This window comes from Channa argus, chromosome 20 (assembly GCF_033026475.1).
Source record: "Channa argus isolate prfri chromosome 20, Channa argus male v1.0, whole genome shotgun sequence".
Classification (NCBI taxonomy): Eukaryota; Metazoa; Chordata; class Actinopteri; order Anabantiformes; family Channidae; genus Channa; species Channa argus.
The window spans coordinates 13,589,423-13,872,539 of record NC_090216.1 but is presented as its reverse complement, the minus strand read 5'-3'; the positions used below and the strand labels follow the sequence as shown (position 1 = coordinate 13,872,539).

Sequence of the window (283,117 nt, the reverse complement as noted above, 5' to 3'; positions counted from 1 at the left end):
GTTTTGCACATTTATGCCTATGAGAAAAATCTGTTATTACCACTTTTGTAGCTGGTAATATGGAACTCAACCCAATCATTTTTGTACTTGATATATGTGCTGCAATTGTCCAGCAAACACCAACTAATTTAGGTAAAACAACCACATTACCCAAACTGTGCAGTGAACCAGGGACTACTGAGCCCACTGGCATCTTCTGGCCCTGGGGCACCTGCCCACTTTACGTAGATGGTAATCAACCCTTGAACCTATAGAAAAACTGTGGGACACAACTTCTGAACTGGCATTTTTCTTGAAAATTACAGAAAAAGTTTCCTCTAATCTCTTTTAACTTGTAAAATAGCATTGTGTTTGTATTTGCTTTTTTATGCTGATTTATTAATTTTTTATGTTGATTTATTAAACAATGCATTTTACACTTCAGAGCCACTACATATAGTGTTTGATTTTTTTGCATAATAAACATTTAATCTAATACATTTTATAGATGTTTTTTATAAAATTAATTGAATGTTACCTTATGCTTTTTCACACATGGTATTTTCGACTGTTCATTTCATCCAGTTTTCTTGTACAAAGCACTGAGCACATAACAATTTGAATGATTTGAGCTAATTTAGATGAAGAGTCTCCAGACAAGGAAAAAACAAATTGATTTATACAAAGCAGTGAATAGCACCAGCCGAGCTGAGCGATATGGAGGAGGAGGTCACTGTATCAGGTTGGTTTGAACTGAGATCTGATAAGCACCTCACAGCTCACTCCCATGACGAGGCTTCCTCTGGCGTCCTGTCTGCAGCCGGCCGCGATTATTACAGCCCCCAGTTCCTTTCTGGTCACTCTCTGTCCCTCTGATGATTGTCTCAGATGCCGCTTCCTCCATTCATAGCTCAGTCTGCACATGTGTGTGTGTGTGTGTTTGAGTGTGTGTACACGCATGCATTTATGTAAACCAACCAAGAAGCTTTTCCTGAGGCTGTTCTGCGGGGAAAGGTTATCAAAACATAACAGTGTAGTGGGAACAGTAAACATGTTAATGCACAGAGCCAGGGCTGAGGGCCATTTTTGTTCGCACTGTGCAGTCATCCTCACTACAAACCTTCAGTGTCAAATGACTTTGGGTTATGTGGAGTGCTATAGAAGAAACATGCTCAAAAATGTGTTGCATTTATTGTTACTGGGATATTCCACCTTTACACGGCTAAATAAAGAGTATGTACAGTTTGATGCTTTCAGCCTTTTTTTCTATGTTAAGTCTGATGGAAAAGTTGTAGCCTCCACTTTACAGTGAAGCAGGAGAGATCTTGTGTCCAGCAGTTAAATGAATGTTGAAATTTAAATGTTTGCCAATATATAGTACATGTCATTTTAAGAAAATAAAAAAAAAAGTTTTTTTTTTAATTTTAAAAGAAACATTACTATTTATGACCAGGTTTTTTTTATATGAATTGAAATTCTCTGGTGGAGATATTCAAAAATATCATCTTCTGCTTGACATGAATGACATGACATGAATGAAAAAAAGGTAGAGTATAAAGGAGCTGGGCTGGTTTTAAAAAGTAATAATAAAAAAAAAGAGACTGAAATGACTTTATTATATTGCCATATTATATACTATATTACCAGTATAGAAAAACCTAGAAATAACAATAGCTTCACGTCAGTTCAGATTAGTGTGGTTAAATGTCCTTTGTTCCTCACAGGACAATAATACTGGAAACTCTTACACAGTTTCTGCCTATATGTGTGTATATGTTTTAAACTTGCACATACATGCATCCATTGTACATACACAGATTTGTCAGTGTTTACGAACTTCAAAAGTCTTTTATTCAGCAATAAAATATACACATCAAGCACACTCACACACGCACACACACACTCCTGAAAAAACCACAGAAACACTATAATAGTCTGCTCATTTCGTTTTATTGCACTTTTACCATGATGCAAAGAAATGAAAGATTTAATCCACAGAAACAATGAGCTGAAAAAAAAGAAGCATCTGTACTTCAAGAACACATCAGATAAAGGTTCTCCATGGATCCACCCATACGTCCACACACTCTGAGCTGACACAGGACTGTGGAAACTTAGAACAGATGGAGTCAGCACACACATATATGTAGAACTATGTGTCTTATCTATAGCTTGTACCTGGGAGCAGTTTAAACCTTTCCGCTATGACACCAGACATTCAAGTATTTCTATCATTGCACAGGCACTAGATTTTCCTACTGTATATATTAACTTCCAGCCAGTGACTGAATTGTTGACACCAACAGTTTAAGCTGTTGGTGATCGAATATATACATCCTGAAAAATAATCTCTCCACAACAGCAACATCTGGACATCAAATATATTACAAAGAAACAATAATATAAAACTATTAGTGTCACATTTGGCTTTTGGTACCATAAACCTCACCTCATATCTGTTGCATTGAAAGAAATCAGCAAGAAACAGTAGTTGGATTAAATGTTGTAAACACAGGAGCAGATTGCTCAAATTGAATGTAACTAATACTTACAGTTGCTATAAACCAATTCGAAAGCAGGCATGGTATTTGGAATGGGATGAAAATGGCTCATTTTACTGCGGCACAAGCTGCAGGCGGCTACTTTTGCACAGGCTCTGTTTGCCCTCTTTTGGACAAATGAAGAAGTACACCTCTATGATGCCCTGTTAACATAAAGATGATGCTGTGTTGCTGATTAGTATTCATCTCAAACAATAAATATGAATTTCAATAAATACTTTCTCAAGGACATTTATGGGAAAACATTTCTTAAGGACAAATCCAGGAGTAAACCTGCACTCCAAACGTATATTTCCATTTTGAGAACCAATGATAAAAGCTGAAATAGATCAGCGGAAAAAAAATACAAAAGACATTAGGCAATAAAACATCTTGCAGCGAAACTCAAAAATGATCCTGATAATTAAGACAACGGGAAGTCACCTGCTTCTCCTCCTCCACTGTCAATGTCAGCTGAAACACTTGCAACACCAACAATACATACTGTAGAACCACAGAATTGAAAAGAGGAGAGAGAAAGAGAGGGAGATTTGTTACAAGTCCCTCACAATTCACAAAATTTTGAGAAAAAAAAGGGTCCTGAACGAGACCGAGAGAAGGTGTCTCTCGCAAGACTTTCGTGGTTTGGTAGTGCTGCGGTGGGTCAGTGGGTGTTTGGGTCAGTTGTGGTGGATCTATCCTATGGTAGAGTCAGGGCTGGATATTTTAAGGAGTCTAGGTGATGTGGGGTGCTTCAGGTCTGTCCACCCCACCCTCAAGTCCAAAAGTCCTCAGCATATGACCTGCTCATCAAGCATCAGTACAGCTAAAATCATTGCATTGTTTTTCAATGTCCAGTCCTTTCCAGCAGGCTTCCACTTCCAGACAGCTTATATTTACCTCAGGCAGGTGGGCTTCACTGTAAATACAGAAACAATCAAGTCCTCCTAGAAATTCAGTTTTAACACAAGGACTGGATCTGATCTCCAAGAGTTCAGTTTTTGCCGGCTGCCAGAGCCCCCAGACAGCTACCTCTGTCGTTGGCCGGTGTTAGCAGGGTCGCTTCCTTGGTCCCCCTGGAGGTCGTCCTCCACTACGTAACTGTAGCCCTCCTTTTCAATGCATTCTGACAGCACATTCAGCACCTGGGGACAATAAAATACCACAGAGGAGGAGGTTTTAGGAAGCAGGTGTCACTGTGTGGGAAACAAAGGTCAAATAGGTCAAATACTTAATCAGTTTAAAACATATAGACATAGAGGTGCTGGTAGGTGGATTTTATATTTTTTGACAGAGCCCGACAAGTTGTTTTCACCTGTTCCTTATCTTTATTAAGCTTAATTACCTATCTGGAGACTTAATTTGAATTTTTGACAGACTTGGGGGACTGTAGTTTCATTATGGAGTAATCCACTCATCTTCTTGATAAATCCTTCACTCACGCTGGTCTTTAAAATATTAGACAAGTTCGAATTTGTTTAACAGCTGAGAAGTTTAAATTTTCTTATGAATACTTAAAATGCTGTCATTAAATTTTTATAGTCCAATTAATCTCGTAATTGGTTGATCAGCTTTTATTTGATCGTTTAAACTGAAAACACTCCAAAGAAACTGTGTATAAAATAAGTATAGGGTACTAACCCTGCGTAGTCTTCGGTCCATGGCATCCAGGTGAGGCTGGATGAGGATGGGACTGAGGCGGTCCCTCACCAGGGATTCTGCCATTAGCACGGACAGCTTGTATTCCTCCTTAGCCAGCAGCTGCAGACGCAAGCGGGTCGACTTCCTTACCCTGCAGAAAGAGAGCAGCAGGGCACAAGAGTCAACTTACAGCAGCTTTAAGCTTCCATGAATTCTCTATACAAAACTAATGATATGAATAATACAAATTTACATGCAAATCCTTTCTTTTTTTTTTTTAACCTGCGATGATCGAGTTTGTGCAGGAAGTCATCGCTCTGGGCTGTAAAGAACTTTACCACCTTTATAAAAATCGGATAAAAATCATTTCCTTCTTTGTCGTCATCACACTCTTCAGTGCAGTAAACACAGCAGTGACAAGGACCTTACCTGCAACACTGGCTCAGCGGTACCAGAATGGACATCTCGTCATGGGAGTGCTTTCCAAAGCTAGAATGAGTAACAGAAGCCTAAATTATATGGAATATGATAACAGACTACTATTTTTTTTTTTGTTGTCTCTGCTGTAACTTTAACTGTTTGTAAGTTCATGTGCCTATGTAGTAGTGTATAATATTACACATATAGTTCATATATTTACACATTCACCTTTATGCATAAAAATGTATACATCTTGCAATTTTATGAGCAATTTCAAACTGTCAGACTTTATCATTGTTGTAGAAGTGTGCATAAATATATCACCCTGTAGATGGCACAGACTGAAATTCAGATTCAAATTTCACAATGCACAGAATTACACAGTGTTCAACTTTATATAAGCTTGATTTATATTTTAATGTGACTTAGTATTTATATAAATCACAGTCCAAAGCACACAGCTGCATTTACTTCAAGAAATACTTCATTAGTTTACCTGGATATTTTGGACATTATGACACCTGCAACTTGCACATTTGTTTTTGTAATTCTCTAATTTCTTTTATGGCTCTGTGACAGCAACAGCCACAGGCAGAGGCTTCATGTTTTTGGGTTGTGTTTGTGACCATTTGTACAAGAATACAATATCTCTAAACTGCCTTGAGGGAACCACTTCAAAGTTTGCAAAATTATCCACTTGGAGTCAAAGATGAACAGCTTAGATTTTATTAAAACACTTTGACCTAATGTGACCTGCATGTAAATTGTGAATTGCCTGGTTGGCTGAGACATACAACTAAAAGGCCAAATTGTAGTTCTTATCAATGTGGATCTAAAAACACTAAAGTTGAACCAATACACATAGATGTACAAGAGCTGCAGACTTCTCACATAAATGCCAAGCAGTCGCTTACCCTCTGCCATTGTCTAGATGGATGATGAAGGTCTCGTTTCCAAACTTTTCAAATGTCTCATAATGATGGCGATCCATGTTCCCTGTGTTTGAATATAAGCAAACAACTCAGGAAAGAGTGAGCGGAACAAGAGGTTCCAAAAGTGTTAATGTGGATTTAGAGGGACCAATTGCCTGTTTGTACTCATACATGGTAAACATAGTGAGAAACATCACAACTCACCCATGAGGAAGTCAAAGATGGTCATGTCCATGATGTCCAGCAATCTGGTCCCACTGTCATAAGGTGGAGTCTGTTTGACCTCTTCACAGTAGTCTGGGTCCACCTCCCATCTAAAGAGTTTAATTCAACCACACAAACATCTTGTTCACATTTTTAATTTATCAGAATTTATGGATTTCAAAAGACACAACACCAAACCTTTTTTCCTTTTCCTTTTTATTCTGGTGCTGAGCTTGTTCTGACACCCTAAACTCTGTGGGTGTGTGTGTTTTGTGGTTTTGTTCCAATTATGTGCATGAAAAGACAGTATATTATACTGTATTTAGATGGCAGCCTGCTTTGACATATAATGTACTGAATACCTTAAACACCGCAGATTGCTTGCTCAGCTCAGATGAGTTTTTGCCACTGATAACTGCCAGCGAGTATAAGAAACACCCTCTGATATGTGGAACTACAGGACTCAACACAACATTAAATCCCTCATTGTCTAATACTTTCTATTAATGAGGGACCATATCGATCTCTTACTCTGCCTTCTTGCGTTTGTGGTATGAGCGTCTCCACGGGTTCCTCCATGTCTTGCGTTTGGCGAGAGCCAAGTCTGGGAGGAAGGCAGCCAAGGAGCCTTCTATCTGGTCTGGTTTACCACACAGAGCATGCTCAGTAGAGCAGTAGTATGAACACTCTCCGTAGAAACAAACGTTGTTGGCTGAGAATCACAAACACAAACCATTGTTATATTTAGACATCTTCTACAATGCCATACAGTGTCTACACCCAGTGTTATCCCTTTAAAATACACACTACATATATCAAAAATGTTTAAAAAAAGATTAAAATTAGCTAGGGTCAGTAAGACTGTCAGTTATTATATGTTGAGTAAAAGGTTTCTTATTTAATTAATGGCACATTATTAATTCTTTGCATAAAAAAGTATACATAAAAAAATAATTCAACAATTAATTAGGTGGATTACTGTCATAGTCATTCAGGGCACCACACTGTTATGGACTGCATTTATGGATGTATAACATGGTGCATAACAGAAACTTAAACGCGTAAAGTTGTGCAGCAATTGTATCCATTTTTTAGGTGAAGCAACATCAACCTTCATCTTACCAACTCATTATTAAGCATTGTGTACCTGGTGAAATGAAGAAGGTCCTCCAGAGCTTCTTGTCTCGTGTGACATCTCGGATCTCCTTTGTCATGTTGACCAGCCGCCCGGCCACAGGAGGAACACGCCGGAAGTCCAGGATCCTGCAGCATAGAGACACATACAAAGGCCACATTCAGCTTTTAATAAACCCTAAGTTTTTCCACATGAGGGAGTGAATCACATGAGCCAAAGACACTGTTTAAGGTGAAGGAGTTGATGTTGTAAAAATAAGAGGAAGTTGGTTGTTTTGGCTCAGCCCTCTGATTTGGCCACTGAGTCACATGAAGCACAAAAATAATAACTTTTCAGAGTGTGAAATCAAAGGAAGTTGCTCATAAGACCAGTACTTTTATGAGGATGATCAGATTTTAAGTTTTCTTCTGTATTAGAGTAACCTATATATTTATAGCCTGTATACATTTGGGCACAGTGTAACAATAATAACTACGTTGCCTCATTTCTAACAGTAAGAATTTGAATAGTCTATTCTAACATCAGATTTTGAAAAACACTGGAGTAGTGGGATGAATAGGCCACAAACTCATGAGTTATTTTTCAACACTGTGAGAGGGCAACAGAGTAATTAATGGAAAATAACTTTTTTTTTCTTTTTTTATATTATTCAGCAAGAGTTATGCACTGAGCAGCTGTCTGCACAGATTAAGCACATGTTTCATGTGGATTCTGGCAGAAAACTCACATAGCCCCATATGGGACTCACACCCACAACCCCTTGCTTAGGGAGCCAGTGCCTTAACCATTAAGCCACAAAACAAAAAACTCACCTCATGTATTTTCATTCCATTGCCAAAGGGGGGCACTGTGACACAAGTGATTACCTGAGCATTACCCCACATGGTGGTAAACCTCCATGTGGTTTTTTTGTGGCTGTGATTCATCAAAAACCTTTTTACTTTACACAAACACAGGTTCATATTTCTATTCTTGTTAGGACTGCCATTCACAAAATGCATTCCCAAACCCTAATTCTAACCCTGACTCTAAAACCAACTACAAATCTTAACAGACCTAACCAAACAGGCCTTCAACCTCACAAGGACCGGAAATATTACCTCACTTAGCCAAAATGTCCTAACTCAGTTAGGAAAACACACACACGCACACACGTGCGCACACTGTACACACACACACACGCACATCCTGAAAACCTTGAGACATCTCTTTGGTGACAGTTTGTCTCTGCATCATTTGAGTGGAAACTAGTACTCATGTAAATATCTCTGTGTGCAGAGAGAAAGGTTTAAGTAAGCTGTCTTCTCCTGAGAGATGGTGTAGTCCTGGTCCTGTGTGCGTGCCACATGCTCATTTTATGGATGTGTTGTTGATACGACCCAGCTCCACAGTGTGCACAGCCTCTTTAAAAATTGATACCCATGACAACACCTAATGGCCAAGACCGGAGGGCAGACAGACACCGAAAGAGAGAGAGAAAGATTAAAGATGAAGGAAGAGGAATGAGAGAAGCCATACTGAGTCATGGCAAACCCAGGTGGAGAAGAGAAAAAGAAAGAAAAAAGTCATAGATAAAGAGTCGTTGCATCAAGTAGCATGAGGCGAGTGGAGTGCGACAGATGCACGCAGTCATGTCTTTTTCCTCCTTGCTGTCAAGAAGGCAGAAGGACCCAGAACAAAGCACCACACAGCCCCATTTGGCCTGCTGGGCCCGGGCCTGCTGCCATGCTAAAGGAAACAGCTAAGGCTGCCTTCAGTTTCCTTCATCACTCAATTCCATCTTTACCTCCTTATTCTCACATTGCACATTTTAAACTTCGTTATAATTCAGGTTGGGTTTGAGAGTCCTACGTGTTGTCTATCAAACAATAGTGGGAATCATCATTTCATATATTTCCTGTCAAAAAATGTGCAACATATGGTTTAATATTGGGCTTTGTCTGTATATCTGCTGACTACAGTGGCTAATGCAGTAATACCGTTTGTGCTTCCCATTTAAATCCAATCATATAATTAATGGAGCTTATAGCTGTGTAGCCTATGTGAGAAAAGGAGGTTTTTGCATGTGGGAATGTGCACACACATCGTTACAAGTGGTGCTTTAAAATAATGTGTGTCTCTGGGCCCCCTGGGAGGCAGTGTAGCCTAAGTCTCTGCACCAGCAACAGCAGCAGCAGCAGCCAGGTTCTAATTTAGAACAGACGAAATAAGGAAAAAAACAAAAAATAAAGCATTGCTTTTGGCAAACCCTGCCTGGCTTATATTTAGAACGGGCACAGGGCCTTTCATGCCTTTGGTTTCCTCCTCTTCCCCTTAACCCACACATGCTGGGAGTGTGTGAGCATATTTTCGTGTGTGTGTGTGTGTGTGTGTGTGTGGGGAGGAGGACCAGATGTGTTGCAGACTGGTGTAGAAAGCTGCTGCTAATGCAATTGCTGCTGAACTGTGTCATTGCGCCTGAAGGAAAAGCACATTCAACATCACTACTCTGTGTGGCCCCACTATGTGTGTGTGTGTGTTTGTGTGTACCCATGTGTCAGTATCATCTTGTTTCACCAGCATTCACACTACTACAAAATCCCTCTGCTCATAATAAAGTACAACCACACTGACGTCAGCGTGACTTTAATAGCGGCGTCGCTACTCAAACTTACTGCTTTTTCTGGTCGATCTGAGAGACTCATGAGGTTTTTCTCTTTTCATTAAAGTCTCTCCAGCAGGCAGGCGGGCAGGCCAGCCATAAAGTGTTAGCCTTGTAAAGGCAGAGAAGTCAGAGAGCATGGTGGTTAGCTAAGCAAGGAGGCTGCTCTCATTGTTCAGTCAGATGCTAGCTGCGGGAGGGCGGCATTCATTTTCTATGACTCATGGCCTCTCGGAGCTCACTGCCTCTACTGTACGGACCCAGCTCACACCGCTCACTGTGTTTGAAAAAAAAAGATGAGTGTTGGAGGGAGCGTAACGGTGAAAGGGAGAAGCAAATGCACAAATGAGCACATAGAAAGTGCGGAGGGAAGTAGAGTGCATGGAAAGCATTGATGCACAGAAGCAAAAGTGGGAATGTCTGCAGCCATGTCTGCATTCAGATACACATGGACTGTATCTGTACTGCCAGACTTCAGGGGACATTGAAAACTCAAGTTTTAAAGTTTAACTGTATAACATATTTTTCTTCCTGTTATAAGGATAATGAGTTGACGTAAAATGAGGAAAATTAGGATTCAGGGAAGAACAGAAACTTGCGCAATGTTGGCCCTCAATGATAAAAAGAAACACTTTGCCATGAAGGAGTTAAAGCAGATACAGGAAGATCCATTTCACTTCTTACTGCAGATGAAAATGAAAAAGCTGAAAATGATTTTAGCAGCAGGGCTGTTTCTGGCTGTTGTAGGACTTTCACAAAAGCACTTATTTGAAAGAAAAACTCTAAAGATTTTACATAATATTCAGCGTAAATGTCGAAGGGGAAACTGTTGGATATGTTAAAAAGGCTCCAGAACGAGGTGCTTGAAATCTGATAAAATCCTTTAAGAGCTAAAAATTTCGGTACCTCTGGTTCCTCTAAATGAATTAAGATTTATTTTTTAAACTTCATCTTAATCATCTTTTCTACAGGAGAAATGTGATGAGATGTAATAATATATCACACACACACACACACACGCACGAAGCCCCTGAGGTTTTGTTTTCACATACTTGTCCAGATGAAAGGCAGCGATCTCAGCGTTGTGTCTTTCAAAGTCGGAGAAATAGAAGAAGTCTGGAGGGGTCTCCTGCTCCCGGGTCTGCCTGTAGGGACACAAGGGAAAAGGCTTAGGGATGACGTGCAACTGACACCCATGCAAAGCCAGGGTTTACAAGTCAGCAATATCCAAGAAGTTCAGTGTTCACCTTACAATGGCAAACACTACATTAGAGATTCAACCAATGGTTATTACCATTATTGATTATTGGGGATTGTCAATTCTTATCTGAATTAATCGTTTGGGCTTTACAATAAAGACAATGTCCAACACAACTTCCCATAGTTGTGATGGACATTGTCCAAGAATTCTTGACATCATTCGTTTTGTCTGAGCAGCTGGGAAATTTAATAAGGGAAGTTTCCTCAATTTTGCTTGATAAATTACTTAAATCATTAATTAGCTGTTGCTTAATTTTCTGTGGACCAACTAATCATTTAATTAAACTGATCTCATCAAAAACCAATTTAATGCAACGCATCTGGAGTCACATAACAACACAGTGATGCAACAAATTTGAACAAAAAGTCATTATTCCTGTAGAAGCTCTACACATTGATTTTATGGCATCAGGATTAAAATCAACCCGTGTGTTGTTGTCTTGTCTCCAGGACAAATTCACTCCACAGCTGTTATAAAATATTTGAACTTTACAACCCCTGCACCTTTGTGAACAGCATTTGGGAGCAATAACCAAGACTTAGTGAGCTAGTGTTCTTGCCCTCAACAGACTTTCTGTGGCTGTTTTGTGATGTGCCAAATAGCAGGACAATTCAAGGTCAAAGACTTTCTCCTGAAGAGTCCAGCCCTGTTCTCGATCTGTACCTATTTCTGTCCAGCTCTGATCCTTCCCCAGAAAACTGCTTTCCACACACATTCTGCCTTAAAGCTCTTACTGCAGGGAAAAGAGGCTCTTAAAGGCTTAAATCCCAGAGCTGATGGAACACGGGCCAGGACAGGGCCGGACAGACGGGATGGTCGGGGTGAAGAAGCAAAGTCAAAAGAAGTGGAGGTGAAGAGACTGTCTGAGAAGTGGCTTGGTATTGATAATATGTTAATGCCTGTGAAAAATACGAGAACAGCACAGTCCATCATCCTTTTTACAGTCTTTCTCCAGAAATGCTCCTTTTTAAAAGTTGTTTTTCTTTTTATGCAACCTGCCTTCTCTTTGCTTTCTTCATTGACAACAGTAAATACTTTCCAGGAAGGCAGCTGAGTGTAATGATTTGGACTGCAGCCTCTGCCATTTCTGCTTCAGCTAGTTGAGGGAGGATGAGAAGAATGGAAACTATCTTGGCAACTTCTCTTTCTCTCTATTCCCTCCGGATGCCTCTCTCTCTGTTTATTTTGCTCAAAATCCTCTATCTCACCTCCTCTGCTTCTTCTTCCCTCAAACAGAACTGATTTCTCTGCTTTTTTTGTGCATCCACAGCTTAATACTTTATCTGTCTGCCTCACTCCTCCTCTTCTTCTTCGTCTTCTTCTCTCTCTCTGTTCCATCCATCGCTCCTCTCCTCAGCTGGCTGGCTGATTGTAAGTCCACAGCTGTGTGGCTGACATATGCACCAGTCATTAGCTAACCCAACATGGAGCCCAGAAACACACTCATCCACTAAAAATTCCCTTAATTTTCTCATCTCTTTATCACTCTCATTCTGTCTTTCTCTAATCTTCCTCCACCCTATATATTCCTTCACCCTATATAGGCGTCCATATGCAGATGAGTGACCAAGTTTGACCAAAGTAAGCAGAAAAGTAAGATGTGGATGAGAGATTTTGTGCTAAAGCAGCTTTGAACATTGTTCTGAGCTTATTATTTCCACTATGATAAGCACCAGTATAATGCAATATGCAGGATGTCATGTTAACCTATGTTCCTTGTTTTATTTCTCCCCCCTCTCCCTCTTTCCCTCTCTCCTGCTCATCCCTCACTCCCAAACTGCCATTGAGGCTCTGCCAGTAAAGGCGAACACTGTCTGTTGATTGTATCGCTCTTTTCTTCTGGATTGTCTTGCTTCAGGGACACAGCTCTCGCTCTACATCAAGAAAAAAAAAAAGATACTGACTTTAAAAGAGGAGAGCTTTGTCTATTTTCACCAAGGCTGTTCAGCACAGCAACAGGACAGTATCATTCAGTTCAGCGTAAGATGTGACTACAGCTGTTTTATCGATGGGGACAGTTGTGCAAAGTCAGGTTCTGAATTTATTTCCTGCCAAATGTCAGGAAAGTGAATCTCCGGTAAATAAATCAGTGATACTCTACGGTTGGAAGATAACATTTAAAGACTTGGACAAAGTTGTGTTTCAAATGCATGAGGTTGTGAGATTGAAGGATTAAAGCTGAATTTTAATTTAATAATTTAGTAGAAAAAAGTAAAAAAAAAAAAAAAGATTTCCATTTACTAATGAGCTTCAATGAACCATTTATCGAGGTGGTTGGTTGATGGCAATTTTAAAGGCACTGGTTGACGTTTTGGCATAAGGCATAAAGAAAGGCATAAGTGAGTCATGTCAAAAATATGTATGCACCCCAATAAAAAAAGAGGTGCAAGTAGTTTCCTTGTGTTTTCAGTCTTTATGCTAAGCTACACTAGCTACATGCCGACTACAATTTATAGATTGATCTCATCTAAGTGTTGGCAACAAAGTAGATGACTGTTATTTTCCCAAAGGCCAAATGTCAAACTCTTTCTTTGAAATTGCCCTTGACTCCATGATTGCGAGTCATAAAAATCAGCTCAATACCCATATCGTGTTATACAGTACCAGATTATTGTAAAATAAGACATGGACACATTCTTATGAAAATGATACCATGATTTTAGAGCAAAAGAGATATAAAAGACATAATGTAGTGAGGTATATAAGAAAATGACTATAGACAAAACCTCTCTGATAGTACAGTTTAACTTTCCAGTATTTCACTGCTGTGCTGACTGTAGTCATGGAGATTTCTTGGCGGTTAAGCATGAGCAAACATTGTAGTTCAATGATTCATGATCATTCAGCCTTAAAGAAATCCACAAGCATACTTCACATAGTTGTGCTATATTGTTGTCTCTATAGGGAAAGATACGGCAGCACAGCTCAATAAGATGCATTCTGACTCATTGGTTTTCTTTAGGAAATTGAATCATAATACGAGTGAACAGTACAGTGTGTGACTATGAGCATGTGTTTGAATTTGAGACAAATTTCCCTGCCTGTGGCCAAACATTAAGATGTGGCTGCACTGATGCTCCCCTCTCGCTGAATACCAGCCAGGAAGCAGGAAGGCTGGATAATTACCATGATCCACATCCAATTCAAATGTCAATAAAGTTATTTAGAGCATGGCATGACCCCCCCACCCCCCACCCCCACCCCCCTGACAGGGAGAGAGGACAAGAAAAAAAGAGGAGAGAGGAAGAAGTAAAGGAAAAAGGAAAAGAGATTGATTTGACAAAGGTACTGCAGTTCAACAGGGAGAATAAGCAGGGACAGTGTAGAGGACAAAGCGCAGCAAATGTCTCTGAGCGTTCTTTAAACTAACAAACACGCAACTGATAGGCATTAGATAACATTATGTTTGAATCTTTGAACAGCAGCACCTGTGTTCAGGCAAATCTGAGCATGTTCTGATCAAGCAATCCATTAGGGGAGAGGCGTGGAGGAAGCGGTGCAGTCATCGTAACGCAGGGAAAACATACATAAATTCATGACCACATAATAAAGTCTATAAATGTTTGAGTACACAGTATGCACTGAGCTCAGAGAAAAGAGAGAGAAGGGCAGAGATGGTGGTTGCTCAAGAGCTAGTCGTCCCTTTCGGTTCTGACTGACTGGTTAAGTTTTAACCTTTAAAATATTTACACATCCGCAGCGTTTTATGCCGAATGATAAGTAGATACTTTATGAGCAAACATTTCTACAGAAGAAACAGTACATCCTTCAGCAGGACTCTATGGTGCCACTGAAGTCGCCCGTCTGCACTGACAGCAGATCCTTTATCACTGACAGCAGGTGAAGTCACACTGAGCTGAGCAGGCTCGGTATGATCCCGGCCGTGCTGTAAACACATAGTTTACACTGGGTGGCCAGACAGCTTCTTGGCTCCACTCTCCTCTCCGAGGGGCTTGAGCAACCAGTAGGTCAGCGGAGGTCTAGTACAGCAAACACACTGTAGTGAGAGAATATAAAGCTGCATCTGGAAAATACCTCTGCATACACAATATGTAGCTGACCCTGTAACACCAGCAGGAGACAGGGGGAGGAATGAAAGAGTGAAAAAAAAGGTGGAAGCATTTCCTTTCACACTGTTATTGACATCAAGTCGAGAGAATCTGAAAAATAAAATACGCCCCTCAGATTTACTGTTTAAATAAAAGTTTTATCAATTATGTGCATTCCACATAAAGGCACACAGTGACGAACTGAAACCTGAACCATGAGTATCCAGTTTGCTGATACACTGTGGCAGGATTTCGGGGCACCAATTATTTTTACCCATGATCATTCTAAATGGGTTTGCAAGGCATAACTTTTTAAAAGAATGGTCAAAATTGAAGCAGCAGCAGCAAAACTATTATGAGTTTAAAATATTAACATTATACGTCAAGCTCCAAAATGCTGGTTCGCACATTTCCCATAATCCTGCCTGATAGCATCTTTTATTAGACTTTCCCAGCTTCTTTTAAAACCCTTCCAAACAGTTTGAGACACAGAGTAGCTGCTGTAAAATTTGTAGTCTTCAAGACCAAACCAAGATACCTCACTTTATCGAACTTAGAAAACATTGGAAGTTATATTTACCCTATTTGTTTTTTCTTATTTATAATTAACAGAATTCTAAAAATGTTGAAATGATCTTCCACTGGCTTATTGTGCCCGTGATATAATATTTTATTTGAGCATGTCTCATTGCTCTCACCACAAATCAATGTTTCTCATTTTTAAAAACAGCAGTGTTGCATCCCAGTGGCTACAAGGCTTCATTCATTACGCAAAATCCAAAAGTTTTGAGAGCTCAAAGTTAAGCACAAAGCCTTTCACTGTGAATGTACAGTGGGCCTAATATTCTTTCTCTTTTCATGTTTCCAGTGTTAAACCTGCTTCTTTTTAAAAAATCCTTGCTAATGCTCCAGTATCTTCCTCCACTTTTAGCTTTCATTTGAAACTGAGCTGATTTATATAAATGAAAGATCATCAAAATGTTTTTTTTTCTTTTACTTTTTTTTTTCTGTGCATCTGTGTATTTGGGCATAGCAGAGAGATTGTTTTTATAAAGTTTCAAAGTCAAACTGCCAATTGATCACCATAAGCCTTTAGCTATGGTCCTGGGCCACAGCACAGAGGAGGAGCAGAGTGGAGGAGTTAAAAAAATAAAAAAAGTTGTAAAATATAAAAGGACAAGGGCATCTTCCAGCCCCAGCGGGTTCCCACCAAAGGGCTGACTCCGTACGCTTGTCACACATCATCCGTCAAACCCATGGGCATGGCAAAGTGTGTGCACACTCAAACACAACCTACACACACACAAATACAGACAAAAACCCATAGTTTTACATTGTACTATACTCTACTCTGTTGAGCAGGTAGCCTTTAAATACATGACAGAGTAAGACAGAGAATCCCATCAATTGGTCATAAATAAGGGGTCACATCTCCAGTGTATCCAGCACAGAGAGGAGGAAATACATTCTTTTATCTCGAGCACAATATGTGTGAGGTTCTACTTTTTTAACACCGACATTTAATAATTTGAGAAAAATAACTTTCACAAATTTATAAGACAGGTGTAGATGGTGATTTGCATTTGACCAGACGTGCTACTGTTTACTGGGGTCAGATGCTGTGACCCTCTGCTGTAATCTCCTGTCTGTGACAAGGATTTGTGCCCCAGTGAGAAGCTGTGACAGGTTGTTTTGTATGAGGAAGTGCTATGTAGGTGGTAAGTGAAGATGAAATGTTATATCTGCAGGCCAAAGGATAAACAGGAAAAAATAACAAAAGAGAAAAGAAAGTGAGCAGAATGAATAGAGAGAAGAAAATAAAGCAGGAGGGGCAAGATGGAAAAGACAAAGAAAGACGGAAAGAAAGGAGACAGAGTTAAGGAAACAAGGGGAGTGCGAAGCAAAACAGAAAAACATAGAAAAGACAAGAAAGGACGGTAGAATGAAACACATGTTGTGAGGAAGGAAGGACACAGAGAATGACAGAAATACAGAAAGAAGGAAACGATGATGAAGAGACAAATTTATAACAAAAAGTACAGGAAAGATGTAGTGAGAAGAAAGGAAAGAAAGGAAAGGAAAGTCAGAAACAGGAGAGTTAATGCAAGAAAAGGAAAGAAAGTAAGAAAGTAAAAAAACAGCTCTAGGCGTCTTCACAACAGTACGTTTTTCTTTTATGAATGAGGAAAGAGAAGAAAATGAGGAAACCAATACGAAAAGAAAAAAGGTGCAACACCATTTGGATGTCATGTTGTCGGCTAGTTGAAAGAAAAATGCTCTACTCTGGTCATATTAACATTCAAACACTACATTTACTAGTGTCACATAAACTAACATTTGCTCATTTTAATGAACGGTTGATTAAAGGACATATAATAATAAATCCTTCACCGCTTGATGGCTGGATGTTGTTTCAAAGGCTGTTTTCCAAACTATTAAATAAAATGTGTTTAATTTGGGATTGAAAAAACCCCAAATACTTGACATGAAAACAGTGAATACTGATTCCAGTCTGAACATATGAACACAGCAGCCTTTGAAAGCACGTAAAGTCGGACTGTAAGTGTGCAGCAGCATAATTAGTCAGGAAGTAAAAATTTCACTCCAGGATTTTCTAACAAACACCAAAGAGCCCTATAAAGATCCAGGTGTTCGCGTGTGTCGTCACTATGTGTGTGTCTTGCGTGTCACAGTTTCTAAGTGTGACGGCTGTCACTGCAGTGCTCCTACCCCTCCCCCCTCCTCCTCTTACTCCTTCAGATCCCAGGGCTGACACACAGAGAGACAGCTGTTTCCTTCCAGCAGTGCTCTCGCTCCCTTACTCCCTCTCTTGTTGACACACAGACTCACACACACACACACACACACACACACACATATATAGGTAGATGCTTTCACGCAAACATGTAGGCAGAGACAGTTTTGAATAGACAAATAAAAGGAAGTGAAGAGACACATAAAAAAAGAGACAATACAGTACAGAGCACTGACAACTCGAGTAACACACACATGCACATACATGGCTTCACACACTGAATGAATAGTTACAGCCTGGTGTCTCTCCAGTATGCATGGTAACTGCACTCACCAATTCAAGCTCAAATACATCACAGTTTGTATAATTGAAGATAATAACAATACAGTGAATTCAGATTCATTTTAAAAAGCAACTGCCCTGTTTTAAGTTTAGCCTCTGTGTCCTCGAGGCTAACACCATGTAAATGCAGTCATCCTGAATAAATAGCCAACGTCTTCAAAACACAACAGACGTTTTTTTTTTTTTCGTTTTTTTTTCTCTATCTGGAGCCTCTTCAAAGAGGTCTGTGCTTCAGCAAAGAACAGTCCTAAATGAAAATCACTGAGCAAAACACAGCTATTAGAGGTTTAGTGTGTGGCAAGACACCATGAAGAGTGCTAGATGTAAGGGGAAGGAGGAAGGGGGAGGGAGACACTGGAAGAAGGGTGTTCAACTAGATTATTATTGAGAGGCTTTTTAGATGATGGCAGGAGAAAAGGAAGAGAAAAGGTCAGGTGTGCGCTGATCTGCATTGTCAATGTCTTTGCATTAAAGGCATGTAAACACAAGCAGGGAGGCAGAGTACACAGTAATACCCCGGCAGCTACACTGCTCCGTCAGGCCTCCTCGTCCTCTCCCGCTGCCTGAGTCGTTGTCATGTCATCCTGTAAATATCCTGGGCAGATAAACAGGCCATAAAGATGAAGCCATCATCGCAACATAATATGAAACAGATATACCGCTGCCTCTGACAGCAAGATCCATCTCCTTATCTGTACATGATGCCTCCTCCTAACAGTATAAGTCCTAATACAGCACCACCTCTCATCTCGGCATGTCTGTCTTCCTCTACTGTGTCTGTGAGTTTTTGTTTATTAGGGGAAAAAAAAACATCAACCTCTGCCTGTCAACTTCGCTCTCTGTGGCTGGGTCCCAGCCAGAGACAGGGAGTGTGTGTGTGTGTGTGTGTGTGTGTGTGTGTGTGTGTGTGTGTGTGTGTGTGTGTGTGTGTGAGTGTGTATGCGTGTCTTTGTTTGGCTTCACTGAATGAAATATCCAGTAAGACACCAGGGGTTGTGCTTCCATGTCTAAAAAAATAATCCCAGTGAATATTCAAACATGTTTTATTTAATTTCCAAAGAATCAAAGCCAGCAGGAATTCAGGAGGAGCTACGAGGTAATTAAATTGCTTTTGATTATAAACAGCGCATGGGAATGTGAAGAATAGTAAGATGCCTGACACCACTTCTTCCACCTTGAAAGTGGAGTGGAAAGGATGGACAGAAAGAGACAGGAAGGGACTGAATGAGGTGTGGAAAAGGAAACACAGACGAAGGACAAGTTTAAATCCACCGAATAAATGTCATCCGCACTAAGAGACAGAAAAATAAATAGAAATAAATGCAACATGAAGGCACGATAGAATGTGTCGACGAGCTAACATGAACGTCTTAAGTGCTAAAATGCATCATTGAATTCCCATAAAAAAGGACAACTGACGTGTTTTCTACAGCAGAGGTGGATTACGTGTGTGTATGTGTGGAAAGATGATGAATTTCTCCGTACAGCATAAAAGATGATCCTTAATCTGTACCATTCATTAAGCTTTCAAGCGAACAACACCAATGAAGCTATGCCACCATCAGTCAGCTCACACGGAGCTGCTCACGGGTGTAGTGGTGCATACTGACCATGGAGTCACATCACGCTACACAGTTTTATGGACTGCGAGTGTATAGCGAGCTGTGTAGTAGAAACATGTAATAGCTCAGGTCAAAGTATTTTTTCAAGGTCTTAAGATGTGTCAAGCAGTGGAGAGGACATAATACCTACACTTAGCACTGTTATATAAATCAACGAATTTCATGGAGATTTGGTTTAATGTGTTCTACGGTGAAGAAGTTAGTTTAGCAGACAAATGAACATTGTTACGCCCAATTTTCTTTTAAGGAACAAGTTATACTTCAATTCTCTTCCTTTAAAAATAATAGAAGGAAAATAGGCTAGTTTATTACTGTTTATTGAATAAATCAAGCAGTAAAGATATAGATAATGTGATGTTATCTAACACCATGGTAAAACATGGACTCCAGGTCGCCGAGAGAAAGGCAGGTATATCCTCACAAGATGGTGCACAAGAGCAATAATTCAACATTGTGTCAACTGTCTTAACCTATGTGGTCAGCTGACATCCTGTTACTGTACATAAAGGATAACTTTGGTCATTAGTTAACAGCATTTTCATCACTGCCCATATAGATACTAAAACCAACAATAAACAAACATTATTGTCCCCACTTGAATTAAGCCAGTCAACTGCCCATTTGGAAGATCTCTGGTGGAATTCTAAATAAATATATTTAACGAGGTGCTTTGGAATGAAAAACGGGCTGATGTGTTTTTAATTGTGCAGAAATGAAGGTCTATGGCAGACTGAAAGACATTACCCACGAGTAAAGGCAGTTCTTTATCGGGGAAGTTATTTTCTAAGAATGAACAAATTAAACAATGTTAATGTGAATCAATCCTTATTTCTCTGGGTTGTAACAATAATCACCGCCTAAAATGTTTTGAAACTTCTCAAATAAAATTACATACATATTTTGATTGATTACACTTTTTATTGCAGTTGAAAGTGAAATGGTGCAAATCAGATTAGTCTTTGGTTAAACACGCTTTTCTTTGAGGCAAAAAAGCTTTGGACTGGTTAAGCTAAACCACAATGGTGGACAGAAAGCAGCTCCAGTATTATTAGGAAGCCCCACTCTCTTGATGAATGTTAGCCTTTTTTTGATCAGGGTTATTTATTTTCCATTAAAGCTTGCCAGCTATCAATCTGTGGTTTGGACTGAGCACATTAACATTTAACTCAGCCAGCACGATGATAACCGCTCCCCCTGCCTCTGAGTATTGTTTCATTAACTTATAGTCTGACGTGCTGCTGTAACATTCATACTTGTCATACATTTTAGTGGTAAATTAGGAGAGTTAAACAGCAGCGATGCGCAATTAACAATCACAGTTTGGTATAGACAGCAAATGCGTCATCACATTTAATTATCCATATCTGTAATTGCTGCATATTTGACTTCATTGGAAGTGCTTCAAGTGCCAGTTTATAAAAATAGCCTCCATTCAAAATGAGAATCTCCACTGGATGATTAGGGGACAGGCTTGGCTAAGACTGATTGCCGTGGCCTTTCCAGAGCTATTCTGGCTCTGCTGAGTGTGTGCCTTCCACTCAACATTGATCTATCGACCCACAGTCCAGTAAAACCTCGCCCAGACCAAAAGGTGAATCTCATTTCTAAACACACGCATACACACAAAACAATCCAGTTGCACACATGGGCACAACCAAGCCTATCCATACACACACACACACACACACACACACAGGCACGCACAGACTAACAAGCATGTTGATTTTTGATGACAAGATTGATGCAGCCTCTCTGAATTCTCCTGGCATCAACAACAGCGAGCAACTCCTGCTCTTCTGTCATTGTGTGTGTGTGTGTGTGTGTGTGTGTGTGTGTGTGTGTGTGGTCGTGCTTTGTTGAACAGCCTTTGTAGGTTTTTGTGACTCCATTGCAATCACAGCAGAGTAATTGGAATTGAGCAGCTCATCCGTATGAGTGTGTAGCTTGATAGGTAGGGTCAGAAAATGGCTGCTACAGTATAATGAGAAGCAGGTTCCCGTTAGTGGTTAAAGGTCGGCTAAGAAGGCATTGCGTTATTCCTGCAAACAATTTTGCAAGCCTCCGTTAAGATGACTTCATAATTCAAGTAAATTAATAATGCTTGATAGAGCCATAGCCTACAAATGCATGTTTAAATAATTACAAGAAATGGTTCTTGTCACAGTAATACGTCTAATCCTAAAAAGACAAGAATGACTGTCTATACTTTCGCTTTACTGAAAGCTGTGTGTCAGTGACCTTTTCTGCTCAATACTCAGCTGCAATTTTCTCCATCAGCTGTAAGCTCCCTCACCTACACTGAGCTTTCCTCTCCAGTGTGCAGCGACAAAAGCTTACAGCCCCGGCCCCCATGTAACTACACACAGAGCTGCTCCTTTACAGCTCTGTCATGGCTGTTCTTTTTCTCACTCTGGGCCAATGTTTCAACATCTCTTTTTCACTCCTCCTCTTATCCCCCTCAGGCAGCCGACTGTTCACAGAGAAACCTGCTTTTAGAGCTTTATTTACACTGCATGTGCAGGACCAGGTAACTTTATTTCCTCGTATGACATTATGTTCGCTGTGTGTTTTCTAAGCCTGATTATATCTGTCTGACAAGCTATGGAAATGCAAATTAATAATGAAATAGTCCATAGTCAGCTGGTTATTGTGCATAAATGTCAGCAGTCTTTTGCGAGACTGAGGAGAGCAACACAGTCTCATACTTCAGAGGCTGGAAATAAAAATATATATTATAACATGTTTGACTTTTGTGCTTTACTTTAACTTTTACTTCAAATTACTTATGAGATTAATTAATTAAAATTGTTGATCAAGTTACTGTTTTTTGACTAACTGATCTGTGTATTTGTTTTATCTTCTTTGTTTCATTACAGCAGGTCAATTTTACTCCTGATGAGCCAATGTGGTTTATCGGGTACCATAAAAAAGGAAATGAAACATGCAGGATGTAGCGTGACAGACGCTGACATACAGTAGATATTTGTTTGAAACCTCCGATAACAAACACAAACCCTACAGAACAGAGTTAGCATTTCATTTGCCTAATTTAAGTAAACACTCCAGGCTTCTAGGTGAGTCTGCAGGGACACATGATGAAAGCTGATAAAAATGCTGCCCTATGAATTACAGTAATGTTTTCAAATATTAGAATACAGGTTTCATCATTTATATCTCAGATATTTCTTAACATGTTACATTTTACAGACTGATCACTGCAGCTACATTGTCTGATGTCAGAAAGTACAAGATCGTAGCGAAACTACCTGCAGACAACGTTTTACTCTTTAATTATTAATTTGCATTTTCATGGGTGGTGGTCAAATACACATAATCAGGCTGAGAAAACACCCAGCGGACATGATATCATATGAGGAAATAATTTTACCTGTTCATGCACATGCAGGGTAAATACAGCTCTAAAAGCCGGTTTCTCTCTGAACAGTCGGCTGCCTGAGGGGGGATAAGAGGGCGAGTAAAAAGAGATGTTGAAACACTGGCACAGAGTGAGAAAAAGAACAGCCATGACAGTCATTTGGTTTTGGACATTTTGGGATGAGAATGGTAAATAGTCGCTTACATAGCGCTTTTATCCAAAGCGCTTTACAATATTGATTCCCATTCACCCATTCACACACACACTCACACACCGATGGCAGTTGCTGCCATGCAAGGTGCTCACCTGACCCACCAGGAGCAACTTGGGGTTCAGTGTCTTGCCCAAGGAAACTTCCACATGTAGCCGGGAGCGGGGATCAAACCACTGACCCTGTGGTCCATAGTCAACTGCCTTACCAACTGAGCTACAGCTGCCTGAGAAGATGTGCTCTTCGGCAAAGACAAAGAAAACTCCCCCATCTTTTCCTTGTAGTCGTTTGAATCTGTTTGTAAAAATTTTACATTTGTTTCGTGTTTTGTGTCTGTTTTGGACATTATGTGTAAATAATGTCTATTGCTAGCTATATGATGCCTATTTATGGACACTGTATTTGTGTTTTTGGTCATTTTGAACCTCTTTTGAACAGTTTCAGGTTGCTTTTTGTCATTGTGGTTGTTGTTGTTGTTCATCTTTCTTTAGTCATTTTCTTTCAATTGAGTTCTTTCAAAAAAGATCTATGAACAGTAACTTCAGAGGGTGTGGCCCATTGCTCCCCTCACCTGTTGGGCCCCCGGGGTTGTGCCTGCTCGGTCTCTTCAGTAATCAATGTAATTATCGTTTTACAATGACTGATTAATAGAGCGTTTTTCTCCTTGGTTCTATGCAGCTGAGATTAAATATAATAGAAAATTGTTTCAAGCAAACACAGCAGAGAACAGGAGAAACTCTCTGTCATAAACAGAGAGTTTCTCCTGCCTAAGATGAAACACAACCCAATTGCCATTTTTTTACCTCCCTGAACAACAATTACTGCTAATTATCAGCTGCTCTGCTTTCCCCAGCTCCTGCCCTTAGCACTCAGAGCACGTAGTACACATCCATTCGCTACCTTCTCAGGCCATTTTTCTCTGGTTCTATCTCCCTCTCCCTCTGCGTGCGCAGCCCTCATCTGCCTGTAACCAAAACAGCACAGGAGGATGCCGAGTTGTCGCCGGGCCTGATGGGACAGCGTGAGCTCTGGCGCTTTTCATTATTCATGCCCGCCTTTCTCCTCCTCACAGTTTCTCGTCTTCCTTCCCTCAATCCCCTCATCTGCTCATCTGCTCTTCTGCTCTCGCAGTGTGCAATGGATTTATTAGAAGGTATTAGCGAGAAGGCCTGGTGGTACCACATGTACATACTGATGCACGTGATGCAGGAAGAAGAGGGAAAGAGGTGAGAGCAAGAGAGGAGAAATGAAAAGATAAATGTTTGAAAAGGAGGGGAAGAAGTGAGGTGAAGAGTGTGTTGTTAAATATAAAGCTGTTTATCCTGCACCTGCAACAAGACATGTAATTATGTTTTAATGATGTTATATGGCTGGATATTGTGGTCTCATGACTTTCTCTTTGTGCTTAACATGTTGTATCTTTTCTTTTCCCTCTGATATTACGTCTGGACATTGCCTCCGCTGTCTTTGTGTCTCCGTCTCAATGTTCATGTAAAGTCAACAGGCCTGCCCTGTAACCACAGAATATTCATGGGAGTTGCTCAACGGGCTGCGTTCGTCATCGCATTGCATCATAGATGCGAACGTTGGACCCCCTGACTCTGCACACAAACACAGTGCAAGGTCAGAAAAGCTTTTAATTCTAGGCAGAACATTAAGGATATATATGTCAGAATATATCCATGCAACAAAACTGTTCACTCCAGATTATAGCTCTCTGTCTGACACGGCTTAACGGCACACACACGTACATATTCCCTGAGGCAGCAAAGACGAATCAGTGTCATTAACCGTGTGTCACTGAGTGCAAATGTACTGTATGGATGTGCTACAGTATATTACATTTGCATATATTTCTGTAGGCTTGCATACGTAGGTGTATCCAAGTGCAGTGAGACATACACATGTACAGAAAGCCATATTGTGCCATTTGTGATATCAGAAAGCATGACAACCCCTGCAAAGACATGGGCCTTTTCTAAGCTCATCAAGCCCCTCTCAGAGCTGAGAGACGGCAGCTTACTGTACTCACAGCAGTCACTGTTAGTAGCTACACTAGCGAGAACAAAGCTACAGCTCTATGAAACATCATACAGCCCAGTGCCATCCAAGCCCCAAAAGAACCTCTCCATCGAGGCACTTATTGTGCCGCAGACTTATCAGGCGATTCCTGAATAGGCCGTGCTAATAGAATTATAAGGAGAGGATGAAAGGAGAAGAGAAAGGCAGCGATGTTTCTGTTGAAAGCAGATTCATTTCCAGAGGAAGTGACAATCTCATAGACATATGTTGGGGCCATTGTGCAGGTTTCAGCCAATAAGACCCTGGTTGACACTAAGTGAACTTCCAAGGACACAGCAGGAGCAACCAGGAGAATCACATTCACTGTGATCTGTGATTGGGGAAAAGAGAGAAGCTGTGTACAGCAGGCAGTGCTGTGGCCAGTAAGGTTTGATGCTGAGTGAGCAGGTGGAAAAGCAGAATTTGAAATCACAAACACACACACACACACGCACACACACACAAACACACACAAGCTAATGGCTGTTTTCACACACACACACACACAGATCTTTATGGTGTGAAATGTACAATGATGCGAGTAAAGAGTAAGTGCATCCCCCAGGAGAGAGGCCAGAGCAGTCTGTCTGGAAACAGCTGGACAAGGCCGATCAACACTGGTACACAACAGAGAACGTCACACTGCAGTCAGTCAGCTCAGCAGCAAGACATAATGCGGGTTAACAGTTCCTGACCCACCAGGATCCTGTCTCACATTATTAGCTTTCCATAAAGATCTTACAGTAATTTAAATGCATTTACAGACGGATATATAGCAGTTGAAGTCCTATTAAAAAAGACATTAAGGAAAGATTTGACATGTTAGTGCAAAAACTCTTCTCTGTTATTATCTTTCGAGCTCTGGTCGGAAATGGCATGCAAATTAGTCAAATTCTGAAAGGAAGATTCTCTTCACACCAGGTTAGGACATCTTTGCAGTCCAGCTTTCTCCCTTCAGATACTTACTACCCGCTATTTAGAAGACAGCCTTGTATTTTTTGCTCTAAGGTTTTCATTCATCTACCTGGTACACTGAGAAGATTTCACAAAAGTATCAATAATTTAGGGAAATAAGGCAAATTACAGCTTGTAAATTAGAAAGAACAGAGTGTTCTTCTCCACTTCAGCCAAAAGTCCAAGGCCACTTAAAAGTGCGCTATTATATATATATATATATATATATATATATATATAAATATATATATATATATTCTTTAAACAGACTGAATGATTTGCATTTAGATTTAGTAATTTCCAATAAATGTCTGTACAATGTGTGTAGCTAGGTCCAGTACAGGCTCTCGTGCTGCTCTTATTTACTCAGGTTGATACTCAAAAAGCTTCACTAGGCACAGACTCCAATGGTGAACTGAACGAGTAACATGTCTGCACTAAGAGCACATGATCAGCTTTTATATGACAAACCGTTACCCTTGGGGAAATTCATATACAGTAGGAAATTGGAAATGTAGTTATACAAACATTTCAGGGACCCAGAGCCTCTAAGAAAGCAGAGCTAATCTTAGCGGCTGAAATGAACCCCGATGGGTAAAGCCAAACTGCAGCAGTTGTTGAGCTGATATTACATTGCAAATTGAAAAAGTCTAACAAAATAAATATTTATATAAGTTATGATTCTTTCTTTTAATTCATTTAGACAAGCATAATAATGATTATTGTCACAATGATTGATGATTAAATCTTTGGTCTGTAAAGTTAAAGAAAACACTGAAAAATACGTGATATTAAAAGGTTTTGTTCGATCAACAGACAAAAATGCCAAAATATTCAATTTACTGAAAAGCAGAGCAACATTTAAGAGCCTATAACATTGCTAAAAGACTGCAAGGTTCATTTCGATGTATTGATTGACTAATACATTTAATTACTTTCAACTGAGTGGTTTACATAGGGCAGGTTAAATAATAAGCTGCAGTAAATACAGTAAATACTAAGTTACAGTAAATAATAAGTTACTGTGACAAAGTCGCATTTCTGGTGGATATCTTCCAAGCTGCAACGAGCCCATCGAGAAGCAGCTAATTTTTTGAACTGAACCGTGGTCACTACATGCTTTGTTAAAGAAATCCTCAGATTCAATTATATAAAATCGAGTACTGTACCATCAGATTCAACAGATTTTTTTCCCACTTTTTATTGTGCTCTCAAAAGATGCTTCCAAATCCTGTGACGTGTCCTTTCTGTTTGCCTTTCAAACACAGGCGCACCATGGAAACTCCATCCAAAGTGAGCCCATACTCATAACAACAAACATATTTGCCCAATTTCAGCACAATGCATTTTCCTCCCCCTCCACTATATCCAGCTTCGCACATGTAGCAGTTTTCCATGTCTTAGAGCTTGTTGCATGACTAGCTGCCACACCCAATATGTCTACACCCGTGTGCAGCTTCTCAACACACACCTCTACATCTCAGACTGCCACTGGCAACAGCAGACAACACTAACAACCTGTGGCAAACAGCAGCACCATTCTGACTTCAGAAGGCTGAGAGAGGACAGCGATCACAGCCCCTGTAAGCCCCCTAGTTACTAATCATTATCCAGATATACGGATGAGAAGGGTGCGCTTGAGGGTATGTGGTGGCTGAATAATGTAGTCCCCCTGAAGCCCTGTGTGTTCTCCAAATGGCACAGTAAGTATGGCTTGGCTACATGTAGATGTCATCAGATTGCCTCTGATTGGGGCTGAAGTCACCCCTCTCTTCTTCTTGTCTTTTCATGTTGGTTACATTAGTGACAGGAAAGTAATCAAAGCTGCCATTAATGCCTGGCCATTTCCTCTGCCCTTGTCATGCAGGCCCAGAGGGCGAGAGTACACTTCCACCGGCCTGGAGTACAGAGAGAGGGATGGGGCTACAGCTAAAACCACCCAGCTAATGGGTTTTCCTCATTTCCTGTGACTCTGGACTTGAAAGAAAGAGAGAGAAAAAAAGAAAGAGATGCTACTGATGGTCAGAGTAGTGAGGAATATTGATAGTTAAGTGCTAATTTAGAGACAAAATGGGATAGCTTTTAATCACCATAACGTGTAGTCAGGAATGTTTAGTGCAGCAGATGAGCTTGGGCCAGGGCTGGCTGTTGTTTATGTGAGAGCACAATTTTTGAAACAAAAAAGTCTACACTGTATGGATGCTAAATAATTCAACTTTCTATTCACAAGTTTCTATCCTGAATGAATGATAAATGTAAGACACCACAGGTGAAAACATGAATCTGCCTGGATTTATTTAAACTTTGAGCTTCTGAAGTATCTAAAGTATTTCATATTCTGTTGTGTAATATTAAAAAAAAACAGTCCTGCTCCTGAACAAATACATGGATTTCTGACATGTCAGAAATGTTGGTTGGCTGTCTCACTGGCTGGCTGATTAAAGCATAGCCACACAACAAACAGCAGCTGCCCTACAACCACAACTTGTTGTTTTTGCCTTGTAGTTTTCGCATGTTACACATTGAGTATAGGTTACTCTGATTTTCTTGAGTATCAGTGAATAATGTCAGAAAATGTTCCATCTTTTAATATGTTTGGGGAACTGCATCTCCAAAGCTTGTATTTAGCAGTTATTTATTAAAAACTCCCTTATATTGTTCTACGTTTTTTTTTGTTATCTAAATGAAGCTGTAAACCCCACTCACAAAAAATGCTGTCAAAAGCTAATTCACTAATCTGATTATGGGAACAACATTGTAATAGCAGTAGTATATTTAACTTATAAAGTCATTAGGATCGGATGAAAGGATTTTCCCTGTATTCACCTGCACTGCCTCGCTTCATTCAGAATGTCTGACAATGAGGAGAGAGTGGAGCTGAATTAGATGAGAGGAGATAAACCATTCATACATCCGTTAGCAACGTCCCATTAAATCCAGTTGAAGTGGCCCACTCTGCCAGGCAGTGATTCTTCCCGTCTGCCTCCCACGTTGTCTCAGTCTCTCTCACACACTCTGTCTCTCTCGTCCTATCTCTGAGTCACACAACACACTACAAACAACTGAGGTGTTTTTTTTTGTTTTTTGTTTTAATCCTGTGGCTGCTGTGCACCATTTCATTTAACTGCGCCTCAACTTGTGAGTTGCTTTAATCAGCCCTGGCTTAAAATTACTCACCATCCACCACTGCACCAAGCTCCACCATTAAAACTATTTGTCGTGTCCTAATGCTCTGAACATGGGCTGCAAACTATGTGAGCAATTAGTACAGTAATCTACCCCCCCCCCCCACACACACACACACACACACACACACACACACCACTACCACCACCCTTCTCTAAATTCTTTCATGTCTGGATTGAAATTTATTGCTAGGACAATTAGTCTAATTACACAGTTTTTTCGCCGCCTGGCTTAGAGGGCGGTGACATGCCAGTGTAACAGGATCCAACTTGTGGTCTGCTGCGTCTCCACTTTTGACTCAAGTGTTGCTGCAAAAGACGGAACAGAGACATTGTGTAAAAATGTTCAGTGCTGTGATTTGGGAACATGACAGATGACTAGAATGTCTGATTTATGACACAAAAATCTCTGGCAGTTTTCAGTTCACATCAGCCAAAGTAATACACACATGCCAAGAGCAGAAGCAGGGTACTCCGATGCTACTGCAGAAAACCACTGCGGGGCAGCGAAGGACACTGAGTCTCAGAGCTATGAATGCTTTGTGAAAGCACTGAGTAATGAGCGAGAAACCCCAAGAAAGTGGGTTAGCAGAGAGGGAGAGATGGTAAAATAAAATAGAAATTATGAAAAAATAGTGGTGGTGAATCAGTGTGACCCAAATTAAGTGAAAGAAGCCGATGAGAGAGGAGAAGGGCAGGCATCAAGGTCTGAGGAGTTTTGTGTCTGAAGCCAGGGCCTGTGGTGTCCTGAAATCCCAGGGTTGTGTCGGGTAAATTGGTGGGTGGGGTACACGGTGGCTTCTGATAAGCAGATAGAAAACAGAGCCCAGCGCCTATAAATACTCTATAAACACACAAAGGGAAACCCTGGAGCCACGGGACTAGCATCGCAAGGGCACCAAAGGAATGCCACAATGGAGCTGCTGCAAAAACATCCAGGGAAAAACAGAGTGGAAGCAGAAGAGATGGATAAAAGCAGAGATAAACTATAAGATGGAGGCTGAGAGACAAACAGCGAGAAATCAAATGGAATGAGGAAGGTATCCAGGAGGGTATCCAGCTACAAAACATACAAGACACATTCTTCATCACGTCTCACTAACATCACGAGTCAGTTCCTCTGTTATGTAAGAGCAGTAAACAAAAGGAAAAGGCACATCGTACTCCTCAAACCTCAGAGGAACCACCATTATAACCTAAAATACCAAGAGGAACCTGAATGGATGGACGCTGCCAGAAAGTACAAAACAAAACTGACCTCGTTAAGCATTTATAAGTCTGTCTGGGCGACTTTATGAGCAGGAAAAAAGACATTTGCAAGAAGAGGTACAATAAACAACAGATTCAGACTTTCCAGAGAAGCAAGGACTACAAGAGAAAGAAAGTCACAGGACAAAACAAAAAGGAATGTTCCCAGTACAACTGAATCCCTCAGATCATATCAGAAGAGGTAGAGAAGACGAAGGCGCTGTTTTAGTTGACGCTAGCAGTCCTCCCCTCTCACTTTCTATTCTGCCAATAAGACCAGAGATTGACAGGTGTGGCTGAAGAAAAGAAAGTGAGTGTTGGTGAAAAGGAGTGATGGGAGAAAACTAACAAAGCAAAATAGACAACAGCCTACGGACAGTCACAAAGGAAGCCGAGAAAAGAGAGAGAAGCTGGAGAACAATGTAAGAAGCATCATGAAGCGCTGGAATGAAAGGTCAAATGGTTAAATGAGCCGATGGCTGTGTGTTTGGAAAACCGTACTTGACTGATTGACCACACAAACTGATTTTTAAAGGATAAATACCCACACGTCTATATGTACATTTTAAAGATTTGTTTGGTCAATTCACTCCCCACTGTCTCTAAAGAAATCTTTCTAATGCGATGCCTACAGCATACGAATGTGTGTAAAATGGCCAGCGCAGGAGGAATGGTTGACCTGTGACTGACCAAAAACAGTTTTCAGTTTTAGACATTTCCAGAAAAATTGTGACACTGTGTAAACGTTAAATTGAAAGAGAACGCAATGATTTGCAGGCCAATTGAAACCTATATGGTAATAAAGCAGAAAGACTACATAACATGTTCAAACCAAATTTTTTAAGAAATATTGGCTCATTTTGAATTTGATTCCAGTAACACATTTCAAAAAAGCTGGGATGGGGATATGTTTGCCACTGTGTTACATCACCTCTTTTTTTTTTTTTTACAACACTCTAGGTGAACTGAGGAGATCAATTGTTTTAATTTTGAAGGCACTTCATTTCCCATTCCTGCTTGATATATGACTTCAGCTGCTCAACAGTTCAGAGTCTACTTTGACTTATTTTTATTTCATGATATGCCAATTGATTTCAATCGTCACATGTCTGGACTGCAGGTCCCTGAAAAAGATGTCTTCTAGATAGCAGCATATGTTGCTCCAAAACTTATATACTGTATATACAGTATCATTCAGCATTGATGATGCCTTAGAAATTTTAAAGCCCCCACCCAGAGAGTTTACTCTGTAAATGTTATACAATATCAAAGACCTTCAGTAAATGAATTAAAAGTTGGCATTTTCCTACAAGAGAACAACATAGACTTCTTTTTCTTTTGAGAAACATGGACTTGAAATGCAGCTACAGTAGCAACAACCGGCAATGACGTACACACCACGACAGATGCATGCACATTAATGTTGGAAAATAAAAACATGAGAACAAAGAAGATTTTGTCCAAATTTACATATTTAATATGCCATCTTTTCTTAAATCTGCTGCACTTAACTGCAGCTGTTCCATTACTGCACAGCAGAATAAGGAGGTGAGCAGTGGCTAAGAGCTCAAAAAACTGCTTTTAATGTTTCCTCACATGGTACGACAGATATGAAAGCCCCTCTTTAGCCCGTCTAATAAATTATGAGTTGCTCTCTTATATTTAGAAGAGGGAGTATTTTTGCTAGCGCATGTTGCATGTTTAAGTGGTTTGGCTGCTTGTGTTGTTCATGAACGGTGAATTGGGGAGGACATGTGGGTTAAAGGTGAAGACCCAGCCCTGTATTAGACTCTAGGCTATGATTTTCCCAAATGGTTGAATGATGAGACAGCCGCACCTCCTATGAAGTTAGCTTGCTCGTGGACAAGAACTGACACTCCAAAGTTTATATTTGACCAAGCGCTGGACAAACACTATACCCTTCCCCCCCAGCCCCCCACCCCCCATGCTAAGTTAACTGAACAGCGTCACAGTTGGTAGGGAAGCGCTCTCTTTCAGCACACTAATCCGTGCCATTTTGCCAAGCTGCTTTCTCCTCACTGGGTCTAACAATGCTGAAGTCACTTTACCTCCCTCGCTCTCTCCTTTTTTTTTTTTTTTTTGCAAACAACAACAAATCATAATCCTTTGGTGAGCTCGAGCATATGGTCTTTTCTTTATCCTTTCTTTATCCACACCCCACTGACATTAATAATCTGTAGGACTGGGGAGACGGTATAGGGACAACACACACATAATGTTCAAATCTTGTAACTTTGTTTTTTTTTTTAGCTGCCACTGACATTATTATTAAAATGTTTTATTAATGTTTAACACTGTTCTTCGACTATATTTTAATAGAAATTATGGATTAATTATAGAGAATGAGTCCACATGATTTATTGAACATTTAAAGTTAAACCGATCTGTTTTTTGTTTTTAGTTTAGTTTTCTTGAATGAGTAAAGCGTCGCTCATGGAAACAAAGTTAATGTGAATTATCCTCCATCTCAGCAGCTCTGCTTTAGCATCTTTAAGCTGGTTGTTTTTCATTGCACTTGTTGTCACATTCTGTAAAAATTCCTCTACTACAGAGTCAATGTATACTTATTTTATTTTTTAGTTTCAGGAGTAAATACATTTGCATTCAATGACGGTAAAGTCCTTATAAACTGTAATGAAACAGAAGTGTTACACACAGTTAAAATTAAAGTGTGGCAATAAAAAAATCAGCAACTCTGTCTGTTTCCTATTGAGCCACTTAAGCAGAACATCCCCACTGAAACAAATTACACACTGTCATCACTTTTGAATTATATTCATTTCTGAGACAACCCGTGCTGTTTAAGGGCAGGGAGTAATGGTACGCTGCAGTACATCCAACCTTTTTCTATTTTATGTGAGACAGCAATTCATGTTGAAACTTGGTTGTTATGGGTGTCTTTTTAATCTCCCTATCTGAGGTTGGTTGCATCACGTGTTTTGACTATCCAACCTCCTTTTCCTCTGAAGAGGACATCAGTTGTGAGGCTTGCAGGGATATGCAGATATTAAATTGTAAGAGCAGTGTGTTCTACTTTAATCAAGCTCATACAGTATGCAGCAGTGGGGGAACAGATGTTGTTTAATCCTCATCTATACCATAGCCAGAGCGCTGACAGCTGTGGTTCACACAACCTCTTTCCCACCACAACCTCAGTGGCCACTCTGCTGTTTGCTAATTATGTATCACAACATGCCCTTATATCGCCACGTTAGCGAACGTCTGCCTCAGAGGGACACTCTTCAGGGGGAAAGAAAGCCTAATTAGACCTAGTGTCCATCTGGTGAATAAGAGAGGTGGAGGTTGAGTTGAAGAAATTATATAAATGTAGTAAAAAAAAAAACAACTGCCCAAAGTCCTTGATATGCCATAATTAAACTTGACAATCAGGAATGTTAGAAAGCGACGGGTGAACATGGTATTTCACCTCCTGCTTCATTACAGTCTAATGATCCCCCTAAGGTGTTTTTCCTGATACTAACTACAGCTTATAAAAAGGGATGAGTTTCTGCCTCTGGGACAGTGAGAAAAGACAAGAGGCTTTAATGACGAGTGAAGATACAGACAGGGAGCAAAGAGGAAGATCACATGATCGTCACAATGCAGACCAGACTAAAGCGCTACTAGACTTTGAAATACAGGATATTTCTGTAAAAGTAGAAATGCTGCCCCGTTTTTCAGGATGACAGATACTGCGTGTTTTTCATGAACTACAGTGCACAGCTGTTTCTTCAAGCTGTCACAGCAAGAAATAACAACACAGAGTATTGGTTTGCCCAAGTCAAAATGTCTCTCTCTGACTCCTAAATCAAAGCACATTCTCACTCTATTATTAACAAAACTAACAGCACTTTTCACTTTAAATCTGTTTGGAGCGGTTTCATCGAATTCTGGAAGCTTTCAAAAGTCAGTTTGGCCAGAACATTCAGTCTCAGATACCAGGTGAAAATGCCTCTTCCGAGAAAAGTGTGGTGCTGGCTTCTTAGAAGTGAAAATGTATCCAGGGCAGCAAACAATCAAAAAACACACACGTACAAACATACACAAAGATGGATGTTGACATTTAATAGCCAGCGGCCTAGCAAAACTGCAGTCAACACTGATGCTCGATTCTTCTCGCGCCCTCAAACTGGTATAAACAGCACAGAAACTAAATGAGCCCATGATTCTTGGCTAAAGTCAAAGGGACTGAAGATAGATTTATTTAGGTTCAGCTCGCTGCCAAAATGTCTAACCTCACAAGATGACAGGTTTCCAAAACCCTGTGCAGTAAACGAGCACGTTGTGAGTCAGTGTGACTTGTTTACAAGATGTGGTTCGTTTGTATTTTGCATTTTAAGAGCAATAGAACCACATATAAAAGCGTGATGAAGTTAGCATAGGCTGGTGAGAAAAATGTGCGAAAAGTTTCATATATTTTATGTGAAACACGTGCTAAGCCTTGCGAATATTCATTTTGTAATGCGCATAGAAACGACCTGGTGATCAAGTGTACAATAGCTAATACAAGACACGTGACACTGTGTTGCTCTCCATTTGTTCACTGACTCTGGGAGGACAATAAGGGATTCATTTCCAGTCCTGAAACACTCCCTCAGTGCCTCTGCTTCCAACATCTGGTCCTCAGTTAGAATGGCACCATGTAAGAGCCATGCCCGAACCAGATGAATCAATGTCTGCTATGATTGTCACATCAGCTGTTGAGGTGTTCAGTGTCCAGAGCAAGAGTAAAACCTGCCTTTGAGTGACAGCTTAATCAAAGCAAAGAGACAAGATGACAGATGGCATCAAAGCCTGCAATCCCAGAGAAACACCGAGCTGGATCGGCTTTTCTGAAATTCTTACGGGCAAATAATTAAGTGTCTTTGTGTTATTTCTAAGAAACAATGAATGAGTTTATTAGGGATGAGCTGTGACTGTGACGGGCCAAGAACAACGGGCCTCTGAGACTGCAGAGAAATGGCAGTGCAGGACACATTGAAAACATGTGCGTGTGTTTGTGCGTGTTTGCAGCGCTGGCTATTGCTGAGACACATACACACAAAGGTGCACACACGCAAACAGACACACACAGATGGCAGAGGAATTTAGCCGAGGCTTTGATATGCAGATTGGATGCTGGCTTGTCATTTCTGCTGGCTGCAACACTGTGTTATCGTTCCTTCAGCAAAACATTAGAGTTGATAACATTTACCTGAAGGGGGCAGTTGACTGATAATATCGTCAAGACATTTCTGCTCCTGGAAGGCCCAAACCAAGGCTGCCTGGAATTTGCCATAACAGTATCACTGCAGAGTGGGCTCACATGCACATGCACACATACATGAGTACAAACACACAAAATAAACTAAGATCAGCTTACAAAGACAAAGAAATATGACCATTTTCTGTCTCCTAGGCAACTACAATATGAGCACTGACAGTTTGAAGCACTCCATGTCCAGCATCGTCAGAGGTAGCAGCAGGACTGAGGCGCACACGCGCACACTTACACATAAAGTTATACACATGCTATACACACCCTGAGATCTCAATTGCAGCGACGGAGGTGCAGAGAGGAAGTCGTGAGAGGAATGGATGCTGATGCCGAGTTTACTACGAGTACAGAAAAGAAGGTGGTGGAAAAAGGTGAAAAGGAGTTGATGCTGCCATGTAGCACACATGTCAAACGATTAATGCTTATGCTAATCAATTACACTGATTAAAATAGGCAGTGTGTACGATGTATGACTGGGAAAACATCCCTGGCTTACTAACATCTCTTTTACATAAATCCTGATGGCTGATTAGTGGAGATGGCAGAAAGCCAAAAGTACAATAACAGATTATTACAATGGGCTACTTGCTGATGTGCACCCTTCCCCCATCCCCACTACTCCATAGATTATATTCGTAGGCTTCTGTTGCTGTGTGATCATTGCATGGCCACAGGTCTACAGTGTTTATTGACCATTGCCATGACAACTTCAGCCCCATATTATTAGATTAAGATCAGAGTGAAGCGGTTTACACTTTCTTTTTAACAACAGGCTCTTTCACAGCTGCATCTGCTTGGGAAAGAGGTTTCCAACAACGTTAACATCAAAACATAAAATGATTTTAATGCAGGAAGTAGAAGAGAGTTATTTTTGTCCTCTAACTCTGTAGACTCAGAGGAAATGCTTCTAATAAGCAAAAAAAAGGGTTTATTGGGAAATCTAGGAGCCATTGATGTGGGATAAAAGGCCATGCGGGCCATTCGCTTGCCATTATGCACTTAAACACAACCAAAACTTAAGTAAAATTCACATTTTTGGCCCTTGACAGTCTGGCTGAGGACAAGACAAGTTTTTATTACACCCGCCTTACTGAGTAACACAGTTTTTGTCACGGTTAGCACTACCTGGTCTAGTATTATTGCAGCTACCAAAATTAACGAGAATGAAAATAAGCAGATTAAATGGCACATGTGAGAGATTGGTCCAAATGTCGTTTTTCAAAATCAACATTTTTGCACAAATTAGAGAACATCCCCTTTCCTATTTCATTTCAGCATTCTCTAGTAACAATGCTCTGCTACTGCACGCGTTTCGATCTGTTCACCTGTTTATCAGGGGTGAATACAGGTGTATTAGACTGGCATCAAGAATCACAGTGTGTGCTGTGCTCTACATACGCCTGGTGCTCCAATAGCTTGTAGTGTGTCGCCGTCTCTGCAGGGAAGATTGTACTGTAAGGGGTCAGTTTACTAAGCCTCAGTGCTCCATTTGATCATCTATGTCACTCAGCTGCACACCAAATTACAGTATATGCTCAGCTACTGCAAATTTCATCGATGGCATTTGAGGAGATTGTTGTGTTTTTTATACTGCATTGTGTTTTTTGCTTGTGTGAGTATTTCTTTTCAAAGTCACAGAGCAATCAAACACACTTTTCTTGCTGTTTCTCCGACCATAAACACTTTAATTTCTGCTTCAGCACAAACTGTACCGTGTACAATAATGCCCCAGTGAAACAATCAAAACATTAAGCAGAGAGCAGTGCAGAGTCTTAACTACTGCTAAATCACACATCTCACAGCGGTTGTAATTTTAGATTAATTATTCAACTGTTTTCTCTCCCAAACAGAAGCAGAGGTAACACAGAAATTAAAGGAACAAAGAGATGTCCTGAGGTCAGCTAGTGTGTTTACAAGTGAATATAATATTGCACAATTATTCACAATCCCCAAGTGTTCTGTTTAAGGCATATGCACACTGTATTGCATTTACAGTCCAGGTAGACTCTTATTCTAGATATGAGAAGCTAAATTGTGATGTTTTTTTATTATATGAATAATAATTTTGAATGTGTATAAAACTGCTTAGATCTTAACTTTGATATCATAACCTAGACATGGAAATGTATTCACTGTGTATTTCTCTCTGATGCATCTATACCACAAGCATGTACAGTGTGGGGTTTAATTAATACATGTATTGTACAACCAATTACACTTTATGTCATGGTCCAGTACGTCTGCCAAAGTGTGTGTTGCACCCTGTCCAGATTTGCGGGCTAGTAGTTTGAGTCTTTCCCAGAGATAAAGCCAGGGCCAGGGATCAAACCACTGACCCTGTGGTCCATGGACGACTGCCTTTACCAACGGAGCTACAGCCGCCACTAGTTTGAGGGTTAACATGGTACTTACTAGCCCTGGCAGTGTCACTGTGCTGTTCTGAATTTCCTCTCTTTCCAAACAGAGCAGCACTCATCATCTGTGCTCTGAATGACTTGTCCTGAGGCAGTTCATCCTTTTATTTCCTGACTCAAAGTCAAAGCACAGGCACAGAAGACCTTGCGAATACAATATCACACACGCTAAAAAAACAACCAAACTGACTAATTATATATATATATATATACACACAACCAATTAGTTTACAAAAAGGTTGGTTTGCTTGACATCCCCTTGCTGAATTGTCCAGTTTTTTATATAAGTCTGTCAGTGTTCAGTGTATGCGTCATTTGGGGACAAATCTGGGCAGCTTTAAGCCAAGATTTGGTGAATGTGTTTTTGTTGAGACATGCCCACCGTCTCTTCAGACAAAGCTCCCACAGTCTTATTATTGCACTTCCCACAGCTGATGCAGTTTGATGATACAACAACAACCACTCTCATACGCAGCCAATTTCCCACTAATATTTCACATTTAACACAGACATTTCCTCCAGGCTGTTATTTATGCTGCTGTCAATATGTTATTGACACAAACAAGGTGACATTATGTGGCTCCCGTTTCTTGTCTCCCTGCTGTGTCAATCAAAAATTACTCATGCGCCCAATGCAGCACAGATATGGATCACTCTGTGGGGAGGGGCAGCGGAAAGTGCAGATATCTCTTGTAGAAATTCTCAGATTGATTTGTGTGCGGCTCTGCCAACTGTCATCTGATTGACAAGCGATACAATTAAGTGAAAGCGAGAAGGAACGGAAGACCATTATTATATCAATCATCTTTCCTTCCCCCGCCTTCCTTTGTCAATCCGCGCTCATCATCTAATGGGCTTTGTGTGCTCTCAGACTAATGTCACAGTAAATATTACAATCAATCAGCTTCTGAGTTCACACCAGCACAAAGTACAAAGTGACAGTGAAAGAAAGACAGAATGTAGCAGGAAAAAAGGAAGAGACGAAGACAAAAAAATAAAAAAATAAAAGAGTGTTTTCGCTACCTTTACACTCAGGTTCAAAGTATGACACTACACCTTGGACTCAAACACAACACATGGCAGGTCTATTTCTGTACACAAAGGAACTTGTGTAAAGGCTCCTAGTGGTCCTTACGGCATTACACAAACATACTTTTCTGTTGCACTAAAAGGTACATAGACATTTCTGACAGCAAAAGGCACAATATATGTATTAGTATCATTTGAGCTTGAAGGAAAGCTTTTAACGATACAAAATGTTTTGTTGTTGGAGTGGTCCTCCCAATGGAACTGTACTCTTTCAAAGACTATTTTTTTCACAGCGTTATAAAGTGCCATGTCGGCCTTACACACCATTTTTCCATAGCTGCTGGCATCTTTTAGATGTCATCAGTGACCCTTTTCGCTGCCTGGCATCCACTTAGCCAGTGTGACTTATGGCTGAGCAGGACACCATGCATATGTCCAGAAGTTAAAGGGTTGGTTCACACTTTTTCAAGAGTGTCTTAACATGACACCAAGGTGTCCGTATGAACACTGAAAGAGGTCTTTCTTGCTGTAGCCATTTCTCATCTTCATACTAGCCACCAAGATGTCTCATCTTAAAACCAGAATCCATAGTCACTGTTCTGTGCAACAACAAGTTATCTAGGCTAAATGAGTCTTGAGATTTGCATTGGACAGAGAGTAACAAAAAGAGGACATTTTGAGCTAACTAACATGGACGGTATAATCCAGGCTGTAGTGTTTAAGACACACTTAAAAAATAATTAATTTAGTGGAATTTTCAAGTTCATCAGTGAAGGGAGAAGCAGGATGACAGGCTGTTATGACTGGGTCTAAACACAGTCAGTCATCTGAAAGCAAATTTTAGAAAAAAAGAAGTCGCAGTTTGAAATATTCAAGGTGACAAACAGTACAGTAATTCGGTTTGTTAGCCACTACACTCTGCCCCATATGGAAAAACTACACAGTTAAAAGTAGAAATTTGATGAGCATATGATGTTAGTTTGAGTGTGCCATAGGTTTAAGAGATCCCAGCAGTGTAGAGTGTTTGTTTATGGGAACAAATGCAAGAATTATGGAAATGCAACAATCCATGGGTATTTCAGTCTTTGCCACAGGCGTAACAGGATGCAGGGGATGACAAAGCTGATAATTGAGCTTAGTCATCAAAGTGACTGTTATTCAGGTTACAATGCAGATGTTGTGACAGAGAGAACAACTATGGTGTTTTCATCTGTCTACTTACAGTATACAAACCAGGGCTGGGATTTTAAAATCTTCCCATGAAGCCTGTCTGATGTCATGTCTAAGCCTTCTAGTCTTAACAAATATTGCACACCAACCCTCAGTTAAGACTGGATTTATTCCATGTCTGGACTGCAGGCAGCAGTTCAATGGGCTGATTTATCAACATTATGTCATAGTGGACATACTGTACTTTAGGCCACTTTGTGGTGTCTCCATATGGCAGGGGTTGATTCGATCTCACTACCACACACACCGTGAGACTCTTAAGGTGTGTAGCTTAACAGACTCCTAAAGAGAACCCCAGATGCCACAAAACAGAGGCTTTACAGCCTGATCATTCTCTCTTAGGGGGAAATAAAAGAAAGAAAAAGACAGAAAACCTAAAAGAATCAATACGGCAAGCCTGTTAATGGATTTCTGCATCTGTGCCCTTCAGTAAAGAACGTGAGTGTGTGAAAAATAAACAGCAGAGTGAGTTTCGGAGATGGAGGTAGAATGATGGAAAATACTAAGAATGAGGAGGAGACAGGGAGGCCAATAACCAGATAGAGCAGAGCAGTGAGAGTGCAGGTTTCCACAAAAATGGATTGTTGGAGGGTCAATCATTACCCCGACGCCGCCCGCCTGCCCGCCTGCCTGCCTGCCTGCCTGCCTGCCTGCCTGTCTGCCTTCGCTGCCTGATTGCCTGGCACACATTTGCATTAGAGTTGAGAGGAATCGAGCAGAAGAGCACAGCCAGAGAAGTCTTTGATCTCTCAGCCTCTGTCTCTTTGATGCACCATGTGGAAACACACCAGCTGATTTGAGAACAGGGAGATGATGTTCGGTGTTAAGTGGATGTGTGTGTATCAGTGTGTGTGGATGTTGGCGGGTTGGCATATGGGATCTCAGGGAAATAATGTATATAGCGGAAATGACCATACAAATCTGTCAAGACCTTGATTGCATCCCAAACGAGCAGACGAACGCATGTAGACATGCCAGCATGGTTGCCCTATTTTGTTAAAGTCAAGTGCATTCAAGCAAGAGGGAATGAAAAAGCCCCCCTTTGCTCTCGCTGTTTTTCAGGATTATCAAACATCGCGGCAGCTCTGACAACCACAACTGGCAAGCAACAGATTTACATCCAACCCATGCTTTTCTCAGAAAATGTCATTTCACATTTCCGTCTGGGTTCAAATTCGATGCAGTGCACCGAGATAATCTGTGGATTTTGTGTGTATCGACAACGCTCTCTGCCCACATCTCCTTCTTTCCTCACCTTCCTATCTTGGCCCCCTCACCTCACCTCACCTCCCTCCTCTATTGCACTCCACACCTCTCCTCTCCATCATCTGTTCCCTCTTCTCATCTCGTTCTCGTCTCTCCTGTACCTGGCTCGTCACGACGATTTTAGGCTTGTTGGGTCTGGGCTGACTTAGTTTGTACGATTGAAGCTATAATTACAACAGCGTCTGAATAGCTTTTCCTCCCACAGAAAATCTTGCTACCTATCATTCCAAAGCTTAACCCTGCTCTCCAGGCTGACACAGAGAGGCCAGACAACAGTCTGTGTAGAAAACCATTAACCCACAATTAAATTACAATCACCATAACAAAGGATGGGTGACATTTAAATCCACCAGTCGAGAGGGGATTAGGAGCAAAGAGCACTTCACTTGGGATGTATTATCTGCTCAATATGACAATGATAAAACATAATTGAATTAAAAAAATACTTCTCAGTATCTGCAAGTTTATACCACAGGGTAAACTTATCTCCCCTGCAAGCACATTCAAGTTTACATTACAATCTATGCAGAGGTGAGCTTAGACAAAACAGAAAAGGAAATTGTTACTTTCGCCGTGCTTCACCTTTTTAAGGGTGACACTGATGATATGTGTTAGTTCACTACCTATTTATGACATCACGCATCACATCACATTTAAATATGATTCAGAAGTATGTCTCTGGCAACCATTACAGAGAACTGAGAAGTCAGACAGATACCTTGAGAAACTGCTGCCTCTGGCCCATTGGGCTGTATGATAACAGAAAGACTAATACTTTGGTTCTCTGTCAGCCTACTTTTAGGTTATTATTGAAACGGTGTGGGAGAAGTCTAACTTAATATGCTAATTAGAGTTAGAGTGACAAGAGTTTGCAGGTATTTGGCCATAAAAATAGAGTAGAGGAAGAAAAAAAAAATCACCTTTTATCTTTTTGCATCCCTGAATCATGGTTATTTTTTTACAAAAACTACAAAGACTTTCATGTTAAAGTGAAAACAGATTTACAAATAAATCTAAATTAATAATAAAAAAACATCCTAAAATAAGTGCATAAAAAAATTGCATAAAGATTCACCCCCTTCAAAGTAACTAAAAACTAAAATATACTCTGAACACCTAAAGCACTGAGCAGAGCGTAGCAGAGCGTGTAGAGGGAGGGCGGAGCAGAGTGATTTCAATTCCCATTCGATAATTAGCTTAAGTTGCATAATGTATCTTTAAGTACTGGAGAATCAAAAATTTTGACCAACACAACAGGGAAAGTCTAAGATTAACACAGCCATCACTAGAGCTACAACTCTGGCTAAAACATTTCACAAAGCAACTGTACGGGTATTTACCATTAACAAACAGAGACAATGAATTGTCTGAAAAGACCGAGGTTTTCACTTGGTTATGTGCACTACACGCTGTAGCAATGGGAATGTGCTTCCGTTAGCAAGCACACAAATCTCATGCTGACAACAAGACAGTGACATTTAGCTGACTAGAAGGTCTGACATTATCAAAACACGGAAAATTGATCGGATGGATCAGTCATAAAATCACACAGCTAGGGCTGCCGGAGGGGCTGCAGACCTCCAACACGGCCACTAAAGGATGTGATGTGTCACCTGAAAGCCCTGTGAGGTGAAATGCCTATTCAACATTTAGCTCTGACACAGCAGAGTGATGTCGGCCTTCAAATCGAATATCAAGGTTGTGCTGAAATGAAAGCAATTTGATATAGCCAAAGAGGAGAATGAGGAAATGAGATTGATGTTGTGAGGAGAATGAGTAGGTGGTGGGATGCGGAAAGGAAGTCAGTCGAGGTAGAAAGCTGCATAGCTGGTGTTTTATGCTGAAATGGCACTCAAGCTCAAACAATCCGAAAGAGATTGCTTTTTCTTAAAGAGAGTGGACCAGACACTGTACAGCCTGCCTGAGAGAGCAGGAGAGATGAGAGGGCATTTTTATTTATTTATTTTTTTTTTTTTACACGTACAACACATAAAATGCATTTTTGCTGAAAGCACAATAACTTACTTCATGGGTTTGAACAGAGCCTGGCCGTAGTTTTGGAAGGTCATGATGAGTTTGAGCTGTGTGCCTCCAGACTTCATTGCTGTTGGAGTCGAACAAACAACAATTTATTAGCTGATAGCAACAACACATAATTTTGCTATTATGCTAAAGAAATGAGTTGTAATATTGTTGGTTTAAAATCTTTTGTGCTCTAATCAAAGTGACCCACTGCAGTTGTAGTTATGCAATTTGACTTGCTAAGTAGCTACACTGCACAGCCAAAAAAAATGAAGAAAAGAGAAAAAAGTCACACACATTTATATTTCACTGGACTGCTTTGATTATGAAACACATTCACCGTGGCTCCATTTCGATAAGCTTATGCCGTTAAATTTATTTTGGCCCAAAGCTGTTTAATTTTATACCAAGATCCTGTATTTATCTTGTATTCTCCAGTGTATCCCAAAAATTCTCAGTGGAGTTAAAGTGGTCAAACCATGTATGAAAATGATGTCTCATGCTCCCTGAACCATTTTTTTTTTACAATTAGAGTGTGACGAGTCCTGGCATTGTTATCTTGAAACATGCCTCTGCCATCAGGGAAGAAATAATTCCATTGATGGAAAAACCTGGTCATTCAGTATATTCAGGTAATCTCCTCCCCATTTCAGCAGTTAGGGCAGAAGAACTTGCTAGCTGAGACATATTAATGACTGCAGCAATTATCCAATGGAAGGCTCTTACCTAATAGTTTAGTTAAATCCAGATGTTGTCTTTTTTTGCCAGGCAGTGTAAATGCGTTAACTAGCTAACTAGGCTCTGCTTTTACGCCGGATTCCTTCCTTCCTGACGCATGATTTCTACTGGTCTTGGGACCGGCACTGCGCGGCTGGGGATGTGGGTGGGCTGTTGGGGGTTCGGTGTCTTGACCAGGGACACTTCAACATGTGATCTGAAAGAACCTCTGACCTATGATCAGTAGGCGCCAACTCTCCCAACTGAGCCACTGTCGCCCTACAGCTGACCATCAAATTCTAAACAAGCTAAATGGTCTGCACTTACATACTGCATAATTTTTACCTATTGATACTCAAAGCTCCTTACACTTCTTCTCATTCACCCATTTGCACTCAGAATCACACACACACTCACACAGCAATGGGGCGCTGCTATGCAGCTGGCCATCTCTCACTGGGAGCAACTAAGTTGGGGTTTGTTCCACAGTCGCCCTAACAAAATAAATAGCTATGCTACAGTTTGTTTAGGTATGCAAATTAAATAGGCTGTGGACTGTCCCATAATATTTTGTGACATACCATCATAGCGTTTGTCAGGAAAAAAAAAAAATATTCCAAAAGATCCGCCAATAATTTTTCACTACCAACGAATTTAATGGTCAGGACTGAATAATATGTCGTAGAATGTAATGATATTTACTCTTTAACATATGATGGATCAACCTTCTAACATTCTGATGGATATTTACCACTTCACAGAATGAGCTACTCTACTATTTGCCACATTTATTGAGATTAAAGTTGGCTTTTCAAACATACCTGACCTGAATAAGCAAACAATGTTTTTGCTGGGGTAGGTCATTTTGAGTGTAAAGCTTAGTTCATCAGACTAGTCTGACAGGATGGGCTCCTGTTAACACATCCTCAATGGGAAAAAGTGTCAGACCACCCTGAATAATTGACCTGCCTTCATTTCACTCTAACAGCGTTTAGTGTTTTGTAATTCAAGCACCTAAACTAATACCTAAACTTTGCTGCTCCTAACAGACTGATACACACTTAAGGCAGCAATAAATTATTCTTCCCTCAAAAATACAAATAAAGCACGATAAGCATGCTCAATAGTTTGATTTAAATAAATTAACGAATAGAGACAATCTATTTTTCATATAATCAAAAGTGACAGTAAGTTCTGATTGGCCATTGTTAAGTATTCTACAAACAAACTGTCACAATTTATATTTAGCAAATGAAATGAGATCAAATATCAGATGCAAAATTAGCTTCAGATCTGTAATCAAAAAGTTAAATAAAAGTTTCTGTTGATCAAACACATTATTGAGCAGCATTATTAGGATGTCATTTGAAAGACATATAAAAATCCAAGATGACGCAAACCATACAGTCATAATGAATGTTAACCACACTGTTCTGCTGAGTGACACTGATTCGATATACATTTAGAGATATTTTCATGGCACACCTGAAGCCTGAAACATCAATTTCCCCTGCTGCGTATGTAAGGCTCTATATGTTCGTGTGTCTGTGTGTGCTGAGTGAGTGAGCACAGTCACAGCGTTTGTTTGATGGGAAGAAAGAGTGAAGGGGTGAAGGACAGCCAGTGTTCGCGGAACACTCTCTGTTCCTCTGCTGTTTACTCTCTCTGTGTGTATTCTCTGCAGGGTCCATCTCTCTCTGTGTCTTTGTGTTTCTATTCATTCCTCCAGCCTTCATGTTTCCTTCCTTTTTGAACATGGTAATCCAGTCTAAAGGCACTTGTGGGACTGGGCTCAGTGCTGGGGTGAGGACAATAAAGGGGTAAAACAGGAGCAGGAGCACAGCGGCCACCGTGCATATTATTTCTTCAAGTGATTAATTTTAAACAGTGTTTTATTTGTGGTTTTTTTTTTTCTCTTTTCTTTTCTTGCAGAAGGACGACCTTCTCACTCAACGCTCTCATTTATTTTTACATCTGGGAGTCGTGTGACAAGCAAAATGTTTACAGAGAAAAACTACAAGTGAAAGGATTAATGTCTATTTGACCTGCTGCTGTGTGATAGTGTGTGTTCAAGTAGAGGTTTGGAGACATTTTAAATAAAGGCAAATCTAACTGTAATTGCTGGGAACTTGTGCACGCAGAGAAGCCGTGACCATGGAAATAATGTCTCATTTTAGTCTCCACTCCACAGTAAGCAAACCATATTTTTCAAGGCTTCCTGTTGTGAATATGTTTACCTCCGACGCTTTTTAGGCTGCACGCCGCAGAGATCACTGCAAAGTTTGAGACTTTTCCTCCCATCTACAATATCATTTATCACATCTGCTGCTTTTGCACGCTATAGTTTCATTGATGTATATTGCTCAAAAGAGGTTATAGTGTATAATATATCCAAGAACTATCCTTAAGTTTAGATAATAACCGAGTGCTCTTGGCTTGTATTGGTATTCTGCCCCAGGCCTGTGTTAGGGCTCTGTAATTACTGAGTCACTATGTATTTAGCTGGTTGAAGAGCAGCTTCCTCTCTCCACCCAGACTTAGAGACTGAAAGTAAAGGGGAGAATATTTGGGAAAATTAAACAACATCCTGACTACAAAGACAGAAAAGCAAAGAAAGGAAGAAATTGTCCCTCTAGTAGTGACCAAGTACGAATGCTACTTTTTAAGCAGTCAATCCTACATCCAGATAAGTATTTAATCTTTGCTACAGGCCAGTTATTGTCTTGTCATTGGCTGATAAACCTAAAATCTGCAATCACTTTTTAAGGCGAGCGCAAGATGGGTGACCTCGAGTCAACAAGCACTCTTGGAATGTGGGAGCTGAACTGAGCCAAAGAGGAAAACGACCCCCACCCCACCCAACGACAGTAAAAAAAGCATAAATACAGTCCAAATATCAACCTCACGTTGGATTATCGCCTCTGTTAGGTATCCACTTGCAACTACAGCACAGCCTTTGTGGCTTTCTGCAGAATGCCAGATTGACTGTGCGCTCAAAAAGAAGCTGCAGAGTTTGATTTGAATCAAACTTTTATGTATAGTCGCTGTGTGATTTGCATTGAGACCAGGTGCTCTCTAAGGCTTGGTGTCTTGCGGTGGCTGTGGTGTTTTATTATTCCCTCAGCCTTGTGAGGCAGGAGTTTGCAGGCTGGTCAGGTTCAGCGCTGTCGCGCCATAGCTTGCAGCTGATTTTCAACTTCATGCATAAGTGTGTGAGATAAAGAGCGTGCTCCAGCCGTGGATGTCTGCCTTGGCAAGTAACGCACTTGTCAATCACTCAACACCCTCTGCTCTCACTTTTTGCCGGTAGACCCAGTTACTGCATGTTAGAGGAACACACCCCCCCCTTTGGCCTAATGTTCCTCAATGTTGCCAGATTGGGCTGTTGTCACCTAACTAGGACACATTTTACTTGACATGATGGGTAAAATCTGTATTTAGGTTGCTTGTGATAATTGGGATTAGTTTTATATAATTTGGGTGGTTTCCTTTAATAGAAACTTGTAGATACAGCTCAGTTAATCATCACCTTTATCACTCCAGGTATTATTAAGACCGACAGGGCAAATATTTCAACAGGTTCAACACACAGTAGCTAAAATTGAAAACTTTTTTGATTCAAATTGTTAAAGTAAAATGTCATAGCTCTGTAGTAGAGACCTTGTACAGTACATTTTTTCCTTCTACATTATTTTTTAATTTTTATATTTTATATAGTCCAACACGTGGTAGAGATTAATTTTAATTGCTATAACTATGCTGTTGGATTCCCTCGTATTTAGATAATAAAACAAAACACCACCACCACAACTGTCTCCAGAATGTTCTCTTTGTATGTTTCACTTGTCTTAAACCAAGAACACATTAGAGACAATATGAAAGGCCAAATTACCCAAACCTAACAATGTTTATCATGAGTGTGTTGCATTATGCATCCATCCATTATCTTTAACCGCTTATTGTGTTAAGCCTCAAAGTGGCTGGAGCCTATTCCAGCTGTCACTGGAGTGAGAGGTGGGATATACCCTGGACAGGACACGAGGGCATCTCAGGGCCAAACTTTGACACTGTCATTCACACCAACGAAATCTAGATGCAGGTATTGAAACTTTACTCCAGATTTGAAAAGTAGTAGTATTATTCCAATACGGTATATTTAAAAACATTTAAATCTGGACTTTTATGATGATTGAGTGGGTTCAGACTCCTGTTCGTGCAACACTGCTGAAAATTCATCTCCAGTGGGAGATGCTTTAAACTAAAGTTGAAGAAAACCCACGCGAGAGCATGGCCAAAATAACATAAGTAATCTGTAGAGTGGCCTGTCAAAGTGTGCTTGATGAAGTCACTGATAAAGTCAACAGTCACTGATCAGCCAACTGATAAAAGGTGAGTAAACTATCTTGATCTCTGTTTAGTGTCATAATGCTCAATCTGAGAACATATTTGATCGGCTTTAGACATCAACACACCTTAGAAGCTGCAAACTATCCTCTGCAATGTCAGCTTGGTGCCTTCCGTGTATAGTAGGATTTTGACCCTCCATCTGTGCACTGACAGTTTCATGCTGGCCACCGCTGCCATCTATTCACCCTCTAGGTGCTTTGTAATGACTCACCCACACTGGTGATCCTTTGGGTGACCAGGTCCTTCAGTAGAGCATCGATGACTGGATTGTGTCTGGAATACAACTCATATCGATTAATCCCAATGTGGAAGCGGAGCCAGTTGGGGTAAGAATCAGCTGTCAGTTCCCCTGTGGGGCTGAACTCATCTATGTTGCCTTCAGTATTCCTGAAGAGTGAGAGGAAAAGGGGGAGGGGGGGGGGGGGGGAATGGGGAGGTAGGGTTGGAGAGAGATTTTATCCCCCAGGTTTTTAATGTGAAGAAATGCAGGATCAGACTTATGTGATTGCACAGAATTAAACTCTAAGCTCAGGTTTGGATCTTTGAAAAGATTAAACGATCATTTAGAGACTGAATTACTGTGAAGTGCTTCAGTTTTGCTGTTAAAACTGACTTAGTGACGAAAACACTTTACCATGCCTGATCTTCTGCGGCTTTGGGGTCAAATCTGATGTCTGTGTTGACGTTGAACAGCGTGTCCTCGTCTGTCAGAGGTGGCAGGGATCTTTTATATAAGGGGTGCTCATAGAGAGCCAACAACCTTGAACCCTTAACCGGCATGCTCTTGGTCAATGTGGCGTCCTGAATGAACTGTCTCTTCTTGTCAACACGCTGCCCGTAATGCTCCAGCCTCCTGACAGCCTGCGTTTTGTCGCCCGTGGCCGGGATCTTTTCCAGGGAGTGAGAGGAAACATTGGAGTTGGGCTCGTTGCTGAAGTCCTGGAGGATCCGCAGGGTGTGTTTGTTAGGCCAGCCTTGCTTCGCCCAGCTCTGAGGCTCCTCGCTCGGCGTGTGTGAGCAGGAGCAGCCGCTGTTGCCGTGCCTCTCCAGCTTCGGTAACAAGTCTATCATTATGTGCATCGAGCATGCAATAAGAAACACCATGAGGATTAAAACCCGGAATTTGCGCAGGAGGATCATCTTCATGGTCTCCTTTTTGAGCAGATGTGAGTATTTACTGCAAATGATCAACACGCAGATAAACAAACTGACTACATCGCTGATGATGTTTATTAGACTGGACGCCAGTCTAATGAAATACACATTAAATACGTAGGACCCATCTTCACTTGCCGTCTTGAGTAAAGGATTCAGTGTTCAGCCTTTGTATTTTAAACATCCGAGTACTGCTTTATTCGCGCGGACGTCCAAGCGAGATTTTAGAAGCGCAAAAACATGCGCAAGTGTGCAGGTAGAACAGGTCGAGTCACTTCAGACCATCGGTCGCCTTGCGCACGCCACATCCTCTTCACGCTGCTGTTCCCCCTTTTCTTATCGACCACTAACTACTACAGGAGGAACTCTGGTAAGTGTGTAGGGTCCAGAAGCAGATACGCTTATCCGTGAAACACGCGTGTCCAAGACGTCCTACTCCGCGCATCAGTCTGACCGTCCAGCTAATATTCTTAAGGGGAAGAGCCTCCGTGAAACCGCTGGGTCGTTGACCCAGGTAAACGGACGGATAGTGCAGCTGTTGACGTTTAAATGTTTTTAGGGAAACTCCCCGAAATAAAGTCTACGTATGTGCACGCATCCACTTCAGCCGTCCGGGATGCGCAAGTCTGAAACATCAGGTGCCGACAAACCACCGGAGGCCAGCCAACGGAAAGAATTGCAGAGGTAACAGGAGACAGAAATCCCCCAGGCAGCCTCTAAGAGTACAGCGGGATACAAGAATGCGCCTCTTGTACCATGTGTGAATCTGGGTGGGTGTGTTAAATATGATGATGAAGCCAGGACTAGATCCAGCCTTTTGCGCAGCGTCACCGCGCGCAGATTGGCTGAGGGGAGAGAGAGAGAGAGAGAGAGAGAGCGGGAGAGAGGGACATGGATAGTGAGAGAGACAGTGGGGCCATGTGAACCATATAACTGCTCGTCTGTGTCCCTTCTCCAATAATTCCTCTCTGCACATCTCGGCTGCGCAACAAGAGGGCGTCTTTCCACAGGCCAATATTCAGCCTGACTCGCATGCAGCAGCAAAGCGTGTTTTTTTTTCCCCTCCCGAAATTCATCTGCTGGAATCCCTCTGAAATGTCTCCTCTGAGACGACAGTCAATCCACCGATGATACATTAGACAGGGCTATTAGACCGCTCATCAGTCTGAGGATCCAGTTCCATCCTGCACTGCTGCCACTCAGCAGCTATCATATCTTTAATAATGTTTAAAGGCTGCATGAAATGAAAACCACAAAACACTTTTCAGCACTGGCTTTAAGAGAAAAAAAACTTCTACAACAAAGGAATAAACTCTAACCTATATACCACATGAACCACATATATCATATAAATTGCCATAAAAGACGAATGCAGCACAATATCCAGTGGACTAATGTTTCTTTTTTACGGCTAATTGGCACAGCATTATGGCTGCATCCATGCTTCCTAGCGGCTGTAAATAGGCTGGAGAGACAGGGTAATAAACTGCTAGCATATCATAGCATTGCATATATGCACAAGTAACTGATCATGCTGTCTGTGATTACCCCCCTAGATTAGTTTGTAATTAAAAAGAGCCCAGAGAGGGAGAAAGAGAGAGGAGCGAGATGGTGGTGGCTGTTGTGCTAACACAGAAGAGATTCATGAGAGAGGAGAGTGGAGATGGCTTAAGATAGGCTCTAAGGAGGGATTTATCCAGTGGAACAGAACATTAGTTGTGAATGGTAATGAAGCTGATATTGAGGCAAAATTAAAACAGCAGCATAGAGATCTTTGTTAATCCAAGCCTGTAAATTGTGTGCATTTGTGTTTGTGTGGTGGTACAGTGAGTGGGATGGGGCTGGTTCCGTCCAGAAAGAAGCATCAGTTGTCAAACTTTGTCTTTTGTGTCATACATAAAGGAAAACTTGTTGTATCCCCAGTGAAGGAAATATCAGCCTTTACCCCTAAATGACTGTGTAATTGAGGGTTAACATACATAAGATACTCTGGCTACTGACATTTTGGGGCATTTTAATGGTGACTAATTCTGAACAAAGCAAAAGGTCCATCAGATTGTCTCATCTGGTGTTTGATGTCAGTGATAGCGTCAGGGTTGAAGACAAAGTGATGCTTGTACCTGTCCAGATCTCACGCCAAGCCACTGCAGCCTATGGCCTGCTAGCCTGAGGTGAAACGAGCACGGATGAATGTGTGTTTATGCCAGTCAGACATGGATCACAGCAGTTGATGGGTCAGTGGCTCCTCACAAGGCCTGTCTTGTGCAATTGTAGCAGAGCCTTTCAGGAGGAATCCAGAAGACTGCACGTTTCTCTCAACACACTGTTTTAAGCCTCATTTTATATGCTGTCAGATGATATTAGTGCCTCCGATGTGGTAATAAAAGCAGACTGTATTGAGATGACAACTCCAAATTAATAATCCTACTCTATTACCGAGCAGAAATACAAGCTATCATGACAAACTATGCTGCAAGACAACAACAAAGCCACAGACAAATGGCTCCAACTCTGGGTTTTCCAGTGTCAAATTTCACCCATTGTGCACACTCATATTTTCTATGACCAACCTTTTCTGACAGAGCTTCCTTTGATCACAATCTGATTGAGAAACACCATCCTCTGATACCCTATGTGACAACAGTAATATATGCACGCAGACCTTGCACAGACAAGATCAGGAAGAGGAGGGCAGGGCATCTAAACAGATAGCTGACTACAGCACAGGTCGTAAATACACAAGATTTATGTTCTCTACACTTCACAGTGTCTCCTAGTGAGATAGCACAGGGGGATAGCAAAATAGCACAATCCCTGTTCCTATCTGTCACATTGAAGGGCGAGGTTCACTACTGTATACAAAGTCTGCCAAATAGATTTGGGTGAGTCAATATGACGAATGACATTTTCATTTTGTTAGCTGATATTCTACATCCAAACTCACCTCTGTTTAGTGTAAAAGTAAATCCCGGGTTTCCCTCATGTTACAGTATCAAAATTCGATGATTTGTTTCTTGTAGATATTATTTTTATTGAAAATGTTATTAATGACATAATGACGAAGCAGAAAATAAGTAGTAAACTCGTAACATTGCATTCCAGTGGCTTGAATTGATTCCTTAGAAAGAATCAGGACATTATGAAGGCTTGATGCATTTTTAACGTGTAAACCATTTTGAAATACTTGTTGAAAGAGTCTCTCTCCCCCTCTCTCTATAACTTCCTGTTTCAAGCAGGAGTTTATAAAATTAAGGGCAGAGCGCCATTCGATGCTAGAACAAAATGTTTTTCCATTTACAGCTTGTCTCATTCATTATCATTTGAAATGTAACACTGATGTTTGCAATTATTGTTGTGTTATTTTGTGTAGGTTGTAACCATGGCAGCATTGGACAGTTGTAAAAGAATTTTAGGGACGTACTTGTGTTATCATGAAATGTGAACGTCACCCCGAAGCTGCATGTAAATAAACTGCTGACAGTAGTTTAGTATTGTAAAAGAGAGAACAGGGGAGGCATGTTGGACTGAGGCATGTACCTCCCAGCTTCTAAATCCCTCCACTGTTTCTGCCATTAATATATTCCTCTGTATCACCAGCGTTCCATATGTATTGTCTGAGTAAATTCATTTGTCTGAATTTGCCCTTGGTGTGACCAGGGCCGAGTGGGGAACAAGACTAATTTCCATCTCTGAGTAGCTCCACGCTCGCTGCATCTGATATGGTGCATTTGAATGGATATTACAGATAACAATGCCCTCTGTTGGCCCCAATAAACCCCATGCTGCTCTCACTGCTACTTTGTCTCTTCCTCCTCTTGCTCTTCCAACCCTTCCTCACCTCCAATTATGGATTTTTTTTCCATTCAGGAACCAGATTTGTAAATACACACATATAAACGTTTGTGCTAATCACTTTTGCATAGAAAAAAAAAAAGTCACCCACAGTAGCAGGTCACCTGGTGACATTTTGAAATCAGTCTTGTTTCTGAATGACTCTCAGCTCTCAAAGCTGTTTTATTGTCTTTTATCTTCTTTTGTTTTTTAGTACTGTTCGTGATATTGTTGTTATTCTCTTCCTATCCCATTTCATCTATTTCCTTACAACATTTGCATGAATTATCTGCCTTTTGTTTACAAAATAATCACTTGTGGGTGTCAGCACAAAGCAAAGTTGACATTCCGCTTGATTGCATATTAGTGGCATGTGAGAAAGATGTGTGTTCTCTTTGTGATCATCACTTTGTTCTTTCTTACAGAGGGATGGACTTTTTTATATAAAAATAACAGGCATCTCATTTAGACAGAATGCAATATTCATAGAGAATTCATTGTTTCTCAAGATAATGCCCGAGGGCTTAAAAACCAGATCTTGGCAGCTCTTTACAGATTATAGCTTTACACTAGTATTTGTGTATCTACAAAATAGACAATTTGTTCATTCATGAATAATTAGAGCAAAACAGTAAATTAAAGTGAGCAGTCTTGTTGTCATTGGTATAATATTATACTAATGTTATCATATTAACAGTGAGTTGACAACTGAAACTACATGTAGCACATTTTTGGGGGTAAAATATAAAATTGTGTACAAATTCACAGAAAAGCAGTCTCAGATGATGTTTTCGCCAAAGTTGAGGCACAACCTGAAATTGTTGCTATGAGCAATTTAATGTCTTTGGACTGGAAAGAACCTTTGAAGCATCAAAAATGCAAAAATCCTCCTTAACAGGACAGAGTCTTGCAAACGGGCACCGTGCTAAATGTTAACATTAACAATGACAGTGCTGGCATGCGGATGTTTAGCAGGTATCTGATATTCACCTTTTTTTCCGGATCGCTTGAAACATTTTTTAACACTAAATAGTATTTAGTGAACAGATTTTGTTGCTGTATGACAAGTTAAGGTAGGTTATTACTGTTTATTCTCATAGATATATGAATGTGAGTGCCAAATTCCCATTTTACTCAAAACCACCACTTTGTGGCACTGCCAAAGAAATTACGACTTATCCTCTGGAAACCATGGGAACCTGTACAAAATTTCTTTAAATCCGCAAATCATTTTTGGGGTGATTTAGAATATGATGGTGGCAGTAGAGAAGAGTGTGAATTGCCAAAGTCGTTAGGATTTATCATTCGGCAGTTCAAATTGTTTCCTTCTAATAGTTGTTGAGATATTGCTGCCCACACTGAAATTCCTAGTGCCTTGTTGCTAACATGGCTCTAAGAATTAAATTAAGATGGAGGGGAAAGCTTTCCACTTCTGCAATATATCAATGCTGGACATTGACAAGTAAAATAATTTCCCCATTTAGCAGCCACCATCAAACTGATTTACTGATCTAACCCCAGAGGGAATGACTGTAGGACTGAAGGTGGTCCCGGCTCTAAAACTGACTATTGTATACCAAAGGTCTAAAGAGAAAGGGAGGAAGAAAAGGATGCATGTTCCCTCTCGAATCAAGACTCTTAAGTGGTGATACAGTCTCCCGAGGGTCAACTCTTAAAACATCTTAAAAGCCCAGACTGTCTGTGGCTATAATAAGATGTTATTGAGAAGAGTTTGCCAGACCATGTCTGCCATGCTCTGCTATCAGACTGAGGGACTGACTCTCCAAACTGCTCCACCTTGGGGTTATTTTTAAGTCTGTTCAGAAGAAACACAGTCAGCACTATACTTACCCAGGTGTAGGACTTGTTTGGTTTTGTGTGCGTGTTTTTGAGAAGTGTGTACGGTATCCTGCACAGAGAGAGGGAGAAAGACGGGCACTGTGTAAATGAGTGTTTGGGGTTTGTGCAGGAGTGTGTGTGTATTTGTGGGCGGATACCTGGGTCAGTAGGTACAGTGATCAGTGTGTTTTGGGCAACTGGATCCAACCAGAGGCCCTTGCTGCTTTGTCCCTCTGGCTGCCATGAAATCCTATAATTAGAACTTGGGCAGACCACTTTAATGATGGCTGGTTTGGACTGATGAACGTTTAAGTTTGGATCATTTCAGTGTGTGTTTATTTTAGAGTGTGGCTCCATTGACTGTCAAGCCTCCCCAACAAGGCACTCACTGCTCAGGGCTTGATTTAAATGTGACCCTCTGCTCTGTCCCCAAATCTTAAACAAATTGTCACCTGCAGTCAATTTATTTGCTCACTCATCATGAATCATTTAAAATAAATCATTCAATATTTTGGGTGCTTTTATTATTTTACCTTCTCGATGAGGGTTGAGTAAGAAAACTGGTACCATTCTCAAATCTGTGCAGTAAACATGCTGTTACCACCAGCAGCTGCTTAGCTTATACTATTTTAAAGATTTGTAAAAATGTCATTACCACCATCTCAAAAGCTCACTAATAATACACAAAAAGATTCTATGGAGGTTATGTGCTCGAATATTTTTCAGTTAAACACAGAGACTCTTTGGTTCTAACAACCCCCTTTTTTTTCATTTTCTTTGTAGTAGAGATTAAGCAAAATATATACAGTGTGATCTGTGATGTTAGCAACACCTTCGAGGTGCTAGAAAGCAGATTTTTCTTTTACATTTTACACAGGGCCTGGCATTTTCCCTTATTTATTGTTGCTATCCTAAGCTAACCATGCTGTGGTTGTAGCTTTATACTGCGAAGGTGTATAAAAAAACAAATAATTATTACATTTTTAATCTGATTTGGTGAGAAAGCAAATGGGTGTATGACCCAAAATTCAGAAAAGCAAGACAAGTCCTGAGATCACTACTATATTAACTTTGTACAGGACTTAATTTCATTACCTTTTCAAGGCTGCACTTTAAAGAAGCAGCCACATGGTAATTGTAATATCTTTACACTCAAAACTACATTTTGACAGTTTTGACAATCAGTTAATTGTTTATGCAACTAACTAAACACAAATGCTACACATATACAGTTTTTAGAATTTAGACTGCACATTTTTATTAGAATAAAGCAAAATGAAGCAGAATTTCCTATAGCTCTGATAAACATTTCAAATGACAATAATTATTTGTTAACTGATTTTAAACATTTGATCTTAGTGAACAAACTAGATCTGCTTTGGTCAAAAGACTTATCTGCATCACACTTTTCCCATATTTTTTAACTTTATTACATTTTAAATTACGATCTTTGTACTTTTACTTCTGGCCCAATGTTATATGATTTAATTTTAAAAAATAATTTAAAGTTTCACCAAGTGAAAACTTGCTTTTTTTTTTACTTGAGTCTACTACATTTTCATTCCCTGCCTACTGCTTTACACTCTAAACCGTCTGCAGCTTTCATTTTGAATGCTATTTTCCCACATGCCCACATATTCACTTTCATGCAAATATCAAGAATTATTCACTACAACAACCATTTGAGTAAAAAAACATTCTTATCTTGTGACATGCTGTTTTTGCTAAACAAATTTCTGCTCCTGCTACATTTTTACATGACCTCTTTTGCAGATACCATCTCACAAAATCAACATTTATATTACAACATTTTATTGGTTTAGTGCAGACTGCCTTCACAAGGCGAGGGTATGCTGCAAGAACAAGGCTTCATGTTGGGACCTGAAAAGGATATAAACATCCCAATGGCTTGAAAACAGTGAAATCTCACTACTAATTCAACCGCCTGCCCAGCAGAGACATGTTTTGGTTGCTAAATGCAGTGGGTGGGGAGGAATTACACTCCAGTAAATCTCAACAGTTATGACAGCCAACCTAAAATAGTGCTAAATGGAGACAGATACTGAAGTCGTTACGGCATAATGAGAAAGAGAGATATCTTAAAGATTTGACTCAGGGCCAACACCATTAGGAGAATGATATATGAACCTACTCCATCTGGGATCTTTACTCATAGTGGACAACACACACAGTTTGACTCACTCACCTACTAACTTGCCTACACCAGTGGTTCTCTGCTGCTCAGCCATGAGTTCCCACACACACTTGTCTACTGAATGCTGACTATGCAACTAAAGCTTCTGTCTTCTTTACCTCTATCTCTTCATCTTTTCGTTTTATATCAACACACAAGAGTAGACCTGTCCTCTCCTTTGCTCTCCTCTCCTCTCCCTAATATACTTGCTTTTTTATTTTTTGTCCTTTCAGCTTATCCCGTGAGTTCAGGGTCACCACAGCGGATCATTGTCCACATGTTGATTTGGCACAGTTTTTACACCGGATACACTTCCTGACGCAACCCTCCCCAATTTCTATCAGGCTTGGACCAGCACTGCTCAGCTGGGGAGGGGAATGGGCAAGTCGTCAATGTTAGGGGTTCAGTGCCTTGCCGAGAGACACTTCGACATATAGCTGCGATCGGGGATCGAACTACTGACCCTGCGGTGGACGACTGCTACAGCCGCCCACTCCCTAACATATACTTGCCGTTTTACTTTTCCCTCATATTATCACACTACAGTTTTTCTCTTTTATTTTGCTCATCTCGTCACTGCTGCTTTGGCATGTCAACAAAGTTCCATCATTGTAAGCCATAAACACACAAAACAACTGCATAAACATGAGGTTTGCAAGAGTTAGTGGGCTCTGCTTGGCAATGGCACCCTGGTTTGTGTGTGTGTGTGTGTGTGTGTGTTTGTGGATAACCAGTCATGGTGACACTTGTCTTTGTTTTTCTGCTCAAGGTACAAATCTGGATTTAGACTCACACACAATGTGGAACCACAAAGCCACAAAATTGCAGTTTGAGCGTTTTAGAGGAATAAAGAGTATTCTGAGGATATTTTTTTTTATAGTTATTGCACTACTGGGTCATAAAACTGTACAAAACACTACATTTTATACTCTAGCCCCTTTTACGATTCGTTTTGTACTTTATAAAAGCAGATGACCACTATGTGATTAATGATGACTTGATCAAGAATGCTCCATTCACTCAAGGGTCTCATTTACGGCCAGCGTTTTTATGTGAGTACAGAAATTCACAAAGCCAGCAGACCAGTCACGTGCACAAACTGCAAGTGTTCTAGCAACAGATCTGACCCCAGTTTAGTCCATCCAACCTGTTTGTGGTCTGGTTGAATAGTTTGTGGAGGCCGTGTCTGACTACTTCCCAAAACCAAGTCTTACACTCACATTCATGCAATTGGCTTCTTTTCTCAGAATCAACAAAACTGTTTCTGTAATTTTGTGAACCACTGAATGCCTCCTTAAGTTGGTCTGAAAATCTGCAATCATTTCCATATTTTAACTATTATTTTGATAACCAGCCTTTAACACCTAATCTCACCTTGCATTTTGATTTCCAACATGGTCTTGTAGACTTTTCTAGCATAACCCAGTGTGTACATTTGCTGCTGTCTGATTATGAGTGTTTTATGTCTGATGAATGTGTATTTAAAAGTATACAATCAGTTTAGATACATTAAGTGACATTTTAACCTACGATCACTGTAGGAATAAACATCCTTCTGAGTGAGATGCTGACATCTGAATGCTCAAAATGACAATGCTAACATGCTAATTTCTTAAGATGGAGTTCACCATATTACTTAGTTCTTAGTTCAACATTGTTCAGTTGTATAACAGTTGTATAGTATTTATACCGTATTTAACATAAATGAGGTGGCCAAAACATTAGAACCACCTCTTCCTATAATAGTAGAATTCATGCCAGAGCCACATTATTAGATTGCACTAAATTGTACAGATGGTGATAATGTTATGTCTGATCGGTGTATATATAGACATTTACAAAGAAAATGAAAATGCTTAAACTTGTTGAAACTTAAAAGGTTAAAACTTGTGTTAAATAAGAGAGTAGTGACAAGTGAAAGGGTGATGTAAATACAAAAGAGACTGGTTGCATTTCTGACATCAACAGAGTGTTATATGCCCATCTATATTCACAACGATCAAAAGGTCAAAACGTTGTCCTGACATTCTCTCCACCTCTGGAGCTCATATCCCCCGCCGTGTCTTGGAAATGTTATTGTAACAGAGATGTTAGTTGGACGAAACCCAGTATGGCACTGGAAGTGTGTATCCTGAGATTCCGGGCTGCTTGACCTTTTAGTGATAGCCTCAATGTGAGGTACTTTCCCCTCAGGGTAAAAAGAAAAGGTGCTGAAAAGGTTTGCTGTTTTCTTCCCCTCAATGGGGGCTTTATTGAACTGGGGAGTAAGAGAAAGGAGGGCGGCTGTTTCTCCTCCACTTTCCTTATCGAATGTCAGGTAAAATTGTGATAAAGTCTGACCCTTATCCAATTCCCAGCCTTAGAGAGCAAACAGATTTTGCTCTTTTACAGAAATAGTTCCCACCATGCAAATGCATTAAAGCTATTAAAAATTTTAACTATTAAGTGTGTAGGACTCCCAGTGTGCTCCCCAATGCTCGGTGATAATGAGCCAAGAGACATGTGCACTTTGTGCATTCATGCTTTTATTGTTTTTGTGACTCCATACCACAGTTTATGGGATTACACTTTATTCTATCTGCCACAATAAAAGCAGTAGAGGATATGATAAGCTGGAGTAAAATACATCAAACCATGAAGTATTTGTGCTTCATAAAACTTATATATCAGGCTCTATTACTGCTAACACTACCAAATGGACAGTGTATAAAAGACCTCTGCTGTCTATATTTTTGCCATTCAAAGGACATATTGATTTAGTTTTACACAAAACTGCTCCTCCCTTATTTCCCTTGAGACTGCTACGACTAAAGCCCTTTGTGCTCGTGTTGTATTTTGAACTGTTACGTTTAACAGATGAACACAGGCAGGAACACATTGTTTTCCTTTTCCATTTAACACATACTCAATAACCCGCAGAATGAGGAGTATGTCAGGTGAAATCCTCTCATATAAAAATGTTAATTTCTCAGCATGACAAATGTCATTTTGTCTTTAAAAGCCAAAGTCCATAAAGAACCATGTAATTCTTCACTTATTTAAAATATAAAGAAGGGTTTTGAGAGCAAAATGTAAAACGCCTTTGAAGTAAATTGTGACTTATTTAAGCATATTGTTTAATGTGTATTTAACCTAAACCCGTTGAGATAAAAATAGAGGCCAATAAAAATCTTTGCTGGATTCAGTTTCTGTCTGTACCCTTTCACTCATCTCTCATTCCACCTCTCAACTCCAGGAAACAGAGACCTTGTGTCTTTGTGCGTAAAGACAAAAGCTCTGTTGTAATAGGTGATGGCTTGCGGTGACCAGGGCAGGTGGCCAGCCTTTATTGCATTAAAGTGATGACGTGCTTGAAACGCCACAGGAAAAGAAAAAGGCAGAGGGTTCACTTGTTTCCACCTGCCAGCAGCTTACATAAAAAAGGGGGGAAATCTCTTAAATGTGTCAGACAGAGAAAGATGTGAGGAAGAGGATTAAAGGTACAGACTGAAAATAGAGTCAGATGAAGCTATGATAGGAATAATAAACGTCTGAGCTTGAGAGAACATGAAGGGAAAAAAGCTCCAAAAAATGAATTCATCACATTCCACTAAATTTCTTCTAAGCACAAAACAAACCTTAAAACCTTAGTTTTCTGTTTTCTCCAGATTACTATGACTTAGTGATTTCCTGTTGTCTGAGCCCCAACCTGCCTGGAACCTTCGCATTATTGGGTCCTGAGTGCAGCTTAATACCTGTGGCGGATCTTAAACCAGTAAAAGCTTTTCTCAGGCCTCCCACCTCATCCCATTTCTTTCCACAGAAGGTCTTTCGCGGACAACCAGAACAGAAGAAGTCAGAGGAGCAATATGGTGGTGTTAACAAAGGCAGTTTAGATTATTCTAAACCATTATCTGTAAGACAGAGCCCAGGAACACTTGGGATTCAAGTTTGGATGATGCTAACAATATTTAAAATAGTTCTGAGACTAATATTCTTTTCGCTAGGGCTCATTTTTGCTACTTGTTTGTTGAACATAATAGAGTCAGGGCCCTGTTGTATTGTATCTCCCACACTTTCAAAGGAGATCCAATTCAAAGGAAGTGCCTCCAGCGTTCAGAGCAATGGATGTTGTGCCAAGCTAAATACGATGGAATTCCAGCTGATTTGTAACTGCACTCACCTAAATGGGCACCACGTGCTACCACTAAAAAGTAGAGTCTGTGTGCAATGACAAATTCAAACCCAGTGTAGATGCACTCTGCAGCCAGTGATCACAATCAAGCCCGAAGACACTAATACCCTCTGTCTCTATCTGTCATTTAGACCACTTTAAATTAAAGAAAGCAAGGGAAAACAATTCAGGGCCTCAGAATAGATCTCTGTCAAATGAGGGGAAAAGAGTCGATTGGATTAGTAGTCCTCAATCATTCCATCCCAGTATTGATCCACAGCCAAAGGATATAGCTAAAGGGCTGCTGCAGAATCCAAAGTGGGATTGATTGGGAAAATGGCACTGGCAAGAGCTGCTTGAGTTGATCCAATCACTTTTGCATTCCACAAATACACAGCAACTTCAGATCGTTGTTTACCCCAGAAATACACTGAGCCACTTGGAAAACTTGCAAGAGGATATTGATATTGATATTGATATTGATATTGATATTGATATTGATATTGATATTGACATTGATTTATCCAGATGAAGAGAGTAGCTACAGCCATGCTAGCACTTGTCGTGGCCTAAACAACATAGCAATTTGTAAAATCCAAAAACATCAACATAGATTGTGCCATAGAAAATGTTCCAATGTTATCTGGATATTGATATTCAGTCTAAGCAAATAAATTGCTGAGGTATTTAATTCTGGATCCAAGTGGTCCACCAACTGAGTGACTGTCATCATCCACAGACTGTCAAATCATTAGCACTGTTGCTCAGTTAAATACATTATAGGATTTAAGATGCTGTAAAATCTAATTGCGGTAAATGGTGTAAAGTTCACATTGATGTTTCTTGGACATTTGTTTGCTTGTAATTTGGTCACACTATGTTCTAGCATTTATCATTATTGTGTCATTGCTACTTGTGTGCACAGGGAACCTGGTTCAACCTAATTTACAAATGGCTTGCTTTAAACTATGGAATATTTAGTCATGTTTCAGTTTGTTTTTAGGCTTGTAATTCAGTTAACTGTGGTATTGCCCCACCCCACTCCCTACTACATTGACTGGGATGTACATACAGTATGACTACTCAGCAGCCCAGTTTACCCACAGTCCCGCCTTCAGCATGTAATGCAACACCACAAAAATCCATAAAACACTCAAATGCTGAAATATATGTCGATTTTTTAACATCTTGCTGAGCCTGCCAGAATATAGCAGCATGACAGAGATGCAAGTAAAAAAAAAATACAGTATGTGTGGATGTAAGTTTGAACCCACACACAGTGACACATACTAGAAAATTACTTTTTATGAAATTTAATGGCGAAACCTTCACACAACTAATCTGAGAGCACCTGCCACAGCAGCTCCAATTATTCAAAGGAAAAAAAAACACAAAATGCAGGCTTTACTGCTTAACCACAGCACGCTGGCCTGATTGGACTAATTTCACTGATGATGTAGTGATTTAGTAGTGAGGGGAGCCAATCAAGACCATTTCCAGGTTTGATTTGTTTACTACATCTTGGTTAAAATGAGATGATGAATGCAATAACTTATCATTTACCCATCCAAAATAAATCAACGGAATCATGTCCATGAAACATCTTACATTAAGTACATTCCTCTGACTCAACAGAGGAGCTGAAACCTCATGCAGCATTATGGTTAGATAATCATAGTTGATAGCTATATTTTTGTCACTTAAACTGTCAACATTACATTTCAGCAATACAATCCAAAAATTTTCAGTAGCTTCAAGATATAATTCAAATAATCAGTGCCAAATCTGCTCTAAAGACTTGCAATGGTGCAGTATCCTATCAAGACCAATTACGATTTCATTTCTTTTAGCCACCCACTCAGTATCTCGTTCTTCTATCCGACTTTTCTGTCACCAGCAGGAACTGAGACAAAATCGACGTATGCTACACAGAAGACAGGGGTATAATTATCAAAGTGGAGACACATCTGAAATGATCAGTTGGTCAGTAATGCATCACGACGTGCATTAAGGACATAATGTTTTGCTTTTTCCTGGAGAAAAGCGCTTTTTAGCCTTGATGGAAGAGCAATCACTGAGTCACCCGTATTGATCAACAGCCCCTATCGACCTCCATCGGGACATTTTGTTGCATGGGGCAATAAAACTTGTTGGTCCTTTTAAGCAGACCTAAATGATGCCAGGAAAACATCTTGCTCCATAACGGATCTGTTTCGCTGCTTTTTTTCAAATATGTTTCACGTTCACTATTGTGTGCAAGGAAAGGTGACACTGAATGGTGTCAGACCGGTTGAGCTGCAAATTGCAGCAGTTCCCTGTGCTCCTATTTAGTCTAGTGAGACTCAGTCTTGTTAACAGTTGAACGGGAGCCAAGCAGCACACAAACAGCAGATCCTGGCCTTGACAAAAGAGCAATTATAAGGGTATTGTGTGACCTGTAGGTGAAATCATATCTCTATTACTCTCGAGCTACTGTTGTTGAAACTTGTAAAATTCCAAAGGATTTGGGTCAGTTTTTTTTCTGTCTCTGTCCCCTGTTTTATTTATTTTTTATTTACACTACCTCTGCCTCACATCTCCCTCTGTTTAGTCTCCTCCCCATCCTCTCTGGTTGTCATTTTTGACATGCATACTCTCAGTCCCTGTAATTATTAGGGCATGATCTGATGTCTAAAGGGAAGGAATAACTAATTTTTCCTCATTGTCAACATGTTCCCTTCAGCTGCCGGAGGGATGCCACACATATAAATGACTCGGGGTTAAGCCTCTAAATGGAATGAAATTCAAGTGTTGTCTTGTATAAATGACCATGTATGGACCTTACAGTACTTGTAAATACTGCTAGGTATCACATAGCGGATTCTCCAGTGAAACCTTTGATGCCTTGTTTTCTCCTGATGTTGTCAAGTGGATTTTTTAAAAAGCCACTATTGAGAAAGTCCATGCTTTTGTTTTCCTTTGGACGTGAACTATTGATTCTCAGACTGAGAGCTTAGAGAAGGGACATTGCATTGATAAATTAATGTCTCTCAAATCCAGAAGCATTCAATGAAGTCCTGTCCAACCCCTGATTATGTTCAATTTCCACCTTAAATTAAAGGCACCGAATTTATGTTCTGAACCTGCAAATAATCAGTTTTCGAATCACAAGCACTATTGATATCTGTTCCATTAAAAAGCTAGGTAGGCACATTAAACCCGTGGCATTTGTTGTTTGAAAGATAGACGTATGGAGATAGTGATAACATACATGAAATATCACCATCATTATAGGCCACCCAGCACATCTGACAGACGGTGCCCATCTCAATATGGTTGCTGCCGTCTTATCAGGGCAGTGGCAGATTGAAATGTTAATGAGGCCTTTTGATCAACAGCAGTCTTGTCTGTCAAGCTGATCGGTTTGTTTGTCCAGAGGATGAAAAATCAAGCCTCCACTCCGCTGACCTCTTCGCTGAATTAAGAGATACAAATAGTTTTGTCTGTTGCTGCCAGTGGTTGGTTCCTCACCTCTTGCTGTGACCAGGTATTGATTTTGCCTTGAAAGAAATAAAAGAAGGAAAAGGCCTTTGATGGGAAAGGATTTGTAAGAGAAATCCCAAATGGAGATGAGTTTCACAGACGGAAAAAAAAAAAACTGGCATCATCAGCAAGTGGAGAGTGACAACAAAGAGATTTAAGCCTGAAAGAGAAGCAGAACAGAGAATAAATGCCAAGAGAGAAAATGAGGAGATTGAGGAGGAAGGAACGAATATATTCATCTGGAGTTGAGCAGGAACAAAGAACAGATCTTTGATGTTTCTCTGTCTCCACGCTCACAATGAAGAGAGTAACTTCATTATGAGCGACAATAGAGACAGGGTTGAATGGCTGTAGCATGTCTCAGAATATGAGTACCCTCTGCCCAGTGTTAATATGAGTGCTCATTGTGCATCGGTCTCCAGAGAGTAGTTTGTCAGATCCTGCTTAAAGACTTCTATATCTTTTCCACATCCACCAACTTGTATTAATTTTCATACTATAAACTATAACTTGTCAACCTAGATATTTCAGTCACATTTTCTCATCCACAATGTGTTTGATCTGCAGTTGCTGCTGTGTGTACACTCTCTATATGCTGTCATCCTTAACTTAGCAGGTTGTAAAAAGACACATCTGCCTTCTTTAGAAAACAATCTCTCATGTTCCCCCATCTTGCCAGTGGCAAACCTTGTGGTGACAGGAATGTAAGAGGTACTGTGATAAAAGGACATCAACTTTCCTCATATAAGAAAGGAAACAGTATGAAGACAGTGGCAGAAACAAGCTTTTTTGTTATGAAATTGAAAAATCGTTATTGGTAGGAAATCTATGTACCTATGTAAGTATCTACTAATTTGTAATTTACTTTACTAAAAAATGAAATGTACTTATTTAGCAGAGCTACAATCTTCTTATGTGTAGCCACAAAAACATCAGGGATAGGTTTAGGGTACAATCGTGAAGCACTGAAGTACAAACATCTACTGTCACTTCAATGTGGGAAGCAATCTGATGTCTCCCACTTGCAAGTCCTCTGCTTCACAGCGACCTGCCTGAGTCACCTTTCTCTGTCTTTAAAATAAGTCCTGGACATTCACTCCTACTTTTATAACACTTACTAAGGATACTATACATTGCCAACAGTTTCTCATCCCACAGCGTCAGATAATGATGCTTCCCAGGGCATCAAATTGCACCACTTTTTTATATCCCTTGGCTTATCATAATAACACCACAGGTACCCTATTGGAGTGCCACCCATTGATGCCACAAGAATGACTTTATGTACACACATCACTGTATTAAGGTTAGGAAAAACTACTTCGGGGCAACATTACGTTAAGAGATAACATGATTTAGGGCTAGTCACAAAAAAGGCAAATTGTATAAAAACAAAATGCTACATACGGTGATCACTTCACACACATACTTCTTTACTACAGTAACCACTTCATGTTGTGTAATGATCATCATTTAAGCTCACAACATCTCGCACTGAAATTGAACATTGTTCCTCTGTGGGAAAGTCCTCTCTATGAGACTCTTTTACTATATTTACTTTGCTTTCTTTTCGGTATCAAAGTGCGAGGGTTTCCACTGTACTTGGCTGAATTCACCTTGCATCAATTACTGACACAAATGGGTAGCTAACGCGTCAACAAATAACGCAAAAAAACTGCACAAAGCGATGCATTTTAATGCCTCGGAGTGGGAACACCCTGATTTTGTCTCTCTACCACATCGTAAAGGTAGCCTACTCGCGCGCCAATCTTCTCGACCCCATGTCAAAGTGTCCCTTGGCAAGACACTGAACCCCAATAACCCATTCCCATCCCCAGCTGTGCAGTGCCAGTCCCAAGGCCGGTAGAAATTGGGGAGGGTTGTGTGTGGAAGGGCATCCGGCGTAAAAACGTTGCTGAATCGACATGCGGACAAAATGATCTGCTGTGGAGACCCTTAACCCACAGGATAAGCTGAAAGGATAAAAAACATTTTCCTGAATCAGATTAATAATATTGAATACAGCATAGTAAGAAGATGTTGTTAATCCTAAGTGTGAAAGGAACAAGCTGCCTCATAGAGCATAAAGTAATTCAACTAATAATCATTCAAGCAATATCATTAAACAGCATATAAGGTTATTACTGTAAAGTAGGCTCCATCATTTCCAGCTGCAACATTAAATTAATGAACCCATCACTTATGGGAAATGAGCCATTCAGCATAAATATTCGGTCACTTTTACTTGTGGTACTTGGAGTATTTTTTTAGCTAATACTTTTTCTTTAGCAACACTTTAAATGCAAGACTTTTACTTGCAATAGAGTATTTCCATACTCTTTATTACTTTCACTTAAGCAAATGAACACATACAGGTGCTATCTGAATGCAAGGTTTGGATTTGAGATTAAAAAAATTGGAACTGGCACCAGGTATCATTGCATAAGGCCAGTGACAGGACTGTACAGTCTGCTACCCCAGAGCTGCCACTGTCCCTGATTATTACTTGTCCACACCTGCACTACACCAAAACACTTCACCTACACATAGTCCTAGCATGTGTTTACAGTGAGCAGCCTGGTTATTCTGTCACCGAGAGTCCATTCTCTTCCCGTAGAGCTAAATCAGGCCAATAACGTGCTAAACATTACGAGTACGTGCATTTAGAATGAATTTAGTGTCATTTAGTGGCTTTAGCTCATACTGTTACAGTTACAGATACTCATACGGTTTTCATTTAAACTACAGGATCATATACGGCTTTATTCTTTGAGAACTTCTCAGAAATCACAGGCTTAACAAACTCTTTCACACCCTGCTGAATAAACTCAAAGTGTCTTACCTTCAACAAAAGTTATTTTTTTCTGCCTGAACCGCAAGAGTTATTTTCACCTGACAGTGACAATATTTTATCATTAATTGAAGGACTCCACACTTGCCTGTGGGTTAAAAAATTCATACAGTGTGTGGCTTATAAAACCCTGCAGAAAAGCAACTGGGACCATTGGTGGGAAAGGAAAGGAGAATATATATATATTATTACTATTAGGAATATATATATATATATATATATATATATATATATTTTTTTTTTTTTTTTTTTTTTGTCCTTTCTATCTAGTACCTCTGTGACAAAGACTTAATCAGCAATGGAAAAAACAACCTTAATTATTTTTATTCAGAAAACATTTTTAAGTCATACCTCTTCAGCACTGAGGGTAATGAAGAACACAACTGCTCCAAGTGCCCCTCGACTGCATATCTAATATCACTTGATCATTGTTCCAACACAAGATATACAATGTCTCATTTATCTCACTGTGCTCTCCTCATTAACCATGCTAGACTCGGAGATGGTCTCTGGAGACCTAATAGCTGCAATTAGCAGAATAGATGCTCTATAACACGAGTACCATGCCTCACATGACACCCAGACCCACCTTCACACACATTCACACATATAGCGCACAAACACACATAGCATACTGGGGCTGGAAACCTGTCAGAGGGAATTGTAGCCCTGGTGTGTTGAGTGAGTGTTAGACAGAGCCAGCAGGCAATAGCAGAGTCTTCTTGTGCATTTGCTAATAATGTTGGGCTGCGGGTGCCAGGTTTGATTTCTTTGGCCGTCAGTACGAGGACCACTGGGCCCAGATTAGCACTCGGGGTAAAGGGAAGGGGAAAAGACCCACTATGAATACCAGTCTGTTTTAATAAGGGCTGCTTTTAATTTCACTAAAGGTCTCTCTATTAGATGTATTTAAACCACTTTACCCATTTAAATGTAATCTCAGCCACAGTGGATAAACAAGTGACTTAGTGAAGACCACAGGCACAGATTTTCAATCATTTAAATTTTACTAAATCCTCAATACACAAATTGTTCTTAATAAACACTAAAGGAAATTAACAGATCTGGGGGTAATGAGGAATGTTATTTAACCCGATTACAGGAAGCCTTTTTTGTGAACAACAGTGTTTTTTTTTTCTTATTGGAGGCAGTTGAAAGAAGCTATGACCCCCACCCTCACAAATGATTAGCTCGTACATTGATACAGTGAAAACATTAGCAAAGAATAACCTATTTTACACGTGTGTACATCTGTAACATTCCCTTTCAGTTACATTTTTGGCCATGTAGCCAACATAAATCTAATATCCCTTCTCTTTTTAGCGCTGCTTCTTGTGCAGATTCTAATGATATAATTGGCTCTTCAACAGCTTAATGTTTCACTGTGTTCAATAGCTTGGCTGTCTGGCATTTTGGTACTGAGCAGGGCAGGATCTGTCTGTTTTTTAGTCTTTTTGGTAAGAACAGCTGCCTGCTCTGGCAAAAACAACAACAACAAAAAAAAAAACAATGCTGTGAGAGCTGTAAAACTGAACCAGAAAGTCAAAGCTGTAGGGGTGTGGGTGATAATTCAATGTGGGTTCATCACCATGAGCAACATCTTGAACATGAATTGCTAATATAATTATATTCATCATAGTTTCTATTGTTTTTATGCTTACATGTAATGTGCTAATTTATCTGTTTTTATCAATAAGTGAGGCTCAGAGGCAGCAGACCATCACAAAAGGCTGAAATTAATTTTATATAGAGTGATCATTAATCAGATCTCCTGGGCACCAAGTCTTAGTCTCAAAATGCATCATGGGATTTATATTTGTCTTGGTCTGACCTGTTGTCCTCTCTGTGAGGACGGTTGTCAAGGTGTAATATAAAGGAAAAGCATGGGATGATAGACGAGAGAGAAAATAATTTTAAGCAAGGCTGAGGAGGACAGTGATGAAAGGCTGATATCCAATTTCTCTCCTCCTGAAGCTTTTGCTTTTCTGTATACAGTATCTAAATGAGGAGAAGATGAGGCAAAACATGGAAAGTGAGCAAAAATAACAATAAAGAAGGTGACAAGAGCAGCGACAGAGAGGGAGTCGCTTTAATTGCTTCAACAACCTGACCAGCTGGGTTTAAACCAGGAGCTGGGGGACAAGGAGAAACTGAGAGGCTGATGGGAACAGAACAAGACCTAGTAATCTTCCAGAGAAGCTCCTATTATCTGCCATGCTGTCTCGGTGCCCAGAGCCCCATCCCTGGGGTACAGCTTGTGCCTCACTTCTGACACACACACACGCACAGACAGGTAAACCTACAACTACACACCAGAGGAGGACGCTTAGACAGACCAATAATCTGACAGGCATAGAAACACACATGCAGCCGCGCAGACAGACAGGCAGGCAGGTAGACATGCAGACATGCAGTTGGACGGGGGGAGGGAGACAGGCAGGTGGGCAGGCCGGCTACGCCAAGGCACCCAATGTCCCCAAGCAGCTAGAGATATTGCTGCTCCACTGAACAGCATAATGACAGTCTCTTCTACTTCACATGGGCCAGCCGATGTGAAAATCTACTCATAGTCGTTCCTTGCTTCAATTTCATCAGGAGAATACACTGTGGCAGGGCCCTAAAAGGAGCAAATATGGGAGTAAATGACTGCAGGGCTTCGAGAGGAGAAGTTTTTTTGTTCTTCTTTTTTGGCTATGTAAATTGTTGTTTGGATTGTATCTACACAGCAGTGAATGAACAGGAATGTTCAGTTCTAGAGTAAGTTTGTTTATGAGGCTTTTTGCAGAACCCACAGTACACTCTCTATGGTGAGCTTAGAAGAGTAAGGAAGAGAGGTCTTCTAGTGAGGTCCCACACCCACAAACACACACGCACACACACACACTGAATTAAGATAGATGAACACTTGCTAGCCGTTGCTATGGCTACTTTGTCAAACCAGCTCAGAGGTTTGAAATATGGCTCTGGATACTCACTCGCATTCCATCTTACACACACACACTCACACACACACACTCATACGTTCATCCTCCACCCCCACCCTCGTCAGTCACTCTCCTCCTTTCGTTATCCAGATGATTCACAGGGAAATTATATCATCTGGTGCAATGATGCAGACTCTGAAGTGTGATAGCGCGTTTTATTTGGTCTGATAGGATGGCAATTAGCCACGTAATGGATGGGCAGCCTATCATACAAGGCTAATTAAACAAACATTCACGCTACAGCTTTTGGGTTTTTAGGTCAAAGAGACACCAAACCAGTTTCCATGTTATTTTACATATACCTGAAGGCCTGTTTGCTTTACATTATTTCTTCTCTGTTTCTTCTCATTCTTACCTGAATGTGCTTATACGGTTTTTATCTTGGATGAAATGTATGTATTTGTGAAATAGCTGTAGAGCTGTGAAATGAATCAATTAGGCTGTAACTACAGGTGAATGTTACATTCTCTTTGCTTTGTTTGAATAAAAAGTAATTCTGTGCACAATGCCTGAAGGCCTTTATTTTTCATTTTCAAGTCTGCATAGTGGCTATTGTGGTTTTTAAATTACAGTAGTTGCAGGATGGTGTGTTTTCTGTGCGGCACAGACTCAAACTTTTAATGCACTATTCATTAATGTGCTTCTTCAGCAGATAGCACGGTGAAGATAACCTCAGTCACTCACAGCTATGCCTCCTCTTTTTGGGAGGGAACTGAAAAAGACAAGAAAGCAATTATATCTCTACCACCATACTCATTTTCAGGTACTCTCTCTCTTTCTCTCTCTCTCTCTCTTCTCTCTCCCTCTCTTTCTGTTCTCCTAGGCATGATGACAAATGGAGGAAGAGGAGCAGAGCTGCATGTACTGATGGTGTGTATGTGTGACGGTGGTGGTGGTGGTGGTGGTGGTGCTGGGTGTGGAGAGGGAACTCATGCTTCATTTCAGCTCATGTTATTGGTGGGAAGAGCTCTGACCACAAGCACTGGCAGCTTTTATGGCTTTTAGCTGAAACTCTTCACTCCTAAAGTCACACTTAATGGCCACATTTTCGTGATGTGGTGGTTGTTTCCACTTTGCTTTCTGAGTGAGATCTGTGCACCTGCAACTGACCCTGTAACTGAATGTCTGTGTCCCACAGAACAACCTACTGAAAAGGTCTGTTTAAAGAAATCTGTCACTAGTAGTTTCTAGCTACACATAGTTTGAAATTAATATGATTTTTCACTGAGAAATCAGTGTGTGTGTGTTAATTAGATTTGTGCAATAGTCTTTGTGGACAGCCACTAAAAATAATTTGTAATAGCCTATCGCAGGAAGTTACCCACACATTGGGCTGTGTATGTACATATTGTTAGTGGCTGTTTAAAGATTGAAAGTTACATTAAGCAACATGTTTGAAATAATTAATAGTGGAAATATTCTCCAAAATATATCCTTATTTGGAGAGGTGCCGTCAAAGGCATCTGTAACTCCATCTGTCTCCTGTGCAGATATGTTACCTCTCAAATGTTTTCAATTAAGGCTCGACCTTCTAACCAATCAGAAGAAATCACCAAAGCTCATGGCTGTCAATCAACATGCTTTATGCCTACAGCTCACCTCACATCAAAGCTTTGGATGTTACCATCGCACTAATACCTCAAGGGTTGGGGCAAAAGGTCTAAGAAGAGTAAACAAATTTTGAATCATGTGCTAATGTTAGTTTAAATCTTAAAAGTTGCATACTGTAGCTCCAAAGGCTCCGTGGCTCCGTAAATTGCTCCTTTTTATGATTCAAAATTTGGAGTAAAGCACAGAGTGTTGTGCACTATTTGTAGAGTAGTTGTGAGTTACAACAGTGTTCCTTGACATTTATAGAGATCACATATGGTCAGACTCAAAGCAATGGGAAAATGATTTATGTTGCAAATAATGATAGCAATAACTGTAATAGCAATAACTGTAATAGCAGTACATGGTGATAGTAATGCCTTATAACAACAGACTAAAGTAGAAATATGACCATAACACTTTTCAAGGTCAAGTTACCCTCTTGTTCTTTGCTTTGCCCATTGTGCATTAAAGCTTATAAGGTCTTACTAACATCAAGGTGCTTTCTGTGACATAACGGATGGAGAGCGCCGTTATGTCTTTCCATTACATCTCCATGACAGCTCATTGTCTTCCTCAAGTAAGGATGCTTTGTCATGAACTGAACGTTCCTCTCAGACAGAGGAAGGATATGATCATCACACTCGTTCACAACCTTGAGAGAGCGTGACAGACATTCAAAGTGGAAACGTAGCATCGTAGGTTGTCCCTCATCCTTAACTGTGTTAAGAAATACTATCAAATTGAAACATATGGATGGAGATCAGTTGTTGTCATCCAACTGATATTTGTTATTATGTAACCTTCAATAGCAAGAGAAAATGGATGATATGTAAAAAGATGATGGATTATGTCTATTTTAAGTAATCAAGAAGGCAAATTGTTTCCATAAAGCACCATGAGCATGGTAAGATCATTTCGCCTTTGTGTTTATACACATATATATACTGTATAGATAGATAGATAGATAGATAGATACATAGATACATAGATACATAGATACATAGTACATTTGTAGCCCATTGGCTTTTCATCCACCTTATTAGAAGTTCTTAAATTCAACAGTGGGCCGTTGTAGTGAATAATGTTTTCTGGCAGCAAACATGCAGAGCTTGTTGAGCTGCTTTTGTTCCTGTCTGCATCTGATCTCTGAGACAACAAAATAGAAAGCATCCTGGTGGATGTTAAAGCTGCCATGCATTTCACTTACACAGATGCTCTACACCAATGCTGTATCCTACAATGCGTGTGTCTGATAGCAGTCCTGCATTATTAGGAACATAAAGAAGATACAAGGTACAAGATATCATTTGCTTGTACGTGTAACAGTAGCCGATTGCTTTTCAGAGCTGCTCTGACAGTGTGTTGACATTCTGCTGGTCTTAGCTCAGAGAGAAATGGCTGGAAGACGCCTTTCTTCTTGTAAGGATCTACGAGAGCTGAGACAATGGCTAAATTAAAGCATGTTTTTTCCCCCATTCTGGCTCTTCCACTCATTCCCTTTCTCTGGCCTCTCTCTTTTCCCATATCATCTTTCAATCTCTGTCTCTCTGTTTTTCTGATTGATACAGCCATTTCACGAAGATTTCATGCTTGAGGAACCCCAAATGGGTCTGCTCTCATGACAAACAGATCAATTTTTATAGACTCGAAAGTTGCTGGTCTTGAAAATTGTTTGACTATCTTCAAGACACAGTAGAGTTTTGTGGCAGCGCTCGACCCCCCCCCCTCTCTCTCTTTCCTTTTCTCTCTCTCTCTCTCTGGGCTTCCTCTGAGTCATGGGCTTCATATACTGTTGTTGTGTCAGTGTCATAAACCATTTATGAAGTTGCTAATATCCATCACTGCCCAGATACATTTCACACAACCTTTCACGCTCAAATGAATTTACAAAGGATAAACTACAAAATATCTCAAAGAGGACAAAATGCTGTATTTGAGGAGTCAGAAACATGTTTTAAATACGCTGACACAAATACCTGAATTACATGCTTTACGGTCTGGAGGCTTGTAATGTAAACAGCAAGTGGCTGAGCCTCTGGGTACTGGGGCTGCCACTGCAAAAAAGGTTTTTCCATGAGATCCACCTGCCTCTTGGAGATACCATTGGCAGCCGGGAGACACACTTTAGCCTGCTAACATATGCACGTAAACACACACACACACACACACACACACACAAACAGACCTGAACTCTACTGTCCAGAAACACAGGCAAGTGCCAGAAGCCAACTAACAAAACACTCACTTACTGATACTTACTGGCAAACAATGCACGCAATCGCACATTCATATGCATGCATGTGTCTGCCAGAGTGCAAACACACACACACACACAATGTAATTAAATGCCTGTGACTCCACCTGCAGTGATATTCTACTGAACAGATTTTCACGGTGTGCCGAGGAGTCATGTTTCTAAAAGTGCTTTGATCACAGCAGGATCCTACGTTTGCAAGGTGAGCTACACATTTACATCTCATTCACAAAGTACACAGTAAAGTGAGCCCACTCTCTTCTCTATGTGTGTGTGTGTGTGTGTGTGTGTGCGCGCTTTTCATCCTCTGTTGATAAGATACTGCATATCTTTTAACTTGTTATGCATGTATGTTTTTAGGCTCTTCTGCCAACAAACACTATAGAATTAGATGATGTTTTTTTCTCTGTCATCAACTATCTTCTCTAAGTTTTCTTTTCACCAATTTGGTTGGTTGTATTTTTTTTGCAAGCAAAGTGGTTTGTGTGGAGTTGGCACTTTACTCTACTGCAATGGTGCCAACTTGTCGACTAAGATTGCACACTCAGTTGTTTTTTTAAGTGTAGAAGAAATTCACCCAGAGGAAAGAATCTCTAGATTATACAGGATTAATTTCACAACCTTTTGAGATTACTGACAGCTCAATTAATAAAATGCAAAAAACAAAAACAAAGTTGTATTAATATAAAAAGCTTCTGTTTTGGACTTTTCTGACCCAGCTAATGTCTCATGTCTTTGACTTGAAACATCCTAATCTGGCTTTACTTGTGTGTTCAGATCTGTGTGAGTGGCCACAATTCTTAAAGCTGTAATTCTCCAGCTGTCTGCTTAACTGGCCTTGGGTGTGTATGCGTGCACTATGGATGACATCATTTACCAGTCTGCTCAATCCTGAGCAGGCAGCCACATAAAGTAACCAGGAGAATGGTGGACTGTGCTCCAGAGGGCAGTGATTTGTAACAATGATGGGGGGAACAGTACTGTAGGTGGAAGGACAGGTTGAGCTTGATTTACTTCTCAGGCATCAGTGGAGCTGCTTTGCCTGTAAACATGTTTAGATGTTAATGTTATTATTACTTTGGATTTCTAAAGAAAATGTTAATAAAAACAGGGAAGGAAAGATAGCCAAAACAATCAGCTAACAAAATGAAGCGGCAAAAAAGGGTTGTGATGCCATTTTTACCTGGCAGAAGATGCAGGTTGCAGAGCCCTGTGGTGGCCGTCTGCAGCCTTTCAGGTCTAATCACACCAAGTAATGATGCTGTGCTCGGTGTGTCCAGTCCCATGTGGGACCTTTAACAGGTGAGTCTGATTAATCGGGAAGCAGCCACAGAGCTCCGGGATAGAGAAATCAGACGCAATTCATCTATCACTCCATGATTGTTCTCAGCTGGACAGGATGGAGCTTATTCACCCATAATCACCTCTGAAATATGTTTCTGTTAGCGTGCAAGAGTGGAACTTCTCAAAATGTCTTGAAGTATTTGGCTGTGGAGAGTAATTTGGTTCTTAGTTTGAAGTGCTGCTTTTTGATAATTTTGTTTTTTTGCATATAATTTAAAATTTTTTTTTCAATCAAAAAGTGAATAAATACATTTTATTAATGTATTTATTTTTTCGGGACAAACATTGACACATACACGTATAACGGTCGCTTAGGCTTTTATATAAAATCCAACTTTCCCAATAAATAGCAGACAAAACAAGGCCAGTGGCTCTGAGAAAAGTTCCATGAATCGTATCCCCAAAGACAATACTGTATCTATATGGTCTATTTGTGTCTCTATCTATTCTGTACAACATGTCGACAGTAGTTATTTTTTTAAATATTTGTATCCATGAGCTGGAAAGAGCCAAGGCAGCGGTCAATGGTCAAAGGCAAATCTTATTACAGAGCCGACTTCAATATGTTGGAGATGTGCTTTCTCATAGATTTTACGCTATATTGGAGAGACGTGCACGCAGGCGTGCCAGGCTACAGTCAGGTAATTTTGGTCAGAATCGATTGGTCTGATAGAGGAAGGTGGAAAAAGTGGAATCGGGTTAAAAATGACTCCAGATCTCAGTGAGAGATAATAGTTGGGATAGAAACCCACGTCACAGTTATTTAAAATATTATTTTTTTGTAATGTGCTATTTGTCTCTTTTTTATGGAAAAATGCAGATGGTGTCCGTCATCGACTGTGACTGTGGCAAACTAAAGCCAAACTGAAGAAAAACCACAAGAGTAAAATCTTCTAGAAATATACAGTTTTTATTTCAGCACGGAGCGAGTGATCACATGAGCTAATTCTGCAATGTTCCAGCTCCTTCTATAGACCACCTTGGAAAGATTTGCTGCAACACATTGCCTCTTGCACAAATCCCCTTTGGCAAAATGAGGCAAAATTCATTGTCTTAAAGGTACTTAGAGTTCTTAAACACTAGTGGAGCTACAGGATGAATTCTTGTTTTAAAGTGTCTTTAAAGCATCTGTATGACAACATGCGACACATATTGCTGCTGTCAGTTGGAAAAATAATCGTGGTAAACAGTGTTGAGAAATTGCTTTTTGTTTATTTGCAATGTGAACTATTCTTTTGCTAGAAGTTGCATAATTTGCATCAGTTCGTGTTTTTACAGTAGCAGCTAAATAGCTCCATTTACAGCCTGCTTTATATATTATAGATCACTCTGTGCAGCTTTGAAAATGCACTGGCTTTCAAATTAAAAATAAAGAAAATCCAAAAGCTTGTTTTCCACATCAAAAAGACTTCCTGTAAAAAAAAAGTATCAAGCCAAGCATGAACAGTCAAATAACAATGAACCTTTTTGAAGCACATCCTCAAACATTTACCATACAAGTTTATAGAGAATCATCCCCAGATTGCTCATACATGGATATTATCATTGCGTAGATATGACTGCTCTCCATTTACCAATGATTTTCTGTCCAAGTTGGTGCATAACACTACTTCCATTATCTCCTGAAACCCAAGAGCTCAGCCATAAACGACAATTTCACCAATCAATGAGGTAATTTCATACTGAAATATACAAGGAGATATAAATGGGGTTACAGAGAGGATATGTGGGGAGCAATGTCACGTTTTATCCCCAAGACGCACTGGATAAAGGAAGACATCAGTGGATCTGTCTGGCGGCAGTGGGTATCAGTAGGAAAATGGACAATTGGACATTTTATCTGTGGGCTTTGTTGTTGGTGAAGGGGCTGATGGAGGTTCAAGGACAACTACTGCGCCATGGGAGGGTGTCGACTGAGGTGGGGTGTGGCAGGTGCGAATGCTGCACGGACGAGTGAAACAAAAGACGACGTGCATATGTGCATAAAACAAATGTGGGAGAAGTGGATGAAACAAAAAATAGAAAGATAACAAGAAGAGTAAGAACGAAATAGACAGGTGCCTGAACCACGACTGGGCTTTAAACATTTACCTGGGCCTGCCTATGCTGAGGGGAGAAATGGCTGTTTGATTCCATTACAATTCTATTACAGCTGTAGTTAATGGCTGTGTCACAGTCTATTAACTGCATTCATCTTTGCCTCTGATATATAACAGGACATCAGCGTTGAACAAAGACAGATGACTGTGGCTCCCTGCTACGCTATTACAACCCATACCTTATTTTCATGCAAGGGACAAAGTGGAGGACGCACACACACACACACACACACACAAACACATACACACACACACTCATACACACACATGTAGGACATTCACCACAATCACAGAGGAAAACGTGCACAGCCTGTATTCTAATATACTGTACGCTGTAGCAAACAAATAAGTAATACAGACATTTATCTTTCTGTCTTCTGCACAGTAATAGACATGAAGCAGTGACAGACAGCAGATTATTGTAATAAAGGGAAATGGAGTGAGGTGGTTCAATTTAAACACCGTATGTGAAGATCTGTATGTTCAGCTGCTAGACTTGCAGCATACAGTCCTTTTTTTGACAGTATACAGTTGTACACATGGCTGATTCATTCACGGCTTACTTCCAGACATCCGCTTCTGTCTGTCTGTTTTGAATTTCTAAATGTGTGTGTATCCATTCAACCACGTTACCCAGTCTATAAAAACAGACGCTAAAAAGAAGTGTTGAGTAAAAAGAACAACTGGTATTTTAGTTTTTATTGAACTGAGTCACTGAACAGTATTTTATTTAATCTATAATATCCATCATATAGGTAAATACCATACCAGTAAAAAGAAAATATAACATACTGAACACATCTTATTGGTAAAAAAACACACACAAAAAAAACACAGCAATAGTTAGTTTATTATATTTTTTCCTTATTTTCTATTAATTTCGAAAAAGATTACACAATCAACCTACAACTTGTTAATACAAAGCTCACATGGTTTCTATAGCAAGAAGCAAAAATAAAGGCAAAGTAACTTCCTCCTTGATGGAGGAAGAAACCATCTGTTAGAACAGACAGTACATTTTTTCTTAGCTTAGCTTTCTCAGATTTTAGTGAACTTTTTCCTGGAATTAGGTCATTTTCTATTAGGTCTCTTTGAACTACATGGAGTAAAACTGCAAAATTAGGTAACAAGAACTGATGAGGACAGAAAGACCTAAAACAGATGGGGATCTTTGTTTTAAAAAAAAATCTTTTTGGATCCCACAATCAAATTTGTTTTAACATAGAAAGCTCTTCATCTTTCAGCTTTTCAAGCTACTCATGATAAAACATATATTTTGCAGAAAATAAAGGGAAGCTTTTAAAATCTCTGGACACTCTACACACAGAAAGAGCGGCAAAAGAAATCTGGGAGAATCCTGACAGCTCCCACCCTCTGTTCAGCCAATTTGAGCTACTGAATTCTGTGAGATGTTACAGATTGCCTCTGGCAACTAAAAATGTATTCAAGCATTTGTTCATCCCAAGGGCCATTAATTTTATTAACTCTACAAGCTATTTGTAATTTTGCATTTGTACGATCTAACAATATTGTGATTTGTGTCAGATTGGGTAAGCAAAAGAAAAGGTAGGCAATATAATACTATTCCATTTTAAAATATTGGTTTACCTGTCTGTATTTGTGTGAGACAAAGGCAGACATGAGTAAAAAGCTCTTTGCATATTTGTTTAATTTTATAAAGGGATTATTCATGGTCTCAGCATTGCCTTCAAATGAACCATGCTGAAATTAGATTTTCATTGCTCCTCTTCTCCCTGCTGGCTCTCACTGCCCAGCGTTAACCCATTTAAGGCGGCTTTTAGACCTATTCTTTGCCCCTATACACTTTCACATTTTATGAGGCCTAATCAATACAGAGTGGAGCACCTACATGAAAAATGGTTCGGGGGAATCCACAGAGGAGAGCACATCAAAGACAGCCCCCCCCCCCACCCCACTTCTGCAAGAGATACCACTCTCCAAATTAATATAACCTAATACACAAGTGAAGAGTCCAAACCCCACAGAGAGCGGACAGGGCCCGAAGGCTAATACTCTGTTAAAGCAGTTTTATCTGACCCGTTCTCTTTTCTGCTTCGCCCACACCCCCTCATAAAGCTTTGTCAAAAGCTAATTATGCTCAAAAACAACGAAATAACTCATACGATGGCAGCCTGTGCAGAGCGTATTGTATGAGCCTCTTGGCAAGAGTACCCCACAAAAATTATATTGTCACTTACCTAATAATGAAGACAAGTTTGCGGCGACTCTTTGCTCCATTTTAATTTATATTAATTCTCTGTCGGCCCTCGTTATGGGCATTATTAAGCAGCACCCGGAAGCAAAACTAGGCTTTTGACCTGAGCAGGACTTGGAATAAATCTCCATCCTTTAGCAGCTGCAACTAGGCAAAAAACTTTAACAAACAACCTGGCAGAAGTAGGTACAGTACGTGAGGTGAATTTAGAGATGCTACGAGTTGGCAAACTTTTCAAAATGTTTGATTGTCTGTGCAAACTGCGCATGTTCAAATTAGGTGCACAGAACAGAATGCAGTCAAAAAATATATGTCGCAGTAGTATTGTACTTATTTAGCCTGTTAATAGGCCTTTTTTTAAATAGGTATTTTTTAATGAGGGGTTTGAGTGGAATAATTGTTCTATGCTGTTACAACACCCTTCTGTGCCTACTGCACTAAATTTAGAGAGGTGATCTGTCTCTAATAGAATTAATGGGCACCGATTGACTAATGAGGCTGAAACTGCACCATTCCACTCGATTTAACCGAACTTTCAGCTTTCAGCCGTTGCATTGTGATCAAAGAGTACAAAACATACCTCAAACCTCTCAGTGTAAGTGCCCCAGTGCTCAGAGTTTTAATGATGTGGTTTACTGGACACCAACTAAAATTTCACCAGCAGATCCTGTGACTCTAATCAAGACAAACCTTGTCAACCACGGCTCAGATCTTCAGTGTTCACAGATGCCTCTCTGACAGCCATATTGGATGTTACAACTAACCACCCCCACCCCACCCCACATCCCAACCAATCCAGGAAGAGAGACCCATTGTTAAATGATCCATTCTTTCTCTGTGGCTCCGTTGACTCATCCTGAGCTTCTGGCCAGTGGAGAGTGGCTAATCTGCCATGCTGTCTGTGTTTGGGCTGTAACGACACCAACTGAATGTTATTGGTATTCCCTACACAGCAGCCTTCCTACCACTCGAGCTGATCCGCATGTCTCCCTGACTGCAAATGTCCACATTTGACTGACCACCTGTCTGAACACCTGACTGTGTCTGTCTGTATCAAAGCTGAATTTCCTAAGTGTCTGACTTTCTGTCAGAAAACCAGACTGCTTTCCTGAATTTATGTCTTAATTCTGAACCGTGTGACTACCTGTGTGTCTACCAGCTCTCCGTCTCCCCAAACTCTTAAATATGGGCCGACCTGACTTTGCATACCTTTCTCTGTTCCCACCTGCTTGGCTCAATAGCTGTCTGTCTGCATGGGCCACAGAGTGAATCACACACAATCACATTAACCGACAGGGTACTTGAGATGAAGGGAACATGTGTTATTGACGGTATTATTTCAGCAAATTTCTAACACGTGGATGAAAAGGTAAAAATGTATCAATTGAAAGAAATGTGAAATGAACCTCTGACAGGGCATCTCTGAAAACACCTGATAACGCCGTGTGCTTCACTGAAAATAATTTTCTTAAACTATTTGTCCTTCAATCCAAAGTCAATAACTACTTCCAGTTTACTGCAGATATAGTGGGCATTCAAGGTGAAAAGCTCAGTGCCACTGTGATAGTCAGAGCAAAGGGAACTGACGAGAGGTAGTGCTGAAATGGATCTCTCACTGTGGAAAAAATTGCATGTGGTGCATTATTTTTTTTTTTATTAGGTCAGAAATGCTTTGAAAAGCATTTTATTGCAGTGTGAAAGACTAGCAGATGAATTTCTCACTGGGATAATGTGCAGCAGAGCTTCTTCCTCCGCATGGTGCCTCTATAAATATTCAGACCCTCAGTCCAGGGGTCACGTTGAGCGAAAAAGAAGCAGTGGCAATTCAAACAGTGTTTTTGCTGGCGTGTTGCAAAAGGTTGACATAGATCACGTTGACTAAATGACCCAACAGACTGCTTCATTTCATCTGCACATAATAATTAAAAATATTCTTTATTTTACTTTGTCCCACTCAGTTCCCGTGTGCATGTATCTTTATTCATCATATCGGCTTTGCCTCTCTCAACCTTCACTTACTCGACGTTGTTCCCTATTGACCTGCATTTGTCCTTCCTTCCTACCACCCAAACCTGCATCTATTCCGCTTCTCATTACACAGTTGCTGGTAGGTGGATTTTGTTTCCGCTGAACAGAGCCAGACTAGATGTTTCCACATTTCCAGTCACGCAAAGTTAAGAAGCTGCGGGCAGTAATTTTATATTTACTTTATAGGTAGGAGAGTGATATCAGTCATCTCATCGTTATCCTGGCACGAAAGCTAACAAGGTTACCTTCCAAAATGTTGATAAAAACCATTCTGATTTCTGATATCAGCTCTTAATGTAGAAGTTTATATCAAATCATTTCAACAAAAACATTACATGTAACTGTACATAAAATTTCCCGCTTCCAGAAAAGTTGGGACACTGTGTAAAATATTAATATATATGTACATTTAAAATGTAAATATATTGTTCTGGGAATTATTTGAAATCTATTTTTGATTGTAAAGAACATGTTAAATGTTAAACCTGACAAATGTGATTGTTTTTTAGTAAATACTTGCTCATTTTGAATTTGATGCCAGCAACATCTTGTAAAACCCTTAAGAACAGCAACATGTTTACCACTGTGGTGCATTGCCAGTTCTTTTTAACAACATTCTTAACAGTTTGGGACTTGAAAAGATCAAGGGCTTTAATTTTGAAAACGTTCTTTTCTTTAATCTTGCTTGATATTGGATTCTAGCTGCTCGGCCAAATAATGTTTCAAATGAGGTACTCAGCAATGCTGCTGAAATACGTGCAGATTGTGGTATGTGGCATTGTGTTTTTAAGTAAATACACAATCTAAATGCAATCTGGATGGCAGAACATTATAAACATTAGCATTAATTGTGCCTTCATACGTGTGCAAGTGACCTCTGACGTGTGCAGAAATGACTGTGCTTCTACCTCCCTGCCGAAACAGGTGAGCTATGTTACAAAAAGCTCATATCCTACATGCTGTAATATTCAAATGAAAAAGGGCTTTGATACAAGAGACAAACCACACAAGAAAGATTACAGCACCAGAACCCACACAATGTCTCTGTTAGTTAGAGTTAGAGCACTGCAATCTGACCGTTCACATAGGACCACTGCAGTGTTTAACAACAAAAAGGAAAAAACCGAGCAGTGAAGTGTGTTAAAATCAGATTAAACAAAAGTGTTTAAAATATTACAATAACTCACTCATCGTAATTTATTTCATCTTGTGCATTTCTTTGAAGAAAAATGAATAAAGTGTCCACAGATTCCCAATGACAAACAGAGTCATATTAGAAATGTGATGGTTCAGTGGTTTAGACAACGTTTCCGTGCTCCACTGTTGTGCTTTGCACATCTGGATGACATTACAGACAAAAGAGAAAGAAAAACATACCTGACTTTTAATAGAAAGAAACTATTGACGACCATTTTTTTTTTGTCACATTGAAAAAATTATGAAATAGGAAATATTTTTAAAATGACGGAATTTGAAAGCCATATTGAGGCCCCCTGCTGGTGAGGACCTAAGCTGCAGTCTATGTGGACTTTCTGTTTCCAGCCCTGGTTATCCAAAAAAATAATCTTATGTGATAGTATGTTTTCCAAAGTTTTGAACTTCAAGAGATTTGTTAAAGTGTTAAATTTATGTTAAAGGCATTAAGTCACAGGCCCACAGCAGAGGTTGCATCTCTACACAATAACAGATGTGTCAGTTTTCAGTTTGATGCTTTATTACCACTTTCTCAGTATCTGCAGTTGAGCTTCCTTTTAAAAGCTGCAGTTTACACCTCTCCTTTTATTGCTCTCCATACTTCATTTTTTTGTCCCTCCACCACTGTGCCACCACTCATCTCTTCTATCTTGGCTCTGAAAGCCCCAGCTTGTTTAATTAGACATCTGCTAGGCTGCCCAATGGCGGCAGCAGCAGTGTGACCAGCCACTTTGATGGTGCGACCCCGGGGATCAGGACAGGTGAGTGGGCCGCAATCAGCGGCTTTCATTCCTCCCTTAACCACTGCAGAGCAACCAATTTACCACAGGGTTACCACTGAACCTATTAACCTGTTAGCCTGCACAGCCACTGCAAGGAAATTGGATGCTGGAGGAAGGTAATGTGGTGTTTTCTGATGGAAATAATGTAGAGTGTGCCCTTCAGGTGGTAGAAAATAACATAGAGAGAGGGTGTGTGCATGAGACGCCATGATATATGGTTGCCTGAGTTACAATCATCAAACATATAATCAGGAGCATAATCCAAGAGATTACTGTCACTTACTTAATCACCGCTTCAGTCAGTCTCCCTCTCAGCCCTTCACATTTAATTTTGGTGACCAAGGGCTTGGCTTTAAATGACAGTGTTTTTTGCTGTTTGTTGTTGTTGTTGTCACAGTCCCCGTTTTTTGGACTTTCTTTCGTTTTACCTCCTGCTCCTGGCTTTTATTTTGCTATCCCTCTGCACCACTTCCCTGTTAGTTTCTTTAGCTTCTTGTTTCTTGTTAACCCTGATTGTTTTCACCTGTGCCCCCTTGTATTTATACCCAGCTCTCCCCAGCGTTTGCTGCCAGATTGTCTCTCCTTCCTCCTCTGTGAACATTCCTGTGATTATTCCCCTCCCATTCCCTACCTGACCCTTGTACGTTTTGGTCTGAGGTTTGCTTTCTTGTTTATTTAAGTGTTTATCATTTCCCTCCGGTGTGTTTAGGTTCATGTTCTGTTTTACTTTATTTGCTATGACTTCATGTCTGTCTGTATTCTTGCCCTCCTTAAAGAGTGCTTTTGAGTTGTATTTTTGTTAATAAATCCCCTCCTTCACGTTCCAAACCTTCCCTTGCCGTCTCCTCTTTTTAGGTCCTACTACAATTTAATATACATTTGTACAAAGTGTGACTGTTGTTGTTTTTGTCCAACCTTGACTGTGGTCTGTTTTCACTGCATTGTAACAGAACACATTAAATGACATGTTTTATCTCTAACAAGCATCTGCATATGGCCTGAGGGTTTACCTCTGTGTATGTTTGTGCCAGAACTGATCACACTTTTAATTGTTTTTGCCCAGGACTGGAGGCATTTGTACTTTTTCTATACATGTGTTTAGCATTCGGGGGAATATTTGAATATTCTCAGCAAATTACAATAGTGAAGATAAGACCAACATTCTGTAATGGCTTTACGATGATATTATCAGCATGAAAGCTGAAGTTATGGACTCACGTTAAATGAGAATTGAACAGGACAGTATAGCTTACGTGGTTATAAGGTCAAAAGTTTAACAGCTTTTGGCTTGTTCCTTCAGAGGCTGCCACAGCAGAACGTGTTCTGCACATTGAATTGGCAGGAGTTTTTTTTTTTTTTTTACACCGGATGCCCTTCCTGCCACGGCCCTTCCATCAAGGAATAAAACCTACTGCAACAAAGTGCAAAAAAATTACTTTCCTTCAATAGAAATGCACTTATGGCCCAGCTAAAAATATAGAAAAAAGTTTATTTGTGGAATTTTAAGCCTCAGTGTGTTGAGCTCTCTGGGCCTCCGTAGATGTAAACCCACAGAAGAAAAGAATATCAGAAGAATGGATAAAATACAGGGATTTGTAGGGGTTCTGGAAAACAAAACCCTGCTACTCCCTCCACCATTCTAACAAGGTCTTGGACTGATTCAAGAAACCACTTGAAGAGTTTAAAATTTCATAGTGAACAGAAATATTTTTAAAGCATCACAAGTGGATTGTTTGGAATAACTTGTAAGAACTTGTAATATAATACGTCATACATGATGGTTACCGTGAACACCCTTGCTGACTGTGAAGGCAACTGTTCACTAACCATTTAGACTGCTTTACTACAAATCTTAAAGCCGAGCAAGTTCTGGTGCACTTCCTGTTTGACAGCAGGCCACCGTCCCAAACCCACCCTTCACTCTGCCAGGAGTAGCAGGAGTTGTCTACCTGCTCAGCAGAGAGAGAGAGGGGGGACAGAGGATAGGTGATAGTGATGAATGTCAGGTCTATTATTCATTTTATGTAGAGTATGTTTAATTTAAGGGTCTATGTGGTGACTTCCCTGTTGCAGAATGAAATTACTTTTCACTCTGTGAGTTTATTAGGAATACCTACAGCTAAAACTAAGCATCTTCCACTGTCCTACAATTTAATCCTCACTTCATGAAGGTGTTAATGAAACTTTTTTAGAGGAGCTGACTCATCTGCTCTATGATCACTGTGGAAGATGCTGCTGTTGAACTGTACTGTGTTATACACAGAGATGTTTCTGTACTGTAGCTGAGCTTCACTGATATTAATAATAGAAACTCAATTATGAGAACTGAATTTGGATTTTGTGAAAATTTCATAGTATTATATTTAGTTTCAACTTTACTGAAACTTGATTCAAGCTAATAAATGCATGAACAGGATTCTGTTGTGATTCCTGATCTAATTAAATCAAACCTTGACCTTCACAAATGAAAAAAGTTAGTTTAAAAGTTATTAATCCTTCTGTCATAACTTCTTTCAGATCACTGTGTGTACTGTATTACCAGCCTGAGGAAATTTGGGGATTAGTTTGTGGAAAATAAATAATAAATAATTAATAATTCTACTGTCTATGTGGTTGTTGTGATGACATCTGTTAAAATAATAATCAGTGTTAAACCTTTACAGTTGTTGAGTTACTGAAGTAAAATCCTGTCCCACATTATATTAAAGCTTTGTGTAGTGTTTTAGCACCTGATGAAGATTGAGATCTATTATTAATTTTTCTCCTCTTAAATCAATCACAGATCAGCTGTTCCTTCTGTTTTCCTGCATTTTTTATGCCTGTGTATCTGTTGGGACGGAGGAGACTGATGTTGTGTTCAGGTTTCATGGGACACAGCTTTAAGATTAAATCATTTCATTGTTTATAATTGATAAAATGATGCTCTGTGATTGAATGTTTCTAACTGAACTTTGGTTTAGAAAGAATAACTGAGTTATCAACTTCAATTTGAATTAAATAACCAGATATTTCTGACAGCAAAGTTCATCTGTGTTCTGAGCTGAAGAGCTTAATGTCCATCCAAAGTATTTCAGCCATCAGTGGACACTGGACATATTATGTATGTAACAAACACTGTGGCCTCTAATGCACAGAGCAAGACCACACAGACTGTTAGTTTGGTTTCTAAGAATCAGAGAAAGTCATGTTTCACTTTACTATTGTCATGTAGTTGTTCAATCATCAGTATAACAAATGAAAGACAATTTTATTCAATGTTATTTAGACAGAGAGGAGGTCACTGGGTCAAATCCTGGATAAGTAGCCAATTTATCACAGAGCTGAAACAGAGACAACAATCAGTCAAATTTAAACCTGCGGCCAATTCAGAGTCTCCAATTAACCTAACTGCGTGTTTTTGGATTGTGGGAGGAAACAGGAGCATCCGTAGGAAACCCACACAGGCACAGGGACAACATGCAAACTCCACACACAGAGGCCAATGGGCAGGGCTGGTTCTCCAAGGTATGAGGCAGGACCACTAACCACTCCACCACCGCCCTGAAAACTTAGAGGTGAACTCAGAGGTGAAACAGGCTGAGAACAACAGAAAAAGAGAGGAAAGGTCAGAAAGGGTGAAGTGAATATAGAGAAAAGATGAAAAGACGAGGGACGACTGCAGGTCCAGGTCAAGTAACAGGTGACAGCTTCTGGTCCACGTCGTCATCTTCGTCTTCTACTTCTTACCCTTTTTTAGAAGTGATTAAAAACATGTCAGTACAAAAGTGAAAATAAAAGGTTACAGTTGAAGAAAAATACCGCAGCAGAAGAAAACCAGACTTTTTGTTTGTTCCTGAAGAAGAACAAAACGTTTGAATCAAGAAGCACAAACATCAAGATAAACACACTCAGTTAGAGAGAAAAAAGCCAGAGAGACCACTTCTGAACTACTGTAAGACCTCTTATTGGACACACTATTGAAGTGGCTTTTATCCTGTCTGTTGGGGTTTAAACCAATCACTGACTGACCTGTAATGTGGTAAACAGGACAGGGTCCAGTGATCACTAGTAGATTAAATAATGACACTATAACTAATTAATGGCCTGGTGCTTTTTCTATTTGTTTTGTTAACACTATTTATGTGAACACAGTGGATGGTTGTGCGTAAGAGCTGAAACCGAAGCACTTTGTGGCCATTTATTTAACACTCATCGAGAAAGAGGTTTTCATTTTCAAAACTGTTCAACAAGTTTTAAAAGTTTTGTCTCTCAGTGGCTGGAGCACCTCCCTAAAATCTATGTAGCAAGTTCCAAAATAGCCCTGAGCTCAAAGGTCACATGCAGGTGAACCTCAACAACTCCTTCCACACAACTTAAGCTCCTGGTTATAACTGTGTACTCTAACCCCCAAGTGTCCACAGAGAGCATTGAAGTAGAGCAAGCTCAATGATTCTGGTTCCTTAACAAACTCATACTCATACATATGCTATCTAGGCAGGTCTCACTTATTAAGTCTGAGCGTCCTGATTTATATAAGTCAGAGCGACTCTATCCACTGTATGCATGTCATGAATCCATAAGTGCCTCTAATTTTGGAAGCAGAAAGGGGAGCCGGAGAGATGTGACCCCGACTGTGTTCCTAATCATCAGCTGGTCTGGATGAGGTTAAGAATGGAAATTGGTTTGGCTCTGTAGTGAATCTATTATCATATCTCTTCATCCACATCCACCACTCCCTCTGTCTGTAAGACACCTTTTTACATCTCTCTCACTCCCCTTGTCTGTCTCCTCTTTGTCATTCACTCTTTTCCCTCGGACTCACTTTTTCTCTGTGATGTAAAAACTGCCTCAGCATATTGATAATGGGATTTATTTAAATAGCCCTACTTAAAACGAAGGACATTCTCTATGACATCTGCAGTTATTATATTAAATCATGTAGGTGTCTGCATTATTCTTCTTCTCTAACTGGCCTGTTTAATCCTCGAGACTTTTTCTGACCAAGAATCAGATGATTCTTTTGTATTTTTGTCACGTTCCCCAATTATCAATAAGATTCAGCTTAAATTTTGTAATAAAGGAAAAAAATAAACACCCCAGGATAAAAAAAAATTAGCTTTCACCATTCAAATAATTCAAATGACAGTTCTCACACAAGAGGTTTCCTTTCACTTGTTGTCTCATTAGGAGCCTATCGAAGTTGCTTGTTAGGCTGATTATACCATCACATCTTATTAGGTGGTGTATCACGGCTCAATTCACATTAGCCGTAGCGTCAGAAAGCTAGAGGATACACTATAAGTGTAAAAATCATATGGTCTGTTTCCCACCTGAGTATGGAACCATTGCAGCGGGCGTCTACCTGCTCACTCATGTGTGGTTGTTCCCGATAATCACCAATAACCCCACCAGCAAACATTTGGAAGATAGACTGGGGTTCAATGCACCCCTGAGCTTATCGCAGCCAACAGATCATCTCAGTTTATGCATCACACTGCACGATTCAAGTTTAAAAAAAGTGGAAATCAATAAACCAGCGCAATCAAGCAAATGCAAGTAATTATAGCATGTTTATTTGTTCACTCTCATTATGACAACACACAAGCCAATAAAAGTGAGGGCAAACATTAGCAGAACAAAGAATTATATCAATCAAAAACAACACTACAAAATGCATTGGACATTTTGACTTGCACTTTATTCGGGAAAGGCGAAGGGGAAGGGATTCAGATAATATAGGCATTTTTTTTCATTAATGATTACAATTATTTTTCCTATTAATTGAAAAGTCAAACGGTGGTGAAAAATATCCAGTCCAACTTCCTAAAGCCCAATTAATTATGACAATGAAAAGCTGTCATTTAGGTGTCTGCAACTAGAGAATTGTTTTTACTCTTTTTTCTCTGTTTCATTAAAAAAGACTGAAATGACTAATTGAAAATCACAAACAGTAGTTGTACATATTTTTATTTTTTTATGAATCATCAAATTGTATAAGCTATGGCATACTCACTCAAGATACAGCATGTCCTTGTGTCCTCTGGATTCATTTTTATGTTTAATCGGCCGAACAATAACAGAACAGAGGGGAAAGATCCTGCATGTTTTTATAGAAATCATTAAAATTACTCACATCCAAGTAGCACTAATGTGTTCATGCAGAGCCAACTGCATCTGTAAGGAAAAGAAACAGCCCTGTCTGACTGATGTTGTCATATTAAAACACACGTCTCAAACCACAAAGATGTTCTCTTTTCTCACTTTCTTGAGGAGTTTTCTCCACAACATCAAAGGAGTTCTCTCTACAAGGACATATTTATCAACTAGGTGCTTTGGATGTGATGTTCACCTGAGAGGACGTTTGGAGAGGTCAGCAGTCGACATCTACCGTAGTGCAGGGCTTTGCAAACAGCTTGGCAGAGAAGCCGGGCAGGAAGTGAACAGAGACTGGAGACATGTTTAAAAAGTGGAGTGGAGGCCAGATTCAACACTTTCCAGATTCAACCTTTCATTTCCACATGGGGCAAAAATCTGCAAGGTGAAAGAGGTTTTTGTTACAACATGTAGTCTAACTACTTTGGTTTGGCCTAAGCACCCAAATTTTGTTTTACTTGGGTTCTTTGGGGTTCGTGGGCAGTAAGTTCATCATAAGCTGCATCTCTAAATGCACCACAAGTCCAAAAGCTTCAAAATTTCTACTTCAATTTTGTACTTTGTTTATTCAACAAGTGCTCATTTTTTCCAATCTACAGCTCTTTACCAGGCTGCAGTAGTGGGGCAGCCAGTTAATCAATACATGACCTGATGTTAATTGTTACATTAAAGTCATTGATTTGCTGGAGAGGGATTTTAACAGAGTTCCTCAACCTCAGCCACATTCAACCATACAACTGATTCAAAGTAACACACGTTGGACAACAGAAATGATTGTACATAAAAGAGATCATATCCCCTATCCGTTAATGCATCATTGTAATATGTGTGTAATCACGAAATAAATGCAGAAACTACAGACTAATCACTGTGACCTTTGTTGATCTGATTATGTTGACGCCGCTTGTTTGTCTCAGTTTTCTAAGATGTTACCATATGTTCCCACTGTGAGCAACGTGATCAACAAGTCACTAGAGGTCCATTCATTTCCAGCTGAGCTTACTGAAGGGGGAAACTCAGCCAACATGATGACAGACAACAGACTTGTTGGCCAAAAATAGTTGGCTGCAATGAGGGGAGCAACTCAAGCAAGTTAAATGATAAAACAACTGAACTGATGAATTTGCTCTTTGATAAAAGTGTGAATAGTTGATTAAAAGATTTTTCAAAGAAAAATCCAATAATTTAAAAAAACTTAATTTGGAAAGCTTTCATATCTCATAGAATAGTTTCGTTCACTACTTTTCAAATGTTATAGGCTGTGTCAAGATGACACATCATGGAGATGTTTTTGCACCTTTTGTGATACTGTTACATTCTAGATGTCAATGTCAAATAATTAAGGGAAATGAAAGGCAGTAAACTAAAAAGTGAGAAATAGGAAACTCAAAAGGTTAAAGCTGCACTAGTCCATATATTATTATAAATAATATGTCAAATTGCTACGAATGATGTAAAAGTTGTCTCCTCCCCAGCCACAGCAAGTACATTTTAGCAAAAACGCTCTGAAAATCACCTGTCTGTTACCAAACAACAGAGACAAAGATAGTACTGTAGCTAGTTAGTCGTCTGAGTGGAGCATTTAGCAACTGAAGAGCAAAGTGTTGTTTCTCTGTTGGCAGAGATCAATATAGGGCTAAAAAGCCCCCCCCCCCCCCCCCCGGACGGCCAAGAAAATAAACAAATGCAGCTTTAACAAGATATTTGTCAAATTGGCCCTGTTCACCGAGACATTATTATGTCACGGTAGAAGAGGCACAGCGGTAAATAATAAAACTAATGATGGCTGAATTTCATTTTGCTGCTTTAGTTTTAATTTAACACTGCCATGGCTCACTGGGGCACTTACAACAGAACCATTATTAACATTTTTACACCTGTGCCTTTTCTACTATGACTAAAATGTCTGCAGAAAAAAAAAAGGAATTTGTTTTTTGAAATTAAGTTCAGTTTCTTCATCAAAATATAAATTCAACTTATTGATCCAGGTTATGAAGAATGTGAAAACGACAGGCAGTGTAAACTGTTGGCAGATGTGGTTGCCATCTTACAAGATGGGCAAGTTGGAGGCCAGTGCTACTGTCAGAGTAGGTCACTGGAGAAGTGCTGTCTCAACTTTTGCAAGTACAACTGTAGTCAAGTGTAGTGGGTCTTGTACGGAGCCACTAGAAAACTGTTCCTTGAAATTTATATTCTCGTGTTTCGTTAAAATTTTACAACCTTCTAGCCAAACAGAAGGTAACTCATTCTAACCACTCTAGCAGGCACAGTAAACGGACCACATGCTGTAGATCACAAGATGGCGCCCGTGTCCCCCAACAGTTAACACAGTGTGACGTAACTTCCCATTCTCTATATTTTAATCAATCACATTTCAGCTTCACATGTAACAAGTCAAGATGTAATCATGTACCATGAACAGCCAATCAGATTGTATGTTTTACTGCCAGTGTAATTTCTCCCACAAAGAACAGTTCCACCTGGAAAGACTTCAAAATGGAAAAGTTGATTACAGCCATTGAAAATCCCGCACTTCACTTCTGTTTGACTTATCACCTGAAGAGCAGGCATTATTGTTGGGGGATGGTTGCATCACTGGGGCCTAATGTTAACGCATTCAAAGAATGTTGGAAGAGAAAATATAAAAGCAACAATAAATACGTAATATGTTCACAACCTTGGCGCTGCAGAGCACAGCTCACACCTCCCATTATCATGCAGTGAGGCAACACGTTAGAGAAGAAGTGTGAATGCACAGTGAGAAATTATTACAATTACTCTGTTCCTGTAAGTGTACGATCCAAAGCGTTTTTTCTTCCTTTTAACAGATCATTTTCTATTATGGTAACTTGGTAGCATGACGGCTAATACGCCCCACCAAAATAGTCATGGCGTGGAAATAAAACCAAAAAAAAAACCTTAAAACCTGAGGTCTGACAATACAAACAGATGCTACAAGAAAAGCATCAAGTCCCAAACATCAGTTATATACAATTATATTTGATTTCCCTGATTTTTTCCCCTTCTGCAATTCAATGAGCTTGCAAATGAATCTGAGAGAAGATATCAATAGCAGGAAATAACATGAATCACTGCAATGTAATTAGAGATTCAGTTAGATGAAAAGGGAAGATTTGCTCTTTGACACGGGTCACCCACAGAGAAACACAAATACTATCTAAATGTCATCAGCTTCACTGTAGCTACAGAGACTTGTGTGAGAATGCACACAGTGAATTCATTATTTTCATCTATTTTCATCTCAGCACCATTATAACTCTGTCAAAGGAATGTGACTCACAGTAGAAGAGAAATTGGAAAGCTAAGTTAAAAGTCACAGCCAAAGAAACTGTTTGATTTTTTTTCTCTCCATATCAAATAAGAAATGCTCTTCAGAGCAAACAAGAGTCCAATATTAATTTCTTTGAGCAGATTTTCATGATGATCGAACAGGATGATCGTTTTATTAAATATGACGAAGCTGACTGAAAACTATCTGCTGCTTTATCTCTCCTCCTCGGACTTGGTGGCTAAAGCTATCAGCGCACAGATCAGTAATTACTGCAGGTTGCCAACAATTTATTACTGAGCTCCCACGGGCTCCCGTGCAGAGGCTGGACACGATTGCACACGTGCATGCACACGCTCACACACTTAAAGGTATGGACACGAGTGTACGCGTTGGCACGCAGATGCTCACAAAGTCACACACATGCCTGCAGCTTCAAAGACACACAGGTGTCACTGTGACAGTACATTACCTCTCTGTCCTTTGTGATAACGCTGAGTGCCTTGAGCTTTTGTATGGCTCTGTTAGAGGGACACACACACACACACACACACACACACACGCACTGAGAGAAAGAGAGAGAGAGAAGCAGCAACAGCTATTCATTTACTAAATTGTTTGTGGGGTGGCCAGCAAATTGGTTTCTATAAATATCATGTTTTGTTGTTTTTTTTCTATTAGTTTTCATTTTGCAGGTAAACAAACCTCTCACTTCCTGGCGCTATGCAACATTAACATAAAAACCAATTAAACAAATTATGTTGGCCATTGATTAATTTTTTACAGACGCGTATTTATTGAGTGTAACATCAAGTTTAGTTTTTTACACTTAGCGAGAGAACACAGGCATTGTTATTTCCACAGTGCTGCCATCAATTGTCAGCAGCTCATCAAAATAATTCCGGTACAGATGTTAAACAACACAGCGATCCATCATCAACCAGCTAAGGTCATGTTGTAAGTCATTTCCTGTGCACTTTACACCTCTCTGCGTTCACATACAAACAACAACGCACACTGACACGTGCACCCGAAACCCTGCATCACCATACTGTTCCATATGATTTATGAAAAGTGACAACAGCATCAGTGTTTTTAATTATTAACAGGACAGAGTCCGTGGGAGTCATCTCTCAATCCCACAAAGGTAATGGGGTTATTCATTGTGGCAGAGGCCCTTAAACTTTGATTCATTTGACAACCGTCCCTTGAAACGTGAAAAGTGAAACGGCAACAGCGGGCCGATAAGAAGGCTATTCCAAGTGATCCGGTGACATTGACCCACCCTACGGAGCGGTACACACGCTCACACACATGCGCTTCCGCAAATGCAAGCTACACACACATTAAAACCCATTTAATCTCCCAGCCAGTGTTACAAGTCCTCCTATTCAGGTACTGGCACTATTACAGGAGCTGAAGGTCAAGGGGTGACCGTTTAAATTGCACCTCAGTTAGACTGAATAAAAAAAACACATTGAGAGGTTAAATGAAAAGGTTAAGTGATCCTGCGCACACTGTAATATCCCGCCATTAGACCGAATGTCAGCTCTCTTCACATTTCCTCTTGTTTATTCAGATTTGAAAGACGTAACTGTAAATGAATCTCACCTGGCTGTGCACTGTTTGCACCATTAAATGCATCGGTCCTGCTGCACAGAGGTAGGTAAGAAACAGATTTTATTCAGTTTCTGGTAATTACTGCCCTCCTGTGAAGGTTTACACTGTACTTCAAAATCATTTCACTGCTTCTTTTGCAAGACTGCAGGAGCCCAGAACAAATGAGTCTAATAGCTGAAAAATGCCCTCTAAGCAGTGGCACAGGTCAACTAGCTGGAAACATAATTAGGTTTGCTGGACAAGGTCAAAGCAGAATAGAATTTGTGTCGTTGCCTGAAAATAGTGGACAGGTGTAGACGGTTTGATTATGAGGTTAGTATTCAATAAAGACGACATGGCTGTTTAAGCCTTAACATACTGTTGCTACGCCTGTCAAGCTTTTCAGCACATATGTCATTTTAAGTAGATGGTGTCTCCGATTTCCAGTAAAAACTTCCATTGAGTTCAGACACAGGTAGACAAATGCAGGCCACCACTGTTGATCAAGTTGAATAAAATGATACAGTAGCTCTCAGTTATTTCATCAGCTCACACTGCAGCTTGTTTGATAATTAAGGAAATGTGAGGGGCATCAGTTGGGTTAAAAATAGTGTTTAATTATTTTTTTGGTCACTTGTCTTTCAAAATAAAGTCTATAAAAATTATATTAAATATGTTTTGCATAGTTATTTTTATGTCTCGTGCATAAAACAGCACTAATATCTCACTGCATTTGGCAGTAGTGTAACTAAGTACATTTAATTAAGAACAATTTTGAGGCATTTCAGTTCTGTTTATGACAACTGTCTTTACTTCATAAAAATCAGAATGTATGTAGTGTAGTGCATTGTTCGTCTGAGTCCTCGGGAAAGGTTCATAGTCATTTATTGAATTTGCTCATAAAAGTGGCAGGAGCAGACCTAAACCATTCAGGGCCCGGTTTCCACTGAAGATACTGCAGTTGTGTCTCTGTGTGTCCTTTTTTGCTAGTAAGTTGGAGATTTGGATATTACAGTTGGATTTTACACATAAGTAACCGAACTGAAGACAGAATAGAAAAGAAGAGCAACCAGAAGCAACAGCAAATATTTGGCCAGTAACTGCACATTAGCCGCTGTCTTATTCAGCATAGTACTTACATTTGTGTGTTTGCTGTTTGGTGCTAAACAGGTAGCGTACAATGGCTTTATCAGAGATTGTTTGCTAATTTACAATGTGGGATTATAAAGTATTGTTTGTAGACGAGGTGTTTACCATTCCATGAAGGATACACATGAAAAATGTGTTTTGTTTTGACAAGATTTACGAGGAAAAACATACGAAAAAGTTCAAACACATTTCTACAAAACAATTCCTATTAATTAAAAATATAAAACATAAAATAAGGGAGTGCATAAGTATCCACTTCCTTCCAATGTGACTCACCTAAATCAATTGGTTTTAGATAGCAGACAATTTATCAAATGTAGATCATCTGAGTGCACTGAATGTGTTCAGCCTTATAATATTAAAGGAAATGGAAATTTGGAAGAATATATGTAGAAATATGGGAGAGTGGCAAAGAGAAATCCTTTATCATTACAAAGCTCATATAAAATCTACAGTTTGTCAGGAGGCTAAAATCTTCTGGGAGAAGGTTCTTTGGTTTGGTGAGACCAAAATTGAGCCAGAAGAATGAAGCATGTTTAACTGATACTTCTCTGAAGGCTTGTGAAGGTAGAGGTTAAAGGAATGCAGCAAAATAGAAAGAAATCCAGGAACAAACCCTGATGCTGTGCGCAAAAAGAATCTAAAAGATTTGTTTTCTAACAAGAAAATGACTTCACACACACAGTTGGGTTAAAAATAGTGTTTAATTATTTTTTTGGTCACTTGTCTTTCAAAATAAAGTCTATAAAAATTATATTAAATATGTTTTGCATAGTTATTTTTATGTCTCGTGCATAAAACAGCACTAATATCTCACTGCATTTGGCAGTAGTGTAACTAAGTACATTTAATTAAGAACAATTTTGAGGCATTTCAGTTCTGTTTATGACAACTGTCTTTACTTCATAAAAATCAGAATGACTGATAAATCTTGATCCTTTCTGCCTTGGTTTTTGTTCATCTTCAGTTAAACCCACCCTCAGGTCCTCTGATCAGGGTTTGTTAGTAGGCTCAAGACAAAGGGAGACAGTGCTTTTTGAAGTTGAAGCCCTTTTCTCTTTGGAGCCTTTAAAATTCACCAAAAAAACATATTTGTTCAGGTGTGCATGTATTTAGCTGTTGCATGTTTTCAGACTTTTGTGTTATGTTTGTTTTATGACTTTTAATTGATTGCTGTTGTTGTGAGACACTCAAAAAACGTTATACTGTATCAATAAATGTACTTTCTTATTTACTTTACTTAAGTATTTTCATTTTCTGGTATTTCATACTTTGACTTCAGTACATTTTAATGGCAAATTTTGTACTTTTGCTCCACATTTAATTTTAGAACTACAGATTCAGATTAATAATACAAAAACAAAACAGCATAATAAGATATTATTGACCCTCACTCAGAAATGCACAACTACTTGTGAAATATTAATTGAAATTGTTAAATTCAAAATGTGATATTCAAACAGCAGATACAGTTGTTAAAATCAGCTCCATAGTTACCAGCTGTAACATAAAATGATTGTATGTATCAATAATTGAAATCCAGTAAAATCATTCATTTCGCACGTAGAGTACTTTTACTTTTGGTACCAGTTTTTTAAGCAATTGCATTAAGTCACCGTTTTGAATTCAAGACTTTTACTTGTAATACAGTATTTCTAAACTGTGGTAATGATATGTTAAATGTTTAATGTTTAAAGGAAATGATCTGAGTACCTCTTATACCACTTGCTGCTTAATGTATTATTCAGATTTTTTACTCAACTAGTATTGTTGTTTTAATATGAAAAATACAACACTTTTAGAGTGAGAACAGAAAGTTTAATGCAACTAATATATAAAACAACAGAATTCAAACAACATGTAATTAATATTGTACGTACTAAACTGGTTAGTTAGCTAGTATGCTAATGTTTACAGACCAAGTAAACACAAATCAAATTTTTGTAAGTTTTTTGTAAATTGTTTTAATTTTAATTTTTAAAATTAAATTTGCCACAGATGTGGCAACAGTCATGGTGAACCATTTTTAATTTCTACAGGAAGCTCAACTTAAATGTATAAATATTCCTTTCACATTAGTTTTCCTCACTCATCTAGATATGTAGCATTTAAATGTAATTTCAGCTTAAAAAATCTCATTACCAGTATGTTACTACATGCTACACAAACAAAGTCCATCATGAAAAAGTAACCAGGAAATCCATCTCTGGCTGTCTAAGATCATGCCACTATCTATGTGTTTATCCCTCAGCATGCATCAGCAAACAAAATTAAAACTCATATCTTTGTGCTCCAGCATTCCCAAAATAATTTTCAATCAGGAAGAGAATGATTCAATGTTGTGTGACTAGCGATCAGTTATATTTGTTAACAGTGAGACTGCATTACCAGATTGGCACGGTAAAGTAAGGACAAGATTAAATATTAATTGCATAGTTATTTATACTGCATATTCACATTAACCTCACCTGCTGAATGTTTATATGCTGTGCTGGGCAAGAACCTTGTTCAGCAACTATCAAGCCTGCTACAAAACTAGTTTTGCCATTATAGGTGGATTCTGTAAAAAATCTTATTAGTAAACATATTAATATGAAGTCTATTTGGTGGGTATTCACAATATTGCAGTAATAACACATACCTTGATTAGAAAAGTAAACTTTTATTCAAATATTAAAACTACTGAAACATGAATTAATGTTAGATTAAGCTGTGAAGTTCATTCAAGGAGTGTTTTGTTGTCTTTTATCTAAATATGACAAACAATCTACAGTGCAATAATTTGCTGCTGCTTTTTGCTGCTTCCATTCATGCAGGATTTAAAAGGAGCAGGTGACACTGAAACCTTCTGCACCTGCTGGATGATGAAGCATTCAGTGGACAGACAGAGGTCAAATCTTGAACGTTTGACACGAGATCTTGGTCTCTATTTAGCTGCACTGGGGAAGTTTCCACATGGTTCATCAGGTGAGTAATCCAATATAAAGTTGGACATGTGACTGTAGTGCATTGTTCGTCTGAGTCCTCGGGAAAGGTTCATAGTCATTTATTGAATTTGCTCATAAAAGTGGCAGGAGCAGACCTAAACCATTCAGGGCCCGGTTTCCACTGAAGATACTGCAGTTGTGTCTCTGTGTGTCCTTTTTTGCTAGTAAGTTGGAGATTTGGATATTACAGTTGGATTTTACACATAAGTAACCGAACTGAAGACAGAATAGAAAAGAAGAGCAACCAGAAGCAACAGCAAATATTTGGCCAGTAACTGCACATTAGCCGCTGTCTTATTCAGCATAGTACTTACATTTGTGTGTTTGCTGTTTGGTGCTAAACAGGTAGCGTACAATGGCTTTATCAGAGATTGTTTGCTAATTTACAATGTGGGATTATAAAGTATTGTTTGTAGACGAGGTGTTTACCATTCCATGAAGGATACACATGAAAAATGTGTTTTGTTTTGACAAGATTTACGAGGAAAAACATACGAAAAAGTTCAAACACATTTCTACAAAACAATTCCTATTAATTAAAAATATAAAACATAAAATAAGGGAGTGCATAAGTATCCACTTCCTTCCAATGTGACTCACCTAAATCAATTGGTTTTAGATAGCAGACAATTTATCAAATGTAGATCATCTGAGTGCACTGAATGTGTTCAGCCTTATAATATTAAAGGAAATGGAAATTTGGAAGAATATATGTAGAAATATGGGAGAGTGGCAAAGAGAAATCCTTTATCATTACAAAGCTCATATAAAATCTACAGTTTGTCAGGAGGCTAAAATCTTCTGGGAGAAGGTTCTTTGGTTTGGTGAGACCAAAATTGAGCCAGAAGAATGAAGCATGTTTAACTGATACTTCTCTGAAGGCTTGTGAAGGTAGAGGTTAAAGGAATGCAGCAAAATAGAAAGAAATCCAGGAACAAACCCTGATGCTGTGCGCAAAAAGAATCTAAAAGATTTGTTTTCTAACAAGAAAATGACTTCACACACACATTGAAAGCTACACAGAAATGTCTCAAAGACAACAAGGCTAATGTTCTGTGGCCCAGTCACAGCCCAGACCTCAACCAATTGAGAATTTGGAACTTGAAAAGCGCCGTTTGCTCACAATCCCTGGGCAACCTGACAGAGCTGAGGCAGTTTTGAAGAGTTGGGAAAAATTGCAGTTTGCAGATGTTCAAAGCTGATTCAAGACCACGACGGCTCACAGCCAAGGGTGCAACTAAGTGCTCACTTGAAAATATATTTATCATAGATTTATATATCATCATATATCATATCATATATTTAAAGTTTTATTTCCTCTACACATTTTGGAAAGCTGTGTAGAGATATGTTTTGGCCAATACACCAATTAAAACAAAGTAAAACAAGCCTCTGTTGGTTACACATGACTGACACTTGGTCTGTATTCAAATATAGTGGTATCACTTTATAGGTTTGGTATCAAACAATGTCACTGTCCTTCAAAAAACTCACAGCACTTGTCTACTGTGGGTCCATTAATTCAGGTACCTTCTTATTATTTCCTCTTTTTCTTTGCACACTCGTCTTTCAGTGCCTTTAAAAGTCAGAAGGTCTCTTTTCATCTGGAAATGCCAACGTGAAGCATATTGTCACCAGCTGTTATTTTTCTCTTCGCTTCCCCCATCACGTCTCTCGCTCTCTGCTTCTCACCGGGCTGCTTCGACAGGCTCCCGAGCCAGAATTATACACCAGATCAGTACTAATGAGTGGGTTTGGAACATTTTCCCATATTTATCAGAATGAACTGCTGATCCCCAGCCTCTCCGAACCTTCTCTCTTATTCAGTTTGTTGTCTCGAGTTTTGGAGGGATTCGTGGCGGCGCTTGCACTCAACTCAAACTACCCCTGACTCAAAGTGACACACAGCATTCAGACTCAAATTTCAGACTTTTATTATCACAGGAAATGGAAATTGTAGAAGGTTATATGTGGAAATAATGTGCATCCTGGAGACTCGGTTGACCTAGTCCAGCCTGGTGTCTTTGATCTCTACTTCTATTCGGCTACAATTGAGTAAAAGTTTAGAAAAAAATAAGATCTGGTAATGAACAAGGAACATAAAACCCGAGCTTCACAGTTGTCATATTTTCTATATTTTATTATTATTGAATGTTGCTCTGCCCCACTTTTAAAGACCCACCTGTTTTTTGCAGGAAGTCGTGTGGATGCCACATTCATTGACTTTCATTTACTAAACATGGGATCTAACCTTGTAAAGCGTTCCACGGAAGGGGGGGAAGTGAAATGGGATTTGTGCCAGAGCCAAACCCTGGTTCTTGCATTTGTAAGGTAATGGAGGATATATCCTTCTACATTTCAGGCAGACAAAGGGATTTGCTTTCATTGAAAATCCTTCCAACCTTGTTCCAAACCCATTTGGAGGTGTAAATTCACCCCACTTCACCCTCAGCAGTCAAATTTACCCCAACTCCCCTGATAATTTCTTCTGATCCATTACCCAGCATGCTGATGTGTTGTGTTGTTTGTAGCTACCGTGCAGCATCGTCTGCTGCAAAATATACAATCAACTGGAGGCAGACCTAACAGACACAGAAGAATTTATTTGGTAAACAGGGTTTTATTTGATTTCCTGTTGTGCTGCAGTACACAGTAGTGGAAAAACAATATTGTGCTCATTAGTTTATGTGCGTTAGAAAAGGAATGGAATGGTTTATGCATACAAGGCAACCGCAGAGGGCTCGGATGATTTAGGATGATGTTCATTTTATGAAAATCAAAGCTAGCAATACGAATAGTTCTCATGATGCACATGCTCTTCCTCTGCCTGGTTTCCCTCGTGCGGGTGTCTGTCGAAACAGTTGTGTGCCTTCCACACCCTCTTTCTCTTTCAATCTTTCTCTCTCACCTCCTCTTCATCCCCTTCTCCTGTTGCTGTCAAATCACATTAGGACGTTTCTAACAAGTGACTTAAATTAGGATGCTCCAAACTCGTATCCAGGTGGGGTTAATGAGGTGGGAAGACAGGAGAATGGGGCTCCACCTCCATTCTTTCACACTTTAAAAATGCAACTTATACTTGTCACCTTTAATAACAGTTACAAAATGCCATGCCCTAGAAAGTTAAGTAAAACTGAAACTGTGCCAACAAATCAAGCTACTCTTAAATTTAAACAAATGTTAAGTCCTGCAAATTTGCAATCTGTGATTCAAAAAGAGTAGAAGGTTCTGTCAAGTTGTGTATTAGGAGAATAAAAGAAAACTAAATCTAGTGTTTTAATTATTATATCATAAATAAAAATAATTGTTTAGTAAAATGAACTTCAAATTATGAGTTCAGTCGACTAAATGCCCAATGATTAACTCAATGAATTTAATCGGCAGAAACGCTGTTCACCTATTTGCATCCACTTCCCAGGATGCAATCAATCCAGTCAAATATCTCCAGAAATTCTTCATTTTCTTTTCTTTTAAGTAAACAGAAGTAAAAATTTTAAGTTGATTAATAGATATCTAAACAGTCACTATATGATGATTTATTAAGATGTCAAATTCTGTATTTTGTCTGCAAGCAGCTGCTTTTAATCCAACCCGTTCTCATTTCATGTCCCAGGCCTCAAGCAACACCTTTGAAATATTTTCCACAGTAGCTGGACCACAGACTCTGCACAAACATGGATTAGCGACACAGGCCAAACTTTACTTCCTCTTCAGCAACTTCCTTTCACCAATGCCCAACATCTCCACGTGTTTATTCATTTCAATTTTCTTTTTATTTCTTCTTGTGTACATGTTTTTTTAATACTTTCCAGTTTCTAATGTTAGGAAACATAGTTTTGTCATTTGAACACAGAATTAACTTTTAGTTATAATCTGAAATATTGCATGATAAATATCTCTCCACTGATGGTGGTGCTGTTGGATGAGAGTGGATCATAGGAGGCTTTGACTGCTTCTCTCCAAAACATATTCATAAATGGCTCCATGTTGTAGCCTTGAAAAACTATATCACCTAAGTCAGATTTCTTGCTTTTGCTTGGTTTGTTGCCTCTAAATTTGAGCCTTTTTGAATTTTTTATTCTACACTCCCTAAACAGGAGATGAAGATCGGTTATATATTACATACAAAATGAGATTAGGTCAGTGAAAAACACACATTTCTGAACATAGACAACTTATAAACAACCCGGTGTTGGATTCGTGACCACTGTTATTTGTTGCGTATCACTGTGGACTTATGGGAAGTGAAATGCACTAACAAAGACAAGAGTAATGAGATGGAAATTGAAGTCGTAAGTTCATGAAATGCACTCATGAGTTCTCCTCTCAAGGCCATCAGTTAGATCTAAGCTCCAGTGGCTGATGGGCTGTGATCTGTTATCATCCCCGTGGCCTGGCCTCTCACAGACAGGCTAAATAGGTGGTCTCCCTCCACTGGGGGTGGAAATGAATCTGGCCTCAGATCCCACTCATTTCTTCTTCCTCTAACACCCTGCTTGTCTCCCTGTCTACCTATCTAGGCCATCTAACTTCGTTTGACATGACAGGTGTGAGCATCTGTGTGTGTGTGTGTGTGTGTGTGTGTGTGTGTATGTGTGTATACATCTATGGGCCAAAGCCTTAACTCTCCAAAACTAAAGGATGATCAACTACAGTAGAAATGTATTGAATCAAATTACCTTTGCTTCTTTCTCGAGCCGAACCGATGGTCTTAAGGTAGCAGAGTCAGCTAAACACTCACTCACATTTTTATTGCTCTTCATCACTGTCCATCAAGCTTCACTGACTAACAGAGGCCTTGACAGAGTGACACAGTCAAAAATGATGGCTATCTGATGCGTGCATGAAAGTTTTGGGGAAACTAATCTGATTACCATCATTGCTTGCTGCCTCAGCATGTTTCTGGTCCAGGAGCTGTTACTGTTTGAGTTACAGAGAGAGAAGCGGAGACAGAGACATGGACTTTCCATATATACATGTAATAAGGGTCACTGGTTGTCTTATCTGTCTGCATGGTTTTTAAGCTGTCACTGCAGATATATACTGTACACAGTTCCTTCTCTCAGCCTCTGCACTCTTTTATTAAACCTTTCTCAGGACGCCTGCTGCACCAGGATAATAATGTTAAGTCAACTTGCTGGGTAGCACTCACATTATTGCACATGTGTGACAGCAGTGAACAAACCCTGGATTTGTGGAATGTGGCCAAAATTAAACTGCCATTCAAACACAAAAACAAATAAAGCCCAAATTAATAATTAATTCAGTTCACTGAAGTACTTATTTTGTGCGATTGTCTTTTCGCTACTCAAACTGCTTTATCTACTTTTTGATTGGATTTTCACTAGTTTCCCGATTTAGTATTAACAGTGCACAGCGTATATTGAACTTGCCAGTCAAATGTGCGTACAGCTACAGTACATACCTGGATTCAACCTCAGAAATGTCCAACCTTTTTGTAAAAGCCTTTTCTGTAGGACACTAATTCAGAAGATTGAAGCAAAACCCTAATTTATTGTTTCTTTGGAACTAAAAATGTCATTGTAAATATGCTGTAATTATTTTCATATTATGTCACATAATCTATGTCCTATATACTGTAGCTCCCATATGCACTCACTGGCCACTTTATTAGGTACAATCTAATTCAATCCAATTCAGCAGCTCTGCCATGAATTCTACTTTTGCAATGTTATACTTTCTCAGTTTGTAAGTTGAAACTTTCAGAAAGGTGATAATTCAGCTCTTTTATTATAATTGAGGTCCTGGTGGGTGGTGGAGTCAAACCAGAGTGCATTACACTTACACAGTGTAAGTGTGTATGGTCCTATATGGACCGCTGGAAACCTCACCTGAATGTGGCTAAATTCGATTTCAAAAAAGAGAAACTGAGCTCTGAAGAGGCAGCACTGTGATGGAGTGGTTAGAACTGCTGCCGCACAGCTAGGAGGTCCCTGGTTTGAATTCTGGCCAGCTGCAGCCTTTTCCATGTGGAGTTTGTCGAGATCCTGACTGGAGGACTGGAGCAAGTTTCCCAAAACAAACTGTTGTTTAATAGACAAATGTAATTCCGTTTTCAGGACGCATTCAGACACTAGGACATTACAGTAAACTATGTGTTCAGGTCCCATGTTCACCTATGAAGATCTTTTTTTCACAAGACAAACACCAACAACACGTTTTACCAGTGGTACGTGTATACAGTAAATTTTGACTTTGGGAGACAGAATTTAGACAAACAATCTTTTCTGCACATAAATGTATTTGTACAATCAAACACAGAGCATAAAGATCCGAGTTGACAAATTACACCGATATCCATCACACACTACAGGATGAGCTGTCTTGCCAGAGTCTCCTTGGAAGCTGATTGGACAGATTGGACCAGCTCCAGCATGTTGTCGAGGAGCAGATTGGTCCCCAGTAGCACCTGGTGCTTTGTCTCCACTTTAAACAGATTCTGTCTTCGTAGCTGGCTCCCTTCCTGACACAAAACTCCCCTGTGGAAAAGAGAGAAGTGAATTGGTGTCTGCCTTGCTCTCAGGTACATCCTTCACTCCCCCCTCCCCCACCAGCCTTCTCCTTTCCTCCCTCCTCCTCCACTCTCTCCTGCCCACTCAAGCAGCTGTCAAGGTGAGGCGGTTTTACATGGTGAGGCTCCAATGCCCTTGTCCAATTTCACTTTGGAGTGAAGCTGGGCTGAACATGCCAATCCTGATATTACCAAACAAATTAAATCACGCGGTTGGGCGCAGAGGAGAGCGAGAGTGCTGAGGATGCTGGGGTGGGTGGGTGGAAGGCAGAGAAGGAGAGAGGAGGGGGAGCAGTTGTCATCTGGGCTGAACAGCTCTCTGCCTGGTCTGATCAGGACATCCTAGGAGGAGAATCATTAATTGGCTCGGGATGGTGGGGAGCACTGGTGGGAGACAGCTTTGCTGCTGCTGGCTATGTCCATGACAAAGCCATGATGGCTGGCAATTAAAGGGCTTATCAGAGACGAAGCTGCTGCAGGAGGTGCAGGTGAACTAAGATCCACAGCAGCCAAGCTGAAAGAAAAACATCCACCGGGTTTAGGTGATGTAACTTAGCAGCTCTTGGCTTGTGTTGTTGTTTACCAGTCTATTTTTCCTCCTTACTGTGGAAAAGGACAAAGAGAAGATGATGCTGATGCCACATTAGCATGCTAACACGTTTACAGTGCCAACAGTAAAATGCTTGTGTTAAGCAGGTACCATATTAGTTTAGCCTGCAGGTTTTGTGAGTATGCAGTCATAAACATAAGTATCGAATAAGTGGAAATGTTGGTGGTGTTGGATGTATAGTGACAAATGACAAAATTATCCTCTGGAGGACACAAACATCTGCCCCAAATGTTAGACATAAAATAAACTCGACATCCTAAACCTTTTTTTTAATCAAAACTAGAGTTCATACTCTGAGGACCATGACTATTCGTGCATGGTGCTGCTGGTGCAGGTGAGCAACTACCGTAACTGTATCAACGGTACATCACAGTCTCACAATCATATATCAGTATCCTCACCGCTGTTCATAAGTCACACAGGGACAAATCTATTATCCAAAAAACATGGTCACCAATTTGCCCACCAACAGTGTCCTCGATGAACCGGTGCAATCCTGCTACTTTTCATTTGGCACATCTAATAAGGAAAAATTTAAACCAGGGGACAACAGGGGAGTGCAGCCAGTTGTTATTGCACTAAACACAACATAAAGCAGTATTCACTAAGACGGGCACATTTGGTTTTACTACCTGTTAGTATCAGCCATGTCTCTAAATCATGGCTCAGTGCAACAAGTTAGATGCGGAGGGGGTGGATATGTTACAGCAGTGCACCAAAAAATATATTATAACACTTCATCACATAATAACTCTGGGAATGCATTGGTCATAACAGTGCGAGCATCAGAGGTCATATTTTCTTCCTCACTGACTTCTTTCTGCTGCCAAATACTCAATATGGTCTGTGTATTTATCTCATCACTTGGAAATTATACTAACAGTTACTTTAAGGTTGATGCTCTATGAAGTAAAGTACATTTTAGAACTGCTCATTGCTACAAAAGCAACACTGGGCAAATATAATCTGAAAGTGGCCGAGTCAGGAGCCTGGTGAAAGCTCGAGTTCCTTTAGCAGGATAACTGTTGTGGGTTGTTGCCTAAAGTTTTGTTTAAACCAAATTATGTTCCAATATTTTCCACCTTCAATTTGTGGCATATAAATAAGATCTGCAGTCTCTGGCCCTACGGAGGCTCTTCTTCTAATGAGCCGGGAGATTTTTCTTTTCTAAGTAGAACATAAGCCTGTTATTTAGTATAACTGAACACAATTATAAACAATACTTAGCAGACTCATTCCTCTGTGATTAAGAGGCATCCTTGGCCATCACTCTGAGCTTTAGGGATTGAACATATAATTGATGTGAGCCGCAGAGTAGGCATTAGACCGGTATCAAAACATCTTTTAAACAAATAATATAAAACAGGCAAACGTACGGGGTTTGAAGGCTTCTTTGGGAAGATTGTCTGTAGCTGCAGATTTTCCTTTCTATTTTCCCTATTTATATCTATTTGACACTTGTCTCTGAAGTGCGGACCTCCACAGAGTGATACTCTGTAGAACAGTCTGTTTTAGAGTTTTGTTTTTTTTTAGGTACATCTCCCATTAAAAAGCATCATCAAGTTTTGATACATCATTACAGAGTAAACCATTAAAATCCTGTTTCTCTCTTTAATTTGACTGCCACCTGTCCCTATCGTCCCCACAGATCCGGTTCGTCTCAGTGTTTTAATTTCATCCTGAACATGTTGCAGGTTTGATGTATGGATCCCTCCAAAATATAAAGTTAGCCCTCTCTGTCAGCATCTTTTTGAACAATTTATGAAATGCATTATGCTGTAAACTGCTTCCTATTTGTATCAATGTTCAGCTCTACGTCTAAATGCTGTACGTCTTTATTCCAGTACGATTCCTTAAAGGTTTGAGATTTTCTTTCTCTTGCAGAGTGTCAACCTCTCATAGTTTTTGTATTTATATAATGAAAGAATGAAAATCTTTGCACCATCTATGAAATGTAACTTGCTCCTCAAAACAATTCTACATATATTATTTACATGTTTCTTTTCTCAGAACTCAGGAAAATATTGAGTACCTTTCTTTAATCACATTTTCCAATGGAGACTGGTGTTTGGAAACATATCATAATCACTGAGATATTAAGAATAACAATATGGCATGTTACAAAAAGAAAACTACTTTAGGTCACACAGTATAAAAAGTCAATACAGACAGAATCTTTTGATTGTCTTATGGTCTCAACTCAGTGTATTTGTACCTTGCACACCACACCACCTAGTAATGATGCTCGGATGTTATTTCAGGTCTGACAAACCTGCATTTCCAGTCAAATCCAAAATCTCCCATTGGAAATGGACTTACTGGTTGGAGAACCTCCTTGTTCTTTTAAACAGCCAGCAGATTTTCATGTGTGCAGCAGGAGCAAGGATACCCCCCACCTTTCCCACTCCCCCGCAAATGAATTGATTTCTGAAGAAGTGTGATGTGCTAAACACTGTTCAACATCGGGAATCATGTGAAAACCACTCAGCCAGCCACTCGTGTGATTAGAAGCATGGAACAGGCCTTTCAATCATGGAAATTAAAGGCACAACTGAGGCAAAAGAAACAGTGGATGATATTACAGAAAGGAACATTTGAAGAACAAGTAAAGAGCTTAGCAACTTTAATTTCTGGTACTAGTAAGAGAGTAAGTAAGTAAGAGATAATAGTAACAAAAATACACGTCAATCCTATTTCATGTCAGCAGGCCTACTGTTCCAAAGCGGGACGTTTGTCTGTCTAACAGCATCCAACTAAACATTAAACTGTAAGGGAGACAAAGCAGCAGATTTACTACAGGTCTCATACTAACACATTATATAAACACAGTATTGTGTCAAAATGTCAAACACTTGTTAATTTAAAGACACTACACCAAGTGTCACGTCTGAAAAGCTCCAACATGAAACACCCTTAAACCACACTTCATGTACACTTACCGTAACACCACTTCAGCATGGTGTTCAGTGCCAAGAGTACTTCATAATTAATCATGGTCTACCGCTCCACACTCCAGTACAGTTGATGATGCCAACTGGCTATAAACAACCCTGAAGGAGAATGATGCTGTTGTTGCCATTTCATCTTTATTTCACTTTAACCATGTGAAGACATAAGTTCTGTTGTGTACTGAAATACCCACGAGCCTTGACTGCCATGATGAAGAAGCCAAGCAAGTGCTCGCCTTCCAAACACTTTGTTGGTCCAGTTGAGAGCTTAATGTGTTACTGTGGTTTCTTGCTGGAGCACCAAGGGAGCCATAGTTAACCTTTTTTGTGAACATGCTTGTGCCTTTGGCCTGTTTTTATTACAAAAGTCGTCATTGTGTAACACATCAGTCATTATTTTATATTGATAATTGGGTTTCCTCTTGATCCATGCAGTACAAGTACTCAGTACCTGCACCTGTCTGTCACATACAGATGGGTTACAAATTTAAGGAAAAGTCTAAATAAAATGATTTAGTAAGGTGTTGGGTGCCACTAGAACAGAATTATTGCATGTTGGTATTAATTCTACAAGTCTCTGGAACTTTACCGGAGTGATGAAGCACCAATTTTCTAAAAGATGCTTCCTCATCTGCTGTTTTAAGGCTGGTGAAAAACGCTGTATAACATGCAAAGTGTACAGGGTTGAGCTCTGGGGACTTTGAAGGCCACAGGAGAGATTATCATTTTCATACCCATATTTCCATATTTTGCCTTTAATTTGCCACCTGCGTGTGTGAAGCAACAGTCAGCAGGCAGTTAGCTTTACTTAACATAAGCAGTGTAAATATGTTGGAAGGAAAATGCACCTTTAAGCTCTTTCAGAGTTAATTTATGAATATGTTCTCTTTGGTTGAATATAACCCCTCACTGTAGTTTTCCACAGTATTTGCAGTTTTGTAAATCCATTGCTAAAAATGCAGTCATCTTCCCCCTGAATCCTATTGTCAGTACAATTTCAAATCAGCATGTGGGTTGTAGATGCACTGCTGCATCACTGTCACTGTGGAAAAAAGTGACTTTGATTGCTTCCCATACTGCTGTGTGTACAGCTTGGGCAATTAAAATCATAATGGCAGATTTTAGACACAGAACTAATGAGCTCAACTCCACTGAGTGGAAATGCCATTAGAAGTCGTAATGGGGCTCCTTCTCTGGGCAACAAAACAAACGCTTAGCTGCTAGATATATTTGCTCCTTCCAAGACTCGAGATCAACACACAATCGTTATTTGATTAATACTGTTTTGTTTACACAAAGATACAAAAAAGCTTTTCCCTCTACTGCGCTACCAGGGCTGACACAGTATGATGTATAATTGGATGCTGGCTGTGAAAACAGAAGAAGAGCTGGTGGCATCCTGGTTTGGAACTGTGAAGGAAGAAAGGATGTAGATTAGGGAGTTAATAATGACCTTTTCCACCCCTGGTTTCTTTACACCCACAACGGCCATGTCTGTCATTCATGTCTGAGTTTCCACACACTTGGTTTTACAATCTTTTAATCTGGTTGCTCTCACATCTTATGTAATTCTCCATTACACTATATCCAAATGCATCTCCAGAGGAATGTTACAACAGCTTAGCAGCAACATAAAACAAACAGACACTTCAGAAATCCTCCTTCCTTTACGCCTCCCTTAAGCCCTTCCTCTGCCCTCAGCCATCCTCAGTGGGGATGAGGATCATTGGAGGGGGAAGATTTCATCATTTGGTTCTGCCAGGATCTATTCCTGCTTTGGTGTGTCCTCTGAGATCTCTGATCTTTGCCAGCACTGATGATGAGCCAGGCTCTAGGCACTCCAATCCCAACAGAGCACATCAATCACCTCCACTCATCTCAAACTACCAGACAGAGAGCAAGATGTGGGGGTGGTGAAGCATTCGCCTCCACTTTGCTCAGGCCAGGCAGAGAGGATGGGAATTAACAGGAAGAGATGCAGGTGGGGTTGCTTCATCTGTCACCTCTGCTCTTATGATACCTGTAAACAGTCACAGGAGGCCAGGAGGTGAGCTATGACACATCCTGGGGGAAGGGCACATGTGTTCTGCTGTTGGGGATTTCATATTTCACCTAATCTTTCTCAAATCCGAAGACACCTGGGGCGTGAAATGGATGCCTGTCCTAACAGAGGACCCAACTTCAAACTAAATATTCCTAAAGGACTCTGTACCGAACAGACTAGACAGGTGTCTGACTTTGTCTCCATTTAATGAGAAACCAAATCCCTCCAGTATGTCTTGGTTCTGCAGTAGACTTGGCATGAATATCATTTCTTGGCATTAGATTCAGGTTACAGGGTCAGCCTGGCTGCAGCTGAAACAAGTGTGATTCTGCTGGGCACACGATTCAATTCAATTTTATATATATATATATATATATATATATATATATATATATATATATATATATATAGCGCCAATTCACAGCATCATCTCAAAGCACTTTACATAATAAAGTCAAGACTATACAAATATGTAGAGATAATACGGGGCCCCCCAGCAGTCTAAGCCCATAGCATCATAAGTAAGAGCTAGTTCAGGTTGACTGAGCAGCTGTAACTATAAGCTTCATCAAAAAGGAAGGTTTTAAGCCTAGAATTAAAAGTAGAGAGGCTGTCTGCCCTCAGAATCTTAACTGGGAGCTGGGTCCACAGGAGAGGGGCTTGATAGCTTAAGTCTCTGCCTCCCATTCTACTTATGGAAACTCTGGGAACCACAAGTAGGTCTGCATTGCGAGATCAAAGTGGTCTACTGGGATGATATGGTACTATGAGCTCTTTTAGGTATGATGGAGCTTGACAATTAAAAGCTTTGTATGTAAGGAGAAGGGTTTTAAATTCTATTCTAGATTTTATGGGAAGCCAATGGAGAGAAGCTAATGAAATATTATCTCTCTTGGCAATTCCAGTCAGTACTCTTGCTGCAGTATTTTGAATTAATTGAAGGCTTTTTAGGGAGTTATTAGGAAAACCCCAAAAGTAGGGAATTACAGTAGAGCAAAATGTCAGCATGTTCATTTGAGCAATTAGCTACCTGTTACTATCAAAAGGTACTGTTTTATAAGTGCACAGGTACTCTGGACTCACATTTAAGTGCAAGTAGTTGCGTGAAAAAAAATACTCAACTACAAGTAGAGGTCATCCATTATCCAAACTGCTTATCCCGTTTACGAACGTGTGGATGATGGAGCTGTCATTGGTTGATAGGCAGGACTTACCCTGCAAAGCCGATCACAGGGTTGCACCTATACGACGACAAGACAGCGAATCACTCTCACACCTATAGGCAATCTCACTTATTTTATTTATTAATTTATTTTGTACAATGTACAAAATAAATTACATTAAACTTTAGGCTGTTCAACACGATGTTGCAAATCCAGTCGTGATTGTTTTGACAAATATTCAAGGATAGAATATGAAAAAACTTCTAGCAATTAATATGAAATAAAAGACAAAGAACTGTTACTATTGGGACGAGGTGTACTACTTTTTAAACACCATTTTGTAGTGAAATGGTGTATCTGCAAACTAGCAAGTAACTAAAATGAAAACTTTAGTACAAACTGCAACATTTCAATCTGAATTCTATTGGAGTAAAGGTAACATGAAACGGAAAAGCTCTACACAAGTACATAAAGAACTAAACTTAAGTAAATGTATTTACCACCTCTAGTTACTTTGGCTATAGTCTTGAAAAGGCAACTGATTTCGGGATGTTTTAATTGAATATGCAGATACTCTCAATTTTCTGTCAACCAAGGCATGGTTTACACTTATGGTGATAAAACAGCATCCTAAAATGATGTCCAAACATGAAAAGCCTAAAAGCAGACTGTGTATGTAGGTTGACTAAAGGCCAACAGAGATATAACCTTTATGTAGCAGTGCGGGCGGGTTGGCTGACAGCGTGTATAAGTCAAGTGAGGCCAGTCCACTCGGAGATCTACTGCCACACATTAATCAAGCACCAGGGGAGGAGGAAAAACGCCGCAACACACCTCCGCAGGACTTTCTAACTACAGGGAGGGAATCACCACAAGGTTACTGTACCTCCATGACAGAGCTGCACAATGATTCACCGCTGCTGAGCAGAAATGTCCCTCCATAAATGTCTACTAACTATGAACCACAAGGATTATGGCAATAGTCTTTTTAGCGTCAGGGAACGGTTCGTCTTGAGTCATTTCACAGCGTGACTTATCACCACAATAATATCCAAGAGCACGTCCTTCAGGGTGATTATGGCGATGAAAGTGATGCAGTAGATATAAGGCACAGATGGGCTTTACTGGTTCTTACTGCTGTTTTAGAACAGATTGAAAAACTATATCGGGAGAAAACTAATGTAAAGTTTTCTTATATGATAAATGTCAGCACAGTTATAACAAATGTTTGAGATGGATTGGTGGAAAGGAAAAAAAGAGCAGTTTCTGTACTAAAAAGCAGCATTTTAATAAAAACAAAATGCTTATTTACAAGGCAACAGATAATAGTTCTGTTGGAAAAGGCGGAGTACCTTTACAAAAAGAGGAGGAACATTCATACACAGCCACCTCTTCAATTACATATTTGCAATACAGCTCTTTACAGTGTCAACTTTGCCCTGAAGAAATTCCTGTTACATGCTTTTAAGGTTAAAAAGAGTAATGGAAAAAGAAAAAAAAAAAGTAAAATACAATGGCCTTTGGAATAACAAATCATCCTAATATAGTTCAAGCAGTGGGTAAAAAAAAATTAAAGCACATCTGTTATTTACAGAGTCACAAAATTCCTCATTTTGTAGGGATTGAAAGGAAGCTACACATGACTTACCTTACATAAAAATAAAAATGCTACAGGACAACATTTTTATTACATAGAAAAAAAAATCAAAGTTGAAGGAGGGTAAGCTGTCGAAAGTTGACACAGCTATAGAAACAATTTCTCATCTCTTCAATTAAAAAAACCTTTTATTAACTGAATAAGTGACTGATACACTGTGACTGATATACTGACAACAATATTCTTGCTGCTTCCTATAAAGACAAGAGCAACTGGCATTACAAACACAGTCCCTGTTATTTGGTTAGAAAAATAAATATAAGTGAAAGAAGGATTTTTGTTTTCATTAAAAGCAATCAGTACAGACAGAAGTTTTAACTTAATGAAAGGCCCTGTTCAAATGAACAATGGTTCCACTTTGCAAAAACTATTTCAGTGTACTCCGATTAAGGGTCCAATATGCCACGTCTGTTCTCTGTTACAGTGAGGAGCAACCAATCTCACACACACAAGAGAGTAAACTAAAAGATCTTTTCAATCCAGCTCCCTAACTGTTTTTCTTCTCATCCATTCAGTCCTATGGTTTTTTCAGAGCCAGGGGTGCCAGGCAGGATCCATGCGACATAGATTGTCCAGGCTGTTTGCTGCAGCCACCAGGGTGTTGACCTTACTCTCCCCTCCCTCAAACTGAGCCAGGTTATGAAGGCGTGTCATGATGGCTGTGACTGCCTTCTGCACCAGGGAGACCAACTGTTGGGAGTCCATATTCTCTGGCTGGCCAGCAGGGGACAAAGGCATGGATGTGTCCTCCTGGGTCTTCTTATGCCACGCAATGATCTCATCGCGAAGGACTGCCTTCAGGATGCCATCCACCTATCAGACAAAAAGGGAACATGGTGGTCTAAGCAAAGTGACCCAAAGTAGCTCAGCAGCCATTAAAAAGTAAAAAAATAAAAATTAAAAATTAAAAAAAATAAAATTACTTTTGTATTTCCAAGGGCAACAGCTTTGTGCCAAGTAATCAAATAAATGGTTACTTTGAAAATTGGAACTCGTTTTAAAAACAAAAAAGTAAAATAAAACTCAATGTTTTTTTTTTTTTGCTTTTTACAGAGCTTTCAGCTAAAGCTAGTGGTGTTAGTAGATTGCTTATTCATCACATACCCAATCCTTGTGATTTCAAGATATTCTGCATCTACTGAGAAAGACCACAAGCTCCAGGAAAACATATTCATAGCACTCTATTGTAACAATAGGCGTGTTAGCTATAATATGGAAATTCCTGGCTAATCTGATAACCACTGAAGTTGTTAGTTTCAGCATATATATCAAAGGAACTCAGTTTTCATAGACTGGGTAGACTTTTAGATGTGAAGGTACGAAGGCGACACTAAGCTCAAATATAATCATGAACCCGTGCAGTGCACTCCAATCCACAATGTACCAATCATCCTTGGCGAAATCTTTGTGTTTTCAGTAGCTCATTGTGGTGATACACCGCTAAAATGCGTAATCATCTAAACCATGACTGGACCACAACAAAAACAAGCATCATCTAACTTGGTACATGATGTTTTCTAGCTCTACCTAAAGTGTTTATGTGGTTTCAGGAGGCACAAGATTGTTTATATGGTTTAAGGATTCACTATATTTGAGTGGGTTGGTGTGACATGTTTGTTGTGTTCCCTTTTCTTTAGCCACAAGAGGAGCTGGCCTCTGGGACTCTAGCCTTAACTAACTCATATAGTCGAGTGTTTTGTTTATATCTTAAACACTTCTGCTGTTTCCACATCAGTCCTAAAGTAGCAGCCCGAACCTATACACTGACACCACAGGCCTGTAATTACTGCTCTGCAGGAGATACATTATACAACCCTCTGACTGCTTTTTTGGTCACTGCATTGTTTTTGTTTGGTTGTGCCTTAGTGAGCTTTCTCTCTGGATTTATAGGATTTTAAACACTAAACAATATGACGAAAATTTTACTGAAAACAAACCATTACTGCGACAGAATCAAATCATGTACATCCTTACTGGTACAGTGCTGGCTTCATTTTGTTATCATATATAAGAATATTTTAACATTTAAATGCATTATCACAACATTGTGATTTAACATCTTTTGTGGAGAATTTTACAGAGCTTTTTCCAAAAAAATAAAAATAAAAACAAAAATAAAAAAATAACCAGCCGCTTGTTACCTTAAAGTTTGGCTGTGCAAAGCATCGTGCCACAGCAATCATGGATGCAGTAAGTGGGCCAGAGACACCGATGGTGGTCAAGAACTCTGAGATGTTTGGTGTCAGGCGGAATGGGACGGGTCGATTAGCATCCAGGTCGCCTGTTGCATCGTTGATGTCGAAACGGAAGTAGGAGACGTTTAGTTTTCCTGTGTCCTAGAAGTAGAAGTCAGAGTAGAAATAAAGGTTGAGCTACAAGAGTGGAGCGAATACTAAAAATATTTATGTAATGCAGTGTTGATTGCTCATAACCAGTAGAAGACAAATCATCTATACCTGCTACAATTTTTTTTAACCCACATTCATTGATAACACTCAAGAAAATGACTTGTCAGTTAAAACAGCCTCATACCACCAAAACATTATTGATCTGTGTGTCAAATTATCAGCATCCAAACATCTGTAAATCTCAATTCACTCCCAGCTTCCCCCTCCTCTCATGCGCCCTGCTCACTTAAACATATATGACCAAGATTTCATCTTTAAGCCGCATTTATATGTGGAAGGACTGTTACATCAACTGCCATTCTGAGGAAGGGAAGATCCCTAATATGAATAGTTGAGTGGCTCAGACAGCTTTATAGCAGAGCATTTTATTTCAGAGCTCCTTCTCCTCCTCTGTATCACCCCTTTCCCTCCCTCCCAGTCCTTCACCCCCACCCAACATTCATTTGCTCCTCCAGGCCTCAACGGAAGACCGCAAGGCAGTGGGCTGAGACACCACCAACCCCCAGGAGGCTCTGATAAGTGTGCAGACAGTTGGATGTGGAGGTACTACTCAGAATGCTAAATCACCAGGATAGTGGCCAAGGATGGCTTCATTTTGGGGCTGGTGTAAAAGGGATGACGCAATATTGTGTCACATGCAGTGACCCCGGACTGTTAACTTTTAAAATTTTCAGACAATATGCCAAAGATACAGGAGATGAAACAGAAAAACTCACAAGGAAATTCAACAGATTCACAAGAGATGATGTAATTCTTTATGAAGTCACACATTGAAAGAGTAACCTCAATAACTGAATTAAGGCCACAAAGCAGAGCCTTATGATTGATGCCTCAAAGCATCACTGGTCTCAGTAAGGGCCAACTTGAAGGAACATAAGGTCTCTATTTAGGCAGGGTAGAGCACAACGCTTTGGCTGTCATGCCCTGTCCTTGCACTTGCTCAGTCTGTGTGTGTGTGTGTTTCTGTGTACACTCCCCACACCATAATCCTCCTGTGTCTAATGGGATCTGTAGAGCGGAACAGGCAGAGAGGGGGCTTAATACTAGCGCTTAGCTGCCCGAAGGAACGCCTGTCAGCAAAGGCCGATTAGGATCAGAGGGGAGGGGTGGCCGGCTGACACAATCATCTTTAATAATGACTTTGAGAAAGCTGTCGGCAGACTTCGAGAACCAGATGGATACATCATACATGTAGACTGAACAGCTAATGCCACTAGATGTAAACGTACGCACACACACACACACACACACACACACACACACACACACACACACACACACACACACACACACACACTGTTCAAATTGAAATGTCTTTGATAGCTGTAGAGCAGTGGGAGTGAATATAACATCCTGTCAAGACATCTTCTGTGTTGACAGCATCTGGCAGACTGACAGACCTAGCGTGAATGTCATTGGGGAGAATGGTAATTCCTACATACAGATTGGCCAAAGTAATAGTGATCTCTTAATGCATCTATGAGAGCTTCTATCTAACTGTGTCACATGAATCCAACTTGCCCTTGAAAGAAAGTCTTAACTGTTTGGGTGTCACCTACCTGTGCTATCTGCAGCATCTCAGGGTTGAGCCTGTTGAGGTGGAGCATGAACTCAGCCAGACCGATGAGGGCCAGCTGGATGGTGAACATCTTTCGGAAAGTCCAGTAATCGGTAGCATTGGGGAAGGTGTGGAGAGCCCACTCCTTCAGCATGCTGCGAGGCACCATGTTTCCCTGCACCTCCTTCAGGATATCCCGCAGGACCTGGTAACAGACAAGAAGAGGGGCAAAGTTAATATTGTTCATCCCATTTAGTTTCTACTTTAGACAATGCAACAGCTTTCCCCTTTTAACTTAACACACAACACCCAATACCCACTGTACCAAGTTGGTATTGGGTTTATAGTTGGTTAACTCTTCATATCTACATATTCTACCTAATAATTATTAATAAAGAACATCTACCCTAATATTACAGTGGGAAAAATGAATTATTGCTATGTGTGCACTTTTTAATATGATTGTCTCCATACCTGGTGGCTGGCCTGTGTCCCTCTGGCTTGGACAGTGGCCAGACGATCATAATATCTGGAAATGGGGTTGTCATGCTCAATGCCCTTCTTGGCACACCGTTGTTTGTAGATTTCCACAAGTGACAAAGATGAAGGGTTGTCCTCTACCAGTCGCATCTGGGGTGACACTGCCACCACTCGGGGCACTGCAGAGATTGAGGGAAAAAGGAAGAAGACAGGATATAGATTAGAAAATGATGGGGTTTGGAGCGTGTAAGCAAGAAAGATGGGGGGAAGCCCAAGAGAACAGAAGAGTAGAGATTGAGGAAATGGGTAAGGAGAGGGGAAAAATAACATCATAGACACACATGTTGTACACTGGACTGTTAAGAAACAGTCTCTGTTTTACCAAAGTCAAAACCCCAGCTCTAAACCTACAACTAAAATGTTCAAAAGTAGGTAAACAGCTGCACTTAAGTTATGACACTGATCAACATCAGGGCGGGTCATGGAAGGTAAAAGGCTACTCATGGGGCACAAAGTGAAAGCAGTCTAAACATTTATATACACTGGCATCCCAAATCAAATCAATAACAGTCATTTCAGTTGAGGAGAAGTGGGTTGAAAGGGACTGTTGAATTCCCCTTCCATATTTCTTCTTAAACAAACCAATCAAGTGCATGAATGGAGAGTCAGCAAACATCTGGGTGGAGGCAAACCACAAAGGGATGAGGAGAGGGGAATTGCACAGAAGGAGAAAACAGAAAAAATGACTCAAGATGGTCAAATTTGGTGTAACAAAATTTTTTTTTTCCTTGAACAAAAACCTACTTTGTAAGAGGCAACGATGGCTCATGAAAACAACAAAAATACTAGTAAAAATTCAGCCCTGGTTTATGTTTTAAACTTCATGCAAACAGGCTTCCTCCCTCTTAACCCTGCACCTACCAGTGAAGAAGAGGTGCCTCTTTGTGGTCTCTTTCCTCTTCTCCAGACAGGGGTTGAGAAGACGTAGGAGCTGCAGGACCCTCTCCTCTCGTCGAGATTCGGTCAAGCAGGCATCGTTCATCACCAGGTAGGGGTAGATCTTGCCATTATGGCCACGAATATAGAGACGCCGTGCTGCTGTATTGTGTTTCTGAACAATTTCCACTCTGGGCATGAACCTGGAAAGGAGTTCAGAGGGACACGAGTGAAGCATAAATTAACAATTCTGTAGTTACAGTCCTACTTTCTGAGCCAATGCTTCTTATTAGTAAAAATGATATCTTAAAAGGAGATAAAAAAAAATTAAATACAGAGGTCAAGGTTTTATACTTAACATAGCAAAAAAATGTGTATGTAACCACAGCAAATGTGCAGGTAACTAAAAAGCACCTCTAAAATGTAATATATGCTTGGTGGAGCAAAGCGTGTCCCAAAAAATAAAATACAAAAATAAATTGAATTCATCTACCTGCTTACTAGTCCCCGATGTCCCTGAGTAAGAAATTTCTTTACCTTGCAATCTTAATGTAGTAGTGCGTAGGTTTGGGCATAAGGAATTCCCCAGGGATCTCCACCTCAGCTGTCTGTGCAGAAAAATTGCTGAGAAAGCGGCATTTCTCCTCAATAAGAAAGAACTTAGGCAGCTGCTTGGTCTTGGCCTCCAGGATCTTGATCCACTTCTTCAGCTTGGAGATCAGATTGTGAAGCTTCATTGAGCCAGGGACACTGAAGTCAAAGTCTGGTAGAGAAGGGGAAAAAAATACAACAATAATCTCCTTTTAATATGAACCTTTCTGAAGTTCTGGATGTTGGAGAGGGAGTGTTCAGACAGACTTTAGACTGGGTGAAAAACACACACTATGATAACATTATAAAGTTGTAAAATCCTGTCTGTGAGTACTACAGTACTACGAGTATTGTGGTCTGATAAGCTTATAATAGCTGAATCTGTCCCACTAACTTCCGGGTCGTACTTCATCATCTGACTGGAACTTAAAACACACCCTAACCAGCTCAGCCCATTACACTTTTTTTGCACATGTGAGGAGGAATATGGTCCTAATGCAATACACTGACCCCTTCTAATTATCATCAACATCCCCTTCACCAACACACTAACCCCCACCCTAAGTGCCAAAGAGAAGCTGCTCCCAGCTGTCAACAATAACAACAGTGTAAAGCTCCCAGTTGTGTTTGTGTTCCCATTAACCTTTCCTGTAGGACTATGATCCCAGACTTACAAAGGATTCCCAGCAATCATGCCAGATTAAGGACTACAGTATAAGTGGGGGGTTAAAAAAAAGTTTAGGCCACACTATTTAAAATAAATGAGGGGGCTGAAACTTCTTATAATGCACTCCAGTACAACCTCCACCACCCACTATGACCTCAATAATAAACATAGTGTAATTAAAAACCTTTCTGACAGTTTTAATCTAAAAACTGATAGAATATAAGATTGTAAAAGTAGAATTCATGGCAGAGCTGCTGTATTAATGTATCTAATGTATGCATTAGATTGCATTGCATTCCTAATAAAGTGGCCTGTAAGTGTACAACTACAGTTTGAAAGTTCACTGGTCAGATGACACGTTGATGCAAATGATCTACAAATGTTTTAGATTAATACAAAAAATAAAATAAAATAATCTAACTGTTATTTACCTACTAACACGAGCTAACCTAAAGGAGAGCAGTGGTTACACAACCTTCCATTTGGGAAATGTCCATTATTAATATTGTGTTGCACTGTTGGCCACTCTACACCAGCGTTGAGCAGTGCCTTGCTTAAGGGAACCTCACGAATAACTTATTCATGGCAGTGTTCTAGCAAAAGTGAGCTGTTTGCTTTATTGAGTTAAAACTCCCTGGTGGAGACTAGTAGCTGATTAAATTAGAGCTATAAAATGAGAGTCTTAAAGTATTAAATTCATGTTTCAAGTCACAACTCATATTGCAGATAACATATTGTGATGAGCTACAGCAATAACAACAAAAGGAGGGGGAAGTGAGCCAGATAGGTTTTCCATTTTAGAGTAAAGCCCGAAGGACATCTATAACATGAATGCGCATGCATGCAGACACAGACACACAGCTACCTCTCCTATTTCAGTACACCCTGTTGTGCTGCCTGTTATAATGAATCCATGAAACTGCTAGGCCTTGCCATTTCAAACCTGTTCAATCACTCCCAGAGTAAGACTTCCTAATACTTTAAATAACCCCTTTAAAATAGCCAATGTTCTTTTTGGAGTGGACCCATTTCGCTATCTGTCTAACTGCAATTCACCTGCCTGGATAGCAGGCGTAAAATTGAAACAGTCCTGAGAAATTTCAACTTGGCAACAATTCAGGACCATTAAAGTACATAATACCTACAGACAGAAAACAACAAGACATGCTCCACTCCAATGTATGAAGCAATCTAGAAATATCATCTCCTCTTTATTAAACATTTTACCTGGTTAAACTGGGAGATAGCTGCAAATAAGACACCGGCTCATTAAAAAATACCCCCGTATTTGTTTTAGACAGGGACTTGGGGTTCTCTATCTAAAAAAATACAGGGGTAGCTTCCTAGATTTTAAAAATAGTAAATATTGTATATATAACATTTTTTTTTGTTTTAGTATATCGGATATGGAATATCTAATAGTTATGAGAACATTGTCAAATGGACCTACTGGAGTTAGAATAACATTTAGTAACAATGTAACAAATCATATTTTGTACAAAACCAGAAGAGTTATCTTCAGTCTAGCTGAACTCATCAACGACAACTTCTCTAGTGTGAGGGAAAGGAATGCTGAGAGAAAGAACTATGCTAAAGTAACCAGGCTGTTCTTTGACATGGTGTATAAACCAGGCCCGGTATTTTGCCCTATACGACATGCCTGAGACTACCGCAGAAGATCTACACCAATCAGCTACAACACTGAAACCAACTGCTCCGTATTGTGCAGATCCCCCTCATGATGCCAAACATGCTCTGACATGCTGAGGCAAAGACTATAAAAGACCTCTGGAGGTGTATTCTTGTATAGAATAAACTCAAAGGCATATGCTTTCCACATGATGTAAAATAAAATGTCATTTATTAGACCAGACCACCTTCTTCCATTGCTACAGTGTCCAGTTCTGACACTCACAGGCCTATTGTAGGCACTTTAGATTGTGGACACCCCGTGCCCCATACACAGCAAGCTGTATACTGTGAGTTCTGACATTTCTCATCGTGGACAGTATTCGTTTTTAGCAATTTGGCTACAATAGGTTTTCTGTTGGATTGGACCAGACAGGCTACTCTTCATTCTCCATGCACATCAGTAAGCTTTGGGCATCCATGACCCTGTTCTTCTCTAGCCATTACAAAGGCCCTTATCAAAGTCATTCGGATCCTTATACTTTAATTTTTCCTGCTTCCAGCATATGCACTTTGGACTCTTTACTTGCTACTTAATATATCCCTCCCCTTGCCAGGTGCCATTGCAATATGTTTGTCCATGTCATTTACCTAATCTGTCAGTGAAATTAATAACATTTTACAGTTCCATTTTTGTGGCTGCAGCAAAATATGGACACTACTCAGGAGATGGGCCACCTCTGTATAAAGAGCCATCATTCCCCTGTGAGTTGCTCTATTCTTTATGGGTGTCGGGTGGGGAAGTAGTGGTGGGTGGATTTTAGCCAGCACCATGGACAGTATTTGCAGAGTTTTTCTATGATTGAAGACTAACTGAAGGTACATAGTTACTATGCTAAATGCTATACAAAATTATGTATTTAACTAGGTTAAATGTCATTTTAACATGACAAATGACAATCCAACAGGCTGAGAATTAAAAAGGCAGCAAACAGCATTTTTTCAGAAACAGCTATTCTGACAAAAGTCTCTGGAACAAATCCACTGCTAAAACAGTAACTCATGCAAATAGCATTTGCCATAATTGGATTTGAATGCCTCCCTGCTGCCAAATGTTATATGTGCACACATAAACCCATATTTTCCAGCCCACAAACCCTAGGAAAGCAAGTGAGCCACTAACGTGGTGCAGGGAATGGGAGCTTGGCTGCTCAGCAGCTCTGTAAACCCTGTTTGTTCCGCTCTGGAAGGCTTGTGTGGTTTCAGTCTCTGTCGGCCCTGCTCCCACGCTGCTGTAAGGACAGCTGGGTAGCGATGGTCGGCAAGCACCCTGTGGGGCAGACGCCCTGGTGATGCCTGGCTGCATGAACACAGCTGGCACTCCAACATCTGGTAAGAATCATCAGCATAGCACTCATTCTTGTTTATATTGTTCATTCAGTTGGTCTATGTGTCATTCCCATGAGTTAGATTGCTAAAGCCATCAAACCTGAAAAAAATGTTCCACTCAGGCTCCCAGTCCTTTTGTTTTGTATTTTCTAAACTTCTTTCCTTAAACTGTTATTGTTCACTTCAATTTTCTATGTCCATAAGCTCTGGTTCAACTTAATTAATTTTTCTTCTTAGTCAGGTGAATTTTTCTCCCAAGTTGCTTTTCATTCACTCCCTCTACTTTCCTCCTCTATGTCATGTCCAAATACATTAGCTTAATTGGCCACTCTCAGGAGCAGTAAAAGGGGGAACCCCAAGAAAGACTGAAAAGTAAAGAGCAGTGTTAAAAGTAAGGAAAGAAGACAGTGAACGTATATCTACGGAGAGGAGTCCGAAAAAAATTCATCAGAACTCTGAAAGCTAGAGGAGCTGCAGACAGTTCTTGATTAAGTGGATCCAGTGAAATGTGGATCAACTCCCTTATGTAATGTAGGAAAAGAATTAGAACCACGTGGTTTGCATAAACAGTGGATGGATTGTTTTGAGAAAAATGTCTCAGTGGGGGCCTTGGCTAAACTAGAACTGCACCTGTTATGTTAAATTCAACAGCGTTCAAATGAATCTTAACATGCTGGACATAATGAGTGTAGGCTTTATCAGTCTCTTACAAAAATAGTAGGGATGACGAGTTTGATACTATTTTCTTGAATCTTTGAAGCAGTTTATTTCATCCAATGCATAATATTAGTACAGTTGAGAACATTTAGGAAAAGTATTTTAAAAGGATCAAAAATGTCAGTTTATGCATCTATAGACATGACTTTCATGACTTGCAGGCTTTGTGACAATAAATGCATTACTGTAAGTATGACAAAAGTATGCTGGAGCCTATCCCAGCTGTCACTGGGTGAGAGGCGGGTTACACCTTGGACAGATCACCACTCAGGGCCAACAAAAGAGACGTACACAGACAAACATTTACACTCACATTTAAAAACCAGGGGCATTTGAGAGTCACCAATTAACAGAAAGAAGAAAAGACAGGAGGCAGAGCTGGAGGTAGCAGAGCTTAAGATGTTGAGATTATCTTTGGGAATGATGAGGATGGACAGGATCAGGAATGAGCTCATGTTGGATGTTTTGGAGATAAAGTCAGAGAGGCCACATTGAGGTGGTTTGGACATGTTCAGAGAAGAAACTGTGTATATAGCGGTGGTAGGACGCTGAGGATGGAGCTGCCAGGCAGAAGGTCTAGAGGAAGAGCAAAGAGGAGATTTATGGATGTAGTGGGAGAGGACATGAAGTTAGGTGGTGTGAGAGAAGAGGATGCAGAGGACAGGGTTAGATGGAGGCACATGATTCGCTGTGGTGACCCCTGAAATGGAACAGCCAAAAGGAAAAGAAGAAGAAGCAGAATTAACCTAATGTCTAGGTCTTTAGACTGTGTGAGGAAATCAGAGTACCCGGAGGAAACCCATACAAGCAAAAGGAGAATATGCACACTCCACACAGAAAGGCCACAGCTGGCAAATTGATTCAAGCTGGGGGCATTCGAGCTGTGAGGTGGCAGTGCTAACCACTCCACCACTGTGCTGCTGTAAAGAGCTAGATACAGTGGATCTTTTTTAACAACAGTTCAACATTATAAACTTCTCCTACACAAACTCACAAGACTGATTTTGGTTGTATTGTGCATCATCCCACCTCGATGCCTGAAGTGAAACCACAAAAATAAAGATTGTTTGTGTTGGTAGTTCAATTGCGGTCTCAAATGAGAACATAATAGTTAACACGTAGTATTGTCTTAGGGCTGTAACACCATGACAAAAAACTAGTGCCAATGAAAACAACTGCTACATCAGCTCCTGTTGGCTTTGCCTGGGCCAACAATCGGCAACTAAAAACACAGCAAAGATAGAAGCCAACAAATATGTAGCGTGTCACAGTTTGGATTATTTTTCTTTTGTACAGGGTTCCAGCCAATTCCCTCTTCTTGCATTTAAGATTTTGCTATTAGTAGTCAGTTTAGGTGATTATAAGTTAGGTTTGGTCACACAAAAGATGAAAAGGTTTAAGCAGAAACACAGTCAACATATATTCTAAAAACTCAATAAATTAAAACGTTTACACCACACACACACACACACACACACACACACACACTGAAATCCTACAGTCCTAATTCAGCTTAAGAAAACACTGAATATTGCAACTTGAAATTTCACTTCCCACCACAATATTTAACTTAGATCGGCTTTTCAGTTCTTATTATCATATAACTGGACTGGCACGTCCATTTAACGTGCCAGTCTGAGTTTTTTCCTACAATGTTCTGTTGTTGGTAGTGAAGAAATAAGCTAGGGAACGATCTTCTGTGATTCAACATTAGGTAAAAATACATGGCAGTTGAAGATGACCGATAATGCAAGGGATCACAGGATCTCACTTTTACAATTCTTTTTACTCATCTCCACATAGATTCTCCATTGCAAATGCCCACCATCCTCAGGAGTGAATGACAGCTCCCATTCAGAGCCAAATTGAATAGCACCACAAAAAAAGGTAACCAACTTGTGAAAAGAGATAGGAAACAAATTGTACTAGCATTGTTAATACCATAGAAAAAATGTAAGGGAACTAAGCATTTCATTTCTGTGCTACACCAAGTTCTGTATTTGGTGAACTAGACTGGCTTTTTTTTACAGCAGGCAACCTCGGATTATACAGAAGGCAAATTTTCTAAGAACACTTTACTGTACTCAGTCTAACAAGGGTTATAATACATTAACATTTTAGTATAAAATAGCCAAAGTTGTCCAGTATCAGTAAGATGGAAACCTATATTTAGAAGAAAATGTCATTAGGTGTATTTGAACGAAAATAAGTATTGTTATATAAAATCCTCCTAAGAATAAAAAGTGAACCTGTGCAGTTTCCGTGGAGACGGATGCAAAATAAACAAGAATCTTCTGTTTTATTTCATCAACCCTGTTGAGATTAGCAATGCAGTGCTGCACCAGCTAGATTAGGAATTCAGCTGACTTGTATATAATCAAAGCAAGTAAGGGCGTATGCACATAGCATAATAAAGACACACACACACTCACATGTCCAGGGATGAATATGCACACCAAACACCCCTTATTTCTGAATTGTCACTATCCACAACCCCTTCCTCTAACAAAATCATCAGGTTGGAAACCTTAATTACAACACAGAACACCAATGCTACAGCTGTTCCAAGCAACAGTGCAGTCTCTCCTGGTAGCACTGATATATAAAACTGGCAACAACTCTCCATCAAAGAGATAATGTTCAGTTGATATTTAAACTGTTTTAGCTAGGTGTTCAATTGCTAGACATTTTTTTAAGTTTTTCTTTTTGGTCCACACAGATAATACACAGAAAAAATAACCAGCTCAAAATATTGCTAGAGACCAGTTGGGCATCTCTCTCATCATTGAAACCAGTGTAGACATACAGTAACAGCAATGCTGCTCATTTACTAAAAAGGTGGCTAACGTGTTATTGGGGGCTTTAGGGAGGAGAACTGTGAGGTGGCTGGGTTGGGTTGGCTGAAAACCTTTCCTTCACATTTTATGTCTATTCAAATTTCCAATTGTTTTAATCAAGTTAAAAAAATAAAGCAACAGTACCAAAATTTAAACTAAAGCAAACAATTATCAAATTAAAAGGAAATACAAAAGTGTGCATTGTATTTCTAAAGAAAAATATATTTATATGACAGATGGCCATTTATTAGGTACAACTACTATATAAATCTCTATCAGAGACACAATGTTCAGTTGATATTTAGACTGTTTTAGAGAGGTGTTTGATTGCTAGCCATTTTTGAAGTTTTTCTTTCTTTTTAGCTAAGCATACATGATAAACTCACAACTGACTTGTTTGAAAGTCAACTAACCTGTTGTGAACTGTCCCTTCATCTTCTGGAAAACAGGGTCCTGGGCAGTGGCTTGGGCCCGGCGGGCTAGTGACTCAGAGGCAGCACTGGAGAACATGGTAGAAACATTGGATACATTCTCCAAGCCAACACCAAATGTGCTAACAAGCTTCTTGACAAAGTTGAGAGTGTGAGGTGTTATCTTGGCATCAGACACTGCCCCACTCTTTTCAAAGGCCACTGAGTAGCATTTAGCCAGGCCTTGTTGGAGCTGTCTCAAGACCTATGGAGACATTGAAAGGAAGAAGATTAGAGCAACATTAATGTTTATCAGACCAGTCTGAATAAGTTTTTGCTGACTCCAAATCATGTTATGATTATCTGTTGGGTCTGAGCTCTATCATTCTTAAAAGTTCAAGTCCATAATGGCCATACATCTAATGGGAATAACACAGATACTCTTAAGTATCAAATGTGTAACAATACAGTAAACAAACTCAGGTATAGAAGAAAGGTGATGATGGCATAACATTCCTTTGCCACTGTATGTCCAGTGGAATGAAGCATAGAGACTGCAGCTGCTACTGAATGCCTCAAAACAACACAGATAAATACACACACACACACACACACACACACACACACACACACACCTGTCCCTAAATCCCTTGCTCCATCCTACACACTTACTGCACCCATCCATCACCTGTCTTGCTCCTCTCCTCCTCCTACCACTCTTTCTCCCAAACTCCTCCATCACCTACAGACCAGTTACTTTTCCAGGATGCTGCCTAGCATAGCTAAAATGATTTACAGTAACACCAAGTTTGGTTTTGATGATGATGCTAGACTCAGATCCACAAAATTAGTCAGGCCAAAAAAAATGATGGCTGAATGAGTGATTTAGGTTGACATGTTGCTCAACAAAAAATACCAGTGAAGACACAATGCAATCAAGTAGGAAATCCCCTATTTACTACTGTATGTACAAAATACAGTAATTTTAACATTAATATGGTACCTAGGTTTGTTAACTCTGACCAGTTTAGGGCAACACAATAATTGAGTCAGGGGAATAAAATACAATGACAATAAAATAAGGTTCCATCACTTATCTTTGGTTGTAGTCGAGTGATAGAACCTTTTTATTTATTAGATGTATGGCTCCAACCTGCTGTAAATAAAACAGTTTCCCACAGATAAAGTTTTGTATGAAGTTATGCCTCCTGTGCACGCTGATCGTGCACAGTTCGAGCAGATTTTCACACGTGAGGACGCTTCTCACTGGGGCAATCTCTAGCAGTGAGTTACATGTCTACTAGACCACTCCGAACAATGTCCGAGGCTGAATTCTCCAAACACTGTCCGGAGTTCAAGTGTGAAACAGGCTCCAGTGGCACGATCCCCATACACACAAGACTACCTTGAACTTTGCAAATGTTCACAGATGCGTGAAATTTCTCACTATCAAAGTCATCATTCTGTCACCATCTAATCTGTTAAAAACATACACACATAACAACAAAGTCAAACACATACAAAGCCAGCACCTTTGTTCTTCTCACCTCTTCATGCCAATTCTCCCTGAACCACACCATCTGGTCTACAATACCCTCCAGGGAAGAGAGAAGAGTAGGGTGGAGCTCCCGTTGCATGTGCATGATCCGGCTGCAGCGCCACATTGGGGCAGTGGCCCGGATAGGCCCTGGGTCAGAGGCCCCTGAGTGAGGCTGGGCCCCCACTGAACTGGGCTGCTGCTGTCCAGATGCATCTAAGGCAAGAGAAGTGGATAAGTGGTAAAAAGAATGTGGCAGAAAACACTACACAAAAATGCACATATTTTGTGCCTGTAGGTGCTTTTAAATCTAACACGTCTGCATGGCAAGTTAAGTTAGAAAAGGAACTTTAAATGTTTAAAGTATTTCAAAAAGCAACACACGACAAGTAGCCATGTTTACTTACCGCTTTTATAGCGTTCCCTCTGTTCAATCTTAAGTGTCAGGTAAAGGGTTCGGATAGGGAAGTAGACAGCCTGGGGGTACACTCGTCCCACCTAGCAGATAAAAGAGGGTCACAGATTATATTTCAAAGACTCCCCCTCAGGACCTCAAAAGAGAGAGATGAGGCAGAAAGGTGGAGAGGGAGGAGATGCAGAGAAGAGAAGGACAGAGAAACTGTTTGTGTATGTCTGTGTGTGTGAGAGAGAGAGAGAGAGAGAGAGAGAGAGAGAGAGAGAGAGAGAGAGAGAGAGAGAGAGAGAGAGAGAGAGAGAGAGAGAGAGAGAGAGAGAGAGAGAGAGAGAGAGAGAGAGAGAGAGAGAGAGAGAGAGAGAGAGAGAACAGAGAAAGCGAGAAAGAGAGCGAGAGCGAGATCATACGGATATAGTCAAGAGAACTGTAACAGAGGGAGTGATTGAAGCTTTGACTCAGGGGAGTAAGTAAGTTAAAAACATATCAGGGCTGAATTACAAAACTAAATGTGAGTGATGATGAAATTGCCCTTAAGACTTTTCTTAAAAGTCACTGACATCACTGGAAACCTTTATGGTTAAAGCCAGGACATGAGAGGTTTCAATTTTTTAAACACACAGCAAATCTCGAACTTGGCAGAGTAGAATTCTTTTGATAATTGTAATTTATATATCTGGCTCAGGTCACAGTTCAATGTGAAGGTAGGTAGGTTCATAGCTTGTAGTTCCAAGTTGAAAAATCAAAATTCTGCATTAACTGATGTCAATTACTAAACCAAGGGGAAAAGGGTAAGTTACTTTATCACTACTTTAATATTTTATTTCTGTTTTTTAAATCTTCAGATTACATCATAATTTGAGGAGCTGTTTGAAGTCATACTATTCACTAAACATGTGTGTCTTCTATTAAAAAGCAGGCACAAGTCATGACATTTGTCAACCATTTATGTGGTTCTGCAATCTGAGACGCCACTACTAAAGGAAGCGTTTGTCTCTAAACGCACCAATGTAACATATAGCAAATTGTCATAAATGCAGCAAAAGATTTGAACAAACACCCCCACTCTGTGACTACAATCCCAATGTCACACTGTTTAGCTACAAAATATTTAAAATACCCCACCCAGCCACCAAGGGCAAGTTTGGTGCCAGGCTCGAGCGGGAATAAAAATGGGAGGGTTGCAGCAGGAAGGGCATCTGGCATAAAAACACATGCCACAGCAACGTGAAAACCCCTTAAGGGACAACCCGAAACCTGTTGATCTTTATATGACAATGAATACTGGGACACATTGAAAGTGTAAAGAAATGGGAGATACTGATATCTCAGTAGTAGCTCCAGGTGTGCTTAAATAAAAGACACCAAAAGAACTGTCAAAAAGGTTTCACAAACAAGAAAAAGCACACAGAATCATAGCAAAGACAATAAATACTCTTAGAGACACCATTGGAATTATAGTTCCAGTATAGTATAGTAGTTAAAGAGAAACAGTGGCTACTCTACCTGGATGTGGCAGAAAAAGAAAGATATTAAGGGCTGCAACCAGATTTCTAAAGAGGGAGATGGAGAAAAACCCTCAAATGACTGCAAAAGAAGTGCAGCAAGACTTGGTGGCAACAGGCAGGGGTTGCAGTCGCACATTAAAGCACAAGAAATTCAGCTACAATATGTTCAAAACTATAAAAATGAGCCACAAAGGCTTGAGGATTGTGTTCTGGGTTAAGATTCCTCAGGAACACTGCCAGAAGCTAGTGTCTGGCTTTGCATTACATTTGCAGCAGGTTATACTGGCAAAAGGGTACTATACTAAGTACTGAGAATGGTTTTCATGAAGGGTTGGAATAATTCTGAGACTGCAGTAGTCATTAAAAGTTGCATTTTGCTTTGACTTTGAAGGGACCACGTGTACATTAGTTGTGATTGTTCCATTTGATTTTTACATTGCAAACTGTGAGGGTTTGTAAATTTTGCTAAAACCTCATTTTCAATGTGTGTTGAATAATGTTGAGTGCAACTGTCCTGGGTGTTTTGTTCAAACTGAGTGCAACAGGAAGGAGGGAACAAAGTATTATTAAATTGAACTACATTTAGGAAATAACAATCCACTTCCTCAATTGTGACCAGATACAACGAAGGGGTAACAAAAAGCTTTAACTGCTCTTTAGTGGCTGAAATACAGACATTTCTACAATGCTTGAGTACAAGTACATATATCTTCAGTTACACAGACACACATTCTGCAATTGGTTATTCACAGCCTTTACTAATCATATATTTCATGTTTTATGTACTGAATGAACAGTGAATCTTTTGCAGAAAACAAAGATTTACAGTATAAAAAACAAACAAAAAAAAAACCTTTTATATGAGAAGCGAAAGACCAGAGTTGAGAGTAAAGGGAAGAGGGAGCTCTAAGTAGCAGCTAACAGCAGCATTAAAGATGAAAGAGGATTTGAGGCAGAGGAGGAGGAGTAACCAGCGATCAGAGTGCTAATGGGAAGATAAGAAATGTCATATTTTGGCAAAGCTGAAGTGGGCTGAGGGGAAGGGGTGAAAGGTAGACAAGGTAGAGGAGGAAGTGCGTGCGGCTTGGTGCGTGTGTTGGGGGTGGGGGGTAGTGGGTGGTAGTTGGTGGTAGTTGGGTGCTGAGATTCTGTTAACTTCTGATTCATCTTCCCGCCTGCCCACAGGCACTTTTCTCCTCACCTTTATCAATATTTCAACATACGTTTTTTAAACATCCCGCCACCGCAGAGAAAGTCTAAATTATTCAGGTGAGCAGCAGAGATAAAACCTGCCATGCATTAAAATGTGGTTTTCTTTTTTTCATAAAAAAGGAAATGAAGTAAAGAGTGTCAACCTTTACCTTTCATTTATTGCAGGGTGACAAGGCAGACCAAAAGAATAACTGGATCTTCATAGATGGAAAAATCTCTACAGTCACCCAGTGAATTCAATTTATATATAAAAAAATATTAATAATATACATATAAAAGGTGTATGAGCTGAAGTGACTCTACTGTAACTAAGGGGTCTCAACTTAAAACCTTGTAACAACCACATCCACTGGTCAATTATCCTTCAGACAAAAGAAACATCTAAAAGGATCAACATGTCAGACTATGTCAGCATAAAAACATAAATGTTTGCATTTGATTCAGGTTTCTACTGCTGTGCTAATTTATTTAACAGCTAACCTGCATTAGGCCTGCTTCTTAATGGACTTAACAAGCAGTAATCAGTGAGACGTCTCCTCTTTATCTGCAAGCAAAAAGTACAAAAGATTTCCAATCATCTCTTCATCTCACAGTCTTTTTATCATACTACTATACTGTATCTCTTAAAGTATCCACTTGTATTTTAAAACCCTGTCTTCCTTTTATTATTTTCCACATCTTCTTTTATATCCTCTATACAATATTCCTGCTCTGCTGAGAGGATGGCTGTTTGTTATAGCAGACTACTCTTTGAAGATCACCCTCTTCAAATTGTGCGGAAATAATACTCCATTAAGCAAAGCAAATTAGTCTTCGGTTTAATTACTAGCTCTGTTCCTGCAGTGCGGATGCATACGATATTAACTTTAGAATAATTTCTTGAACAAATAATTTAAAAACCAATTCACCAGGGACTGGTGAAAGCCAATAATTTGCTGTAAAAAGGACAGTGAAAGAGAATCTGAATGCTTAATTTAGTAAATAGAAAGCAGTAGAGAGGCCACTTTGGTGTGAATGCAGTTAATTTATCTTGATTAGAAAGATGTGCATGAACACTAATGCTAATAAACATGCCAGATGTGCTGCTCCAAATAGAGGAAAGAAACCAAGAAAAAAATACATGTATGAAAGATTGTTGGATGACGCTAACAACCATATATGAAATTGAAGAGGACAGAAATTTATAAACTGATTGAAAGAGATGATTTTCAAACCTATTTTAAATGCCAAGATTATTTAAAAAAGCTGTTTGTCAGGTGGTTTTGTTAATAAAAAAGCTGATAACTAAAAAGAAGAAGGTTTTAGTCCAAGTCCAAGATTGAGGTCTAAATCTTGCCATGGGATTTTTTTGAATCCCACAACCAGGGACATTATAAAGAACTAACCTGGCTGATTAGGTTCAGCAGAGGTTTGCCTTCTGAACCTACAAGGCAGGTCAGGAGCTGTGGTATCCATGCCAACCACTGGATTGGGGGAACTCCAATGCAATATTTGTCCACAGCATCTGCTAGATTGTTCTTGTCATCAAAGCTGAGTAGCCACAACACCTAGAAAAATGTGCGAAGGGAGAGAGGAAGTTAAGAAAGTAAAAAAAAGAAGAAGAAAAAGAAGTGACAAACAATTTAAACACTGTGGTTATTCTGCAAATATAGCATATTCCAGTGTGACGTACCAAAGGTAACATGTATATCAATAATCAGAAATTTACTGCCTTCCCCATTCTGTTCACAGCATGGGGGGGGGGGGGGGGGGGGCAAGGAATAGGTGCATCTTTGCAATGCTCACTATGGTCAAAACTCAGCCAGCTGGTCATCTCACTTCATCCCTGAGGACTAAGCACTGCCAACCCAGATTAGGCATTATTATAACAGATACTGATACTAAAAGCTTGATGCCTACACCGGATGTGGCAAGGCCATATTTATTATTTATCGAGCCTGACACACAGAAGTTGCTGGTAGCTTTTGCTCTCTGGTTGAGGCTCTCTAATCCAAGTCTCCTGTGGCTCTTTGAAAGCAGAGGCCCAGCAGGCAGTTTGTTAAAGTTTTCACAAGCACTCAGTCCACCCCGGCTCATGCACTGTATTGAATAAGTTGCTGTGTGTCTGTAGGATAAAGGCAGGATTCTTGCTACAATAGCAACAAGTCCATCTCTTCTCCCACACAGGGCTTACTTAGCTCATAAGTACAATAGCAATGGTCTTTTAGTCCTTGTAGAGGGTCATGAGATTGGAGCATCAGGGGAAACCATTAGTCTGTTAACCCCCCATGCACGGGGATAGCCTTCACTCCACCATTGATCTGCTGTGGGTACCTATCCACACAGTCTACTGCTGCACTATAATCGATGAAATTACTACTCTGCTGCTTGTAACTGCAGTTAAACCTGACGGGGCTAAACGAATGCCTTTATTGTCATTAGTACCAATAATTTATGGACTGGATGGGATTGGGAAAACAAGGAAATAACTGGCTTTTTGAAAGATAGCCTTATTGAAGGTAATTATGGAAAAAGGGGTTAGATGCAAGAATGGCTGCTGATTTGGTATTCTCAATTATACAAAGAAATACTCTTTCATAAAATCCTCAACAATAACAAGAGATAAACAACAATCATTATGTTTTAAAATAACCTGTTGAATACTACTTTTCACATTTGAACATTCATAATCACACAAAAGCAGTGTTCCCTAGTTCCCATGTTTTCACCTTTGCTAGGTATTTGCGAGACTTGCTCTCATTCTGGTGGCGGCAGGCATGGAGGTAGCAGGTAATGGCAGAGACTCCCAAATGGAGCTGGCGGTCCTTGACAAAGATGTTCTCCAGGTAGTCCCCCCACATTGCCCATGCCTTAACCAGGACATCGTGCATCTGTACTGCTGCTGAAAAGGCCTTATTGGCCTCCTCTGATCTGGAACAAGGAGAGAGGAAAAGTTTGTAGCATTAGATAGTCGAGGCTAGAACTGGGTATCCAGGGCAAGTAAACAATGTTTGCAGGTGGGTGAGAAGGATAGGAAATAGGAGTGAATGAAAGGGAAGAAGAATAAAAAACTGATACAAAATAAGTGGAGATGCCGAAGAGAAGAGGGAGAGCTGAAGGAGTCAAAGAGATGGATGCAATACTTGTGCAGAGACAGGGGATAAAGAAATGAAAGAAAAGGATGGAGTGTGCAAGAAACAGATTATGATGATCATATTCTGAATTATGTACTACACATCAATAAGCACAATATTTCATTTGCCATAATCTTCAAGGCCTTTCCCCATGGCATTACAGAGTAAGCATTTAACCCAGCATGAATTAATGTCACCAAGGGTTCAGCCATTTTTGCTACACTGTAATATAACTTGAACCCAACCCTATCATACTGTGCAGATCAATCCATTTAATACTGGGTGACATTTGAGCTTAACGTCTTCCTAGTTTATCAGAAATGACAGAGCAAGCAAGTAAGGTAAAAACCTCAGCATAATGGCTATTTATCTGTATACAAATACACTGACCGTGAAAAGCAGTGCTAAACCTCAGAGAAATCTGCACGTTCGTAAACTTGAGAATCCTTGGGATTTTTTTTATCCTAGTAGTGCAATCTAGCAGTCACACTTCAAGAATTCGATTTAGGAACTGTTAAATGGCAGGCAAAGAAACAGACAGGTAAAATCTGCCAGGAGACCCAATTTTTGACTGCACCATTTGTGCTGACAGGGAGATATATTCTGAAACATCAGCTGTTTTTACTGCATCAAGTGGCTTCTAACCACTAGTTAGCACATATTCTGAATAATTTTTACACACCTTTCAGCATTTGATTAATAAATAAGATTCAAGAAGCACCCTGAGATGCACTGCCCCACAGTCAAAACAAGGAGACAGGCCTTTCAATGAAAACGCCTTACTGACAGTAAGTGCTGACAGTTGGTAAATCAACCTCCATTTCAGGAACGCTTCCAAAACTACTCTCCCACTTACATACACTAAAATGTCTCCCAAACCAATCAATTAAAATGTGTTATTATAAAAGGAATTTTTGATTAAGAAAGTGGAGCTTGATTGCTATGGGAGTCAGAGCTGAAGACCCTCCAGTAATAGTTAATGGGGTTGCCTTAGTCATTTTGCCAGTGCTAAAGTACATTAACAGTTTCTACGATGTGGCTCAACAGGAGCACAGGCACCCAGCAGACTGTCAAATCTCTGACACCCGTTTAATTGAATGATCCCAAAATCCTAAGCACACGTGGCTGCACATGCACGCACACATACACACCCCACCCACCAAAACACAAGCGTATACACACACTCTCTCAACCCCTAACCCCCACTCTGCTGTTCATTCTCCCCTGGTGTAGGGGAAACTTAATGATTGCAATAAGCCCTGCTGAGGTGTAGGCAAGTTATGCTGATCCCATGAATTCCTGCAAATTGCCTCAAGTTAATTATTGAGCTGCATATACATTTAATAAGCCTCCCTCAATTTGTCTTTCACCCCTCAGGACACTGTGTCACGTCAAAGATGACAGGTGAAAAGAGGGTGCTGAAGGGGAAGGGGTGTTCAAGAGGTGGCCCAGCAAAGCATGGAGAGAGCAGCTGTATACTCCCCTGGCCAGCCCTGCAGCCAAAGAGACATCATCATGACACAGCCACGAGCTGATGACACATATGTACAGTACATTGAGATCTAAGTCATGTCATGAGGGTTACCTAGTAACAAGTAAGTGTGAGAGGTGCATCAACTTGAACCAAGAAGTGCACATTTAATGTGACAGCCATGTCCTGACAGGATAAAACACCCACAAAGAGTGAAGGGACCACTGGTACAGTTGGACGAACAGACATAGGAATATATTTAGATTGCAAAACAACTAAGAATGTGACAGCAAATTTAAGATTGGCTATAAAATGACAATACTTATCCAAACCTGGAAAAGTAGCCAAAGTCAGAAAAGCTGGAGCACTAGTAGACTTACTTGTTGATTTGAGCCAGAAACATGCCCTTGAGGGCGTAGAACTCTGCTGTCATTTCTTTGGTGAAGTACTTCAGGTTGGTCGACTCTATAACTTCCAAACCCTAACAGATGGAGGAGATAACAACAGAGGTTTAGCTTCAAACTAAACTGCAGTAAAGTAAGGGAAAAGAAGAAAAGACCTTAAAGAAGGGAGAAGATACCACAATATTCTGTTTTAGACAGGACCATAATCAAAGGTGCAAAACAAACAAACTGCTAGTGTTCATTTAGAAGTAAGAAAAGAGGTGTTAAGGAAACTAAACTTCCATTATGGTGAGTGTCTGATTAGGTGTCCCCTATGTACTGCTGTGACAAACGATGTGTAGCGGGGGAGAGAGACTGAGAGAACCAAAGGAGATGAGATATAATAGAGAGAGAGAGAAATAGAGAAATAGAGAGAGAGAGAGAGAAATAGAGATAGATAGAGAGAGAGAGAAAAGGAGAAAGAGACAGAGAGACAGAGAGAGAGAGAGAGAAGGAGAGAGACAGACAGAGAGAGAGAGAGAGAGAGAGAGAGAGAGAGAGAGAGAGAGAGAGAAAAAAAGGAGAAAGAGACAGAGAGACAGAGAGAGAGAAGGAGAGAGACAGACAGACAGAGAGAGAGAGACACACACACTACTGGCACTTTTAATGACTTGTGGTGTGCTGAACTGGTTCTATTAATCAGAGTACTCAAAGTGCTTAAGAGCAAGCTCCTGAGTTACACTCTCTTATAAGTCTCCCTGCTCTAACTTGTCACCTAGAGCCACTCCCCAACACTTCTTTGCTTTTACTACTTTGCCCACTCAAAGAAAAGCTAACTATGCTAACAGAAATCAAGCCAACTTCCTAAATTGCCTTAAATTCATCAAATGTATAATTCAGTAGAGATTGGCTCACTTCAAATTAGAGCACTCATGACTGCAGTTAAAATCTCATGCTGCTGTGCTACATTATAATGCAGGTGGCACAGGGGCACAGTGTGTTTATCACGTTTTGTTCATACATAATTATAATACACAGGCAAAATATGGTAAATGGTCTGCACTTAGATAGCGCTTTTCTACCTATTGGCACTCAAAGCATTTTACACTGCTTCTTATTTACCCATTCACTCACACACCGATTGGGGAGCTGCTACGCAGCTGGCCACCCCTCACCAGAGCAACTAAGTTGGGGTTCAGTGTCTTGCTCAGGGACACTTATTATATTTGTATGATAGTAAGTAGATAAAGCAAAGAGTGATTCTGAAAAGGACAACAATCTTTAGAAATTACAATAATATATTGTATTATTACAACAATAAAATGGTGTATTTTTAATTACAAAAATATATATAAAGAGAGATAGAGAGAGATAATTAAAACAACAAATCAGGCTTATGTCACAAGACATTATATAATTTCAAAGAAAGAATAATAGTGAGCAAAACATCTTACCTGCATGCATTCATTCTTGCCCATGACACCAGCCAGTTGCAAATAACATTTGACCTGCTGTCTGATCTTTTGGAAGCAGTCAACAATGGGCACTGTGGGGATAGTGTGGATACGACTCAGAATATCCAGAGCTACATTCACCAAACCCTGGAGGGGGGAAAAAAAAGAGGGTAATGTGGTTTCATACACAATAATGAAAAAGAACTAATTTAAAAACAAGCTGAAACATTACCTGTTTGCGTGCAATCTTTCCATACTGAATAATAGCAGAGGCTGAGGCATGAACTCCTAACATGGCATTGTTGTTGTTGGGATCATGTTGTGTGTTTGTCTCATACGCCGTAACTATAGCTATGCACAGAGAGAAAACAGTAATGAACAATAGTTTTCACCATATTCAAGTGACAGTGTTGAAGTAAAAATAGGAGAGCTTAGAGCAGTTTGAACATCTAGTTCTCTGAAAACTCTGCTGTCATAACACAGAGGAGGGCACTGGGGACACTAAACGTATTGAACACCAAATGGGCCATGGCAATGAATTTCATCAAGAAAATTCCATTTCACTTTAACATAAGTTTGAAGGCTGTCATGTATAAATGAAGTGGATTTTATTGGCATGGTGCTGCAGAACCAGCGCCATCATTATTCTAGCCCCTCACAGTGAGAGTCGAAGCTCAAGTTGCTTGAGACATCACATTTTGCAGTGGCTGCCTCTCTGAATGGTTTCAAAGTCACTGCAGGAGAGAGCTGAGCACTGAGTAAGGTAAATATGTGTATGTGTGTGTGTGTCCTGCAATGTGAGAGAATACTTTAGTGAGCTGGCATTTGGAAATGCACAGACCCTGAGGGGGTTCTGCACATTGTGCCCTTTTAAAGAAGACCCCTTTCTGGAACCAGTTTAAACCGTAGCAGCAAAATAAGGGTGTAGCTGCATAAGAATTAGACCCTATAGCACCAAAACCATGTATGTGGACCATATACACTTTACAGCGAATGCTTCAATACTGCTGGTTTAAAGGTCCTTTAGAGTGTGTCGGACCTTGGTAGTGGTGCTGACGCCACATAAAGATGCTGCTCCAGTGGGACAGGTCATCAGAAACAATGGGCAGTCGGTTCCTCCAGGTTTTCACCACAGTCTTCATGTCGTGGAGGCTGGTGTTGCGGCCAAGGTTAGCTGGCTGCAGCCCAGCATTAATTTGGGCTGCTTCTTGCAGCTCAATGATTTGCTGTGCTGCCTAAGGAGAAAATAAGAGGAACATTTTGCTCTTGATCTTTCATATAGGATCACAAGGAACTTCAACACACTTACTTGACTTTTTAACACTAGCTCTTAACATTTACGGTGCATGAAAGGTGGCAGATCTAAACCAGCCGCCAAAGGGAAAATGCTTCTAATGCTTAGACTGACTGCACTTTTAGTTTACAATTAACATTTTATGTTCCCAGGTCAGCTCTAAAGTCTGCTTCAAAGCTTTGGTCCAGATAGTACAGCAGGTGGACTTGTTTTTGTTAATATATTGTTCGCACATCTACAATGTATGTTAGTACTCAAAGTCCATGCTTAGTTTGCAGGGCATTACACATAGTGTTTATGCCACCAATCAGTGACTGATTACTTATTTAAAGTTTTAAAAAATTCAAATGTCAATTATTTTTCATTCATTATGCTGCAAAATACAGTTTTAAGTTCAACATTATTTTTAGTTTATTACGGGCTTTTTAAAAATAGACTTCTAGTTCTGCCTCATCTCGCTCCATTATTTTTACGCCTTCTGTAGTGTTTGGTGTATAGACCAATAAAACAGAACATCCTAACATTTAAATAAAATAAAATAAATAAATAAATAAATCTAATGTAAGAAGATAAAAAGATGGAACAGACGATGGGTGAGCAATGATTAGGTGACAGTTGTAAGAATCAAGAAAAAAGGAGATAAAAGGAAGAGATGCTGTTACTGCATAGGTATTGACAGGTATGAACTAAAGGAAAATGCTGAGGCTGCACTCCTCGAGGTCACTGTCTTAAGACTCATACTCAACAGCCCCAGAGTTAGAAAGCCTCCACAAATGAGATGGATCAAAGTGACCAAATACAGTCACCTCTACAAACAGTATGGTCTGAGGATTTTTAACAGCCCTGAGAAAAAAAACAGCACCTTCCCAATATCTCTTGGAGCAAAACATTAACACACATTACTGTTGTTTTTACTAAATTTGGTTTGTAATTTTATTTTCTGGACAACTTGATTGAATAATTAGCAAAGGACAGTTTCTGCATATCACAAAATCAAAATATATAATATTTTTATTCCACCAAAATGCAGCTAAATCATCATGTCTCCCTGCAATACTTCAACACCTTATCTGCTCACATACAGCACCATAAAAAAAAAAAAAGAAGACAAAAGACAGGTTAAATTGGAAAATGAAAAGCGAGGGCTTCAATCTCATTCCCTGAAAAGAAGCCTCATTGATTGGGCCAAAGCCACTTTGGCGAACCTATCATTCCATAATAACAAGTCATCAATCAATATTATCGCCAACCCTGATAATCGAAAGTGTGGGTGATAATCCATTGATTGCCAGTCATTTCTCAGAGCTGGAATTTGATAACTTGATTCACATGGTATTTGAACCCTACTGTACTTGCATAGTCTAGGCTTCTAATTCTCAAAGGCTCACGGATCATAAATGTGAGATATAAAGTTAGGAATGGAGATTTACTACAGATCGCTTGGCTGGGTAGAGGAATAAATAGCTGGTTTTCCCCTGGCTAGGGTAAATAAGTGCACGTATGCAAGCACAACTAAATCAAAACACACACATAAAACTAACAAAGAACATAGTCACCCAATTCAAATACCCTTTTTGAGGAGATAAATGTAGTGAATCAGGGCTGTGCTCAATATTAACCCCCCCACTCTGAAATCAAATCTCCCAAAACAAAATAAATTAGGCAGTACAATATTTTTTCACAATTATCTGTTAATATCAGCTGATGGCCCATTTCTAACCTTCATTCAGACCATCCCATTCATCATGTAAATGTAATTCTGCTGCAGGTATTTAATCAAATGGTATCTGATGGCAGAAAAGTAATTACAGCCATTCTGAACTAAGTCTCTTTCTTCCCTCTTCTTCTTCTCTGTCTCTTTCTCCCCATGTCCCGCTTTTATAATTTCCATCTGCTGGGTCTCCTTTCTTTTCTCATTTTTCTTTTTCATCTTTCTCCCTGTCTATTGTAATCTCTCTTGGTGGAATCAAAGAGGTTATTTTTTCACTATCTAAGATTTTCCCTAAAAAAAAAAAAAAAAAAAAAAAAAAAAAAAAAAAAAAAAAAAAAAAAAAAAAAGATAAAGGGAGCTAGAGGACAATCACTTTGTATACAGACCTGCAGCAGTGGTGTGTGCACATGGGAAACTATGTGAGGCAACCTCCTCCACTCGCGGATGGCCAGGCTAGAGGCCATTTCAACCAGCCGCTCTATGAAGTTGAGCTGCTGCTCCTCTGGGTGGCAAATGGCCAGATAGCCACGGTGCATGTTCACCTTCCAGGCCATCTCTTTTGGACAACTCAGCTCTACCTGAAGAGTCAATCAAAAGCAAACATCCATATTTAAGCACAATTTTATTGCAGCTAAAGACTGTGTACACAACTATTTTTTCTTATATAATATGCATTTAAGTTCATAAATGTTGGAATGATGATACACTTTGGGCATTTGGCCTCTGCATACCTCCAAATTCAATTTGATTTGAAATACAAGATATGAGCAAAGCCAAGACTTTTGGCTTTAATTCAAGGGGTTGGACAAAGATTTACAGGCATTTTAATACACATACCCACATTTTTGGTTACCCATAAGAAAACAATTTTAAACATAAGGTTTGCCTTTAATACTTAGACACAAATCCTTTGCAGTCAATATCTTCCTGAACTCTGAAACACATGGACATGACCCAATGCAGAGTTTTCTACCTTGAGATGCTTTGCCTGACCTTTACTGCAGCTGCCTTTAGCTGCTGCTTGTTTGTGGGTCTTTCTGTTTTCAGAAGTGAAAAGCCGCTGTATTGGATTTATCAGGTGACAGATAAATCAGATATTGTTCACTGGCCAAGTCTGTGTTGGTTAGCTTTTGCTGAATGTTTTGGGTTTCCATCTGCATTATGAAGAAGTGTTAACTTTGCTGGCCTCTTATGTGTCATTTCAAGTTCTCTGTGGTGCACAGAGGCCAAATGCAAAAATACCTCACCGTATTCACAATCCTAACTGTATTAACATTCTTTAGCAGCAGCATAAAACACATTGTTAAACTTTAGTATAACTTCAAAAATAAAATGTTGGGAGACTGTCTCATAATGACCATGATATTAAAGCATGTGGTTCACAGGAAGACTGCTCCATTTAGAATGGGACTATATTATGGGATTGTATAATTAATGTACTTGTCATCTGAAGAACAAAAATGTAATTTGCCTTTACCATCACTCTCTTATTCTACTATCTGCCATCTCCCACACATCAGGATAAAATTCAGCCAATCCCTTCAACATGTACGTACAATAATACAGATTTGTTTTTATTCCAAGTATCTCTAAAGTATTTTTGTAGACAAAGGAGAAATATTAGCAAATGACTAAACAAAAATAAAATGTCAAAATATCAATACTGCTGTGTATAAACACTTGCTTGTGGTGGGCTGTTTTTCTGTATGTTTATTCCTATGATGTCAAGAAAAATAGTGTCCACTCCTCACAGCATTGTGTGTGGCAGTTTTAATTTAGTGAAAATGTCTCAGGAGAAAGACCATGTGACACTTTCCTCGGATAATTTTGTACAAAATGCACAACAATAGTGTTGATTTATTTTCTGAACAGTTACAGCAGGAATTTTGTAGCAATGACTAATCAACCTGATGCGTTTGACAAAGAGGCATAAGAGGGAAAAGGCACAGCTATTGATTAAAAGTTTTGAGTGTATTAACACTGAACAAACAATATCCCCTGATAGCCCACTAACTCAAATCTGTGGTTTGCTGCTGTGTTCATAAGTGATTTAAAGAAAGACAGAAGAAGAGAAGACCAAAAATGAGCAAGAGCGAAACACTAAGTGACTGCGAAATCATGGGTGTGTATTTGAGTAAACTAATCAAATGTTGGAGAAAATGAACAGTGAAGGGTTGAAGCACACTGATCGGGTGACGCTTGATGAATATCTAGAAGACAGGGCTGCCCTTATCAAGAGCCAGCTTTAATTGAAAGTGGGGACATTTGGACTTCACCTCCGAGCTGCTGAGTGTTGGGCAAGCAGGCAACTGAAAGCCATGTTCCTCTTCTCCACCATAAAAAAAAAATCACCCTGCAGCAGATGCTGGGGTAATTATATATACATGCAGCTGTTGTAAAGATTAGCTGTTAAAACTAGAGTTGTGAATAGGAGGATAAAGAGGTGGAAGTGGAAGTAGAGAGAGAAATAATAACAAAAAGAAGAGCGAAGTTAGGAAAGTGAGAGACAAAAGAAAGAGAAATGGGTACACAGAGGAAGAAAGGACTGAAACAGAGAGGAGGGGATACAGCGGAGTGGGTCCTGCCATCCAAACAATTTAATTAGTTGTCACCTTAGGAAGGGATGGCTCAATGAATTGGTTCCAAGGCTCCTTGAAAGAGCAAAGCAGGAGTATTTGTTATGTGTCAGGTATTATCGCACACTCGCCACCCGTCTTGAGCTTGTTTTGGAAAAATGAGGCCAATAAATTAATGGACCAAACAGCTGAACTGCATTTACACAGCTTTTACAGCTGGCTCTTCCATTCTTTTGGAGGTGTGATGTTGAAGGGCTGTATGGTCACAATATCAAGTTACTATACTCTATACCCTGGCATCAGACCTGCACTTACTATACAGCACTGTTCTGGAAAGTGGGCATAAAATGGAACAGAGTCTAGTCTCTGATTCATTGGGCTGAAGCCTGGTGGCGCCACAGTGCCTGCAATTGTATTAGTGAGAACTTCCATCTATAGTTTCTCTTTTCTGTCAAACTGTTGAGTGAGAGTGCGCATGTGTATTTCTCTGTGTATTAATGCAGACTTTTTAACATTGTGACTTTGCACTGCTCACCTGTACCAGAGCCTCCTTCATTGCAACCCAATTGGAAACCCTCCAAGCACACTCGAGCACAAGATAGGGGTTTGAGTGGCCTTTAGACTGGCCGTATTCTGTCAATGGTTCCCACTGGTTCAATTCCTTGGAACAGCTGGATATAAACACAAAGGAGATAAAAAGTTTAGGCAGATTACTTTAATAATTAAACGCCCAACTGTGCGATACAAACTTACAGGGTTAAAATGTAGATTTTTCAATCAGAAATCATGTGCAAGTGGTTGAGTGAAAGGTTCTTTTTCTAACATTCACTCTGTGTTTCACTATGGGATTTGCCTTGGTGTGACCAACTACAGAAGGTCCAATGATACCACATCTGTCTGGTTGAGCCGTGCTTTGGGTTCCGCCCTCCAGCCAGCTGTAAACAGTTCACAGGTGACCTGTAAAAAGGACCGCCTCACCATACGCAGTTTTACCTTCACAAGAAAAATTTGTGGTTACACGATTTGAGGAGAACAGTGTCCGTGTTTAGGCTGTCAAGCTGTTCCAGTGTCCACCTAGTATTTTTTTACCGATGTGGCTTGCTGACTCTGGTGACGGTGGTTAGCTTGGAATTAACCCCGTTACCATTGCTTCATCGAAGAGACATGTGTCAAGCCTTGTGACAAACAGTGTGTCAATTTCACACGCTCTCCTGTGAGCTAAGTTATGTCTACAGTAACAATCACAGCCAAAGAGTTGGAGCCTAAGGCTAAAGAGGCTGCATCCCACCCATGTCCCACGACATGCAGCTGTTTTATCTGGGGTAAGGACCCTCACTCCATCTGCATAGCATGAATGGGCAATAAACACACTTAAGCCTCACTGGCAGGCCAGTAGTTGTGCCCACACTGTGTGGCAGTGCCAGATTTCTCTTTTTCTTTAGAATGGCGGTAGAGAGTGGCAGTTGCAAATATTCAGGAACTATGCCCGTCGTCATCCACCTCTATGGCCATGACTGACATTCATCATCATGTCTCTTCTTAGCAAAATGGATCGCCTCACTTCTTCCATTTTCAGAGAATTTACACATGTACAGCCAAGTTCGTGTACTCTCTGAATGCAGCTACACTGCTGTCTGCATACCTGGCCAAGATGCTGGAAGAATGTCTTGTCAGCTGGATTCAGGGTCCCCCTAACCCTGCTCTCTGGGATGAAATGACCTCATGTTAAGGTCTTCCAGGGGGGTGGTCCAGGGCTCTGGTCAGATAGTTGGGTTGGCAGTCTCAGGTGAAAGGACTCATTCATTGCAGTAGCAGCTTGAAACCCTCCATTCCACCTTGAGGAGGCACAGAGTGGGAAAGAGGGAACACAGCCCCTTTGTTCTGAGTTCAGAGGCTTCTGCTGTTCAGCAGTCCCCAGTGTTACCAAGAACCCCTAATTGTTCTGGGTTTAACAAAAGAAATAAAGAGTGCATTTCTGCAGCTAGGCAGAGGGCCAAAGGCAGAGTGCAAAAACAAAATAAGGGCAAAAAAATCATGCTCCTCTCTCCCCAGTAGAGAGAGTTTGTAGCCTTCACAAAGGGGACTTAATCCTCTGAAGAGTGGTGACATCATCCAGGTGCGACAATGGCCCAGTTCCTGCACAAGCAGAACAGTGGCGTGCAAGCGCAGCCCACCCCTGGGTATTGTCCACAATCTCACAGGTACAAACCACCCAAATTCAACATTGAACAGGCCAGGCATTTTGAATCGGGGTGCAGAATTGTTGTCCAAAGGGAATCCACTGTACAGGGAATAGAGGTTGTACCCACAGGTGGTGGAACAGATTTTGCAGAGAATCAGATCGGCATCCGTAGATCTTTTCACAACAAAATAAAACACTCACTGTCCAAGGTTTTCTCGGTCAGACATAAACGCACCAATGGGGATTGATGCACTAGCATTCCCATGGATTATGTCCTACTCTATGCTTTTCCACCACTCAGATTGATTCCCACAACACAATTCAGAGTGAGGGAACAGGACATGAGGATGGGTGTCTGTAGATCTTTTTGCTTAAAAAACACTCACTGTCCAATGTTCCCCCGCTCAGATCTGAACCCACCAATGGGGTTTGATGCACTAGCATTCCCATGGCTGTAGGTCCTAGTGTATGTTTTCCCACCACTCAACCTGATTATCCCAATACAAGCTAGAGTGAGGGAGAAGGACCTGTCACTAATACCTCCTAATTGGCCATCCAAGCACTGAAAAGCAGATATAATTCTGCTGCTAGCAGACAGACCCCTTCCTGTTTATAGGGACCTCCTGCCCCAGGCTCATGGGGAAATCTACCATCCTCATTCAGACCAGGTGGTTCATGAAAGGTGAAACCTGAATGCATCAGGCTTGCCTTTTGGGGTCGTTGACACTATTCAAAATGCCAGAGCTGCCTCCACCTGATCCCTTTACAGTGATAAATGTTGGATTTCTGAGAAGTGGATTGATGGCAGAAATACCATCCCTTTTGAGAGTTTAGTGGTGGATGTGCTGTGTTTTCTTCAAGAGTTGTTGGAGAAAGGCAAGGCTTTCTCCACAATTAAGGTCTATTTGGCAGCACTCTCAACTTGTCATGTGGGTTATAGTGACAAACCAGTCAAGCAGCATCTCCTGGTTTGTCTTTTTAATGAAAGGTGCTTACCACAGGCTCCCAGTTTCTATGCTTATTGTACTGCTTTGGGATTTGACGGTCATTTTGGACATCCTCTCTCACCACCCTTTTCAGCCAATTAAACATGTGGGTTTGATATTGCTCTCTATTAAAACTGCCTTACTCTTAACACTGAGCAAGTGAGTGATTGACAAGCTCTGTCTATCCATCTTTGATGTCTACAATGGGTCCCAGGACAGGCTTAGATGTGTCTACGGCCCAACCCAGCCTTAGGTCTTAGTAGGCACAGCAACTTAATAGCTTAGGCCATGTTGGAGTCTTGAATGTCTATGTGGATAGGCCAGCAGGTTTTAGGAAAACAGATCCTGTATCCAGTATCCCGTAAGAGACGGCATATAGATGCAGGGGAGTTCAACCTCTACGAGGGCTGAAGGCTCACTTCACCAGGAGCATGGCCTCATCCTGGGCCATGTTCAAGGGTGTGTCAGTTCAGGACATTTTTGCAACAGCGTGTTGGGCTACTCCTCACACATTTGTGCGCCATCACAGGCTGGACATGTCAGGACCATCGATTGCTGGTAGCACAGGGGTCAGGTCCAGCTTAAAGTTTGACTCCAAGACCTTAGCTTGCATCCATGGTTTTGTAGAACTTATGCAATACTGTGGGCTATTATATCTCCCATAGTGAAACACTGAGTGAATGTTAGAAAAATAAAGTCATTCCTGGTTATTTGATAACAGAGTGTGATGTTTCACCAAGTTTTTCCTCCTTGTATAGGCACAGAAACAAATCTGCCTAGAATGAGTTAGGAGGTACAGGGATTAGGTTAAGTAACCCAAAGTTTTCCTGGCACTGTGGTGAACACTGTGCAGAGGTGGAATGTGAAGACATTTTGATTTTTATGTAAAATGTCTCCATGATCTTTTTAACATTGTGTTTTGTCTTACACTACAATGATTTATGATGATTCAACTGTTGTTTTTATGGACTGACCATAGATGTTCATGATGTCTTCTTTGTGGTCCATAGCACATAGAAATTACATTTTAGTTTAGAATAAGTTCAGCTAGGTTATACCTAACGAACAGCCAACTTGATGTATAAATGTAAAAATTCAGTGGTTTCGAGCTCTGCAGGGTTTCTTTGTGGGGGGAAGACAGAATGCCCACAAGGATAAAATAATATTTCCTGTTGCAGAAATCTTACCGTATCCAGTGGTCTTCCCAGAGCTGGTACTCAGGAAAAATTGCTGGGGAGACATTGCTCCTCTCGTGTTCTTTCCTAGCTTTCTCCATCGCTTTCTCATAGCTCTCCTGGGCCTGAGCAGACATGTAAAACTTTTAGTACAAATTCTTTTAGACCAAAATATTTGTTTAGTGCAGCTTGTGGCAGTTATTATAAAATGCAAAATAAATTAAAAGCACAAAAAACAGCTTCCCAAAGGCCTATAAAACAAAGATTTTCTTGAATGTGTGTCTTTATAAAGCTTCTTTACTCAGTGAACTCAGTGAGATCATACAAATGTAGTGGTCTATCTTTTTAAACTTTCTATCACCTGTTCAAAGAAACCATGCTGCTCATAGGCAATGGCAGTAGCTGTTTCAGGGAATTTGCACCTCTTCTGCCACAGGCCAGCCCACATGTCCTCCTCTTGAAGCAGTGAATACAGCTCAGCTAAGGAGTCCAAAATCTCCTATAAAGCAGCAGATAATAATGTTTATCATTGGAACAAATTGGAAAATATGCAGTGAATAGGAGCAGATTTGATAATGAGTCTAATTTAAACAGGATAACTTTGCCAACTTTAACATGAGGCTGTAACAGACACACAATGAAAATTATCTCCCAACCTTCTACAGTGAAAGGGAAGGGTAAATAAAGAGCATGGTAACACAGGGATGCTTTAAGAAGTTAACACATCAGGGCTTGATAAGGAGTTCACCTAAGTTTTCATTACACACAGTTTTAGTCGGTTTTTACATTAATATAAACAAAGTAAGCACTTATTGTAATTTTACAAACTAACTATCCCAAACATAAAAGGTATGCAACTGGGCAACAAAAACAAATACTACCAAAGCCCAAGTTTAAATTAAAATGAGCTACCTGCTGAGGTGGTGTGATGCTCTCCTGCTCGTAAAACTCTGTGCTCTGCTTGGGTTTGCTATGCAGGCTGAGACCCTTCTCAAAAGCCTGCTGCTCTAGCATTAACGTGGAGCGTAGCCAGAGGTTATGTGTCTTGCCCAAGTACTTCAGCACACAAGGGCGAATAGGAATAGGAGGCACACACTGGGACATGGCCTCCACAAAGCAGTTTAGGGCACTGGGTTGGCAGTCCCTCTGGGCTTGGTGGCTGCCACTGCACAGGAAAGGACTCATTTCTCCAGACAAAGCCTGAAGACAAGAGAGAGCACTCATAAACTATGCAGTTATACAGCAGCAGGGACCTGATATGGCATATTGATAAAGGCATTCTGTTGCATGTATGGGATGCAACTTGATGCTTTTTTTTCCAGTAAGACAGCTTTTAAGAAACAAGTCAAGAGTGGTAAAAGAAAACAAATAATCAACTTAAAAGTTGATCCCAGCCTTCCTCCAAGTCAATGAAAGTCTGTTAATTTCCTATTAAATGAGCATCAGTTTTTTAAATATTGTAAAGCAATTTTAAAACCTTTGCCCATTTTGACCAGTTCTTCTCAAAGTTTCCTGTTTTCAATTAATTACAACCTTTTCAGCCCTTGTAGATTCATTTAGGGCAGTGTAAAATGTTACTCGCTTGTTTTAACTGCACAGGGCCACTCAAGTCTTTCAGAACGCCTACATTTTGACTGATTAAAATTTTAGAGTGACCATGGGGTTAGTAATCCGGTAATCATGACTGACACACAGACATAAATCATGTTTTGGTAATAAAGACAATTTTCAATGCCTGTTGACAGCATGAAATAATGAATGCCTTGATGGTCCCTTTAATTAAGCTGGTGGTGGAGAAGGTTAATATGCATCAAATATGTTGCTATGAAGGGAACATGCTTTTCTGTCATTCCCATGTAATAATAAGGCTAAAGAAATAAAGCCTGAGCACTACTATACACTCTGATTTCACCAAAAACCGATAGGGTGTAACTGTGACATCAAATACAGAACTAAAGCAGGCATGAGAAGACGAATCATATTTATGACTTAATGCCTGTCACGAAAAGAAAATATCATCATTTTGTAGCAATCTTTCTATTGACTGCATCTTTTCGATGTATAAGAGCTCAATCACTTCAAATCAAGGCCTTCCAATGATTCTGCTTCATTAAACTCATTACAGCGTTCCTCCCTCAGTTTTCTCATTTCCATATTTAGCATAAATGAATCTGTCCTCATTAAGTGGAATTGCATGTTTTGAGACAGAAATTGGATGGTCAAGGTCAAATTTACTGACTGCCTGCTAACATCGCTGTAAAGATACAAGAAAAGATATAGGAAGTGAATTTGTAAAGGATCATTTTTAAATAGGCAGTGTGTCGAACTGGGGATGAGGATTGGAAATGAAATCTATGTTCATGACTTACAATTTTAAGGAAACCTATTTATCTGGATTAATAGAGAAAGCAAGATGAATATATTACTGAAGTTACTTAGTTCTCCATTTCTCTTCTCTGGGTGTAACAACACAGAAGTCGGTAAATTATACTCACATGCTGCTGCCTGTCAGACAGAATCTTCCAGAGGCGTGGGAAGAGCTGAACCCAGGTCCTCTCAGCCAGCGGTGTAGAGATGTGACAGAGCTGGACCAGGGCATTCAGAAGTGCCCCCGTCTAAAAAAAGAACATAGAAAAATGACACCTGCAGACCCAGCGAGGCAGTGGTTCTAAATCCTTGGGACTAATGACAGAAAAGTATTGAGGATTTACTATACCACCGAGTAAATGCTATGCAACTGGGGTTTCAGCTCTAAATAGGTTCTTGATTATACAGCTAAAACAAAAATCAGCATGAGTCTGGATCAATGAAAAATGTGATACTGCCACTAAGTAATCAGACTAATATTCAAAATCACTTAATTTACTGGTTAGACACATAATTTCCCACAGCTTTCTCAAAATCTAGTCAGTTTTGATAAACCTTTATCTTAAGAACAGAGCATGCTGGTTCCCTAAGGACCAACTTTACCTTGACTTCCCGTAGTGAGTCAAGAAACTTGTCGTGGCGGTTGGTAAGCATGTGTAGTTGGTTGCCTGCATCTCTCTCAGCCTGCTCCTTAGTCTTGGGGATGGCAGATTGGTCACCCGGTGCTAATTCTATGTCTATCTCCACATCCTACCAGATAGAACAAGAGAAAAGATCAAAACAATCATCTTTGAGGAGAGCTCTGACATTTACCCTTTGCATTGGATGCAACACTGTTTTGAAAGGGCATTTTTTGACATTACCCATCAACAGCTGCTAATGGGTGTGGGATGAGAACAGAGAGAGACAAAGAGCATAAGACAAGAAGCAAGGCTTTCATCATTTCCCAGGAGCACAGTATGTTTAAAAAATAAAAACAAAAAAAATCTAAATGGGATAATGTGCTAATTTCTGTAAGAGAGCATGGCTCTTGACTCATTGCGGTATGTGTGTCTAACCTCTTCCTTGGTCTCGCTGTTCTCCCTCTCCCGTGGCTCCTGCTTGACGTGTGATGCCATGGCGAAGGCGGCACGGTCATGGCTGTCAGCCAGGTTGATGACGTTAGTGATAGACGGCAGCATGGATCCCTGGCAGCTCGTGCCAATGATGGTGTTTCGTTCACACACTGCCAGCAGCAGCTAACAAGCACATCCACAAACAGACACACGGATGCAAAAAACATAACAGAGAATCAGTAACAGTAAATGCAAAGTGCACACGTGACAAAAGGTAAGCTGAAATTCAAAAGACAAAAAAAAAAAAAAACTTTTATTTTTTTTTATGTTTTAGACTATTACAACAACCTATTCTTTTATTGACTGATAAAAGGCTTGACGTGCTTACTGAAAGACCTGCAGCAGTACTGTGTTTACCTCAATGCACTGTTTGATCCAGAAGTGGCTGCCCATGGCCTCCCAGTTCTGAGAGCAGCAAATGTAGAGCAATCTCTCATAAACACGGCGTTTCATTGAGGCATCAAACACCTCAAAGAACTTCGCTCTGATCAGTGGTTGAGTGCAACGAAGCCCAGAGAGGAAGGCCGGTTCCAACTTGGATGTGATGTCACTTCCTGAAAGGCTTTCATCTCTGGAAAATATCATGGCAAAAACATTTATTTGACAAAGCTTACAAGCAGGCTCTTACACCAATTTACTTATCATGAAAGCAGAATACAGGCGTTCTGCTGATAATAAAACACTGAATACACTTTGAACAACTGCTCTACCTGAAAACAATCACTGTGATGCAGGGGCCACAAACTACAGGATGACAAACGAACCAAGAAAAAACAAGTCCAGACAATATAAAAAACTCCATAAAATAAAAGAAAAACTAAATAACCCATATGGTGCAATATATCCATGTTTATTATATATATGTATAATTTTTAGATTCTGTTGAGTCCTTACAGACATATGGAGATTTACTTCTGCAGTTATTGTGTCAGCTGTAGTGCTGTTGGTTGCACTGCATTTAGGTCATCTAAGGCTGTAGGGAATTAGGTTCACTTATTAGTCACTAAAGTTTTATCACTAAACAGGTAATTGTCATTTTACAGACGCACAAATATTGCATCTCTATTTTTATAAACAATTAAAAAAACTATAAACATTATCAATATAAACAGCTTCTCTTATATACATACATGTAGAAATACAGTAATTAATCATTCTATAACAAAATATCGACTATTAACCAATGTTTCTGTGGATTAAAAGGTGATTTATGAATGTTGCAGCTAGGTAAGACTGCAAGCATATTACATGAACAAGAAGTAATGTCACTGCAACATTAAAACACAAGTGCCACAGTGTTTAAGACATGTTTCTTGGCACACAGAGGAGCACGTGGGTGTGAGGAGGTGGCAGTTAACATTGAAAAGAGTAAAATTAAAATCATTTAATGTAGAGACAGCAGTTAAAGCTAACAGCCAAGCAATAAACACTCAAATAACAAAAGTAATTATTTCTACATCATCGTGTTGCACTGCCTGAGCTTCATAGGTATAACTTACATAACAGGAGTGAGGGAAGCTGGAATAGAAGGGACAACAAAGACCAAGCTACTGTTACTGCATATTGGTCCTACTTGCACTGTTCGCCTAATAATACATTGTTCTGGCTTACAGCTGCTTTATCTTTCCATCATCATTACTTTCTGTCTATCATGGCTTTATTCCTCTTTCTAAATCTTTTGACATCATGAGCGGGATGGGATGGAGGGATACAAGGTGCATTTGGCTGATTAAATGTGTATGTGTGTAAGAGAGAAAGACAAAAAGAGCCACAGCTTGATGAATAGTGAGTGTTAGGAAAGTCTCTCCCCTCTGGCCGCCAAATGCTCAATGTCCTGTAATGAGATGGTGGACTCCTGACTCGACCGTGGCCCTGTGAAAAATCCTGTCACATTATCTATCTCTATCACTACTTGCTGGCTTTCTGATCTCTTCTGCACAATGCCACCATTCTCCTTTTTGTCATTTTTTTTTTTACCTACAGCCACAGTTTCAATTAGTTTATTCCATGCCTTCATGTATCAACAGCTGTTGCTAGGCATCTCAATCTATAGTTCATAATCCATCTTTTCCTATCTTTACTACCATTTAGTGAACAGCTCATGCTCAGACCGGCTCATCCTCACCTCAACTTACCTTGTCTTTTCACACCTTAACCTCATGACCTTCATTCCTCATGTTAAGATAGATGCAAGGGCAGAATGGCATCAGTGGCACAGCCATTTGGCCATGTGATAAATGGAGGTAATTACCTGTAGACGTAATTAACGAGGTCCAGGAACTGGGCGTTTAACTCAAGTTCATCAGGGAAACGCTTCTCTATGTAGGTCATCATCTTCACAAGCAAGATGGACTTCTCACGGAGGTTTGGCATCTGAAAAGAGAGATAAAGATGTTGTGAAAATTAAAGAGATAGGCAGAAAGAGGAGAGAAAGACCTTTCCTTTAAACTGCATCTTTCAGTCCACCTCATCCCTTAGTATTTGCTTATCTTCTATAACTTAAAAAGTAAATGCATCAAAAGAAATCTCTATGGGTAGAAAATGTGCTTCGCTTGTTTTTGGTCTAAAATGTTCCACAATTGCTAAAATGCACTTTGCTGATTCAGTCCTCTGATTTGCACACAGTATTATCAATGAAATTATGCAATAACCTGCTGAATCACACATTTATATTTGTTGGTACACACCATCTTTGAATAATTCAGTATTCTTTTAGGGGCAACATAATAAGGGTCTCACTGAGAAAAGACTCGCCCTTACCTGGTTGGCTGCCATTGGGGAATTGTTTTTCACCCACTCTTCAACAATTTTGACAACAGCACGAAGGATTTTGGGATCAGGTGACTTCTCAATTAGTGAGGTGAGGATGACCTGGATGAAATTCTTTCTCATTTCCATGCTCATGACGGATAGTCGAGTCTTCACCAGATCAAGGCTCAGCATTACTAGCTCACTAGTCACTATAAAAGCAAAAGACAATCAGGTCTGAGACAAAGAAGCTACCAAGAAACAGAGTCACAATATTAGCATATTACAATTAATAGTAGTAATATAGGTCAAACAATACTGAAGCATCGGTGTGTATATCAAGCACAAAGAGCGAAACCCTGTTTTGATGCGTGTATCACATTGAAAAAAATCACGTGACTGATACGGCTGCTGTGTCGTAAGGAAGTTAAATGCCAAATTGTGTTTATCTGGAAGTGCTACTTCTGACTTTATTCCTGGTGAAAGGAGGAGAGGAGGCTGTGTTTAGTGCTGTTTGTATTAGTTTTTTTTTTTTCATGATTATCCTCTGATAGAACCATCGACAAAAGGGGACATTTTCTCCAGTCTGGGACAATCTTATAATGCCAAATAAGATAAATGTTTTCCTTTCCTGTGTCCACTTTTGCTCAGTTTTCATTCGAGTTATTTATGTTCAAATTCCTTTCTGAAGAACCACTTATTGAAATTTTTTCACATGAATTACCTTTTAAATTGATTTGCAGGTAAAATGTGGGCTCTGCTCCACAGAGCTATCTTACATAAACAGGAGCACATTAATGCATCGCTACAAACTTAAAATTTTTTATGTACTTTATGTAAAGAGATAAAATCACCCCAAAATGCTACAAAAACTTCTCTCTAAATAAAAATGTGTAAACTTTGCCTTTTCCCCTTCCAGAAGTACACAAGTACCCCCACTTTCACTTATTTTTCATAAATGACACTAACATAAATTTCGCTTTGATTACACATGTTTTTCACTTATACTTTCTTGGACAAACAGATTTTTTTGTATATTTTGAGTTTGAACCAAGTTGAGTCTCAACACGCTTCAGTCTCAGCATTGCCTGCAATGTTTTTGGAATCCAGCAGATTAAGCAAAACATCAACACACCGTATCAGCACAGTTAGGGACATGTGCCATACACTCCATGAGGTGTCACCTACCCATCACTACATAATAGTAATGAGAAGTTTCTGTTCATCTGATCTGTAGACAAACTATTTCTTTTTGTCCTTTCGGCTTGTCCTGTAAGTTCAGGGTCACCACAGCAGATCATTTTGTGCGCATGTTTTTGTATAAGTAAGCTTGCTAGGGTTCACACAAATTTAACATTTGTTTCCTAAGAGGAAACAATGTTACACAAGAGGAAACAACATAGGTAAAGCTTATTAGATTACTGAGACATAAACATCTTTTAAACCAAAGGACTTCTGATTTAGAGCCCTTGGTCTTGGTTATTAGAGGCCTATTTAAAATACTTATAGCCTGTAACAGCTATAACTTCACATCTGAAATGGAGAAGAAAGAATTATGTACAGCCTGATTTCCTTAAACCTTCTAAAGTCAAGTTGAAAGCAAATGTACACAGAAAGGTCATAAGCTAAACCATCAAAAGCACTTGCAAAACTCTTTACTCTTGCTGACAGACGTAGAAGGAAAGTAGTCAAGAGGTCCCACATCAATCAGTGTTTACCCTTTCAAAGCCAGGGCAAAGTAGCAAAAGAGCATTTGTTTGCTTTATCCTGAGAGACTAGAATGCAATACAAGCTGGGAACCAAAGCTGAGAAACATTCCCTGTGAAACAAGACTATCTGTGGAGTGGATCACCCCTGAGCAAGGCAACTACTGAGAACACAGTTGGGGCCATTGATAGAGAACTTTTGATAAAGTCTTTGTATGGGGTCAGGTACTGCTGAGCTATATGGGATATTGGAGCTCTGTGCCTGAGGAAGGTCACGGTGTGCATGTGTGTACACTTCACTCACAGTCAACCCTTGCTGAATTGGGATTAGGGAAAGTACATACCCGTTTTACTGATGTCACCCAGCTGTAACTGCAGCCTAGCAGCATAGGTTCAATGAAAACACAGTCGATGTCTCGCATCTCAATAACCCCGTACGATTATTCAGGCGGTTAAGTAATTAAGCCATGAACGAACGGATATGTTGAAACATGGATATAGTGGAAAGTTTTAGCTGTGGAATCGGGGAATTACTGTGATAGACAGTGGAATGAGTCAGTGTCTGCATGACTTTGAACTTATGCTCAAGTGTGTGGGTGTTTTTCATAATGCTTTAATGTTTATAACACAGCTTGAACAATACACATTATGAAGTGTGTTTCCAAACATGGTCAAGTATGAGCTGTATATAAACTGTACACACTATGAAGGTATAATCAGTAATTATGGTGTTATGTAAGTAAGTCTTTGTCTTTGTGTGTGTGTGTGTGTGTGTGTGTGTGTGTGTGTGTGTGTGTGTGTGTGTGTGTGTGTGTGTGTGTGTGTGTGTGTGTGTGTGTGTGTGTGTGTGTGTGTGTGAGTGCATGCACCTGTGCTTGTTTCAGTGACCCCAGGGTTGGCCTGCTGGGGGCTCAGGTGTTCCCGCACCATCTTCTGTAGTGAGCGCATGAACACAGATATGAGACGGTCGATGTAGCTAGCATTGTAACTGCAGGCTGACTTCAGGATCATCAGTGTTCCTGGAAGACAAATAAAGGTGAGAGGATGCAACTTGGACAAAAAAGGACTAACACAATAATCTGACATGAACCTTAAACTTCTTTAGGGCAAAGTAAGAGACACAAACACTTGCAGTCAGCTTCTTTACATTCATAGAGCTCAATAAGGACAAGATTCACTGACATCTGGGTGGATAACAAAAACATTTGCACGGGGTGCCTAAAAGCAGCAATGCTTCCTGAGTCAACCTCTCCCAAACTGCTGGAATGTGGCCTTCATTTAAACAGACCAGATGTTAGCCTGGGCAGCAGGGCCTGTTGGCTTGCAGTTTAACACCCCACTCACTTGCCTAATGGCTCAAAGTGACTGAAAGGTAGCCTGGTTTGGTAGTGAAAGCGTGGGAGTGTGAAAATTTCAGTGTTTATGTGCAACAAAGTGAGTATAACACAGCACGAGGATAGAAAAGAATAACAGAAAAGAAGAAAAAATAGGATAGCTAAAGGTCTTACCGAAGAGCTGTGTAGGGTTAGTATTGCTTGTGGCTTTTTCATAGTTGGTGAGTCCCTCATAAATGACCTTGCCCACAGCAGCATACAAACACTCTAGCTCTTCATACTTAGATGCCACATTTGATGTACCTAGAAGAAACAAAGACAAGTTTGCTTCAAACAAAGATCAGATGAATTTTTAAATAATTGCTTTTAACAAATCATGACATAACAATTCTAAGAATGTAAGCATCAGTCATACAGAACATGGTCCAAAACTTTTGGCTATGAATGCAGCATTTATCAACTATTATGTATTATGTACAGAATGCACAATAATTCAGAAAATTTTGACATGTAATGCTTTTCTTCAGTGTTTATGTTCTGATGATCAGATTTTGTTCTTCTTAGAATTCAATCTTTTAGCACTGGCAACTTACTAGGCTCAGTGGGGAAGATGCTCATGAGGCGGGAAAGGAGGGAGTGGACAGCCCGCAGAACTTTAGTGTTGCCGCAGCTCATGCATGCAGCAATGCCTCGCTGGAGGGGCTTGAAGTGAGCCAGGATGGCTGGGGATTGTAACACTGTCAACAGGAAGCAGAGGATCTCTAGTCCAGTGCAGATGTTGGAGATGTTAGCCTGTGCCTGCTGCTCCTGATTGGGCAGGTGGGGGAACAATGAAACCAGAAATTCAGCTGAGTAAAAGAAGGATATCATGTATATGTGTCATTTAATGTTTGTTACAAAGAAACTCATTATGCTTTTCAATTTCCTTATTTAGCATAACATCCAGGTTTATATTGAAGTCATAAGTGTAAAATCCTACAAAATGCAACTGTAAACTACAATAGCTATAGCAGCTAGTAATTATATAGCAAATTCATATGTAGATATATTAATCATTCAGTTTTTATTGTGTGAATTCCAGAAAACTCAAATCAATATTCTACACACAGAGATATTTTTTTACACAAAAGAACCAAGGCAATGAGATCACTGCTAAACCAAAGATCAATGGCCAACATCTGGTCCTTATTTTGTCTAAATTGCAATCGAGGTTTACAACAATGGCAGGGCCAAGAGGATAATCTGGGACAGATCCGTGGCACTAATCGTGGCTAATGAACAAGGTGACTCTTGTGATAAGAATCCTGGTAGACATTAGGGTTGTATTGATTTTGCACTGTATTAACAGAATGGAACTTATCTCTGGAGTCTTGTAGATAGGACATTTGCTTGTATGTACCTGTGACTGGTGTATGTTTTGTGTCTACTTTCCTTTCTTATTTGCCCACTTGCACCACTCTTCCTGACTCTTAATCACTGCCATGATAGTACAATGAGATGATAAAAGCTAATCCAATTTAGAGCATTGTTCATTAACACAGCTGGGCCAGTAGACCACGGAAGGGAAGGGCTTGTGAGGATCTGCCTAAGACCTACAGAGAGCCTTGTTTTTCAGATCATTCTCATAGGGTCTGGAAAGGCAGCTTGATTTTAGGTATGTGTAGGCAGAGAGAGAAAGGTATATTTAATGATCCCCTAAAGAAAAAAACAAAAGCATGTGACAAATGTGGGCGCATGGCGATAACCTTTTCTGAAGGTTATGGTGCTGAATCAGACCACAGAAGCAGAGGAGGAAAGGAATATTAAAAAAAAAAAAGAATAGATGACACGGGGGAGAGTGGTGGGATAACACACAGGGAAAGCCGAGGGGAGATGCAGGGAGGCACAGTTGGACGATACAGAAGGCAAGGATGAGGAGTTTGACATGAAAAGGCATTGGGGGGGTTAAAAAAAAGGCATAGGCCAACCTGAACACAGTCCCGTTATCTCACCACTGTCATTAATTTGTCATTATGGCAGTTGTCACCTAACTTCATGTATTACTGATAACAGACAAAGAACTCCATGGTATTAGGGAGAAAAAAAACAAGACAGAGCTTAAGAAGGGCTTGTCCCTTCTTAAGCTCTGTCTTTTGTAGTTTCTAGGAAAGTGACATATTAGTTATACTCTGGCTTGGAGCTGGGACAACAAGTCTGAACATTTGGAATTTTATTCAGATATGTTTGTGTATGATCTACACTTGAACTAATAATTTCCAATAACAGGAACATAAAAATAGTTCCCATCAATAACTACAAAAGATAAACCAGATTTCAGAAAGTTAACATTTAACCTTGAACAATCCCAAGAAATGCCATTACAGGTTTAAAAACAGTGATTGACAAGTGATCTCTGGGAAATGCAGTGCAGAAACACAATAGTAAAAACTGTCACAATACAACCATTAATGAGGCTATATGAAGCATAAAGTCAGCTTAATAAGGTACATAATGACTCACAGTCATTCTGAAGACATATACGGCCTTACCACTGTCATAAGCAGCTTGTCAAACCACTGTAACTTGAGCTCAGCGCGAGGCCACATGTCAGGCCTCAGGGCAGTCTTCATCAGGCTAACACAACGACGGGACAGCAGCTCCCCTGGAGACCCAGCCACATTTGTGCTGTCATTCACCTAGACAGGAGAGGAGGAGGAAGATTGGTATTATCATTATCAATGACAATTGGTTTTAATCATCAATATTACAATGGTGTCCTGACAAAGCCAAAAATCACAAAAGGCAAGGAGTGATGAGAACAGACACCATATATCATAATTTCCTCCATGCCCTAGAGTTCACCAATGGCAGACCAGGGGACAGGTCTTTTAATCAGCCCTCATGGTGACAGACATACCTACTGCAGAACCACCCTTGGCAGACAGAATAAATCCCTATCCACTCTAGGTGTGTTGTTCTTTGGTTGATGTTAATCCTTGGGGCCAGTAAAAGAATAGGACTTTCCTACATGGATCAATTTACTATCATAATGCAGTGTTATCAAGCAGAATACAAAGAAAAGGTTATATTTCTGTAGACTGCATTGTGAGTAGTGAGTGATCTCCAGTGCTTTAAAAAAAGGTTATATTCAACAGAGATGGTTGGATGAAAAGTGAGAATTGGCTCAAAAGGAAAGTAGGAAAAGTCAAGGTGGGTAAAATCTCAGTCTATTTCAGGATTCTAAGCAAGGTCATCACTGCCACTAGACAAGGGGACAAATGTGTGAGAAGATAGAGAGGACTATGAGTGTATGTATTTCTGTGAGTGTATAAGGATATATGATAGCAAGTGTGTCCTACCTTTACCACCACTAAAACAGTGGCAGCCATTACATGTGGCAGAATGTAAATGGTGCACGTGTGTGTAAATAAGAGTGCTGTGTGCATATGTGATGGTGACTTGTGTTACCTGGCATGCAATTCTGATAAGGAAGTTGACCACGGTGTCAGTATGTTGTTTCTCCACTGGCTTGGCGAGCATGGTCTCTGTACCTGGCATTGACTGACTGCGGCCAAACACCTAAACACACATACAGCAATCATAGTTAAATATTCAGTGTCAGCTCTGATTTTGTTTGAACAAATTCTTTAAATAACTGTTTATAAATCAATACAAACTACAAATGTACAAAATGTTTAACTTCAGTGGTTAGGTAACCAAGATTACATATTTAGTTTGAGGGAAATATCAAATAATCTTTTCACCAATTTTTGCATAGCCAATTTTAAAAAGAAATACTTCTGCCACGTGTTTGTCATATTGCCAGCTTTCTGACCAATCAACATTTCTCTAGCTAAAGCTGAAACAAATGCCTCTGTTGCATTTCCTACTGACATCAGGTTGAAAATGCAGTTAAATGTAGTGATACACAAGAATTGGTTAGGTACATTAGTGTTTCCCCTACAATTGTACAACATGACAGGCAAAAAATGATTTTGAAAGCTAGCCATGTTCAAGACTGATCCGCTTCTTTTTTCCACAGGCATCATAATAAGCTTATTCAAATAGATTTAGGAACTGTAATAGCACAGTAATGAAGAATAGATTAAAGCATAAACAACCTCGTCAAAGTATCTGTCAAACCTTGAAACTGAGAACTTCAGAATACGAGGACACTAAGCAAAAACTTGGAAGGTGACATCATGATGAGACAAAGTTCGATTTGGAGAATGTAACACTGTATAACAAGTCGTAATTAACAGCTATAGTCATTTCCTTGCTAAAATAACTGGGTATGGAGACCTTTTACTCTCAGCCATATTCTACTAGCCTATGATACGTTTCAGCTCACCGTGGCAGCAGGTCCAGCTGCAGTACGGAACCGCTTGACATCCTGTCCTGTGGTAGCAGCTTCTAGAGACAGTCCTCTCTTCACAGCTGCCCCACTAGTCCCTTCACCACCAGTGGATACTTCAGTCTCAGATTCCGGCTGTCACAGCAAAGGATGGGTGAGAATAGAAGTACATCAGTTAACATAATTACAGTTTACACCAATCAGCAAAACCATTGGTGGTCTTAATAATGCTATGCATGTACCATAATTAATAAAAATAAGGTCAAAGATAGGGTAACTGTTGATAAAGTTGGAGCTGTTTTAACCACTTTATGTGTTGACAGGTGGTTAACCCATAATGATATATCAGCATTTATTAGTTCATAATATTGTTATAGAAAACATATCATAATATATATTGAACAAAACATTTTTGACATTAAAACCACTGTGTGATGTTAATGTGGTTGTCAATATTTCAAACTTTATATTTTGACTCTTCTATTTTGAAATAATAATATTGCTTCAGTGACCTGAGCAGTGCAATTTGAAAATAGTGATAGACAACTAGTGGCTTAGTCTAAATGTGTACATAAATGAACAGGGCAATTGCTTTGATAGTCACAAACTGGGAGAGTTAACACGTCAAAAGAAATTGTAAAAAAAAAAAAAAAAAAGAAAATTTAAAAAGAGTATACATAAAATGTATTTAATTTTTTTGTTCTTTCATATTATATTATATTTTTGTGTGATTGTTTGTGTGTTTGCATAATCCAAGAACGCACCTGCTGGTCTTTGATCCTCTGCAACTCCCACTTGATGACCACTTCAGCAAGGTCGACAGCTAGTTTCCTTTGCTCTATGGTCACACTTGGGGTGAAACCCAGACGTTGCATTGCACTGATCATGTGCTGAACAAGGTGGTGGCGCACAGGGTAGTACACCTGATAAGAACAGTGAATACAGAAGTGTAAGCAATAATATGCAACATTTAGTGGTAAATACATGCAATTATATGTGTAAAACATAGCAACTCATTCAACATTCTAAATATCTATTTCACAAAATTTCAGATTTGGTATTCTGAATTACTCCATATTGGTTTCCTAATGCATCAATGACAGATGGTTACTACTACACCAGAGTTTAAGAAACACAAGAGATCATCATGAACAATGACAGCCGGAAAGGATGAACAGATGAAAGAGGAGTATGTACAGAACTCCGATTTCAAACTTCATATGAACAAGTGCATCTTGAGGGCCTGTATTTTTTTTTTGCATTTTTTACATTTATCTGAACATCGACCCTTTACAAAGAAAGAATGTAATGATTTGAGAGTGGGAAAAGAATGATAGATTACATAGAATTTTATCTTAAAAATAACCCTATTTGGTAGAAGAAAAAACAAATTCAACTTTTAGGTCAAAAATATTTAAGTCTTATTCTAGGTTGGCTAACTCATTGTCACTACATACACAACAGATGTGGGTACCTAAGCTTAAAAACATCTATCAGCTTTTGCTTTTCTATGCATCTCAGAAAGCCACTGCATCTATGTTATTGTGCAACTCTTCTGCTAATGCTTTACTTACTGTGTCCCTATGAAGACCTTGCTTGTCTAAAGATCTCATAATCAGAGGTTCAGGTTCATCCTGGTACAACAGAACTAGTCAGCAGGTCCCCAGAGTGTATTTAATATGAATGCTGTTAATAAAAACTAAATCAAAGAAAATAACTGCGCAGATACTTTTTTTTTTTTATTTTGGGGTGATAACACATGCAAAGTAAAACAGGGTACTCATAATTCTGAGACCCTGGGTGAGAACATACAAACTCTGAAGTCATATTCCCACTTAATCTCAAGGACATGATGACACACACTTAGTTCCAAGCATTCAAACTCTCAAGCGTCACACTCAAGAGTCACTTAGCTTCATCACAAACAGAACTGGGACTCTCAAACACATAGACAGAAGAGCAAGAGATGAGATGTCTATCTGAGGGCTGTTGCCAGTGTCAAAGAATATTAAAGCTGTTCACTTTGAGGGTAATTACAGTTGATAGAGCAGGACTTCACAGTCCCTTAATGACAGAGTGGCTAAGCCCTGTCCATCACATGTGCACACAAAAAACATGCACACAATCTCTCTCTCTCTCTCCTATCAAACACACACACAAAGTCTCATCTGTATGTCATTATCTCCTCCCCAGTGTAATTATGCTGATGTGATTACATTAGATTAGTCATCTGGCCCAGTGAGAGCAGCCTGTCAGTGAGATAGAGAGGGAAGCTGAGGAAAATGTCAGTCTTCTGCTTAGAGACTGTCATTCTCTAACTGGTGTTGCAGCGAACATCAGAGGAAAAAGTGAGAGGGAAGAAAGTGTCTGAAGTTTAGTGAGGAAGGTGAACATAAAGGCAAATGATCTTTTGCTGGTGTTGACTAATATGCAGACAATGCACTGTTTTCTCTGCTAATTGCTGTTGGTAAGGTGTGCCTGAGAATGTATGTTTAAGGTGATTGGAGGAAGCAGGTAGTTACCATGAGCTTCACTGCTTAGTGATGTTAATGATACAGCTTTTGACTAAGAGACAATGGTGCCATTGTTGTATCTACTGCTCATATCAAACTTACATTTATCTACCATCATAAAAACTATTAATTGGGCCATACAAGATAATCCAACTTTTAATGACAATGCCCCATTGACTGGTTAAAATGTGTCATAGAATTCGGGGCACAGATAATCAGTAAAAATAGCTGCTCCATTCTTTTCCCCCCATGTGGTTCTCTGCAGTGGCTGAAGCCACACTGAGCTGTAAGCTGGCTACAACAGCATCAACAAATTGTGCGTATAGATCAAAGTGGCAGATTTGTTTTGATTATGTTGTCTGCCCCACCTGCCATGAATACGCTGGAAATCAATACATTGAAAAGTAATGGATTTACAGAAGGTAAGTGTAGTTTTGACACACTCATTTTTGTGTGGGTATTTTTTTCCATATCCTCTCACCCTGAAATGCTGCACTATGAGATGCAGTATGTGGACAAGCTGTGGTACAGTGTGTCCCTCCTCCACAATAATTTTGCGAGTCCAATGGGTCAACATCTGATGGCCGTCCTCCATACGGGCAGGCACAGCTGGGGTCAGGATCGCCATGGCCTGCCGTACAATTGCTCGAGCCTCCATGGTGTGGGCCTTCAGCAGGCTGTGAAAGACCTGTGTGAAGGAAAAGTAATTTACTTTTAATATACCTTCTCATGTACCACTGATGATAGTTTTTTTATACTTCTTTTAAACAACTGTATTTCTTCCATTACATTTATATCATATCAGGTGCTCAATGACACAAAATACAACTACCCTCTTAAGGAAGCACACACTTCCTCCCTCTCTCTCTCTCACACACACAAAATACTCTTATTTTCATACATCTTTTCATTAGATCTGTTGTAATTAATTATAGTACAGAGTTTGTCAACTCAGAATTTAGCTTGTTTTCTTTCTGCATTAACTTGTTTCACATGTTGGTAAGTGTTGTTTATATCTGCTTCTCCAATTTCCTTTTAGCTCGGTTTAATGTTAATGTCTTTTCTGTTTCCATTCCTCCTCACCTGCAGGACAATCTTCTTGTGAATGGCGAACTTTGCAATGATGTGGGCCAGAAGTAAGTGACCACTGTATTTACATGCAGGGTCCACACAGGCTTTAGGCAGAAGGCAAGGCCAAGCAAAGGTCATGAGGCGCCGCAGCTTGCTGTTGCGTGACTTGTTGTTGTCATGAATGTGGTGGGGCGCGTGCTCCACCAGCAGGGTGGAGAACTGCAGGAGACAGATTCGCAGAGAGTCCAGCAAGTCAGCCTGCTTCTCTGGGTCCAGAACCTTGCAAACAAATGAAAGAGATGAATGATGAGGGGCAAATAGGTAGACAGTTTTTGCTGTTTGCAGAGAAAGAAAGAGCATAGGAATCGTTTGGGTTTTTTGTGCAATGATTGGTCATATGCGGTCACATGTGCTTATGCTGCTGATAACATTTAAGGAACTGCAGTTTTCTCTTTTTCATGGTCACCAAACTCAATAACACCATTCACCATAAATTGTGTGTATATACTTATGTAGTTACCCAGCTGCTGCGATTAGTTTAAGCTTAGCAGGGAATCCACTTGTAGGAAGATTAGCCACAAAATAAAAAATCTCCCATTACAGAGAATCTGTCTAACTGTTGACTGATGAATATTGACACTAAACATCTTGTAAACAATTTTTGCTTTATGCAAACAAGGAAATTTTGTGACATGGTTCACATCAGCACATTCTTCAAACAAAATGTGCTTGAATTGATGTAAATGAAGGTCTGATTGTATTTTTAATCAATTCTACATAGATCTACAGTCCAACAAGGAGTTCACTTGCTTATTCTTGCAACTGGATCTACAGGGATTTCAGTGACATGGTGATCAATCAACTGTTATTTTGCCAGGTGCTGAGATGCTTTGTGTATATAACACATACACATTTGTGTGTGTAGAACAAAAATCCCTGAGACCTGTGGACCTCAACAAGAAACTTTGTTTACATAATAAATTTATGTCCATATTAATATATAGTTTCCCTGAACTCCAGACAATGTCCAGAGAATCAGGTCTGGACATTGCCCGGAGTTGCCATTTGATACCTGTAACACACTGTGCAAGTTAAAAGCGATCTCATGAGAGAAACTCTGCTTGATCTCAGTGAGAAGTGATGTCTGGCCAGGGCCAACTGGAGGCACAACATAATCTTTAAAAAAGTATGCTGTGGGAAACAGTGTTGCACATCAAATAAAAAAATAAAAATACAAACTGACATGCTTGCTTTAAACCTCCCAAAAATTGAGTAAAGAGCAGGGCCATGCACAGGCTCACTCAAACAACCCAGGCTCTGAACTAGGGGGGCTCGCAGGAATCAAGTCCAGGTAATCACCGGGCTGTCTCTCTTGGACATTTGGGCTCCTACATACACCGACTCTTGGTAAAATCCAGAGAAGATCATGATTCCAGTAGTTTCATGTGTGAAAAAGGCTTTTATATTACGCAATTCTGATTAATCTAATTAACATTAAGATGCAATTGCAGGAACCAAAATACTTTTACTTCTTCTCTTTGTATTTGTAAAAAACATTCAAAAATATCCATCACCATTTGAAATCCCTGGAGAGGAGGTACAGAGAAAAGGGAGAGCGAGTAAGGTGAGTGAGGAAATGAGTTTTAACCAGACCGTAGAAGAGGCATTAGCAGCCATTAGGACTGGTGTTAGTCAGTGATGAGACCTGCCACAGCACAAACAAACATGGTGACCTTTAACATGGCCACAGCATGACATTTACACCACAAATTATACTCTGGCTTGATAAATGAAATGTGATGGTAGGAAGGAACAGGTGGGGTAGTGGGTGGGAGGAAACAAGACAAGAAGAGACATAAAGGAAAATGAGATGAAACGACACCAATTAAATGATCAAGTAATGAGAATATGTGGAGGCCATGAAAGAAGAATGAGGATAAGTGGGATGTAGTTGATAAAGAAACAGCGTATGGAGATGTGCTGAATTGATAAGGAATTATGAAAGGAAATGCAGCAGGTAATGAAATCAAACATGGATAAAGAGGCAAAGCTACCTAATAATAAACTTAGGAAGATAAGTGAACACACACTGACAAGTGAAAGAAAAAAATACTGCAAATGTTGGCGTAGTACCTTAGTGATAAAGACACTTGTTATGCTTTCAGGATTGTCTCCCTCAGGGTTAGGTGGTCCCAGTAGCTGTTCTCCTTCCCCCTTTTCAAAGCTGTACAGGAAAGCTGGATTCAAGATGTGCTGTAGCACCTATAAAGCAGTGATAAGTGAAGATTATCAGTCATTTATGTGAGGTTATCATCACAACTGGACTTCTTGCGTGTTAGTTTGAAATGTTTTACTATTTATCCAATAGTGTCTTCAGTCTGAGAAAAGTTGGTTAGGGACACAGATTTATCTTCCAGGTTGGTTGGGTTTCCATCTGACCTGAATGGACTGGTTAGGTAGACAACAGAAGGGGTGTTCGTAGAGGAGAGTCATTAAGACCCAAACAGGCTCGTTACTGTTTGTCAGATGAGAACCAAAACCACCCTGGATGATATATTTGGGGTTCCCTAAACATTTTTCAGACTGAAGAAGCTACTTCAAAGAGAAATGGAACATTTCAAACTAACAAAGAAGAACTCAAGTTGCTAAACTCAACTTTCAGACACATTTGAATTATTGTATTGCTCAGAAATCCCTAAGCTATTTAAGTAGGGTAATATGGGGTAATAACCTTCACTCCTTCAGATTACAATAGATTATTTTACTGATAACAGACCACAGGAAAGACTAATCAGTGAAATCACCTGGTGTGGTCTTTCAAAGTTCCATAAAAGAAAAACCTTCATGGCTCTTAATGGCACATAATTAAGTGATGAAACAGTAATAATCTACTTTAAAATCTATTCTAAAATCAAAGGAACGTGGGTCTTTATTAGTTTAATAATAACAGGGGGAAATCTTCAATTCATTAGAGACTAAAAAAAAAAAAAAAAAAGAACCTAGTGCATAACCCAAAATAATAGCAATAAAATGTGCGGAATTTAAGAAATAATAGAAACATTTTTGTCGAAATCTAAATACATCAAAGGCTTGATATAGGTAGTAAAATGCACACACACACACACACACACACACACACACACAATATAATTCATCATTGATGAAGACAGGGCATCACTGAGTGGAGAATGAGCTTAGGCAGCATATGTTCCATATCCTTACATTAACACATCATTCACACAAGTTCTGCATCATGTACATGCTTCATTGATAAGACTCACACACAAATGCAGAAACACATGAATCGCTAAATGAAGACACAATGAAAATCCATGGAGCCCAGTCTGTTTTCCTGTCTCATCGGTTTCTATTAATTCTAAGCGTCACTAAGCTCAATCACTCCAAGATCACAGCATATTCCTGTAATGGCATTAGGTGATTTGTTAATTGGTGCATTTCTGAACATATGGTACCTTTGGGCAACAGGCCTATATCTCATTCTGCAGGTGTCCTAATTATCTTAAATCCCATTTCTATAAGCTTAAATAAAAAATGTGTGTGTTTTATGGCCCTGAAAATGGATTAAGCATCTGTACAAATGAGGGATACAAAGAGGAGCTCGTACTAGCACAGCAGGCAGACACATTCTAAGGTTGTAGAAAATCCTACTACACAGTAAGTCATGTCAAAAAGAAACAAAGCAGCCGCAGAATGTGAAAAAGAGGCGCTCTGCTTTATAAATTTCATTCACTTGATTGTTTGCCCGTCTGCTCGAAATCTATTCCATGAATAGTGTAACTTTTGGAGGGAAAATAAAGAGCACAAAAGCTGTTTTTTGTAAGAACTGTTTGGATAAAACAAAAGAAGCCAACCAAAGGCAGCATGAGTTCATTCTGTGCCATCATAGATGATTTATTGCTGCTGTCCTGCAGTGTCTCTCTTCTTTCTTATACAATCCTCTCTGAGACTTGCTAGAGCTTCTCACTCTCAGGCATATTAAATACACACACACACACACACACACACACACACACACTTCCCTGTTATATTATGCTTCCGGAAAAAGGCTTAATACAATTATTTAAATGTCATTGGGGTAACACCCACATTCGTTCCCATACTCACAATTCATCCACCAATCACCACAAACATTCACACAGAATCATATCCTCTTTTTGTTTCTGTCTTTCTGCCACACACGCATAGCTAGCATCTGCTGTGCACCAGCAGAGGACAATTAAGGGGAAAAACAACAATATGAGCATCATTTTGTGGGAAGGGCAGAGGGTTGAGGGCCCTCCATCTTTGCCAACAAAGCGACTACAAATTCAATTGCAGCATTAAGACTCAGCACATTGAGTTGGCCAAACTCTCTCCCTTCATTATGCCTCTTTGCCAGTTCATATACTGTTGGGGAAACACTAAGCAGGAGCAAAAAGGGCAGGGTGGAGTGAGCAGCTTCATAAACACAAGTGTATGTCCTTGGCTTGGCAGACTCAGTGCACTTACTCGCTTCTGGTGTGTGCACCATTGTGTGTTCTTGCCACACAGCCATTTGGATTTGTGCTATCGTTTAACATAGCAGGCCTTCCCCACTAACACATTCGTACTTAACAGTAGTGCCACTGCTTCTCTGTGTGTGAACATGTCTGCCTGAGTGTATGCATGTGTGATTGCATGCGTGAGACTGAGCTTAATTAAAAAACAGTCTTAAATGACTGTAGAGCTTGCAGCAGCAGGTCAGGTAGAGAGGACAGAAGCATTCATCTGTGAGCCTCTGAGGGTCTAGAACCAGACACAATGACCTTCCTGACTCTATCAAAGAACGTCTGGTACAAAACTCATCAACCATAAAAGTCACACCGATCAGGTCCCTAAACACAGGGTATTTTAGTGAGTGACACTAAATGTTAAATACAACTTGTTTATTCACAAACACAGCAGGCTATATTTTAATTACATTTCCAACGGGTATATCCTCTTTACAACTGAATCATTGATAAATTAAAGGGCAATTTCACTGATTTTCAACTTGCTCTCTATGGCGTTTGTTTAGGCTGTAAATGTACATTAATGCTTTTAAATTTCTGTCTGACTTCCATATATTAAAATATGTCTCTGCTTCTAGCTGAAACATTCCTCCAGATGACATCACCTGTAGATTTTCATCATTAGGAGTTCAGATGATGTCATCTGGGGAAGCTCTGGAAAAGCAGATTTACCATGATTACAAAGTGTGAGCAACAAGTTACTGAAGGTTCCTCCAAGTGATCTGAAAGCATTTATATGGTAGAATATTTTTGATATAGGGACGTCAATCGGAAGTTAAAAGGCATTTATGTACATGTACTACCCAAACTACAAGAGACAAGGTCAGTTCAAAGGCTGTACAGCTGTACTGTACTATAGTGTTACCTTCTGGGGCAATAGTGCACATAAGAATTTGAGTCAGAAGCAATATTATTAATTTTTAAATTACTTTTATTTTATCTTTATTGTTGCCAATTGTATTATGAAAATTATGGAGCTTATAAATTATGGAATCCAGACGTATCATTTCGCATACTGGCCAATAGAATTTTTGTTTTTATTCCCAAGCTAAATGTATTTTCTTAGTAACATGCAGAAGTCTATGCATAATTATTTTTACAGTTATGTGTTTAATCCATCCTGTAAAATGATATTGTTAACTGAAAACTCACCATTTGTTTTACATTATATAACTCTTATTTGACTATCCAATCTAAATGATAGGGCTATTGGGGAAATTCTTGATCCTGTAATATTATGACATCCCTGCTCAGACTGTCTGTACATACCTTAGCTTTTAATTCATCATTGAAATGTGGATCATTGAACTCGACGTAGCGGAAGAACAGGGCCCGTTTCTGGGCAATAGAATAATTCCTGGGAATCTCTTCCTCCATATATTCCTTCAAGAAGGTCATGTTGCATAAGAAGCGGCCTGTAAATGCCCGTAGCAGCTGGAACAGTAACTCAATCTCTGAGTAGTTGCGTCTATTGGAGAGAGAGAGAGAGAGGGGTGGTCAATAATCTTAGTGCACTAGTATAGACTGTTAAAGAATTTCTAACATTAACAGCAGTCATTTTTTTACAACTGAACTTTGAAGTAATCTTGAATGTAATTAGCCAGTGTTACACCTGTGTTAAGATAAACAATCAAAAGAAGGACGAACACATACGCTCCTGTGTGGTTAACTACAGGGTCTGAAATAAACATCCAAGCACCATGGCTCCTTCTTGGTGCTCAGACAGACAGGATCAGTTAATGGCAAAATTACACTTGCCCAAAGATACATGTAAACGTCTTGTAGAGAAGGATGTTAAGGCTAACTGTAGGTCGCAGAGGCTTGGAGAGGCACCGTCATACTCCCAAATCTTAACAATATGTTGTACAGAGCTGTCCACAGATAAGATGTTTGGTCTATGTCACAAACTTTAGGAGAAATGGAATTTAAACAACAAGGAATGATGACACAAAGAAACTGAAAGGAAGACAGGGCAAATAGAGGAGCAGCCAACAAATAAACAACTTTGGCTGTTGTGTTGTAGCACAGAGCATAGGAGTATAATTCCAGTTTAAGTCGTATGGTTTTATAATCTACTAACAGAGTAATTCATTGGAGAGTAATGCTTGGCCCATCTGCAGTAGCTCTTGAGTAAAGGCAAAACATTTATCATTAGTTCCTGAAACAGATATTAATATCAAATGGTTTACAAGGACTTTTTTTTTTAAATCAACTTTTCTGCATAAATGTGACTTAAAAGATGGCCAAATTTGCATGCAAGTCCTAAAACTAGATAAAGAAAACCCAGTTAAACAAAAGAGACAAAGAATTAAATGTATCTATTTAAATGATGCAGGGCTTGACATTAACACTTGCTCAGGTGAGTGAAGACTATGATCAGGCAAGTGGAATGCGTCATGCAGTTTCCCGATTGGGCAAGTGAAAAATAAATGGGACGATCTGCAGTGTTTTCCAAACACTGATTTTCAAGTGTTGCTCCCCTACAAATTGGTTAAAATCTAATTTCATTGTAGAGCTGCGCACAGTATGTTCGTCATATTTCACCAATAAGCTAACTAGTAGTCTGAAATAGACTCACAATTTTTATCTAAGTGTGAGCAGCTCCCCAATACGAAATCTGTCAAATCCACCAAAATGTAAAAACTCCAAGTTCACGAACATCATCCAGAAAGTCTGGGATATTAACTTTTTAAATAGATGGCTTAAAATCTTGCAATTGTTATTTTTATTGCTATTTGTCTATTACTAACAATGATAAATCTGAACATTTTTTTTGTTCTTTCAGCTTATCCAACAAGTTCAAGGTCGTTCATGTTCATTAGTTAATTAATGTTGACTTGGCACAGTTTTTACGCTGGATGCCCGTCCTGAACCAATTTCTATTGGGCTTGGGACTGGCACTGGCCAACCGGGGATGGGCTGATGGGGGTTCAGAGTCTTGCCCAGGGACATTTTGACATGTGGTCAAGAAGAGCAGGGTGCAAACCTCAGACCCTATGGTCAATAAGTGGCCACTCTACCAACTAAGCCACTGCCACCCCCCAATAAATAAATATATTAGTAATATGATAAATAAATTAGTAAAATGCAAGATGTACAGTCAGACTACAGATTCTAAATTATTGTATCAAATACACATTTAGTCACCATTATTTTTCTGCTATTCATCTTATTCTCTGGTTTCATCCTGACCTCTGATCAGCTTTCAAGCTTCATATTAACACTAGTATTTTTCCCTTCTTAATCCAAACAGATACAACATTGAATCTTAGTTATTTTAAACATAATACAGAAGCGCACATCTAAAAAACTAATTCAATAATTGATTAAAAACTAAAATCCAGGTCACTATATAGCCCTGTGCATTATAGTTAAAAATAATCTAACCTTAAATATTTATGTGACAAAAGTATATCAAACTGTTACTTCAGTAAATGGTGTGAGCTCAAAAAAATTTAATCATTCTCCCTAGTAAATGAATGAATAAAAGGTAACTCATCCTTGTTCACTTTATCTAGTTTTTAGAACTCGTGAAAATCTGCTCACATTTTAGGCTATATTTATGCAGAAACTTTAAAACACCACTGTACATACTTGCAGTAGCTTAGCAAGCAGTAGGCCAACAGCTTGGGCTCCTTCCAGTTGGTGGCAGCCATGTTGTCTTTGCGATGTCTCTCCTGGAAGGCCTCGCTGACCCAGACTCGCCTAAGCTGGCTAACCAGGGAGTGTTGCCCCGCCAGCCAACCCTCATCATTCTTCACGATGATGCTGATTATCTACACAGTTGTAATAAAGGGACAAAAGAGGTTAAATTTTTCCTGGGAAACAGTATTCTGAATTAGATAAAGTAGCTTAATGGTTAATGTTACATATATGTATGTAGGGTCCCAAGACGGTGTGTGTGTGTGTTTGCTCTGTATTTCAAGTTGGTATTGTATTATACTTAAATTCCTTTACTGTCAGTATAAATAGCTTTGATAATTGATTAGATTGTTTTTCTACCACTGTCTGAACTGAACCCATAACTAACTCTAATGCTATTTTTATGTTAAGTATTTCAATTCTCTTATGTTTTATGCTTGGACTGTTTTATTGTTTTGATTAGGTCTTGTCTTTTTTTGTCAGAACGTAAGCATTAATTATATTCTTTCTTTCCTGCTTAGATGCTCTAGCAACCTGTAATTATTTGCCACAGTCCAGGGACAAGATCATTTCTGCCCAGAAACAGTGTTTTGTTTATAGCACATTGCAGCCGTGCATCTAAAAAAAAAAAAAAAAAAAAAAGTTGCCAACATTGTTAACATAACCATTCGCTTGCTATAAAAATTCTTCCGACAATTCAGGACAAAGCAGCATGCTGCTGCGTGTGCCCCTTAATAAAATAAAATGTGTATATCGTGTAATACACAATAAAATACCTTGATAGCTTGAAACTGCAGGTCTAGTCTGGCTGTGGTGGTAGAGGGTGACCCAGGTCGAACAGTTGCTGCAGTGCCAGCAGGAACCAGCAGGGGGACGAAGCGGTTGGGATTAGAGGCTAGCACATCTCTTAATGGTTTGGCATCTTTGTGTTTCAGAAAACTCTGTGGGGGGAAAATAATAATTTTTATATATATATGAATGAAAAAGATTTAAAGACATACAGTCACTGATATAAAATAAACATAATGTAACAAAAACGGAATATAAGATTAGATTAAAGAGTAAAATTAGAGAGTAACATAATTGAGGCTGAAAAACTGCAAAATGTTGTTTTGTGGCAGATGTGCCAGAGAAAAGAATGAACGGACAGCTTTTTGGGGCATCAGTGTCTGACCATGAACATGCGGCTCCACTGAGGGTCGTTGAGTGTAGCTTCCATCATAAATAGCTCCACTGTCTGAGATGGGTGGCGTGTCAGGAACTTGATCAAAGGCTCCCTGAATGGACTTCCAGCCTGATACAGGAAAGAAGTATGAAGGGAGAAAAGAAAAATAGTAAGGGCAATGCAGTAAAAAAAAAAAAAAAAAAAAGAAGAAGAATTTTATAAAAGCAATTGCAGGTTTGGGTTCAATAAATCTCGTGTGAAGATCTGTGATGAGCAGGACAGAGGTCAATGTGCTATTAACACTGTATCAGAAATAGTTCCAGTAGAATTACAAAGATTATTCAGTAATGAGATTATCAAGAGAATTTTTAAGTATTTATTGTAAAGTTATGATGTATTAACTACTTTTCAAGCTGTAACATTCCTTTAAACAAAAACTGTAGCCTTTTTTTAAAATGCCATTTAAACAGAGGTTTAAGATTTGATTGCTCCTCAAATTCATTCATGGCATTCTATGCAATGTATAGTTTCAAGCTACTTCTATAGTTTAACTAGACGATCCTTGCATGTCTGTCTAAAAACTAGAGAGGGTTTCCTACCTCTATGAGCATGGCCCTCTCAGTCTTCATCACCACCTCCAACAGAGGTTTGACCAGAGTCTGCGGTGCAGCTGGGATCAGGTGGAAAAGGTTAATAATGGCTGAACAGATCTTCATCTCCTAGAGAGAGAAAAGAGGCAAGAAAGGAGTAGATGAAACATTGAGACGATGGCACAACTAGACATGGACAATTTTGGACAGACAGTCTTGATGGACAGCCACTGTGGAAAGACGAGGATGAATCTTAGTTAAATGATTAAAAATGCCAGCTGTAATCTTTAGGTATATTACTTTCATCTGAAACAAAACTCATGGGTTTTCAGAACAAAAATGCACAAGTACAAATAAATAAAAGAGTATATGTTAATCTTCATAAATCGTGTATAATCAACATCTTGAAGGTGCAAAAGTCAAAAGGGTGAAATTTGATCATTTTAAATATTTAAAATATGAGGTTAGAGCAAGACTGAGATGACCACAGACACAGACACAAAAATACAGGGCAACTCCACCAGCACTATTTCCACAACATTGGCTCAATTCATCAGCACAACATTTGTTCAACTAAGTTTCAATCACTGACAGAGTCACCAACAGAGGGCGCAACACCAGATCACATCTCACCTCAACGCCCTCCAACGCAGGCTGTACCGAAACGGAAGACAATGATCAGAGTCAGAAGAGCAATATGTGTGAATGTTTTTTTTTTTGCCTGTGTGTTATCTGTCTTTGTTCTATATGGAAGATGAGTAGATAAAGGTGATGATAAAATAAATGGGCAGGCAGCAGCAACCTTTACAAGTGACCTCAGAAACAGCTTTTCTTATCACTGAGTGAACAACAAGGATGGAGTCATACTGGAATGTTAGTCAAGCAACACAAAATCAATGGCATTTGGAGGAAAACACTGATACACAAATATCAAGTCATGGATAGACAAACTGACTTGATTTGTTTAAAGCAAGCATTTAAAAAAAAAAAAAAAAAAAAAAAAAAAAAAAAAGCAAGATTATTTCACCACTCCTAAAATCTCATTACTTGTCCTTATAAATTCCTCATCTATTCCAAAGACCTCTTTGACGGCTCCATGTCTTCAGGCCATATTCCTCAGTCCTGCTCCATTACTCTCTCTTTAGTTTTTGTCTTTATCAAGCTTGGTTAACTGACCCTATGACCCTGGCTTTATTGTCACTGCCAGCCCTGCTGTCACCGGGCACAAAGACTACAATTTGGAGGGAGGGAAAGACAAAAGGCCAATTTGCATCTAATTAAATACGTCATTTTGAGATGGGGCAGGGTGAAGTCACAAAAAGAGAAGGGAGGAAAAATGGACTTTATTTCCATGAGGGAAAGGCAGCATCTTCCCCCTCTTTCTCTATCACCTTTTCTCTGCCTTTACAAGGTTATCTGTCGGGAAGATAACAAGGAGCCGCTGCGCTGGGCCCACCACAGCCTGCCTGGCGCCCAATTAATCATTCATTGTAATACGGCCACTCACAAGTCATCTGAGGGGAGGCCACATCGAAGAGGTGTTGACTACATGTGACTGTCGCTTTGTGTGCATAAGGGAAGGTTTTCTCTGCCTCCCTCACTGAGAGCCATTTGATATAGCCAGGACAGATAATAAAATAATATAAAATAATAAAGAGTGCCACTAGATAGTTGTACTGACTTGCTCCAACTACGTCTGTGTTTAAAACAGGATTTCAAAAAGTTAAATAACAGACATGATCTACAAAACATGAGTGATGAAACCTTTATATTTGTGTTATGCTTCTAGGTAAGGTGTGCATATGGGACTGCTTGAACTGTGCAAGTTAATACTTACACTGCCATCACTGCGCTGACCCCCCTTGTGAGTAATTACAACCACCTCCATCCACTTCCTCAGATGTTGCTATGAAAGAGAGAAAAAAGAGAGAAGATTTAGACTACAACCACAGGTCAACTATTTTGGTGACTTTATGCTGTGATGGTGCTATAATAAATTGGATTTTTTTTCTGTCAAATAAAGTGCAACAAACATTTTATGAAATAGGAACAGAATAATGTCTCACCATCATCTGGTCACAGAACTTGTCATTGAAGGAATTTGGGAACAGACGTGTGACAGAGGTCAAGCGGTTCACCACATTGAGCGTCAGACTGCGGTAGTCACCCAGCATCATCAATAGGGGGCGCATGTGAGTGTGAATCTGGTCTACCTCAATGGTAGCGCCTTCCAGGAACTAAAAATAGAATACAGGGATACATCATTTACGATTTCAAATGTGAAAAATCTGACATGAAACATTGCACAGAACATTATATAGACATTATTATTTATTACAATAATCCTAAATATTCGTCAGTTGTACTATCAACATTAGTCTCGTTAAAACTGCTTATTACTCGCTGTATCTACATTAAGGACCAAGGCCAGTCATATTGCAGAATAGCCAGCAGTAAACAAGCACACACGGCAACACCAAATGCTGATGACGCACACCCACACCCTCACACAGATGAAAGGGAATGATGCATGGCAGCCACATTCATTTTCCTCTCAGCACTGAGAACAAACACTCCATCCTGTATCGATCGGGTCATGGCAACGCTCATTAGGGCTAGCAGGGCAAAAATGAAAGAATGGAGAGAGAGACCAGAGAATGGATAGGTTTAAAAAAAAAGAAAAAGAAAGAAAATCACAGGATAGTGAAAAGGAGTGACAACAGTAAAGAAAGAAAATGAAGGACACCGAAAGTAAAGGAAAAGGGGACAAAAAGGCGTCGATATTTTGATAAATAGAGGCAAGGCTGATAAAGCAGAGGGAGGTCCATAAAATAATAACTGGGTGAATAAATGGTATGAGAGAAGTAAGTAAGGATAAAAAAGGACTTATAGGATGGCAAAGGACATGCGTGATTTAGTAAAGACTAAAGATGCAGGAAGCAGCAAAAAAACGACAATCAGAAAAACTCTTCTTATAAAACTAAACACACAAAATAAACAAAACAATAATTAATTGTAAAAGCATATCTTTCTAAGTAATAAACAGTATCTTAAAATGTACTCTAACCAATTAAAAGTCAAATCAGGAGTAAAAATAATGTGAACTGGTGACAAACTAATAGAGTAAAGCCTCCAAACATGCACCGGAAACCTGAAATTCTTCTGACTTTGTCCGGAGGAGGTGTGTGTGTGTGAGAATGCAAATGTACGAGTGAGACACTCCTAACATTATCCTGACTTTATCCTCCAAGTCCCATACTACAAAGTACTTATGCCTGTCCATGCGCCCAACAAGCTGGTCTATCCCAAATTGTCGGGTGAATTTAAATTGAGCGAATGGCCATGTTAACGGCTTTGACATCTTTTTAAGATGCCTATATTTTTTATCATGTTGTGCCTGTTGTACGTGCTGACTCCATGCTGAAATCAAGCAGAGTTTGAGGATTCCCATGAGGATGCTTCTGACTAGGACAATCTCCTGCTGTGTTACACGTGTGATACGCAACACCAAAGTCCAGGGCTGAGATCTCCTGACATTATTTAGACTTCATAAGTGAAACAGGCTTTAGAAAACTAAAAACTGAAAAGGACAACCTTAAAACTGCAATTATACATATCTTCCATATCACCAAACTTAAGCAATATTTTATTCTTGGTCTTTCGATAATATGATCCATCTAGAAAGTCTGGGGTACAGTCAGTTGGTAGAGTGGTCGCCTACTGTCCCTGGGCAAGACACTGAACTCCCAACAGTGCAGTGCCGCTTTTAAGCCCGGTAAAAATTGGGGAGGGTTGTTTCAGTGAGGGCATTCAGCGCAAAAACGGTGCCAAATCAACACGTGGACTTACGATTCACTGTTAAAACCCTGAACCTACAGGCTAAAGCATGCATGCGTAAAAAAATTCTACCAAGTGTAATAAAAGACTTGAAAAATTGTATATTCTATGACACAAAAGTAGTTTAACTTGATAAAGATCTTGTGTTTGAGAAGCATTTCTTACAGATTATAATGTACTTATCCAATTACAAAGCAAAAAGAAAAGAATGAGAAATGCTTCACTGACCTTCCTCATACATGCCTCGCCCGCTTCCTGAAGTTCATTGTTGGTGGAGTTGAGGGCTTTAAACAGGGCAGCAATGATCTTCTCCCTGGACTGTGGCAAGTAATTACAGGCTGCTAGGGCATCTAAGGAGGAAAGAAAGAATATCATTAATGCTTCATTTCTGACAAAAAAAGACAAGAGGTAATCAAAATAACCAGAATATAAAACATATGAGAATTTAAATAACAACTTAAACATAGCATTAACATAAAAATGCATTAACATAAAAATAGCATTAAACAGTTATTAGTTCAGTTCAGACAGTGGTAAAACAAAGATGAAGTAAACAATTATCAAAAACATTTCTGCTGACACTAAAGTAATTTAAATATAATACAATACCTCCAAGGTTTAAGATTATAAAAAGATTCAGGTTTAGCTTCATTTAACTTGCAATGATCACAAAACATGAGCAAATATATGAAAAAAATGAATATGTGTAACAAAAAACAAATTTGCTACAAGTTTGATAGGGTCTACTCACTGAGGGCAGCAATGCGAAGGGGAACCAGAGAAGGGAGGCTTTTGTAACATGGCAGCTTCATTAGAGCAGCGTCTTCTGCCTCACACAGGTTCAACAACTTGAAAGATGGATCAAACACATATACACAAAATGTAGTAGTCAATTATCTAAATGTGGTGGATTTAAGATATTTAGAATTCAAAGAAACTGCTGCCTGAGATGCCTATGTACTGTGCAATGCTGTATCATGACATAATCTTAATATGGCTAATACAGCATGAGGAAAAATCTTACAACATGCTTAAATTCTATATAAGTATAAAACAAAAACAATAATATGCCTGAGATCTGAAAAGCAGATTTCTTTAGATTAGTGACTTCAGTATCTTTCATACCTCTGTGTAGAAAACCTTATGCTCCATGACATTAAGGTCCATTGTGAAGAGACGAGGCTGCAGAGTGGTGCAGAAAGTGTTGCCCTCCATCAGGCCAATCTGGGCATTGGCAGGCTGGTGACGGAGAAGGTGTTTCTTGGGGGGAACCATATCTTGCAACACCTAAAGAGAACAAAATAATGTCAAAACAAAATTAAGACGTTAAAATAAAGTTTGAATTTTAATCGGAAATTTTCTTCCAAATATAATCCCACATTCATTTATTCTATCTTACGTTTCTTTTAGGCTGAAAATACATAGGTATTTAAAAATGCTGTCCTGCTAGTACAGCATTAAACTCCAGTATGAATATATTTTTAAACTTTACCGTCCTTGCTCTCACCTCTTTGTGTGGTTCCATGATGACAGTAACACTCTTGCCAGTGACCTGGGCTAACACCTGCAGGGAGTGCATGGCCTGTTTTCTAACAGTGGAGTTGGGTGAGGTGACCTCTCGGACCAGATCATGAGTGACCATGTGGAAAGACTTGTCCTGAGCTGCCAGCAGCTCCTCTGTCTTTTCTTCATCTTTCAGTGGGGTGGCACAGCGCACCAACAACTGCTCTAGTGTAGTTTTAGCCATGGCAACTGCTCCATTTGACACCTGTATGAAAATCAGTAAGTTAGAGGCCACAGCAGAGAGAAAGAACTCTTAACTTTACTAATTTTAAAATTATTTGCTAAATATTACATTATGCTAAGGCTCATCGATTCACAATTTTAACTTTTTTTTTTTTTACTTTTTTAACTTAAACATTTATATTTTAAACTGCTTTGTCCACATGAACTCAACAGAAAAAATTATTTAAAAACTACATGAAACTATATGCTCACACCACTAGCAAGGCTGCTGCGCTTTTACATACTGTAAACATTATAAAGAATGAATTCAATATATCGCCCGGCAATACATTATAAACAGATTTACTCGCACCTCTCCTGTCAGGTCCATCATAACAAAGAGCAGAGCCTTAAGAAAGGTTAGCTGGTTCTGTAAAACCCAGATCAGAGGCAGTCTCTCCATCAGAAACTTGATGGACACCACCCCACCAAGTTTGGCGTACCAAGCTTGCTCATAGCAGCAGGCGCACAGACGCTCCACGATGTAGGAGAACAAGGGCAACTGACATGCCTGGAGAAGTAGACAAAAAGCCAAGACGGTTAACTGATGAATCCATTGTAATATTACAGTATGAAAACATTCATCAAACACTCATTTATTTTATGTTATCTTAACGACCAGCACAGATTGCTACAGTTTCAAAACAAAACAAAACAACTAACACAATCCCAACATCTTAACACCCGCGTGACACTGACTTACCCTCTCTTTGGAGCCAAGAATAATGCTTGCCACATCAAAAATGACGGCCAAGGCTACTTCTCCAATCTTACACAGCTCCTTCTCTTCGTAGGCCATGCAGATAGCTATGGCATCAATCAGAACCAGAGGATCCATGCCCTTTGAGCCATTCTCCTCACTGTGGAACATTGCTGTGCTCGGCTGACTACCCAACTGGTAGCACTGCAGCAGGAATGGACCTGTATTTGGGGGTGGGGTTAGTAGAAGGGACAAAAGGTAAAGGTAAAATATAGTAATCGTATTGCTGATTATGACTATGTTAGAGTGGTTAAAATTTGTAAAATTATAATATGTTTTTATATTGTTTAAACAGAAAAGAACAAAACTGTAACGTGACAGATGTTTTTTTTGACAATAGAAGTAAATTACAATGCCAGGGCAAAACAGAAAGCTAATATTAGATGAAGAAAACACAAGAGCAGCAGTCCCTCACCACACTGCTGGGCTACAGCGACCATAGTATAATGGCGAATCAGGCTGGCTACGAAGGGCAACGCACTGGGCCGCAGGTCCTTTATCACAGCAGACATGAATGCCCCAGTGAGAGCCTGTTCAAAAGTTCTGCGGGCAGGTGTGTCTTGTGCTTTGTAGCGGTGAGAGATGATGACACTGGGGATCCATTTCTCAGTGAAGCTGATGGGGAAAGACATTCACACATTGAAACAGAGAATTACATAAGCACATTAGCATTTGGCACTAAAACTTTCTTTAAACCACTAGTCCAAAAATCATCTTATGGCTTGTGTTCCACCTATTTGCTTAATATTTCTAAATAAAGACTGCCTGCCTGCAGTCGCAAGCTTTTATTCTTTAACTTCTCTCTCTTCTTAGTTAATTTTCACTTTTCTATTCCTCTGTCTCCCTGTGTCCCTGGTTCGTATTTTTGTTATTTACTGCAGCTGAAGGCAACTGGGCTGTGGTGTGATTGAGCAGCTGTTTTCTCCATGCTTGAGTTTGTGTTTATAATGCCACATGCCAGGGGCAGACCTGATGGATTGCTTCATTTCATTATTGCCATTTAAAAAACTGCTCTTTGGAGGAGGAAGGAGTAAAAGTGCGGGTAAAGGCCGAGAGGAAAGGCAAGAAACTAGCAAGGAACTTGGGGTTGGCGAAAGTGGGCAGTTGCGTGATTGTCAGATCAATTGCCCATCATTTTTTCAGGGACCTGTTACTCCAGTGCTGCTCTGTTCTCCCCAGCTGGCATTTCATGAATTGCTGTATGTAAACTATATTGCCAAAAGTATTCGCTCACCCATCCAAATAAATTAATTCTGGGGCACAAAGTAAGGTCCATAAAGACATGAATGAGTGAGTTTGGTGTGGAAGAACTTGACTGGCCTACACAGAGTCCCGACCTCAACCCGATAGAACACCTTTGGGATGAGTTAGAGCGAAGACTGAGAGCACTGTGTATTATGTATTTCATAAACACACTCCTAAACCTCGTGGAAAGCCTTCCCAGAAGAGCTGAATCTGTTATAGATGCAAAGGGTGGGCCGACATCATATTAAACCCTATGGCTTAAGAATGGGATGTCACTAAAGTTCACATGGGTCTAAAGGCAGGTGAGCAAATACTTTTGGCAATATAGTGCATCTTTTCCTTTCTAAGCTAAAAGGCTATATTAACAGTGACCAAATACGGAAGTAGAAGGAGATACAGAAAGAGATAGAGAGAGAGGGGACACTCCAAATCATGACATCTGACAAGAGGAGGCAGCAGGCGCAGCCCCCCTGATTATAACTGACACATTTCATTATCCCTGCAGCAATGTGCACACAAACAGATATGTGTACATGTGTGGTAGTGCATAATGACAGGAGTGTAAGGTGCATGGTCTAGCACAGACAGGAGAATGTCCATTAGCCCCTGCGTCGGGATCAATAATGGTAATGTGACTAACCCACCCAAGAGCCACCTCCTGCTTCCTTTTCTGTTAGTCCGATCATGTATGTGTCTCCACCTTGCAGTGAAGCCTGGCAGAGGGTGGGGGGCCAGTGAATGTGTAATTAGCAACTCCTGCTCTTGAGATGGAATTGATGAGACAGTGTGTGGTGGGGAGGGTGGTGAAGAGGTGTTGTGAGACTGAAAAGCAGGTCATGTCAGTAGATGTTTTAACAGGAATGGGAAGTAGGAAGGAAAAGCAGAAGTAAACTTGGTGGGTGGGTTTAGGAGAGGTCAGACAGGAAAAAAAGGGTAAAGCTGATATGGGCTAGAGGTCAAGGTCAAGTTAAGTAAAGGTTAATGTTTATAGATAAATGCACGGTAGAATAATTCTTTGAAATACATCAGTGTTTCAAAAATGTTTACTCACTTGGGATGAGACAGAAGCTGGTAAAGAGCATGCTTGTTGTCGTCTAGACTGGTCATTGCCACCAGAAAACACTTAATGACCTCCCAGGCCTGTCGTCTGTAGTATGGCTCCGTGTTAGCGCTTTTCAGGCAGTCTAGAGCCGTCTCTATTGCCTTGGAAAACACATATCATACAAATTTTACTTCAACTTTCTTTTATTAAATTCATTCTGAAAACACAACGTGTCCATGTTTTAAAGTGCCTGTGTGTGTGTGATTAATTTCCAGGAAGCAACACAGTCGCCATCTGGATGAGCAAAGGTCATTATGATTTCTACATTATGGGCTGACAACCAAGGCAGCCAGGCACTTAAAAAGGCAGAAAATGAACTAATTAATGCCACCCAGTAAAGAGGGAAGAAGATGAGGAAGATGCAAGAATAGAGCAAGATGAGTGGGGAGAAATAAGGGAACCGCACAATTAAATTTTAAACCTGTGGTTGTATTTATATAGCAGGATATTTTGCCAAACTAAAACACTGACAAGTAAAGGATAGGCAGGCAAAAATAAAAAGATTCTCAGCTTTTTACTTGAGCTTTTAGGGAGAAGTACAGAGGTACTAGTAAAAGAGTAAAACAAATTATTAAACTAGAAATGCAAAGCCAACAGGTGAAATTCAGATATATGTATGACATGACAGAGATAGTTTTTACATGTTGTGCTATCTCAAGTTTATCGAATTACTGTTAATTGAGCTCTGCATTTACCTTACAGCACTTTGAGCTGTTTTTCCCTTAATCTGCCAGCTAACCATATGGCTGCGTCATGGGCTTGCTAGAGATTCATGCCTTCAGCTTGTGGGTGTGGGTGTGGGTGTGCAGCATGTGAATCTGTGTGTGCTGCCTGCACCCATAATGGCAAAAACACAGACAGATAGCCAGATAGAAGGAGCAGCCATTAGCGAGAGTAAATAATGCCGTCATGCTGGCCCACACTAGATTGATGATTACTGACTTGGGATGAGGAGGAGAAACAGGAGATGAATTTAATTACCTGGAGGACACACACATCTCTCTAATCATACACTCTCTCACACACCTACAAACTCCTGACAAGAATGTATTGTTCTCTGTGGAGAACAATAGTGAGGGATATCAACCTCTTTTACTTAGAATTCTTTTTTACTCTAAAACTGAAATCAAAGTTAAAGGGAGAGCATGTGTGTTCACACTGGTTTCAGGCAGTTTTACAGTGTTAAATAATTATTTTCCAAACTCTGCAAACAACTTAAAGTAAATGAAATTATTTCTCAACATCATCATGTCTTACCTTTTCCATGGGTAGCTGTATGGATGCTTTGCAGTCAGTAAATTCAGCCTTGATGCTGGGTCCCTGGACCTCAGTCACAACATAATGTAGCCTCTGAGACTCCTTTAGCATCTTTCTGTTACTGCCTCCAAACTTTCCTAAAACTCTATAAGCTACATGGGAGATGCTTTCTGCTGGATTACGGAGGGTACGCCACAAGGCCTGAATCACAGTGGGAGCAGAAAAGGGGAAAAGTGTTTAAAAAAGAAAAAAGCAGAATGCTGAAATACATAAATTAAAAAAAGACAATCACCAAATGCAAGAAAAGCCAGTTAATAAGGCAACACAAACTGCTACTAACCCTGGTAATTAACTGGACTATAATGTATTTAGTTTAATTTAATTTCTATCAATATGGACATCGTAACAGTTCTCACATGAGATCCCCCTCCACAATTCAGCAGTATTCCAAAGGTAAGGAGAGTGATTCATCTTAGTCTAGAGGGTGTGCAAACAGTACCATAACCCCTTTTTGACCACCAGAGGGCAGATTTGCAACCTCTTACTGGCTGCTTTTGGATCATTTAATGTAAAAACCATCTTCTGGTGGCGTATGTGCTGCTGGCTTAGCTAGAAGTTCCCCAGTTCGAATGAACCTGTTGTTTGCTCCAGCACAAACACATCTGCATAGTGTTTTCTCATTTTATGCTACAGTAACAGTCCCAACTGGCTTATTAATATGGATGTCAAGTAAGATTGTGAATTAGTAGGTACATTTAAACCGTCTTCAGGGGGCACACTCTTAATAACAGATGTTTTGAGCTGGACCCGTGTTACCAAGTGGGCTCAGCTGTGAACCCTCCCACACACTCAACACAACAGTCGAGAAACTGCTTGTGCTGAGCAATAAATAATAATGAAGAACAACCTTTTACCTGCATGAGTTCAGCCCTAACCGGCTGGATGTGGTCATAGAGAAAGTCAGGTTGTAGGTTGTCCACACACAGCTCCAGGGTACGAAGACCTTGGCTAACCAGAGTCTGAGACCCATTCAAAGCAGATACAAGAGGATCCATTAGCATTGGTAGGTAGGGCAGCAAGGAGCTCAGACGCACTGGCACTGTCAAACATAACTCCACAAACAGATCCTTCATGTGCTGCTTGTGTAGACCGCTCTGCAGCATGTTTAGACCTAATGACATGGAGAGCGAACTTTGTAAATTACACAAAAGCAATTTTCTGTCATGATTTATCATCTCAGAGAAAAAGAAAATGGGAGAGGCTTTACCTTGCAGCAAGTTAGGTAGAAGCGGTAGGAACTCCTGGTAAAGGAGGTCATGGCTGCCTCCACCAATAGAGCGGAAGAGAGCTCGGAGAAGCAGGAAGTAGTTGTAGGGTTCCTTAGCTGACTGGGCAAGCTCCATAGAGCTGTTCACTATCTTATGGAGGTGTGGCTGAGGAAATGAAGCTGAGTCATACTAGCAAAGATCAAGAAAAACACAAGCCTCACACAAAACACAGAAAAACCTCCACTTACCTTGAGCATCTGCTCATTCTCAGCAGCAAATAGTGATACTGAGCCAAAGACAAGTTTGAAGAGCTTTAGGTAGAGGTTTGAGAGCTCAACATTGGAGCCCATTTCTGGCAGTCTTTCAAGAAGATACTCTACTAGGATGGTGGCAAATAGAGCAGATGTTGAAAGGTTGGCCAGAAAAGAATTTGCCACAATCTAAAAAACAACAGGGAGGAAGAAATGTAATCTGAAAACACATGATAATTTAGGACTCAATGTCTTACTGCATGAATTGTTATTTTTCGACTTTCATAATGTTCAAAATCTATCAATCCAATAACTACATAATTCAATTTACAAATTTACAAAACTGCACATACCTGCAGTGCATAGTTCTTGGAGATCCTTTCCACCATGTATGGCACAGTGGTCTGAAAAATCTCTTTGAATGTGAGCGGGTTCATCATGGTAAAGACCCCTGCAAAGTGCTCCAGAACCTCCTTCTCCTCCTTCATGCGTACTGTCTGACAGTTGGCCACCCTGATATACGTCTGCTGGTTATTGGCAACCTGTACCTAGTTCATAAGAACATGAGCAGTTCCATTTGCATGCTGAAGAATTTACTTCCATTATTTGTGTTTGATTTATATATTTAATTTTTGTTTCTATTTCACATAGTATAATCAAGATCCTCAATTTTACCTGGTAGATGTCCAAAGCTTGCATGGCATACTTGACCAGCTTAATGTAGATTTGTGTCTCCTTTGGCTGAAGTTGCTTGTTAGGAATGAATTGAGCCTCTGGAGAAAGTATAAAAGGAAGTTTGACAACATATGTAAAAAGGAATTACAATTACTTATATAACACTCAACTAGATGCTTTAAAAAGTGCCTAATGCAGTCAAGTTTCTGGAGCATGGATCAGGGTCTTCTTACCTCCAGGTGCCTTGCAAGAGGTGATGCCCCAAGTAATCGTCTTCACTCCACACACCAAAGTCTTGACTAAGCTGCGGCAGTCCGACACCTGAAAAGTCTGCTTGTCTTCCTTCTCACCAGGTCGGTCAAAGGGAGTTGCTGGGGGTGGAGGCGCCGTGGCAACAGGCGTGGGAGGAGCAGGAGGAGGAATTGCAGGAGTTATGGATGGAGTGGGTGTGGCTGGTACTCCAGGTAACACCCCTGGGTCGACCACACCCATCTCTGACTGGGGCTTGCACTTTTTGAAGATGGAGACAAGCTGGTAGCGTGCAATGGTGTGAAACTTTAGCACAAATACCTGATTTATAAGAGCGAGATTGGGGGGTTACTCAACATTTCAGTGGCTATATCAAATATATTACTGTTTTGTTTTTACCAAAGCTTACTGCTCCCTACCTCTAGCATCCTCATTAAAATGTCACGCCCGTTGCCATTCTCTTGCTCTGACTTTGAGCGAATGCAGTCGACCAGGTTAAGTAGTAGCTTGCATGACATGGTCTGAATGTTACTCGGTAGTGACTCATCATCAATGTTTTTGGCGAAGAGCTGCACAGCTAGGGATAAATCTGTCAAGGGCAAGTTCTGACGAACATGGTGCACCAGATCTGCAAGTGTACTGTAAGCCAGCGGTCTAGAAAGAAGCAGATATATCAATATAACACCTGGAACAGATTTAGTCGTATTTGATGATTTCATGGCTGTGAATACAGAATGGTCCTTGCTGATAAAAGTGTTAATTATGAAAGCTCAAGAAAAGAAGAGCTACAGATGCAAATGAAACTAGCATTTTTGAAAGAGAAAGAGAGAGAGAGAGAAGTTGAGCTGATGAGTGACACTGATAAGCCTGCCAGGTCTGAACTGCCTTATTTCCTATGTAGTAATATTGTGAAATGATAGCCATTTTGTTGATATGGTGATTGAGCTTGGCATCTAAAGAGGTCAAAGGAGGTTGTAATCAACTGACTGATGACTGATCTGCAGGCAATATATGACAACTTCACAGTGTGATTTGTGTTGCAGTTTTGCCATCAGCTTTCCTGAGAAATTTAGTGTTACTGAGAACTGCCCTATTTATATGATACTACACTTAACCTGCACCTGGACAATCAATGCAAAAATGAGAAAGAGGGACAGGGTGCTGACACCAGGGAGATCAGACTATGAACACACACACAAAACACACCTAAGAGTCTCCCGGGCAGTGTAGCCAGAGCCAATCAGGATGGATTCATCAAAAAGTTTGTCCATACAAGGAATAAACTCTGAAATACAATAAGACATAATTTAGAGCAAGATTTCTAGAGTTTTGAGTTCCTCAGAAAAATAACTTGATGGGAACACTCCCGTATTAAAAGCCTTCTCATTTTCAAATTTCATAGTGGAAATGTATACATACGGCTGCGTAGGTCAGTCGTGAGGATGTGCTTAGCTGCAATGAGCAGTTCCTTGCGGAGGTGAGCAGTCTCAGAGGGGCAGTTGGACAGCAGCTGCAGCATGCCCTTTACCATCTGCTGAGAGTACTTTCCTACCAGGTCCTGGCAGGGAACACACACAAAATATGTAACTAAAAGAAAATACACTTTTAAAGCTTCTACAAAATGTTGTTTCTTAGATAACTTTTCATACAAGCCAGTGCAAATATTTCTAAACCTCAGTTACCTCATGTGTGGCCAGTGTTTAATGTTTTTTTCTAGAGGGAATAGGATTTATTTTTGAAAGGCATTATCAGTGTTTTTTATGATGTTGCAAAATTGATATTTTTATTTTCATTTGCAGCATAACTGATAATGTTTGCACAACAAAAGGTCAGTAAAAGAAATAGCTTCAATGAAAGTATTTGTTTCCCGTCCATTGTGAATACCTTAAGTAAATATAAAGTTTTAGTTTAAAATGTCTTTTTTTTAATCTTTATTCTTCCTAGCTTTGGTGCCAAACATCCTTCCTGACATTTGCAGGATGAATGACAGGTATGTAAGAGCAGAGGTATTGAAACTGGTTTCAGCCGTGCATGTCACTTATGGTTGTTGTTGGTGGTAGTATTTGGTTAGGGACAGGACAACGCCTGGACAATTTCCTTCAATGTAATACATGAAAGCACCAATTGCATCCTTTACTTAGCCGATCCACCTATGCAAAACCCAGTGGCTTTAAATGCAGGCTAAGCCGCAATAATTCCTTCAAATATATTCCATTGAGGGCATCTGTCTCTTCACAAGCAACGGATTTTCCTATGTATAACGTATCTTTTATAAAGTTAAAATTCACAAAACATCGCAAAATACTGACGAAAAAATGAGAAATCCATTAAAATGATGCAAATGAAACAGCTTTAACTAGAAATGACAACTGTTTTCCTTCAAGACAGGATAACTCATTGAACTTGTTCATTGACGGTGTATGATGCAACACTCGGCCATCAAACAGGTACCTGGTAGATTCGGATGATGTAGGCTAGGAATGACAGAGTCTTGATCTGCGCAGCAATGAAGTCGGCATATAACTCCTTGTTATAAAGCTTGTGCTGCCTGCAAATTAAACAGAACAATTTACACACAAAACCGATTTAATCCCATCAAAGGCATTAATGATGTTGTACACCTGCAGTAGGTGGTAATTACAGAGGCTGAAATTGTGGGTCTACATATGGGAGTCAATTATACATGGGTGACTTGTTTGTTTGCGTCACAGCTGCTACTGCACGTTAGGAAGAAACCCTCTATACCTGCCGGAGTCTGTTGAGGTATTTTTCTAAATTAACTCTGCTCGATTTCCTTCCTGTTTGGAATGCTTAACATACCCTTCCTCTTACCCTGAGAGGTTTCACCCCCTGCTAAGCCAATTTCTGCAATTTTAACTTCCCCAAATGGATTTTCACTCCAGCTTTGGCAGGCAAAGTGCTAAGAAACATCATCACCAAACTGAAAGGGAGCAGGTAAAAAATACATAAATAAATTCACTTAAATGTGCCCAAACTAATATTGAAGGCTGTAAAATAAAAATTAAATTTGAGATGTAATGGCACAGTACACATCCATGGACGTGTGCAGATAAATGCATTCACAGATCTGTCCTTACCTGGCCTGTGGAGACACCTGGAGAGTGATGGTGTTCATAATGAGAGGAACAAATTCTGACACCACATTGTGAATATTCAGTTTATATAGCTGAGGACACAGAGCAAACATGTCAGTTAAAGACCTGTTGTCACTGTAACACAATTCACTCTAAAAACTCATATTTTATATTATCATACTATATTACATACAAACTCTAATTAAAATGCAGATGTGTCAATTCAGTCTTTGTTAAAATGTTAAATGCTATCTTGATTTCCACCGTTAAACTGAAAGGCAGACTTTAAATTAAACCTTTAAATTTCAAATGTTATACTTTTAGATAAAAAAAAAAAAAATGAAAATAAAAATAAAAAATGATACCACAACTCTAACACCACAACTCATTTACTTGTTCACACATTTCCTTTTATTGAACTTTTACCAAGGGTTATGAAAAGATTTGTATATTTGATAAAGATATTGATAAAGAAGTGTTTTCTTCACCTGATACATGAGCACCACTATGATAGGTAGCTCTGCCAGCACCTTGAGAGACAAAGACCCCCGAGGGATGATGGTGTGCTATAGGCAGAAATTAAAGGAGAAAAATAATCAGAAGGCTGTAATGACTTAACAAAAATGCTTGACAAATAGTGATTGCAACTAATAGCTTTGAGGCTGACATTTAGTTTAATACCATCAATTTTGCATTTATTTAGAGAACAATGAATGTGTGCTACAAATGTGACACAGGTCAAAGCTGAAAGAATAAATAATGTACTTTATCTATGTTTTATATCAGATAACTGTAGTTTTTTTGTCTCTCCTAATAGTGTAGCAACATGGTGCATCACTACCATCAAGTGGTTACAGACAGTACTGTGAAAGAATATGTATGGAGTACAAAAACTGCAGTGGAGATCTAAACTCGTACAAAGTGCTGAATAGCTTACTGTTCGTGTTTCGCTGTCTTCTCTCTCAGGTGCTGTCTTAACCAACACAGAGGTGATCATTCCTACCATTTCAGGGGAGGGAACTGTGTTTTCTGCTATCACCTGTGGGTTCTCAAAGTACCTGGCCTGGGTAACACAGGTGGAACAAAAGACATCAGAGCGTATAGTAAATAACTTACATTTGCATGCATTCAAAATTTCAAAATGCAGTCAGCCACTTGCTGCTGAAGTTGTACTTACAACGACTTTGGGAAGATCTTTGTAAATCTGCTTCACAAAGTCCAGAAAGTGATGAATCTGAGAAGAGATTATTATGTTGGTCCATTTTAGTCCAAGACTCCAAGAAAAGGTTTAACTTCACTTTTAAAGAATGATATAATGTGTCTTTCTTATGACTAGATTATGATAATCATATCTGTGAATCATAAAAATATTCACAAATAACCTTTGACTTTATTAATAATTTTACAATACAGTTTTCAGTTGACCACACAGGACAAAATACAGAGAATTCAATCTGATGGGCATTTTCATAAAATACACAATTATTCAGTAATGAAATTTTAAAATTGAGGTCACCAACACCAAGATTTTAAGCGATAAGGCAAAGATTCTTACCTCCTGAGAAATAGGAGGGCGGAACTGTTTGTGCAGCTCAATAATGATGCGAAGGCATATCAGCACATTTTCCTCACTTTCAATCTGGAAAATAACAATGAAATAACTATACAATAGCTTGTGTGTGTTTGGGATATTTTCATGTGTAACTTTTATTTTACTTTATAATTCGACCAAAAAACTGCTATCGGTTAAGATGCACACAGTAGTTTAGAGGCAACTGAATGACGCAAAATCTATGAAAATGTAAACAATATGTTGTGTTTTCCAGAATCAAATAGACTCATACCTCCAGGAAGCGGAACATCACAGATAAGATGTTTTTGGTATGTGGTCGAAGGTGTTCATTGGTTGGAATGCGGTGAATGATTTCCAGGACCAGCTTCCTTAATTGCTGAAAGAATGAATAACATTTTAAAGAACAGAATACAGAACTGAATGACTTACAAAATTATTTTCAATCGAATGAAAGAACTACAATTAAATGCTATTATGTCAAAGGATGTAAAATATTTTAAGCAAATGTATGAATGCTAGATCACACTACTGACTGACCAATTAAATCTTATGGATGCATTGTATTATGGTCTACCGAGAATACTGAGCTACTGTGTGTTCTGCCCTTATTATCGTTATGGATAGTTGGTAATTACAGACAAATGGGTACAAATACGTGAAAGTAGGCAGAACCCAATGGCCTTGCCTTTTTCCTCTACCTGTGTTGGCTTTTCTTGAAGAAATTGCACCTCTCCATCTTGAAGAAATGTGAGGAAGCGTGGAATGATGTGTTCCAAGAAGGTGGAATATTGAGGTGAAGATGTAACATTCTGAAATTAACAAGCCCAAAAGACTGTAGGTCATGTAACAATACAGAATATTCATGTCTCAGTTCTGTGTTTTTTCAACCCAATTTTTATTTTTTTATCGATTAAATTGTCATGCAAAAAAAAAAAACAGAAGTACACTTCAGTAAGATTCATAAAACCTCTTAAAAACCAATCACAAATCCATCAGTAGAGACAAAGAAAATGAATCCCCTTCATCACTCAATGAGAACATTCATCAAACTTACCTCAAAGTTCTCGCTGACCTCTTGCATCATCTTCAGCTTAGTTTCATCAGCTAGAAGTTGAAGGACAGAGTGTTGCCATTAATCAAATGTGCTAATATTACACTTCAACTTTTTATCTCCATGTGCTCAGCAGGGGTTCTCAGATCTTATCAGTTTTACTTTCAGTGCCCAGATTGATCAAAAAGGTACATCAACAAACACACTCACACTCAAACACACTAACACAGAAAACTCTCACAGACAGATGTACCTTTGTCTGGACTAAAGCATATCGCTCTCATCACATTCCCCATGCTGAGCACAGAAGGCTCATCTCAACCCTCACTTGATTTGTTGACACATTCCAAAGTTCAGTATAGTGACAAGCTAGTTATTGACATGAGTGGATTATAGACATGTTTTATGAATAGTTAACTTAAATTATGTTCGTTTCCTATGCATAATGTGCTTTGCTGCATTTACATTATGCATATTTTGACCAATTAAATGTTCTTTGGCAAAGAAGAATCCCATCCCAAATATACAATTGAGGACGCATACATAACATGAAGAAATGAAAAGGATATAAATCTGAGCCCAAAAAAAGGAAATCATCTATATTAATGCTGAATGTAACTTTTGGGCCAATGGCCAACTCATGAAAAGTGTTTTTCTTTTACTGACTTACATACATTTTTACTATTAAATCTGCATTTAATACGAAACAGGTAATTAAATGCAGAGATAAGAAACCTGTAGACATTACTCATGTATATCAACACACATCATGATCTATGAACTTACGTGTATTAGTGTCTGTAAGTGCTGCCACAAACTGCAGGTACTTCTTCATAAGTGTGGTCTGGTCGACCACAGTGGGGCTGGGCGTAGGCACAAAGGCCATAGTGGCACCTTGGACAGAATTGCTGCCGAGGGAAGAGGGGGACAGGCAGCAGTCTGCACAGTTCTCAATGAGATTTCATATCACTGCAGAAATGAGAGGAAATCAGAAATTTAAAACAATGACAGTAAAAGCAAATAAAATTATTTGATGTACAGAAAGTAAACACGTCTGTTATATTTGCTAAACATTTATTTATTATAAGAAAATTATAAGCGTTGTTACAGTAAACTTACAGTTTTTATTTATTTAAAAAAAAAAGCTATTCCACAAACAACACGCCGCCTAACGGGCGCACAATTATGACATCACGCCAAGCCACAGCTAGCACAATTTTACAAACTCTAAGAATTTGGAACCAAACTACTGTTCAGAGTCGTTAAACATATGTGCTTAATAAATATACATATATTTGCATATATTATATCACGATTGTAACTTATTATATTATCTGTTCTGAACATAATAGCAATCGCTAGCTACTAGTTAAGCTAGCTATTCAAAGAAAGAATGCTCGCGCACCCGATAAACTGTTACACGGAAAATTAAGACAGACTGTAGTGGGAAGAACAAATTGTCCAAAAATACAAACTGTTCAAGATAATGCATATAGAAAATAGCATGGTAAACACACATTTCATTAAAGTTCAGGAAAAAAGCAAACCGCTTGCACTTACCTAAATCCAATGACAGGAAACTATCACTCTGTATCCGCCGCGCTCGTGCTACTGCTGCTCAGGGATTACTACCAAAAATGATATCCCTCCGACAATTGTTTCTCGTATTTTCCCATTGAAATTACGAATAAAGCAACATAATGTTTTATTAATCCCTATATATATACATATATATATATGAATTTTAAGATCCATCATCAGTGATGTAAAAATATGTTAAATACGCCATCACGCTTACTTGTAGTGCTAGCGGAATGATACATTGTAAAAACCAGTGGAGGTAAGACCATCACTTTCGATGGTCTTACCTTAACCGCGCTTAACCGCGCATGCTCGTTGGTGGTAGAGCTCTGGGAGAAGAGTGGCTTTATCAGAATTACAACTCTATTTCCCAAAAAGTTGGGAAGATCTGTAAACGTAAATAAAAGCAGAATGCAATGATTTGCAATTCTCATCAACCCATATTTTATTCTCAATAGAACACAAACAACCTATCTGATTTTCAAACTGAGACTGAGAGAGATTTTTACCATTTCATGGAAAATATTAGCTCATTTTAAAATTGATGACAGCAGCACATCTCCAAAAAAATGGAACAGGGTGATGTTTATAATTTTTTAGCATCCCAGTCTCTGTACATCTGGGAAGTGAGTGGACCACTTGTTAGAGGTTTAGGAGAGGGATGTTGTGCCATTCTTGTCAAGATTTTTTTGCTTTATGGGATGCTATAGCTCATTTGGTAAGGCCAAAGCCATGCTGTTGTGATGGATGCAGTATGTAGTTAAGCATTGTCTCGCTGAAATGTGCAAGACTTTCCTTGAAAGGGAAATTGTCTGGATGGGAGAATAAGCTGTAAAAGCTCATTGATGGCGCCTTTCCAGATGTGTAAGCTGCCCAAAGCATAGGAACTAATTCACCCCCATACCATCAGAGATGGAGGCTTTTGAACTGTCTGCTAATAACAAGCTGGATAGTCCCTCTCCTCTCTAGTCTGCAGAAAAGGGCATCCATGGTTTCCAAAAATCAATTTCAAATCTTAATCTCAACACAGAACAGTTTTCCATTTTGCCTCAAATCATTTAAATGAGATGTGGCCCAGAGAACACAGAAGTGTTTCTGGATCATGTTCATATGGGTTCTTCGTTGCATGATACAGCTTTTACTAACATTTGTGGATTGCACAGCAAACAGTGTTCACCGACAGTGATTTCTGGAAGTGTTCCTGAGCCCATGCAGTGATGTCAAGTAAAGAATGATGCCTGTTTTTAATGCAGTGCCATCTGAGTTTTGACCATCTCCAGTTTTGACCTTCAGCCTTATCCCTTGCACACAGAGGTTCCTCCTGATTCTCTGAATCTTTTGATGATATTATATAGTGTAGATGGTGGGATCTTTAATGTCTTCACAATTTTATGTTGAGGAAATTTTTTCTGAAATTGTTCCACAGTTTTTCTTTTTGGCACAGTTTGTCGCAGATTGGTGAACCTCTGCTCACCTGTGGGCTGTGCCTGTCTGAAATGCCGGTCATAACCCAAATATTTTCACATCTTCCCAACCTTTTTGAATAGGGGTTAAATATATATTATGTCACATGCTCAAATTTGCTAAATTAACCAACAGTTACATTTCTAAAACAGGAAAAGGGTTTTGAAAGGCAACTTACCCTGTCAATTGTACTATATGTTTGGTGGAAGCTATAACTATTATTTTAGGTTTTCACTACCAGTTTTTAATTTGCATTTTAGGATAAATGTTCCAGCTAATGGTTTATTACAAGTTCCTAACACTTTCACATTTAATTAATAGAACAACTTTTGGATTGTCAGTTGCGGAAAGTCCCCTGTTCATTTTCCCTCTCATTAAGAAAGATTATAATATATTAGAGTTGCATATAATTGTTAATGATGAATTGTGAGTTTTAAACTTGCTAACAAAAATAAATGTTAGTAGGCCTAGATCACAAATCACCAAGCATCAATTGCAGATATATTCCACCACCTGCAGCAAGCCAAGCTACCATAATATTAATAGGTAATGTTTGAAGAATTATGACGAATGAGTCAGAAAAAAACTTCAACAGAATTTGTTTAATTTTTTTATTGTTTGTCTTTATTGACTTGCAGTACTTACTGAGGTTTGTTTTCACCACAAGATGGCAGTCCACTGAAGGTGCCTATGTGTTTTTATGCTCAGAAGTATGAAATTCACTGTGTAAACAAACATAATGAAACTATTTGCAAAACAAACACTTACTGAGCGCAGTGTGGGAAATTAGACTCCTTTGAGCACATAAGATGTGTAAGTTGGGAGTTTGAAAAAGAAATAGAGTAGAACGTTGAGTGGTTTTGTTCTTGTTTTTTCTTCTTCTCAAATCAGTCTTTATTTAAAATGTGATTAATTTATGATTCATAAGTACTTTAAAGTTTGCCCTGAGTCTACATGCACACTTAACAAGTAATTAACAAGTGTTTGACTTCGAATTGTTGCAAAATAATGACTACTGGTCATGAGATGGCCATTAAATCTGACTTTAATCCTGCCTTCCACTGACATGTTTTTCAAATGGGTTTTAATTCATAATTGCCTCCATCACAATCTCCTTTGTCCATAGACTGAAGTCACGGGTACAATAAGATATTTATTTCATTAAATGCCACATGTAATGTAAGAGATCATTTGACATATAATGTGACATTTTCATTCTCTTTGCACTCTCTGTCCCCTAAGTAATCATAATCTGCTAAAAGATGTTTGCGTCATGCTTATTGCACTGTCCTATTTGTTTCATTAATGTTTTTTTCTTCTGGCAGGCTTTATTCTGAGAGGGAAGAGTGGATGACACACTGGTTGTGCTGCTTTTTTAAAACCACTCATCTATCCATTAGATTTGTGTTTGTTCAGCGAACTGCTGCTGCTGCTGCTGCCCTCATGATGTAGCCAGATCACCCCTGCATTATTGCTCGTGTAGAAAGAAGTGCACTTTTCTTGAGACTGTGTCCGAATCATCAACAATAGCATAAAAATCTATTCATGCATCTGAAGCTTCAATGCACATTCATATTTTTTGCAAATATGAACTCTTAAGGTCAGCAAAAATAGGACACGTTCTTTGTCAACCAGACAAACAGGCGTGTAAAAGACTGAGAACAGAGAGTCCTCCAGATTCAGAATTTGATGGTTATCAAACATTTTAATTTCATAATAACGGTGATTTCTTTAGAATAATTAGAGTTCAAATTTCTATTTCTAAGATGTGTTAAAAAACCTGGAGTTTTTGTTGAGCTGGAAGGCAGCTTTTGTCTTTGTAGCTTGGTAACTGGAAAACAGGTGAGATGTCAGAGTAAAATATTTTGTTTAACAGAGGGAGGCAGAGTCTTTGACCAATGGAGGTAACTGGTTTTCACAGGCTTTCCAAAGCCAGTAAATTGAAGGTTATGGATGGTCACTCACTCCAGCAAGATCCTGCTTCACTCATTCATTTCTTTCTTTCTTTCTTTCTGTAACCAATCAAATAATTCAAGAACATTTGACCTGCATAAATTATTTTATGTTGTTGTGTTTTTTAAACGTTTTTTAAACGTTTTTTTCATACTGCACACTTCAACCTCAAATCCCCATTATTCTAATTACAAGTACTGCACTAATTTTTATTATGTTGACAGCACACATTGATGCATGAAGCTATAAAACATTAGACTTAAAAATTCCCACAAAGACATATATTTTTTTTAAACTTCCCATATCAATACATGTCTGTTCCCCACTTATAGTTGTTTACATACATCTTCTTACATCTACTTCAAAGCCTTAATAATATATATGTATTAAATGTTTATTCATTGCTAATACATGCAACATTAGTATGTTTTTAAATTGCAAGACAATATTCATTTTTGTATTCATAATTTCCTTCAGTGGTCTCTAACCTTTTATAGCCTGTGACAGCTTAGGAAAAAGCAGTGTTAAACTATAAGCTTTAAATGGCTACTTAAATTACTACCCAGGTGTCATTAGCACTACTTAGGATTAAAAGTAATATTATGATGTGTTTAAAATGATTTGTAATTATGCACACTGGCTATACCCAATCAGCATGTGTCAGTCATGAGTGTGTTAATGAACTCTGATCCACTGACAATATTATCAAACTGACTGTAGGACTTGTAAAGTTGTTGCCATGTGATTATTTGATTGTGCATTCGGATAAAACAAGAATTCCTACGACTGGGCTCCTTTAGAAAGCTGCTGTTTTAAACCTCATATTTGAGAATTGAATGTCATTAAAAAGATCCCTGGTTGACTGTGTGATTTGGAACATAGCTGGATGCCATGTTCAAAGCACAGTGGTATGTCTTCCAGTCTGCACAACAGGATTTATTGACCTTTCTCAGACAGGCAGCTTTTGCTAATTGTTTACCGCCACATCCTGTTTCTTCTCTGCTTGGTTTATTGAAGAGACTCATCTGCATTTAGAATGATTCCTCGTGCTTTTGATGACTGGAGAAATGTGTACTTTTAGCCGTAAATGATCTTGACGCCTCCTTTTCCATCTTTAAAGTCATTTATACAGTATAATTAGATTGTTTTTCTAATTGTTCTGTCTTTTAGGATGAATGTTATTCACTACTTAGTTAGTCACACATTTACAGTTAGAAAAAGCAAATAAACGAATTATGGGAACATGATAATAAACACGAGTGAGAATAGGTCTCCTGAATATAAAATGATGAGCTGCAACGAACAAATATCACACTTTTAAATCATGTTGACACTCTTTGCCAGCTAAATCGATATGAAATAACCAACTCCATAGTTTTATTGCTTAATTAACCATTAAACAAATAAATAAACAAAGGTTTGACCCAGCTTGACGATGACGTCAGGCTACTACAACCAATCCAGAAGCACAGATACCTTTTTTTGATAATCCTCTTTCCAAAGAGGAGCTGTCCGATCAGCACCGCGCTAGGAATAGATCCCAACACAAGCCACTTTAGCCGGGCTTATAGTGATTGTCTCACACTTGATGGGATTTCCTCGTCGACTCTTCTTGATTTTGCTGGTGTGGCATGGCGTTCATTTCTACTGATAGTTCTTCGCGATGTTAACTGGGGGTAGACTTTTCACAGGGACACCTTTACGCGCCGAACTTAAGAGTGCTTCTTGTTACAGATTGTTAAGGGTTTGGTAGTTGGCTTTTCACTCTTAACTTTGATTTCCTTAAAACTAAACGCCACCGGCATGTTCTCACTCTTGTACGGCTTGTTATGTTTTTATGTGCTGGGTCAACAAGCAAGCGGCCAGGCGGACGATGGAAAGCGGTACATCTGTCGGGCAGTGCCCCTCAGCGGCGATGCCAGTTGCCCTGTGACGTTGTTACCCGAGCTAAACACCGGGAGCCAGGAAGAGGAGCTCAGAAACACCGTTATGCAGCTACGAGAGACAATTTTGCAGCAGAAAGAAACAATTTCCAAACAACTGGGCACCATCAACGAGCTAACCACTAAGTTGTCCCTGTGCGCCTCAACGACAGACGATAGGAAATACGAAAAGCAGGGGTCCTGGGGCAAAGAAAAACAGAATACAATGGGAGATGTTCCTAGAGATCCTAATGACACAATAGATAGTCTTGGGAAAACCATGCAAGGGCTTAAGGACCGGCTAGAGAACCTGGAGGTAAACTGCCACCAATTGCGTAAAGTTTAGCCTTTACCCCTGTGCCAAAGCTGTGCGTAAAACTATTATGTATATATTATATAATATATATTATATGTATATTCTAAGTATAGAATTACGGCAAATTGTAGATTAGACTAGCACAGTACTTCTTAGAATCAGAGTACGTGTTACCAAGATCAAGCACAGGAATCTATTGGAAACAGATTATTGGCCAACCTCAAATGTTTCATATGCAGCAACTATTGGGATATGTGATATATGTGTGTGGTTATATTATGCTTGTCTGATCAACTTTATCTTTTTATAGTTATATATTATGTTATACATTATACATATTGTTCATTGCTAGCTTCAATGTGTGCATGTTAACTATGACAGGGCCTAAAAGGATACAATATGGAAATTTGGACCTACAGCAACCGATTGAGTAAAACTATTGCACAAATATGTCAGAACCATTCATTAAGTATTAGAAAACCTCTCAGCAGAGCAACGATACACAGATTGTTTTCTACTCCTACTGATCACAAAAAAATTGTAAAACTATATTTATAGGCCTATTAATCAGTCACACAGAGGCATCACATCATGTTTAATAGTGATGTTAGTCTCCACTTGCTCATGGAGAACACTGTCCCTGATCAGTTCTGTGCACTTCCTGCTCGTGATAAGTTGTCCATTCTTCCTCAGCAACAGCAGATGAGAGCCAACGTATCTGGCGCCACGTTTCCCAGCGAGCTCCGCGACCTGCTGCAGCGTCGACTTGGGGAGCTTGAGAAACAGCTCCTGAAGAAAGTCAGTAACCTGGAGGAGGAGAAGAGCATGCTATCCAATGCTACAGCAGCCTATAGGCTGAAGACAGAAAGTACACTGAATGCCCTGGTGGAGAGGATCAGTGAGTTGGAGAAAGGTAGAGGAAAAACACAGGTTTTAGATAAAGTCAAGATGAAATATTGTTTAGAGCTGATTAGGTAACTCAATACAATCTATTGGAGAGAGGGAAATATTGTTCAGCATGCAAAGGACATTAGTGGAGAGGGTGAGCTAAACAACACTGTTTGGTGCTGCCGAAGCCCCCAACCTGCTGTACTAATACTGCACTAATGGTGATGAATCAGATGAAGATACTCAGAGGAAAAAAAAAAGTTGAGAGCATCTGATGAATCAGAAATGCACCTTTTACATAAAAGGAACCTTTTGTTGAGGCTGTTTTAAAAACAGAGTCTAAAGGGGCGTTCTTCTGTTTTCTTCTCATTTTTTTAGTCACTGGTTAACAGGTTTATGTAAAGACACAACCTCTTGGGACCCATCTCACCTGTCCTACCTTCTGTCATTCCTTATGCTTGTCTCAGGGGGAGGGGACTTCAAGTCCCCAGAGCAGTTCAAGCTGTCTCTCCCACAGCGGACGAACTACCTGTATGGCCGCATCACTAAGAGCCTGCCAGAGATGTATGCGTTCACGCTCTGTATGTGGATCAAGTCCAGTGCCAGCCCAGGCATAGGGACACCATTCTCGTATGGGGTGCCTGGCCAAGCCAATGAAATTGTGCTGATTGAATGGGGCAATAACCCCATAGAGCTGCTCATTAATGACAAGGTAGGTTATCTTCCTAAATCTCCTGACCTGCTGTGGTTTAAATCATTATTTGCAAAATAAAAATACCAAAATTAAATATAAGCACAATTGTGTAGGTTGCTCAGCTGCCCTTAGAGGTACGGGATGGAAGGTGGCACCACATTTGCATTTCTTGGACCACACGGGATGGTCAATGGGACGCTTACCAAGATGGGGAGAAGCTGGGTACTGGAGACAACTTGGCAGCCTGGCACCCCATCAAACCTGGAGGAGTTATCATCTTGGGGCAGGAGCAGGTAAAGACGAGCAGTAAGAACCAAAATGTCAGTGTAAATAAATTAGACTCCTTTGTGTGCGGTACATTTTTAGTACATAGAACACACAGTGAAGCACATTTACAATATAACTTCAAGTCTCTAGTGCAGAATTTTCATGTGATCACAAGTTAAAAACTTCTAAGCCCAATGTCAAGTAGGTCTGCCAGTATTTTAATGGCACACCTTTGCAGAATGCAACACCAATTCAATAAATCTGAGGCAGCAGTAATAGGATGCTGGTAGATTTTCATGAAAAAAACTATTAAATGGATAACAATACACACTGCACACGACTGCCAATGTCTCCCTGTGGAACAATCAGAGCATGATTAACATTGTTAATTAACAATGGAGCAACGAGACTCACCAGTCTGTTTAATTCTGTGGCAATCAAATCAATAGAGTTTGAAGCTGTTGTTATCAAGGAACATTCCTCTAATCACATGTCTGACCACAACAACAAACTGCAGATTTAACAGGTCTTTTTAAAGTTTTTTTTTTTTAATAATTAGCTTCTAATGATGGGAGAGTTTAGCCGTGCTCATGGATTGTCATTTGTGCTACCCTCAGGATGAATTTGATTTTAGTGCCAACATTTTTTTGGTACTGTGATTTAGGACCATGTTTATGACCATGTTTAGTGCAAAATGTAAGCATGCCAACACACTAAACTAAGGGTCACTGTGAGCTTAATAGCATGCGTTACCACATGCAGCCTCACAGAGCAAGTAGCATGGACCTAGACTCTTAGTTTTAATAGCACAGTAAACAAGCTCAGCTGGAAGGCAACAACCTTCCTGAGATCATTTCGTGACAAATAATTCTAATTACATAATTAAAATGTCATAATACACACTTCATATTGCAAATGAATAGTGTGTAATATATGATGTATATATCTGTGTAGATTTCTTTCTGTAATTGTGAGCTTGTCTAATCTCTAATTGCTATGAACACACTAAAACGTTCAGTTTAGCCTGATTTGCCACTTAATAACTTAGCTTAAGTTAATAACTTAAATTCTGATTGAGTCTATTACCACCCCCCTTAAAAGTGCCCCCCTCCTTGCAGCTGTACCAGTGAACCACATCAGATGAAGAAGAAAGAAGGATTAATGATTAATGATTTCTTGAATAATTGTAATCCTCGCCAAGTGACTAATATCAGGAGCACTTGTGTTTTTATGAAAATAGATATAGTAGATAAGGAACATATTATATGGCTTTGCTATTGTAGAAATGAATTAATCAACTTCCAGTCAGTTGTTTGTTCATTAGCTTCACCAAGTCAATACATTTACATTTAGTCGCTTTTATTCAAAGTGACTTAGAAGTGAGGTACAAAGCAAGCAAAGACTCTAGTAGTACAAGTACTTTGTCCATTTCTATGCAGGGTAGAGCATTAAAATGTAGAAAATGTCCCTTTATAGCAAATTCTGTGCAATTAATTTTAAACTAATTGTGAGTAACTACGGACAGTCTGCGATTAATTAAGATTGACATTTCTAATTGCTTGACAGCGCTAATAAAATTCATACAGTCCCTTAAAGAAAATACCAGGAAGTCCTCATTGGCAGCCATAGTACATACAGCCAGGACTAGAAAAAAAGTTGAACACTTATTAAACCTGAATGTTTAATGACTTGTCCACCCAAGGTCCCACAGACAACCTCCTCCACCTCAAGTAAATGATGCCTGAAATTAACATCCTGCACTTTATGGCCCTTACAGGACGTTGTGGGAGGGCGCTTTGATGCTGGACAGGCTTTTGTGGGTGAGCTGAGTCAGGTAAACATTTGGGATCGTGTTCTGAAGCCATTTGAGATCCAGTCTATGGCCAACTGCAGTTCTTACATCCCTGGGAATGTAATTTCCTGGCTAGCAAGCAATGTTGAAGTTTTTGGAAGGGGAGCCTTCAAACGGCCCTTGGAGATGTGTCTGGAGCGGCTTCCCAATGCGTAAGGCTGCCTGTCTGCTTCACATTTGATTTGCTTGTGCGTTTTTGTCCATTCAGCATTTTTTTTTTTTATTGTCTGCTCTTACTGTACAGCAGTTTATGAACTTTGTTAAATTTTACAATGAGGTTTTATCTGCTTTGCACAATGAGATATTTGTGTTTTCTGAATGAGAAAAACTTGCTCGTAGCAGTCACAGATATTCACACAATCGAATGTGGACACACACCGAAGTGCATATTGTCATGTTGAGGCTGCACACCACACCACCACTTACAGGTTGCAGTTTCTTTTAGTGGAACTTAAAACTTCAGTAAACCTGCTATGGTATAAAAAGGTTTTACTGCTAATATGAACATAACCCCTATCCTCACACATCTGTCAATCCACATTCAAAAGCTTAGAAGTAATGCAAATCCAGTGAAGTACGTCACATGCACACAGTGCTACTGCTACTACCACAGTTCAGTGTTGCCTTGTGAGCTAGAGCTGTGGACCGTGTCAGAGGAAAGATTAAAGGTCTGGTTATTACTGTTCCTTAACTAGGTAAAGGGCTTAGAGCCAGCATCAATCGTACATCTGATCCTGACATGCTTGTTTATTTTAAGAGGGAAGGTTCAGTTTGGTGCAAAAGTTTGCATCCCCCTATTTTGAAATGTCAAAAGAGTACTCAGAGAAATGTGTTTCTCAACATAATATTCAATGTACATTCAGCTGGTACAAATGTTCCTTCATCAGAAATTAATTAAATTTCACCTCAAATTATTTTATCAAGGGGACCCCATCCATAGCACTGACCTAAAAAGGTCAAAGAATGCATATAAAAAGTTACAGTAAAATAAGTGCTTCTGTGGAAACATTTGCCTTTCCTTTGATCAATTAAATATTAACTTTAATTTCTGAAGAAAGAACAATTGTACTTTCTATATGTGCTTTAAATATTATGTATGTGAATAAAACATATTTGTTTTACACTTATTGGCATTTTAAAATTATGGAACGCAAAACTTGCATCCAGATGTAACTAAAAATGTTTAATAGGGCACTTTCTGTGTTATGTACTGCTTGATAGTTCCATCGTGAGTGCAATAGACATTAATCTCTGGTTTAAAAAATAAAAATAAAAAACTATATTATGTCACACTACCAGAGTGTTGTTAGTTTTATAATTAGGACCCAAAAGAGGAGACGGCGAAGGGAAGTTTTGCAGGAGAAATAATTGTTTATTAACAAAAAAGGACAAACTACTGAAAATCAATCCATGAGGAGGACAGGAAAAACACACGCAGTAACATAAAAACTAAGTAAAACAGAACCCGAACCTAAACACACTCAGAAATGAGGATGAACTAAATTATAACTGTGCTGGGGAAGCAACTTAGTAACTAAGGGGAAGCAGACACGAACAATCTGAACACAAAATGCAGACAGACAGAAGGGGACGAATACATACTCATAAAACCAGCGCCAGGAAGCAGGGATAACAAAAGACAAAACCAAAACACTGATACAAACAGGAAAGCAAACCTCAGACCAACATAAGGGGGTTGAGAGTCCAAACATGAGGATCATGTAGGGCAAAGCAGGAGAATGTTCAAAAGCATAGTACATCCACCGCAATGTCCGCTGCTCACAGAGGAGGAAGGAGAGACAATCTGGCAGGAAACAGTGGGGAGAGCTGGGTATAAGTACATGGGGACACAGGTGAAAACAATCAGGGTTAATGAGAAACAAGAAGCTAAAGGACCTAACTAGGAAGTGGTGCTGAGGGATAACAAAATAAAAGCCAAGAGCAGGAAGTAAAACTAAAGACAAACCAAAGTCCAAAAACCGGGACTGTGACATATTATTGTTAGTTTAGTGTTTCCAATAATGAACCTTACATTATTTAGGGGCTCTGTTAATTGCATGTGTAACTGATACCAATACAGAGGCTATCACAGTGCTTTTTCTCTTGCCTTTTCCATTTGAAAAAACATGTTTAAAATAGAGAATAACATTGAAGATTTATTGCTGTAATTTTGCTAAATATTTTACTTTGTAATTTGTGTTGTTGTTGTTGTTGCTATTGTCTTTTCCAACCAAGCATTAGAAAGGAGCAAACAAGACATTTGAACTATAAAATCTGTCCAAAAAAATGTATAATGTATTTTTAATGTACTTGTCAATTTATTATTTGTATGGTGTCATTTTGTAATATTTAGTGTTTATATCAAGAAAATTGGAAGGTTTAGTCTCTGTTTTTATCACATATGTCCACTTTGTCTTGTGGCCTTCTTATGGAGATTTAAGTGCCATTAAATGTTTTCACTTTGCCAATAAATGAAAATGAAATGACAAAAATAAATCTACAAATGTATTTGTTTTACTTGGCAAACTTTATTTCGTAGGTTTCTGGCTCATCAGTGTATTTCCTATAACCCATACAACATATATTTAGAGCTTTGTGAAAGAAATCTGGGTTGGGTCATGTGAGATCAACCAGTTAATCTCTGGTAGTCATATCGCAGAATAACCAGTTTAATCACCTTTTCTTTTGTTAGTGGTACCTGTGAAGCTGGTACGGTGACACAAAAGTGAGCGGTTAATCACACACCCTCAGCTGGGTCTTTAAAGTCAGACTTTCAACAGGTGTCCTGGGTGGCATTAGAAACACTTAACAGATGAGAAAGGCTGAAAGGTCATGGGTGACGTCAAAGAGACACTCCTTTGGACAAAGCAGCTTCTTTGAATCCCACAGTGCTTCGAAAACTTCACAAATAGGGCTAAAATGTGTGGGCATGAAGGTCACGAGGTATACGTTAATTATTGAATATACTTATTTCATTAAAACCCAGACTAACAAAATTAAAGATGCACAAAACCTTCAAATAGGGGATGAGCAGATAAAGTTTACTAAAACTAAATAATCAGTTAGAACAACAGGTTTTGAACAGTTCTATGTGACTGTCACAAGCATTTATTTGATAACTTATTTAATATTCAAAGAAATGGTGACACCGGTTGGACACAGTGTCTATGGTCAAGACACTGAACCCCCAACAGCTCATCCACAGCCGCCCAGTGGTGGTCCCAAGCCCGTTGGAAATTGGGGAGGGTTACATCAGGAAAGGCATCCCTGGTACAAACTGTGCCAAATCAACATCCACTGTGGTGACCCTGAACTCACAAGATAAGCTGAAAGGACAGAAAAAAATACAATTCTCTCTATATATGTAAGATGTTTGATAAATAAATAAATTCACATGAGCTGATTTTAGGTGGCCTTGTCTGAGGGCAGACTTTTTGAAGCTTATGATCATACTATGGTAGAATGTTTTTCTCTTCACAGTATGTGATTTTCACTGGTCTGTATGTTACAGTCTTTTATCTGAGCTAAGGTTAAAAAAAGGTAATAACATAAAAGTCTTTATCCGGCTACTCAGAACTGAATTTAATCAATAATGGTCATGCTAATGGAAAAAGCCAGTTTGTGTTACTTATTAGTCAGGATTGTTTCCTTAAGATAGATTAATGGATAAAACAAGGTTGCAGGGTAAGTAGTTGAGTCATTTGTATTTAAGCCCCCCCCCCCCCAAGAAAACATAATTCAAAAGTGAAAACAAAAAGCCAAACATGTAAATGTCAAAGTTACAAAGAGAAGTACAAGCAAACTCCATTAAACGTCTTACAGTATTCAAACATAACAACCTACCATTCTAATTAGATGCGACACATGTTAAAAATAGAACACCTCATAGGGATATGTAGGCAAGCTTTACAGTTTATGTTCAGTGACTGGACTCAAGAACCACTCAAAGTTCACTTCCTTCAGCACAGTCACTCATAACTTTAAGCTGCACCAATTTATATGTTTGTATTAACACTGGATGAATTCACTGTCAAATGTGGTGTCCACAATAATAAACCCACTGACACCTATCATCCAGCTCTGCAGCTGCTCTCACTGCACCGGGTGCTTTAGCGTCTTTCAGCTCACTGTTTTGATTTTCAGGGAAGCAGCTTTGCTCCCACTGCTAATAAAACATCAGTTTCAGCGAAACATAATGAAGGAGTAGGCAGAGACCAAACAAAGCTTAAAGAGAGTGAACTTTAAATAATATAATTAGCAACTGTTTGCTAAAAAACACTTACCAGTGTTTTATGCACAGCTTGTTTTTGCTGCCACTTAAGCTGCAAATACTGCTTTAATAATGCAGTTAGGTTTTAGTATTTTTAGTATTTCTAATCAAAGAGCCTGCAGATGAGAGGACACAATAAACCAGCATCTTATGAGTATTTATTACGGTTATTTAAGTAAATTGTGCCATGACCACAAGTTGTAATGGGTGAGCTGGGGGCTTATTATTTTAATATACTTTAATTAGACCACTACTGGTTCAGTGTGTTGTCCTGGGGACTGAGGCAAACAACAACCCTTAGAAACAAGCTAATACAAGAGAAACTTAACAAACAGGTTTGTTCTACCAAATAATCCAAATTGTCTTACTTGGATTTATTTCAATTATGTGTCAGATTTATTTCTAACAAACTGCCAGCAATGGGATATACAACATACCTTATTAGGTTTATTCACCTAGATGTTTAGGGATGTAATGGAGCTAAATGTTAAGTTCATTAGATATTTTATTAAAAAAGAAACTCTGCTCATTTTAAGAATCTGTGTTTAGGCTGAAGGTCCGTCCTCTGATGAAAGAGACAAATGTAACTCAACACCTGGAGCTTCTCTGACAACATCATTCATCAAGAGAGCCACAATTTATAAGGTTGGCATCTCTAACAGAGGACAAGCTGTCATTAAACATCATCAAAGTACCAAAATAGAATAAAAAATAACCTGATGTCAAAAGTGAAATTGGAAAATAAGGATTTTGCTTATTGTGAAGTAATTGTATGTCGTTAATTTTAAATTCTGTTTGTTTTCTCCAAACAGATTACTACTGTTATTCTCATTTGGTGTCTCACATAATGCAAAGGTTTTGTGATTTAAAGATTGTAGAATCTCTGACTATTTAGTATTAAGGATTAAATGTCTTCCTTTTTAAAATTTCTATTCCGGTTTACTTAAATTTCCAGCTCAGTCCCATCTCTGCCTTGGTTTCTGGAAATTGCCATTAACTGCAATTCCCCACCCAGCTACCAGATCTGCACTCCCAGTCACCCGACCTTCCCCTCCTTCAGTTCTCTCACTATTTAACCATTCATTTCCATCTGCTTCCTGCTAAGTTGTCAAGTTCTTCGTGTTTGTTTAGTGCGATTTGTTTTCATTTTATTAGAAATTGTAGTATTTTTACTACACCTGCCTGCTTGGACCTGCATTTGGTCCTCCTGATGATACAGGGTTGCAAACCAGGTTGGCCAAGCTTTAAAAATATGTAACAAGGCCTTAAAATAAAAGACAATGTAAGGCAGCTTTATGCAGTATAATTCACAGCATACAGGAGCTCATAGCCAAATCCTCTTTCTCTGCAACTTCTCAGTTACTTTGAAACTGGATGTTTCTCTTCTTACTTCAGCTGTGGTGTTGTGTATTCAACAAACTGAATATCATGAGAACTTTCTAATGTTCCAGCTACCAATATTTTGATGGTGTTTGTGTGACAAAAATGTCACATTTAAATGTTCAATAATTCAAGCATGTGCAAAATTGGACTTCCAACTTGAGCGTCCTGCAAAACTCATTATACAGTTAAATTATTTTATAATCACTATAACAGTGTGTGAAAAAGTTGATACAAAGAAATCATATTAGTGTATATGTTTTATTCTTTTTTCTGGAAGCAAAGCAAGGCTTAAAGTCCTACATCAACATGAGATTAATATTGAGTGCATTGATTCATTTGTATGTTGAAATTAACACTCATTGTTTGAAGATGACATACACTTTTGCTATTAATTTGCTGAACATCAGCCTGAGCTCTATGACTCATCAATTGATCACCACAAGCTATTTTATGAAAAATGCAGAAGGTATTTGACCTATTAGCTTACTTAACATTAGTGACACATCAATATTAGTGACTAAAATATTCATTTACACACCATGCATCTAACCAGGCACTGCTTATTCAATTTGAGTAATTAAAATACAACATGGCAGCATGTGTCATGCACTCATCAGTCATAGATTTAGCTGTATAAATGTAAAATGTGGTGATATACAAGATGAGAAGGGCTGCTGCATCTCCAATGCCATAATTGTGCATTTTCTTACGCTGAATTCCTAGTGGGTAACATGTGGGTATTATCTGTAATAGGAAGCCATAGTGTGCGGTAACCCATGGTGCAGTCAGCACAGCGATATGAAGGTTAAGAGGGGTACTGAGTGCCATACTGCAGGAGGAGAGGCTCTGTGTCTCTTCTCCCGAGAAACATACCATTACTGGAGGCAGCAATCTGCAAAAATAACACATGTCCACATAAATGCCAGTCAGTTATAAGAAGCCTTTGTTTCAAAGAAAATTTCCACAAATTACAAACAAAGTGAGCCTGTTCTGGGAAAAACCTAAATTAAAATTTTTGTGAGGTTCTGTCACGCTGTTTGTTGCTCAGGTAAAAGAAAAAAAATGTTCAGGACCAGACAGCCTCCTTGTGGCAAGACAAGGCATTGTGGTCATACAGGCACAACCAGTGACTCTTTCTGTGAGGTTCAGGGTTAGTGATCAGTGACTATTTCCTGCTCGAACTTGTTTCCATTGTCTTGGTTTGCATAATCACTGGAATCCCTTTCTCCACTTTTTCCCATTTATCACATTTAAAATGTGGAGTGTGAACCCAGTTTGATGTGTCTCCACACACTTACAATTTCCAAAGCAAGTCACACAATTATTGTAAGTTGTTATCAAAAGTGAACGGTACATCACGTTCAGAGGTCTACCTGTGATCTGCTGCGGTGACACCGGCGCCAGGCGATGGCAGTGATGAAGGAGAGGGTTGCCACTAATACTGCTGCACTTGACAGAATGTAGACCACGTGGGTATTAGCTGTAATTAACGGAACAATATGTATTACTAGTAAGTATTTCTTTTTGAGATTCAAGCTCACAGGAATACTACGTTTGAACAACATTAGCTCATCTGAATTAAAGCATTCTTTATATATTCTTGTCCGTACTTCATTTGGCATCTGGATGACATCAAAAAAGATATTGTCTTTTAACTGTGATCTTCTCCAGCTCCTGCTGTTGGTCTGTTCAAAATGCTGTCGATAGCACAACAAGTGATTAAAGTCTTTAATAGTACGTGCAAGCTTCTATATTTTCCTCATCAAAAAGCTTCTTCTCAGCAAGGGATAGAAACTGACACAAGAACTGGTGATGATGAGTTTCAGTTGGATCAAATCAATTGGGCACAGCAGACGTGCTGGCCAGTCAGTTCATTCTCGCCTGATACGCCTGGATTCCTGCATTATCCTTGTTCCTCCTCTGTCTGTGGAACTAACGCAGCTAAATAGCACATGGCAGATTTTATCTTGAACCCCTCGTGACACAGCTAGAACTAGAAAATGACAAATAAGTATTTGGATGCATAGAGAATCACTGATTTGGATTTATTTTAATTCGTTCCAACAGTTTATGCAGTCAGTTACATAGCAAGCTAAGGGAGCCTTGAGAATTGCCACAACTGTATTTAGAGAAGAGTTGAAGGTCTCTTTAATGGTGAGTCCCAGGTGTTAAAACCTCTTTAAACCTCTCAGGCTTGTTCACAGGAGTGGTAGATGTTTTTTTACGGTCACATGCTGTCATGTGAGACTTGTCTTTGAGATACTGATCAAGGCTTTCATAGATGTGTTGCTGATATCTGCTGATAATAACAATTCACTGAATGTTTCTTCAGTGTTTCTTCTTGAATGTCATTTTTAATTTTAAGTACTTAATCAGTGACAGTGGGAAAATTAAGGACAAGTTGATGATGGTGTAACATCATCAGTGGCGCTGAGGGAACATGGGGTTTAGTTTCTTGCCTGAGGACACTTCATTGAGAACAGGAGTAGTGGAACGGCTGTGCCCTGTTTACACCAGGCATCCATCCCCTTTGAATGGATTCCTACATTTTGACAATAAAAAAGCATAATACACCCTTGAATCCTGAAATCTTCTGTGTTATTAAGAAGGTGACAGTTTTCTTTAACCATTGAAAAGTGTTGTGGGACCCCTGCAACAACTAGGTACATACATGTACTGCATGTCTACAGCTTCAGGAATGAGATAAATCTACACAAACACAAAACCTCTGCTTTGATGACACCAATTTATCCAGTGTTTTCGAACTGATTTATATGGTTTCATTAGTGCAAAAGGACAAGGAAGTTTCCTCAAACCTCACTGAACCTCTTTACTTTACCTCTGAGGCATCAGTTAGGGAAAAACACCAACGTTTTAGCCAAGAGAACACGTTTTTCTTGGCATTTTAACTCATTCTTTTCCTTTCCACATATGTTCTACCTTGAGTTTTTTGTCTTTTTTGCCTTATAGTTTCTGTCTTTCTTTTCATTTCTTATCACGGAAATTGGTGGAAAGTAACCTGTTTGCCCGCAGATATTTGCGCATGCATGCTTGAGTGTGTGGGTGTGTGTGTGTGGCCACTCACAGTTTCCTTTCACATAGAGGCTGAACGAACTCTGCAGCTTGCTGATGTCATTGCGGAGGCTGACATCCAGGCAGTGGACACCATCATTGGTGAAGGTGTGGTTCAGTCGCAGGGTGTTTTCGTACAACATTGTCAGTGTGCAGCCCCCACTCACATCTGCGACACAGTTGGGGAGAAAACGCCAGCAAACCCACATGGGAGGACTAAAGACACATACACACAAAAAGTTAATGCCACTTTTTTCCCTCTTTACTTTATAGAAATGAATTATCAGTAAAAAGTCAATCAAACAAATGCAACTTACCTTCCATCAACATTAAAAGCCAAAGTGCTGTTCTTAGAAACCTCATAATATGACGGATCCTTCAGGTTCATTTGTTTGATTGCATCTACACATACATTTTAGTGATTAGTCATTTTATCAGTCATTTACTAGAATTAGTTTAGGCACAGCATTTACCTAGTTAACATCTATTTTAAGATTTCAATTAGTACTAACATACAAAACACACTTTACAAATTTCATGGATTTTCATGTAATAATTTCCAAAATACTGAAAGAGTCTGCTTTGTAATATTTGTTAGATAATCTCAACTCATTTTTTGTTTATTGTTATTTCTTTCAAGGAAAGAAATACTGTAAAAACTTGCAACAAGAAGCTGATTTGATTATTACTTTAAAACTACAAACCAAGCACTTGGACGTTTGTGGAGTAGATCCCAGCAAATGGAGGTGCGTATTTTGTCATGTTGACTCCTATTTTCAGGCAAAGAGTGTAGTTGCCTGATTGAGGATAATGATAGCGGACAGCCGGTTCAGTCCTATGGATCACTTCTCTGCATTGGAGATCAAAATGACGTATAAATAAGAAAAAAACATTCATATTTAATGTTAAATATAAACATAAGTCTTACCCATTCCCCAGGTCCCATGTAAAGGTAAAATTAGCTGTGCTGTAATTCTTGTGGTACTCAAAAAACTCAAACATGATCTCTGTTGGAACATCTGAAGCCAGTAATCCAGTGTCCCTAATATAGGCAGTATTTCCCTCCATTTGATAGAAAACCAACTTCCCAGGAATATTTTCTGATTAAGAGAGAGGTTATTAATTATTAGGAAGCCAATATATCTGTTTAAAAAGTATAAATAAATAATGCAGGAAGACTTACTGAAACCTGTCCATGGATTAGTGTTCTCTGCCACACCCAGGAGGACCAGGAGAGGACACAACAAGATCCATATAATGTTTTTTCTGCAAACATGTGTCCAATAGTTCGAAATCTAATCACCAAATGTCAAATATCTTAAATGAAGCTGATGTTACTGTTTTCTTACCTTTCCATATCTGCTAGGGACCAGGAAAATAGTTTATCCTTGGAATTGCTTCAGAGAGGTTGGACCCACAGAGGAAATGGTGATCTGGCTCGTTCTGGTCTAGTGTGCATTTGAGATGTGCACAAGCTTAAAATTGTCACCATGTGTTTCAATCATGTGGGTGCAGAACAACAATCAGCTTGTGAAACAGAAGGCTCTATCTTTCTGTCTGTCATGTGGAAGCAGCTTCTCAGAAATGGCTAGTTTTATTTTTGCTGTTCTGACAAATAAAAAAAAAACTTAATAAGGAAAGTGGAGGTATAGGAACCTGTTTTAGTTTGCAACTTAATGTAAAGTATCCACATGGTGGTGCCAACAACCAACAAATCACCCAACCAGCTATTTTTTTGTTTTTTTGTTTGTTTGTTTTTAAGTGAATTGTTATGTTTATTAAATTGTGTTCAGATAATGTTATGTTATTATGACATGGACTAGATACATATACAAACACAGAAAATTTAAACATCTGTAATTTGGCGGTAAAGTTCAGCTTCTGTCCCACCTTTCATTACCTCTCTGTCTCATATACACTCTAATGATACAATATGCTGGTTTGAAAGGCAGGAATATTAGCAAAGCTGGCAGCTGCCCCATAGCACTTATGTCCTAGGTACTGATATGTATAACTTCAGAATTCGAGGTGGGATAAATTCACCTCCTTGCTATTACAGCAAATCATGTTAGCTGCCTTGTCGCTATGTGTAGATCTGACAGGACGACATTTAACGCAGGGCAATTAATATAATAGTAGATAAGCTATGAACAGATGACATCTGTGCATGTACACCTGATATCCACTACTAAATTACATCCATCCATTATCTGTCACTGCTTACCCTGTGTGGGTCAGGGGGAAGCTGGAGCCTATTGCAGCTGGCGTCCAGCGAGAGGTGGGGTACACCCTGAACAGATTGCCAGTCCATCACAGGGCCATAAAGACACATACACAGACAGACAACCATTCACACCTACAGGAAATTCACCAATTAACCTAACATGCATGTGTTTTGACTGTGGGAGGAGACCATGGGGAGAACATGCAGACCCCACACAGGTTGGGTGGGAACCTGCACTCTTCTAGCTGTGAGGCGGCAGCGCCATCCACTCCCCCACCGTGCTCCGGTGAAATTACACTATTAACTAAAATGACAAGACTTCAGTCAGAATACGTGAAGCCTTTCTAATTAATGTTGCACAAATGGAAACAAATGCAAATAAATATTCATTGGAATATTTCAAAACATATTTACTTTACATTTAAAACTGCTGTACTTTTCTGACTATTTATTTAATATCCCTGTTCTACATTTATATTACTGTAGCTGTAGTTACTGGTTACATTGTAGGTTAATATTTTACATTAATAATATATACAAAGATGAATATCAGATGTATTTGCATAGATTACTAACCACTAGTGGAAATTTTCTCAACCATGAGCAACAACAGCAGCAAAATTATGCCATATACAGTATTATAATTTTTCAAAAATTCATTTGGAAATACTTTTTGGTCATAATAGCTGAGCCTATTTTAATTATTTAGTACAGAACTTTACTTTGAAATGCTGACTTTTAAATAGTAGTTCAAATAATAGGTTCCCAATTTTTTAAGTCTGTCTGATAAATTTAGTTAAGTTTATTATTTTGCAAATAAAAATCATGGACTTCCCGAAACCAGTAAACAAAGTTTAATTAAACAAAAATATAAAAATTCATCCTTTAGAAAAAAAACAACAACAACAAAGCTGCATGCTGTAACTGCTTCTGCTCAGACTGGCCATGAAAACCTTCTGTCTGGTTTAGGGTTTGAATCCAGATTCAAATGTGTAGTCAGTGAAAATAGGAAGATTCAGCAGACTAAATTAATCAAACCGAGTGTCAAATCAGATCAATATTCGAGAGTTAAAGTATTTTCAGCATAGAATGCTTGTGTTTCCCTTTTAGGAAGCAATAGAAGCACATTACCAAAAGGATACATTTTTAAATGCTGCAATTTTAGCAGATATGCACTTAATTTGATTAATTTGGAAGGTTGAAGTCGAATATGGTCTTTTAGAAAAACATTTTGGTCAGAGGGAGGACTGCGGATTTTGTCCACTATCACTAACAATGAGAATATCTTGTGAAAGGATCTGTATTAATACGAGCAGTGGTTAAAACAGGCAGAACCTGTTTCCTCTGAAGACAAACCTGAAAAATTGTGAAACTATCCTTTAAAAAAACTGTTTTTGGTGTGTTGTAGCGCCCTCTAAAGGCCAGTTGAAGTTTTATACACACACACACACACCAAAACACACCTGCGTCATTTTTACCAAAATTATTTCTTTCTTTCAGATCAGACCCGCAGTGTGTGTCCATCTCTCACAGCCTTTTATTGCACCTTTGGCAACTTTCTGTGTAACTCCCCGTGTGAAGTCACCACCCCCGCCCCCTCCCCCGCCCCCTCCCTCCCTGTCAGGACGCATGCTGGAGTCAGTCAGTGTGTCAGTCAGTGAACGCTGAGCGTCTCTCCGTCCACGTGCACGGAGCGAGGGTGCAGACCGGGGAGCAGGACCAGGACCGGTTGTGGGATTTATTATTAGTTGCGAGTCAGCACCTGGATTACGAAGCACCATTTTTGGTTTTTCGTGTTTCTTTATTTAAATTTTTAAAATTGTCAATATAGTATTTTTTTTCCCCGACGTCTGGCTTGAGAAACAATCTGCTATCATGTCTCGAGCTCCAGATGAAGTGAGCAAGCTTACCGAAAGTACATACAAGGTGAGTGCTAATCTACACGAGAGCACATAGGGAAATAATACTAAAATATTGCATGGTTTTTATTGGGGAACTTTTCATATTCAGGGTTTGACTTGTTGCACATTAACTCAGATCATAAACCTCATGAAAACGAAAGCATTTGTCAACATTTGTGAAAAGCCAGTAAAGTCTTATTAAACTAATACCAAATCAGCGACACACCCTATTGTTTAAAAAAAAAAAAAATTAAAACTGCACAAATCACAGTGCAGATTAAACGTCTCCCTGCCCTCATGTCACACTGACATGTGACATTTTTTTTTTACCAAACCTGCTGAACTTGATCAAAAGTTGCTAAATGTAATCATGAGATTAATCTTGTTTTGTAAGCACAGATTGAGCTAATCAAGTTCACCCTGCTGCCTTTCACAGCTTGATAAGCAGGTGTTTTAAGTGTTTGCTTAGATTAAGTCCGATAGTAAAAGAAAAAGGATTGAAAAACAGTTTGCTTAGTTGGGGTTAGGTTTAATGGTAGAATTAGGGTTAAAAGTTATTAACTTTAGATGGTTTAGAAATGTCAGCTGTGTGTGTGTGTGTGTGTGTGTGAGAGAGAGAGTGAGTGCATTTGGGTGTCTGACAAACAGAGAGACTTCTTTTAGCTTAGTGTGCCACAGTTTCAGCTGGAAGAGAAAGCAAAAAAAAGAAAACTAGGAATCTGTTTCCCTCTTTTCTCTCTGTTTTTCTGCTTTGTGCTTTTCTCCATGTAAAGTCATACCTGGGCCTTCATTGTTCTATTGAGGGTGTGCCAGGGGAATAGAGACAGGGAGGTGAACAGCACTGGTTCTTCTTCTTCTTAATTGTTGAGGCATTTCAATAGAAAGAAAAGGGGGGAGACGGAGACACAGAGGGAGGGAGAGAGAGAGAAAGTGGGACTGGGGGTGGGAGTGTGATGAGGTTCATGCTGCAAATGCCGACTTTGTTTGGGACTTCGCTCTTTTGAGGCAGTTGAAGGGTCAAGTTAAAGATTGAAAGATTTATTGTTCTCACATGGCAGTATTTATAGAGCCACAGCACAAACACTCCTCTCCACCCACTCCCACAGAAATACCCTGATGAATTTTATTATTCAAGGACCCTTTTTTTTTCCTAAAACAAATTTGAGATGATTGCGAGTAAGCCAAACAGAAAGTGCCTTATCAACTGTTGGAAATTGTGTAACTATACCGGGAGAAGCTGAGGCTGCTGGTCTTCTCCACATTATTTTATCTGTCCTCTTTGTCCCAGAATGTGTTGGAGCAATTCAACCCAGGCCTGAGGAACCTGGTCAACCTGGGGAAGAGCTACGAGAAGTCAGTCACAGGTATACACAGCTTTCTCCTACACACAGGACAAAAAGGGGATGGCAGCCGACGAACAAAGTATTCCAGCTTAAGAAGTGCATCAGTAGTTGCTGAATAAAATGTGGTGGCTGCTCACATCGCTCAGCTAATAAAACTGTACTGCATGCGTGACTTTCACCACATCATAAAATGATCAGGATGTGCACTTTCCTGCCAAGTTAACACCACGGTGTTTGTCTGTCTCCCCATGCAGTGATGACTGTTGCTGGAAAGGCTTATTTCGATGCAGTGTCAAAGATTGGAGAGAATGCTATCGTGTCTCCAGTCTCCAGAGAGCTTGGTGAGTTTCATGCAAGTCCAGGCTAAATGTCCTTCCAATGAGTGAAGCTCAAGTATCTCTGTCTAATGTCTGTGCTCAACTGTTTCTGCTCTGAGGCTGCGGCTTTACGCTTCAGTTGATTTGTACTTAAAGTTATAGTTTGATGTTTTGGGAAATACACTTGTTTTCTCTTTTGTGCACAAATGCCTCTCTCATGTCTGCCAGCAATTGTTAGCTTAGCTTACCTTAGCTTAGCATAAAGCCTGGAAACAGCTACCCTGTCTCTGTCTGAAGGTGACAAAATATCCATACCAGCAGCTCTTAAGCTCAATAAATAACTCGTTATGTCAGTTTTTATTCAACATAGAACAAATCATAAAAATGCCAGTTTGGGGTTTTGAAAGGGGTTTATGAGCATCCTACAAGTTACGTCACAACCTTACGGTGATGACTCCCAGAAATCACCACTTTTAGCCAAAGAATAATCCTGTAAACAGTAACAAATTAAGCACATGCTATATAACCTGTTAATCAATGAGCATTAGACGTTACTACTGAATAGACCCTGTCTTTCTATTTCCACTTGTTGCTTCAAGTTGTTATGCTAAGCTAAACTAGCATTAGCTGACTGCTGCTGTATCCTTGTAGCAGTCTCCGCTAGGAATTTGCTACTAATTCTATCAGTTCCCTGTGAATTCTTATGACCTTGCATATTAAATCATAAAAAAATTTGAAAAAGTTGTTTCAAAATATGTCATGTTAGGTTGCAACAAGCACAAAAATGTCCATGGCATTAACTTAGTTTATTTCCCAAATTCTTTAACTGGTTATTTGAAATCAACTTCTTCAATTAAATCAAGCTCATTTAACCCAAACGTCCTGCCGAATGCATGGACCTGTTTCTATGCAATTTCATCATAGTTAAATTTTTCCTTGCATTCAAGCATCATCCCACTCTGGAAATAACACACATTCAATCCTTATGGCATAATAGCTTGAACAAATTCATTATTATCTGCTGTCTACGACTCCCTGTGACTGAAGTGCTTCCTCTCCTCTGGCAACGCTGTGAGGCTGCCATCAAGCTTGTACAGGTTGTTTTTCATCCAGCCTGTGACTCATATCCAATTATTCTATTAGTGCTCAAATTTGGAGCTCATATGCTTTGTCTGGGTTTCTTAATTCAATGGTATTACATTTCAATACAAGTAGATTTTTTTTAATATTCTGCTGAGTCACTCCTTAATGCAGAGGTTTACAAATTGGCCTAATGTAAGCTTGGTTTGATCTGACAGGCAAAGAATTAGAGTAGAGCAGTTAAAATAAAAAGAGAATGCCATTTTGCCCTTGATCCTTTAAAGGAAAATTGTTGCCACAGTGAATATTATTAATACGTCCATTTTGCTTCAATATACATTGTTTTGCAAAAATAGCAGTGGGGTTTCTTCTGATATATCTGGCAACCTTTTCCTCTACCTTTCCTAGATGCATTTGCATTATTTCACGTCATAAACAAACTTTTATGAAATGTCAGACTAGGTGAAATGTCTTCACCTAGCTGTCACGGTGTTAAAGAGCCATGATCAGTGTGTTTCTGCCACATTTGGTAAGAAAATAAGTGAAGGTGTGTGTGTGTGTGTGTATATGTATATGTGTATATCAAAACATTAGAGCAGTGACACCTGGGGAAAAAAAACATGATGTATCTCACAATATTAAAAGGATAGCCTTGCTGGGTAAAAAAAATAAATCAAACGGCTATTTCATATCTAGATACACAGGTTTGACTGACATAAAGACATTTCATATTACTGACTATTATGATGCCTGACAGTGTAGCTTATAGTGCATGGTTGAAATTCCTCTAGCTTCAAATGAGCACCACAGAAATCATCGTACTGCATGAGGAAATCTGTATTTTGGATCATTAAAATTCAGTGCAAGTTCACTGAAACATTTACAGAGACCAGAGACTCTAGACTCTGCTGTTATGAAAGCTTGATCGAGTTTGTTGAACCACACCTGTAAGTTAACAATGGGAGTTCTTCATTGCTTCATTAAGTAATGTTCATGTTACATGGTCGGCTGTTGACATTTTCGCTGTACTCCAAAAACAACAAGGTGGAACGACTTCCTAGCAAAATCTTTTTGACAGATTTTAAACCCATGAAAAGCCATGGAGAGCAGCAGTTTTGCATTAGAAAAAAAAACAACAAAACTGACCACGGACATACTGTATGGTACAGAAGAAGAACAATGACAGGAGTTCAACTTATTTGGCCCAATCATAAAAAGCTTACTTAAATTAAAAATGCCTCAAAAGGGCTTCTAGGAAAAACTCCTGGATTCACAAACATACTTGTCTGCCTGGAATAGATGAGAACGAGTCAGTGTGAATTCTCTCACAATTTGCAGCAAGAAGAGTAGCAAACACGCTGAACAAACAGCCAGACAGAGGAGACTATCTTCCCCCTGCTGGTCCTCATCCCCTGTTCCTCCATCTGCCTCACCAAACCCACCAACGGTCTTTTCTATCCTGTCTCTGGGGACCAGGGAAGGCTCAAACTGTGTAGAGAAAAGGCAAAACAGACTTCAACAGGATTTGTGGTTGTGTATCATTGCGTTAAGTGAATCCTTAATCATACACTCGATATCTGACAATAGAATACTTGATTTAAGCATTGTTTTTTCCAACTGTTAAGAATGAGAGGCCAAACACGTCACTGTGTTGTTAGGAGTAATTCTCCAATCTAGACACCTGTAAGTGACAGATTGTTTTTTTTTTTTTTTCTCTCCCTACGTGAATGACGTGCTGTGAAAACCACTTGCGTCACAGTGGTTGGGAGGTATTTGCAGAAAGTTACCTGAGGCTTTTACCTCATAGCATGCTGGTTCCTTTCCAAGGCTACAGTTCTGCCATATTTTCACTTTTAAATGATTCCCCAATTCATTGTGTACTGATGAGCACAGATTTTTTATTTTTTATTTTTGTCAAATGTCACAGTTTCCTGGAGGATAATAAAGAATATGCACACGCGTTGTGAAAGCGTATGGCCCCTGATGTTGCAGCGCTGCTCTTCGATATCAATTTTATTTGCTAAGAATCTTAAATTAGCCTATAAGCTGAATATAACACCAACAGCATAATACACTGGAAGACTTGTCAGCTAGTTACTTAGAGAAAATATAAGCAGTAAGCAATCAACAATCTAGCAGTTGTTTAGCAAACCTTTAGAAACCATTTTCTTGCTTCAAATAATGTTTTTGTTCCATTAGTCATTACTGACTGGGCTGCTGCTTCCACTGCAAACTACAATTAACAAGCTCAAAAATGTCACTTTGAAATGTCTCAAAAAGAAAAAAATATTATTTATTGAACAAATTCCAAGTTAAACTCATAAGCAATAAAATCTTGCTTTGTTCAATAAACTCAGGAGTTTAACTGTTACAGCAAGCCGACTGACTTGCTCTTCTCTTCCTTGTCCGATAGTTACTGTGGTAATTTGTGTAATTTTAATTAATTACTTTTTTTTAAATTACAGACTTTTTTTAACTTTTGACAATGAAAGAACATTTAGTCTTCTTTCCTTTCCTTCCTGTTGTTGTTGTGTTAGGTCTAGGGTCAGTTTTGCATACCCTTACATTGAAATGGCATTGATGGGCATGCAAACTTGACCCTTAACCTAACATAATAATAATGTACATTCAGCTAGTATAAATCTTTGTAGAGATACCAGTTTGTTATTAACTGCCTGTCAGCCCGTCGTGAAAAAAGTGAATGCTGTTCCGTGAAACCAAACGTTTTAAATAGTAAAATAAGCTCTGCAATCTTGACAGTGTAAGTGCGTCATATAATGGATGGAGTGATAGTAAAATAGGTGCCTCTTTGTTTTCATCAAGCTATAATGCACTGGCACTGTAGTTGTTGTGCTGCATGTATATATAAAAGACATTGTTTTCAGTGGGTGTACAATTAGAAACTTCCTGTGCATGAGTACATGACTGGACTCCACGGGGAGTTGCCATTTCACTCTGCAAAGCAGCAGGTATTGAAGGACTGAAAATGTTTCTAAAAGAAGAATAGCATGAACCCAACCCCTTCCACCTTTTCTTGTGCTGTTTGTCAAGCCACAGTTGAATTATTATTATTATTATATTTTTTTAAATATTGTAGCAAGCTGTCAGCGTGAGGAATGTGATAATGCCGGCATGAGCATTTTTTTTTCTCTCTATAGAATCAGGATTGAGATCATAGAGACTGCAGAGCTTTTCCCACCAATGTCTTCTTTACTGGTTTTGGTTTTGGGAGGAGTTTTTGAAAAGCTGATGATATTATGGTTAAATCAATGTTTGTGACATTTCAGACACCCGGCCCAGAACTTACTCTAGGTACATGATGGGCAATTTATCTTACATTACCAATATCACCAGAACTATAAGACAAAAGTCAATAAATATACACTGTGTCTTTTTCGCCCTGCATTTTATTTTGTGGTTACTTTTGTTTGTGTCTTATAGGGAATTGGGGAGATGGAAATGGGTTTTATCCTAAACATAGAGTAATAATGCAGTTTATTTTGGGAGAAACTAAACAAAAATATCCTCTATAATAGCTTTACCCAAGGGATAAAAAACTTGCACCACTAAAGCTCATCTGCTGCATGTTACGTATGTCAGTTCACTAATGACCTTCTGGTTGCTGGTCATGTCAATCGTCTTGGTAGGTATTTAAATAATTTCTACAATGTTGAACTTCTTTAACACTTGATGGGATCAGTTATCCTGCTCATAATAGAATATTTGCTGAAGGCACATTAGTAGCCAAGTGGCACTGGGTCAAGACAGAACAGGATTCTTAGCCACTAAAAATATCAGGGTAAATGACACAGGCAGTAATTGTTTTCCCAAAATAGACTGTTAAAAATACTACAAGTGGGTGGAGGTGGGCTCATCTCATCAGTCAGTTAAGAATCTGCTGTTGTTGTGCTCTACAAACTCTGAAACTATCTCCCACCTCAGATCTCCAAAATAAACCAGAGGCTCACTAGTACACTCGTAGTTTTGACCCATATTATATTTAAAGCAACTAGACATATGTTTAAAACTTGATGGTTAAACTGTGATGTTAAGATATCTCAAGCCCAGTGGCTGTTTGTAGTAAACTTTGTCTTTAAGGATTTAAACCATCTTATTCTCTAAACATTCTCTTCTCAAAGTGTTAATGATATTTATAAGGGTTGCCTTATTGTTTTTATTTGTATCATTATTAATTGTTTTTGTATTTAATAGAGATTTATTGGCAATGCTTGGGGCTATTAGTTTATATAAATAAATGATGTTGTGGTCTGTGTGTAATGGCAGGTCATAACTCTTTGTTAAAGAAGCTGTCTTGGCTATTGATCTGTAGCTAACACAGAAGACATGCTGATTGACATTATAAATCAATAACAATGAATTAACAAAAACAAAAAACCTCCCTTTTATTATCAGTAGTGTGATCGGCTAATCCATATTCAATGTAACTGGGACTGGTAATAAAGTCCAAGGTCTTTTAATGTTTTTGTATGGAAAGAATAGGCAGTAAATATGCAGTAAAGCTAAAAATGATTTTGGTCAACAACATAATCATAATTAACAGCAACACAATCAACAACTAGCTTTATAATTAAAACAAAAGTAGTGATTTACTTTGATATTGGGTTTTGATTAAAGTGAAAAGCCATCTCTCATGATATATGCTCATTGATTATTAGCAATTATTATTATTAAATGTCAACTTCAACTTAATTAGTTTGCATATTAGAATTGGTTCAGTAGTAGGAATTTACCATTCCTGAGTCACATTGCATTGTAGTAAGCAGATAGCTACATGCCCATTTTTGATATTTTCATTTTTCTTTAAGCACCGTCTTGACTTTGAAAACACTGTAAAGAGCTTAACTCGAGTTACATTTAATAACTGATCTGTACTGTATCTTTCTAACACATCATGATCAGTGCAGTGGCTGCTGGTTATGGCTGGTTGCATCTCAACAAAGGTCCTAAGATTTTGTTAGTTTAGTACAACAAGATGACACTTTTAAAGCCCAAGTTCTGAAGTCAGTTAATAGGATTTCTTTTTCTTTTACCTCACAATAGATGACAGAACAGTTATTTGGATCTGAATCCCATTGGAGCAGCCTTTGTCTTGAGGAATAATGAGTCAAAAGTGAGTTAAACCACAGTCATCACTCCACCGCAGTGTAGTTAGTGTGACATCATGATGATTAAAGGAAGGGAGTAGCTTATCTATGGCAACCTCCAAACACAGTCTTTCCCAACCCACATTGAGATACCGTTCAATCCTGAGTCACACAGGAGGCAGCCACGTGTCAGTAAACACGCTCAGCAATCTTCTGTGAACAAGCCCAGCAATGAATCTCCATGATTAAACTCTGGCTACAAAACAATGAGCAATGGACCCTGCGAGGGTTTTTTGCTGATGTAGATGTTGATAGCACTTGGCAAATTAAGGAGGGGTTGTCAATAATTTAAAAGAAGAGACAGAGAAAAGGTGCCAACAGGTCAGCTACCTGTGTTTGCTCTGCCAACGTCACCTAGCATTGTTCAGCTTCCTTATTAGATGCCAAATATGCAGAGGTTGTGTTAGCACAGGGCACTGCCAGCTCATAAATTGTTTCACCTGCTGAGAATGTTGAAGGTGTTGCTTTTCTTCCAATCAGCAGCCTTGTAAAGCAGTCATCTGATATAAGTAGCTTAATGGAGACCAATGTGTAAATTTGCCTCTTCAAATGTTATTTTTTTTAAATAATTTTAAACCAACCTTGTGAACTATGGGTAGCAGCAAAGTAAATGTGTGGTCTTTGTTTCAGCCAGGCTTACATGCTACATGCACTGGGTAAAAAGGTTAAAGTTCATTCAGTGTAGCTGTGAACTACAGACTCTGAATCAGTATGAGTGATGGTAAATTTGAGGTGATCTGGGTGGACAGGAGGATTTCAGTATAATGAATCACGTTATGAGTCTATCACAGATGGTGTAGTTTTCCACTAGGATCTGCTGTCAACCGTGGATAACTTGTACAAACATAGAGATCCATGTCATGGCAAAAACTGTAAGGCAAGGTAAGAGGCAAAAGATAGCTCACAAGTGATGTTATGGTGACTTTAATCAGCAAAAGGAGAAACACAGCAGAGTACTTCACTCAGAGTGGGCTGATCAGATCAACGAGGTTTTACAGGTTATGGCTGCCTTTTAACCAGTCGGCTCGGCAGCTGAATTCAGCAGCTTACTGGTGAAGCACTGGTCTAAAGACAGTGCAGAGAGAAGGTCTGCTGAGGTGTGAAAGCAGAGTTTAAAAGGATGCATTTGGTCACCATAAACAGGCGTTTTGCATTTATAGGAAATTTCTGTCACAATCCACATAAACAGGACATTGTGGTTTGAAACTCTTTGGGGAAGATTAGATTATCTTGGTATTTAATCTTTGAAAGAGCTGGTAAAAGATGGAGATGGACAAGAGGGGAAAGCTTTAAGGCGATGGATACTCTGGATGTTTGAAAAGAAACTATGATTCTGGGTGCAGGTTTTCTACAGTCTTTTATTCACAGTTTCTTTACTTTTTGACACTTCTGTCAGACTTAATTTGCATTTCTACAAATATCAGTCCTCTGTCTCACTCAACTCCAGCTCACAATTTTCACTCCTTCATGTGACAGGTTGATGCATATTGCACTCCATATTCATCATAAGTTGCAATAACCTTCTGTAGCATTTATCCTGCTTCAGACAAGCTTATTCACACCTTATTAACCCCAAAGGTGAAACCTGCAGGTGTACAACAGGCTCTTTGAACCCCTCTTCATCTTTTCTTACCCTCCCCCTTCTTCTCTACTCAGCCTGTCATTAGAGCTGTACAAACAGTCCTGCGCCCAGTGCTGTCCCTCCCTGTCATAGCACAAAGGCAGCCTTTACCAGTATGTTCTGGTGACCTTCAGAGGGCAATGTTGTTGTTGCTGGACATTGGCCGCAAAGACCACAGACGTCCTGCTTCATATCAGCTGGTCATTACATTTGTTTGGAGGAATGTCAGGTGTTGACTGTGCAACTTTTACTTTAAAATCACAACGACAACCTGACACCTGCGCTTAGGCTACATTTTTTTCTAATGGTGTCTATGCAGACTTTGTATTACACTTTAGCTCTGTTTTTCCTCATAGTGACACTGTCCCACATTCAGATATAATATCCCATACTGTTTCTACACATTTCACAAGAACACCATGTCCTACAGTAAACCTTGAGTCTAGATTTTGCTCCATTGTGACAGAGATAGCACTATAAAATGCTTAGCTGCAATTGTCCACCTCTGTTTACAGTATTGACTCACTCCCATTGTCCCCTGTCATACGCTGCTCTATCTACAGTGTAGCCTGTCTGTGAATCGAGACTGTTCTGTATCTGACTGCACAATACCAGAACATTTCATACAGATTACTTATTGACAGCAGCTCAAACACAGAATTGAGATAAGTCATCTGTAACATATGAGCTGTAACGATGAATGCAAGGCTCAATGAAAAGAAGTGTCTTGTTTAAAGAGGAGATCTGGAAAGAGTTTATGGTCAGTGCTTCTCAACAAATCATTATAGACTACATCTCCTCCTGAATATATACACTTTTGATTAGTGAGGTTTGTTGCTTTTGCTCTGGTGTCCAACTGCTCTTCATCACCTACATTGCCCAGAGACAAAGTTGAATGTTTTAGACAGTATACTTTTTATCTGAGAGCCTAAAATGACATGAGAACATTAATTCTCTCATGTGTCAGTAAATATACATTTTCTAATCAACATGTCATAACATGATATAACATATTTTTTGTTCAATCTGTTAAAAAATTGTGTACAAGCAACACATTGTGATTTTTACCAGGGGCTGTGTAGTTACTTACTGGAGTGGTATCAGTCTTCAGTCTTCTCACAGCAAGAGAGCAAATGAGTCAACTTTAGCTCTCCTGTTGATGGTGGTCACCATACACATCCATATGAGTTTCTCTTTCTTTGTATTGAAATGATAATAGTTGTTTCTGACGTTTTTTTAGGTGTGGTTCTGATGGAGATTGCGGAAGCCCACATGAAGGTTCATAATGAACTGGAGGAGAATGTAAGTAGCCTGAAAGAATAAGTCTGATGATATATTGTATTTTCTTACTATAAATAAATCCCACAAGCAAACTAAAAATAAATTGATCCTATCAGCAAGTGTTGTTTGTGTGTCCAAAGTCTTATTCCACCATGGCACAGAGCTCCATTCATGTCCAAAAAAAACCAACCATGAGTCACACCGTTGCCTGGGTGACATGTTCCTTTATTAAGAGGAACAAAGGTGCAGTAGCTTATATTGAGTTGATCCCATGTACACTGTTTCAAAAATACAATTATTATACAAAAAATAGTGACTAATGCACCAAACAAGAGGAAGTTGTGCTCTATTCTATATACTTATCTAACTTTATTCTAATTAAAAATCTGTGCATTGACAGGTGATGTGAGAAACCTCTAGCAGATGCTAGGTGAAATTCTTAAGTTTTCTGCAGCCACCAACTCTTAGTTTATCTTAAAGTATATAGTTGTCTATTTAATACACTCTATGCTCTCTAGACATGTAACCTCTTTTACCCTATGAGCTTGTTCCTTGTACTTTAGACACTTCAAATGGTTGAAAGAAAGTTTGACAAGAGAAGCCACTGAGATATTTCTGACCCTGCTGCTTCAGGGTGAAATGCTTCAGATAATTGCAAGTAATAAAAGAAAATTGGAAGACAAGTTGCATTACTGTAAATATGGCTATGACTGAAACACTACATTCAGTGTTATTTAAGTCACCCAACGTGCTGAGTGCATGAAATGCTTTCTCATTTTTCAATTTCTGTTTCTCTGTCATGCCTTTATTGCAATTCACCTGCAACGGGGGAAAGTTGTAAATCTTTAACCTTAACAGGCTCTTAAGCCTGGCGAGTGAAATCTCATTATCTTAGAAACCAATTATTAAACATTGCAGGTCACTTATATCTTATTGTAAATAGCCATGTGACAAAGCTATAACCAGAGGCAAGCAGGATGATGTATGTCGCAGCAGTTATGCGTGTTTTTTTTTTTCTGCAGTTAAAGAGGTTTCACCGTGAGATTATCATCGAGCTGGAGAAGAAGACAGAGATGGATGTTAAATACATGAATGTAAGTGTTGCCATATACACACAACTTCACCAACCCATCTCAATAGAGGCAAAACCCAAAAAAATGAATGGAACTACAATTAGAAATAATTTCACACTGCATCTGAGAAACATTTTAGTGCTGCTTCTTTGCTTATCGTCTATAAGTTTGCCTTTGTTGACAATGTCTCCTGTAGGCCACCTTCAAGCGATATCAATCAGAGCATAGGCTGAAGCAGGACTCCCTAGACCGCTCTCAGACAGACCTAAAGAAGCTCAGGAGAAAAAGCCAAGGAAAGCACTCATCCAAGTATGACATCAAAGAGAACGAGGTAAGTGTGAAGCCCCGACCATTATTTACCCCCAGGGAAAGTAGGAGAAAGAAGTTAAAAAAATCAAAGCTCTTTTTGTACACAAGGACATGAAGGGATGGTTATGCCTATAACCTCTGTTCCCTGAAGGAGAGGAACAAGGTACAACACAAGTATGGGACAACTCACCCTCGTGTGGCCTAGCTGAAGAGACCTTTATTCACTCTGTAAGCGCTGCCTGCACCCATAAGCCTCTGTCACCACAGTTGTCCCCTCAGTTCGAGAGCCACTCTTCCACCAAGCTCTGCTCAGATACCAATGGCCATGGCTGCTGCTGCAGCACCTCCTCTTCCAAGCATCCAGCTAGTAGGAGTGTGTTTTCTTCCCCCTAGTCGCTGAGTCCTTCTTGAAGCCTGGCGGAGGGCCCTTACTCCAGGGCAAGTGCTGTTTTACCAGGTGGGAACCTGGACTAAGAGTTTGTGCCGGTCTCTTGGGAGGAGGCAATGCGGTGGTAACTTTACAAGCACCAGAGGATTGTTTGGGCTAGCACTCTCTCGTCTTGGTATGACCAAGACGAGAGGCTGTGCCACCAGCATGTTTGCCATTCTCGACTCCATCCCAATCTAGATACTGCCCATAACCGGGGACTATGATGGTTTGCCCCATGAAGAACTTAACTCCCATACGAAGTTGAGGTACATATGCAATTCTTAACTGTTGTTGGTTCAGAGAGGAGGAAAAACTCTGTGAACCTCTGTGGTTTCTGAGTCAGCTGCGGGGGAGACTACTGGACTTCCACTTTCTCAGTCACTCATGTCGATGCCAATGTCAAGCACGTCATTGCCGTCATGGTCAGTGGTCAACGCTAGCTCATTCTGCATGCTTGCGCTGGCAGGGAGTCAGACAGAAAGTCATGGGCAGACTCGAGGTTGGCCTATACTCTCCTAGTGTTGAGAATACTGAGACGGGGCAGGCTTTGTGCTGGTCTTTCTCATGAAGAGAGAAGACACATCCCTAAAGACAGGGATAGGTAGTGGATTTCTTCTTCGCATGTTAGCAGTGATGCTCATAGAAGCTAGTTCAGTTAGTACAGCTAAACAGCAACTAACACATTTGGGATGCTGCTAGAATGAGGAAGGACATAATGCACTTGAAATCCGCGCTCCGTGGGTAAACGGATCAAATGAGGTTGTTGCTGCTAACGCCAACAGGAACAGTTAAGCTAATTTCGAGTCAAGTTCTGACGAGTGAAGAGAAAGCTAACAAGCATTACTTGGTACTTGTGGTGACAGCGGCTTATATGTGCTTGTGGGGCTGCACAAATAGCCTTTACAGACGGAATAAAGGTGTCTTCAGCCAGGCCACACAAAGGCTTGATGTCCCATCCTTGTGTTGTACTGAGTGAATGTAGACGTGTTGTTCATTCATTTAAATATTTAGTTATAAATCAATTTAAATTCTTAAATATTACAGTGTTAAAATGCATTTAGCTAAATGTCATATTTGCTGCTAGAGGCCACAGCACTTTTGCCAATATTAAATTTGTGGCGGAGCTGCCTCGCAGCTAGAAGGTTTGAATCTATCATCTGGCTGCGTCCTTTCTGTGTGAAGGTTGCATGCTCTCTAGAATTGGTTTCGTCCAGGTACTCCGTTTTTCTCCCACAGTCATGCATGTTAGGTTAATGGTGCCTCTAGATTTCCAGTAGGTGGGAATGTCAGTGTCTGTCTGTCCATGTTAGCACCGGTGACCTGTCCAGAGTGTACTCCCCGTCCAATGACAGCTGGGATAGGCTCCAGCCCCAGGCGACAACAGGATAAGCAGTTGAGATGAGCAATGAGATCTGCACTTTAACTGTTGTTGTCAATTCAACTGGTGGTGTATGAGGGAATGGGTATGTGACAGTCTGTTTTTTTTTTTTTTTTTTTTTTTTTTTTTTTTGTGGAAGAAAAAAATTGAGGTAAACGGTTTGAAAAAGATGGAGCCATAGCATTTGCATTCATAAGTGTTATTTACAAACTTCTGTGTGTCAGAAATCTCAGAAATCACATTTGAAATGAAAGTAGCAGGGGTCTATCCTGAAGTACGCAAACATGACTTTAAAGTTCAGCCAAAAGGTGTTGACATCACTGTGCTTGAGTGAATTTGTGTAATGCTCTTCAGTGGCCCTGAATACATTGGTTGAAGTGTATGCTTCCAAATGCCTGAGTTTTGCAGTCTTAACAGCTCTTACAGCAATTTGCTTTGTAAATTAGTGTGGTGAGATGAAGAAGGGACTGCACAGCCTGAGTAATAACCCCTATCTGTCTCTTGGTTTAATTATCAACTGTTTTTATGGCTTTGTGATGATGATAGATGGTGTGTACACTTGGTATGTTTGGAGAGGATAAGTAAAAAAAAAAAGCCTTTAATCGGAAAGTAAAGAAGTGATTGCATGTAAAAAGGATGTTTGATGCATCCTGTTTATGTTTCTCACTGCTGCTAAAATCTGTATCAGTCTCCTGTTCATCTTCGCACATGACACCTGCACAGTGGGTGGAGCTTAGCAGCATGAGCCTGGCTGTTGAAGTGAGCTGAAAGTGGGGCCCCTTCTCTCCAGAAGTGGCATTTTCATTATCCAATATATATGAGACCAGTGGACAAGAGATAATAATCATGTGTAGAGCTGGTGGTGATGAGCTCAGTCCTGTCTGTCTGCTCTCCCACCTTTTGCTGTAAGCTCGGTATATTGTTTGCTGTGAAAATGGGAATTGAAGAGCTTTGATTTAGCATCTGACAGGCTATCGTAGAGACTGACAGAAAAAATGAGCCCAGACAGTAGAGGAGGTGTCTTTGACAGAGCCCTTAGAGACAGGCTGATTTACCCGTCACCATGACAACATGGGGAAAATAGGAGAGCAAGGGGGAGTGGGTGTAGAATGAAAGCATGAAGGGGAGGCTGAGGAGACATTTTAAAGAGTTTGATATGCCTTATGTCAGGTCCAGTCGCCTATCTGCTCTGCGTGACATGCAGTATCGTTCTCAGGCTCTCTGTGGGGAAGGTGTGTCTTTCAGCACACTGATGTGCTTTCCCACTGTGGTAAGATCGAACCACGAGCAGCAGGAAACCCAAATAAACTTGTCACTAAGTGCAGGGACTTTGATTACTAAGCTCATCAGTGTCTGAGTTTGTGAATCTGACATCAGCACAGAAACATTGTTCAAAATTCAGTTTTCACACAGAGCCATCATCTCAGTCAGGTCAGTGTTAAAGCAACGCCTTCCTAGTGACTCATACCCTGTAGATTCGCTGTGTTTGCCTAAATTAAAACAGCAAGGAAAAAAGCTTTTCACACAACCTGTACTGCAGCGTGTTAGATGGTGGCAACTGTATAATGAACATGCACTCAGAAAATGTAAACATCTATTATTTCTGGTTCTGGAACTTTATCCAGCTCATTAAAATGTATTAAGAAAAATAAAGGATGAATTGTTTATATCTGTTCATGTTAATTACGATAATTATTATTATTTTACTTGTTTATTTATGTTTTACAACCACAAACCTTTTGGACTTCATTTTTGGTGCACTTGATGATCATTTTTGAATCTATCGCGAATTGCCTATTTGAAATCTGACTAGTTAATAATCCTGTATCCTAAACTTGCTTTCTTGTGACCTTGTCTGCAGTTTTTGGAAACCATCTCATCGCGCCAGATGGACATGCAGAAGTTTATCGCTGACGGCTGCAGAGAGGCCTTTCTGGAGGAGAAGAGACGCTTCTGTTTCCTGGCAGACAAGCACTGCATGTTCTCCTATCATATTAGCAACTTCCACGACAAAGTAAGCCTTGACAAAGACCAACACGGGAAACAGCCAATACAATACACCTACATCCTAAAGGTTGCCTAATACTGACACTCATTCTCTTTACAGGCCAAGGAGATGCTGTCCGTGAAGCTCCCCAGCTGGCAGGACAAGTGCAGCGACATCACCAACGTGCCGGACAGTTTGGTGACCATGATAGCTGGGCTGTCCACCACTCCAGAACAATCACCACTGGTTCAACGCTACGACAGGGTGAGTTTTAGCTGGTTTTGCTGATTTATATGAAAACAAACACAAAGCAGCATTAAAATAACAAGACTGTGTTCTGGGAAGTAAAAACACATTTATTTTCACTCCTTTAGGGTAAATCTCTTTATGTTTTCACAAAGGGACCTGCTGTTTCATCATCCTTATCTTACTGCAAGGCGCATCAAGTAACAGTGGATACAAGCATTTAGAAAAGACTAATTTGAAGTGTTTAATCTTGTCATCTTACTGCTTGAATTTTTTGGAAGGTGCTGATATCTGTTGTATCAGAGCAAAGTTGCTGTTGATATCATTAGCTGGCTGTAAGCCAAAGGAAATCCAGCATGTGCCATAATTGTCACCTGCTGCTAAAGTTCACTAAGTGTTTATTGCTGCAATAGAGGAGGACACGAAGCTAAATATAAGTCAAATGTTATGATTCTAATATCGCCAACTCGTGTTGTCATATCAACATGATATGGTGACTGTGGCGCAGGTGGTAGAGCGGTCATCCACCAATTCCACAGTTGTTGGTTAGATCCCCAGCTCCTCCACTCATGTGTTGAACTGTCCTTGTGCCAGACACTGAACCCCAAATTAGTTGCTCCCAGTGTGTGTAGGCCACTCATTGGTGTGTGTGTGTGTGTGTGTGTGTGTGTGTGTGTGTAATTAGGACTGCCAATAGGTGAATGAGAAGCAGTGTAAAGCCCTTTGGGTACCAATAGGAAGAAATGAGCTATATAATTGCAGACCGTTTCCCATCATGGCATCTGCTTATCATATTTTTTTGTCAAATCTTCAGAACAACATGGGGTCTGTGGTGCCTCCTCCAGCACCACCCCTAAAGGCTCACATCAGTCCACTAGCCAATATGTTCAACCCAGAACCCAGATCCCCGCTCACCTCCTCTTCAGACCACAACTCAGGTACTGATGGCTACTCGGAAGCACATCTATGTAAAATTAACATAATTAATCACAGAAGAAGTAGTAGAAGTAGTGGTTCTTTTTTTTTTTGACAGTTGACTTTTGACTAATTATTGTAGTATTGTAGTCTTTTCCCTTTCTTGATATAAGTTAATCAAAATAGACTCGGATGTCTGTTTGCTAAGTACAGACTAGCAGCTGATTAACTTAAGTGTGTTAAATAGTGAGCTTTAGAGGTGCTAGTAGGCAGATTTTGTTGCCTTTGGACAGAGCTGGGCTTTTTGTTTTCTTCTGGCCCTTAGTGATAAACTAAGGAACCATATCAGCACTGAGCTATTAGTACTGAGCTATTTCATAAAAAAACAAAAATCACCTTTTCATTTTATGTTTTCACAGTATAAATATAATCACATCTCTTTTCTCTGTATTTGTGATTGGCTGCTTCTCCAGACCAGGGCAGTCTTGGGGAGGACAGTCTCTCCCGATCGGCGTCGCAGTCATCTGGTCTTAATGTGGTCAGGAAAGTCCGGGTTAAGACCATCTTTCCCCACACGTCAGGCAACAACAACACGCTCCTCAGCTTTGACGATGGCGACATCATTAGTCTGCTCATCCTGGAGGAGAAGGATGGCTGGCTGTACGGAGAGCTGGAGAAGACAGGACAGTACGTTTTTAACTACTTTTATTTTCGGCGATGACTAATGACACCTCAGCTCCCCATTTAAACCAGTGATTTTGAATTGCTCTGGTGGTTTACCATGTCTTTATTTCAATTATAGTTCCTTTTTATTAAACATTTTTGGTTATATAGGATAGGTTTGGTCATATTTTATATTTTTCTTATCAAGAAATACAATGAAAAGACCAAATCCTGCACTGATATCATCCTCAACACAGGGTAACATGTTCATTCATTACTATGAATATTCACAATAGGTATATTATACTGTATATATAATTTGCAAGTGCTGTTCATTAACCTATAGAGGATAAGGCTTTTTAAAAAAACTAACTTAAAATGTAAACTGCAAGATTTATTGTGAAATTCCTGTCGCCTACTTTGTTTACATGCAGTTTAAATACAACCATAGGTGCACCCGCAGGAGGAGACTTCTTTCCAAAAATATTCAGCAGCACTGACACAATCTCTCACGTAACTAAGGTGGCCATACTAGTTCATGCTTTTGTCTTTCTCCCTGCCAATACATGATACTGAGAAATCCTGAGCATGTCAAGTATGTTCAACATGACAGTTGTGAAGCTCCTTCTTGCTCTCTTGCCCTGCTGTATAACACCAGATGCACACAAGCAAATAAATCCCAGTGCACACTAATGAACAAGCGACACCTGGACTTTAATTCGTAGCCTAACAATAAACAAATGCTGGTTAGTTTTTTCCCCCTTGGCACATGATTACAAGTGAAATGAACCAGGAATTTTAAAAGCAGCTCTAACTCCATGTGACCTCCAGATGGAAGAGAGGGGAAAAAAAACCTTCCCTACTTGGTGTTCTAAAAAACAAACATCACATCTGGTACCAGGGATGTGTCTGTGCTCCAATTATCAGATTTTTAGATGTTAATTTACAACAAGTCACCACTGAATAGCTGCAGTGACATAAATCTGCAAAGTAGCCACTGTGTTGCCTCTGAAATTACATCCATCATCTACTCCTCACTAGATCAATTAGGGTGCTTAGTGCGGGTGAAAGGATTACGGAGTGCTTACAGCGCTCAGGTTGAATGCTTTTTCATTCCCAATCTAAAACAATGAACGCAAGCCTTATCTACTCCCTGTGTGCGTGCGTGTCATTAAGTGCTCTTTTGAAATGCAGTGGTTTTAATGCAGTCAGTGACTGCTTATATAGAAAGGGACATGTTGGGATAAACCACAGTACATTCTGTTTCTTAGCAACAAATCCATTGCATTGGTCTGATAATTTTTCTCACTAGACGTGACTTGGAGACAACTTTTGAGTCTCACTGAGTAAAATCCATCAGGCTGTTATATATTTTATATCTGATATGTGAATCTGATTCAAGTGTGTTGTCTTCAGCAGTGATTGTCAACTGAACTCACAATCCCTTGTGAAATAGATCCCTTGCCGGCTCATGTGTGGATGCAGAATGGGAATGTCATTGTCAGTTTTTCTACTCCGACTCTTTTACATTATCAACTATTAAATTAAGTCCAGGGACTGAAGATAATTCAAAAGAGGCATTTAGTAATTTTAGCACAATATCATAGATATTGTTATACAACCCCAATCTCAAAAAAGTTGGGAAGATGTGTAAGTAAATAAAAACAGAATGCAGTGATTGACATCAATAGAACATATCAGATGTTGAAACTGAGACATTTTACCATTTCATGAAAAATATTAGCTCGTTTGAATTTAATGGCAGCAACACATCTGAAAAGAGTTGGAACAGGGGGATGCTTCCCCCCTTCTTTTAACAACTGTCTGGGAAGTCAGGAGACCAGTTGGTGGAGTTTTAGGAGAAGAATGTTGTCCCTTTCTTTCTAGATCATGTTCACATAGGCTTCTTCTTTGCTTTAACTTACATTTGCGGATTGTAAGGGAAACTGTTCACAGACAGTGATTTCTGGAAGTGTTTCTGAGCCCATGCAGTTATGTCCAATCATGTCTGTATTTAATGCTGTGCCTCTGAGGGCCTAAAGCTCATGCACGTCCAAATTTGACCTTCGATCTTGTATCTTGCTCAGAGAGATCTTCCCAATTCTCTGAATCCTTTGGTGATATTATATACTGTAGATGTTGGGGGTCTTTGCTATTTTTCTAAAATTGTTCCACAATTTTTTTGCACAGTTTTTCGCAGATTGGTGAACCTTTGTCCATCTTTATATTCTAGAGGCTCTGCCTTTCTGAAATGCTCCTTTTATACCCAGCCATGTTACTGACCTGGTGCCAATTATCCTAATTATGGAAATGGAAAATGCTCCTACATCTGTTTTTGATTTGCAGCAATTACTTTTCTAGCCTTTTGTTGCCCCTCTTCCAACGAGTTCCAAATGAGTTAATATTTTGCATAAAATGTTAAAATTTCTCAGTTTCAACATCTCATATGTTGTTTATGTTCTATTGTAAACAATAAATATGGGTTGATGAGATTTGCAAGTCATTGCATTCTGTTTTTATTTATGTTTTCACATCTTCCCAAATTGGGAAAATTCAAAATTGGGGTTGTATTATCATATGACCCACCTAGCCTGGAAAATATTGATTTACCTCATCTGACATTGATGGAGAGATTTATTTCTTTAGGTTAGCTCAGTTTAAACTAGAGGACAGGACTGGGGCCAGAGGCTGCTGGAAGCAATGTCATATTTACCCCACACATATGAGAGCAGCATTGGAGGCTGGGCATGAAAGTGAATTAGTTTATTGCCCAAAATGTCAAATTAATATTATGTTACGAACACTTTGTTTGTTACATTAATCCCAAGATAACAATCAATGTTTATCCAAATTATCTGTAAAACAAATCAACAATAAATGGTTTTATGTTTCTGATGATGTGATGTGTGTGTTTTATTAGGCGGGGGTGGTTTCCCTCATCATACTGCAGACCTTATGCTGAGCCAGTGACAACAAACAGGTAGGAATGTTATTACACCAACCCACGAAGTGAATCAATAATTGATTTTACAGCTGATGTTTTGAAAGCTGAAGTGTTATGTCCTGTGTTTTAGCAGTAATCTGGACTCCCCAGTGTGTAGTCTGAGTGTTTCCAGTCTGCCAGAGCATGAGGAGGTGGAACCTGTGTTGTTGCCACCACCAGACTACAGTGATGACTCCCCCTCTGGCCCAGTGGTCCCCTCAACACTATCATCACACAGCACGGTTAGTAGCAGCACCTGCATGAGCATAATATAACCTGGTGAAGACTGTTGTCTTTATTAAACCTGTACAATATATTTTTTCAATTGGAAAATTTTAATATTGATGCTAATCTCCAGCACGGGGGTGGAGTGGTTAGTGCTGCTCCCTCACAGCTACAAGGTTGCGGGTTCATGTCCCTGGATAATTTCTACGGCCCCCAAGTAGATAAAAAGTCAGCTATTGCAACTTTAATTAGTCACTCCTGTTACAAATACGTCGAATACAGATTTGGGGCAATAGCATAAAGAGGAACAATTGTGTTTGTCAGTGCCAGTGTTGATGTGCCTTTAGGCCAGACACTAAAGCCACAGTTACTACAGTAGAGACTACACAACAGATGGCTTTGTTTGTGCTGGGCAGCTGAAATAGGCCACTACATGTTCTAGGTAATGTCTTATGTTTCCTGATAGGTAAGGTAATAAAGATAACCTAAGCCACCACAAACTCCACGGGCACACCACAATATGCAGTCACTCATGTTTCAGTCTGACTAATTATGTCTTATCAGCATCTCGATACACAGTCATTGCCTCCACACCCTAACGTAGGGAACAGCCAGAACCACGCCTCAATTCTTCTAACCAGTTTGAGGAAGTGATTGTAATTATCTACACACTCATTTCCCAAAATGATGTATCAAAGCCTTAAATATATTATTTTTGTTTTCTACATTTACCTGTACTCATGTGACGGATGCAGAATTAAGTATTGTCACACAAAGAAGAGAAACAGACCAAAGGGTTGCTGAAAACGTTACCCGACATCTGAAAAATGTTCCCAGCCAGGTTGTGCAAGATTTTGTTCAGGAACGTTAAGATGGGAGTACAAAGAAAGAGTTACACGGGGAGGCATGAGGGACAAGAGGTTACAGACACAATTTCATTTGGTGCCTGCATGTGTCAGCTGATTGAAAATGAACTAGTAGCTGTCCAGCCAGCAGACGAGCCCAGGCACACTTCTCTCTCCTTTATCATCTTCCTCGCTGCTCTGTCTGTACTCGGTGTCCTTTGTATCTGCTGCCTCAGGGTTTCTCCAAACAATAAACTAGAGTGAGGATATACCTCGATAGCAGGGATCCCAGTGCAGTTTATACTGTATCTTTTTTTTTTTTAAACTTTCTTCATGTTGAACGACCAGTTTTAAAAAGCAGACTGGCATGGACAGAAATGTGAATAAACCCAGATACCAGACTGTACACTTTAGGTTTGTTATGTTGACTGTGGAAAAAGTGTGGACCTTGTCACTCTACTGTAGAATTGACCCTCAACAGAGAGGTCTATTTCTACGGGACACAGAAAGGCAACAGTAGCTATAAAAATAGAGAAAATTAATAAAAAGGATTAATAAGTTCAGGGTGATTTTAATGACTTTAGTGACTACTTTATACTGTAAGTTCTTGTTATATTTTATTATATCTATTATATATTAAAACATGTTAAGTATATAAAGTATAAAAAAATAGAATCTGTTGTAGAAACGATGGCGTACAAGGCTGATAGCATCCTGAACATTTACATATTTCTTTAGAAAATTACATGTCATTGCAGCTTTTTGGCTTTGTACAACAGTACTGTTGTCTGTGAGTTTCTTCTGACAATGAATTGTGTATTGATTTAAAGTTCCATCTGTCCTCTTGCGGTAGAAAAAGAATTGATTTGTAATTTTTATTCTTGACTATATAAAACAAGGATTCTCCTTAATGGTTTGATGACTTTAGAGTGAAGAAATTAACAAAATGTAATTTTTTGCATGATTTGTGTTTTAATTGTGATGAGGACAGAACAAAATCTAGCGTGAGGTGCTCCCTGAAAGGCTACGCGGAGGGAACACAAATTTTGAATGCTTATAGTGGCAGCATGTGTGGTAGCTTCTCGGTGTTGGCTGCTCTCTACTGGAAGTGTTCGGAAAAGCATGTATTTCTACAGCTATTAGCAAATGCAATGAAAGTAATTCTACTGGACTTTGTAACAGAGGTAAACCAAAAGGATATGCTATTGAACATTTGAATAAAACAACTTAAACAATCCTGTAGCAGTTTACTACTTTTATTTAATTTAAATTGAAATTCATGATAAAATCATAGTTTACATACGTGCTCTGATCTAATCTAAAACCAAAAACAAACTACAAACTCACAGCTTAACAATCATGAGTGTAACATCCATTATAGCTGGTGTAATGTTTTAAACTTTATTTACACCTTTACAGTGTGTTATAAGCACACAGTATATGTGCTTAACGTTGGGGTTCATACATACGAACCTAGACAAGAGCCTGTCTAGATTGCCTGGATTCCAGACTGTTAAGTAAAACTATGTTTAGGATGAAGTGAGGGCTGTTGATGAAGAATCTTATCAAACCAGTCTGGGAACTCACTTTCCTCACATCTGGAGGGAAGGCGTGCATTTGTAACGACTGCAGTTATCAGTGTTAAATGCAGTGTTATTTCTTTTCGTCCACCTCAAGGTCGTTTTCTTCTGTGTTTTTTTGATAACAGGTTTCTTTGGTCAATGGGACTGCAAAGGCTCCATTTCTAAGGTGAGTCAGCTGACACATCTCACAAAACCTCAGAGATTAAAGCCTAATTTGTATGGAGGGATTGATAATAAATTGGCAGATATGAAATGATCTCAACCTTTCTTTTCTTGGCAGTGGAGGGAATCCATTCGCCACAGTCAAACTGAGGCCAACGGTCACAAATGACAGATCAGCGCCAGTCATCTAACACAGACCAGGAGGATTTTCACCGCTGTCATGCCTTCAGGGGAATCATGCAAGATGGGACTCCTGCCACACACTGAACATTACCCCTACCTGACATCTCACCAGCCTGCATGCGAGTCTCTCTCAGAATCAGTCTGCTCTAACATTTGGATCCATTATTTCTCGCTATAGATGTGTGTTTCTATGCCAGTGTGTGTTTTACATTAGCCACAACAGGAAACATTTCTTAATAAACAGGATTTTCTGAAAACACTAAAAGGAAAATGTTTGAAACTGTTCTGCATTTAATCAATGTTTCTATTATAGTAATAATTCACCCAAAAATGAAACTTTTCTTTATCTGGATCACAACTAATCACTTAAAGTTGTAATTGAATCAACTCAGCTGGGCTACTTCACAATAGATGTCCAACAGTTTTATGCCAGTGTAGGGCTTTTGTTGTGAAATGGTGGCATTGAAAAGTAAACGGTTATGTTTATGTTATCAATGAGGAAACAATACTGTGGACTGCATGCATGCATTGTTTTCTGTGAATTCCTTGTGTGTTGGGATTCAACACACAACTAGCTAGTTGGTGGTGGACATTAACAATGGAAACTATACAGAGGACAATTACTGAATGCAAAAAGATACCAAGAATGGCGGGTCATGAAGAGTATCCAAAGTTGGTTATGATTTTATGAAAATTACACGTCTTATAACTAAATGTCATCACATTCTTTTCTAAATTACTGGAAGGAACAGTGGCACCTTTATGAAAGTCAGAGTAATTAAAACCCAAACCAATTTTTAAAACTTTTTGATCAAAGCTTCATTTTGGGGTGAACTGTCCCTCTGAAAAGAACAAAGATGCTTAGACATGTTGTGGTCTTTTCAGGCTGTCTTGCACTGCAGTAAGTGCCATGTTTTGATATAAAAGGAAAAGATCCAGATATAAATTATTGTGACCGGATGCTGATGAAACAGACTAAGGCTGTTTTCCCGACTTGCCAAAAAAACTATTTCTATTTTTTAGCATAATTGGTTTTGTCTTTTTTTAAAAGAGAAACTCTGATAAACTTGTTGCGAGAATGACGGAAGAGTGATATGTTGGGAACAGTGTTGTCATTTGAGTGAAGGCAAAATATATCTGTTTAAATGAAAATCCTATTTATATACAGTGTGTATAATATATTTAAATAACGTGTATTCAGAAGTCGATTCTGTGAAGGTGACCGCTTGACCACAAATACCACTGTGGTCTATGTGAGACATGGCTCACTCACTTTCTGAGTTTGATTTGACTGCTAGAATGTATTTTAAATGGATTAAATGAGCTTTTGAAAAAGGGAATATTTTTCACTCCTCATTGTTTCACCATTGTTTAGTGTATATATTTTTACTGTGTTCAATGCACAGTTTATGCAAAATTAAAATGTACGTTATTGGTAGACATTTGCTTTGTATGTGATTATGGTATGCCATTGTTTGAAATTACAAAGTATTACATTTTTGTGACAAAAATGACTTTTTGCCATGCAATTGCTTTTCAGAATGTAACTCTGACAAGGAACATACAGATTAACTTCATACTGATCCTCATGGACCCACTGTGTAACTGAACTTGTCATTCTGACATTGTTATTGATTGACAAATGCTTTCTTCAGAGTACCTTGCCACTGTGTTAAACAATGCAGTCTTTTTCCTCAATAAAACAAACATGTCTGCAATAATATTCGTTGTTTAGTTTATTTTATTGTTTTCCTCTCATGGACAACTCTAACAGATTGTATTTTACTTAGCTAAGGTAAAGGATGTCAGATGTAATCATAATTTCCAATTTCTTACCTGAGATAATTTTCATAATGCCTCAAACTTCTCATTTCTCCCAGTCTTTATTTCAGAGTGATCATTTAATTAAATTGCAGGGAAATTTAAGCATTTTCACTATCTAACACACAGCATTTGACTATCAAACTGTCAACATAAACTCAATTAGCACACTGATTAAGCACAACATAGCTGTTACCAGAAGTACCACAATATAAATGTACTTTGTTATAAAATACTTTTTTTTTTTTTTTTGTCCTTTTGGCTTATCCTGTAAGTTCAGGGTCGCCACAACGGATCATTGTCCGCATGTTGATTTGGCACAGTTTTTACGCCGGGTGCCCTTCCAGACACAACCCTCCCCAATTTCTACCGGGCTTGGACCGGCACTTCTCAAAATAAAATTACTCAACAAACAAAATGTTCGGAACTGAAACTCTCAAACCCTTGTCTTTTGAAAATGTGAAACTCGTTTTGTATTTTAGAAGCATTTCTGTTACTTTTGTTTACCTTCTCATTACTTTCCATTACCCTATGTAAACAACTCCAGTCACATAAATGAAACCTTTAATTTACAATGATGCATTACAGTCTTTAAATTTCCCATTGAAATATTCAGAAGTGGAAGTTTAAAGTACTGTAAGTTTAAAGTTCTCAAGCAAGTACTACTAAATAAAAAATTTCCTGAAGTACATCTGCCATGAGTACTACTTTAATGAATGAGCAACTGAAAATGAATCTGTTCTAGTGCTGGAGTTACTACATTTGCTTAAGTTATGTACTTAAATATAAATTTGAACTACCTTTAGCCTACCTACTGTTGGTAAAGCAGTCTTCACTCTCAGTCCCTCCTGTGTCATAGTGTCCTTGAGCAAGACATTGAAACCTACGCTGGTCAGGTGACCATTCCACCGTCATTGGTGTGTGTGAATGGGTGAATAAGGAGCAACATTGTAAAGTCCTTCTGGCTTATCCCGTGAGTTCAGGGTCACCACAGCGGATCATGGTCCACATGTTGATTTGGCACAGTTTTTACTGACGTAACCCTCCCCAATTTCTACCAGGCTTGGACCAGCACTGCACAGCTAGGGAGGAAATGGGCTGTTAGGGGTTCAGTGTCTTGCCCAGAGACACTTTGACATATACCAGGGCCAGGAATTGATCCACTGACCCTGTGGTCTGTGGATGACTGCCTTTACTAACTGAGCTACAGTCAAAAGTATGCTACTGTGTATGTACTTGTGTTTCAGTACACTTAGGTAAATATCTGTTATACTGTAATATATATATAATCCAACAGTTATAGTTACTAGTTAATTTAATGGTACACAAAAAAACTCTAAGATACATGGTATTTACTCAAGTAAGTAATTTTATTATAGACTTGCACCTAAGTGGAATATTTTCATTTTATGTTACTTTCAGTTTTACTCCACTAAATTTTTTTACAGACTATTACGAGTTGTTACTACTACTAGGCATTTCATTGCTGATGTAGATTCTATATAGTATTATATAATATATATTATTAATATTAAAATACTACAAATGTGGATTTGACTTCAGATTTTTTTAGACCTTACTTATTTATGTTACCAACAGCATCATATTCAAACATTTTTAAAATCTATGTTTACATGTACCGCTGCCCAACTCACACTGTTGTCAGTTAAGATTAGTTTGTATTTGTAACATTAGATTGTGCTGCAACAAACTTCAGAACCCCTGAAGCCCTGAACAAAAAAATATATATCAAGAGAATAAGTTTATTTAAAATAAATAAAATATTAACCACATTTTACTTGTAACAGTATTCATTTAAGTATTTAATGAAAAAGGTTGAGCACTTCTTCTTTCCTTGTGGGTGCTGTTGCTCTGGAACACGAGCAAACAGCGCCACCTGCTGCACGTGGAGGCTAAAACACCTGCTCCCACGGAAACAGCAAATAGCAACACTTCCTGTTTTACTGAAAGCGAAATTATGATGTGAATATCACCGGGAACCGTACACACTGGGTAACTGAGTTATTCATGTTCATCTGTGAGTGAACAGAGGCGACATCCTAGCTGCGCCATTGTCCGCTTAATGAGTGGAAACGCAAGGTGAGTGTGTTTGAACACTTCATTTGCTGTTTCTTCAGGGCTAAGCCTGTAAGCCGGTGTCAAAAACGGGATGTGTTGTCGTTCGAGCCTAAAGCTGGTTTCACTGTACAATGCTTCAAAACTTGCACTTCACTCTCCTGTCATTCACACCTGCTGTATATATTCTCCATTAAGACGCATTTTTGGCACCGCGCTCAGAAACGGCCCCAAACCTCACAGCTAAAACAGTAATACTGTTGTTTTTATATTTAATGTCGTTTTGTTATACAGACAACCGGCACTTTAAATCTGTGTGTGTGTGTGTGTATAAATGTATGTATAGAACTGTCAGGTACTATCAATTTGGCACTATAGTAGCTGGGAGGATACGCCTTTTAGCAGCAGCATCCCTAGCATCTATCCCTGTCGTTTCGCCGTGTTGTGAAAATGAATAACCCCTCGTAACAAGCTTCAACAAGCCTTGCGTAGTTTACTGTTTGTGGGCTGAGGTGTGATGTTGAGGATGTGTCAGATGTGTTTTAGGTCAGACATGAGAACGGGAGCAAAAGCAGCTTAAACAGTGATGGATGTGCCTCATGACCCTGCATAATTTGTGTCCATCTGTGCTCTGTGGCTGATTTTCCACCCTTTTTTCCCTATGTTTTTCACTCACTGTGCCTAAATAAATAAATAAATAATGCTCCTCAGGGTCATATTATTGGTCATCCATCAGCAATTTGAAAGAGTCACCAGTTAACCTACAGTAATATGTGTTTGGAATGAGGGAGGAGACCAGGGTACCAAGACGAGATCCGTACAGGCACAGAGAGAACATGCAGACTCCACACAGGGAGCCTAAGCTGAATTATTCACCCTCTCGTCTTTATCTTCCCCATGCTTCAGGTGCAACCATGCCTGTCTCCCTGCTGTGGGCCGTGGATGTGTATGGGCAGGTCTACAGCCTTTCCACAGCAGGGCAACAATGGGAGCAGTGCCGAGACGCCCAGATGGAGTTCAAGCGGGTGACGGCAGCACAGCAGTGCTGCTGGGGCATCGCCAGTGACAACAACATTTACCTGAACGTTCACGCCTCTGACCTGCCCATCCGCTACCAGGAGGAGACCTACGAGAATCAAGTGGGTGTCTTTCTCCAGTCAAAGTGCAGAATTTGTTTACATAGTCACACAGTTAATTTTTGAAAGTGATTTTGAAAGTCCTGGCTTTTCCTTTGGACTCATGTTGTGTGCGAAAAGTAAGTGGAACATGCTTATAAAGCATGTCCTCTATTCCCCTCTAGTCCTCTTCCTCTATTGCTAGATCCAACAGACTGCCAGTGCTCTAACAAACACACAGCAAGCAGGTTAAGCTAGATTTTATGCAAATTTTCAAACGCAGTGAAAGCTTAATTTATGTCAGGAATTAAAATCGGGAAAATACCAATTAGCTTATTGCTTCCTATGAAACTTTAGGACTATTAGTTTGTGTCAAGTTAGTTTTGCATTAGGTCAAACTGTAGTAGCACCACTGTTTTTGTGTGTGTGTGTGTGTGAGCATGTTTTATTTTCTATTCGTGTTTGGTAGAAAACCTCTCCAATGCAAACTGGGATGGCAGTGATTAACACATTATTTTTAGTTAGTTTGTTTTGACATGTTTTACTCTATGCCTGTCCTCCATCAGCGATGGAATCCTGTCAATGGTTTTTCTGAGCGCCTGTTGCTGAGCGACCGCTGGCAGTGGAGTGATGTCACAGGTCTACAGCACCAACCTCTAGACAGTTTCCGGCTTCCCTCCAGAAGCTGGGAGTGGGAGGGTGACTGGTACGTGGATGAAAACTTTGAGGGAGAGCCCACAGAAAAAAGTGTAAGTGGCTAATAATGTTTTTGCTTGAATCTTCCTGCTTCAGTAACAGTTTGATGAAGTTTGATTATTTTATTTTTTTTAATTCCCTGTTTTAATGTTTGACTTGTTTCTGCAGGGATGGACCTACGCCATAGACTTCCCCGCCACCTACACCAAAGACAAAAAGTGGAACTCCTGTGTCCGTCGCAGGCGATGGCTCCGTTACAGGAGATACACAGCCATGGACACCTGGGCTAAGGTAATTGTTTTACTGTTTGCGTGTGAGTGTGTAAAGCCTCTTAGTTTCTTCACCTGCATCTTTCTTTCTGTGTGACACAGATCCCCTCGCAGCAGACCACTCTACCAGATCCTTTCAACGACATCAGCTGTGGAGGTTGGGAAATCAATGAGGAGCCCAGGGGCCAGCTGTCACTTTGGGCCGTATCCCTGCAAGGCAAGGTAAAGCACAAACACACACATACACACCAACAAAGTTAAAATAACCATAGTATTTTACTGGCCTCACATGGCCTGTCTTATTATTTTTTTTAGTTACTTTTAGTTTTTTTTTCTTTTTTCATTTAAAGTTTCAGATTTTTTAAGACTCAGTTTAATTTTAGTTTAGATTGTATTAGGGCCTGAAAAAATATTTTATTAGACTTTTTTTTTTAATAGAATATGTTTATCCTGCAAAATGTTTGGTACAGTAAATAGGGTTCACACCAAGTGAAGTGACACAGGGATTAACTTGTCATAGACCAGTTTCTAACCCTTTTTTTCTTTCTCTCTATCCAGGTGTGGTTCAGAGAAGGAATTAGTCACCACAATCCTGAAGGCTTTACGTGGGAGGAGGTTCCTCTCCCCGGGGAGGTTGTCCAGATCAGCTGTGGCCCTGTGGACCTGGTGTGGGGAGTGCTGTGGGAGGGGCAGCTCATTGTCAGGGAGGGCATTGGCAGAGATTGCCCCAAAGGTAAACTGGCTTACTGGTGGAAAAGGGATGTCGTTGGACTGTGTTGTCTGTGTTACAATAACAGTAATTTCTGCAATCTAGGTACGTCCTGGGTGGTGGTGGATTCTCCGAGTCCTGATGTGGGAGTCATACATGTAGCTGTGGGAGTCAGTGTTGTTTGGGCTGTGACAAAGGACAACAAAGTAAGAAAATTAAGTGGTGAACATTATAAAATACATGACTGAAATGCTGCTGCAGTCTAGAATGATTCAATTTTAGTTCTTTGTAATTTTTTTCTTTGCTTACTTTTCTTATTTTACATAACTGTATTTAAATATACACTGATTAACATAACATTATGACCACCTGCACAATTTAATGCAATCAAATTCAGTGACTCTGAAATTAATTCTCCATTCACAAGGTTCTAATTTCTCAGTTTTCAGGTTGAAACCTTCAGAAAGGTAATAATTCTACTATGTGTTTATTATTGAGGTCAAAGTGGGTAGTGGAGTTATACTTGACTGTAAGCCATATTTAAAATGGATCAGGTGGCCAAAACATTAGAACCACCTCTTACTGTATTGGATTGCATTAAATTGCACAGGTGGTCATAATGTTAAGCCTGGTCAGTGTAGATTTGACTATAAAAATAATTGAGATTTCATTTTTCTATTTTCTCTTTTACTGTCCTTCGACCTCTTTCACATCCTATCGTTTTCTGATTTAAGTATGACTTACTTGCTTTAATGTTGCATTTCCCTATTAGAAGTAATAAAGTGCTCTGTAGCTTTTGAATATTACAAATAAACCAATATTACACCCAAATTTCCCAATATTTTTGTATGCATTATTATTCTCAGGCTTCAAAACACATCCACTATACATCTGTATGGTGACCGTGTAAACAAATAAACCAACTTATGGTAGAGTAGAATAACCTTACAGTAAATAAAATTCCCAAATGGCTTAAATTATTTGTTTCTCTCTTTCATGGAGGATTTCAAAGCTGAATTGACATTGAGTTGTGTGGGTTATGTTTTCTCTGCCTGCTTATTGTTTCTATAGGTGTGGTTCAGACGTGGCGTGAACTCCCACAATCCCTGTGGCTCTGGATGGATCAGCATGGTTGGAGAAATGATTATGGTCAACGTAGGACTCAATGATCAGGTTATTTTTGACCACATGACATTATCCTCTGTACCTACCTCTCAGCGATTGCCATACAGTTTTATGATGTCAATTCAACGGACATTATGGAACACCTGTTACTGTTTTTATGTAGGTGTGGGGTATCAGCTGTGAGGATCGGGCGGTGTACTTCAGACAAGGTGTGACCTCCAGTGAACTGAGTGGGAAAACCTGGAAGCTTATCAGTGTTCCCCGAGATGGAGATCGTTCCCACTCCAGTGCAAACAGTGTGCAGAGGTCTAGAAGCTTCAATGAATGAACACATACTCGCACACACACACAAACACACACACACACACACATATACACACACACACACACACATTAGTTGAGGGAGGTTGACGGATGGAAAAAAAAAAACAGATGAGAACTCACTTTATAGTACCATGACTTAATTCATGCATAGGAAACTCATTGATTAATAGATGATCAGTTTTTAGTGCATATGATCATGTCTACATATATATATATATATGTATATGTGTGTATATATATATATATATATATATATATATATATATATATATATATATATATATATATATATATATATATATATATATATACACACACACACACACACACACACACACACACACACACACACACACACACACACACATATATTTTAAAATTTTTTTCTAAGGGAACAACAATTAATCTTTTGTCTCACAGTGCTGGATGTTTCTTCTGTGGGGAGGTCCGCGGTCAGTCAGTATTGAATGATGTGGACTCAGACACCGAAAGAGGATCTACAGATGGAGCCACCTGCCTTGTCACCTCTGACTCCCCAGGGTCCTTTGTAGAGGCTGCCTTAGATCAAACCTCAGATCAGCCCATTGAGACACCCAAACCCCACATCCCCAAAGTCACCAGCGACAGTTTCATTTCTGAACTTGTCTCTGATCGAGAATCAGCGAGGACCTCAAGAGACATCGGACCCGCCATTCCAGCTTTTCTGGAAGAGGACAGCATCATTAGTGAAGGAGAGGTCAAAGCTCCCTGTCTAGCTCTTTCTCCTGGCCAGTCTGGAGGTCCACTTGACCTCCAGTGGAGTAACGTGGACCTGGAGGAGGTGCATGCCCAGCAGGCCCAGACTGGAGTAGTACAGGACTCAGCTGATACCAGCAGCTTGTCCTCTGTGGCTATTTATACTCTGGCCATGGAGGACCCCTATGGGACAGATGGGCACCCTCTGTGGGCATGGGTCAGTGGAGGAGGCTGCTATGTGGACAGCCACTCCCAACTCAGCTGGTTCAACTGTTCCCTGAACACTTCATGTGAGTTAACTAGGAGAGCTTTCCATCAGTTGTTTGAGCATCTTGTTGGATTAGTGTCAAATATTGTAGACTGTTCATATAGTCTTCAAAATACTGGGCTATCATCCTATTAATTTCCATACATTCCATACAAAAATCTCTTTATGTTAAGAGTAAAAAGTCAGTTTGTTAATTTCATTTCTATAAAAAGTGAAGTGTTTTTCTACATTTCTTCTTTCAGCTATGGTGCAATCAGTCCAAGCAATGAGTCTGTCTGTCACCCCAGCCCAGACGGCAGCGTGGCGAAAGCAAATCTTTGAGCAACTCAGTGAAAGAACCAAGAGAGAAATAGATCATTTCCGACATTATGAACAAGCCGTAGAACAGGTACAGGAGTCGTGATCTGTCCAACAACAGGGTTCTGTACCCTGTGTTTTTTCTCCTTTTCTACTTACAGTTGTTGCATTATCTTTCCGTCATTAAGTAGAGGTTTTCCTACTTTGTTCCATGTTTTATTCATTAGTCTGTTCATTAATTTTGTTAATTCAAACCAATGATCCTATTACAGTCTGTGTGGGTGAAGAAGGGAAGTATGCAGTGGTGGAGAGACTGGAAGCCACACAAGTGGATAGATGTTCATTTTGCCCTGGAGCAGTTCTCAGGGCCAGAGGGCAACAAGGACGGCATCATTTTCATTTACTATAACTTTTATGAGGAGAAAAAGGTAAGTAAAAGTGTGTGTGTGTGTGTGTGTGTGTGTGTGTGTGTGTGTGTGTGTGTTCAGATTCACACTCTTTGGCAGACTTTTAAACATTTCTGTGGGGTTGTTATGATAACTCACGGCCTGTAGCTGGCTAGCACTGGAATCAGGCATTCAAATAAACTATGTTTGTCCTCCTTTACACTTTTTCTCCCCAGTACTTGCATGCCTTCATCAATGAGGTCACCATCCTGGTTCCTGTGTTAAATGACTCCAAACATACATTTGCCATCTACACTCCTGAGCGGACCAAACAGAGGTGGCCAATCAGACTGGCAGCAACCACAGAGCTGGAGATGCATGACTGGGTATGGATCCCCACTACACAGCATTTACCCATGCTGAAAACCACAGTGGTGCAGTTATGTCCCCTATTCCCACAGTAGCATTCAGTCTCATCAGTTAGGGAGAATTTGTAATCCAGCTGCTGTCTGGTGTTGCTTACTAAATAAATTGGTATCTGTATGTGTTTATTTGCTTTTTGCTGCCATCTTTCTGTCTGTTCTTATCAATTATTTATTTCTCTCCCTCTCTGACGCTTTCTGTCTGCCTCCTCCTCCCTTCCTGCATCAAGCTGGCATTGCTGAGTATGTCATGCTGGGATGCCAGGGGAATCCAGGGTCCTCCCTCTAAACAGGCTATCTGGTCCATAACCTGTAAAGGAGACATCTTTGTCAGTGAACCCTCTCCCAGTCTGGAGGCCGTGCCTTACCCCACACCGTGTGACCAGATGTAAGAATACCTCACATGACTCTGAGCTGCTGGAGAAACAAATACATTTTGATAGACAAGGGTGTAAAAATAGAACGTTTTAATTCTTTACAATAACCAATGAGTCTTTTGTTCAGGTTCTGGCGGCAGATTGGGGGTCACCTGCGTATAGTGGAGTGTAACAGTGTTGGCATAGTGTGGGGTATTGGCTATGACCACACTCCCTGGGTCTACACTGGGGGCTATGGAGGGGGCTTCATCCAGGGACTGGCCAGTAGCACAGATAACATTTACACACAGACCGATGTAAAGAGTGTCTACATCTATGAGAACCAGCGGTGGAACCCAGTCACCGGCTACACCAGCAGGTAATGCACACTGTTATTAGAGTCAAAGAAGGTGGTTTATAGTTTGCCACTTTGGTATTTGTAAAAAAGACTTTTTTATTTCAGTAAAATTATTTTTGTTTTCTTCTTCATAGTTGCATTGTCACTAACACAGATGTTTCCAGTCTAAAATGCTTGTTTCATATGCCTAGTGTTTAAACAGCCATTGGGAAATCTTACATTGTAGTTTCTTTTAAAAAGTGATTTTGCTTATTTAATAATGGTTCATGAAATTGCAGAAAATACACATTTCATTTTTTTTACTGTTTACATTTTTCCAAACACGCTCTTCCTCTTAACACTATAACAACTACCGTTCTTCAAGCTGTGGAAAAGAAATGCCAACATGGCTAAAATACTTATCCTCCCTAATAAAACTATGAAAACATCAGAGAGGACATCAGTCTACACTGTAGATAGAAATGCTAAAGCAACTGTATTTTTATTATTAAGTATAAAGCTACTTGTTACTCATGTGCACTGTGTTTGCTTTGTTTTAGAGGTCTACCTACTGACCGCTACATGTGGAGTGATGCTTCAGGACTACACGAGTGCACAAAGACTAATACTAAACCTCCTTCCCCTCAGTGGCAATGGGTAAGCACAGCTACAAACACATAGAGGGAGGTCTCCTGTTTTGGTGTCACATGTTAACCATTATGCTTAATTTGAAAACTGTGTGTGTGGTGTGTGGTCAAAAATGTTCACCGGGTTTCACTTCTCATGTTTGCTGTTTTCAGGTGTCTGACTGGGCTATCGACTACAGCCAAACTGGCAAAACAGACAGAGAGGGCTGGCAGTATGCAGCTGATTTTCCAGCGTGGGTTTCATTTGCTGTTTCCTCAAACCTGTCTGCTGATGTAAATTATTTGGCCCTTAGAGTTGCGAAATCAACTTTTTTCAGTTTTTGTACAATCCTTCCTTCCTCTTCCACATCTCTCCTTGCAGGTCATATCATGGCTATAAAACAATGAAGGACTTTGTGCGTCGCAGGCGATGGGGCAGGTATTATATATATTGCATTGAAGATCTGACTGATCTGTAGTGTATGTAGTGGTGTTGATGCAATAAGATGAGCCCCTTTACAGTTACTGATCTTTTTAGCCTTGCAAATTGGGGATAGTTCTTGATGATGTGTTTCTGTTATAACCTATAGTTCCTATAATTTATGTCCTGTTACAGCTACATGGAACATATTTTATTTTATATATTTTATTCCTAAATCAATATTTTAGCTGCAAATATTGTGAAAGCAGCTTTGAGTATTGTGATTTCCTCCTGGACAGGAAGTGTAAATTGACCACAACTGGACCATGGCAAGAAATCCCACCCATCTTACTAAGTGATGTGACCATCCTGCCGTGTGCAGCTCAGTGCAGCGTGGATGTGATTCCTCTGTGGGCAATCAGCAACAAAGGAGACGTCCTGTGCAGACTGGGAGTCACCTCGATGACACCTGCTGTGAGTTATATAAATAATATGCAAGCTACAACACCCCATAAATAGGTTTTACACCTTTTGGTTAGTTGGGGTGACTGTGGCGCAGAAGGTAGAGAAGGGTTGTTGGTTCGATCCCCGGATCCTCCGGCCACATGTCATCCCACTCAGAGGCTTCTGGTTAGTGTTGGCCAGCTGCATAGCAGCTCCCCCATCGGTGTGTGATTGTGAGTGCGAATGGGTGAATGAAGAGCAGTATAAAGCGCTTTATACACACACACTAACTCACACACACATACTAACACACACACAGATACATAGCAGTTCTAACATCCTCTTGTTGGTCTTTAAGGGAACATCATGGCTCCATGTGGGAACTGACCAACCTTTCAAGTCCATCTCTATCGGTGCTGCCAGTCAAGTTTGGGCTATTGCCAAGGATGGTTCTGCCTTTTATAGGGGATCAGTCTCTACACAGAGCCCAGCAGGTAAGTGTAGAACCTCAGATATTTGAATACCATTCATGTCAAAACACTAAGATCTTAAAAATGTTTGTAGTTAAGCAAACTAAACCAATGCTGCATACAGCCATATTTTTCACTTAATGTTGAGCCTTAAAGTTTGTGAGGAGAATCCAATCAGGCAAATGAGACAAAAATGACACTTATTTACACATTTTGTGTGGAAATGTATCCAGCCTTTGTTTGGCAAAAATATGTAAACCTGTTCTTTCAGTAACTGGTGTGACTCCCTTCTGCAGCAATAACTTACCCTAAGAAGACATTTCTAGTAACAGTTTAACAGCCCTACACATCAGCTATTAGCCCATTGCACATCACAGAACGGCTTCAACTCAGGGATGTTGGTTGGCTTCCTTGAATAAAATGCCTAATTCTGGTCCTTCCACAACACTTGTATAACAAAAAGTTCAGAACTTTGGCTCGGCTTTAACTGTTCTTTGGTAGAACATTTTGTGTGTTCAAGTTTAACTTTCTGCGTGATCTATTTTCTGTTGAGCTACTGTATATGTTTGAGCCTTGTCAATCTTTTACAAACCTGTGTTGGCAAGATCAGACTTTTATAGCAAAGACCCAGAAATTTCTTCATTAAATAAGACGGGGCCTTCCATGATGACACGATTGTCATTCCATTGGGATAAACACTAGACTCTGTTTTACCCTTTAAGTTATTTGATGATGATTCTAAAAACGTTAGTCTTTTGGACACTAATATGTCTCCCTCTGCAGGTGACTCCTGGTTCCACATCCCCTCGCCAGTCAAACAGAAGCTGAAGCAGGTATCTGTTGGAAGGACATCAGTCTACACTGTAGATGAAAATGGTAAGGAAACTGTTTTATTTATGGGTTCCTCATATATCCTTATATAAACATATGATTTTGAAAGACTGGCTGTTTGCTGTTCAGGTAACCTGTGGTACCGACAAGGTGTGACCCCCAGCTACCCTCAGGGTTCCTCCTGGGAACACATCTCTAATAATGTACGGAAAGTTTCTGTAGGACCTCTGGACCAGGTCAGTACTGCAATATGAAGCCTTTTACTGTCAAATTTCATTTCTGTTCACAAATAACAGATGTACAGTAGATACTTTATATTACAAAATAATATTAAATATATCAGTCTGTTTGATATTCAGTGTGGCATGATGCAACATAGAATGACTGGGTTGAAAAACATGCATACTGTGGGGAGTTTTTAGATTTTACAACCTGTAGGTTTAGATATTTAAGTTCAGACTTATTTCTTGTTTTACTACTATGTAAGGCTGGTTAAGTGAAAATGATGCGGCTGTAATGAACGACTCTAATTGTATTCGTCATAATGTTTGTGTCGGCACATGGTTTTAGGTGTGGATCATAGCAGACAAGGTGCAGGGTAGTCACAGTCTGAGCTGTGGAACAGTGTGCCATCGCCTTGGAGTCCAACCCATGGCGCCTAAAGGACAGTCATGGGACTACGGCATTGGGGTAAGGCACCAGAGAAAGAGAAAAACCACAGAAAAACATTTACTGAGCTCTCGTGTTATCCAGCCATCACCTTTAAAATATGGAGGACTATATGAAAAATATATAATACAGACACATGCTTATTACAGAAAAGTAGAGAACTACTCTCTCTATTAGAAATGTTTATTAAAGAGAAAATGTCCTAAATGACTTAAAGTAAATACAACACAGCAGCTTTCTGGGCTTGCTTGCAGTTGCAGCGGATGTATTTATTTATTAATATATATGGAATAAAATTGAAAACCTTTTTATAAAGTGGTTTTCTGCTTGTTATTGTTGTGCAGAATCCTTAAATCCTTAATGCTTTAACCAATAAGTCAAGTAAATAATGTATGTTTACCGCAACAATTGCATTAAGTATTTTTTTCCCATGTGAACCTCCTTGTCCAAACTATAGGGCAGATAAAAACAATACCAAGGTGGGTCTTACTGTGATGATTGGATAGGTTTGTTTAGTAACCAAAGCCATCTAGTAAACAGGTTTACTTCCAAACAAAGGTGCATGGAGATGTTTTTTTTTCCCTCTAATTTTTCAGGGTGGATGGGATCACATCACCGTGAGAGGGAACTCCATGGAACCACCCCGCATCTGTCTTCCCACTTTAACTGAACCTGCTTCCTCGGACCCTCACAGCCTCCTTCCTGTCAGCAGTACTGAGGCCAATGACAGTGTTGTGGATTGTTAGACAAACACACAAAGGTGCACATATTGTACATAGGCATTTTAAACTGTATTAGCTCTGTAGTATGTTTTTATTTAAATCACTTGTTTTAACTCTGGGGTACCAACAGTGATAAATAATGTGTAACAACTGTAATGCCTTTCTGAACAAAAATGTGTTTTACCATGACTGGACTTTTAGAACAATCAATGACCATTCAAATAATGAACTTAATCTCTGAGGACGTTCGTTAGTCTTTTGACCTTAAAATTGTTTGTTTTATGCAGCTATTATCTCTTCTGTTGGCCAGTTCTGTGTACTTTTTGTCATTTGTCATTGGTACTGAACATGATGGGACTGCTTTTATTTTTTATTTTTTTTATTCATCAGGTTGTGATGTCTGTGGTTTTTGTGTAGAGTACGGCACATGAGGTTAAGATGAAGATGGAAGGGAAATGATTTTTAAAAGGCTTAAATAAGCTACAAAGTAGCTACAAAAGCTACAGTTGCTCAGCTGCTGAACTGTAACCTCCAGGGCTGATATTGTCCACAAAATACCGAATGGGAGTTGCAGATTAAACAGGTTAGTTACATATAATGGTAACTGGCTAAAGCATTCAGGACAATGTTTGATCCAGGCTGCCTCTACTGACTCCTATTTCAATACACCACTGTGTAACTTTATATCACATACAGCAGCATCTATGTGTCAACCATTTCTAAAATGATGCTTTTGTATCCTAGATTTAGGTTTATTGCATGCTTTATTAAATAAAGTCCATATTTCACTCTGTGGTGGAGCCACACTAAGAAAAAAAAAAGCCTTATTAATGAGTGTCAGTGCTGCTGAAACATTTACATTGGCATTTTTGTAAGGCTTGGTCAGTTTTAGTGTTGTAAGGCCCATTAAAAGGAGTCAAATACTAAAAAAAACATAAAAAATAAAACAATTAGTTTTTTTTTTTTGCAGCCAGGATGTAGGAGATGTAATAAGATCTGCAGTAGCTTAGCCTTCCTGTGGCAGTTGCTGTTTGCCTTGTACAAACAGCCGACAGAGGTTGTATTAACATATCTATGTTGTTTAAAAAAAAAAATTGTCATGGAACATGTCGATAAGAGCATTGTGAGGGGAAAAGTGTGCACTGTCAAAATCTTGTGGTTAAAATGCTAAAACTAACCTTCCTCTTTCTCAGGAGAATGTTTGCATGATATCTACTTCCTTTCGGTAGATGGTAGTAGAATGAGAGCCATGAGAAATACAATCATAAAAATACTATTTTCTTAAAAATATATTGTAGTTAGTATCACACACGCACAGTACAGTTGCTGTTGTCATGATCTTGCTTTAAGGAGTGTTTGTACAGAGTAAATATTTAAAATAGTGTCGTCTATATCCATAAGTTGCATCTGATCAGACATTTGTTTGTAGCGCCCCAGTCAACCCATATTTTTTGTTCTAAATATGAAGCAGCATTTATAAATGCTCAGTGTACAGAAATCTGTCTCTGTTATCTGTGTCCTATTGTGTGACTGTAGTATACAACACCTCAGTGCTATTGAGATTGTGCCGAGAGTTCTAAAGTGTTGTGCGTGGTCAAAACAATAGTCGATGTCAATAAATACACATTTATTGATAACTTCAAAAAGGATTTTTTTTTTCCATTTTTGTCCTGCCTTGAGACATGTGGTGACACAAAAAACAAATAGCATACACTTTAAATATCATCTCTTCCTACTAGCTACTGTATGGGTGTACAGCCTGTATAAAGAAGAGTAAGAAAAGATCAAACACAGTTTTTAGCGTCAAATATTCATTATTTGTGCGTACTGCTTGCTTGAATTTCTTTTCTTCCTGGGTGTGACAGTTATGACTGGAGGCTACACTCAGCAGGTTTCTCAACAGAAAACACACAACAAGATCACAAGATAACACAAAAGAGAACAAGTCCCTGCCCTGGCTCGAACTATAGAAGATGAGGGGAGAAAAAAAGAGAATTGTTTCTGAAGAAGTCTTTTCACTTGACTTAACCCTAGTCTCTTTGGTTTTTACTGTTTAGTCTGCAGCCTTTGGTTTACATGTTCTGCATGAAGACTGCTCAAACATAAGGTCTACTCTCTGGAACAAATCTCACCTCCCACAGAAAACACCTTCTGTGCTCAGATCCAAGAGCAGACTGTAGGAAGTGGACGAACTTTGAGATTTGGTCCTAAAGGTCCATCCACACCTTTCTACCTTGGAGGCCAGCCTCCTGGTGGCTCTCAAAGTCTCCACACCACTATGCAGCCAGTGTTAGCTGTGCTTGCTGAAGCTGTGCATGTGGGTGAGGTACTGGGTGAGACCATCCTCCCCCTCCTCTTCCAGGTGCTTCTGGTAGCACTGGAGCAGCTTGGCAGTGCTGACCTCTGAAGGGACCCCACCACCAGGCAGGCAGGCCCCTGTCATGTCCAAGATGATAGTGGTCAATGCTTTAATGTAATTCTTAGCGAGGGTCAGTGTTTCAATCTTGGACAATTTCTTATCAGTTTTGACATGAGGAATGGCCTCACGCAACGCTTGGAAGGCGTTGTTGAGTTTGTGCATGCGCTGGCGTTCCCGCTCATTGCTTTCTAGTCGCCGGATGCTGCGTTCCTTAGTGCCGGAGCCATGTTGTCTACGTCGCCGGCCTCCAGCCGCTCCTTTTTGACGCTTTCCATCCCCGCTCCTCAGTGACCCCCTCCAGGAGCTTCCAATCCGGACTGAGGCCTCTGAGCCTTCCTGCTCACTGGAGCCAGGTTCTGTATCTGGTTCCAATTGTGGCTCCGGATCAGACCACGTTCTCCTGGATGGTTTGACAGCCTTCCCTTTGGACTTCATCCTGCTGCCTCTTTCCCTCTTTCTCTAACAGTTTGGATCTCAGAGATTCAAAAGGGCTGGAGAACAAGACAAAAATGTGTTTTTAACTGTGTTCTCACAGTGGGTAAAACTCCTCTTTCCTCAAAAGCCACTTACCAATTCAAACAACCTTGCATCATGTATCTAATCGACCTCTCGCAGTGTGAAAACTCCATCATGTTGCTCTGTTAGTCTACACCTCTCTTATCCCCACAGTCCTGAGATAATGCCCATTTCAAGGTTACACTCACAAAAACACTAAGAGCCACCAGCCAGCACTGTGCAGCTGCAGCAGCAGACAGCTAAGTCACCTCCACTCTTCCTTGTCTGCATTTTAACTGGATCCACTCCAACAGATATTGTTAGTAATAAATAAGTAAATAAACCTCCTAAAAACATGTTAAAATACGTTGTGGATCCCCAGCAATGGAAATGACTTAACGTACAAGCTGTTTTACATAGATTAGTGTACACAATAAAAAGATGATAGAGTATTCCTCCATCATCGTGCCTGTAGAGTTTTGCCTTCCCTCTGCATTTTCCTAACCCAGGTTTAATCACCTCAACGGTTGAGTTTAACTGATGCGAGATAAACGTAAAGTCACATTCATTCATTGCACTAAGTGATGCACACGGAGCAGCAAAAAAATAAAATAAAAAAAGTGAATTAAAACGCTCCTTTAAAAAAAAAAAAAAAAAAACTTACCTCGGACGTTAAACCACCTTTCCTCGTCCTTAATGTGTTTACAGAAAAAGCGTCACCATGCAGCCGCTCATTAAAAGCACCATCATGGAAAGTAAAGAGCAGAGAGAGCAGCAAAGCGTCGCTGTGCAGCAGCGGACTCTCGCCGACAACTGTCACATGTGAGTCACCTGTAGCTGACTGATGTACACGTCGCGCTGCTCAGCCAATCACAGAGCCAGCCCACTTCCTCCCGACCGGGTCACAGCATAACATAAAGTTTTTACTGCGTCCCTTACGGAGTTTATGCAAAAATGACAGTGAGACAAAAAAGAAAGCAGATAATTATTTGCTGCTCACCTAGCTGTGAAACCAGTGTCCAGGTCATTTACTTTTAGATTAAGTACAAGTCGAGTAAAACAAATATAAAAGTAGGGCAGAGTTGTATACAGAATTTTCTTTAATTGTACATTAGTACCAAAATTAACACCGCGTGGCTCCACACTATTATCGGCATCTTCTCATTGATGCATGCAGTAACCTGCTATAACTGTAAGGGCCAGAGCTGGAGCAAATGAAGTATCCCTCAGACACACAGTGGAATAAAAGTATAACATGTCATAAAATGGAAATACATTATAGATACTGTATTATAAATACATACAGTGCTTGAATAAAATCTAGTTATTTATTAATAATAGCTGATATTTGCAGATTAAAGAAATAAATTTTTCAGCGTTGTCCTTTTCCTTAAGCAGGAACATCAAAGTGTTGTTATATTGAATTGCTATAATTTTAAATTAAAATCAAACTAATTCATAGTATTTAACATGATATGCATCTGTTTACGAGAAAATAGAAATTACATGAATTTGCAAATTTGTGCTTTGAATTTTGAATTTTGATATTGACCCTGTCTGTCGTATGACTAATTAATAAACATTGCACGTTTAAAATAACATTTTGGAAACACTTATGTAATCATTTAATGAAGTGTTACTTTAAAACGACCCATGGCATCACTCATACTACATACTGTGGTATGCTGTGCATCAGCTGAGTGCAAACGTTTTCTTCAATCCAAAACCACTGAACTGATCTTTTGTCGTCCACCTCCAAAGTGTGAAGTAGGCTAGTTAGAATAAGTAAGTACTGCATTTTGGTTCCTCGTCCACTCCTTTAACTCTAAGCAGTTAGCATAATTTCCATTGTGGCTTATCACCTTATCACCACTGCTTCATTTAAATACAGTCCTCCAGGCAACATCCAAATGTAGAGAAGCAAAACCAGATCTCACTGAAACTATGTGACATTGTTTCTTTTTTAGTCAGCAAAGTGTTTTAAGTGTTTTTCACTTAAACACATGTGGCACAAGAAAGTAGGCTGTAGGCTTCTGTATAGGACGGACCGTGTATGAAACAAAGTATAATAGAAAACCCCTCCTTTATGTGGTCACCCCCCCTCCTGGTGTGTTGGTCCTCTGAGCCTAAACAAACCATTTTAAGACCGTTGGTAGTTGGGATTATTGGCCTTTCCTACTGTGATACATACAGTATAGGGACAGGGTGTTGGCACGGCAGTGACATAACCTATAACCTTATTATTGTAAGTAAAATGTCCTCTTTAGTAAATTTGATAGCTTTTCCAAACCTAAGATTTAGGAGGATCTAACACCTTGAAGAACACCAAAAGCAAACTTACAAGTAACCGGCCAGCATAACATAATAAACGTATTGATAAATTGATACATATTTACGACAATATGTTTTAGTCTTTGTGCGAATTGCTGTCAAACCTGTGTATAGAATGTGAAGTTAAATTATGATGTAACTGTTGGAGGAAGGGGCGCCATCTTGTAAGGTCACACTATGTGTTTTGTTGGGCCAAAAAGTTCTTTAAATTGTTTACTGACCTAACGTGGCGTCGCTTTTCAAAAGCATGACAGACAATCCAAACACAGATCTCGACTCACCGACAGAAAGGCAAACGTGACATCAACTCCTCATTGTCTATTACTCAATAATTGACTTCAGAATGCAAGGTGACCCGCTAGCAGTTTTGTAAAATTTAACTAAAAAAAAATATACAAAACTTTACTGTGCGGTTGTCTCAGAAAGAATATTACGCATTTAATTAAACAATAAGTAAAGTAAGTATTATAACAACTGTGGCATCAGCAACCATGTGCAGGTGTGATGCTCCCAGCTTGAAGCAAACATTTTTTTTTAGCATTTGGTTTTGGTGTCCTTGAACAGCTTGTGTGTGCGTATGCACGTGCATGTGCGTGCGCTCCCTTGTGAACCCCTAACTGGTCTTGCCAGGTTTCCTTTCTTCCTCAGGTACACTGTATCTAATCAACCAAACCTCGCTGATGCTGGTTTTGTTGAAACATTATCAGTTACTTTTAGTTTGTTCAGTTTCTGCTTCCACTGGCCCTAGGCCTAGGCTTACACTATTTATTTAGTCACAGCTGCTGATAAATTCGGAGCTGAATAAACTTCAGTAATGAGGCAGGCAAACAGGGCCTCCAATGGCATGTTCTGTTTGAGCAAAAGTGTATAAACAGCATCGTTGTATGTTGTCAAAGGTAACCTGTAATTTGTTGATTAGCAAATTTAGGGTTAGAAACGGATTTCAGATACAGATGAACAGTTATTAAATTATGTAAGTTGGAACTGAGAACATCATAGTCTTTATTTTTTTATTTTTTTTTATTTTTGGGAGGTCAGGACACAACCTGGCATAACAGGTAGTGCTAAAAAAGGGTTTGCAGCTCAAAAGCAGACAGCACTGTTATCCAGCTGGCTACTTTATCCCATCACAGGCAGTGAACAAGTCATACCAACAACAGTGAACACTGAATGAACTGTCATACAGTCCTACGTGGCTGTGATGTCATGAACGACAGATGCTTTGAATCTATTTGGGCCAGAGAGAAAGAAAAAAAAAAAAACATTACAATCCCTGACTCATCATAAAAGGCGAGGGAGGTGGGGAGGTGAGCTAGAGGTTTAGAGGACCAGATCTGGATGATTAGTCAGTTTTTCCATTAGACCAAGGCTGTTGGTCTGAAAGGAAAACAAGTGTGGATGTCACATTAGGCCATGGTGACAGGGAGATAGACTTTGGCTGAGGCCAGACAGGGGGAGATGTGTAGAGATGTGTGGCTGCCACCGCATCATAAAAGTCAGCACATGCAACTCAACATGTGTGTCTATACCATAAACTAACCCTTTATCTCACAGTTCAAGGTCTGACTCAGCGATATGGGTGAGGAATAGGCAGGATTGGGACAGAGAGAATCGCTCTGGCCTGGGCAGAGACATCCACCTCTGTGTTGGCAGGGAAAAGGTGTAGTCCTTTGAGTGTCTGACGCACTGGAAATGGCAATTCTTCTCCAAGGCTGAGAAGTCGTCCTCCCACTCCAGGCCTGCAGGTAAAATCAACCAAACACACAATAAGGGATGGTGAATTTCCAATAGCCTGCAGCAACTGGGTTGGATGACTTATAAACATTAACGTTTGCTAAACCTTGTGTTCCACCCTGTTCTTGGTACATTTGTTTGAAAAATGTCACAGTGAATATGTTGGGGCGTCATTTTTAAATGGAAACACAAAGAGACTGCAGGCAGGTCAGTTTAGTACTCAGACTGTGGAGCCAGGTTGCTGCCAAACCACCTTCTGCATATTCATACGTGTAGAATATAGCATTAAATGTTCCTCCGAAGCCTGTATATATCTTCCAACATTAATGGTCTAAGTTGTAAACGTGTAAACTAACGCGCTCCAACACCATTACAGAGGCTGGCTTTTGAATTGTGTACTGGGGAAAAGTACAATGGTCCCGCTCCTCTTTAGCGTGGAGGATGTGGCCTCCATGTTTTCCAAATTCATTTTTTCAAACTTTTGACTCATCAGACCACAGAAAAGTTTCCCACTTCAACTCAGTGCATCTCTCAGGACTATTGATGATGAATTCTCCAAGTTCTTTGTAATTATATGTTAAGAAATGTTATCAGATGCTGACAACATTTTTCACTGTGATGAACTGTTTTTATGTCCAGTCATAACACTTTGCTTTTGCCAAAGAACCTCATTAGAAATATTCCACCGGGTGTTTTTGTTTAGCATTAGACATTTCTTTTTTTTGCCCTGTCACAGCTGACTTGAGACATGTTACTAAAATTAAATTCAACATAAAATCAAATTTCTCAGTTTCAACATTTAACATGTGGTCTTTGTACTAATTCCACACATAAATTGGTCTCAGTTTATTTGCAAATCTTTGAATTCTACTATTATTCGTATTTTTCACCCAGCTTTTCTTGAAATGTGTCTTGTACCAGATACTGTTCAGTAACCTAATCTGTAAGAAATAAAGATAATTTATGACCTCAACACAGTCTGTATAAATCTTACTTCACAACTTAGTGTCAAATTAATGTAAATAAGTTACAGGTAAAATATTTCTCTAACTTCATATCTAAAACCTCAACATACAACTTCGTTCCAGTCTGCTTCACATAATCTCCCCTCTCCCTGCTCTGCTACGCCTTTCAATGCTTTGTCCAGTTTTTTACGTGGTTGTAATAAAACTACAATAAATAAAAAATCTCCTAAACTCATCAGTTAACCTATGAAAAAATCAAGAAGAAATAATTAAAATTCTCTGATTGGTCAGAAGGGTGAGTTTGACTCAAAAACCTTTAAGCTTGATTTATACGCTTTAGGCTCTGCAAGTGTTGTACATCATAGTGAGCATTTGCATACAGAGCTCTTGTGTTTGTGTTGCTCTGCAATTACACCCAGTTGTACTAGGTGGTGTCTGTGCCACCATGTTGAGGTCTTTCACTGATGTGGGGAGATTTTTGCTGTTCGAGAAACTAGAGTTGAAGCTCACAGATGTTAGCTTTCACAGAGAATACTGTATAGTTACATTTCTGGGCAGGTGCTTGTCAGGTGCTAACCCATAAGGGTCTGTTAAGGGTCCGTGACTATGCAGAACCTGTGCAAGACCAACAGTCTATTGCAAAAGTAAAAATCTGGTCTCTAAAAAAAAGTCCCTGCACTGCTGCCAGAAATGTTCTGTGAATGTGAGTCACAGGAGGCTTTGACTCCACCTTTCCACATCGGGCAAAGTTTTAAGGCACATTTCTAGATGTTTAGAAAAGGTATATACATTTATCTTTAAGTACATTATGGAAGCAAACTTTTGTAAATGTACTTAAATGTGTTTACTTTCTATTACAGCAAAATAAAAATGAATAACCTTAAGCGTAGACATTATGTAGGGATAAAACCTTCAAAACTCTTTTGTGTAGTACAGTACCATTGTCTTCTAAAGTGACATCTGGCAGGGGGCAGGAATAGCTGTTTGGCACAGATGTGCACGGCTCAGAGTGCAGCTCCACGGTGGGACTCTCCTAAAGAGAATATAGCTTAAAAAAACTGGAATGCCTTGGTTTGAATTAGTAGAATGCTCAGTAAACCTCATTTCCCCAGTGGAAAAACAAAACCCAAAACCCACCAAGATACAGTGTTCACATTGAGGGATACAGTACCTGATCAAAGAGGTAGACCCTGACATCATCATCGAAGGACACGCTCTTCCTCATTTTCTCATTCCTGTCCCCTCTAGGTGATAATCCTACATTGTGCAATTTTTGACAGGATTTTAAAAGACTTGGAAGTTTTCCCATATGAAAATAATCTTGCATCACCATTTCACTCTGACAACCCTCAGAGTCGTTGTTGTTGTTGTTGGGATCGCAGGGCGAGTAGGCAGTTACATTTTTCAAATCACTTGACACGTTATGGTTATCATTAATGTGACAAATGGTATTCCCTGTAAATGTCCTTCGATCCTGAGTGTAGGAAATGTCACTAAAAAGTTGTGGTGGTATGTTTTCATGGCGGAAAACTACAAAGCTCTGACATTGATCGATTGTCACCATGTTTAAATCCTTTGTAATCAAACTGAAAATGTCCCTAATGTTTAAATTTAGTCTGAGCTCAGTGGTGTCGTTTGATAAGTCTGTAAATGTTGATTGCTGGATAGGCTCCTGCAGAAGACGACAGTCTCGAGAAGAGACAGAGAGGGAGGGGGACTGCTTTGTTGAGCTCGATCTGCCGTCAATGTTATTCTCTAGGTAAAAGGTTGAATTTTGTTTTTGATCACGGATGCAGAAGCGAGTGATGGGCTTTGGCTCCTCATCAACCTGGAACATCTGACCTGAGGATAACCACAACTGGAGCTCTTCATCCCTGTGTCATTGAATAACAAGGGGTTTAATTCTGTACATCATCCTGTGATCTTGTAAAAGCGAATCAAATCACTTGAATCATTCAATCCCAAACATCAATAAAACATCTCTGAACATTGATGACATCGCTATTATCCAAAGCGACTAATAAGCAAGCAGAAATCTAAGTCAAGGAGAAAACATCAAAGCAAAGTCCTATCACAAAAGTGTTCACATTTCATGAGATGCAAGTTTTTTTTTTAATAGATTTAAGTGCACAGGAAAGTATGGAAGAGTTCTGTTTTCAGCAGTTTCTTGAATATTGGGAGCGAGTTTAGTAGCTCGTTCCTTCACCGTGGGCTCACTGAGCTGAATCTGTCTCTAATTTTTTTATGTCTGACACTGAGAGTAGTCACATGTTTAAAATGAGTGTAATGCCTGGCCAATAGGACCTTGTGGTGTCCGATGCACAATAGCTTGCGCAAGGGCTGAGTCAGTTTTTCAACAGAATTCAGCAAAAAGAAAGTTTAAAGTGGTTCTAAGATGCAGGCTTTGTCCAAAGATAACGGAATATAAATTATTTGAAAGTCTGCTTTGTACTTTTTCAGATCAGCTGCAGTGCACAGATAGCCATTCACTGTCTGTTAACAACAGGATCTACTAAAACTGATTTGTCAGCCTTTGTCCACTGGAGGAAACCGTGTACACACAAACGCATGCATGCACACAAACACATACATTATTTGGCCACTCACTCCTGAGCCTGAATAAATATCGGGGCCCATCCATGCACACAGACAAAGACGCAATAGGAAACTTTGGCTGCCCTGCGGTAACTAAGCAACCACTGGATGAGTGACTCAGGAAAGGAAGAAAGGAGCTGACTCACAGCAGATGTGACGTAAAGGATGTAAAAGGGCACATAAACAGGCACTACTGTACGATCTCACAGATACACATGCATGTATGCACTGGGCTGTGAAGCCCATAATCTGTCCTGTTTTGGGTAAATTAACACCTCACTGTGTAACAGGTGCAGAGGCTCAGGTAAAGGCTTTTCCAAACAGCCAATCTACAAACAGACACCACCACCAGAAGGAAAGGCACAAACACAACACACACCTAAAGTCTCTGTATAAACAGACCATTAATCACTGTGATAAAGATTAAACTGGTACCGTTTCTTGAGTCCTTTGTTACTGCATCTCCTTTTAGAAAACAAGTTTATACCATCTATTGAAATCACCAGTGTAGCTCCACCCCTGAAGAATTTAAACTCTGTGCAAACAGAGAGAGGAACATGGTTATCAACAGATATGCCTTGATTCAAAACTGTGCTGCATCATGATGCTGCAAAATATGTTGCGACAAGCTACAGCGCTCTCCATGGTTGACACCAGCTCATTCCTCTTCCTACCTTCCATTCTGTGAGGTCCACTCATTTCCCCCGGCTGATACTGCACGACAGAAAGCTCATTGAAGGTACGGACAGAGACGAGCTAAACATATAGACGGAGAGAGGGGACAGAGAGATGCAAAGGAAGTGAGAAGATGGGGGGATGGGGTGGGGTGGGGTGGGGGTTGGGGTGGGATGATCAGGTGGAATAGGGGCTGAATGAATGAGGGGGGAAATTAAATAGGAGGATCAGATCAGCAGAGGTAAAGGGGGGGTTGATGTGCGATGGAAAGGAAAAGAAGAAAAAGGATATAAAGGAAGAGAAAGGACAAAGAGCTCACATATATATTGCACACTCCCTGGAGGCTGCTGGCCTTTCTGCAGCAGCAGAGTGAAAGACTGGGATCAATAACTTATCTGCTCCAATGCAACGCTGCTGTGTGTCTGTAAGAGAACAGCAGCAAAGCAGACAGGGCAGCACAAACAAAATGTCCTATGCATTTAGTTATAATATATACAACACACTTTATTTAAACACCACCATGGTTATAGCAGTACACTTTCATTATGTCTCATAATGTCATATATTTCATTGCACACTCACATTGGAAAAAATACAAACTATAACAATGTCAGGTCTAGTTTGCCAGTGTCCGGCTGGTTTAAACTACTGTCAAGAGACAGGTGAGTTAGTGTAATTATTTAAAACTAAATACAAGATATATGTGTATAGAGCTGGTATCATATAGTCACTTGGTCACTGCTATAAGACGCTTCCCTGAGTCTTAAGTAAAACAGGTGGGTCTCAGATTATCTATCATTTGGTTTGGATAGAACTTTAATTAAGAACTGATTTGAGTGCAGTTTTAACAGTAGAGTGTAATGTTGGTTACAGAATTAGGAAATGTGAATTTTTAAACATAACGATGTTTTTAACTTATGTCTAAATGTTGGTCGAGTATGTTTACCACTTTGGCAGGAAAATGATAAGAGTAACGTTTTATAAAATACAGTCTGTTACAGCTATTTGCTTGGTTTTCATAGTATGTTGTGTTTTCATTAGTACCAGTTTCTGTTTTATTATAAGTTAGAAGCATGGGAGGCCACTCCCATGTGTGTGTGCTTCTCCAGATGTAACAGTGAACATCAGTTCCCTCTAGAGCTGAAAATCAGAATAGCAGTCAACCCGAGCACTTTTCAGAGCTGTCAAAAATACATTTAATACAGACAATGAGGATCTTTAACTTAAACTCTGAAACATCAAGCTGCCCTTTAGTCAACTATTACAGCCTGAGTGAATGAAACATATAACTGGTGCTGATCATTACTACAAATATTACTACTTTTAGTATCTGCACTGCTACTGTACTTATGTTGCTACTACTGTCAGTTGTACTGTCCTGTCATTCATATTCATCATTGTTGTCATTATCATATTGTATGAATTTTATTAGGACGTTCCCGCTGGTATAGTCTTCCCCTGGCAACAAAATCACTGATGCTGGAGTTCTGTTTTACACACCCAGACAGCATCAGGATGTTGTTCCCAGGGGGCAACAACATCCCCATTCAGTCCATCTCAAAGAGAGAGCAAATGTGAGACAATGGAGATGGACAGATGGTGTTTTAATTCAGAATTCCTGTTTTCGTGCTCGTTTCGCTTTTTGTCGCTCTCACTTTGTTGCCCCCGTCTTCTGAGGCATCATGTCATGCAGTAACCTGCACCAGTGTACTGACATTAGGTCAGCCCCAGCACGCTGACTGCTTACAGTACAGCGTTTCAGCAGAGTCAGCTCCTTTTTCACCGGACTTAGCAGTACATTTCAGGATGCGATACAGTGGCAGAGCAGAAAGTCTCCTCAGCGGCACAAAATGTGAGCTTGTTCCGGTCCATTTCACATTCTATTTTCACATTACACCAATGATTTATGAGCACCGTCTGAGTTTCTTATAATCTGATATCTCATCCACTTCTGTATCTAAATGTCACATGAATGAGTGATACATATTTAGTTTCAGGCCTTCTGACTGACTGGGAAGAAGCTGAAGAAGCCCAGCAGTTGTATTTTATTATCTGCCGTAGTTTGTTTAAGCAGCGTAAAGCACTGAGTATTATTGCTCCTTTGGTCCATCCTGCTTCTTTAGCCAGAAGGGTGCTAAAAGTTGGCAAGCTGGTGAACCAGTTAGCCAACTCACTCACCCTGCCCACAGAGGAATGGCTCTATCCCACAGTTCCCAGCAGCACACAGGGGAATCTAACCTCATAGGCATCAGAGAGTGAACTAAAACGAACAATGTGTTTGTTGTGTTGAAGAAGGTGAGAACAAACCCAAGAACCAAGGTGACACATCAACTTGAATTTAGTTGACTTGTTGGGAGCTGCTGCATCTTGCAACTCTGATTGAGCTGTAACGTGCACAGTACATGCCAAACAGAACCGTGTAACTATCCTTTTACACTGCAGGTGCAGAATCATCATATCCAGCCGACAGACGGCAAGTGACACCGAACAATCCGTGAGAGGAGGGTAATTGGAGATCTTTGGGCTTGCCAAATGCATAGTGCTCAAGGCCTGAAGAGGAACATATGGAGCCCCAGTCTCTAAAGTCACTGTTCAACGCCCGTGAAGTGGGGCACTGCAAAGCACTGTGGGTAACATTGGAAAGTGAAACATCCAGTCAGGATCCTGGGAGTGCTGTTTGCAGCCTTTATTTGGACACAGCAGGGTCTCATGGGCTGCAGATGAGAGAGGCAGGGAAGGAATGAAATCGGACTCTAAAATAACAGCATATAAAGTGCTTAATATATCAGTGTTGTGTACATATTTGTTCAAGGTGTGTGGCTACAACAGTAATAAAACTGTAATGTCTTCTGTTGTTGGCTTGTAAAAAAAAGGGGGGAGGGGGGGGGCATTTTTGCATTTAAATTGTAATAGCCAGAGTTGAGCTCTGCATCAGGCTGTAAATTGAAGGACTAATTAGTTGCAGATCAGCACTGACTGGTCAGCAGTGAGTCATACGCTCCCTTTGTAGAGCAAGAAGACTTTTCTCTTAGGTGGGAGATTAAAGGGTCTTAAAAGTGTTTGCTGACAGAGTGTCTTTAATAGGATGACATAAATGTATAATCCATCTCAGATTGCCGACTGAGTATTTATGAGCTTCTGTTGACAGCAGTACACCTGCTCTTCCCCAGTCCAGATCCGGGAACAGTGCCTGTTTGAACTAGCACTACTGCTGCCAAGGGCACTGCCATATTGGGAGAAGTGTGAGTGTGTGTGTGTGAGTGTGAAGACAGGGGCAGTGTGTGTTAGTATAAAAAGGTGTAAGGACCAGGGGGATCAGGGGGAGAAAATGTTGGTTGTGCGATTGATTTGGATATAGGAGGGGAAGGTCTCTCTTTACTAATTTCCCCCTGGAATATGGATTACTGAGAGTCATCTATGACTCCATCATTCACCATATAGAATCCATTACATGACAGACGGAGAAATAATATATCTTGTTTACACAAAGTGTGTCTGACCTGTCACAACAAGACCCTGCTGAAAGAAACACACACTGCACAGTGAGATCAGTGTAGTTATAGTGTCTGAGCAGAAGTTACGATAGATGCATTTTTTCAGAAGGAGTCAGAAGGAATTGCTCAGTCGCCATGACACCACATTCATCGCTTAACATGCGTAGCATGCACATGCAAGAAACTGGCTCAAAAAATATAAAATATGAAAATGTGCACACACATTCTCACAGTTTTCTGTTTTATTTAACACCAGTGTCTAAGTTCTGCATAATGCACAGCACAAATCATCATCATCTATTAGTTAAGCATTACTTAAGTATATCATTTGTAACATCACTGTAAAGTGGTACCAACCAGTCTTTACACTAAACAGGGCTTGAGTGTGAATGTACAATGCCTAAAATAAAACAAATTGAAATAGAGCATGTGTGAAAATAAAAATGTTAAAGCGAATAATGCGTGTTTAGACAGTAATCTATTAGTGTATCTAGTGTATATAAAATGTGGAGCTGAAAAAGATGTTCAAAATGCGCTGCACCAAATTATTGATGGATTTGTAGTACAAGTGTATTCTTTTTGCTGCTTGTGCACGTAGATATTTAGAGTGAGACGAAAAATAAACAACAAGGATGACAACTAAATGTGTTTCTTTCAGTTAAAACCTTTTGCATAGCGTGTGTTGTTGCACCTTCTTACCACTGGACAGCGCTAGAGGGTTGCAGTTGATGCACACACACGCACACTAAATTTAAGTGTTGTGAACAACAACAAAGGTGTAGCTTTAGTGACTTTTTGTGTTCATCATCGACACATGGAGCAAGATAAAGACTGATTTTACCACTAAACCGTTATATCAGTCTGGTACTAAAGACGTGTGACTGTTACGTGGGCCATTTTTAAGGTTGAGCAATGACTGTGTACAGCATGTAAACACTTACCTCATAGTGTCCCGTAATAAAACCAGAGCTAAGGGAGCAGCTAAGCAGGGCGAAATAGTATTTCAGCAATAACATAAATTTAACACACAGTTGCCATACACACGAGTGAGGAGGAATTTGCTTGAAATGTCAGGACTGCCCGCCTGCAAAAGACAGTGGGAAAAGTGTTGAAAAGCACAACTGTGACCTCCGACCTGGATGAACACACTCACATACTGTAAGAACGCACACTCGAACATGCACGGGCTGAAACAGGTGTGGCCCTCATTGACTGGTTTAAAGTGTTTATGGATGAGCTGATTTTGAGCACTTGTTGACAGAGCACTCATTTAGAAACACACACAACCCCCGATCAGATAAGAAGAGATCTGTTTCAGCGGCTAATCTTAAATGTGATGAGGGTCACAGGTATCTCTGGCATATACCGAAATACTGTATCTTTATTTGAGTAAAAGACACTGTGTAGGGGTATATCACCCCACCTCACACTACAGGAAAATGAGATATGATGCAATTCTTTCATGTTAAACTCACAGCTTTACTTGCTTTGACTTGTAAACTATCATACTATCAGTGTTAGTAACTATCATACAGATTCTGTTACAAAGAGACAAGGCTGTTCTGAAGAAATATATTTTGGGAAAGTTCTTAGCATTTCAGTTTATTAACATCTATTACTCTATGTTCTATACATCTTCTGTCCAAACCAATCAGAGTGAGCCTCTTTACCATACCACTATCTTTGCTGCAATTGCCATACTCCATTTGCCAAAGGGAGTCCCAGACCCATAAAATCCCCACACCCTATCCTGTCGCAGGGCAGAGCCTATCAATTGCATCCTAAGCTTGCTGGTATTCATCAGGACCTGATCCAGTTGCAGAGCAGCACTCACATTTAAGTCAAAAATGTAATGAGTCAGGATTGGCCCTTAGTTACACCTCAAACAGATAAATAGAACAGCCCTGGCATCTCATCTCCACAGTTCATCAAAAACTAAGCTGTGAAGGATCAAATTTTATACATGATCTCATTCAAGATTCAAGCTGCACGATTCAACAACTTTATTGATCCCATGGGGAAATTGTGTCGTCTTGTTACAGCTGTTCTCTGCGTGAAAGTAGAAAGAAAGCGAAAGAACATCCACCAAACCAAGACAATAATAATAACAATGACTATGTGACTAACGCTAACCCAAACTACAGATCGTCAAGTAAGAAAAAACTCAGTTAGAGGAGTCAAAATAAATGAAATAAAAACAGAACTAATTGTCCATTTAGGGGGGAGTTGAACAGTTCAATGGTCGCATAGACTACAAAACCACATTGCCGCTGCTCCCTACCAAGGCTGCAATATACAAGCACTTCTATGATTTCGAGGTTGCTTTTGTACTTTAAGGCAGCATTTCAGAAATGTTTTTGCAACTTTTTTACTGCACCACACTCATTCCATGTATGGGGGCCTGGTGGCTCAGCGGGTAGAGCATCTGGTTGGGACCATGGGATTGAATCCCACCCCACCAGGTGTGGCCCTGCCCATCTGGTCCCGAGCGCCGATAAAAATTGGGGGGTTGTGGCAGGAAGGGCATCCGGCGTTAAAACACATGCCAAATGAAAGTGCGAAACACGTTCTGCTTTGGCGACCCCTGAAGGGACGAGCCAAGAGCTGCTGATCACTCTCATGCCATGTAGGATTAATATAACTACTGTAACTTAAAAACATAAAAACTACAAACATCCCAGGCATAAACTAACTTCCAGTAACTTCCTGGAGTGTCCCTGGTTGTCTGGTAACTGGTCCTGGCAAAAAAATTGTTTGGTACATAATCCCCCCATAAAACTGGCATTCGTTTCACACGCTTAAGAGTTTTGTAGGGATTTAACAACACGATAAAGTTTTTAATCAGTGTGCTTTGGACTGAAACAGGCTAGTTGTTTCACTTATTTCCGGTCTTGGTGGGGGCACCTTAGAGAGCAGTATTTGTTTGTCCTTGTGTGCAGCAGGTGCCAAATCCACTCACCTCCACCCCTGCTTTGAAACCTGCTACGTCTGTTGGTAACAGTTCTGTTATTTTTGAACAATCTGGGGGTCTATTCAGATAAAGTTCAGATTGCATTGAACCCATTTGAAATCACGACTGAGTAGTGTATTTATATGTACCCTATTCGATATAGGTTGTACTTCATTCAGAGAGATGGTGCTGTAAAGCAGCCCTTGCAGTGACATCACACTGGGGGTTGTTTACATTTACATAATTTGCCAACACAGTGGGTGATGTCACGTTGCGTTACAAAATAAGTTGGACCACAGCCAACCTTTTCTCTGCAGGATGCTGCATCGTACTTGTCGATAGCACCCTGTGGTGCTAGTCCTGGATGCTTTAAATGTACTCTCCCACAGAAATGTTTGACAAGGGTGCTGTCATACCTCCCCAGCTCTGTCTGAATGTGGCCTAAGATGACCAACTGGTGTGTCTCATTAGGATTTTTAATTTTTTTTAATTTCAGTGAGCTGAAAAGCAACAGCATGAACATGTACAAATGCATTGAACACAGAATGTCAAGAGTTACATCAGGAAAGAAAGTGGTGAGCAGACAGAAGCAAAGACAGAATGCCACAGATAATCATCAATTAACCATGTGCCAAAACACAGGTTTGAGTTAAAATCTTTAGCAAGTGTGTGTTTTTAAGCAGTTTCAGGGCTATATTTAAGGGGGTCAGAGACATACCCTCACTACAGCTGGTCAGACAGAAATAGATGAAGCAGTAACTGAGCCCAGGCAAAGGGAGGAGCAACTTTCCTGAGGGGTGTGTGGATGGATGGGTTCCCATCTTCTTCTCTTTCTGTCTGTCTGAGAAGCCAAATGTTTCCACCATTACAAAGGCACTTACCGATTAGCTCAGCATGCCACAGGACACTAATCTGATTATATAATGATTTATCTGAATGAAAATGAGGATAAATTATTTGTACTGTAAATCTTTACTGAAACCAGACAAATATCTTTTATATTTACAGTGACTTTTGATTTAAATACTTTTATTTTAATTAAGTTTATTGCACTTTCTTAAGAATGTGAAACTGAAACCTCTTATTTACAAAGTATTCAAATCCTTGAAATCCCTGAAGTCTAGCAGTGGAACATTCAAAATATTGGATATAGTTTAAAAGACGCCAGCCTGTGTCCCATAATTCCCTCTGCAGACCTCCACAATGGTGTGGCACTTTTCTAAAGCTTTGGGTGTTTACAGAGACATTAATAATAATTATGACATACAAGTTTGAATCCATTAGCACTCTTATTAGAGTCAGCCTGACAAAAACCCAACAGTTAATCTAGCGGCTAGATGTTTGACACCAGTCAAAGGCATAAGACGGTCCACATAGAGTTTGCCAAATAATACTAAAAAGATTCTGCGTGTGAGAAAAGTTTGAGAAAAAAGATTATCTGGTCTGGTAAGACCTCTTTTCTGCAATATCTAAACCCAAAGAAAACCCCTGCAGGACCAGTAATGACAGGACAAATTAAGGATTAAAGTTCTAAATGCTTTCGTAAATGAGGGATTAGAGTTTAAAATTTTTAATAAGCTAGCAGAAAAACACATAGAAATCTTGATATTACGGTTTGATTGGTGGGCAAAACGGCAATTTTATACATTTTAAGTAAATCTACAACACAGTAAAATCTGCCAGCAGAAAAAGCAACTACATTCTTTCCATATTGTGAAGGGTTTAAAGCAACAAACGGACACCTTTGAAAAATGGTGATGTGCTTCAGTGTAACACTTCTTATCCTGGACAAAATGTCTGTCTTCGCTGATTCACACACTCACTAAGTGGGGCAAACCTGTCCTGCAGCACTGGTCCACTAACTAAAAGGATTTGTTTAGTCACAAACAGACAAGAAGAGCCAGGGGCTGAGACATCAACCTTAGAATCGCTTGACAACTTGGTAAACTAAATGAACCATGAGAGTAAATATATGTGATGGATAGTTTGCATAAGCTACCACCATGACAAAGTACCGGGAAAACAAATATTCTCATAATAATAAGGAACCAAAACAGAAAGAGACAGATGAAGATACACAGAGTTACACAGATTTGTGCAAATTGTGTCAGCACAAAAAAGATTGTTTTATAGTGATGAAAAAATATGAAAGGCTGGTTCTTTAATCTAAAATGCAGCTTACCATCTGTTTTGGTTATACTTACCTCTGCTGGTTTTTGTGTCTTGTGCTGACTCCCATTCGTTAAGAAAATCCAAACTCCTAGGTCATCTCAGAAAACGGACATATTTGGACTCCTAAAATTTATCATTTGCTTTGAACTACATCAAGCCACTCCTTGTTGATTTTACGGAAATGGACATGACTTTTCTCAGGTGAAGAATGCGAAAAAGTCTTTTTTCTTATCTGTAGAGTAATTGTCCCTTTTCATGTTGCTCAGTCTCCCTCACAGATGCCTGTACCTGTTGAAAAAATTCTCAGAAATCAAAACAAACTCCTCATATCACAGTGAACACACGATCGTCACGCCATCCCCATCCATCGTTTCCTCTCAGTCCCATCCCCCTCTTCCTCCTCTCATCCACCACTCCATCACGCAGGAAGCCCAGTCTTCCTGAAAACAAGCATTGGTGCATGGAAAGGGACAAGGGTGAGGGGGGAATGTACGTGAGGGGGAGCAGAGGATGTTTTTGTCATTCCTTTGCCCCTCTGGTTGCTGCAGGCCTCACTGTAGTCCATCCTGAGGAAACCGGGCTCACGTCACACTGGCCGGGCCTTGAATGCACACGTGCTGTCTGGGGGGGCCAGTGTGACGCAGGAACCCCAGCACTGCAGCAGCCCCTCACACACAAGAGCCAAAACGACATATGTGGAGTGAAACTGTGGCAAACAGTTCTTTATATTGTAATAGAATTGACAAGTAGCATAGTCGTAACAGCGACTGTTTTTAGTTGAACAAAAGAGGTCAAAAGTCATATGGAGTGATACTGTGAGGAAGGATTGTGTTTTGCCAAAAGAAAAGTCATTAAACTTGCCAGTAACCACTCTCCCCTTCCTGCATTATGTAACAGCTGCAAATGGCCAAGCCACCTGCAAGTGTGAGAATTCATCAGCAGGTGGTTTTCCACAGGGTCCCACTAATTGATTTATAGTGTAAGGGAGAAAATATGCAGCCACTAGTAGATGGTTTCTTTTATATATAGTGTGAATGTGAAAGGGTGTGAAAATTCAGCGGGAAACAAAATCTGGACAAAAGCTTTTCAGAACTTTTACAAAGTGCTACATGGCCTTGCAATTACATAAATAATAAATTATAAAGTTATAATATATAACAAAGTTATAATAAAGTTATAATTATAAATAATAAATTGTAAAGTTTCTGTTTTTTGTCCTTAATTATTATAATAGTACCTATTTTGGACAACAGTGGTGTTTGTATTTCAGAAACCTGTTGCTCCGTGGAGATATGCATTGCTAAATTAAAAAGGGAATCAAACTAGTGCTTTAATAAAATAAATCTTTAACCTTTAGCTTTTTAGTAGCTACAATATGTACCACTAACACAGAAAAAACTAATATCAAATATTGCTGACTCAACATATCTGACAGTATTTTCTGACAGTGCTACAGATATTGTCCAACACATTTCAACACATTTCTTTAATTAGTAATTAATGAATAGTGTTTTTGTACTGTTTTAGTCCTTCAGAAACAACCTCTGCAATATATATTTTATGTTGGCCACATACACAACCTTGTGTGATTGTTTTTACAAACCATTCATTTTGACATATTAACCCTTGTTTGTGAATCACCACTGACTGAGAGCAAAGCTCTTCGTATGCTAAATGTAGCATGTAGGAACAATGTGACAGCTCCATGGGACACATGGACGGGACAGAGGCCATAATAACAGGATGTTTACAGCATGTGGAAACACTGCCAGGGAAAATTCAGCCGCGCCAGGTTCTCCCCAGATGCACCAAATATAAACTCCGGCATCTGTTATGGCAGTTTCTGGACCTACCAGCATGACCTCTGAACCCTGGAGAAATTGTGAGAAAAGTGTGAGATAGTAAAACAAGAGAAACACATTTACACATCAGTGGCTTAAGTGGTCAGCTGCAGGAGACAACGGACGGAAGCACAGTGTTGGGGCCAAAGCCCGTATCCCTGTCACCAGTTTTTTATTTCTGCCTGTCAGTGCTCACGTATCACACCAGGCTGCATCATCCACCACTGAAGAGTCTCCGCCACCATGACTTTTACTGACTTTCTAGTTTCAGCTATTGATGCTTTCTATCAAAAGTACATAAAATAATAGCATAAAACAAATCTGGTCTTACTACATTTACCATAATATTCATTGTATCCAAACATATATAAGGTGTCTGGAGTTCTTTTAAATAGCAGCTGGATAAATGCATCTAAAATGCGGTCACCAGAATCAATCAACACAAAAGTAAAAACTTAGTATCTTTTAAATTTGACCGTTGAGTGAATCAGTGGCCACCAATTCAGCTTCTGTCAACATGATTTGATCTTTACACAATGTTCCACTTCATAGCTACTTAATCCCAGCTACAGACTTCACTGTAAAAAAGCCATTACTGAAATAAAGTTTTAAAATAAAAACTGGTATTTGCTTGTTTTCTTTGCTTGTATAAGACCTACGTGACCCTTTGATAATTTGCTATATGGTGATGATATTAGTGCAGCCCTCTTTTATTATGATTATTGGTACAGGAAAACACATACACTCATCTGTCTTATATTTCTTTAGAGGAATAAATCATCATTTCTCTATTAACATTTTTAGATTAAATTAGATTAATTTAGACTTAGCTCTTTGGGTCCAAACCTATCACAAAACAATCTGGATGTGGTTAAAAAAACCATAATATGAATAATTTCAGTTTTCCCACCACATAATCACAACAGTAACCTTCCATATTTAAAAAAAAGACATTTGGTTTGCAGCTTGCACAAGGCAGCAAAATGCTCAGGCTGAATATAGGTACAGTAAATCTTCTAGTGTTTCACACTTTGACTGCAAGGTGAGTCTTCAGTCTCTGGGGGCAACATTGGGGATGCATTTTAGAATTGTAAAAGATTAATTGTTTTAACTGCAGCTGGTTCTCATTTTGAATGTATTGTGTAAAGAATGATATCCAGCCACAAAATAAAAAGTTCAATCTGTCAAGTGCTTTTATTTTATCATCACCTCTTTTAAAATGTTTAAAAATTATAAACACAAATGTTCTATTTCTTTTAAATTACAAACCATTAATCAATATGAATATGAGTAACTGCAATAAGTTGCTGAAATAAAATGTTTGCATATTTTACCAATGTGTTAGAAAAACACTTTATCAGCCCTGTTTGTAGCTGCAAACATGTCTGGCTGATAGGAGGAAAATTATTATTTATTTGTTAAGATTCCCTTAATACTAAAGAAAAATATTTTTGCAATTCAGTCCTTCAATTTAGTCTTGTAGTAAATGACATCAGGACAGTAGTTGTTGGACTAATACCAGGCACTGTTTAGACTTTTGGCACCTCAGGCTTCACCACAGTGCAGGCTTGAAATGTTTATGGGTGTTATTGTGGATGAGGGGGGGCAGTAAAAAGCCTGGTGGAGATTGTTGGACCAGAGTGCAGCCCTGGCAGACAGAGATGTGGGTCTGAGAAAACACCGATAGGACGACTGGAGCTCTGGCAGAGCTTCAGCAATGCTGATCCGAGGAGGCCAAGCATCGGCAGTGACCCAGCAGAGGAGCTCTGGAACTGAGTTTCTGAGCCAGAGCATTTACAGGACTTCCGTCAATTAGACACATTTATTTGCCACTTTCTTTCTACTGGGCAGAGGAACAGTGACAATGGGTCCCGCCTGTTACTGCTGAAGCATGAAGGAACAAACTACTGCTCTCAGGTGGATCACTACAGAAACATAGCTCATTTCTTGTCATAACACGTGAGGACAAACTATCTGCTGCAGCATCAAGCTGTTGAAATGCAATCTAGCAGTCTGAGTGTGTTGACCCTCCCTAGACGCTAAAGTAAATTGAGGTATTGCATAAACGTGTTACAGATGTACTTTTCAAATACACTGTAAAACCTGTAGCTCATTTGTTGCTATTAATACATTGTTACACCTTCATAAAAACATCTTCATACATTTAAATGAAATAATGAAATAACAAATGAAATAACAGATCAAGTTTCTTAGCACAGCAAAAGTTATTGAGTCCTGCTAATGTTGAATCTGCCGACTTGTGTTCATTATTTGGGGACTATAGGAAAACAGAAATATAAAAATGAATACAATGCTTATTGTGAACAAATTGTAATTAGATAACTTGGTTTAGCAACGTTAAAACATACAGTTGATTAAATGCCAGGTGCTTTGTTAACTCAGTAAATTGAGTTAAGATTTTTTGATCAAAATTTAAACAAAACAAATACATCACAACATGATTTGATGAAATTAAAAGTGGTTACATCACAGATTTGAGTTTCTTTAATATTTAAATAAGTTAACAGAAGTTAAAATCCTAAATTGGATCAACTCGAAGCCTAAATTTAACTAAGTTAAATAACTTCATTCAAAAAGTTAGAGAAATCTGCTGCCTTGAGATATGGAGTTTTCTTAATACTAACTTCTATACAGTGTAGTGTATACATTTTCTGAATATGATGGGGGAGTGTTCATCGCCTCTCAAATTAGAGACGTTCATAGCCTTACTTGACGGGTTACTTCCCTGCTGTGAGATATTTGAAATTTAAGCTTGATATCAAAGATGGGCAGGAATAGTTGCAGTATCTATGGCCAAGTCCCCTAAGGTGAGAGACCTCATTTGACCACAGCAAATGTTAAAGGCCAAAGATTGTTTAAGACAATTTAAAGTAAAGAACAAGCAGAGTAACATTTTTTAAAATGCCAGTACTCTTTCTGAGAGTAGCACATTTCTAACTGAAGTGTCTGAAGTGAACCTGATAAATTAGACATCATGTGTTATTTTTAATGCAGAATTAAACTGAGAATGGAAATACGCATGGGAGAAACGTTGAACCATTTCAATATAACTTAGGTTAAAAGAAATTATCGATAAAATTCAGTGAAATGTTGTTGATGTTTCAACCTGAACTGGTCATAATGGTCACAGGCTCATGGCAACACTGCCACCTGACGTATATTAGGAACATAACAGGGCCAAGCAGCCGGTTGGAGCAAATATGAGCATGGAAAGACCCCTGGACTGGACCACTCCCTCATTCGGTGCAGTGTGAGAGCTCAGTGTCAATACGCAGCCACATTGTGCCTCCGTCATATGTTACGATAATGATGACAATTCTAATGATTCTGATGATGATGACGTATCAACTTTCAGTGTTTCCTAAAATAAAACCAAATAGTTTCATCGCCATAAGGAGAAGTGGTCTGAATGGGTGTAAGAGGTCCAAAAATAAAACCTGGCAGGCGAATCCTCTGTCCCATGTAGATGCATGATGATTGTGTTCTATTGAATTAGAGCATTTCAATGGATCCCTCTGGCTCTCCAATCAAATCTCACAACTGTCTGCCACTAGAGATCTTTCGTATACTATTTTGTTCACATTTCCTTATTTTCATTCTTTTAAACCCTTTGGAAAACACTGCACTCACACGAATTATTTCAACTTTGCACAGAGAGACATTTAAAAATAATAACTATAAACACACTTTAATATTTCAAGATCCGGTATGTTCTTTTCGGAGC

At 39.5% G+C, this 283,117-nt stretch overlaps 8 protein-coding genes across 12 annotated transcripts; 3 read left to right on the top strand and 5 right to left on the bottom strand.

Moving 5' to 3' along the window:
- Window positions 1-1,910: 1,910 nt before the first annotated feature.
- On the bottom strand, window positions 1,911-50,864 carry fam20cb (FAM20C golgi associated secretory pathway kinase b). 2 transcript variants are annotated; one of them, XM_067487799.1, is made up of 12 exons: window positions 49,554-50,863; window positions 49,131-49,306; window positions 43,799-43,877; window positions 10,545-10,637; window positions 6,864-6,979; window positions 6,248-6,428; window positions 5,717-5,826; window positions 5,495-5,576; window positions 4,590-4,649; window positions 4,161-4,311; window positions 3,552-3,664; window positions 1,911-3,438 (listed from the first exon to the last, which is right to left on the bottom strand). In XM_067487799.1, the coding sequence occupies exons 1-12, from the start codon at window positions 50,063-50,065 to the stop codon at window positions 3,330-3,332; spliced, it is 1,782 nt and encodes a 593-aa protein (XP_067343900.1). In that variant the 5' UTR covers window positions 50,066-50,863; the 3' UTR covers window positions 1,911-3,329. The 2 variants fall into 2 exon arrangements, with proteins under 2 accessions (XP_067343900.1, XP_067343901.1); XM_067487800.1 differs by lacking the exon at window positions 4,590-4,649 and having other exon boundaries at window positions 49,554-50,864.
- Window positions 50,865-114,694: 63,830 nt separating this feature from the next.
- On the bottom strand, window positions 114,695-196,669 carry trrap (transformation/transcription domain-associated protein). Of its 2 annotated transcripts, XM_067487936.1 has the most exons (73): window positions 196,567-196,669; window positions 195,793-195,975; window positions 195,010-195,059; window positions 194,654-194,764; window positions 194,227-194,331; window positions 193,938-194,021; window positions 193,560-193,616; window positions 193,320-193,445; window positions 192,871-192,948; window positions 192,386-192,474; window positions 191,739-191,835; window positions 190,707-190,845; window positions 190,494-190,572; window positions 189,707-189,941; window positions 189,272-189,608; window positions 189,039-189,136; window positions 188,717-188,911; window positions 188,361-188,552; window positions 188,112-188,277; window positions 187,759-188,015; window positions 186,845-187,045; window positions 185,537-185,688; window positions 183,656-183,855; window positions 183,184-183,401; window positions 182,794-182,991; window positions 182,203-182,463; window positions 181,821-181,982; window positions 181,447-181,543; window positions 180,924-181,045; window positions 178,925-179,095; window positions 178,696-178,764; window positions 177,492-177,512; window positions 176,868-176,987; window positions 176,278-176,397; window positions 175,880-176,044; window positions 175,056-175,237; window positions 172,731-172,929; window positions 169,045-169,173; window positions 166,924-167,190; window positions 166,322-166,528; window positions 164,092-164,250; window positions 163,325-163,462; window positions 162,442-162,552; window positions 161,523-161,669; window positions 159,588-159,801; window positions 159,169-159,297; window positions 158,530-158,679; window positions 155,967-156,166; window positions 155,458-155,579; window positions 153,564-153,777; window positions 153,150-153,329; window positions 152,695-152,841; window positions 152,220-152,339; window positions 150,637-150,924; window positions 150,086-150,223; window positions 149,737-149,849; window positions 145,917-146,052; window positions 143,192-143,383; window positions 140,840-141,035; window positions 140,033-140,151; window positions 139,801-139,947; window positions 138,344-138,444; window positions 136,088-136,289; window positions 134,765-134,926; window positions 130,655-130,745; window positions 130,258-130,463; window positions 128,714-128,975; window positions 121,008-121,233; window positions 120,456-120,673; window positions 119,529-119,713; window positions 119,056-119,259; window positions 117,230-117,424; window positions 114,695-115,901 (listed from the first exon to the last, which is right to left on the bottom strand). In XM_067487936.1, exons 2-73 carry the CDS (start codon window positions 195,890-195,892, stop codon window positions 115,617-115,619), a joined length of 11,553 nt encoding a protein of 3,850 aa, XP_067344037.1. In that variant the 5' UTR covers window positions 195,893-195,975; window positions 196,567-196,669; the 3' UTR covers window positions 114,695-115,616. The 2 variants fall into 2 exon arrangements, with proteins under 2 accessions (XP_067344037.1, XP_067344038.1); XM_067487937.1 differs by lacking the exon at window positions 177,492-177,512.
- A 4,851-nt stretch (window positions 196,670-201,520) lies between these two features.
- nptx2b (neuronal pentraxin IIb) lies at window positions 201,521-208,401 on the top strand. The gene is made up of 5 exons (XM_067489288.1): window positions 201,521-202,242; window positions 202,936-203,155; window positions 203,598-203,842; window positions 203,938-204,117; window positions 205,869-208,401. Exons 1-5 carry the CDS (start codon window positions 201,808-201,810, stop codon window positions 206,097-206,099), a joined length of 1,311 nt encoding a protein of 436 aa, XP_067345389.1. The 5' UTR covers window positions 201,521-201,807; the 3' UTR covers window positions 206,100-208,401.
- Window positions 208,402-211,835: 3,434 nt separating this feature from the next.
- On the bottom strand, window positions 211,836-216,205 carry tmem130 (transmembrane protein 130). The gene is made up of 8 exons (XM_067488181.1): window positions 216,018-216,205; window positions 215,852-215,934; window positions 215,597-215,768; window positions 215,373-215,518; window positions 214,986-215,070; window positions 214,682-214,884; window positions 212,970-213,076; window positions 211,836-212,488 (listed from the first exon to the last, which is right to left on the bottom strand). Exons 1-8 carry the CDS (start codon window positions 216,023-216,025, stop codon window positions 212,402-212,404), a joined length of 891 nt encoding a protein of 296 aa, XP_067344282.1. The 5' UTR covers window positions 216,026-216,205; the 3' UTR covers window positions 211,836-212,401.
- A 2,327-nt stretch (window positions 216,206-218,532) lies between these two features.
- On the top strand, window positions 218,533-243,531 carry baiap2l1a (BAR/IMD domain containing adaptor protein 2 like 1a). Of its 2 annotated transcripts, none has more exons than XM_067488807.1 (14): window positions 218,533-218,818; window positions 220,082-220,157; window positions 220,391-220,477; window positions 229,560-229,621; window positions 230,623-230,694; window positions 230,870-231,004; window positions 234,652-234,804; window positions 234,898-235,041; window positions 235,838-235,961; window positions 236,412-236,625; window positions 239,522-239,581; window positions 239,679-239,826; window positions 242,363-242,403; window positions 242,518-243,531. In XM_067488807.1, the coding sequence occupies exons 1-14, from the start codon at window positions 218,768-218,770 to the stop codon at window positions 242,588-242,590; spliced, it is 1,440 nt and encodes a 479-aa protein (XP_067344908.1). In that variant the 5' UTR covers window positions 218,533-218,767; the 3' UTR covers window positions 242,591-243,531. The 2 variants fall into 2 exon arrangements, with proteins under 2 accessions (XP_067344908.1, XP_067344907.1); XM_067488806.1 differs by having other exon boundaries at window positions 239,676-239,826.
- A 2,796-nt stretch (window positions 243,532-246,327) lies between these two features.
- Window positions 246,328-258,601, top strand: tecpr1a (tectonin beta-propeller repeat containing 1a). 2 transcript variants are annotated; one of them, XM_067488186.1, is made up of 24 exons: window positions 246,328-246,503; window positions 247,386-247,618; window positions 248,161-248,343; window positions 248,459-248,581; window positions 248,662-248,781; window positions 249,118-249,292; window positions 249,374-249,474; window positions 250,340-250,441; window positions 250,557-250,699; window positions 251,138-251,742; window positions 251,963-252,108; window positions 252,290-252,445; window positions 252,640-252,789; window positions 253,056-253,213; window positions 253,330-253,560; window positions 254,079-254,175; window positions 254,319-254,398; window positions 254,527-254,583; window positions 254,865-255,039; window positions 255,368-255,503; window positions 256,263-256,355; window positions 256,440-256,546; window positions 256,881-257,000; window positions 257,576-258,601. In XM_067488186.1, the coding sequence occupies exons 2-24, from the start codon at window positions 247,394-247,396 to the stop codon at window positions 257,723-257,725; spliced, it is 3,633 nt and encodes a 1,210-aa protein (XP_067344287.1). In that variant the 5' UTR covers window positions 246,328-246,503; window positions 247,386-247,393; the 3' UTR covers window positions 257,726-258,601. The 2 variants fall into 2 exon arrangements, with proteins under 2 accessions (XP_067344287.1, XP_067344288.1); XM_067488187.1 differs by lacking the exons at window positions 246,328-246,503; window positions 247,386-247,618; window positions 248,161-248,343 and having other exon boundaries at window positions 248,662-248,776.
- A 762-nt stretch (window positions 258,602-259,363) lies between these two features.
- Window positions 259,364-261,440, bottom strand: bhlha15 (basic helix-loop-helix family, member a15). Its single transcript, XM_067488190.1, has 2 exons — window positions 261,280-261,440; window positions 259,364-260,611 (listed from the first exon to the last, which is right to left on the bottom strand). The coding sequence occupies exon 2, from the start codon at window positions 260,553-260,555 to the stop codon at window positions 259,992-259,994; it is 564 nt and encodes a 187-aa protein (XP_067344291.1). The 5' UTR covers window positions 260,556-260,611; window positions 261,280-261,440; the 3' UTR covers window positions 259,364-259,991.
- A 3,054-nt stretch (window positions 261,441-264,494) lies between these two features.
- On the bottom strand, window positions 264,495-269,072 carry LOC137105679 (uncharacterized). Its single transcript, XM_067488189.1, has 5 exons — window positions 268,915-269,072; window positions 268,676-268,775; window positions 266,817-267,519; window positions 266,585-266,678; window positions 264,495-264,685 (listed from the first exon to the last, which is right to left on the bottom strand). Exons 1-5 carry the CDS (start codon window positions 268,937-268,939, stop codon window positions 264,495-264,497), a joined length of 1,113 nt encoding a protein of 370 aa, XP_067344290.1. The 5' UTR covers window positions 268,940-269,072.
- Window positions 269,073-283,117: the final 14,045 nt, after the last annotated feature.

Bases quoted from the DNA above. Each gene is read 5' to 3' on its own strand.
- fam20cb (XM_067487799.1), bottom strand. From the start codon at position 50,065: ATGAAGATGATCCTCCTGCGCAAATTCCGGGTTTTAATCCTCATGGTG. The intron at 43,878-49,130 runs GTGAGTCATTAC...CGACTCCAACAG, and splicing joins CCAAAGGATCACCAGTGTGG to CAATGAAGTCTGGAGGCACA. The intron at 5,577-5,716 runs GTGAGTTGTGAT...ATTCAAACACAG, and splicing joins CATCTTTGACTTCCTCATGG to GGAACATGGATCGCCATCAT.
- trrap (XM_067487936.1), bottom strand. From the start codon at position 195,892: ATGGCCTTTGTGCCTACGCCCAGCCCCACTGTGGTCGACCAGACCACA. The intron at 191,836-192,385 runs GTAAGGACAGAT...TTTAATTTGCAG, and splicing joins CAGGTGTCTCCACAGGCCAG to GCAGCACAAGCTTTATAACA. The intron at 166,529-166,923 runs GTGAGGAGGAAT...TCCTTCACACAG, and splicing joins ACAAGAAGATTGTCCTGCAG to GTCTTTCACAGCCTGCTGAA.
- nptx2b (XM_067489288.1), top strand. From the start codon at position 201,808: ATGTTCTCACTCTTGTACGGCTTGTTATGTTTTTATGTGCTGGGTCAA. The intron at 203,156-203,597 runs GTAGAGGAAAAA...TGCTTGTCTCAG, and splicing joins GATCAGTGAGTTGGAGAAAG to GGGGAGGGGACTTCAAGTCC. The intron at 204,118-205,868 runs GTAAAGACGAGC...TGGCCCTTACAG, and splicing joins TCATCTTGGGGCAGGAGCAG to GACGTTGTGGGAGGGCGCTT.
- tmem130 (XM_067488181.1), bottom strand. The intron at 215,071-215,372 runs GTTTGTAGTTTT...ATGTATGTGTAG, and splicing joins CACAAACGTCCAAGTGCTTG to ATGCAATCAAACAAATGAAC. The intron at 213,077-214,681 runs GTGAGTGGCCAC...CGTTAATTACAG, and splicing joins CCTCTATGTGAAAGGAAACT to CTAATACCCACGTGGTCTAC.
- baiap2l1a (XM_067488806.1), top strand. From the start codon at position 218,768: ATGTCTCGAGCTCCAGATGAAGTGAGCAAGCTTACCGAAAGTACATAC. The intron at 220,478-229,559 runs GTGAGTTTCATG...ACGTTTTTTTAG, and splicing joins TCCAGTCTCCAGAGAGCTTG to GTGTGGTTCTGATGGAGATT. The intron at 231,005-234,651 runs GTAAGTGTGAAG...CCTTGTCTGCAG, and splicing joins ATGACATCAAAGAGAACGAG to TTTTTGGAAACCATCTCATC.
- tecpr1a (XM_067488186.1), top strand. From the start codon at position 247,394: ATGCCTGTCTCCCTGCTGTGGGCCGTGGATGTGTATGGGCAGGTCTAC. The intron at 247,619-248,160 runs GTGGGTGTCTTT...GTCCTCCATCAG, and splicing joins AGGAGACCTACGAGAATCAA to CGATGGAATCCTGTCAATGG. The intron at 253,214-253,329 runs GTAAGAATACCT...TCTTTTGTTCAG, and splicing joins CCCACACCGTGTGACCAGAT to GTTCTGGCGGCAGATTGGGG.
- bhlha15 (XM_067488190.1), bottom strand. From the start codon at position 260,555: ATGAAGTCCAAAGGGAAGGCTGTCAAACCATCCAGGAGAACGTGGTCT.
- LOC137105679 (XM_067488189.1), bottom strand. From the start codon at position 268,939: ATGAGTGGACCTCACAGAATGGAAG. The intron at 266,679-266,816 runs GTACTGTATCCC...TATTCTCTTTAG, and splicing joins GGGTCTACCTCTTTGATCAG to GAGAGTCCCACCGTGGAGCT. The intron at 264,686-266,584 runs GTACTGTACTAC...TTTTACCTGCAG, and splicing joins TGTCACTTTAGAAGACAATG to GCCTGGAGTGGGAGGACGAC.